General features: G+C 40.3%; 11 protein-coding genes and 2 pseudogenes across 15 annotated transcripts; 7 read left to right on the top strand and 6 right to left on the bottom strand.

The window, feature by feature from the left end:
* Positions 1 to 7,921, top strand: part of LOC137298711 (transient receptor potential cation channel subfamily V member 3-like) — an 11,323-nt pseudogene extending 3,402 nt beyond the window's left edge.
* A 3,148-nt stretch (positions 7,922 to 11,069) lies between these two features.
* Positions 11,070 to 28,201, top strand: LOC137297711 (uncharacterized). The gene is made up of 4 exons (XM_067829637.1): positions 11,070 to 11,167; positions 17,741 to 20,251; positions 21,113 to 21,236; positions 25,674 to 28,201. The coding sequence occupies exons 2-4, from the start codon at positions 17,766 to 17,768 to the stop codon at positions 26,532 to 26,534; spliced, it is 3,471 nt and encodes a 1,156-aa protein (XP_067685738.1). The 5' UTR covers positions 11,070 to 11,167; positions 17,741 to 17,765; the 3' UTR covers positions 26,535 to 28,201.
* A 6,437-nt stretch (positions 28,202 to 34,638) lies between these two features.
* On the top strand, positions 34,639 to 37,736 carry LOC137298497 (perlucin-like protein). The gene is made up of 5 exons (XM_067830785.1): positions 34,639 to 34,752; positions 35,145 to 35,227; positions 36,181 to 36,268; positions 37,016 to 37,235; positions 37,621 to 37,736. The coding sequence occupies exons 1-5, from the start codon at positions 34,701 to 34,703 to the stop codon at positions 37,643 to 37,645; spliced, it is 468 nt and encodes a 155-aa protein (XP_067686886.1). The 5' UTR covers positions 34,639 to 34,700; the 3' UTR covers positions 37,646 to 37,736.
* A 2,349-nt stretch (positions 37,737 to 40,085) lies between these two features.
* On the top strand, positions 40,086 to 42,934 carry LOC137298974 (perlucin-like). The gene is made up of 5 exons (XM_067831402.1): positions 40,086 to 40,195; positions 40,301 to 40,383; positions 41,351 to 41,441; positions 42,271 to 42,490; positions 42,842 to 42,934. Exons 1-5 carry the CDS (start codon positions 40,138 to 40,140, stop codon positions 42,864 to 42,866), a joined length of 477 nt encoding a protein of 158 aa, XP_067687503.1. The 5' UTR covers positions 40,086 to 40,137; the 3' UTR covers positions 42,867 to 42,934.
* A 3,584-nt stretch (positions 42,935 to 46,518) lies between these two features.
* Positions 46,519 to 80,469, bottom strand: LOC137298712 (uncharacterized; annotated as a pseudogene).
* Positions 80,470 to 83,783: 3,314 nt separating this feature from the next.
* Positions 83,784 to 84,970, bottom strand: LOC137298713 (uncharacterized). The gene is made up of 2 exons (XM_067830993.1): positions 84,850 to 84,970; positions 83,784 to 84,724 (listed from the first exon to the last, which is right to left on the bottom strand). Exons 1-2 carry the CDS (start codon positions 84,968 to 84,970, stop codon positions 83,784 to 83,786), a joined length of 1,062 nt encoding a protein of 353 aa, XP_067687094.1.
* A 3,084-nt stretch (positions 84,971 to 88,054) lies between these two features.
* LOC137297724 (N-acetylated-alpha-linked acidic dipeptidase 2-like) lies at positions 88,055 to 119,977 on the bottom strand. Its single transcript, XM_067829661.1, has 18 exons — positions 119,640 to 119,977; positions 118,601 to 118,889; positions 117,956 to 118,078; positions 116,366 to 116,549; positions 115,535 to 115,631; positions 112,553 to 112,639; positions 111,927 to 112,012; positions 111,278 to 111,397; positions 110,701 to 110,786; positions 110,188 to 110,251; positions 109,516 to 109,583; positions 108,781 to 108,875; positions 107,943 to 108,033; positions 107,338 to 107,427; positions 106,084 to 106,249; positions 105,149 to 105,233; positions 89,093 to 89,185; positions 88,055 to 88,759 (listed from the first exon to the last, which is right to left on the bottom strand). The coding sequence occupies exons 1-18, from the start codon at positions 119,855 to 119,857 to the stop codon at positions 88,561 to 88,563; spliced, it is 2,241 nt and encodes a 746-aa protein (XP_067685762.1). The 5' UTR covers positions 119,858 to 119,977; the 3' UTR covers positions 88,055 to 88,560.
* Positions 119,978 to 126,396: 6,419 nt separating this feature from the next.
* On the top strand, positions 126,397 to 128,955 carry LOC137298959 (diamine oxidase [copper-containing]-like). Its single transcript, XM_067831357.1, has one exon. It carries the CDS (start codon positions 126,397 to 126,399, stop codon positions 128,947 to 128,949), a length of 2,553 nt encoding a protein of 850 aa, XP_067687458.1. The 3' UTR covers positions 128,950 to 128,955.
* Positions 128,956 to 133,993: 5,038 nt separating this feature from the next.
* On the top strand, positions 133,994 to 140,656 carry LOC137299028 (kielin/chordin-like protein). Its single transcript, XM_067831500.1, has 2 exons — positions 133,994 to 134,549; positions 139,451 to 140,656. Exons 1-2 carry the CDS (start codon positions 134,081 to 134,083, stop codon positions 139,603 to 139,605), a joined length of 624 nt encoding a protein of 207 aa, XP_067687601.1. The 5' UTR covers positions 133,994 to 134,080; the 3' UTR covers positions 139,606 to 140,656.
* Positions 140,657 to 142,696: 2,040 nt separating this feature from the next.
* On the bottom strand, positions 142,697 to 168,912 carry LOC137298885 (contactin-like). Its single transcript, XM_067831239.1, has 25 exons — positions 168,840 to 168,912; positions 167,735 to 167,825; positions 167,128 to 167,222; positions 165,305 to 165,390; positions 164,419 to 164,705; positions 163,600 to 163,707; positions 161,268 to 161,597; positions 160,458 to 160,553; positions 159,416 to 159,649; positions 158,543 to 158,651; positions 157,615 to 157,805; positions 156,695 to 156,967; positions 154,705 to 154,986; positions 153,873 to 154,036; positions 153,260 to 153,386; positions 152,097 to 152,261; positions 151,353 to 151,502; positions 150,705 to 150,799; positions 150,166 to 150,255; positions 149,549 to 149,696; positions 148,692 to 148,813; positions 146,841 to 147,033; positions 145,997 to 146,112; positions 145,180 to 145,357; positions 142,697 to 143,909 (listed from the first exon to the last, which is right to left on the bottom strand). The coding sequence occupies exons 2-25, from the start codon at positions 167,823 to 167,825 to the stop codon at positions 143,767 to 143,769; spliced, it is 3,873 nt and encodes a 1,290-aa protein (XP_067687340.1). The 5' UTR covers positions 168,840 to 168,912; the 3' UTR covers positions 142,697 to 143,766.
* Positions 168,913 to 172,278: 3,366 nt separating this feature from the next.
* Positions 172,279 to 203,962, top strand: LOC137297653 (polyunsaturated fatty acid 5-lipoxygenase-like). Of its 3 annotated transcripts, none has more exons than XM_067829557.1 (16): positions 172,279 to 172,331; positions 173,413 to 174,040; positions 175,494 to 175,538; positions 176,200 to 176,316; positions 179,684 to 179,781; positions 183,021 to 183,156; positions 186,232 to 186,327; positions 187,627 to 187,723; positions 188,901 to 189,018; positions 191,487 to 191,579; positions 195,500 to 195,560; positions 196,605 to 196,710; positions 197,913 to 198,004; positions 198,783 to 198,956; positions 200,440 to 200,606; positions 202,505 to 203,962. In XM_067829557.1, exons 2-16 carry the CDS (start codon positions 173,555 to 173,557, stop codon positions 202,599 to 202,601), a joined length of 1,983 nt encoding a protein of 660 aa, XP_067685658.1. In that variant the 5' UTR covers positions 172,279 to 172,331; positions 173,413 to 173,554; the 3' UTR covers positions 202,602 to 203,962. The 3 variants fall into 3 exon arrangements, with proteins under 3 accessions (XP_067685658.1, XP_067685657.1, XP_067685656.1); XM_067829556.1 differs by having other exon boundaries at positions 172,281 to 172,392; XM_067829555.1 differs by having other exon boundaries at positions 172,281 to 172,331; positions 173,332 to 174,040.
* Positions 203,963 to 204,789: 827 nt separating this feature from the next.
* On the bottom strand, positions 204,790 to 214,242 carry LOC137298139 (uncharacterized). Of its 2 annotated transcripts, none has more exons than XR_010957721.1 (9): positions 213,481 to 214,242; positions 212,434 to 212,535; positions 211,530 to 211,589; positions 209,879 to 209,941; positions 209,360 to 209,386; positions 208,962 to 209,051; positions 207,346 to 207,532; positions 206,494 to 206,594; positions 204,790 to 205,614 (listed from the first exon to the last, which is right to left on the bottom strand). XR_010957721.1 is itself a non-coding variant. In XM_067830246.1 (9 exons), exons 1-9 carry the CDS (start codon positions 214,040 to 214,042, stop codon positions 205,471 to 205,473), a joined length of 1,227 nt encoding a protein of 408 aa, XP_067686347.1. In that variant the 5' UTR covers positions 214,043 to 214,237; the 3' UTR covers positions 204,790 to 205,470. The 2 variants fall into 2 exon arrangements, 1 of the variants encoding a protein (XP_067686347.1); XM_067830246.1 differs by having other exon boundaries at positions 207,455 to 207,532; positions 213,481 to 214,237.
* Positions 214,243 to 228,836: 14,594 nt separating this feature from the next.
* On the bottom strand, positions 228,837 to 242,955 carry LOC137298130 (uncharacterized). 2 transcript variants are annotated; one of them, XM_067830235.1, is made up of 17 exons: positions 242,039 to 242,955; positions 240,832 to 240,927; positions 239,502 to 239,573; positions 238,800 to 238,895; positions 237,848 to 237,967; positions 237,536 to 237,670; positions 237,303 to 237,416; positions 236,183 to 236,290; positions 235,670 to 235,774; positions 235,209 to 235,319; positions 234,572 to 234,694; positions 233,567 to 233,692; positions 233,371 to 233,448; positions 232,742 to 232,837; positions 232,244 to 232,360; positions 231,957 to 232,064; positions 228,842 to 229,758 (listed from the first exon to the last, which is right to left on the bottom strand). In XM_067830235.1, the coding sequence occupies exons 1-17, from the start codon at positions 242,586 to 242,588 to the stop codon at positions 229,724 to 229,726; spliced, it is 2,190 nt and encodes a 729-aa protein (XP_067686336.1). In that variant the 5' UTR covers positions 242,589 to 242,955; the 3' UTR covers positions 228,842 to 229,723. The 2 variants fall into 2 exon arrangements, with proteins under 2 accessions (XP_067686337.1, XP_067686336.1); XM_067830236.1 differs by lacking the exon at positions 233,371 to 233,448 and having other exon boundaries at positions 228,837 to 229,758.
* Between the last annotated feature and the right edge of the window lie 1,430 nt (positions 242,956 to 244,385).

The raw sequence follows: 244,385 nt of genomic DNA on the forward strand, positions 1-244,385 counted from the left end.
AAAAGCTTGTTCGCCAGTGTGACTGGCGCACAAAAGGAAGTATATGAGTACGCGATGCGAGTCTTTTGTGATGGTAATACGTGGCGTGGCGTGGCGTGGCGTGGCGTGGCGTGGCGTGGCGTGGCGTGGCGTGGCGTGGCGTGGCGTGGCGTGGCGTGGCGTGGCGTGGCGTGGCGTGGCGTGGCGTGGCGTGGCGTGGCGTGATATATTATGCTGGAATTTGAGGGCGACTAGGACCATTAAAGATCTACTTGCGACCACACGCGTTAAGAGCCAATCTAGAAGTAGTCCTCAGTAACCCATGCTTGTCGTAAAAGACAACAAACGGGATCGGGTGGTCAGGCTGGCTGACTTGCTTTGACACATGGTACCATATCCCAGTTGGGGAGATCGGTGGTTCAGACATCATTATTTGAACACCGACGTCACATACCTGGAATAGTGTTGACTATGGATTTCAAAAACCACTCATTATTAACAACAAACACTTCACGTAATTCAAATAAGAGAAAATGATCAGTGAAAATGTGATGACTAATTAAACTCATTTATGGTCAAATTTATCTTCAAAACATCAGATAAACACTGCGTATTTCTTAAATGAAAGTACCAACTTGGTAACAAAAGCCACAGATAAGATCAAAGAAAAGAAACCGTCCAAATACACTGCAGTCTTCAAAGAGTTGTCTCCCATTATTGCTTTTTAGCAAATGGCTGCAAACATTAATATCTGTCTCTTCCCGGGTGGTCAGGCTCGCTGACTTACTTGACACATGTCATTGTATCCCAGTTGCATAGACCGCCGCTAATGCTATTGATCACTGGATTTCCTGGTCCAGACTCGATTATTGACAGGCCGTCGCCATATACATGTTGATGGTACCCACTTGCAAAAGTCATTTTTGCACTCTGCTCATGTTGTGTTTTTGCAACAGCCATTTTTACACGGATTTCAACAGAATACACTATTTACACATTCCAAATCCGACATATATACATACATACATACATACATACATACATACATACATACATACATACATACATACATACATACATACATACATACATACATACATACGTACGTACGTACATACATACATACATACATACATACATGACATGAGATATTATCAAACCCTTCCTACAATCAACCCATTTTTATGTCTATGGATTATAAGTGGGTTCTTTCGTGAAGCCGACCTAGTCTTGTCAATGATATCACGCAATCATTACACACGGATGATCATGTTCGCGGCGTACTCCACCCCATCCCCATACCTAAGTAATGATGGTAGATTTAACATTGCTATCATACCGTGATCTGCCGTTCACGATACATATTGGACATGAATAGGTTCAATGCTTCGTAACAACATTCAAAATCATTCTACTGTAGTAAGATAATAATACACCCTTGCATCCTAACTACGAACGAAGGGCTAAATACAGTAAGTCGTAGTTCTTCCATAAGCAACCACTATATAGGACACATACTACTGATGTCACAGACTATAGTCATACACTGGTGTATGTAATGTATTGAATGTGTTCACCCGTGTACCTTTCCGGATTCCGAAAGGAAAAATACAAGTAGTTCTTCTATGTCAGATCAGGAATGTATACAACAGGGATATGTCACTCGCTTGCTTCCTGTACCATTTGTACTAATTAGCCACTGCCTCATCATGCCCCAACGCATGACTTGGTTCGTTCCCAAAGCAATTTCTGATGTGTTTAACAGTTCTTCAGCCATATATTGTATCAGTCGGAATTATACAGTGAATGGATAAATGAATGAATGATAGCAAGAATTACATGTGAATGAATGAAAGAAAGAAAGGATAAGAACATAGAAAGGAATATGAATGTGAATGATGGAAAGAATAAATGATACACCACGGCCATTTTTTTAAATTGTGAAACTATCAGTATTACTTGCAAACGCCTTTTATCTGCTGGCATATTCCCCTCATAAAAAGCATAGGTGTATTTGAAAGAAGTTTTTAGAATAATAACTAGAAACACTCAAACATCGCCCTGTAATATTTCAGTGGCGGGTCAGAACAGATCTTCGATATGTCTTTTCACACACCTCAAATACACCCTAACAATTTCTTTTTTAAGCTATAAAACTATAACTTTTACTTGCCAACACGTTTCACCTAAAACTTTATTTCCCTTTTAAAAACGAATATGGGAAAGAAGTTTTTAGCGATAGAATCGTCGTTGGGTACCTGGAATCAGGGAGCTTATATAGAGGTTGTAGAGTATCCGTGCTGGAATTAAAGCCAGGGAGCTACAACATATCGACTTGAAACTTTACTGCAAATCTGCTGTACTAATACTAACACTAATAACAATTATTTGACTTAAAATGAAAAGTGACAGAATAGGTAGCTTATCTTCTACATGTAGGTTTTCAGTCAACAATTGTAATCTGTGGTTGAAAATAAGCCGGGCTCAATCTTCAAAACAAAGCTGCCGCCATATTGACTACACTGGTCACGTGACATGCCATGGGCTTTAGACGAGTGGCCACTCCCTTTTATAGAGTCTCCCTGGTTAGACCATAAGTTTGAACACGCAAACAAGCTCGGAAATATCACATATTGTAGTCATTCACTCGTTTTATGTTATCACTTGAATGTAAGACATAGGTATTTCATAGTCTGTACGTATATACTTATTTACATCGAAGATTGTAAATATACAGGTATCTGTATAATTTAGTGTTTGTATATACATTTATATTCAATACAGGGAAGATATAATTGAGTTTTTATCATTGACTGTTCTATTTCATAAAATGTTAAGTTTATATGTCCACATAGCATAAATTGTAGGTAAACGTGGTTTTTCTGTGACCGAATATTTACAAGTGTTTATACATCATAAAATGTAAGTAAATACATGTATATATCATTGACAGTATTCAATATAAGCATATATCAAGTGTACGTATCAAGGACAGAAGGTGTATACGTGTATTAATCAGAACGTCTTATAAAATATCTTGTAGATATATACGTGTATATATCGTATATGTTAGATAACTTCAAACTTCTTTATTCTCCTTCAACCACCCAGCGGTGGTACAAGAGTACAGAAAATCGGACTGCATAGAAAAATTGCAAGATGGGGCATAGTTAATGTTTAAAGTGTGACAGTATATAATTAATAAATATCGACAGCTTTTTCAATTCTGCAGTTTTTTTTGTACACATTAATTGGCGGAAGGTAGCCCAGTTTTTCCATTTGAGGTATCGTGGAGGGATATATTTTAGTCTAATATCATTAAAGTAATTACATCGCAGTAAATAATGAAGTTCATCGGCTATTGCTGGGGAGTCGCATAGCTTACATGTTCTATGTTCTCTCGTTATACCCTCCCAGCGGCCGGTCTCAATGGGTAGATGGTGAATTTCAGAATTGGCATATAAACATTGATTGGAAGAAAAGAAATAACGTTCAAATGTTAGGGAGTCTTTTATAGTCCTATAATAAAGAGCCTTGTAGCTTTTATTCATCGAAGACAACCAGCTCTGAGTAAACTGATCTTTTAAAACTAGTTCTACCTTTAAGGCCAGCCATTGTGTTAACACATTCTAGGTTTCTGAAAATGTTACTAAGACCTAGCTTGTTTAATGTGACATTCAACAAAATTTAGCCACCTATCTTGATAGCCATGGTGCTTTTTGTGTAGAGTAACAAAGTTGTGTAAAGTGTGGGATAATTTAACGCTTAATATTTTAGGTACTGCAAGGGTGTGCCAATATTTAATCAATCGCTTTACCATCTTAATTCTTAATTCTCCGTAAACCATGTAAGTTGGGGTAGACACTTTAAGGTTACAGATGATTTTCAGAAACTTCAGATGAACATTTTCGATAATGTCCAATGATTCATATCCCCAGATTTCACACCCATAGCAGAGAATGGCGACAACCATTACATCAAAAGCCCGTATTAAACAGTCTATCGGAAGATTAATATTTCTGGCCTTTTTCAAGAGACAAAACATAGCCTTAGTTCCTGAGTCCATTAAGGTTTTGATGGCGTGTATCAACCTACCGGATCTATGTAATTTTAAACCCAAATAAGTATAAAAGTTAACTATCTCGAGTGCTTGTGTTCCAAAATAAAACATGTGTTTACTTTTAGAAGGTTCTCCACCAGCAAATATGACGAATTTAGTTTTGGATATATTGACATCAAGTTTCCACTGCTTACAATACATATGGAACGATTTTAATAATCTCTGGAGTCCAGTTGGACTTTGACTAACAAGTACTGCGTCATCTGCGTATAAGAGAATAAAAAGGTGTAAAACAGCATTCACATCTGACTCTCGATATAGACACTATCACAATTATCATTAGAGACGTATGCCTCAAGATCATTTAAGGACAGTGAAAACAAGAGTGGTGATACGTTTTCACCTTGTCTTACACCACACTCACTCGGGAGGTAGTCTGAATAATTGTTATTTGCATATACGCATGATTTAATGTTTTTGTACATATTTTGTATTAGGTTGAAAAAACGCCCACGTATACCTTGCTTCGGTATTTTATGCCACAAACCGACTCTCCAAACATTATCAAACGCCTTAGAGAAGTCAATGTATGCACAATATAATTTTTGTTTACGTCTTTTAAGAAAGTGCATCAGCATGTTTATGACAAAGATATTATCGATTGTGGAAAACTCTTTGCGGAAACCAGCTTGAACATTACTTAGAATAGCATTACTGTCTAAACAGTTAGTCAACCTGTTGTTTAGTACAGAAGTAAATAGTTTTTCTAAGCAGCTCAAGATCGTAATAGGCCTATACGATGAGGGGGTCATCCCTTTTCCCTTTATTCTTGTATACAGGCTTGATTATTCCTGCTAGCCAAGCTTCTGGCATTGTTTTAGTTTTTAACACAAGGTTGAGTAAAGTCACACACAAAGGACCAATCATATCCAAAGAGTGAATTAAGTAGTCATTTTCTACAAAGTCTATACCTGATGCCTTATTTCTTTTAAGATTTTTCACAGCATGTGTTAATTCTAGCAATGTCATATCATCGTTGAGTATAGAAGTGTCATATGTTTCAAAAACGGTATTATCATCAGTCACAACATCATCTTGTGTACACTGGTTAATATCTCTGAAGTGTTTCATGAAATCCTCTAGGTTTGGACCAGGGGCGTCATGACTACTATCAGCAAGAAGGTAAAGACAGTCTGTTTATACAATACCTTCTCACTGCGAACACTTGATCAGTAAACAAGCAAGTACAGACCGAGACGGAGTGCATTATTATCGAAATATTATCCTACAGGAGGGTAAGGGTCAAATACACTTCAAGCTGGCGCCCAACGACGCACGACAGCAGGTTGGTGAGACGAGTGGATATTACACACTGATCACATATTCGTAATGTCACCATCAGGAATTTTAGTCCACACTGAGAATATAATTTGATAGTTGTATAGGAAAACATGGATGTTGGGTAAAAGGATTTCAGAAAGACAAGCGCGTAAACTTGTCTGTACACATTTTGGAATCGCCAGTCTATCAACAGACACCAACGTATTGAGAATAACCGTTAAACAGAGAATGTCGCCCAAGTGTCTTCTGATAGAAATTTTGTCAACACGAGTTCATTATGTTACAAATATCGAGGACTGTAGAGAGTATTTTCACTTTTGTCAATGAGTGTTGATATATTTGATATCAGAATACAGGAGGGTGGGGTTCTTTTTATCATCAAAACTCATTCTTCATTATTTTTTAATGAAAAATGTACATCTCTGAACACGGCACTGCCATTTGACTTGCAATGCAGGGACGTCATAGCATCGCGACGTCATCAAATTTATGACGACATAACATTTAATGTCATTAGGTTTTTGACGTCAGAACGTTGTGAGTCATGTAAATGATGATGTCAGACCTTTGTGATCTCATGTAATTGGTGACGTCAGGGCATTGTACAAAATCTGCTGTCAAAACGATATCCCCACAGGGTGGAACAGATTTTGCAAGACAGATCCTTACCACCTATATTGGACATTTGACGTAAATCACATGCTAATGTAGTGTAGCACAACTATTTTTCATGAATTTCATTTCCGTAACACCGGTACCCAAGTCAAAATTTGCACATTTGTGAAAAATCATCATACCTACAATCACATAATTTCTGTATAATTTTTCTTTGCTTATTTATATAACACGTTTAACACGGATTGTGCATTGTGGAAGTTGATAAATGTGACGTCACATGACATGGTCGGAAAATTGAATGAAATTATGTGCACAGAGCAGAGATGATTTAATTTACATTTGCCTGTCAAAGTTTACAAAGATCCAACCTACACTCATTTCATGAAAATTATTTATGCTACGCTGAAATAACATGTAAGCGAATGGAATATACTTCGAGTGTCCGAATACAACTGTCACAAGTCCGTGGTTCATTGCAGATAGATAATATATATTAATCCTACAGGTGTATGCCCTTATTTGATAAATTCGAGTTTCCAAAAATAGTAATTTGCTAAGCCTAAAACTATTCAAAGTTCTGTTTCCCAAACTACAGACCATTACATATCAAGAAATGAATTCAGAGTTTTAAATAGATTCGATAGTTTTAAATACGATGCTACGATACACCGCTGTGACTGTAACTCATTAATCGTCAAGAACCAAATACGTCCTGTGTAGTGACGCTGTGGCAGGTCATGTGTTGATGGGTGACGTGAAATTTAATGTCTCTTCACCCGTGGAAACGAGCTTAGAATTGATCTTAAGTAACACATACTTGGCCTGAGAGTCGACTTCCGGAAGGGGGTTGTCAGGCTCGATGACTTCGTTGACACATGTCATCGAAGCAGATCGATGCTTATGTGGTTGGTCACTGGATTGTCTAGTCCAGACCCGTCTTAAGTAACACATACTTGGCCTGAGAGTCGACTTCCGGAAGGGGGTTGTCAGGCTCGCTGACTTCGTTGACACATGTCATCGAAGCAGATCGATGCTTATGTGGTTGGTCACTGGATTGTCTAGTCCAGACCCGATTTCTTTACAGACCTCCGTCATATACCTGGAATAATGCTGAGAGTGGCGTGATACTATAATCACTCACTAACTCACTCACCAGTTGCATGTTGCACTGACAATTTTCCAGCCATGGTGACGCACCAGTGTAAGTTTTTTGTGTGCTGAGATAGATATTCATTACAGACAAGAGTGTATTTGTTTTCAGAACCAGACATGCAGGCATTGGATTTGTGTGCTGTGCTGCATCTTATCGAGAAGATGATTTCTTTTCTGAAGCTACTGGATCTTAAGGAAAAAGATGTAACCGAGTCCCAACTGATATCTTACGTGGTTAAACTACCTTCAATACAGGGTCCACCCTCGAAAGACTGATGATGATGGATGAGGTCATCTGGAGGGTTGAGGCCATCCAGATGGGAATAAACATTGAGAGATCACTTCCATGGTTGTCTAGGATCTTGGGAACATATAACATTTAAGACGGTGATATCTTTGACAAAACGAGAGAAGACAGTTCATCGTGGTACATTGAGATTAAATGTACTGATGGGGTTGATGGTAGCAGTGGCGGTGAACTTCCTGAGAAGGAAATGACATTTCGACAAATTGGTGAAAAGATGACCTCTATAGAGAAATTGATTGCTGCTTCGAAGAAAGTAGACGTGATACAAAGTGACCAGTCTACACGCACCCTCAAAAGATGAAGAGGCATATTATCTAAGTTCACGTTTTCGGGTCTCGAATGCTTGGGTTACAAAATCCGGACCGAAGAGAACAAATAATTTCGAACTTGTCAATGATGAGATTTCTGGAAGAATCTTTCAGCGACCATCCACAGCTGCATCAGCTAGAGAAGGAGTTGAATGACAAATTCGGTCTCTTGTGTGTTTTCTTTGTGTTATACAAACTAGATTATATTTTATAAACAAGCTCGTCATACAGTTTGCTTTTGCTGTTTGTTATTATGCTTTTTCTTTAATTATCTGAATATGGACAAGATTAGATTATCTTGCCGAGACATCTACAAGACTGTTGATCGGTTGTTCGTAAAGATGGATTGTTTAGCCTTTGATCACGATCAAACCGGACACACTCATTCAAAGAGAGGAGTAATGTGGGGAAAGCTTTATCGGCAATTAGACCTGTTTGTCTTGGGGTGACCTTTTTGGGGATCAGACAAAAGAAGGAAAACTTAGATGTGTATTGTAGATGTTTTGTGCGACCTGTTGCTGACATAGAACTAGTAAGGTGAACTCTGCCTTCAGAAAGACTTCTTGTTTTAATGTTGACATGTATTATCACTTTCATTTGTTTGTGCAGTTGTTAAATTTATTGGCATGTGCACTTGTAAATATACACACATTTTAATAGTGTTCAGGATATTGTCCTCGCGTGACATTAATACTATAGACCTTTCAAAAAGAAATGTTTCACCTGCACTGTTTTACGTGAAGGAAATATGCTTGGGCATGACAAGTGAGTGAGTGATATGGTTACTAGTATACGCCGCTTTAGCAATATTTCAGTAATATCACTGGGCTTCACACATTGTACCCATGTGGTGAATCGAACCCCGACCTTCAGCGAGACGAACGAACACTTTCAGCATTAGGCGGCCCCATCGAGTTCATTCCCATTATGACTACCCATCTGATAGAAAACCTGTTCCTGTTGAGGTTTTTGCTTACTAGCTCTCAACTCCATGAGATGTTCCAGCAAAACGTATATACACGTGTATAAAAAATATATAGCTGTACCAGGTTCACACAATATTTATTTAGCTTATTACATGGCTCACTGTTGTGGAATTCGAAGAGTTCAAGCATACATATATTCTGAATTATACGATATATCATAGTAAATGAATGATACGATATATCATAGTAATTGAATGATACGATATATCATAGTAAATGAATGATACGATATATCATAGTAAATGAATGATACGATATATCATAGTAAATGAATTATACGATAGATCATAGTAAATGAATTATGCGATATATCATAGTAAATGAATGAAGAAGTTATTGTGCTGTATAATGTTTGAACTACGAACACCACAAGCAACAAGGACTTTGTAAACAGCTCTACTTTGCTGATAGCCATGGTACATGTGCTTTAATATCGGGAGTCTCACAAACCGTGGTCGAGAAAAGTTCAACATTCCTTCTTCTATTCTACTTCTTCTCCTTCTTTTTCTTCTTCGGTACATTTACAAATGCTATTTTTCTAACCAGCAAGCAGCGTGGTGACGTCTGTCATCTCCGGAGGTGATTCTGCATATGGTTGAACATCCTTTTCCTGGGTGGTGCAGGTGCTCAATCCATTGTCCAGCTGGACAATTCGACACCCGTTCACTGCCTCGATACCCTTGATTACCTCCATTAATTCAAATATGTTAGTGTGCATAATTGGAAACACTGGACAAAAGTTGGGCAGTAGAAGCAGCAGCATATCACTGACATTGTCTAACTTCATCGTCACCCGCTAGACATAAATTATAAACGGTCTCTAGCGGGATCGAGTGATCAGACTCGCTGACTTGGTACAGACATGTCTTCGTATCTCATTTGCGGAGATAGATACCCATAGTGTCAGTCACTGTTATTGTCTGGTCCAGACAGCAGTATTTGAAAAGACCGGCGTCACATTGTACAAATATTGACGAGTGTGGCGTTGACAAACAAACAGGGGGGAAATGACCGATGAGATGACTAATTAATCTGCATCATGATCAAATTTATAGTTTAAAACATCGGAAATCTTTGTATGTCTTAAACGCCATCACAAACTCCGTAATGATGGCCCACAGAAATGAAATCGTCAAAGGACACTGTGTTCTTTAAAGAGTTGTCTCCCATTAGTGTACATAGTTTCAAACATCAACATCTGTCTGGGTGGTCAGGCTCGCTGACTTAATTGACACGTGTCATCGTTGCATAGATCGATACTAGTGTTGTTGATCGCTGAACTGTATGAACCTGGGGTGATTACTGACGGACCATAGAGCTGGAGGATGGCTGAGTGCGAGTTTATAACAAGAACAAACAAAAGGAAACAAGAGGTCATCTGCGACAAAGATTGTGGAGGGAGAGGTTATAAAGAAACTATGTACTCTTATGAAGAAGACTTTTTCAGTAATGAAAATTGGTAACTGTCTCAAACTAAGCATTGGTCTGGCAAATGATTGATAGTATGGGCACATACTGGGGTGGGATACTTACACACAAACATAGTGGTTCCTTGATCCTGTTGTTTGGCAGTCGAATGAATCCTGGACACTAGCGGAACTGGTGTTACCTGATATACAAATGATTCACGGAGAGCTGCATTCTCATACTTCAGAAACGTACGATGGCCGCGTGAAGAGACGGCTTGTATAAAAACAAAAGATCAGTCCAAGTTATTATAGACACTAATTCGCTAATGCAATGTAATTTAAATCATCCACTTTCAGTATTAACTGGTATACCTTGAGGTGACACATATACGTGAATGTTCTACACATTGAAACCGTTTCACGGTGTCCTTCAGAGTGTGTGTGTGAGTGAGAGAGTGAGTGAGTGAGTGAGTGAGTGAACGAGTGAGCATAGTTATACACCGCTATTATATTCCAGCAATATCGAGGCTGGGGACACCAGAAATGGGCTTTACACTGTGTAGAATCGAACCCTTGTCCTCGATGTGGCGTGCGCACGTTTTAACAGCAAGGTTACCCCACTGCCCTGAAGACAGTCTGCATTCTACGAATAAGACATACTGTAAGGAGTGTTTCAATAACTTGACATGTGGTTCCTATTGAACATTCAAATGTCACTGAACATTCTTTGTGTATAAAATAGTATGCCATATAAATGTTTTTTGACAAACATCATGAATGTATGTAACTCAAACCTGACTAAATTGTGAGCAGACCTTACAAATGTTATAAGTATATATGAACATTGTTCTCGGATTACCGAGTCCCATATTGGCGTCGCGGAAACACACCTAAGGGAAATAACTCGCTACATCCTGCACGTTCAACAGGAAGTTGATAGCACGGTCTAATTTGCAGAGACTCGAATACAGTACAGTTTTAGCGTGAGCAGACGAATGCTGCATTCGGTATGAACGATATAACTATGTATTCTTTCTTTATTGGCAACTGTATCAAAATATGATGTTGTTTTGGCTGTGATAAGGGTACTTTTGATGGCATGGCCTTCCGAAGGGCCAGCGTGCCGCGCCGCGTCTGTGGCCTCTTTCCGAAGGCGCAGACAAGAGCCATGCGACATTATACACGAAAACGAGTGAAATGATTCGGTCGATATTAGTACATTAATCATATGCAGTTACTTGGTACACAATGTAGAACCTACTTCACTCACGCACATATTTTTTAAACATATTCGTCACTCCTGATGTGTACAAGACGTTTCAAATGAACATAAGTCACATGGCTTTGCGTTAGTTTCGTACCCAAACTACGCCAAAGCCATTTGTACTCTGATTCAGTGATTGTTTTTGATATTCCGTTCACGTAGCGAAAGAGGTGTTTGCATTTCCACCGAGTTATGACGTTTACCTTTGTTATTTCCATCGACAATAGCACAGTAATTGGAGAATGACGAACCACATTTTCTGTCCCATTTTCCAAATTATGACCTTTCTAATCTTATCCTTATCTCTGTGATCTAACATCAGCTGCTGTTTTGTTGCATATGCTTTGTAAATCATTTGCATACACGGAATGTCTCCGCGATTTTCGTCTCAGCACCATTACCTTAGTAGTTTTTGTTCATATTTTTTCAAATACAGATGTATTTTAGTATTGTATTCAATGGCACAATGTCAAAATTAGTGTGAAATACCCTATTCTGAATTGGTATTCTTATTTCACCATGATTAAAACTGAAATTCAAATATTCATTGCAAAAGTAGTATAAACTAAGTTCAAATTTTACAACTTTAATTCCATCTTATTATTTAAACATTTGTATTAATTTTTGTGTGGTCTCTGAAACAAGAATGCATAGATATGTTTCAGGCATGTCCAGTTGCTGATGATTCTTTGACTGCCTTTAAGCTTACTCAATTCCAATTTCGTAGCTGATTTGACTTTACAATAATAACCTTCATTTTCCTGCTTTTTAGTATCCCCATGTTATGGGTTTTGGGTGCGTAAGATAAGAAAACTTTGTGAATTTAGTGGTAACGTGAACAACTAACTGAGGTCATGGGAGTTAACAGTTAAGCCTTACTGTTCAATTCAGCTCAGCTCAACCTGATAAGGGGGCTAGGATAATATAAAATAATATAAAATACACTCAAGAAGTTGCTATCCATAAAATTTGCCCTGTATTCCATCATACAGCTGGGATATTGCTGTTCAGGGTTCCCCTTGATGCAGGAAACCTACTTATATGACACATAAGCTACAAACACTGCATCGATTCTGATGCAATAAAATTACTAATCAAAACCAAACAATTCAATGCTATAGGTAATACATGTAACTAAACTGATTTCCGATTTCAAACTGATTTGAAAGTACACATGAAAATTCTTTAGAATTTAGACTTAGAGTCATACACCTAAAAAAAAAAGAAATGATTAGTTGAAAATCTATTGTCTTTGTAAATTGTTTGACCCCCATATTTGGATTTTGACCCCAGGGTTCCAGGCTGAGTGTGACGTTATACACCAAACAAACAAACAGTCTGTGTACTGTGGCCATCTAGGGTTGTACTATTCAAGAAATTAAAAGTCAGATCCTAAAACAGTTTTACTTGTGTTGTCAATGTGGAAGACAAGTTCTTGACACATTTTCTGTATAATTTTGTTTGGTCTGTGTCAGTGTTAATCTTCTTTGAATGTGGTTTTGACAGCTTCATTAGTTAAGATGAGTGTAATGTTGGCATGCATTTTGATTACAGTGAGCCCAGTTTCCTGGGTTGAAATAGTTAAAATATCAGCTTACCCTCAATCTCTGTCAATCAAACAATGATATTTCTTTCCATCCTAGAAGCTCTCGAGTCCTATGGTGTTGACTCATGACCCCTATTAACTTGTTATATCAAATATGTAAATTCACTAGTCCTTTCTATTTGTAAAGTAAAACATTTACTGCTAGGGAAGCATATGAACATTGTTCAACATGAGCAGAAAGTGTGAGGTTACCAGAGACATTTTCAGCAGTGGCAGTTGTGTTTGATGGTATATAACACTGGGGCATGCAGTGTGCCATGTGACTATTACTAATACTGTAAGTGTTTGTTTCGAACACTAGATAGAGAAATATGTTGAAAATTTGAAGGAATGGATCAAGTGCTTGATGTGAACAATAACATAAATATGTGACTGTAAAAATGTCATCTGTTAGTATGTCGAGCATTACACCCTTTTTACCATTGTTTCAACAATACCCTGATCATGTCGATAGGGCAACAGAACAGGGTTTCACATATGTTACCTGTGTTGGGGATTGAACTTTTGCCTTTGTCATGATGAGCTAATGCTTAACCAAGACAACAATCGCCCCTAAAAGTTTTGAAGTATAGAAATAGGTCTGCTACCTTCAGAGTTTTATAGACAAAGTGATGAATGTGATAGAATTAGAAACTAGACCAAGTAAATATTTGAACACAATCAGTCCAGTGATAATCTTACAGATTTTGCGCAAGCCACATGTGCAACAATGTCAAGATGCTAAACAGTTATTCTAAGCAGGATTCAGTAACTGCGGTATGGTATCACTACAGGAGCGCCACAAGGTTGTGTTATGTCACCAGTACCGTTCACTCTATACACCAATGACTGCACTAACATAGAAAATAACTAATGTATGATTACATATGTGCGACAATACACAGATAATGTAGCAGGGTTTTACATAGCTCCTCAAAACTGTGAGTCCTTGGGACTCAGTGCATATTTTTTATAGTTAATTTTCAAATTTGGGAGTTCATCAAATTCAGATATGCATGAAATCAATGATCATGGATGCTTCCCATTTGATATTGAGTTTGTTATATTATAGTTAGTTTCAGTGTTATTAGAATAATGATTGGAAACAGAATATATGATTCAGTATGATATAGCAATATCACCTGTATGTTATTTTGATTAAATATGAATGACCTTGAACTACAACATAATAAGACGAGAAAAAATGACAACACCCATTATTCAACATTGTAGGCCGGAAAAATGGGGAAATACATTATGAGTCCCATGACACTGTAGGCAGGTAAACGGGCAAGACAGTAGTTGCCTCAAAATGATTTATAAGTTTGAGGACCTAACTAACATATGATTCTTTTATCAAATGTATCACTTTTCACAGTGTCTGAAAACACTTATTAAATTCAAATGATTATATTATCAACAGGATTAGAGCTATGAACTATTTTTTGCAATGTTATTAAAAAAATCTTGGACACATGCTTAGACAATGGGTCCACATCAAAGTTGTCAAGGAGCAAATTAACGATGTTTCAAGAAAATAATTAAGCAAAGTGAATAAACTGAAGAATAAAATCAACAATAGTAGTCATAAAAATTGTCATAAAAACTTACTATTTCCATCTTTTTTTTAGCAATCGTGTGATGTAATTTGACATCTCAGCTTTCATTATGCTCCGACATGAATTTTAATGCTATAATGCATGCATGAAACATTTGTCACAGGTCATAACAAAGCATGATATGTCCACTAAGTTCCATAATATATGTGTAATAGATTGCTTTGCCTAACATGTTCAGAATAATGGGATTTTACCTCGAATATTTGTCCGAATATGAAAGTTTTAATTTACGAGCACAATATCCATTGCTATAATATGATTGCTTGCCATAGGTCACATGCACATTTTGACCAATCATGATCCTTATAGAAGACTGCGGAAAATAAGCGTCGTTAGGAACCAATCCTTATCCAATAAAACCACTTCTTACAACAGTGAAAATAAAAGGGTACTGTGATATTGTTGATGTTCAGTGTTCTCAAACAATACCCCCATCAAATGAATCGCCTCGTGATATTCATGCAAAGCCTTGAAAGCTGAGGTATTTCCCGCTCTTGCATCAACTTAGCGAATGGAAAGCCACTGAATTTGGGAAAGAGACAAATATTTTGTAAAATAATTTTCAAATATTGCATCCATAAGTACTCTCAGGATTTTAGTTTGGGGTCCTTCATCAAATTTGTACGTCCAATACGCAGGAATTCTGCGTCCCGTAAAACCCTGATGAAAATTATTTCGCATCATGGTCTTCAGAGAATCATTTGATTTTAAATGTGAAAAAGACAAATGAGCTGTGTATTAACTTCAGAAGTAACTTCCCAAGAGTATCACCTTTGTTTGTTAATGGTGAAGCATTTGAGAGAGTCACTCAATGCAAGTACCTGGGAACATTTATTAATAGCAGGTTAACATGGAATACCAATACTAATGCCCTGTGTAGTAAATGCCAACAACGCCTCCATCTAATGCGCAAACTGCCATCTTTTAAAGTTTCCCAATCTGTTATAATGTTGTTTTATACCATGTTTATTCAGAGTATACTCACTTTTTCTTCTCAGTGATGGTCGAATATCTTTAAGTCTTCCAGAAACAAATGAAGAGCTTAACAGAATAGTAGCATACAGCTAGTAAAATACCTGAGGTCACTTTCGATAATATTTCACTTCTTTTTGAGTGGCAAGTACTTTCAACGTCTGAAAAAAACGTTAATGACCCAGCACATTTTTTTATCAAGAGTGTAAGCTTCTACCATCTGGTCACCACTACACAGTACCAATCACCAAGACTAAAAGACCTCGAACATCTTTTGTACCTCAAAGTATTGCAATTTTAAACAAATGTTGCTTGGCCAGTTATCATCTTACTCATTTAATTTCTTTTTAAGCAAATATGTTTTTAGTAGTTTCATATGTTATGCTGTTATTCATCTGGGTTATTTCTCAAGCTCTGTGCTACAAAATGAATTCCTTTCAGGGTAATGAAGTATTATCTATGTCTCTGTTCTGAAGTAAGATGTTAAACCCCATTTCACCTCACCTGTAAGAGGATGTAAATGTTGCAGCAGTAGTCACCTCGATCAAGCTATGGTTCATTATCTGATCCTCACTTATAACTATTTCAGCATCAGATATTATTTAAAAAGATACTTTTTTCAGAAAACTATTTTTTTGACTTATATGTCTTTGTCTGTATTGTCTGAGGGTAAACTGTATGCAAATTTGATAGTTTGCATACTTCCACAATACTTTTGAAAGACAAAATTACAATCAGCTTGTGCCAAATACTTATTGTCATGTATGTGCAAATTCATATTGATAATCAGCCTTCTCAAATTACTTCAAGCAAAATAAATGTGTAATGGTAAAACCACTTTGCATAGCTTTCAAGCTGTTTACTTTGCTCAAAATTAACCAGTGTTTTTAGTGTCATTCAATAAAGGTATCAAGGACAACAAAGATCAATAATTGAGGACAAAGCAAAATGTAGTTCCTAACACCTGTTGCATTAATTGCACATGTTGGGCTCAAGGCAGTCACTTGCTGGCCAATGCATTGTTGATTGGTATTTGCCTCTTGTAATTTGCATATTAATTACAACATGGAATTCCCACTGTCTAGTAATCAGAGATGTATACATCCTAAACTCCTCATATTAACAGTTGTGTAAAATTTCAGGTTTGAATTTTGATATACCTGTTTATTGATTTTAGCCAGATTTTATTATATTATTAGCACAGGGAACTTCCCTGTTAAATAATTGACTATTACTTCAGTGTTTGAGTCTCTTTGTATTTGTGCAGATTTTATTTTGTACATCCAAGTCTTAAAAATGAAATGCCAAATTTAGACACAGACCGTTCTCCAAAGATCACTCATATCACTGGAATATTGCTTTGTGAGTTGTTAATCAACAGGCAGCTCTCATAATTTATGGTTTGCATTTTTAATCCAAGACTATCCCAAGTACCAGGTGTGTCATTACTGTACTTGTGTTAGTGAGATTTGACCAAATCATTCCTCCCACATCAACAAGGCGACAGGGCATGGTATAACCTATTCAGATAGATGTAAACCAAGCTGGATTTAGAATTGTTTCATTGTTAACTTTAAAATCAATCTGTTTCATGTTTATGTGGTACAGTCATGTAGTATACGAAATACTTTATACTGTGAAGGATTGAAATGGATGGCAAGGCCAGTAAAACATCAAATAGAGCTTATAAGAGACGCTGAGACAGGTAGAAGTAGGTTTATGTTGTAACAGGAATACCATTATTATTATTTCTTATTTCACATGATGTTCTAGGATAGAGTATACATTTCAATAGTCCAGAGATTGTTTTGACTTTCTAGATCTTTCAGCTGACAGGTTATTTTATCGGTCTCTCCTGCACTACTACATGAAACGTGCGGGTGTAGAATAGGTCTTCAGCAACCCATTCTTGCCTTAAAAGGTGACTAGGCTTGTTGTAAGACAGGATCGGATGGTCAGGCTGACTGGCTTGATTGACACACGTCATTGGTCTCCAATTGCGCAGATTGATGCTCATGTTGTTGATCACTGGACTGACTGGTCCAGACTTGATTAACGAAACTTGTCTTGTTAGTTTAGGTGTTGAAGAAAAGCTACATACCTTGTTTAGTAACTAATCAGTGATCTCTGTTTGTTTCAGGTGGTAATCAAGCACAACAAGAATCATGGACTCTAATACTCAGTATCAGTATGGGAGTATGGACACGGGGGAGACGGACAGTAAGAAACAGAAAATGGATGCTAATACGTGGAGTACAGCTGGATCTTATCCAGTACCACCACCCTACCCTTATTCTACTCAAAACACCAACACCAACACAGGTTACACAGCCCCCACCACCACAAGCTGGAGCACAGGCTACGGAGGGGCACAGCAGCAATCAGGGGCTGATTCCTATGGCTGGGGCAGTTATGCTGGCTATGGACAAGGATGGGGGACTGGACAAACAGGAACTAACAGTTGGACAGGGACGACTACTGGGCAGGACCAGAACACAGGTTATGGGGTAGACCCGAACCAGTACAGTCAATCCAGCTACAGTGGAGGATGGGGACAAGGATACAATTATAGCACTTCTACTGGTGTTGACTCTAATTATGGCTATGGTGACAACTCTGGCTATTATCGAGGGAATTGGAGAGGAGGTCAGCAGAATAAGCCGACTGGATTCAGTCAGAGAGGCGGCTATAGTCAAAATCAGGGTTATAGAACTAACTATGGTCAAACAGCAAGTGGGGGTACAACCTTTGGAAACAATGAGACTGCTCCACCACAAACAGGAAATGGAAATATTCAGAAGCCTTTCGGAAATGGAAATTCTGTTCAGGAACCCACTCCTGCTGCACCAGTTCCTGCTGTAAGCCAAGATACTGAAAGTGCACCAAGTCAGCAAGCAGCTGAAGACACAGCCCCAGTTTCAAATGAAGGGAAAACCCTCCTGGGTACTCCAGCAACTAGACCAAACCATGGCTACAGTGGTCCGGCCCCAGACATGATGGGGATGCCATTTGGCAATCAGAAACACTTCCCAGGCATGAGAGGGGGATATTTTGGTCAAGGTCCTTTCGGAGGATTCCGATTTGGAGATGGGCCAAGACCACGTGGAGGTTTTGGTGGTGGTGGTGGTTTTGATTGGTACAGGGGCAGAGGTGGAGGTCCTGGTCCTCATAGGGGAATGGGGATGGGGATGGGGATGCAGAGGCGGAGATGGGATCGTCCTCATCCATCAGAAAAGGATAAAACTCCAATACCTGAAAAACTTGAAAAACTGATCAAATATATCAAGTTGCAGAATTGCACTACTGTTGATGTTATTAATGTCATTGATCATTCTGTTGACACTTGCAAACATGGGCTGAGGATAGACTACAGAAATGATGTGAAGGTGAGAGCAGATGGTGGCGACAAGATGTCAGGACGATTGTACTTCAGTTCAGTCTTCCTTGCAAGAAGCATTGGTTACAAGAGAAGGGAAGTGAAGGAGGACTGCTACAAGCAAGCTGTTGAAATCCTCACAACCAAGACAGTGGAGGAGATCATGGCTTTAAAAGATGTTGGTCCAGAGGCAACACAAATGCAAATACTGGAGGAGTATGAAAAGAAGAAAATTGAGGTGCTGGCAGAAAATGTGAAACTCAATGAAGGTATTACACTGAAGTCCCGTGAAGAGAAACTAGTAGAGCTGATCGAGTATCTGAAGAGTGGCAAAAAATCTCCTCATGATATCATTGTTGAGTTGGATGATGCAATCATAAACTCAGGGTGTGGACTCGCTCGTGAATACAGTGATGAAGAATTTACATTGCCAGGTGGTGAAGTGTGGTATCGAGGAAGGTTTACCATCAATGACACCTTGATTGGTGGGGCTTCCGGAAAGACAAAAGAAATTGCAAAGCAGATTACGTATGAAAGAAGTATGAACATCTTGAGAAGAGTCCCAGTTTTTGTCATCGTGGAAGGTAGCACAATGGATGAACTCGATCCCAAGCTTCCATCTGCTCCAGCTTTTAATGCACTTGGAAACCATCATATTCCGTTACCAGATGATAGAACTGAAGAGAAGCTGGCCTACTTGATCAGCGATGCAATGGACATTTCACGAGCAACACCCCTAAGTGTAGAGATTGACAATACTGCACGAGAGTATGGCTTGACTGTCACAAATGTCTACAAACGGGGCCCCTCAGACCATACCAGATCAAGCATGTCATGTGAAGTTTACCTGGATAACATCTTCATTGCTGATGGTGAAGGCTTTAGAAGATTAGAGGCTGAGGAAACTGCATATAAGAACACCTTGAAGATCCTGTCCACCAGCTCGTCCGATGTTCTTTTTGCAGATGCCAAGCGATTGGTTCACTCTGAATTGATGAATATGCCATTGGTTTCAGAGGTGTGGATCAAAGGGTTCTACAAGATGATGCACTGGTCAAATTGGTCCAAAGTAAGAAACCTGAAGAAGGCTATCCTCGTCAAGGGGGATCCCGACTATACAGAGATTAAGAGGCCCAACAAAGACATCATTCTCTTTGAAAATCAGAAATCAGGATTTGACCGATTTGGAAGGGCGTATGACATTTTGCAGCTTAGTGCTACCAATAACTTCATGCTTCTCCAAGGAAAAACCACAAACTATGGTGACTTGTACAGGTATGTATTGATTTCTTTAAGGCTGATGGATAGTGTGGTAGCCTAATGGTTAATGTGTATCGTGCTAATGGCTCAGGTCATGCTTGCCATAAAAGGCGACTGTGCTTGTTGTACGAGGCGACTAACTGGATTGGTTGACTCGCTGTCTTGGTTGACACATGTCATTGGTTCACAACTGCGCAGATTGATGTTAATCACTGGATTGTCTGGTCCAGACTTGTTTACAGACCGTCGCCATATGGCTGGAATATTGGTGACTGTGACATAAAACGAAACTCACTCACTCACTCACTCACTAAAGGCTCAGGTTCAATTTCCCATGAGTGTTCTCATCAATATATAGCTGAAGCACTGCTAAAAGCAGCATAAAAGTAAAGTCACTCATTCCCCTTTAGGATACAATGTCTGAAGCCCAGTTATGGTGTACCCCATTGTGATATTGCTGGAAAATTGCTAAAAGTTGTGTAAAACTAAACTCAACTCTTTCTCTCAACTTGAAACGATATACTTTCTTGAATACCTCATTTTTAAAAGATTGAATCTGAGCTGAATTTGGATAGTAGTTAGAAAAGATGAAGACACTGTTGTCCACAGTTCATTTGGGACTACCAGTTTTGTAAATAATCTACTTGAACCAGTTTGCCCCACACGATTTTAACTTTTCTCAGACCTCAGGCTGCTTGTTGTTGGTGCCCAAACTTTTTTCTGGTAGTTGTCTATTTATGTTGTCTAAATGTTAAAAAATGGAACAAATCTGATTATTGCGTAAAGAAGATGATGTATATATATAATACTGTGTTGAGCTAAGTTCTTGTGTTTTGCTACTGTACAAACTTCCACTTTGAACTCTTTCAATTTCAGATGTCAGTTGTTCCTACAAGGTGAACTGATGTCCGAAGCTGTCTCCATGCATAATCTTGATGCTACCAACCGTGCTTCTGTTAAGCTGCTTTTCAAGTTATACTTGACTCAGACGACTATCAAGGTAAAGTTTGAAGTCTTCCCAACCAGACTGTTACAGTGGTTACTTACTTCATGACCCTCTGGTAAAACAGTATAACTAATTCATTGGTGTCCAGGTACGTCTTTGTCCATCTGGCATGTCGAGTTGAGCAGCATCACCTTGATATTCTTGTGTGCCAGTGATGGTGAAAATTTGTTTCCAGTGCCTCAAACTGCGAAGTGCACATACTTAAACTCTAATTTGAGACAGTGTTATTCAAGCAGATATAGATACACATTTGCACATTGGAAGTGGAAAAGCACCCGATAAATGCAAATGTGATTGATGAATATTCAATGCACACGGCACACTAGGTGATTGATTAGTTGAGTCATCTACCACTTCATCTACCGCCATGAAAAGGATGGGGTATTCTTTCTGATGTACAACAATCACTCTGAGTCATCGTGACATGTCATCCAGAGAATTTATAAACTCTTCAAGTGTGCTGTTCTTTGTGCAGTCATATACAAACGTCTTGTGTCATGTTTTAAAGTCTTTGAAGATTATTCCTGATCTTCTAGTGAGTTGGGTTACCCAGTTGGCCCATGTGCCTAGGGTTTATCTTTGCAGTGGAAGTCTGTGCCTTGTTTGGTAACAATTGTTGCAAATGTCGCAACCATGATCATGTTGTTACTATGTAATCTGTCTACTCCTGACTTGTGTGGGACCAGGATTTAAGCCTGGTTTAATCAGCAGTCCAAATGAGACAATACCCAACACGATCATGCATGATTTGTTGTTAACCCGCCTGTTGGTTGAAGGCCAGTATTCTTTGAGTGGGGGATCCATGTTGAACTGTTGGCATGGCATCTCAAATTGACTTTCTCTGTAAACCTGATAATACTGGTATTAATTTCATCTCATCTCATTCATTTGAGGCATGGTCATCTATGATGCCGCTATTCACTTCATTGAGTAGAAAGACCCTCCAGAAACCTATGATTGTGGGTTTGATCACTGGTTCACCCAAATTATGTTTCTTGATTTGTCAACACTCTTGCTTGTAGGTGTCATCAAAGGGGAAAACCCTGTTACCTGCCTCACTTTGGGCTTTACCCACATTAAGCTGAAACGCACTGATATAACTGGAATACTGTTAAAAGTGGCGTTTAAACCAACTCGCTCGCTCACTCACTCATTCACCAGACAAGACAGTAATTCTAATTCTAGCTAGAGTTACCCCCCTTGGTTTCTCACGGGAAGTGAACAGTCAAGATCGAAGACGTACATGTACAATAATTCCTACATGATAAACCTCGGAGAAAGGCCGACCCCTACCCAATGAACAACAAAGACAACATACAGGTATACCTGATAACTTACATGGCTGGCAATATTTTGAATCCCAAGCTACACCAGCAATGCCTGATTTTCCTAACACTGGAAGACAACTTTCCATTCCAAGCAGTTTGGATAGCCTAGAGGTTAAAGCGTTTGCTTTATACGCTGAAGACCCAGGTTTTATCCCCCAAATTGGTGCTTTGAATGAAGCACATTTCTGGTGTGCCCGCCGTGAATTTGCTTGAATATTGCTAAAAGCGGCTTTGAAAGATACTCCCTCAATCCACACTCCAAGCCATGTTATTGCACTAACAGCAGACATGGCTTGTGATACTCGTGATTTTGAGCTGAGGGTTCGCTTGGCATCAGTTTCTGTTCAAAGAACATTTGACAAGAATCAACTGACCAGACATGAGAGAATAATGTGTGAGAAATCAGTCCGGATTCTGGACTTCTGGTCATGGTCCATGATGTTTGCAATCAAGAGTGACGGATGTGGATCTGTCAGATTTTCTGGATTAATCAGATTTAACTTTGTGTGAAATGAATACAATTAATTGAGGACTGTAGATTTGATCCAATACTGAAAGATTTGAATTATTTTAAGTAAGGAAGTTATGCAAAATCAATAGGAGAAAGTTATTTACTGACAAAATATTTCCTTGTGATGGAATGCTATACTGTATTACAGTAATTTAAACTCGAAAGAAAATGTAGGGGATATTCATTTTTTTTAATTTACAATTAAAAATTGTTAGGAGATTTATCAAAGTCAATGTTGATATGGTATTATTGAATGTTTTGAGAGAGCATCACCATTTGCACTTCCTCATAACCATAGTTATTTCGAATGTAGTCCCTTTTGAAAGATGATTGGTGTGTGGCATGTAATTTGTATGTATATGATTTTTATTTTAAAACAAACGACTAGAAACAAGCACTAACAAATGTGTAATGCAAGATGAGTGTCAAAATTAATGTTAATTAAAGTGATTTCTCGACCTTCTACAAAAAGCGTCAAAATCCAGAATGGGACCCATGCATGTGTATGGAGCTGCTGCATTGTGCACGTGCATATCATGTGTTGTGTTTAGGGGTGGAAGTAGAGGGAAAGGGTGGTGTGTTCATAAGATGTCTGTCCTTGAAACGTTTGTCAAGGTTTACACTTCCTATCCAAATTGAAAGTTCATTATCCCCTACTTTTTTTTTGAAGAGTATATATCAGATATATCATGCAACAGCAAGAATGGTTCTCGCTGGGGACAAAAATTGTAGTTTAATGAATATAGTTTTTGTGGAAAGTTAAACAGTTACAACAAACTTAAAAAAATTGTGGTACAGATATATTTTTTGTGCATTGGCATCCCGAAAGGACTTTGAATAGCAAACAACCTTCATAACAGGTCACTAATTTTAGAATTTTAAAATAACCATGGTTTGTTACATGCATTTAGATTCAAGTATATATGTTACTTCAATCAGTTTGTTATAACAGAATAGGGATATCTACAAATTTAAAAAAAAAAATGTTGTGTTTGTCATCACACGCTGCCTTATTTTTGCCAGAATGTGGGGCAGTGGGGTAGCCAAGTGATAAAAAGTGTTCGCTTGTCATGCTGAAGACCTGGGTTTGAGTCCCCACCTGGGAACAATGTGTGAAACCCATTTCTCATGTGTCCCACCATGATAATTCGATATGAAACTATGCTCACTCTGTCACTCTCCCAAAACATTTTAAGGCTCTAGCATTAACAGAGACAGAGGAGGGCTTTTGGACAAAAAGATAGTCCACACAATGTTTTCATGCACTGTTTTAAGTGAGTAGGAAAATTGCCCGACCAAAGCATCCATAAATGAAGCAGTTGTGAAAATGGCTGACTGCGGTACATGATTTAACCATATTCTTTACCTTCATCGGAAACTGTTAAAAATGAATAAATCATGAAAGAGAATCGTTGAAGTACAATATATTCACTATAATTCATCTCAAAAGTATGTGATGATTTAAACATCAAATAAAGTCGATTTTTATAAGAACAACATTTTTCTTGTCACAGGTGTGCACTTCTTCCGGGCTTGTGTTTCCCGTTAAATTTACTTCTCAAATTTTAATTAGTTAAAATTTAGATGAGCCAGTAAACCATAATGAACTGCAGACCAGTACCCTGTTACTAGAGCTGGGACGATGCACCAATGCATTGTGATACACTTAAGTTGGATACTACTATACAAAATGATACACAACAATTGAACTTTTAAAACTTAAAATTAAAGTACTTATTTAGAGAAAGATATGATAGGTTTATGTGTTTATTTATAAGAATAGTGTTTGTTATACACAAAAACCTTGAAATAAATCAATAAATATTTTAATTCTGTGTCATTCTTTCAATGTGTGTGTATCGTGATACGTATTGTATTGCAGGTAAAATCTTGTGATAATTGTTGCATCATGACAATAGTGTATTGTCCCAGCAGTACCTGATGCACTGGTCTTAAGTTTAATGTTTGGATATTGCCCTATCCACACTAACAACCATCCATGACTTCAGAGATACAGTCTAGTAGGTTGGACTGTGTTTGGAATTTTCATTTGAAAAGTAATTTTAAAGTATTTATTAATTTAAGAAGAAATTTATGTATAGAAATTAAAATTGTTTTGTTAATTTGATTATTTGAATATGATTATTAAAACCTAAGTGTTTCCAAGTTTGCCACATCTTTTTTAATTACTTGTGATGATGAACAATGCAATTCAGCATTATTTAAATGCATTGTTTTTTTAAGCTTACTTAATTGCTGTATTCAAACATTTCAGGGTTCTTTTCATAGGTACAACAATCTGCCAAATATGTTTGAGACTGCTGGGAAAACTAAGCTTTCTTGACCAAACTAATTGTCACTAGACTCGATTTTCAGACTGTTGGGCAAGGTCACAGCCTGATACAAGTTCTATAGGACCATGTACATGATGTACTGACTGACAACATAGTTAAGTTGTGCAAATGTTCTCTTGTTTGGATTCATGTTATAAATGAGCTGTATCTCATAGATTGCTTTCATTGTATACCTGTATGAATGATTATCAATGATTTGATAAATTATTATTATTGTCAGTGTATTGTCTCTTCACAGATCGTCCCCCTAGATCAGCCATCGATTTGGCACACATTTGAGTCCATCAAGGCTTTAGCTGACAAGATGAAAGCAGAGAGTGGGGACACTGACACAGATGACATTGTGTATGTGGATGACTATGTCCCCAAGCAGCCCGAAAAGGAGGATCTGGTACCACTCAAAGAGGATGCAAAGGGCAGTGCTGTAGGCAGTCCTGATGCTCTTTCATCAGCAAACAATGATGCAGGCCTGGGTGGTAGTGACAACACTTCAGCTGTTGCAGATGAGGCACAGAGTGATGCAAACGAGGGAGAAAGCGTGCCTGGAGATGCTGCTGCTTCCCCAGACACCCCGGACAATGACACTGCTAAAGATGCTGATGGTAACCCCGCTCCTCCACCGAAAATTCCAGTTAACAAGTGGGTTAAAGTCATCTTGGACAAGATGATAGAGGAATATGCCAACACAGAAACTATGGATGAACTTATCTTTGGCCCAGGGCTTCCTGAAAACGAAACCAAACATGTCAAGGTTAGGGTGGCCAGCTTGAAGCAGTACTTCTATTGCAAGAAAACGAAGGAGGGGGATGATATAACTGTTCTCTATCAAAAACATTCACCTGAGAAGGTTGTAGAAATCTTGAACAAAAGTAATGGAGAAAATGGTGGTTATTCGTTTGTCGAAAAGGATGCACTACCAAAGTATGATGAGTTCATAGATTTCGTACGATCTGGAAGAAACAAGCCCATAAGATTGAAACCAGGTGAAACACCAGAGAATCTGGCAGGGCCTGATGGTCCAAGAAGGTTTTTGAAAAGGAGAAGATTTCGTAAGCAAGACATTCTGCGTGCCCAGCATTACCAGCAGCAGAGGAAATGAGAGACGTTAAGAGCATCAGATTTTTTGACAATAGGCAGCAATCATGTGTGGAATGAAACTAAAGATGGAAAATGCATGGCCTGGAACATCCGATTGTCCATAGAAATTTGGGGTTTAAAGTCACTGACAATGCTGACTGCACGTCATGGTGCACAACATTGAAGATGCATCAATCAGAAATACTTTCAAGCCTGATTCGTCATGTGACCCAGATGTTTTAATGTGTGTTACTTTATATTATACAATTAGTATGTTATGGTGTACAGTTTGTACTGTTGGTTTTCTGTCATTCATTGCATCCTGAGCAGGAGATGGCTTTATAAAAAAAAATAACCAGAAAAGAGAATATTAGAGCTCTTCATGTATGAAACTAACACCGTAATAGAATGCAGTGTATATTTTGTATTTGAGCCTCTAAAAGACATTGCCTTTTATCAAAAATGATGCTGACTAAGATTATGTGGGAGAACCTCAAGACTTGATGTCCATGAAATGCTTGGGCACAGTAGTTTCTGTTCGGTAAATGTAGATTTGTAGTTCACAGGTTAACACATAATTGATAAAAAGTGTTCATGTTTTTTCCTATAGTTATTAATTCGCTTATGATGATTGTTTTATATGATTGATATAGCAAGAATTATATTTTGGATTTAAGGAAATTTCATTTTGATGACTGACTCACTCCAGCATGTGACCCTTCCTTCACATGCTGCGATGGAGGTATGTTGAAAGATGTTTTGGGTGTTATTTTCCTAGTGTACTGTGCATTTGGCATTTTTTATGTTTATATTACCTGTGCTGGGAGCATACTTTTCATTCATTCACTCTTTTCCCTCATTTTTGTGTTGGTAGTTCTTGAAATGTCTTTAATCCAGGTTTTAAGTTTCATTGTCATCACCAGTGTCTTAAGTAGTGGTCCAGTCATTCAAAATGAAAGATCTTTAACTAATCAGATGACTGGAGTTCTAAAATGCCACTAATCAGATTGATCTGTAATCAGGTTAGCTTCAGCTAAAGAATTTTGCTTGATTAGGATTTCTATTCTGTCATAGACCTTAGAGACTAAAGTCTATGTATGTAAGGTTGATATTACAGTGGAAAATATTTTGAGTTAGTCACTCTTTGACCCTGTGACACATGTAATGATGTTGACATTTGGAGTAGCTTTTGTGCTATTATTGACTGTGAAAGTATTTCAAAATGAAATATGTTCATCTTCACTGGTTTTTGTTGTTGTTTTTTGGTAGTGTTGATGTATCAGTAGCTTATCTAATCAATTTTTGCTTGGGATATTATTCAAGAACCAAGGAATTTACTGGGAGGTACTGAATGAACTCATTACACTTACTTTAGAAAATTTGTATTAATTATTGCCACCTTGGTGACATCTTGAAGTGCTTCTTTCTTTGTAGACGTAAGGTGAATGGTTGATGAAAAAAATCCAATTATTTATTGCCAATGGTCCAAACATTTATGATAAAGTAACCTCCACAATTTTAGGACATTTCTGGAGGGAGGAAATATGTCTTTGTGTTTCACCTGTACCCTAGTAAAAGTTTGAGTAAGTATCATTTGAAGGTACTTGTGCACTCTATTGGATTCTTTTGTTACAAAATGTTAAATTCTGTCAGCACAAGACCTACAATGCAATAAAATATTTCATTAAAGCATGTTGTTTATGTTGCATCAGAGCCTGTGGGACATTCTTGGGATAGGTAGCATCTCAATATGCCAGCTGTTTCAGCTATTGTTGCTGCTGTGGCATTGGAGTAGCCTTGTGGTTCATTGGGCCCAGAGCCATGGTCGATTTTCTAACACATACACACTGTGTCAAGGTCATTTCAGATGCCCCTTGCAGTGTTATGTCGGGAACAATGCTGTAACAGTCTTCAGAACATACACTCATGGTCAAAAGTATTTGCATATACCTGAGATGTATTATTATTGAAGGGTGTTTTGGAAATGTAAATAGGTGAATATTGGAATGTTGCCTGCATCACACACATGACATGTTGACTCTTAATATTTGTTGCCAAGTCCTGACCCATAAAGCAGCTACATTGTCATTTCATTCTTTTAGAATGTTAGTGCAGAGAATTTCTCATTTATCAAATATGTTATCACTCAAAAGCTATTACATTTTCCACTTATATGTTTAGGTAATTGATGTTCAAGTAATTGATATTGAAGATGTTACTATTTAAAGTCATTCTACAAATGTTTCAGCCTTTGAGTACACAGCTTCAGACTGCCATATGTTCCATGCCCAGTTGCTTTGTCACTGCTTCCATGGTCTCCAGAGAGCAGTGGATGGTAGGATAACCACATGGTTACAGCATTCACTCATCACACTGAGGCTCCACCTAGGTACACTGTATGGATCTCATTGCTGGTGTTTCCCTTTGTGTTATGGCTGGAATATTGCTAATAGTGGCAAAAAACCCAACATGTTATTTGCCCAGATCTGAGATCCAACGGTCAACCTCTATGAACCATTCTCCAGATCAATCTCAAATCCTCAGGCCAGAGATCATTCATATTCCGTGCTCCTCTCTATAACTTCTTCCTTTAGGTTTCAGAACCTCTCCATCTTTAGCTATCTTCAAGTCCAAACTTAAAACTCATCTCTTCTCCAAGTACTGCCCTTGAAACGTTTGCTTTGAGCAACTGCAGCGGACAGAAAATAGCGCAAAACAAATACTCTGATTATTATTATGACATAAATGCTAATGGGGGAAGTGGGGTAGCCTAATGGTTAAAGAGTTCGCTTGTCACACTGAAGACCCAGGTTCGACTCCCCTGATGGATACAACGTGTGAAGTCCGTTTCTGGTGCCCCTCTGCCTTGTTACAGCTTGAAAATTGCTATGCGCGGCGTAAAACTTTACTCACTCACTAGTGATCACAACATGTTTCAACAGGTAGAGCTAGTGTGCTGCTGTGGTTGACAGTCACGGGTTTTGCAGTTTCAAACACGGAAAGGACAAACGCTAACACGAAGCGGATCTGGGCGTTTGCCGTCGTTCATAGACAGCTTGCAAAGTCCAATGGATGTTGTTGAATTACGATTACCTTCAAATGAATATGTGTAGTCTATAATGTTTTCAATATTTAACCCAGGGACCGCAATGGACTCATGGATTGGAGCTTATGACACCTTCCCCTGGACCTGTATTCCATATTTCAGATTTAACTCAGGTGTCAATGAGGACGTATGGATTGGTGGCAATGACACCTTCAGATAAAAATGTGTTCCCTATTGAACGTTTAACCCATGTGTCATTGGGAACGTAAGCTTTGGTGCCAATGGCACCTTTACATAAAAATGTGTTCCCTATTTAATGTTTAACCCATGTGTCATTGAGAACGTATGGTTTGGTGCCAATGACATCTTCAGATGAACATGTGTCCCCTAAACCTGAACAAGTATGGTTTGCCGCCAATGTCTTGTGGGAAGAGGGAATATTCCGTTGGGCACAACTAACTGAAGAATCCAACAGCATCTATAACAATGAAAACTGTGTGGAGACTAAATATTTTCTTCATGATCAATGGAATGATCTGTGAACGATCATCATGCGTGAAAAAAAGTAAACACTAAGCAACTGGATCATTAAGTCATGTTTTACACACAAACAATGTTAATGCTGGATGGAAATATTCTCCAAAGAAGATTCTTTCAAAATGTGTCCTAACATTTGTATTTAAAATATAACCTAAGAATTGTATGATATGCTGATGATATCTTTTTCAGTCTTACCTATCTTAATTAATATTTCTTGTCATTGTCAGACCTTCGAGTCGTCTAGTGGGCTAAACCTCAATCACAGTTGGAACAAAACGTTTTCGCTTGTTTTGTGTATTATACACCTATATAACATTTGTACCTCTGACTTAGGTTTGCTTTACGTACATATTACCACAGTGAACTTTTTCTCCAGAAATGGACTTCATGCATTATATCCATATGAGGAATCGAACCCGGGTCTTCGGTGTGACGAGCGAACGCTTTACCCACCAGATTACCTTACCACCCCGACAATGAAAGTAGGTATTCATTGTGCAACATGTGTCAAAGACACCTATGCTAAACTAAGTTTAGGGGTGTGAGAGATATCACCATCACGATAAAGTGGCCATGGAAAGGGGTCTAGATTAGAGTACAATACAAAGTGAAAAGGTCACATTATCAACCATTTCCGGTGTTCATCTCCGTGATAGTGCTGGAATATTGATAAAGGTGCCGTAAGACTAAACTCACTCACTCTACCAGTCACAGTCAGTGATTCCCTTAACCCTGAAAAGCTGCGACCCCGAGAACCCAGGACCAAAACCTGTGAGTCCTGATCAGAATGTATAGGTCGTATATCTAATATGGAAATAATACTGTTAGTTACTGGAGATGAAAAGCCTTCCACCATAACGACCTACAGAATGCAAAAGCTGAGTCGGAGTGGTTTCCAGTCGGCCTTGATCCTAAGGTCCAACATTAATTTCGTCACAGTGACCACACCCCACATCATTACTGAGCCCAGAAGATTGTTCTGTCCACCTAAGCTAAACTTTGTTGCTCCTGTCCAGAAGTCAAGAACAAACCCTGATTCAGCTTGAAAACATAACGTTTAGCCATAACTAATGCAAGGGTACTCATAATATCTACAGTAACTCGGTGACTAACGGAATCGGGCATTCAAGCTCTCTTGCTTGGTTGCAACGTCATCGTATATCAGTTGCGCCCTAGATCGATGACCATAAGCATTTGCAATGGATCTGCTTTACAGGGAACATGTCTCTCTGCTTACTCTATCTTATTCTGATAGTGTAAAATTTAGTTATACTTTTTGACATATAGCGTCTGTCACATCAGAAGTGGCTCCGTGCAATAGGCATGTTAGAAACTGGAACAAGACACAAAATGTGGATGGGTCACATCCATCTGTGGACCAAAGGCGACAATTAATTAGTCCCAAAGTATCGTCTTCACTGAGCTAAAAAGTGTTAAACCTCTCCTGCAGCATGTCCATACCCCGTTGACGCTATCGCGGCACCTCTAGTCCATGTACAAACAATACATGGAATCAGGTAAATCATAAATGAATGTCAATCTGAATCAATAAGACTGACAAAATCAGGAATGTCAGCCTTCACAGGGTGCAACTTCGCGCAGCACGTGTCAAGTTTCGGATGTGTTTTATGTCGTGTTTTTATTGCATAGACTATTTGTCGTCAAGATCAGCACTTGTAATAAACACTTATGTTTCAAAATTTTCTACTTTGTAAGTAAACATGATACTCTAGGAATCAAATAGTCGTATGTGTACATATATATTGGAACTATTTCTTCACACTTGAAAATTCGAATTCCTCATCTCGTACGCCAGATGAAGACTCGGACAAAACAAAAAGTTTTTCAAACCAGTCTGATCTGCAGCTGGTGAGAAATTCACCTACCATTTCAGCAACCGTATTTTTTCATTCGACCTTTGCAAGCAAATAAAACTCTCGCACAGCATTCATATTGCAGAACCCTTCTATGAGAAGATTAAATTAGCAGCCATGTCGTTAAGGCGTATGTTAGCCAGCTGTTAAATTACCAAGACAGATGAAGGGGAGTGACGTGATTATGCAAGCAGTTGCAACGGATCTGGTTTTCAGGAAACATGTCTATCTTCAAACACTTAGCCCGTGACGATCTTTGTTAGAATTGATTTTCTGCAACCAAGGCTTGTCTGAAGAGGCGATTACGGTGATTGAGGGGTCTGACTTGCTGACTTGTTTTTGGCATTTTTCATCGTACCCTAGATGTGTAGACCTCATGATGATGATGACCGGATTGTTTGGTCCAGACTCGAAATTTACAGACAGCCGTCATATAGCTTGAATACTGCTGAGTGCGGCGTTAAGCAACCAACCAACCAATATTTCATGTATGTCAAAGTTATGGAAATAGACCCCTTTGTGCAATACATGGCGGTAATGGTAAAAGTACACATTGTAAATTGTAATAATATACATTTTAAAACTGACAAAGTGCATTGCAATCACAGATAAAACGTTTCGGATCTTCAGTTAAGGAGTTTGCCCACCCGTGGTGGACGCTGTTCGGCGATTCCTGTTATGAAGCGGTCATGGAGAAGGAGGTATGGGCACAAGTCAGTGTGGGTATAGACGTCGGTGTGAGTGGAGTGTGACTGTGGACCTGAGTGAGTGAGTTAAAATTAAAAACAACTGGTTAATATTTCAGGGATGTTGTAACTGGGAAAAGTTTAAGGTTAAGATCTTTCAATGATGGGCAATACAAAAACTGGCAATATGTCACATTCCAAACACCATTAATGTCAACGTAACTGTCAATAGCACCATCACACATGTTCAGGGTGCTGATTGCCACAAAATACCCCAAACACCTGTGATGTGAAATATGGATTAGGGACGTATGGATTGCTGCCGATGACACATTCAAATGTACGTGTGTTCCCCATCTAATGTTTAACCCAGGTGTCAGTGCCGACGTGTGGATTGGTGTCGATGACACCTTCAGATGAACGTGTCTTCCCCATCTACTGTTTAACCCAGGTGTCAGTGCCGACGTGTGGATTGCAATTGGTGTCGATGACACATTCAGATGAACGTGTGTTCCCCATCTAATGTTTAACCCAGGTGTGGATTGGTGAAAGTGAATCTGTGGAAAGAGGGGTATTCCGCTGGGCAGCGACAAACCAGAAACTGAACTTTACTGACAGGAGGGCTGGATATCCCAACAACAGCAGCGACGCAGAAAACTGTATAGAGTTTGAGTATTAGGCGTCGGAGGATCACTGGAGTGACCAGTACACGTAAGAGCAATCTTTCATATGTGAAACAGCTTGAAGGTAAACACTAGACAACAGCACAAATGTTTACACTCAAACAACGTTAATAGTCTATAATATGACATAATATTCTCCAAAGAAGATTCTCTCAAAATGTATCCCATCCATTACATAGTAAGCCTATGATATCTTTTTAAATACAGTCTGTGTTGATTAATATTTTTGTTATTGTTAGCCCTTCGAGCTATATTGTTGGCTGATTCTCCTCCAAAGTCGGAAATCAATAGTCATTCAATAATGTCAATGCTACTACTACATCAATATAATCTTTGTTGATTGCTTTACATGCAAATTATCACAGTGACCTTTAACTCCCTGGTTGTGCAGAGGACGTTATCCATATGTATATTCATACCTGAAAAGGAAATCATAAAATGTAATGCAGAGGACTGAGTTTGCTTGGGCTAGACAGACCCGCTCAAACGATCAGGGATTTTATCTAACGTGATTCCATGCACTGAACAGTATTCCAGTTATATCCTGGAAAGTCTGTTGTGCAAGAGAAGCCCCAAATGACCCGGAATGATGCGGGTCTCATTTCTGTGTATTTTGGTGAATGTTTCACACCCGTTGAAATATAGTCGGGACCAGATGGCCTCAAATCAGTGCCAGTCCTTCAGAAAGTTTGATAGAAGGATCTACAAAATAACATCTGACTGAATACATAATACACTTTAACCCATTTAATCTTGGAAAAGCGTCTCACACATGGTTGTCAGACACTGAAAGGACTGAGTGACTGAATATGGTTATACACCGCTTTTACAATAGGCTTCACACATTGTACCTTTGTGGGCAATTAAATCTGGATCTTCGGCGTTACAAGCGAAACTTTAACCACACGGCTCTGAAAGTCAAGTGAGTTTAGTTTTATACCAAACTCTTCCAGATATATTCCAGCAGTCTGTAAGTGATCGAATGTAGACCATACAGTCCAATGATTCTGTTAATCACTGGATTGTCTGGTCCAGACTCGATTATTTTTTATTTTACAGACCGTTGGAGAATAGCTGGAATATTGCTGAGTGCGGTTTAAAACTAAACGCAGGTACTCACTAATCTGCACCTGTGACGAAATTCACCTACCATTTCAGCAACCCTATTTCTTTAGTTGACCCTTTGCCAGCAACCAACACTCTCGCACAGCATTAATACTGAAGAATCGTCTATGAGAAATGTAAATCAGCAGTGATGTGGTTAAAGTGCATGTCGGCCATCTGCTAAGTTACCGAGATAGTTGAAAGGGAGTGACGTGATTGTGCAACCAGTTTCAACGGATCAGCTTTACAGGGGACATGTCTCTCTTCATACTCTGTGTTCTTTCCGCCATGTGTATGGCAGTAGATGGTAATGTTACATTTCATGTGCCCATGATGATCTGGATTAGAATTGCTCTTCATCTACACGTGTTAGTCGTAAAAACCAATTAACGGCATGGAGATGAAGGGTGAGGAGTTGTCAGGTTCACAAATTTTCTTGACGTATTGATCATATCCGTTGCATAGATCGGTACTCATTTTGTTGACCATTGGATTATATAGCTTCATTATTGCTGATTGCGGTGTTCGTAACTAACCAACCAAAATTTCATGTATGTCAAAGTAATGGAAATATGCCCTTTACTGAAATAAACGGCGTAATGGTACAAGCACACGCGCAAGTTGTAATAACATACACTTTCAAACTGACAAGGTGTACTGCAATCAAGGAATTAAACAATTCTGAAATCTTCTGTTTAGGAGTTTGCCCGCCTGGTTGGACGCCATTCGAGGATTCCTGTTACGACGTGATCATGGAGAAGGAGGAATGGGCAGAAGCCAGTGTGGGTATAGACGTGTGTGTGTGTGTGCGTGCGTGCGTACGTGCGTACGTGCGTACGTGCGTGTAAGCATGAGTGTAGGTGTGAGTTGAAATTTAGTCATTTCAGCTATGGCGTGACTGTAAAAGATATTACACAGGTGAATATCTTTCAGAGATGGGCAATGTAATTAAAGTTGAAAAAATGGCAGCATATCACGTTTCAAACATTTAAAAGAATGACCACTTGCATAGCAGTAGATGAGCGTGTAATCGCCCAGTTCCTAGGTTGACTCACTCAACCTGCATGGTACCCCAGCAGGATGCGTATACTCCCTCCTCCCCTCCCCTGTCTTTGGACTTCCTGAAGAACCGGGAAACACTATTCTAAGATTGCCCACCCTCTATCTAGCCAAAGGCCTGTCATTTCTGTGCATTTGTCATGCACTGTCGAGGTGGGAAAAGATAGTGGGGCACGCTTTCTGTCAGTTTTATAGCCAAGAATCCGCGTGTATCATTTAAAGGTAACATGGTGCTGACTATGGTGTCAGCTGTAAGTGATTTCCGATCGGAGTTCCGATTTCGGATCGTGCTGAATGCCGTCATCACGCAATTTTTATGGAGCATTGTTTCTACTATAAATTCCACATGGGGGTTCATTATTTCTTGTGCCGAGTATATTAAAGTGTGGTAGCTATGTTGGTAATCTAATCCAATGCACATGCATTAATAATATATTTCTATGATTTATAAAGAATACTCCAAGAACTATGACGGACTGATGCAAAGACGAAGGATGACAATATATGGATGAACAACTTCTTTATTGCTAACACCGTTATCAAACAAGTGATGAACAGCATAAGGATAGATGAACATATATACACGTTAGAGGAAATGTTTGTACAGTGCGATGCAAAGACCACGCCTCAGTGCTACCATGGGAGGTATTCATGTTTTGCTTATATACGCTTGCAGTTAATTTGTGGAACATACCACGGATACTTGGCTGTGATTGAATCTTCATCCGAGAATGACTTTGTAAAGGGATTAATGAGGTCGTCAGGTAAGACTTTTTTGAGGATAGCTATTTAAACTGACGAACAAAAGAAAGTACACAGCTTTAATTGTTGCTGCAATCCCAAATTTGCGTTCTAACTAGTGCAATTATTGAATAACACTGATTGTATAGAACGCAGCCACTATGTCCATTTTGCCAGAATACAAGCAAAATCTTGGGTATTTGTTTTGCACGGGTTTTCGCAAAACTGTGATTATTGTCCCTTGCACGAGCACTTTTCGTACAGACGGTATGAAACCTGTTAGCGTGAAGACCAATCAAACATCTCACAAACATCTCACGTATATTTCACGAGAAAAGAAAATGGTACCATTTGCTTGACAACAACACTAGTATCGAAGTCGAAACGTCGCACTCACTGAGTAAAAGAAGTTGTATGTCCATAAAACATAGTCCTCACGTTTCATCCACTCAACCTCTGGAATGCCTATCGTGATTGTTTTCCAAAGGATGTTGTGGCGCAATATGTTTGGGTTGGGCCGGAGGTGGCAGGTTTCTAATCTGATAGGAATTCCGGTGTTGTTTGTTTGTAAGTTCAGATAATTCCACAAAGCGATCTTCGCGCTACGACTATCTTAGGGTCTATGTTCAGGGATGACAGTAGCGATAGCCTTCAGTTGAACATGTGCTTAATGTTTTCAGTATTTGACACATCTGCTAATGAACTAGGATGGCTTGCTGCCTATGACACCTTTAGATGAACGTGTTTTCCCTATTTAATGTTTAACCCAGGTGTCAATGAAGCCGTATGGATTGGTGCCAGTGACCTGTTCCAAGAGGGCGTATTCCGCTGGGCAGCAACTAATCAGAAGCTGAGCTTTACTGACTGGAGAGCTGGAGAACCCAACAACATGAACACCGCAGAAAACTGTGTGGAGATTGAATATTATCTTCAGGATCAGTGGAATGATAACCTGTGTTCAAAAAAGCAACCTTTCATATGTGAAACAAGGTAAACACTGAAAAACTGGATAACTCAGGCATGTTTTATTCGAGGGGCTATTTTCCATAGCGTAGTCATGCTACTACCGCTGGAGAAGTTATGTTTAACATGTGCATGAATACGGATCAGGTGTTTGAGGCCACAAGTCCTGTCTCTGGGTGGTTTTTATTTGGTGGTTCATTTAATGTTACATTATGGGTAATAAATAGAATAACCAGCTCTGTACGAGTGATTACAGGAAATATGCTCTCTTCAAAATAATGTGTAAAATAACATTATTTCAACTCGGGCATATTTTCCGTAATCACTCGCACCTTTCTAGTTATTCCCTAAGCATGCCAGTGAGATGTTTTTCAATCTTATGTATGTTAATTAATATTTCTTTCATTGTCAGCCCTTCGAGCGATCTTGTGGGCTGAGTTTCCACCATGGCTGGACTACAGTGGTCATTCAATAAATGTTCTCATGTGCCTTCGGTTGTTTTATGTATAAATGCTACTACTACATCAATATAATCTTTGTCATGCTTGCTTTACATGCACAATAACACATTGAACCTACACACAGACACACACAGACACACAGACACACAGACAGACACACAGACACACACACACACACACACACACACACACAGTGTGTAGAAGATATAAAACAGAGAGGACTGAGTTTGTGGGATCGACCCATTCATCATAGGTTTTATTTCATGTGAGTGAGTGATTGTGTGGTTTTGTCTCCGCAGTGAACAGTATTGCAGCTGTTCTGGCGTGTGAGCTGTGCAAGAGAAGCATAGCATGTTCGGAATGATGCTGGTCTCACTTCTTTTGTCCAATGTTGTGACTGTTTCGTTTTTCATACCTGTAGAAATATGGGCGGGACCAAATGGACTCAGATCAATGGTTCAGAATATTACAGAAATATCGTGCGGGCGACACCAAACCCGGGTTTGGGGCGTTATGAGCGAACGCTTTAAGATTAACCACACGGCTACCGCTCAACTCCGACACTGAGAGTAAAGTGAGTGAGTTAAGGTTTACGCCGCACTCAGGAATATTCCAGCCATATGGCGGAGATCTGTCAATAATGAAGTCTGGACCAGACAATCAAGTGGCTAACTGAATGGGCATCAATCTACGCAGTTGGGAACCAATGACGTGTCAACAAAGCTACAGAGCCGGACTACGCGATTCCGTTAGTCGCATCTTACGACAAGCATAGTCGCCTTTTATGGCAAGCATTGGTTGCTGAAGGCCTATCCTACCCAGGATCTTCAGATAATTAGAAGTGAATGAAACATGTGAACAAACAATACAGAACGGTGAAACACGTCAACTAACGAAACAAGCATAGTTCACTCTGTCAATGAGATTCTATTAAAGGGAAGTCATACCGGTCTCTCAGCACACCCACAGCTCCACGTTTCATTTTACGATGAATAATAGAATTATGTGATGGTAAATGTCAGTACGATATATTCATCAAAATACATAATATATATCTATTCCGTGTTTCTTACACTTTCAGTGTTGTTTGGTTCCTAGAAAATGATTTCTATAACTTTTATTTCGTATTTTGTACTCACTATAATCCAGTATAAGAGCTTTTGTGGATTATTACCATCAATTATATTTGGCCATGATTCTTGTTATATTAAATCGGGGCACTAAACCGTATACACTTAACTTTGATTCATATTCTCTTTTCTAAGTATTATTATGTGTCATGTTATTCATACATCTACGATGTAATTAAACTTCCCCATAGGACATGTTTACGTGTCATCACTGTAGACGTTGCAGCACACATCCTTCCATGTGTGATAGTCCTGTTGGTTGATATCATTGTTAGTGCTATAACTCACAAACGGGAAACAAGGTAGGTACTGTGGTCAGTCAATAAACCCCCTTGTGTTTTTTCGGGAGTAATCTTTACCAAATTTTCATTTACTGTTTGAAACGTTACCAAATAGGCTGAATGAAGCATACTAAATAGAGATGGCGTTCGTTTGGATTTCTGTTGAACCTTAACCTAACCCATAACTGGTCATCTAAAACATAACTGGTCATCTAACACAAAACTGCCCCACCACCCAACAACATATACTATTAGTTATACCTGCCACTGTACCGTGCATGTACACAATGTCTTGTCCTGAAAATAACTATCTAACCTTCTTGTAATTGTTTCGTACATAAACACTAGTAATATTGTAAGGTAAATCTGTCTTTACGAGAACTGTTGTGCATGTTCAAGGACCACTATATATGCTGTTTGTGGATTTGATCCATCCAAACCTCCAAGCTTTAGAGCTTGTGACCCTCTCGTTGTTGCTATGATTCAAGTCTTTTGTTAACCTCACGTGTTTTCAAAACGAACACGGTACGACTTCTGAACTGTGTGACTGTTTTTTTCAACTTCATAATCACCTGATGTTTTGTTCCCAGGAACTGTGACATAATTTTATGAAAATCCTTATCGCCCACTTAGGACGACGGAATGCATAAAATACTTGTGCACAGGGTAAATATTATTCAATCCGACTGCAGCACCATTCGAATTCGAACACCAAAGAGAGGACCGTGCAGTCTGACGTTTTAAAGTTTGAACCTATCAAATTCTAAAAAATGCTGTAATAGTTAAGTGTCTCTGAAGATGCAAAATATTTTTTCAAGTTCTGATTTACACGTACAAAATAACTAGGGTCACTGCACGAAGGAATCTGAGAACGTGTGATAATCGCTTTGCTAAGGTTACTTCCAGGACAAGTAATTTGAACCATGTATGTCGACAACATACTCGAATCGGCAACTAAGCTCGTGATCTACATTACGAGATATGAAGTATTAGTGACATAAAAGGACAAACACGTCCTCGTGGGAAGTCTCGTTCTGTTGATCGTCCGCAACATTACATGGGCATGGCGTGGCTGTATATCTTGTCGCTCTTGGTAGTAAGCGCCACCGTTAAAGGTATGTTGTCATTACCACAGCGCCATTGATTTTCAGTTTTGTTCTTCTAAAGATGTACGATTCCATGATGTTTGTCCAAATGTTTTATAAAGCTGTTCTTTGCAGGTGACTGTCCCAATTTATGGGTTTCCTTTGAAGGCGGCTGCTATTTTCTGTTTGAGGATAGTGAGGCCTGGCCACAAGCCAATGTAAGTAGACTTGTGTGGTTAAATGGGCAAGTATTAGAAAGGTAATGGGTCCAATCCGATTCCACAATTCAGAATTAACTATTACCTCTTACATTATGAAGACTTAAGATACACTGACCACACATGTTTTACGTTACTAAATGTCATTAATCTAGGCATACAATGGCAGCAGCAGCTTTCAGTGCACCCACGACTATTCAGAATATTGTTATTTCTGAATGTCTCCACAAAACGCCTGTTATTTTCCTTGACGCGATGATAGTGCTGGAAGCTGCCAAACCGTCGATATTTCCAAATAGATTTCCAAGCAGCACCAACTCGGATTTACATAGGAAGCCCCAGCCGCTCGAAACTGACCCATCCAGAGATATATTATATTAATGATCAAGCCTCCTCTGCACATTAACACTACTAAGGGAGATAACTCTGATTCTAGAAAACAACGTCATTCCGGAAAGTTGCCTGATCTGCTGCGGACTGGCCAGAACACGAAATAATTTATCCAGTAGTTCAAACATTTACAGCCACTGGCCATTACTACATGCTGCTGAAATTCCTGTCCGTGTCCATCGCCACGAATATCACATACTAACAGCCAAGCATATGAACATGCATATACTCTTTAGCGGTTGATGTAGCGAGGTTTAATCGCAAAACGTATAGACAACAAGAAGACAGGGATGGGACAGGAAGATTATCAAAACTACATGTATGGCACTGACTGAATTATAAATAATATAAAATGGCAAAGCCAGGGATAGTGAGTTTATGTTCAGAGTCACATTGACGGTATTTCATCAATTTATGTATAAGAAATAAATGTCAGCAGAGTAGAATGAATGTCGACTATCATATACCATTCTGATGCATCTAAGCCTTAAAGGACCAGCTCCGTGTTGGCTGCGCTATAGCAGGATGACGCGATACAGGTTCAACACAAACCCAAATGAATGTCTTCCATTTTTAGACTGTTTGTGGCCTTCATTCAGCGTATTTGGTGACGCTTGAAACAGCAAATGAAAATGAGTTTGTTAAGAATTACGCCCGAACAAAACAAGGTAAGTGCTTCCTGACCGTTCCTACAGTGTTCACCTTTTGTGAATTATAACACTAAAATGATTTTAACCTACATGACTACAGCAAATAGAAGGCTGTGGGCCTCAAGCCCCGAGTCATGACAGGTAAAATATAACCGCGTGAGAAATTTTGATTTCATCGTGAATATTGACATAACAAAATACATGAAAATACATAAGCACACACGACATGTATGAACTGAAATTAGGTATGTATGGATTTCAACAGCAATACGATGTGACAAGTATCATTGCCACAAATAAGTAACAGTAATAATTAGCAAAGGCTCTAATATTGGATTATGTGAGTACATAACGTCAGTTAAGGCACTCACATGCATCACAAAAATGTCTAAGAAATAAATATCAGTAATGGTGTAAGATACAGCTGTTTAACAAATAAAAATAAATCAGTTTCTCTGAGGAAAATATGTAATACTAATATTTAAATATGACATGATTTCTTAATTGATCGTGGCAATTTTAACTGTGGTCATTGTATCATTCAATAATGATGTTGGTCTGGAGACGATTGTATAAAATATTCTGGAAAAAAATTGAAAAACAATTTTTAAGGAACGAAACTTGGACATATGGGTGTACTAAAATACCCTTTTATGAGAATCTGTTTGGCACAGTGAACTATTCTTATTTTGTCGATTTGTTTCATCGTTTGTTAAGTCACCTGCTTCTCAACTCTGAACTCTCCCTGATGTGTCAACTGGTTTGTCCCATCCTTCTGAACTATTGTTCTCTTGTGTCATCATTCTGAACCATCTCCGTTGTTTCATTCTCTATTTTATGGCTTTAGTTCATTCGTCCAACGTGTGGATCGGTGCCAACGACATGATGGTTTCAAATCAGTTTCGGTGGACGGAGGGCGACAAAAAGGTGACATTCACAGACTGGGCCCCTGGGGAACCGAATAATAGCAATGGTGGCGAGAACTGCGTGCAACTCGATAGATCACACAGTTTCCATTGGAATGACGCACTCTGTCGCAACAGGAACCACTTCATGTGTGAATTTAGGTACGTTAATAACCGCTCTGCCTGTGACTGATGAACCAAACGTGTAACTTGTGTAGAGCTCCAGTCATAAACGCTAGCAACTTTCCGCAACCTGGAGGAATACTTGTCCCCAGAGATATTACAGTCGTTAGTAAACGGCTTAGATCATTACCTTTTCAACATTTCCTCTCATATTAAGCTGGCATGTTTTAAAGTATTGGAATACTTTCAAAACGGACTCACTGCTACATCCGAAGGCCAGTTCACAGATGTGAGAGCCAAGACGGGTTCCGATGATTTTCCATAATCAATTAGTAAAATGAGTTTTACAGCATGAACCTTTAACCATGTACACCTTCTTGTATGTTTCAGAAAAGGGCCGGTTATTGGTAAATGAGATCCTAATCCAAATATGAAAAATACTAGCTGAAAGTGATGAACGATGAAATAAACGCATAAAATATTGTTTTTGTCCTTGTCGTTTTACTCCAGGCGCAACTCTCCATTCCAATTACGAATTGATCGAGTATTTGCATTTATCTGATCCTTAGTTATATACATACTATAGAAATAGAAGGGAAAAGAAAAGATACAAATTTTGATTGTGTAATTGTTCCATCTTAAATTTGACAAGAAAACTGAAAATAACTCAATAACAAATATACAGGCTCACAAACTTTCACGAAACATATCAAGTAAACATTCAAATGAATTAACCGGTGTGATAACCATGATGTGTGTGTTGTGCAGATCCAGTTCCTCTATGATGTACCCACATCGAGTTGTATTTGTTGTCCCGTGAAGGCCGGGGTTAGAATGGTGTTCCATAACACATGTTTATCGTAAGAACCGACCAACGGGATCGGGTGGCGTGCTTGACACATGCCATCCCATTTGTTTAGATCGATGATAATGCTGTAGAATAACTGAATTGTTTGGTCCTGACTCGATTAATTATAGACAGCCACCAAATAGCTGGAATATTGCTGAGTTCGGCGTAAAACTAAACTCGCTCACTCACTTTTCACAAACAACGCTGTTGAATCTCTCATTAAACTAATATTGCTTGCGAAGTTATTAATGGTGAAAGTGATTGCTTGACAAAGACCATCGACCCTCACAAATGCACTTTTGCAGGTGGACATTTAATGTGTATGTAAAACTCTCGTCATATGGCATACATCACAGTTGATGCCCAACAGCTGGCACCTCTTTGATTTATCAATATTGTTAAATGGACAAATGTGTTTTTAAACCCTTTTAGCAATAGTACAGAATATCACTATAAGGTTTACTTGTATGCATATCAATGTATCCATCTGGAGGTTCGAACCATAGACTCCTGTTTAACGATCGACCACCTTTACCATGAGGCCAACCCAAACGCCCTTCGCCTCAAGGCATAAACGACGTAAGCGATTTTGTAAATCAACTGTATGTTAACTAAACTAATATAATATGCTGCATCGATATATTTATGAAATATGAATATTTCAGAGTTGTAACTGAAATAGCCACGATAACGTACAGCCTCTCCAGTGTGAATTTAATCTTATCTAAAAGTATTTATAACTGGCTATGTACCTTATCTGGCTGAAAATGTATATGCACGTGTAGGTTAAAGGGATTGACTTTTAACTAAATTTAAGGGGCCTAGAAAGTGAAGTTCAACTATATTTTCACAAGCTTGCAACATGCTACTTTTCAAGTATCTGTCGGTTTTTCTCCTTTGTATTGCAGCTAATGGTAATAATTTTTAATAGTCAAGCGCAACTTGGACGAATGCTTAACTCTGATTGATTAAAACCCTTTTCCAAATGCAATCGCTTTTAAATTATGCCTTTCACAAAAACTTCATGCGTATTAATACATGAAATATCTTGAATGTCAACCTGCAAAATAGCCGCCAATAAACCTTCAAAATTTGTATACCGTATTTTCTCTTTAAATACACACCTTACGAAGTTGATGTAGAGTATCTTTGTGTTCAAAAGCGGAATTACGACACGTTTGATATCAGTTGGTGGGTGACGATTTGACCTCCTGCGTTTTGGCTTTCCTATTTAGATGATGAAATCGCATGATTTTCAATATGAGTAAATAAGTGTGTTTAGTTTTACACCGCATTTAGCATTACTCCGGCAATATCAGGCCTTGGACACCACAAACTTAACTCATTGTGTCCATGTAGAGGTTAGAACCCGGGTCTTCAGCGTGTCGAGTGAACGCCTTAACCACAAGCCTGCCAGATCACCCCTAAGATTTAGACGATAGGCGCTGCAAATAAAACCTTGACATTAGGGTTGAAGAAATACATGCATTCCAAAACGTTGCTTACAACTTTGTCAACCGTCATCGTCAGTGGGGAATTTGAAGGTCCAACAGTAAATGCAGCATTTTTGAAAACCCACGAAAACTCAAAATCATGTCTTGACACACACACGCACACATACCTTCCCCCCAATTTTCGAAAACATGTAAGACAAAGATACATGAACCAATGTGTCGGGTCTACTGTTGTCGACCTGTCAACCAGATTAAAATTGGTCTTCAGCATCCCTTGCTTGTCGCAAGTAACGCTATCGGGTGGTCAGACTTGCTGATTGTTGCTACTGCAGAGCAGAACCTGACGATGGCATTTCATCGGCTGCCGAGTTCATGACAAGATAGCAACACGTGAAACAGTCTTATTGATGTATATTCCTACTTATGACAACCCGTGAAGATCCGGGTTATAATTGGTCTTCAGCAACTCATGCTTGATGTACGTGACATGACGGTATGGTGTGGTCAAGCTCATCGACTGGGTTGACACATGTTAAATTAATATATCCCAGTTACGGGAACGATGATCATGTTGTTGATCACTGGTTTGTCTGGTCCACATTCGCTTATTCCCAGACTGCCAACATATAGCTGGAATATTGCTGAGTGTGGCGTTACACAACTAAAACATCTTCCCATTTCATACCAGTATTGTCCGTGTCAAGCTACTAGTTTTATTGACTATAAAACAAATCCTCTATTTTGTGCCCAGACAGGTGGGCTCAGCTTGTGCTATTTTTTATAATATGATAACCAATCATGGACATTAGCTGATCGAGGTAAGTCTCACAAATGATTCAATATGTGCTGTGTAGTGCAGTTTGTTTGTGTGACAACACAGGGTCTCGATCAACGAAGTGTTCGTAACGTTACGTGAGTTTAGTTTTACACCTCACTCAGCATACTCCAACTATATGGTGGCTGTCTGTAACTAATCAAGTCTGGACCAGGTAATCCAGTGATCAACACCATGAACATAGATCTGCGCAGTTGGGAACCGATGACCAACCAAGTCAGCGAGCCCAACCACTCGATCCGGAAAGTCGCCTCTTCCGACAAGCACAGTCGCCTTTTGTGGCAAACGTGGGTTGTTGAAGACCTAGTCTACCCCGGATATTCACGGGTCCGTAACGTAACGACCTGCTGTAACTCAGTAGTTCATCACGGTCTTGCGCAGCAAACGTTTAGTGGATCGAGATCCAACTCAAAAGACAACAGATACAGTGTCATTCCAAAGGTGCATGCCAGTTTAAGAAATATGGTACCGCTACCACTGGTATCTGCTCTGTTTCTCTGCAAGACACATGAGTAACATAGGGAGCGCATTTGGCATAGATTGAATCTTCCCAAGAGAATCAGTGCGTGCTGTCCTCCATGAAAACAAGGGGCGGTATATAATTATCACAATAAAAATCACAATCACAATCACTTAAATACCATAGCATAGTTTGGTTGTTATTTTAATAACCCGCTCCGAAATCTCTCACTTGTCTGTAAATAATCTAGTCTGGACCAGCTAATCCAGTGAATAACATCATAAGGAATGTCGGCCCTGATGAATGTGTCCCGAGAACTGTCCCTTCAGATACTAGGTTCCGATCCACGAAGCACTCGAAGCAACTTTGACACTCGTAAGCCAACGATAAACTAAGGAATTACGACAGGTCGTAATGTTACGAACACTTAATGGATCGGATCGGCTTCCAAATCAAAGGCAAACTGAACTATTTCTTTGTCTCGACAACAAAGAGTACTGTCGTTGTCCGGGACAAAGTTTCCTGGTGCTTGATTTCCGATATGCATGGAGATATGCCAGGTTAGTAAGGATCAAGTCGAATCTCGCATGCCAACTCGTACGCTATAATCAGTGATGACCTTAGAGTGGCATGTTCTGCTATTGTCATCTTGCAATTCAAATCTTCTGCAGTGTATTGTACCATATGGTAAAATTATAAAAATATGTCAACATATCAATGGTTAGTCACATGTCAGTTTACATTGCGAAACAAGTCGCCTGTCATATATGATGCTGACTCAAAACTAGTACTCATCATGGTCAAGCATTGCATACAGCTCTAAGATACCTGGGTCAAACCTTGAGTTTAAACATGGTATAACACCGAGTGTGCCCAGTCTATCCCCGATGGTGCTTAGACAACCGTAGTCTTCGCCGCCTGTTGTCATCTGTAACGGTTATACTCTCGCGTCATGGGTTTCCATGGTAATAAGAAATTTACAACTATGAATACGATCGCTGACATTGTCAAGTCATATAAACACAACCTAGAGTTAGATGACATACCTATGTACCATTTAATGTTAAATCAGTTTTGTCATTCTGAAATTCATCGTTGTCCGTATCGGACGACAGGCGGCCATTGATCACAAACTCCGGTGACGTCATAATATGTTTCCGTGGTATTCCCTACAGATCAATTTGCGGGTGCACTGCACATGTCACAATCTCACACGTTATGAACAGAAAATACGGAAGTATTAAAGTAAGGTAATAGCGAAGTTGATATTAAATTGTAATACAGTCAATGATTTTAGTATAAACAAAATTGTCCCATTTCTTCAGCATAAATTTCCAGTTCACACAATAAGTCTAGTAACTGTTGATCAACGTAAGACGCGAAATGGAACGTGAAACAACTTAAAAGATGACCCTATAGGGCTTCCATACTGTACAAAAAGAGAGTAGGGATACCTCCCAAGGTCACGTGTATATTTTTATTGATGACATCAGGTAGCATACGAGCGATGTTTGGAAAACGTTGAAGCTGAATACGTTTATAGCAAATGTTTCTAAAGATCACACAAGTGGCATTACATGCTAGACATAAAGTTGCGTTAGTATTTATTAGCAGTTGACTGTGCGTCCGCAAAATGATGAAAACCTGAACATTTTTCGCTCACAGCCGCGATGATCTACTGATGAAGGTAAACAATCGACAGGTGGCGCAATCTGGTGAGTGGCTGGTGAGAAATTATGTCATTAGAAAATACCACTGAAAGATAAGTACCACAGAATCATATGGCGGCATGGTACTTTTGATGGGACGTTCCCTGTTGCCTAATATACCGGTCTTTGCCATGAGATGATACAGTGTCTCTGAAGGGCATTTAGTAGTGATATACACAAGACACGTTATTTTAGGGATGACAGCTTCGTTATTGTGAAGGGTCACGACGTCTCGAAGTATATAATTATATCCCGCCCCGCTGGTTTCTATTTTGTTTTCTTACCAATCATGCCTGGATTAACAGTCCCTGGCTTCCACTCTCGTCCATCCACCAATTTCTGGTTTCCTTTGTCACACTGTTGTTGTCTTAACATATCCATATATAGCTGTCTGTTCATAATTGTTTCATTCACCTCATGAAGAAGTAAGATCATACATCGAAACGTCGTGACCTTTCACAAGCTGTCATCCATAAAATATCTTGTGTTTATTAGATGATACAGTTCGAACGAATCTGTTGCGATGTGAAGTTACTGCAATAAAGCGATCTAGTGTAGTTTACCCGTACCCATATGTCAATGCTGCCCCAACTGAGTGTACATTGTCCCACAATCGAGAAATTAAGCAATTTATGGTATATTCAACAACGTGGTATATTCACAGTCACTAACTGCTTAATAGTCAGCTCAGTGTGAATACAGTGGCAGTGAGGAGCCTAGTAGTTACAGCGTTGGCTCGTCAGGGTTCGTCAAGGTCCGGGTTCGATTCCCGACATGATTACCATGTCTGAGGCTCACTAATTGACTCCCCTACCGTGAAATCAATAGAATGTTTCTAAAGGCAGCATAAAACCACATGCATTACATATTTTAATGCACGTACATTATGTATTATTCATGCATGAAGTGTTATTGTCCCGACGCTGCTTTCGCACGCAAAGTCACAAACTTTGATGGGACAGTTCCTAAGAAAAAAAATTGAAAATTTGTTAAACAAAAAAAGTGTTTCATTTTCTTAACATTTACGTTTGTATGCGTTTGTGTGTTGACATCTTTATATATTTAAAGCCCCGGGGATGACATCATCGGTTGAGTTGCTCACTGTCAACATTGAAACCAAAGTTGTAAAGGTATCTCTCATATGTATCCATCTTATACACTCTCAACACAAGCACAACAACGAGAACAAATTAACTGTTGTATATTTTGTACATCTGGACGCGTGTTACAATTCTATTCATGTTCTGTAGGCTGTTCTCAAAATTTGTCTACACATACAAAGCTTATGAGGCCCTATACACCGAACATAAATGAGGATGAAGCTTCCGTTGACTCCATGTGCTTTGCTTTGCGTGAACAATTTACGGACACGTAACCAGGAGAAACCTAAAATAATTATTGATAATGAAAACAAATTGAAGCACCCATAAAAGAACCTTACCAGTCTCGCTTACCTTCCGGTAACATAAGCTGAAGTACAATGTATGTTGTACAATCCGACGTATGCTGTAAGTTGAGGTGCTTGTATACAGAGATAACAAGCTTTCTTTTGTAGCACAATGCAATGAATGTTGTATACAGAAGACGCGCTGGCTACGCCGAATGCATATTGTTGCTCTATGCAGAGGGGGCTGAGATTCATGTACCGCTATTGCGATACCTATTGCGATATGTTGGGAATTTAAGTGTTTGAGAGTAAGTGACACTAATTGTACATGTCGATCCTGCTGTCTGCATTAGAAGTCCCTACACATATTTGTTATACATGTAGTTCTGAAACAGCGATCTCACAATTAGGCTGCATAGTCAAAATCTGTTCAACTTTTATGCAGTTTATTCCATCACAATGTCCCGTTTTGTAATTGAATAACGAAGGAAACAAATTGTTGTGAACAAAAGTGTGTAGATTATAATTTAAACCGTAAAGATAATCACAAAACTGCATATATGCTTTTTACCCAATAAACTGTTTTAGAGGCATTTTAGAAGTTGCTGAGCTGAAGGTGACGGAACAAATTTTATGGATGATCAACTTCTTTATTTTCACAATAGCGACGTTTCGGTATGGATTCTTATACCGTTTTCATGCATGCTGAAAACCTGTGTAATTGCTTCAAAGCGAAGCTGTCAGTTACAGTAAGTGATGTTGAAATTGTGATCCACTTTTGTAGATTAAGTTATTAGGTGAAATTTCATGAAATGACTGATGCATATTGATTCTTATTATATAATATAAAATGACGCGAAATGACTGACCCTCTTGGTCATTGCAGCAAAGGTTGGCAACACTTTTAAGTACGTTGTATACAGGGGCCCTCTGATAAGACCATGAAATAGCACGCCATGTTGTTGTATACTTGGATGACGTTGGCAACACTTTGCAGTATATCGCACTGTGTTGTGCATTCAGAGGCCCTGGTCAAAGCTTTGGACTTATCGTATTGTATTAAGCAGCTTATGTTGCCTTTCACATTACTGCTAACTGAAACGGTTTAAGCACTGTAATACAGATGCGTAAAACTGGGTTGTAACATGTACTTTTTGTTCATTAATTCAACTCGTGCGTTGAGTAGATATTTCTCGAAAAACTCAATGCGAGGTGGAATGAGGACATCAGTGGAGCATCCTTACAAATGACAGGCTCGCTGACTTGTTTGACACGTGACATCAGTTCCCAATTGCGCAGAACGATGCTCAAGCTGTTGATCACTGGATTGTCTGATCCAGACTCGATTATTTACAGACCACCGCCATATATCTGTAATACCCACGCACCCACACACTCCTTACAAATAACATCAGTTTATGGTGAATGATTATGGTGGCTGGTTTCGGTCATAACTTTCTCGTCTTAATATTCGGAGGCGAGAATGCGACATCATGAGACGACGGAGCGATATTACAACAGGAGAAGGCGATAACACGAGACGAGAAAGCTACAACGCGAGTCGAGCAGCCCCTAATCAGATACCATAGAATGAAGGTTGATCAAGGGGTTACTGGTGGTATGGGAAGAATGTTATAGGAGACAAAGTTGAAACTCCATCATAAAGACCGAAAATATTTATTGGTAACATTGAATAGATATACTAGAATCTATATAAACATAGGTAAAGTTGTATAAGTAAAATAGATACACCATACAAGTACAAAAATATAGAAAGTAAAATATACAGAGATAATGAGCATTTTTGTATGTGATACAAGATGCGACATCATGTTAATGATTTGGGTCACAAAAATATTATAACTGAGCAGAGTTCGAATCGAAGCTGCTGAGATAAAAATTAATCGCATTTCATGAATAACAGACCTAGACTACAAAGACAGTAGGGGAACTTCATTTGTACCTTACGACTGAAAACACTGAGAGTTATGCACGTGCATTACATGCTTGTTATTTTGGGATGGTTATAAACAGAAACGGTGCTGTTAACACTTGCACTTCCTATCCATGGAAGTTCCCCTACCTTTTTAAAGGGTCTATGTTATCTCTAACACACTTAAGTGATATTGTCGCTGAGCAATCCTATATCTGGATAACTTCACACTATGAATGAAACGTCATTCGAAGTTAGTAATCAATGTCCGCAACTCTCAGAATTGTCTCACGTCTCACATTTGCTGACAGAACATGTGGATAACAAACAATTCATAGCAGGCCTCAGTCTGGTAATCAAAGCATTGACAACTAGTTTATATTTTGTACATGTTTCCTACACACGGATAGTTCAAATGTTTTTCAGCAATAACAATAACATATCACATTGGTTTACTGGATTAAAAAATTTAAAACACACATCAAAACCACATATATTTGCTGTAACCAAAGTTTTCGGTCACTTAAAAAAATCAAAGTCCGAACTCCCATGAAGTTCAGGTCATTAATATGTCTACATATACATTAATATGTCAATACAGAGGGGTTACACTCAGTGTAGCATACTGCCATTCATGTTGCCTGTATAGGGATACTGATCACAAGGTTACCACCTGTTGTCTGTGTAGGGGACATTGATCACAAGGTAACCTCCTGTTGTCTGTGTAGGGGACACTGATCACAAGGTAACCTCCTGTTGTCTGTGTAGGGGACACTGATCACAAGGTAACCGCCTGTTGTCTGTGTAGGGGACACGGATCACAAGGTACCGCTATCAACGCTGAATTGTATACAGAAGTGCTCTGACTATACTGCGTAGCATGAATTCAATAAAGCGTCACTTAAATCATATATTTACATCTAAGTCGAAGGTAACTAGTACTGTTTACCGGTCTGTGTGGCTGAATACAAATATGTTCTCTTGTTACTTTGGTAATAAAGGTCCAGGACCCAGCACCTCCCTCTCGCACTAAGAATTTACTGGATGCTCTGCCACATGGCTCTTTATATGTCATCGTTCCCGATGGCGTTTGTCTTGTTGGGGTATTTAGCAACAATGTTGTTATCTACACCTTTGGAGCTGGAACATTGCTTACTGCTGCATTTGATAACTTCCGACATGTGATATCATTCCTGCTTAACAATGACACAAGAATCTGTTTCGCAACTTCGCATCACTCCTGATGAAGTAACCTATTAAAGTAACGTATTCCGATCAAAGACGTTTCATTTACAAAAGTCCCAAATGTTTGCCCTTATCTATCTCTCTAATTTCCAGAAAGGTCACACGAGGATGAAACGTCCAACATTCACCTCCTTTACTATAGATAGGATCGTACTACCTGAACACGATCGACAGTTACTACCTTTGCAGGTGTTTGTGATGATTGTGGTGGGACGTGTTTCTCCAACATTAAGTATGACGATTGGCCGATTGTTGACCATGTACGATAGTTCACGAAACATTGTCCAATCAAGATTCCAAGTGTTGGAACGATAGTGTTCGACATGAAAGGATTCTTGGGGTTTATGCACGATTACCCATATAGCTGTCCCTTTGTCGTATAGATCAGACGGGTAGAACAGAGGAAACGAATATTTTATCAGATACTTAGTGAACAAACTAACCACCTATGTACCTAAAGCTTGAGTTAATCTTCTTGGCAGAATTATGCTTGATTCACATAACACACGCGAACGAACAGACGCTCAACAGCTTGGACATAGGATTTCTTCATCGACTTCTTCATCGCTCTCTAGCAAACACTGCACTGGTGTGTCGGCTGGGTAACGATTGACCTCTAGGAAAATTTATATTCTGTTGAAAAGCTTAGTACACAACTCCAGGCTATGATGACAGATAATCAATGAAGTCAGTCAATCTGGAAACATGATTCTCCGCGGTGGGATCACACAACACGCATTAAGCACTGGAGGCTAGTTTATGCTTCCTTGTTAGAAATAGCTACAGGAATGTTTTCCATTAATTTCACCATCAACCACATTCAAACACGGCAATCTTGTTGTTCTTCGATGCGACAGCAAGTGGACCACGAAAACTATCCGTAGCCGACGATATATGATCTTGCTCAGCACCATCATTGCCAATGTTTGTCACTTTGTACAGCGGATAGTTCGCAAAGTCGATGTCTCCAGTTGAATACACCGTCACAACTCTTTGACACTGAGCCTCTCTGCGTTGAAATATAGACTCGCCAGCCATAGGGAACTTTGGGGTTACTGGTGTTACTGACATCCCCGACAGCGACGTTACCATCTTGCGAGAAGGAAATATACTTTGGAACTTTGAATAACGTATTTGACGGACATGGACGTTGTAACGCAACTCGAAATCTAGACTGCCAGTTGTGAATTGAATCGTGATTGATCCGACATTGGTTATTCCAAAATATTTCATTTCAGTGGAAAACTCTTCACATTTCTGAGGTTCTGGTTCTAGCATCAACGCAGACACCAGGAGAATAATAAGGACCTCATGACAATCTATTTTGGACAGTCATGCATGGGTTTCCAGATAGAGTGATACTCTTTGTCACAGAGTCTCACGATCCACGAAAATCTGATACCTTTTTTGCCGCATCTGTTGCATTCACGCGAAGTTTGCCACAATTACTCTATTGCGTTTTGCATATTTACCTGCAAGTAAAGTGAAAAAAAAGGTTTTCCTGTAAATTTTCATGAGTCTTATTTGACAGCTGGTACGCGAACCAGGCGTAATATCGACTTCTCACTTTAAGCGTTTGCAGCTGATCCACAGGTTCATAACTAACAATCATTATATACATGGCTAGTTTTATCAGGAACATATGGTGTAAATGAGGTATGGTCTTTTAAAAAGAAATCCTGATTCTCATTAACACAATACGGACGGGAGACAAATAAAAAAGCAAAATACCTTTGAGACCTTGTCGTAGTGTTTTCAATACATACTGCTGGTCAGTGTTCACATCATCTGTCGTACCCGTTTCACTGAAACCAATTAGGCAATGATGTACATCATTACGGTATTTCATTAGGAGCACATGAAAATCATATATCATCTGTGCTAGAATAGTTTTGTCATATATTTAAAGTATTTTATATGAAATGAAGAATATCGAGGTCCATATAATACAACCTTTTCTCTACAATCTCGTTGAATTACTAACATTGCATTCAATACCAAAATGCAAAACTTTGTTTTACCTTTCCAACCTGTCTACCCGAAGTTTTCCTGTTTTGGAGATTCGTTCATTCAACAGTGAATTCAACGTCTCATCGCTGTGTGATTCATTTACGCCGCTCAAAATGGAATTTACGCGAAGCATCAGCTGACGGTACATGTCCAGGGGCACAACATAGTGGACTGCCATGTCAGTATCCCCATCAACAGCTACCACTGACCGATGGTCAGATAGAGCAGACATCATGATGAAGGCTTTGTGGATTTTCAAACATCTTTCTTCAGACATCAACAGATTACCACCAATACTATATTTTGATGTCTCTTCTTTCAGTTTTGACAGTCTCCTGTAAAATGCTTCTGTTGTCTTAATATCTTCAGACCCGATAACTCCGTAGATCACATCAAATGGTTCATCCGTGAAGTAACGTGCATACGTCATTGCCTTGGCTACGGATTTGTTATACTGTCTTTCTTCCTTAAAGCCATCTATCCGCTTGACGTAAGAAGCTGAGATACTTCCAAAACTGCCTTTTTTGTTATCTATGAAGGTGAGCAGTGTTGGGGGAATGGAATTCGATATTAAAAGAGCGTCACAAATAACGGTACGGGGACGGCCGTCACAGTTCTTCAAGTTGCATATTGCAGCCATAGATCTGCCTACAATTGCTGTTCCAGCTTTCAAGATGAAATCTCTCAGACATGAGGTGAGGTTCCTATACTTGCCCATTTCTAACATCATTGATGGGAATATTCCTTAAAGTAGGAACAATATTCAAATCAGTTATTTCAAATCTTATAGCAAAGAAATGTATTGGAGAACTTGCATCAAATATTACATCTTCACATTTATTCTTTACGTTATTTCTGTAGTGACGTCCTATCATGCTATCATACTTTTCGTACAAGATTGTACAAGCATTAGATGTGTAAGGTGAAATAAGAGGAACACTTCAAAATAATGATCTGCATGTCCAAGCACTTTCTGTAAGGAAGGTTGGACTCTCCTTTCAGAGAAAGGTTGCAAGTGTGATGTAAGAGGCTGTAAGGACACGGCATGAGCAGTGACAGTGTTTTCAAACCTTTTGAGGGAACTGATTCTATAATCTCCGCCAGTGCGTTTCCGCGTTCCATCACAGTCGGAGGAAATGCTGATGCCGACATGTACCTGACGCAGTGGAGGTCACTTGACGCTGTAGGGTCTGCATAAAGATACGAAATCTTATAGTTTTAGCACGCTCAGAGTAGATTACACAATAGCGGTTCTGCCTCGCATTAGGCTTAGAAACTTTCAAATGGTCACCGCAGCTCCTACAGACTTTAAGAAAGGTTTTCTGCAAACGTACTTCCGGGGAAAGAAGAGTCTTCCTATTGAAGTACAGACCCCGAGTCGCAAAGAAAGACAAATTCCCTGCTAGAGAAAGGTTTCCTCACCCCGCTTTCCGACGGAGAGAAACAAATCGGACCACATCATCTACGAGCGCTATAATATCCCTCGTCAATTTCTCGAACTCTATTTACTGTGCTTTCGCGAGTTTGTAGAAGAGGGTAAAATAGTCAATTTCGTCTACCTACCCAACCAATTGCGACCCGCAGTGGGCGATCGTTCTCACCGCCAACTGCTGTCTGGAAGCCAATGACAGATACAACCGCTGTATAAACTGTTTCCCTCCCGCCTCCCGCCTCCCGCCTCCCGCCTCCCGCCTCCCACCTCCCGCCTCCCGCTCGAGGTTCCGCAAGAACCCATGATCGACAGCTGCTTCTCGAACATAGAGAGCAAGTACAACAATGAATGTCTCCTGTGGTGCCTTTGATACGAACTCCTCCTCAACAAATTGGTGATCATTTTTCATGTGAGAAGAAAGATTCCACCTGCTAACAGGGAAAGCAGATCCACCACAGGGATGGTGGAACAGTATTTGGCACACACCGTTGCCCAACTACGGTCAAGACAAGACGTCTGCCAACATACGTCTCTAGCAGGTTCTCGAAGACTTCGGCCATGTTGGAAGTTGACGTTTGTTGCTTGGGGTCTATACTACAGTAGGGGCACACTTTGTTCTCCGGAAGTCAATTTGCGCAAAACTCTACATATTTTAGTGGCAGGGGTAGCAGAGTTGGCCATTTGGAGGTTCCTAAGGCTGATGCACCTATGCGAGTCAGGATCACTCTTGTGTATACTACTCTCGAACATATAATGCACATTTAACAGAGATAGCACAGGCTATCCGGTCTGTGTCCCGCACCTGAAAAAGTATTGACAAGTAATGTATCGGAATGAGAAGTATGATTCATGTTTTGTGTAAAATGTTATCGCTATTTTGTTTACAATCATATTGTGTGACAGCTTGTGGATGTCCATATTTCTATTATTTGTAATCCATAAATCGGTATTGTTATAGAAAACAACAAGCAGAAATAACCATGTGGAAGTGGTGTGTGTTAAACACACGTACATCGACTTCTACAGCTGGAATGGTTCGACACTGGCAACATCTGATATCAATACTATTTCAGCTGTATTATGCTGTTTCTGTTAACAGTCAGTCGAGGAAAGATATGGTGCAGGACTGGTGATCAAAAAAGGTCTGCTTTCCATTGCAGCCAGACCATTTTCATGTTGTCCCACTCAGCATGTTACAAAATGACCCGTGAAGATCCGGGTTAGAATTGGTCTTCAGTAACCCATGCTTGTCATAAGAGGCGAGCAACAGGATCGGATGGTCAGGCTCGCTGACTCTGTTGACACATGGCATCTTATGCCAACTGCATCGATCGATGTGCATGATGGTGATAACTGGGTCACGGCCGGATCCACACGCGATCATTTACAAACGCCTCATACCGCTTGAATAATGTTGAACAAACAAGTGTCAAACAAACAAGCAAACAAGTATTACATAATGCTCCACAAGCGAAACGTCTATCTGATGGGTCTTCTCTCAGTTTCTGTCATCTCATATTAATAGCAATACCAGATTGTTTCGATCATCATTTTGGGCGTGGGTGCCCAACGTGGGCAAATGTTGGAAGCCTGACAACTGTTATTGTATACAAGAACGTCTTTATTGTTATAACAGGGGAAGGGGGAGCATGGGGTGGGGGCTTTCTACTTTATATTGCCATTTTTCATATTTTGTACCTGTCTGCCATTGTCATTCTTTTGCAGTACCGCGTATTGATATGTAAACATATACACTTCGTCAAAAGTCATGCACACACAAATAGTAATTGCAAAAAAGTCATTGATTTCGGACGTGATCTCGTTCACTGTTCCTCTCAGTGTAATGAGAGGAATACATAAGAATGTTCTTATTAATATTAGACTTAGTAATATTAGCATGAAACATTTTGCATGGGGCATCCTCATTAGAGATAAAAAGGTGTTCACTGTGAAGCAATATTGACGGTGATATTCAAATTCGGATTGATATGAGGCAGAATGAGGTCGAAATTGTCCAACGGAATAAGATGGCAAATCACTGGCATTCATAACACCATGCTGTGGACATGGTGCCACTGGATTTGGGATGACAAAGAAAATTGGATGCTAGGGAAGACAGGGCTCTTGTCGGGATGGCCAGACGCAAGAGAGACTCCACAGTCCCCATGCTGCTCATGCTTCCTCAGCAGTGTTCAGTTATAGACCCAGAGGCAGCCACACAAGAGAGTCTCCATAGTCCCCATGCTGCTCATGCTTCCTCAGCAGTGTTCAGTTACAGACCCAGAGGCAGCCACACAAGAGAGTCTCCATAGTCCCCATGCTGCTCATGCTTCCTCAGCAGTGTTCAGTTACAGACCCAGAGGCAGCCACACAAGAGAGTCTCCATAGTCCCCATGCTGCTCATGCTTCCTCAGCAGTGTTCAGTTACAGACCCAGAGGCAGCCACACAAGAGAGTCTCCATAGTCCCCATGCTGCTCATGCTTCCTCAGCAGTGTTCAGTTACAGACCCAGAGGCAGCCACACAAGAGAGTCTCCATAGTCCCCATGCTGCTCATGCTTCCTCAGCAGTGTTCAGTTACAGACCCAGAGGCAGCCACACAAGAGAGTCTCCATAGTCCCCATGCTGCTCATGCTTCCTCAGCAGTGTTCAGTTACAGACCCAGAGGCAGCCACACAAGAGAGTCTCCATAGTCCCCATGCTGCTCATGCTTCCTCAGCAGTGTTCAGTTACAGACCCAGAGGCAGCCACACAAGAGAGTCTCCATAGTCCCCATGCTGCTGGTCTGAGGACAAAACGTCCTGCTCGAAGCCCTTATTGACCCCCAGAGGCACACAAGACAGTCTAAATTGGTGTATGGCAAGGCAGAACTGGACCATCAGGTTATGGCACCGTATTCACTGGTCTTACGAAAATAGGTCCTTGCTATATGTCTGTTGTTGTTGGGTTTTGGATATCTTTTGCTATTGATTTGTCTGCTAATCATTCATTGGAATTTTAATGATTATGGCGCTGTATTCACTGGTCTTACGAAAATAGGTCCTTGCTATGTGTCTGTTGTTGTTGTTGGGTTTTGGATATCTTTTGCTATTGATTTGTCTGCTAATCATTCATTGGAATCTTAATGGACAGCCAAAATGAAATCCTGAACCAATATGTGATGTCGCATTTTACAACCATGCTCTTCCCGCAGTAGTCCAGTATTCACAAACGAGAATTATACTAGTGCACATTTGTAATGCGCTCATATCCACGCTTGCAGCATGCCCAAGGCGCAGCAATCACGGAAGTACAATGGAATGGGAGATGGCAAAGTTAGCAAGATTCGTAGATCTAGCGGAAAAGGTTTTGAGACCAACTTTGAATGAATCAAACGTTGGAGAAAGGTTCAGATCTTGGGAGAGAAAGTTCCACATGTAGGGAGCATAATGTTCAAAAGATCTCTGACCAAAGGACTTGAACCTAGACTTGTGACACTGTCAGTAGGTTGTGGTGTTGAGATCTCAGTTGACGTGCTGGGACAAAGGCCGATAACAGCTCCGATATGTATGAAGGAGTTTGGTTGTGAAGAGATTTATATGTCAGACGGAGAATCTTGGACTGGATCCTTGCTCCTACTGGAAACCAGTGGAGATTCCTAAGAACTGGAGTGATGTGTGATTTCTTTGGGGTGAGGGTCACGATGTCAAACTCTAGCTCGAATCCCAGACTTGAATTCCCGGGAACATGTGTGGGGCGTTTTGGGACACAAGATCAAACTGAGAGATCCTCCCATTCACAATCTGTAAGAACTATCTCGGGCATTAGTGGTGGACTGGCGCAGGATACCAATAAGGATAATCAGAAGGTTCATGGAGAGCGTGTGACGACGTGTCAGAGTGACATTGTTGCCAGAGATTGAAGAGACTTTACTTTGCAAAACAGCAATATGTCTGCTGTTTGTGTGTTGCAGAGGAATTCTGCTGCCACCATGTTGAGTCTCTAGAGGACAATACTCTTGCATCATTTGCATCAATGTGTTTTGTGGTCATTAAGCTATGCTGCTCAAAATACCTTTGTATCAGATTTTTAGTAGCAAATGTCCCATAAACGTCTGAAGAAAGATATGGCCTAGGTAAACAACGCTGCTTAAATAACGCTGTACGAACGCTGTTTATGATTATATTGTTTATAGTGAACTGTATATAACGCAACCTTCCCATATACCTGGCGGTGCATGACATGTGCCGAGGTATAGTTACTTTGATGATTCATTTGTCAATTTCTTGATAGTCTCCCGGCTGTCTGGATTCTAAGCAGCAATGCCCAATCTTAACAATATATGCAAGAATGGGTTAAGCCATACATTTCCACAACTTAGTGTGGCTGCCTTCCATGTGGAAGGATGTACCTGGACATTCAGAAACAAAATGTTTTTAAGTGTTTCTTTCGTCAGTTTCCACACACTGAGGGATATATAATTCTATACCTTCGTTTCACAAGGGAACACATGACAGCAGCCAGTTGGATGCCTTTATTGTGAATATAAAGGTAGCTGTTTACACATTCACTTGACAATAGCTAATTCGAAGTTTATTTATACACCCAATATATTATGTATGAGTAGACACGTTTATGCGTAACGTCACCTATAAATAAGCAACACGTTGAATAACAAACCCTTTATTTCATATTCCCGGATCATCCTACTGCACCTTTTCTCCTTTCAAATTGCTCTTTCGACTGTGTTATTCTTCGCTGTCCTCTTGGCAATCAACAGGCTTTTGGTTCATAAATATCTCAGGCGTGTATGCAGGAGAGTTCGAAGATGTAATGCTATACTGGTACACGTTTTTAACCGACGTGAGATTTCTTTACCAATTGTTATTTAGGCTACCGTCGAAAATATAGTTATCACTTTTAAAGTAATTATACATATAATAAAACCAAACAACAAAACAAAATTGTTGGTACAGGTTTGAACCCCAAAAGATGACATTCGCCCCAACTTAACATTGTTCCGATAACAACGCTGCTGTTTGAAAACCTCGTACAAAATGTGCATTTTACAAAACGTGAAAAACTTAATTGTGGGGCATTGGTCCAAAAGCATGTGCATGGTTGTGGCAAGATACTAAATTTATCCAACGGGATACTCATTGTCTAATATTATTGAAGAATGTAATATATACCCATTATAATTGAATAATGGGCATCACAAAGTTCAGTAATGAGTTGTCCACACACACCACACAGAAGACACTAGGGTAAATAAACATCTGGCAATTGATTTCAGAGTCTCAAAATATTTACATTGTTCTAGTGGGATGCTCCAAAACCTTTTGACACCATTCCTGTGGTTTAACACGTAAGATAGTATTGTTTTCATTAAGATGGTATGACTCTGGACCGTGTCTGTCAAAAAAAACAACTCCATTGAATGAAGACACATATACTTCAAGGACATAGGTGTCGCCATGACCTGCCACTTTGTGGAACGTTAACTTCAAAGATTTTGTGATCAGATCTCGGTCAGCAATGGTCCTCTTCGGGGTCAGAAACAAAACCTTCGAAGCTACTTCGTCAAGTATTTCTGACTTGAGAGTCTCATGAAGTTCCTTCTTCAATTCAAATCCGTCAATGGATACTTTTCTTGAGTTGTAGGTGGCTGTTGTTCGATCTTGTTCAGCAACACCGAGGAAATAATACCCGCCTCCTTTCTGGTTTGCAAAGGATGAAATATATTCCCTCAGACGAAGTTCGTTCATGATGTGGCATGCCAAGTCAGTCCTGGCCACCTTGCGGACACCTTTGAAGGATTTTAGTTGCACGTTGCTGGCCTCTTGTAGTCCGTGAAGTGACTTCTCATACTTTCCTCCAGATCTGTCTTTACTCAAGATGTAACGCATGTTCAACACTGTGGGTCTAGCAAAGCCTTTATTAAGGTTGATGTGGGTGTTGTAGTTTATTGTAGATATTGTGGATGAAGAATTGCATGTGATCGAGAGGCAGTTGGGTTCTCCTTTCATCCAATCTCTGGAGTAACTGTCATGGAATAAGGCTCCGTCCTCAATTAGTTCATTGAGCCTATCATCAACCAGTTCATCAATGAGTCCAAGAGACTCGTCACTGTCATCCATGTGTGTAAAATATATGATCAAGATGCCGCCAATTGTGTTTCTCAGTGCACAAATACGTTCAAAAATACGCTCTTTTTCCTTGTTTTTTCTGTCAGCCTTTTCCTGTTTTTCTTTCTTTTGGAGTTCGCTCTGTTCATGTTCCTGCCCTTTGTCCATTTTCTTCTTCTTGGACGAGCTTGCCTTTATTCCCTCGGAATCTTTTTCCTTTGGTGGACAGATGTTTCTGATGTCAACATGCATCGTCAGGACACGCTGTGAGGTATCCATACCACTTACAATGCTCTTGCATTTTGAACAGTCTGAAAAATCCACATCCAAGGTTTAGCTGGACTCGGTCATTTGAACTTTTCTCAAATGGTCATCTTAAATATCACCTTATCCTTCATACATGTGCTTCTCGATGAACAGATAGTATGTTTTCAATAGTAGTCAGCAAAAATAATACGCATATGTGTACAATTCACAAACTATCCACTCTTACTGGAAGGTTAACTTTTTGGAACTAAGACTTGTGTCCGTATCATCCCCCTCCACTCCCTTAGAAATGTGCAATATTAAACTTAAGGGGCTGTGGGCGCAGTGGGCGAGCTGGCTAAAGCGCCAGGCCAGTGATCCAGCGAGGTTGAGATGTCGGGATCTGTGACCGGCTGTAAAAACCTTGGAGTCAACATTGACTCAGTGTTGTCACAGCCCCTAGTGTACAGTATACAAACCTGTGCACTTAAAAGAACCCACGAATCCGCTGGTAGATGACCAGATGGTGGCCACATGAATACGTGCAAACACCTAGTTGCGGGTACAGCAAGGTGCAGTAAACTTGGACAATGTACGGTAACTATATGTCCCAGTCCACCCTGTTGCGAATGGGTACCTCGTTAGGATGAGAGAGCCTCAATAAACTCGGTGTGGCAAGTGGCAGCAAGAGTTGAATACTCCCCAGGGAGTTGAGATTGAAATACGATGTGCTGTTGAGATTGAGATCCAGTGATCAAGGAGAAAATACCAGCGTCTTGTGCGTGGATATGTGCGCTATATAAATATCCTATATCATTATCATATCAATTGAGTGAAACTTGTAAATGGATATAATCGATGAGATAAGGAAAGGTAATATTTCAGCTCCTTTCAGCTCAGCGACTATTCATTGTAGAACATTTGGAGGGGTGATGTGGAAGGAAGTCTTTAACTTTTAGAGATTCCATTCTTATATTTACCTTTATCATTTGCGCCGTGAACACTGTCCTTGGAGGTAAGAGACACTTGACTTTCATCACGATGTTTCTCACCACCACCCTCACGTTTCCTCTTCGTACCACGTTCAGAGGAACGGCTCATAGTATGACGGGATGCACTTAAGCTCTGACGGGGCACGTCCACAACGCAGCCTAGTCCTGGTTTCTCATACGCGGGAGGTGTTGTTATATGGTGGATTTGATCAGTGTGTATTAGGATTGGTTCCTGGCTGTGTGTTCAGTGATAGGCTGTTGCGCAGTTCTAGCGATAGGGTATGTTACCTTGGTGGGCTGTTCACAAGCAACAGTGTTTAGTTGCATAACGTGGGTCCCAATTCATGTATCTATTTAACTTGGAGTAAATTTAGTAGCCGAACGCTTTAAGCTCCAACGAAATATTCATGACGTTTCCCATTACCTCTTCTGAAATAGATCTACACTGTTAAACCATTTGCAGAATGACAAGAGCAGTGTATCACATGTCTGTATTTACGCATTTCGTTCCACACTGTAAGTCAAGTGATTATGTCATTAACTATGTCACCAGGGTTATATTCAACTACACACCAGTTTACTGGATCCCATACAGGTATACATAGGTTGGAGTGGCCTAGTTTCCTGAGGTGTCGCAGTTCACTATATACATTTGTGGCGTTAGACGTGGAAGAAAGTAATGGGGTCGAATCCCACTTTCCACCAGATTGATTGTGTTGTTGCGAAGGCACCACGTATGTGGTGGGGCTTACCAATGAAGCTACGAATCACAATGGATTTCCTACCAAGCTTATACACTGCGATGTAGTCTTTGTCGGTGCTGAGTGTTGAGTTAAAACCAACTCTCACTCATTCGGGTTCAGATTTTAACATGTTAGGGAAAGAGTGTGTGTTTGGCTGCACATCTGGGCATAACAACGCTTGAGGCTACTGTACAGGGAATGAACACTCAACCTGATCCGGGTTCAGTTTCCCATTTGGATACAATGAAGCCCATTTCTTGCGTCCCCTGCCTATATGTTCTTAGAATATGACTAAACGCACTCACTCACTCACTCATTACACTGGAATACATTGCCCGATTTAGTTCCATCGTAAGTTGGTTTTTGTGGAAAGTGGATAAATGCTCAGATATTGGAATGTTATCCAAACCACTGACCCAAGGAGCTGCTTGGATTCGACATACAATTTACACCTTTACAATTTTCATAGATCACACCGCGTTTAGCAATATTCCAGCAATAACACGACGGGGGACATGAGAAATGGGTTTCACAAATTATGAATGTAGACTTGATCACGCTACTATACGGCTGAAACAATGCTGTACATTGTAAATATCTACTGAACTCAGCTACATGAGGAATCGAACCCTGATTGTCGGCTTGACGAACAAACGCTGTACGACTAGGTTACCCTACTGTTCCTCCAGTTTTAACATAATTACTTTAATGGTACACGTGTTGTAGTAACTTGAGTACAAACGTACCAGAAGGTGAAACATGATCTCGGGAGTACACAATGGAGAGATGGGATTGTTCCTAGTACCCAATTGAATTCATCCAGTAATTTATTACTCATGTCGTTCCGCTGTGTAGTCAGATGATATTGTAGCCTGATGTAAATGTTCCAAAAATACACAACGTATTGCCTGAACACATTATTAACGTACCTTAGCCAGATCGTGTCTTGACGGGAGGGTGGGGTAGTCTAGCGCTCTAAGGAGCGTTTGCATGTCACGCGGAAAACCCGTGTTTGATAAAATGGGTAAAATGTGTGGAGCCCATTTCTGGTGTCCCCCGCCAGGACATTGCTAGAATACTTTTAAACGCGACGTAAAATCCAACTCACTCGCTCATGTCTTGACAGTAATACATTGCATTTTCATGTTGTACTTGTATGTACTTTATGAAAAAGGCTTATGGCGGCGAATTACAGGCGTGATTACTGAAGAAAGCCCACAAAGCTGCCTGGCGTCTGATCGCTGGCCAACGTTCGGACTGTCACATCTTTCCGTTTGAATCGGTGCTTACTGAGACGTGTCTGGGACATAGTGGAACATCAACTTTTAAGATGGCCGCAGATTCTTGCTGCGCTTCACCGACGTTCATATCTCGGTCTGACGGAAAACATACACGGCGTCGAACAGGTACAGTCAACCCATCCACCTCAGGATCTCATCACTCTTCAAATATACGCAAAAGTATTTTTGGGACAAAATGGTGCAAAGAAATCAAAAGGAGTATTAAAGGTCACAATGATTATCAACAGTGCGTTCCATTGTATTGTGTGTGTTGACGCATCATATTATTCTCATATGACATCAGCTTATCTTTCAGTTCCCGGTACAATGCATGTGGGTGCATATATCGTGGTTTTTGTGTCATACTGTGCACGATCGTTGGTACTGGTGTGCTCAAGGCTAGTAGTTCAGGATGGCTGACGGGCGGAAGACGACGACGCCAATTTTCACTGATGTTTATCATTTATTGAACTCATGACATTATTCATTTGAACGTTAAGACTGTTTTTTACAACACACAAATTCGTGTGTAAACAGCACCACAGCACAAAATTTACAAGTAAGTGGCTTCATTTATACTAGTAACTAGTAAAGTTTTGATGGGGGTCATATGAAACGTTGTTTGTTCAAAGACAATATGATCGATACAAAAAATACCAAACTTTGAGGAGTGAATGACTAGAATCATGTTACGCAATATCTAAAAGCATGTTATGAATATTAATCCATGTCACAGGAAGTGGGCGGGGTCTCTGAGAGTCGCGGCAGCTGATTGGATTGTGAACAATATGACCGAGAACTGCTGTTTGACTCTCTCCCATTGTTCCGCAGGATCCGCTGATTTGTCAACCTCAAAGAGCAAATCGGTGAGACCAGGGAATGACGATCCTGCATAGCTGTTGATACTGCTGGGGGCGAACAGGACGTGTCTGAGAAAGAACAGCTTGATTATACCAGGGATACTCTACAACAGGGATAGGTCGCTCGCTTGATTTCTTTACCATTTGTACTAATTAACGTGCTCCAAAGCACACGGTGACTTGGCTCGTTCCCAGCGCAACTTATGAATGAATGAATTATAGTAAGAATTAAGAGCAAGAATTATGTGAATGAATGACAGAAATAAATAAAAAGAATAGAAGAAAGAAGTACATATGTGAATGAATGAAAGAACAAATACACCGCGGCCTTCCCTGCCAAAAAATGTTAAAGAACGCAAAAGTATCGCGAGAACACGTGTTAACGTCAGCTGTCCTTTTAAAAAATCTACTTTGAGACATTTTTGTTGGCATTAATAATTAATTCAGATATCTTATTGCATGTGGGGAATGGAATGAACGTTAACAAAATGTTAACTGACACTGTCACACTGCCCTAAAAATGTATGTGTAAAACTGTCACAAAGCGTTCTCAAACACCTTTCCAGTTTTGTCAAATAATAAGATCAACAAGAAAGTAGTTATGGAACTATAACCCTCAAGCATCAATGGCCAATCAGATCAGATCGGCAATATGTCATATTTTTCACACACCTCAAATACACCCTAACATTTTGTTTTAGATTATGAAACTATCACTATTACTTGCAAACACATTTCACCCGATAGTATATCCCCCTCATAAGAATTAAAGGTGTATGTGACAGATCTTTTTGAAGAAATAACTAGAAACACTCAAACAATGGCGAGTAGCATTTCAATGGCAGATCGGCGAAATGTCATATTTTTCACACACCCCAATTACACCCTAACAATTTTTTAAGTCATAAAACTGTCACTATTACTTGCAAATACCTTTCAACTAAAGGTATGTTTTCCTTCTAAAAATTAAACGAATGTGTAGAAGAGGATTTTATGGGCACAATTCGTGGTGAATCGAGAATAGAAGCCTGTGAGCTATGATATACTGACGTGAAACTTTACTACAAATCTACTGTGCTAATACGAACACTAATACCAATTATTTGTTTGAAACTGAAGTGACAAAATAGTTAACCTATCTTCTACATTTTGGATTTCGGTTGTTACAACACTCAGCGAACGTTATCAGCTGTTGAAAATAAACCGGGCTCAATCATAAATACCACGCTGCGACCGTATTGGCTACACTGGTTACGTATTGACATGTGACATACGTTTAGCGGCTGTTCGAGGAGTTTCTTCTCCCCTCTATATAGGCTCCGTGATTATACAACATGTCATCTCTTATCTTATTTCTTTTCATTGGGGACAACCCAGCCATTCTATGTAAAGACAACCACTATAATGTATATAAATATGTTAAATAGAATAATACTTTGATATAATAATATATAAATATTTTCATTTGTATTTAGACTTTCCGATATTTATCTAAATGTGAACGTCGAAAACAACACGCCCACTAAGGTCTTTTGAAAATGAAAGCGTTTAAAACAGAACGGGGTGTTATCCTTTCAGAACATTGTTACGAGTGTGTATTTTCTGTATATTTTTGTTATTAATTAAGTAATAATTATTATTGGGTCCCAACATTTAGTGTTTTGAATATTAAATATGATGGGTCACATTTCGTTTTAATAGCTGGTCAACACTTTTAGCATTCTGGTTTTCCGGAATTTATCTGCTCCTAGTTTTCTTTGTATCTACTTCCGGGAGACTTATTCGAGGGCATTATACGGTGTTGACGATGTTCGTTTGTGCCCGAACTTTCGGGAAATGGCTAAATATATATAAAAAGGCTGGTTGCCGTGTTGAGGTTGACACTCATTCATATTTGCTGGGTTACATCACCGCCAACGCTTGAAAACCCGTCAATGCCTGACCTACATTATCCACTGTCACACGGATCGCTGTGTTTACATTCTGCCATAGTTGATTCTCTCACGCACTAAGACTTTGGTGAGTTTGCTATAATATGTTTTGTGTCCCATTGACTTAGATTTTGTCTCTCTTGAATTGTATTTGTAATCCGCTTTGTGGCTATTGACTTGTGACTTTGTATACCTTGCTGTCGTTGCATTATAATATATTATTTGAACGTTTATGACTTGTCTTTGTTCTGTTTTGCTGGTTTACAAGGGGATTTCTTACATCGTTTGTCACAGTAAATTCTTAACCGTAACAACATTTCGTGAAGTTATGGTTGAGGAAAACTCAGATTATAGTTTAAACGTTGAATCAGAATATGAATCTGATTCTACCTGAAGTAGGATATCCATGGGATTCCGTTAGGATCCAAGAATGCTCTCTCTATTTGCCGCAGCTGGTCATTGATGTGGCGGACGGACAGAGGACTGAATGAAGAGGCAGATGGCCATGATTATAACAATAGTGTGATCAACCCATCTGTCAGCTATGACAGTGGCATCATGGCAAATATCTGAACTCTGTCAATACAAACCAGTGACTGATAGTATGAGCGACCATTCAACCTCAGGGACACCACGATGGATGAGGACATACACTAAATGTTCGATGATCCCTCCCTTGCAGACTCCCCATTAGTTGTTAACCAACGAGCAGGGTATATTAGAACATCTCCATATCCATATTACAGCGATTCAAACCTTTATGTATCGTGTGCATGTGGTCCTGTACATACAGCTCAGGTCACAACTCAGCTGATGTTAAGCAGCGTTGGGCGCACGGACAGTCCGTGGATGGATGACCTTGTTTTGCAGCTTCACTCCTGAGAGTTCCTAGGACTCCTGCACCACAACGAATCACATGTAGGCAAGTGACTATGTTCAGCCTTGCCTCTGTTCACTTAGCACAAAGTGGGTACCCAGTGGGACAAGTGACTAAAACGCCCAAAGAAATAAAGACAAAATGGAACAATATGTTTCAAAATGCCAAAAAAGTGTTTTCACATAGAAAATTTCAAACGAAGAAAACAGGTGGCGGTCCAGGCCTTTTCCCTCTTGTATTGAGGGAGTATATTTCAACGAATATACAAACCAATGTGGAGGCCGTTCACTCTTTTCTCACTAGAGTGAAGTCCCCTGTTACTAATTTTACATGGAACCCCCCACCCCCACCCACCTCCCAGTTACATTTTACAGACGCTTGCTATTATTTCTCTCATAATGTAACTACAGATCTATATAATAAGAAAAGACAATGTGTTAAAGGTTGTTTCAAATATATAACACGCGCAGTAATGGACAAACCATTCACACTGTCATTATTATTAGTTATGCTTTAACAGAAAGAATATTTTAGAATTTTATTTTTCATTGTAATTATGAAGTCAAAATTGCTTGAACAAGTACAGACTCAAAGTACTCGTACTATGATGTAATTTCCAAGAATTTAGTTGTCAATTTCGTGTACATCAATCACAAATAAGTTTCGTGAATATAATATTCGTTGTACATAGGACTGTTCATAATTCATGGCTAGGTGGGCTGGTGATGAATTTCACGGGGGATCACCCATTTGGCATTTTATGAATAATTCACAAGAAATAATAATAAACCCCCCATCTGTTTTCAGGAGCTCAAACCGTCGAGATCCAAGGCTCTCCAAAAACATTGGACTTGTTGAGTCGTGTGTTGCAGGAGCAACAGGATAGAGGTGTCGTCCCCTCCCTTGATGCAGAGTTACCAAGCTGTAGCTACACGGCTGATATTGCAGCTGTAGGCAGTATGTAGATAATTATATATGTTTAATAGTACCGATATTCAAGCTGTGAAATAATGCCAGTTTTACCATGTATAGCATATTTTAACAGCTACTGTGAGCAACAGCAGATGAACCTTTATTCAAGAACACAAAAGAAAAACTTACTCTATGTTTTATTGTTTAGTATGACACATATGTTTATAAGCAGGTTAAATGATACGGTGCACATGTCGTCAGTTGGTGTAAATCAGTAAATAAAAAGGACCTACTGACAACGTGTTTCAGAGACACGGCGTCCACAAAGGGAAAGGGGCCGAGGATTTCCAAGCGGAACGTGAAGCCTGATGACGTCACACAGCTCCAGTATTAGGTCCTCCCGGAGCAGAAGAAGAAACTCATCACTGAAACCACCTATTACGAGCTGATGAACAAGAAGTTGCGGATGGAGTTAGGCGAATGTTAAGATCACAATGTGACTGCACTATTTCAATCATTATTACAAGTGCGAGCCACCATACATGCTAGGAATTGTGGAAAACTGAACACTTAAGAAATAGTCAGTCATTAACGTTTCACCGCACTGAAGAAGTTTCTTCTTATATATTCCCTTATGTTCCTTCCCTCCGCTCGGCCAGCATAGTCACCGCCGAGGTCGCCTTCTTCTTCCTCCCCATCTTCCCTTTCGCTCATGGGTTCCCGGAAATCGATTGCGATGTTGTGCAAAACAGCACAAGCACCTGGACATATGAAATTAGGAAAATGGGATTTAGTTTTGATGTTCTTTTACCACAATTTTGTACACATATTTATTCTTTACAAAGAATGACATATATAAATCTCGAACACATACTAAGTTAGAATCCAGACAACTTAAGGAAAATTGTTCTACATCCTTTGTTAATAGCATTAGCCATCGATTTGGGACATGAATATACGAGTAAGTACTCGAATCTTACTGCTGACTTAGGTTTCTAAAATATAATCACCTATGATTATGCATGCTCTCTCTGGACTCACTGGATCTCACCCTGTAGAACGTGGAACCTGCGTTTCCACCCTTCCTCCCTCCATCCCCCCCCCCCCCCCCCCCCCCCAATGCGCGCTCTATAGTGACCCTAGTCCTCTTGTGCGCACAGTTGAAGTTCTCTTGGTCATCGGAAGTAGTTCGCATGTATGGGTATCAGTAGAAATGGACGACAAGCGTATATATCCACTGTCACCGAGAGAATGATTCCTGTTTGCAGAGTAGCTTTCTGATTTTGAACGTTTATAGAATGAAATCCTTTTCTGTTTACGTAAGCTGGTTCGTCTGTTGAGGGGCCCTGTATTCTTACGTGGGTTCCATCGATGCAACCAATGACATCAGGGAATTTTGCAAGACGATAGAACTCCTTTCTTATGATACTCTTTTCTTCCATGTTTGGCCATTTAACGAATTGTGGTAGGAGTCGTGCTAACGCTACACTAACTTTTCGAACAACCCTTGACACAGTGGATACGTTCACTCCAAACGTATCGCCAATCACTTGCAAGAAGCTGCCAGTCGCACAGAAGCCTAGTGCTATTAGCACCTGTAATAAATTGAAACGTAGTGTCCAAATGCGTGTAATATCTGAATGTAGATTGAAATTTTGAAAATATTATTTTCAAGTCTTCAGTATACTGAAACAGAATCCGCAGAGTAGGTATTACTTATGTTACAGTCCTTACTATAGCTATTGATTTATTTCATTACTGCAAATCACATTTCAGGTGAAGGTTTTGACTGTAAAATATATCTTTTCCCTTTTAGCCATTTCGTATTTTTTATGAAGATCAATCATTTCTGGATATATTACGAATATTACAATCCAAACCTTCATTAGCTTAATGATAGATTAATGGAAGGATGGATTGATGGAAGGATTCTTTTATTTAGGGCTTCATGCAACTGGAGATAAGCAATGATTAACTAATCATAGTTTAATTAACCATTAAAGCTTTATTAAAGTTTGATACAACCGGGTCCTGGTCCTTGCGTTGAGTTAATCTGCTTAGTTTAATTAATATAATTTATATAATGGCAGTTTTGTGCATTCAAAATATCAAAGATTATTTCCATGTTATTGAACAAGGTTTAGTTTGGCTCTTGTCAATTTTCTGCATTATGATCATCTCTCATAAACCGAACTAAAACGGACCGAACCGAAGGCCTTATTTTGCAAACGTACCGTTCCGTGCTGGGAGCATCATGCGGTGTATGTTGACTATACAGAGGTCTCTGTTAGGGTTGAGTATTGGCAAATACTTTGATTGCAGTATACTGCGATTCACGTACCCGTATTACGATAAGTATTGTGCTATATTGGTAACTTAGACGCTTGACAAGAGACAGTGATTTGGTATTTACGATGTACATTTGAAGTCCCTAAACATACATGTTATGGCTCTGGTAACATCAAGCTCAAAATTAGGTTTCATAGCCATAGATTCTATTTTATGTTTGTGCACTTCATTGCATTACAATATGCAGTTTCGTAGCTGAATAACGAAGGAAATCAATTGTAGTGAACGAAGTGGGTAGATTTTTATTTAAACCATAAAGATAATCACAAAAGGTCCATATAATAAAATTATGTTTTTCACCCACTACATCGGTTCTTGGAAAAAAATATCACAATGCGTATCGTTTGAAGAGCACATTGCGATATACCGGTATAGCGGTAATAAGATGCAGTCCTAACTCTGATTATGCCCCTTAGGACGGAATGGATGCAGTGTTCACAGGTAACGTATTTGCCCTCGTGTCATTACGAGGATTAAAGATTATCTTACAATATAAAAATGTTGAGATGACCCCCGTCTTGAAACGATTCAAGTACAATATATCTAGTTGGGCGTCATCTCAAAATTGTTAGATTTTTTTTAAAAATCTTTAATCCTCGTAATGAAACGAGGGCCTGTAAGTCTATGGGCCGACCCCTCCACCCTAATAGGCTCGAGCGCAACGAGCAAACGAAAGCAACAACATGAGACGAGAAACCCCTAATCAGACACCATAGAATGAGGGTTAGTCAAGAATGCATGCCTTTGGGAAACAAAGCTGATACTCTGTGATAAATACCGAAGACTATTTATTGTTAACATAGAATAAATACGTTAGAATACGTATAAAATAGGTAAATTTGTTAACATATTAAGTAAAATAAATTCACGATACAGATGTATAGCAAGTAAGTGGACAAAGTACAATATACAAAAATAATGTGCACTTTTTGGTATCTGATACAGGAGGCAGCGTCATGTTGATGGCTTGGATCATAACTAATCACGATAACCAAGCATAGTTCCAATCAAACTTGCCGTGATAAGAATTAATCGCATGTCATGTATAACAGACATACACTACAAAAATTAGGGGGGAACTGAATTTGTAATTCACGACAGAAAAAAACTGGAAGATATACAGGAATCGGGGAATGCAGATAGTGCACGTGAGTACAACACCACTCGCACTTCCCTGGGACTATGGTTGTTTGTACCGTAAACGAAAGATGACCTGTATATGATGTAAAAAATATGCATGTTTTAGTTTTTCATTGCAAAACAACAGCAAAGAAACAAAAGGAAAAGGGGAAGAAAAATATACTAACAACTGTGTGATGCAAGGTGATAGTCTACAGTGACCTTGAAAACAGTCAAAATCAAGAATGACACCCCATGCACGTGTATGGAGCTATTGCGTTGTTGTGCACGTGCACTATATGTTTTAGGGATGATCGTAAAGAGAAGTGGTGGCGTGTTCGTAAGATTTCTGCCTTTGAACAGTTTGTGAACACTTATACTTCCTACCCAACTTGACAGTTCGGGTTCCCTTACCTTTTTGAAGTGTATGTTATCTCTAAAGTGATATTGTCGTTGAGCAATCCTGCAAAATGTATTTCTATAGGGCCGCCCTAATGAATGAAATGTCATGTGTAATTTAGTAAGCAATGGCCGCACCTCTCAGAATTGTCTCACCTGTCACACTGCTGACAGAACTTGTGAACAACAAACAGTTCATAACCGAACTCAGTCGAGTGATCAAAACAATGACCGCTAGTTTATATATTGTTAACGATTCCTACACACAGATAGTTCAAACGTTTACGAACAAGAAACAATAACAAAGCACATTGGTTTACTGGGTTGAAGAACTTAAAGCACACACCAAAACCACATATATTTGCTCTAACCAAAGTTTTTGGTCACTTATTTCAGTCAGTGCAAAGACCGATCTCCCATGAAGTGAAGGTGATAAACGAGTCTACACGTTCTATACACGCAGAATATTGCAATTCATGTTGTCTGTGTAAGATAACGCTGTCTACGTGGAATTGTTGACAGAGATGCCCTGATTATACCGTGTAGCATGAATCGAATAACACAATGCACAGTTTCTCCAACATAAGTATGACGTGTATTTGATAGACCATGCATGATAGTACACAAAGTATTGTCCAATCAAGACTCCAAGTGTTGAATTGATAGTTCCAGTGCTCGACATGAAAGGATTCTTGGGGTTTGTGCACGATTACCCATTTAGCTGGTCCCTTTGTAGTATAGATCAAACGGGTAGAGGAGAGGAAAGGAATATTTTTTTCAGATACTTAGTGAACGAACTGACCAATGATAAACCTATTGCTTGTGTTAATCCTCTTGGCAGAATTCTGTTTGATTCATACGACACACGCGAAAGAACAAACGCTAAAAGGCTTCGACATATGATTTCTTTTTTGACTTCTTTATCGATCTGTAGTATATACTGCACTGTAGTGTCGGCTATCGATCTTTAGGAAAACTTATATTCTATTGAAAAAGTTAGTACACACCTCAAGGGTATGATAGATAATCAATGAAGTCAGTCAATCTGGAAACATGATTCTCCGCGGTAGGATCACACAACACGCATTGAGCACTGGAGGCTAGTTTATGCTTCCTTGTTAGAAATAGCTACAGGAATGTTTTCCATTAATTTCACCATCAACCACATTCAAACACGGCAATCTCGTTGTTCTTCGTGGCGACATATGAACAGTCAAACTGATCAAAGCAAACAGTAAATGGACTACGATAGCTATTCGCAGCGGACGATATATGATCTTCCTCAGCACCATCATTGCCAGTGTTTGTCACTTTGTTCAGCGAATAGTCCGCAAAGTAGTCCGTGTCTCCAGTTGAATTCACCGTCACAACTCTTTGACACTGAGCCTCTCTGCATTGAAATATAGACTCGCCAGTCATAGGGAACTTTCGGGTCACTGTTGTTACTGACATCACCGAGAGCGACGTCACCATCTTGCGAGAAGGAATATATTTTGGAAGTTTGAATAACGTGTCAACGCGGGGGCCTGTAGTCATCGGCCCGTGGTGAATTAGCTCATGATTAAGATGAAGACAAATGAACAGGTTGATGAAGACGAAGGCATAGTTTAGTTGTTCAAACGTCTTTAGTTGGTTTCACAAGACATGACAAACAAGTATACATGAATGAAGTGAGCGGACTTCCAGGTCAACCTGAGGGCATTTCCTGCATAATCCTGCTCGCGGTCGTCCCTACAAAGACAATCGGAATGCCGGTCTCCACACTCACATCTCACCTCCAGTATAGTTTTTAACAACAATAGACAGGCAAAGATTCAACAATGGACAGAAGAGAAACTAATAGTACTTCCTTCTGCAGTTGATGTGATGACACACACAGCCAAGGGGGGATGACCAATAAAGGCCATAAATGTCATTTACAGTAATTAATGGAAGTGACAAAGAGGAAGAAGGTAGCTGGCAAAACAATGTACTCTGCGGTAGTGATAAAGATCAAGATTGTACATTGAATAACAATAACTAAATATCATATAGCCTGGCTACATAGTTTTTGGTCTGTCGAAATATTTGGACAGGGCTGTCATGAAGTAGACACTATAACAAACGTTTTTGACGGATAAAACCGTTGTAACGCAACTCGAAATCTAGAATGTCAGTTGTGAATAGCGCACGTGCTATTCTATTTGATCCGACATTGGTTATTCCAAAATATTTCATTTCAGTGGAAAACTCTTCACATTTCTGAGGTTCTGGTTCTACCGTCAACACAGACACCAGGATCTTGTTGGGGAGAGTAATAATGACCTCATGACAAACTATTTCAGCCAGGGCGGTGAGGGTAGCCTAGTGGTTAAAGCGTTCGCTCGTCACGCCGAAGACCCAGGTTCGATTCTCCACATGGGTACAATGTGTGAAGCCCATTTTCTGGTGTCCCCGCCGTGATATTGCTGGAATATTGCTAAAAAGCGACGTAAAACTAAACTCACTCACTCTATTTTAGCCAGGCCCACTTGGTTTTCCAGGCAGAGTGATACTCTCTGTTATAGCTTCGCGTGATCCCAAGAAAACCTGATACCATTTTTGCCGCATCTGTTACACATTTCCTGTATTGCGTTTTGCATATTTACCTGCAAGTAAAATGAAAAGACGTGTTTCTGTTAAAATTCGTGAGTCGTAGAATTACGAACATTGCGTTTAATACCAAAAATGCAAAACTTTGTTTTACCTTTCCAACCTGTCTACCCCCAGTTTTCCTGTTTTGGAGATTCGTTCTTTCAACAGTGAATTCAACTTCTCATCACTGTGTGATTCATTTAATCATTCATTCATTTTAAAATGGAATCTATATGAAGCATTGGCTTACGGTACATGTCCAGGTGCACAACATAGTGGGTTGCCATGTCAGGATCCTCATCAAAAGCTTGCACTGACCGATGGTCAAACAGAGCAGACATTATGATGAAAGCTTTGTGGATCTTCAAACAGCTTCTGTCAGACATCAACAGATTACCATCAATACTACGATGTTGATGTCTCTTCTTTCAGTTTTGACAGTCTCCTGTAAAATGTGTCGGTTGTCTTAGTGTCTTTAGACCCGATAACTCCGTAGATCACATCAACTGTTTCATCCGTGAAGTAACTTGCATACGTCGTTGCCTTGGCTATGGATTTGTTATATTGTCTTTATTCCTTAAAGTTATCTATCCCCTTGACTTAAGAAGCTGAGATACTTCCACCACTACCTTCTTTGTTATCTATGAAAGTGAGCAGTGTTGGGGTAATGGATTTCGACGTCAACAAAGCGTCACAAATAAAAGTACGGGGTCGGGCGTAACAGTTCTTCAAGTTGCAGATTGCCGCCATAAATCTGGCCACAACTGCTGTGCCTGCCTTGTCGATGAAGTGTCTCAGACATGAGGTGAGGTCCCGATACTTGCCTTCGGTTTCAAATGTTTTGATCAACAATGATGGAAATATTCCTTAAAGTAGTAAACAGAATATTCAAACCAGTTATCATAAATCTTGCAGCATGACATAAATGTGTAAGAGTATATGCAAAAAATATAACACCTTTATATTAACTTCTGCCAGTCTCGAACTGGCGTAATCAAGTTATCGGTGATGCTTTTTGTTCAACGCCAAGAATGTAGAGACGATATGTGTGATATGTGCGTAAAATGAAAGATACGCTCCACAAAATGATGACCTGGACCTGCGCGTTCGAGTATTTTCTCTTTGAAATGGTGGATTGTCAATGCGAGGTAGGTTCATTGTTTCCAAACCTTTTCTGGAAACTGATTTGGTAATGTCCTCAAGTGAGTTTCCTCTTTCCGTCACAGTCGGTGGAAATGTTGATACGTGATATAGAGGGGGTATGTATGACGAAACGAATTTTTTTAGTTCTAGCAAGCTGGGACAGAAAAATAGCACACACACACAGACACAGACACAGACCCAAACTCACATACAGACACAAACACATACAAACACACACACACACACACACACACACACACACACACACACACACACACACACACACACACACACACACACACACACGCACACGCTCACACACACATATATTCGAAGTGCAAAAGGGTTGTCAGCCAGGATAAAGTGGGACGTGGGACGTCATCGTTAGGAAGTGGATTAGCAGTGGGGGAAACCTACTGCGATGTCCTCAAGGTGTTAAGAACTGTTGAAGTTCTGAAATCGTAGTAGATCGCGGGGTACTTAATCCCGACGCCAGGTGCCTGAAGGTTGTTCTGAAGTTCATGCCCGATTTCTCCAACATTGGACCAAGTCTGTTGAACAGTTGAACAAACATGAGAAGTGGCAACCTCAGGTAATTGAAAAATGAGGTATCTTCAAATCTCAGCTCACGCATCAGCCTATCAAAGTGTCCAAAAATTAATCATCGCTCTTGAGCCAATCACAGGCGCACCCAAAATGCTATTTTCACTTCTTCTCAAGTTCAACAGTCGCAGCAACTCTATCATGAATGTCTCTGACTGAAGGATGAGCAATAGTTGTAAAGCTTGGGGTCCTTGTTAACAAAATCGGGACTTGTATAGCCCATTTCAATAAGGGTTGTTATCTCCTTATCTCCCTTAAAAACTCCCCCCCCCCCAACACAGACACACACACACACCACCCACCTTTGTAGCTCGTTTGTTTGCTGAAATAAAAAAAAGGTAGGTCGCCCCTCTTCCGGAGAGGAAATATGGAGGACGGGATGGAGTGAAAGAATAAGCGTCAAAGTCTGCGTATCGACACCATTGTTGTGTTTGTAGTAAAATCTAATTATCAGGAATAGACAAAAGTGTCAGTTCAGCTAAAGAATGACAGATTGTGTTCATCGCATTTTAGTAATTGTAAATACATTGCTTCATTATTTATCCCGAAAGACGTATTTACTAAGCGATATAGTGAGAAAGAATGTTTTCTAATGCTATTTCCCGGTGCCCCAAACCTATATATTTGTATAGATTTATTCAGATTAAATGCAGTCAAAATATTTTATGAAATCTCTAAACATATTAAACAATGTAAAGAAGCCAAGGTACTTTCTACACTCTCCAAAAGCTAAAACAATATAGGCATATGCATTGGCTTGCTTGTGAATTTCTGATCCAAGATCTGTAATGACAAGCTTCTCTTTGTAAATCCGATTTCAATGTCAGCCTATGATCAAGTTCTATAATTACTGGTTTTATTCGGCATACATTACTTAATGTGTAATTTACAGATGTCAGTTTCATTTGCTTTTTGTCAGACTGACAAAATCAATGAAATATAGACATTTAGAAATGTGGGAATTCTAGTATGCAGACCTGGCATAGCACTGAGGACATATCACATTCTGATGATATGTGTATGTTCTACACGGGAATCTCTAACAGAAAAAACATTTGAGGCACTTTTTGATGAATTGAATGACGCAGAGGAACATACACACAGAGCTAGTAGTGGGGAGAGCAGTGGAAGACCTTAGATTTTGAGGACTAGTGTTGAATTGTTTTTATTAGTTTTCATGCGTCTGTAATTAGGTCTACTTCTTGAGAACTTTGGAGATATATTTAAAGTTTCTAAATCCACCTACAGTAACATTACTAATTATTAGATTTCATACCGATACGTTAAGCTGTCTTTCCTTATCGCATGGCCTTCAAATTATTTTGCTGAGCAGACTGTTCTAAACAAGTTCAAAATTAAATATTCTGATTGCAAAGTCATCATTGAAGATCTTTACAGAAACTCCAAACTCACAATTTAATAAAACCCTTCCGGTATTATCGCATTTGTATCTGATTTGTGGTCTGGGAGCCAAATTGATAAACACTTGACAGAATGATGTGGAATTATGTGGAATTTTGAATATATGTAAATGTGGAGATTCAGTCGTGGCAGACAAGGCCTTCTTAAGCTCAGATCTGAAAATATCAAGACTTCTCAAATTAATAATTTTACCATTGGAAAGATCCAGATTTATCAATAACCGCAGACCTAGTAGCTAGTCTTAGAACGGATGTAGAGAGGTCTGTGGAAAGGGTAAAAGCCTTCTGTATTCTACAGGGTGTACACTGTATTGGAAATGCCTATTACAACTGCAAAGCAGGTTTTGATTGGGAACATTTGTGCCGCATTATCTAATTTGCAACCACCACTTGTTAATGATGAAGATGAATGTGTTGTTTATCATGTTTGTTCGGTATCTATATAAGACGCCCCTGGAAAAGTATCAGTTATCTTATAGGACTTTGATACAATTACCTTTTGCACATCGATAATGCTTTGGACTAATGTTATTCATGGCTTATGTTGATCATAGTTGTTTACTTCTAGTCATGGTTCAACTTTAAGTCTCTTTCTCCTTGTTCCATTCTGCTGGTGTTTGTTTGTTTTCTATCGCGCGCGCGCGCGTGTGTGTGTGTAATGTAGATATGTTTATTCTCTGCAGCATGAAGACAAATACCTTTCGTAGGTCTGAGGATGTAGATGGCAAACACTTAAATTATTGTGCTAAAACATATAAGATAAGAAGATAATCGCTTGCTGCGTGATGCTAGCTAAACGTAGAGTATATACATCAAACCTATGAGTGTATTGCAATGTCACTTTGGATAGCAGCTGCCCATACTGAGATAAGTACAAACGTAACTCTATGTTGTCAATATGATCAAATAAATATGACAAGATGATAAAGTGAAGTTGGATATTTATTTATAAGTTTTCCTTTCTGTACTGTCAACAAAAATGCTGGAAGGGGTGCACATACCCTTAAACGTTCACAAAATCTGTGGACATTTACAGTCACTATACAGTTTTTCAAGTCTCCTGGACAGTTTTCTGGATGTACCTGGCCCCTGCTTTGTGCTTGAGACATCGAACATTGTCATGCTATTCAACAATATTCAACAAGCCTCAAATTTTAGCCCGAGTATATTTTTACAAAATTAAAACGGATCTATGTCTTACAATAATTTCGTACTTCAGCTAAAGAATTTACAGTCAATGTCTTAATTCAACACTACATGCAACAGCAAATTAGATTTCCACTGTTTATATTTAATAGTATACAGTCAAAAGTTTGACAAGGCAGTTACCAAAACACAATAATGTATTCATACGCCCTTGCAAGTCTACCTCGGTTGCACGTGTTTAGAATACTGACATGATCATCGTATTTGAATGATCACTTCAGTTTCAGCCCCACGTGAAGGTGATGATAATAAACCTAATAATTATTTTAGTTTTTAAATAGTTTTTGACTTATTAGCAACAACAATTGTAAGCTGTAACTCATATTCATACGTTACCCAGCACTACATGTACATCCAGCTGACAAGACTTGACCACACACCTTTGCCATACCCAAACGTAATAGTCAGGTTTCAGGGTTTTTGCTTGCAACAATCAGAATGGATGGAAACAATCTGCACTTGACATGACATTGGGAGTCGTCGGTGTCTATTTCATTGTATGCCATGGTGGTTACGTGTTTCATAAAACACTTTAGCTTTCATTTGTCGCTTTGCTTTACTTTCGTTTTGAGGGTTCTATTCCTGCTGAAAACTAAATTGCAGTACAAGTCGTAAATCGTACGATGTGAATGTTTTCAAATACTTGAATCCTACTTTAGAATATTTCGTGTGGTAGTAAACCGGGTCACCTTGCTTTCTTGATTCTCTCTGTCGTAATCTTCCTGAACCTCGGTTAGAGGCCGAAAACAAATTTTTCCAATCTCGCACGCTCGAACGAGAAACCTTGCCTTTCGCGCACAAGAAGTCTATCCAGGTCATTCGATACGCTTTGCTTACCTTTCGTCATTTTTGTTTTGCTGCCCGGAAGTGGGAAAAACACAGGGCAACAAGCCAGAAAGGGAGATAACAACCCCTATTGAATATGGCTATACCTGAATGTTCGTCAAAATTAGCCGACTTTAGCGTGGCTTCATCGAATATTAATTAGAGGTTGATCGGATAAAGCGTGAATAGAATGGCAATGCCATGGGCATGTGTTTATCGTCAGTATGTACAGTGGTGATGAGAACATAAGCATAAGCAACTGAATGTGTTGAACCGTGGAAAGGAGAGACGTGTTCGCGGTCACGATTGGCCCTTTCAGATCGTAACAGATCGTATCTCCATAGTCGCATGGAGAGTACGCTGATTTTATGTTCAGGGTAGATCAAGTGTAATCGCAAACATCTGGGGATAGTTTTCCTCGACAGAGCCCGATCGGGTGTGGAAACCGAGATCAGCATAGGTCGCTGATATGTCGTCGGCCATGGGATGACAGTCACATTTCAAAAATGTGGTATTTCCACAGAGAGGCATTCGTTTCCACATCTGGTATATTACACTAGATTTCACTTTGACACATGGTATTGGTGACAAAGAGCAGGTGTCAATCTTTTTCCAACTGTATGAGAGGTATTCGAGGATTCATGTACGGAAAATGATAGTGAATTCCAGTTGTGACATAATGGGCGAAACATAGCCGTACGTGTGTGACTTTTATAAACACTCTGTATTGTGGCTGAAAGGTTTCGTTTTCAGAATGATATATTCTCAGCTATTCTCGATTCATCAACGATGTTTCAGAATTAGCAACCGTTTTGATCCCAGTAAAATCTGACATTTAGACTAAGACATAGAGCGGCATTGAGCATTAGCTAACAGGTAACACCGTATCCCGTCTCATTACTATCGTGGTTTATAATATGATGCAATAGGTAATAGTCGTAAAGGCAGCAATATAGCTGGAATATAGTGCGGTGTAAATCTAAACTCACTCACTCAAGTAGTATATTCGTAATGAACTATCCTTTTGGAATCATGTACACAGTATCACCAATCTTTTTGCTAAGGTATATTTCTCACATTCAAGTTTCCATAATTGCTATAAACTCTTGTCGACTCGTCTGCAAACCTTTTTGAATAGCTCTTGCGTTTTTAGTAAAGTAGTTCACTAAAGTATTTTAGTAAAGAAAGAAAATGGTGTCAACTTGTGGCCGTCGGTGTTTGAGTTTCATTTCCATATGGTTGATTACACTCTTTCGCCAATAGATCAGAAACCACCTTTGGACGTCTACATCAACTCTCAGTAAACGGATGTTGCAGAAGACTCAACAGTACAATGATTGGACGTCATGGAAGTTTTTATAATCTCTCCCGAAATGGGGCTGATAGATGAGATTACAAGAACACTAGACATGTTTTAAAACTTTGCAAAAGTGGGTGTAGGCATAAATGAATCATTGATATAGTGTATGCTGTATCAAAAAGTCGATATAACTTCTTCGAGTGGCCTTTTAAGAAGCGGAGAAGTAAAAATTTGACAAACTTTGTGGGCAGCAGCTTCTTTATTACGAGAGTGCGGCGTTTCGATACAGAATCTTGTACCGCTATCAGAAGAAGGGTATGGCGAAGGCGTGGGGAACTGTTTCTATTGGGTGTATTGTTGTAAGAGACACATGTTGGGTGGACCGCGGTGTTGGGTGCAATCGGTCTGAGCCAGATATTAATGTACTGCTGCAGTCAGTAGATTGTCCTAACAAACATTCAAATAATTAGGTACCCTCCGTGCAGTCTGGGACACCTGCAGTCGTGCCAAGTCTTGGTTCCTGTGGTCCCTCGTAAATTGTAGTATGGCAGGTGTGTCAAAACAAGAATGATTTCAGGCGGGTTTGCCACTCGCTATCATTGGTAGGGTTACCATTATATTCCCGTGCCATTTCATTTCCACGAATATGAACTTTTACCACATCTGTCTTTTTAGATGCATTTGGTCGATATGCCTTTTCTTATTTAATCACGAAAAACAAAAACACCTCCCACCCCACCCCCCAAAAAGAAACAAAAAGAAAAGAAAAGAAACGAAACGAAAAACAAACAAAAAAACAAACAGAAAAAGACCCCAACAACGAGCATGTTTACAAAACGGTACAACCATAATAAAAACACAACTTTGTATGAACCCAATGTTACATTTGGTTTTTAAAAGTGACTTTTTGTGGTTCAGTATATATGTTTGACGTGTAGAAATCTAAATCAACATTATTCTTAATATCCAATATCATTGAGGAATGTCATATTCCGGTCATGACGATAGAAGAGCAGCCACATATATTTGAGTCACGCCTATCGCAGAGTCCGGAAATGAGTTGTGTAAATATACATCTGGTACGTGATGATCTCAAAATATTTGCTTTGCACGATGCTCCAAAACCTTCTGACACCACTCCCGTGGGTGGACACGCTGGATACGGTTGTTCTCATCAATATTGTAGGACTCTGGACCATCTCTGTCGAAAAAAACAACGCCACTGAAGTAAGGTACATATATCTCGAGGACATAAGTGTCTCTGTGACCGTCCACTTTGTTAAACTCAATTTTCAGAAATTCTTTGATCACATCTCGGTCAGCAATGGCCCAATCCCGTGTGAGAAACAAAAGCTTCATTGCAACTTGGTCACGTATGGCCAACTTGAGAGCTTCATGATGCTGCTCCTTCAATTTAAATCCTTCAATGGATACATCTTTTGACCTGTAGGTGCCTGTTGTTCGATTTTGTTCAGCAAAGGATGAAATATATTCCCTCAGACGAAGTTCGTTCATGATGTGGCATGCCAAGTCAGTCCTGGCCACCTTGCGGGCACCTTTGAAGGATTTTAGTTGCACGTTGCTGGCCTCTTGTAGTCCGTGAAGTGACTTCTTCTCATACTCTCCACCAGGTCTGTTTTTTCTCAAGATGCCACGCATGTTCAACACTGTGGATCTAGCAAAGCCTTTATTAAGGTTGATGTGTGTGTTGTAGTTTGTTGTAGATATTGTGGATGAAGAATTGCATGTGATCGAGAGGCAGTTGGGTTCTCCTTTCATCCAATCTCTGGAGTAACTGTCATGGAATAAGGCTCCATCCTCAATTAGTTCATTGAGCCTATCATCAACCAGTTCATCAATGAGTCCAAGAGACTTGTCACTGTCATCCATGTGTGTAAAGTATATGAGCAAGATACCGCCCATTGAGTTTCTCAGTGCACAAATATATTCAAAAATACGCTCTTTTTCCATATCCTTTCTCTCCTTTTCCCTTTTCTTGGACGAGCTTGCCTTTATTCCCTCGGGATCTTGATCTTTTGGTGGACAGATGTTTCTGATGTCAAATGATTCGGCTCCCCTTCCAACTCAGCGACTATTAATTATAGAACTTTTGGAGGGGTGATGTGGAAGGAAGTCTAGATTCCATTCGTATATTTACCTTTATCATTTGTGCCGTGGACACTGTCTTTGGAGGCAAAATACGCTTGACTTTCATCACGATGTTTGTCATCACCACCCTCACGTTTTCTCTTCGTTCCACGTTCAGAGGAATGGCTCATAGTGACAGCAGAGACGGTCGAGTATGTCGGAATGCACTGAAGCTCTGACGGGGCACGTCCACTACGTAGCCTAGGCTGTACTGCTGACGATAAACTGATTTGTCATACGCGGGAGGTGTTGTTATATGGTGGCTTTGATCAGTGTGCCTTCGGATTGGTTCCTGGTTGTGTGTTCAGTGACTGTTGCAGTACCTTGGCGAGGTGTTCACAAGCAGCAATTGATTTTAGTTGCATAACGTGGGTCCCAATTCATGTATGTAAAAACTTGAGTAAATTTATGTTTTTGTAGCCGAACGCTTTAAGCTCCAACGAATTATTCGTGACGTTTTCCATTACCTTCTGAAAGAGATCTACACTGTTAAACCATTTGCAGAATGACAAACGCCGTGTATTACGTGTCTGTATATACACATTTCGTTCCGCACTGTCAGTCTAGTGATTATATCATTAACTAAGTCACCAGCGCTGCATTCAACTCCACACCAGTTTACTGGATCCCATACAGGTATACATAGGTTGGAGTGGCCTAGTTGCCTGAGGTGTCGCAGTTCACTATATGCATTTGTGGCGTTAGACGTGGAGGAGTGAGTGAGTGAGTTTTAGTTTTACGCCGCTTTTTAGCAATATTCCTGCAATATCACGGCGGGGGACACCAGAAAATGGGCTTCACATATTGTACCCATGTGGGGAATCGAACCCGGGTCTCCGGCGTGACGAGCGAACGGTTTAACCACTAGGCTACCCCACCGCCCCAGACGTGGAGGAAAGTAATAGGGCGAATACCACTTTCGACCAGATAAATAGTGTTGTTGCATATGTGGTGGGGCGTACCAAGGAAGCTAGGAATCACTATGGATTTCCTACCAAGCTTATACACTGCGATGTAGTCTTTGTCGGTGCTGCGGCGTTAAAACCAACTCTCACTCATTCGAGTTCAAATTCTAACATGGTTGGGGAAGAGCGTGTGTATGGTTGCACATCTAGGTATAACAACGCTCGAGGTTGCTGTACATGGAATGAACACGCATGTTGACAAGGGAGACGGTGACTCCATGGATCAACGCACAGACACACCGGACACGACGAGAAGGATTAGTGTGCAAGAGTCGTCCATGCTATTCAGCTATTGGGCTACTGCCCTTGGATGATTTGAATAAACTAGTTAGTCCAGGGGAAGCCTGGGGTCCCAAGTATCACGTGTCATGTACTGACATGTGCATATCAGTTTTAGTTTAAAACCAGATTTGTTCAGAAGTGTTTACATCAGTTTTGACGACAAAAACACCGGTTAAGGAATGATGTTATAAATTACATCATGACTAGGTTAAACATATCAAACACTACCAAGTCCCAAAGAAGTGAATCCTGTTAATACTAACTTACATTATTCTCCATGTAAATAGAGTATGTATTGTAATGTGCGAAGGGCGCAACCTGACAGGAAGATTGTTATCTTGGAAGGCAGTCGGGTGGTCTAGGGGTTAAAGCGTTTGCTGGTCACGCCAAACCGGGTTCGATTCCCCATTAGGGTGCAATGTTTGAAGCCCATTTGTGGTGTTCCCGCCGTGATATTGCTAGATAATGCGACATAAAACAAAACCCACTCGCCCATTCATTAGACTGGAATAGATTGCTCAATGAAAATCCCTGGTGTGAGGACATTTGTGGACTTTTTCCCAAACCACTAACTCAAGGAGCTTTTTGTACATCCCCGTAAAATTTTAATGACACACATAATGTATGTCATCATCAACACAAATATCAGATAGTTGAAACATAACCTCAGGATGACACAGTGGAAAGATGGGATTGTTCCCAGTACCCATTGAACTCAGCTCGTCATTTACTTCGTTCCGCTGTGCAGTCACATGATGCTGCATCCTGATGTGACTGTTCCAGCATTACACAATGCATTGCCTGAACAAATTAATAACATATCTCAGCCAGATCGTGTCTTAACGGGGCGGTGGGGTAACCTTGAGCTTAAAGCGTTTGCACGCCACGCGGAAAACCCGGGTTAGATTCCCCACAAGGGTACAATGTGTGAAGCCTATTTCTGGTGTTCCCCACCCTGATATTGCAGAAATATTGCTAAAAGCGGCTCACTCGTGTCTTGGCTGCAATACATTGTTATTTTCATATCATATATATTTTTGGACGACGGTTCGAGGCCGCGAATTATAGGCATGGTTAGTGCTGGAAAGCCCACAAAGCTGCCAGTCGTCTGAGAGTTTCTGGCTGCCACAGACACATTTTAGTTTGAATCAGTGATTACAGACACGCGTCTGCAACCTTTGGGACATAGAAGAACATCAGTTGGGATGGCCGCAGATTCTTATTGCGCGTCACAGACGGTTATGTTCCGGTATAGCGGAAATAACACGGCGTCCAGAGTAGGAACAGTGAACCATCCCACACAAGATCACATTACACCCACTACAATATCAGCAAAATTAATTTAGGGGAAAGTAGTGTAAAGAAGTCAAAAGTCGTACAAAAGTCCAATGTAATTATCAACAGAGGGGCTTGTGAGCGATATTCATCTGTTGACGAATGATATTATTCTCATGTGAAATTAACTTATTGAATTTTTTATTTTGTTCGGGCTTACCTGCGAACGCTTTTACCACTGGGCTACTTCGTCATTTCCGGAATAGTATGATGCTTTTGGGTGGATATGAGGTGGGTTAGTAATCCAGGCTAGTAGTCCAGGATGGTTGACTGAAGAATGACAGCGGTAGAACTGAAGACGACAGCAGTCATGTTCATTGTTGTTGAGGGAATAGAGGTTGAAATGGTTGATAAAAATGGTAATCACGTGACAGAACGCACATCGGGAGAGAAAACAGACACGTGCAGAACTAGAATGTCCACTTTTCGTCGTGGACGAAATCGTTGGTGACCTGTCGTCTTCGGTTGATGATGACTTCAGTCTCCGAGCCTCCCTCCGACAGATCATGTCAGTCAGGTTATTTCCAGGTGTTTGGGGTGTTTGGGGTGTTTGGGGTGTTTGGGCTGGTGTTAATTGATTTTCAGATGAGATTCATAATGGTTTGTTGGTTTGGACATATACTGAAATAATTAGACCGTTTGAATATTCCCACTTTATTAGACCCACTTTACACTGTGACAATATGTTTTGTTTATGTATATAGTTACAACGAAGATTGATTCATCCACTAAATATTGGGAACAAACTGCAAACCACATGCAAATGAATTGCACATGAGTAATGCATCAAACTGCTGAAAAGAATGTGCAAATATCGTGTATGTGCACAGCTGCGTTTTGGTGCAAAGTTTTGTTAAGAATGTGTCAGTTTTCACTGATCTGTATCATTTACTGAAATCATGAAACCTTTAAAAGTATGAAATATTTTGCAAAATTTAGTTTAGAACAGCTGTCTGAAGCAAGTGGCTATATGTACATCAGTGGGACTAAACCTTTGATGGGAAGTATGTTTAACCTATTGAAATAGTTTGATATAATAGCACTATGATCGATACCAAAATCTCACCAAACATTAAGTAGTGTATGACTAGAATCATATTACACAATATACTGAAGAATGTTAAGAATTTTAATGCATATCACATGAAGTGGGCTGGGTCTCTGAGAGTTGAGGCAGCCGATTGGATTGTGAACAATATGACCGAGAAGTGTTGCTTGACTCTCTCCCATTGTTTCGCGGGATCCGCTGATTTGTCAATCTCAAAGAGCAGATCGGTGAGACCAGGGAATGACGATCCTGCATAGCTGTTGACACTGCTGGGGGCGAACAGGACGTGTCTGAGAAAGAACAGCTAGATTATACAACATGTCATATCATGTCATGTCATCTTATCGCTGTTAATTGGGAACAACCCAGTCATTTTATGTAAAGACAGCCACTATCATATATATGTTGAATACAGTAACAGTTTGGTACAATAGTATATAAGTACTTGTATTTGAATTTAGACCTTTCCGTCGAAAATTAACACGTCCACTAAGGTATTTTGAAAATGAAGGCGTTCAAAACAGAACGCGGTGCTATCTTTTCAGAACATTTCATGAAATCATGGTTGAGGAAAACTCAGATTATAGTTTAAAAGTTGAATCAGAAAATGAATCTGATTCTACCTGAAGTAGGATCTCCCTGGGATTCCGTTAGGATCCAAGAATGCTCTCTCTAGTTGCAGAAGCTGGTCATTGATGCGGCGGACGGACAGAGGACTGAATGAAGAGACAGACGGTCATGAGTAAGACAGGAACAATAGTGTGATTAACTTATATGTCAGCTTTGACAGTAACATCATGGCAAATATCTGAACCCAGTCAATATAAACCAGTGACTGGTAGTATGAGCGACCATTCAACCTCGAGGACACCACGATGGATGAGAACATACACTGAACGTTCGGTGATCCCTTCCTTGCAGAATCCCATTTAGCTGTTAACCAACGAGCAGAGTATATACTCTATACCCACATTGCAGCGATCAAAACCTATATGTATCGTGTGCATGTGTTCCTGTGCATAGAGCTAAGGTGACAGCTCAGTTGATGTTAAACAACGAAGGGCGCACGGGCAATCCGTGGATGGGTGGCCTTGTTTGACAGCTTGACTCCTGAGAGTTTCAAAGACTTCGGCCCTGCACCACAAGGAATCACTTGTAGGCAAGTGACTATATTCAAAGTTGCCTCCCTTCACCTAGAAGAAAGTGGGTACCCAGTGGGACAAATAACTAACCTTCTAGAGGCTCACATGCAGTTTGGGATAATAATGTGTTAGCGCTTTGAGCATGCACGGTATAAATGACTATGATTATATCATTGATTTGAGTACTGGGACAAATCGATGCAATGTATCCTTAGAAAGAATTCATATACTGAAGAATTTTGACAGGACGTAAACCATATCCATATTCTGCATGAAACTATCGACAGGAACACTGGATTCATGGTTATTCAGCGTCATACATTTAATGATTTCTGCAAATAACAGCAATGAAGATATAGTTTTTATTATGCCTAAAAAGCGATAAAGCAGATATTGAAAACGTGCGACAATCAGTTCATATTTACCGGTGATTAATCTGTAGAAAGGAGTGATACTGTCTGCTTGATGATATTTTTTATACCGGAAGCGGAAATGATTGACATCGGTATAATGTTAATAAGTAGTATATACAATGGGGGTTCTGGCTCACTTTCAAGAAAAGTCTCTACAAAGCCTTATTTACTAAATAAGGCTTTGGTTGGGCCCTTAGCTCTTGCTACTACTACCCCTACTACTTAACGTGTGTTGGAGGTAACACTGTGCCTATGTCACGTTTATATCGATGAAACAGTTTAACGTGAACCGCCTACGATCTCTTTGGTGTTCATAATAAAGGCTTGCTGGGCTTTTTGTATCCCCTGTTCTATGTACTTTTTTTTCTCGTCCTCGCTGATAGCAGACTTACGAGATTTGGACCGAATATCTTGTTTCATTCCGTTATATTTTGTGAGTTCAGAGAGGATTGAACGAAACTCCTCTTCTGAGATCTTACTATCAGAGAGTGCCGTGGAAATACGCCCACTTACTGTGTTGAGCTTTGCTTCGGCCAGAACCCTGATCTCGTCGTGTTTCAATGCCTTACGATGCAGTCTGCGTGATACCAACTTAAGCGCCAACCCTAACACCCCCGCTATCCCAGCTGTTATTTCAAAACCTAGCACTATAGGTGCAGCCATGATGGTGGTTAACAACCCAACACCTGCAGCCCCTAGTCCCATGCTGGTTGCCATAAGGGTAGTGTCAGCCCCGTCCACGATATTGAAAGCTCTATTGTACTTCTTACATAGTGCTTTCTGCGTGTCACAGTCATGTTCTAGTTGGCGTTTCACATCACATAACTGCCTCAAGCGGAACCCATCTACGGTTTCCAGCGTCTTCGCTACTTCCTCTACGACTGGGTACAGACCCATCTATAATATATATTTTGAAAGATATTTTAATTGGGTTTCAGTTAATATTCTATAAATTAATTTGAAGTCTATAAGTTCTAGACTACTACTCAGGGTAATAGGTGATAATCTAATAGACTTTCCTGTTGTAATAAAAACCCCACTGAGGTTTATTAAGCGGTTTATAGAACCCCCGTGGGTATCCTGTTGTATAATAATACAACAATATTGGCCTTGGTGTTCGTCAAACCAGTGTATTGACACCCCGGGTAAAATTTGGTGTACTCTTGAGGTGTTTTCATTGTCTAAATCACTAAAGAAGACTTCTATGATGAGTGTGAAAGGGGAGGATATATCAAGATATATGTTAAAAGAATAATTGATAAATGCTAATTTATTTTTTACTGCAGTCTTTAACCTATTTTTTTCGGTATCAGTAGTTGCTATGAATACACTATCCGGAATGAAATCCCTGGCCCAGATACCGTTGTTCCTAATCTTAGAGATATACCCCGTATCTGTGTTTATTGTGATATAAGGTGAGGCGAGTGTTAAGTTGATCAACCATTTGGGCTCTTTTAAATCTGATAACGACACCAGTCTGTACACGTTGTCTTTGAAGTGTAGGATATATAAGGCGTCTTCCTCACCAGGCTGATCGAATCCCTCCGTATCTCCTAGGTCGTTAAGCGTAGTGTTGGGACGATGACTGGCCATTATTATACTATTACGATATAATTTCCAACTGGCTTTTTGATAATAGTTCAGGGGTGAACTTCATACCCATGAAGTGTATGTTGGCAGGCAGGAAGATATTGGTTAGTGATATCGTGTTTTCCACGATCACGTTGACCCCCTGCAGACTGGTGTTGGAGTCGGAACCCACCCGCACGTAAACGTTGCAAACTTGATACTGGTGTCGTTTCACCCACCCGAGTTTGATCCCCTTCACGATCTCGACATCATTCCCCGATGGTTCCCCTAAGTAGACTTTGATGATCAGTGTTGAGTTTGCCGGTAGACTCTCTAGTATAGTGACCACGCCTTCGAATTCAGACACCAACTGCAATTTCACGTTTTGTACGGCCGGTTTACTCGTTAGCATGTGGGCTGCCATAGTGTCGAGTGGGCTGACGACTATGCTACGTCTCTGAGTTGGGACGTAAGCCACGAGCAGGGTTCCATTGTTCACGACTTTGTTTAGGTGGTTGTCTTTGTTATCCGTGAACACGTAGGGAGAGACGAGTCTAATATTGAGAAACCAGTCGTCGTTATCGGGTAACAACACCCACTTGTCATCTTCGGTGAAGACGAGCATATATGGTTTGTTTTGGACGACGGTAGTGCTCTCAACATCATCTAAGTCGAACAGTTTACCCCCGAACGTTGGGTATATTATCCAGTTATTACCGGTGTTGACAAGGGCGTACTTAGTGTTGACTTTTGCTCTTGCGGTATCTACTATATCACTTAGGGCTCCACCGGAGGTGACTTCAACACGTTTGTAAATGTTGTTTTTCAGTTGAAATGCGTACGATGTACCATCTACTCCGGGAGCGTCGAAACCGCGCGTGTCTCTGAGGTCGGAGATCCCGATATTGACGCATTTTTTCACTCCGGGCCCTTGTGCGCTGGTCATTTTACATGAAGCGTTAAGCTGAGGTATCCTATATTTACAGGATTATGATTTATATCTAACACCGATATTGTCAGCTCAGGTATGTTGCCCTGGGTTAATCTCTTATACTGCCGTGGTGAAAACGACTCGGTTCTACCGTCGTTGTATTTCTCAGTTTTCACCGGCACTGCTCTCAGTATAGTGGAAGGGTGACCTCCTTGAATGTTGTACGTTGTGCTCACCTGGCCGAGATGAATGTACAGCTCTCGGTACGGTACTAGATCGGGTAACTTCATGCCTGTGACGGTTGTTGTTGGTTTTATCTCGTCAGGAGACATACCGAGTATCCTCGCTAGTGGTCGGCCGAGCCTCAAGGGGTTTCTTCCGTTGTTGATTAACACCACTGTACCGTTTGAGTCGTTCATCTTGAGTTCGGCTCCCAGGGGTTTGAAGACCTCGTCGTTTAGAGAGCACACGCTGTAGTAGCCGTCAGTTATCTGGCTGCGAGTTCCACTGACGAACAGCTTATTGTTGCTGACGTTGATGTTAGTCCATTGCGGTAGGTAGGTGATATCGCAGAGTGCGACTTCGAGTTGGCCTGACGTGTTATCGATCGCGTGCGTCAGCTGAACGGCGTCACCGCTCGTTATTCCTGGAAGTGTTATGTACATGTTAGAGTATATATGCTCATTATATAATAGTTTTAAAATGTTGTTTTACCCTAAACTGGACGTAGATTTCTCCCCCATGAAGATCGTGGTTGCTCCTGGGTTGTATTTCAATGCCCAGCTTTTAGATGTGTTCGTTAAGTATAAGCTTTCGGTGACTAACATCAAGGCAGTCCACGCTTGGTTCAACAACCCTATGTAGTTCTGGCAGAATCAATTAAACTTTGCCGTGTGGTGCGCTACAACGGGGTGTGGTGTGACATTGACCGACACTCGGCGTGGACCGCTGAGTCAGTCTGTGTTCAAGTTCCACGTGTACTACCAGGTCAGACGTATCCTTAAAGAGATCAGCGCCCCCCTCCCACAGGACAAAGCGTGGGACGCAACAAACAACCCGTACGATAGACGGGTTTACGAACGTATTTGCAATGAATTCGAAATAAGCCCGAAGACGGATTGGCGTTTGCCAGGGCTGAACCACGGGTTGGGTATTCCTTACAGCGATGGGCTCTCAGTAAAAGCATTTAAGAAAGATTTACTAACAAACTTTATGAAACGAAAAATGTTTAGTACTGAGAATTTTTTCCATGCATTAGATGATATTGTTCCTAAACCTACCAAATATGGACCAAAACCAGTGAAAGATGCAAGTGATGATTTAGTGAAACGAGGTATACTTAGGCAGGACTTTGCTTTGTCGAGTAATGAATGGAGGGATGATCGTATGGACTTTGAAGGTGGTGTTGCTTTCACAATCCAGAAAGTGGAGCAGTCAACCGCAGACGGGTGGAAAATGTTCATGCTGGACACGTCGAAAGGATTCACTCGTGCCGGGGTAGTCAGGTTGAACGACTCGATTCGAACGTACGTGTGGGCGCTGTTGGGTGCGCAGTCGATGACGGGTTCCAACATCCTCGGTAAGGGAACTGCTTTCGACGCTCAGACACAGTTCGTTGCCAACGTTGAGGATGCTATCAATTCTCCAGTTGATCTCCCGCGGACCATCGACCGTTACCAAAACGTGTTAGAATACGCCAGATCGAAAGTCAATTACGTGTTCGGCGTGGGGTTGTACATGGCTCCGAGTGATATGCAACTGAGAGTAAAAAAAGTGGTGGGTTATAACAACAAAATAGTCATAGACACGGCGGATCAAAAGTTGGGCATCAACCCCGATATTAACACCACCTATATCCCACACATCCCACCACGTGAAACGGGTATAGTGGCGCCACCCCCGGAGTCTAAAGTTCATGTGGGGGTACCCCCCACACACCCCCATATTCAGGCTCAGCAGCATATTGATAGTAAAACGGCCCTGGTGGTTGGTGGGGTAGCTTTGGGACTTATTTGGTTAAAGATTTCTTAGCCGCTACGTACACCAGACCCGCCACGGCGACGATGGCTGCCCACAGGTTTTGACTGAGCCACGTGGCAGTTTTAGCCAGAGCGCCCAACAACCACGAGACGATGCTACCCAGGATGCCGGGAAGGGCTTCGGCGGCTTTACCAGCCAGTTTAGCTAGGCGTTCCCCCAGTTTTTTTATCCAGTCTTTAACACCACCGCCACTTGGGGTTCCGCCGCCGGCAGGCCCCCCTGTCAGTGACACCACCAGGGTTGATATGATGAAACCCAATGCAGTCAGAATGCTGGCGATGGTGATCCCTTGCTCCCGGAACAATATCCGAATCCTGTTGGCTAAAGTTCTATCCTCGTTCAGTATTCTATCAATTGTTTCCCGAATGCGACTGATCTGGGATCGAAGCTGTTCACGATTCGAGGAAGCGGATTCCAATCGTGTACGTCTCTCGTCTTCTAAATCGTGTAGTCTTTCATTGATACGACGCTTCATATCATCGTTTTCAGTTTCGTTGAGTTTGGTTTTTTCCCTAGCGATGTGCTCGTCGATTTCGTTCAGTTTCCCCATGTTGTTCACGAGTTCTCCACGCATGCGTTTCACGGCTTCGTCTAAGCCGTGCAGTTCCCTTACCGGAAAGTCAAACCCCGGTAACGGTTTGTCCCAGTAGGTGCTCAACAGTTTTTCTATGCTGTCCGAGGCTTCTGTAGCACGCTGTGGTGTCATTTCATCTCTAGTGGTGAGGTGGGATCTGGTAGCTTGCAGATCTTCTTCAACGGCCTTAGGTATTGCACCACCGTAATTACGCATGTTTAGATTTTCACGGATAAATTCGACACCACCATGGCGGCTGGCTAGAGTTGACAAGGCCAGTGGTTTTTTAGTGCGCTTGTCAAAGAGGTAAAACTCTGGTTTAGACTTAAGGCGTAGAACACCCTTTTTATCAATAAAAAAATGATCATAGTATCGACCCTGTGGTTCAACGTAGTTTTTAGAGCTGCTTAAGCTTTTGTAATAATCATTTACCGTTGTTTCCAAAAGTTCTTGGCTCAATGGCAAACTAGTAAATGAGGTCTCCTGCTCATCGGATGCCTGGGCACTATCACCCCGCATATCATTCATAGGTATGTCTTCATCCATTATTTAGTATTAAAATATATTTTATTTATATATAACAATGTACGGCAGAAAATTAGATCCTTTTAGAAGATTGAGAGAGCCATTAGGAGCCAGAGCCGTGCGCCAGTCGGTGACCATCACCAACAATCCCAGCAAGATAGACCAGAATCAAACTCTGCTGGTTAGATTTCCAAACCTTGGTGAGAATGACCTCATTGTACCAGGCACTGTTCGACTGGCGTTCAATATCACTTTGACCTCCGACAACAACAAACGCGAGCTAGTGCGGAACGTGGGTCGAGCCATCATCAAGAAAACGACCGTCAAGATCAGCGGTAACGAGGTGCTGAGCATCGACGACAGCGACGTGTTTCACTGCTACAGGGATCTCTGGAAAAGCGAGGGAGAACGAGTCAATGATGTGTACCAGGGCATCAGCAAATCAACCCGGGCGCGCATAGGGTATGTCTTCACGCAAGACCAGCAAGACAAGCTATCGGACGGTGAAAAGGCCATCGCTCGAGCATACGGGAATCGATTCTGCGTGCCGCTCGAGTTCGAGTTGCTCACGGGACACGCGCCGTTTTACCAGGCCGCGCTGGGTGATAGGCTCGAATACGAGCTCACGTTTAACGACTATAGCAAAGTAGTGCGTACGCCGAACGGTGATGAGGCCAGTTATGCCATAGACAACATCTCTCTGGAGTTCGACATGGTCACTAGCCTGGAGCTGGCCAGGCAGGTTCGAAGCCAGTACTCTGGGAAGATGGCTATACTGTACGATCGCGTACTGAGGCATAGATCAGTCGTGCGAGATAAGAGCGACACTGTGTGGAATATCAACCTGAACGTGCCGGCGCGATCGATGAAAGGTATCCTGGTCGTCCCCGTGGAGTATTACGATCCATTCCGGAGGGACAGCGAGAAGTTTTTCAACCCCGAGATTGAAAAGGTGGAAGTGACCATCGAGGGCGTGCCCAACCAGCTGTTCAGTCATGGTATGAGACCACACCAGCAGTGGGATGAGATAAAAAAGCTACCAGGGACAGTGGGGGGGACCCCACATTATATAACAAAGGACCTGGACCTCGGCTCCGTGCAGATCGGTGAATACCTGACCACCAAGTACGCCCTATGGTTGGACATGCGATCCACGGATGATGATAAACTGCACGGTAGCGGGCGCCGTATAGATAACGGCAGCGAAGGGATAACCATCCAGATTACTAAGAAGGCTCAACCCGCTGGTAAGTTGAAATTATATCTGTACGTTATTATGGACGCGCAACTTAATATAGACAATGGGAGATTCGTGCAAGCCATCTACTAGTGGGGGTACCCGGGGGTACCCACAACTACCCACTGACCCACACTGCGCCATAGTGTGCGGGCAGACTGGCTGTGGGAAGACCGTTTTCGTGTTGGATATGTTGGAGGGTTACTACAAGGATGTGTTCGATAACATCGTTATCATGTGCCCTACTCTGAGCATGAATAAAACGTACGCGCGACCTTGGGTGATGACGGACCCGGACGTACACAAAATCGACCCTGGAACACGCCTGCAGGACTGGTTGAAAGCTCTTCACGAGAAATTTAAAGGGGAACCGACGCTGTTCATACTGGACGACTGCAGCGCTAATCGTGAGATAACAAAAAAGAGAGACATGCTATCGTACCTGGCCTTCTCCGGCCGGCATGCAAATCACAGCGTCTGGGTGCTAACGCAGAAGTTCAACTCGGTGTTGAAAGACCTCAGGGAGCAGACGCGATGGGTGGCCTTATTTCACTGCAAGGACAGGGATTCGTTCGAGGAGTGTTTGAGAGAGAACGATGTGATGAGCAAATTAGAACGGGAACGGGTGAAGAAACAGCTCGCTGAAACTAAACACGCTAAGCTCGTGCTCAAGACCGACCAACCCGTGGCTTATATAGTATGCTAAGCAAAGCTAAGCAAAGCTAAGCAAAGCTAAACAAAGCTAAGCTAAAGTTAAGTATAGCTATGATATTTGAAGTATTTGTCGTGTGCAACTTAACCTTCATTTCTCTGTGTTTTGTCTGCATCGGGTATTATATAGTTAAAACTAAATCTTACTTGTTATATTATAAGATGGAGTGTGAGGAATTGCTCGAACAGTTGGTACCTGGGGGTACCCCCACGCCGCCGGCAGGCCCCACTGATGATAAGCGAGAGAAACTGGTGGCGTTGGCTGTTGGCGGCAAAGCCAAACATTACTTTGGAGACTACACTCCGGATAAAATTCACATAATGTCAGCCGAAGAAATCGATAAGCTGTACGCTAGATACGAGTCCCGGCTCGGAGCAGAAATGACAAAGACAACAGGATCGGCTATGACCCAGATATACACCGGTATTGTGGCATACTTCCTTCCCATTCCACCAGAGCGCCGACTTTACCTGTGGGAGGACCTCGAGAAAGACCCTTTTATCGAACACGCCGTGAGCTCTATCAGCTGCGAGCTGTACCACAAATATGGCATGTTGTTGGCTCCAGTGACGGCGGCGATTATCACGGCAAAGCATTGTCAATTTGAGAGAAAGAATAATAATAATAGTATAGATGGATGCTGCACAGGAAACCCCAGTGGGGGTACTGAGGGAAACCCCAGTGGAGGTACCCCCAACAGTGAGGGAGGAGACCCCTTCACAGGAACCCCCAACAGTAACCAGACAGAAGAATCCTAAGAGAGTAGCTGCCGGTAAAAAACGGTGGTGTAACCAACATAAAGTGACCAACCCAACCCGACTGTTGTTGGCTGTAGGCGTAACTGCTGCCGTGGTTATAACATGGTTATACGTGGGGGTACCCTCCCACAGTGAGCCACCACCCAACAGTGAGCCCAAGACCCCCACAGTCGACCCGCATATCATGTTATAATTTTAATATTTTATATCATATACATAATGTCTGAGGAGAAAACGTTCGTCAACGACGCATACCACGCCACAGTGGTCGCCAGTCTAGCCGTAGGGTACGCTCGGTTGACTAAAATGGTGCTTAAACAACCAACTATCAAGCTAGATTTCAACCTGCAGGATATGGGTATGCTCATAATGAACCTTGGTATGGCGATGGCCACAAAAGACATCCTAGTAAAACAAGGAATAATACCTGAAAATATAATGAAATAAATATAGGATGGCCACGATAGCTATGATGGCCGGTGGGGCGTTAGTGAATGCCCTGGCATTTTCCGGGAGTAATTTCCTCTTCTCGAAACTACGAGATGACCACGCAATACAGGAAGAAAGGAAGTGGCACGATCTCGCTACTGAGAAATTACAAAGGGCACAGGCCGAGTACGCTAAAAAACGCCTCCAGAGGATCGATTTTATTAACGAACAACTCACGCGTGAAAACCATGCCGTTCAAACATTCAACGATGTCGATGAAGCAATGAAAGAATACTACCTACTAACTGGTAAACGATTGGAACCGCTCAATAAACCCACACTCGCTCAGTACTACACACCATCCAAGGGACAAATGAATCGTGAACTGGTCTTCATAGTGTTGGGTATAGCAGCTATTGCGTTGGTTGCGAAGCAATTAAATTAAAATACCGATATAAGTAAACATGAGACCCGCTCCATACCGATGCGAATACATACTTATTGGGAAGACCGAGGCCTGTGGTAGGAAATGCAGGAATCAGGGGTTCTGTTGTTTCCATATGGGAAGTCCTAACTACACGTGTTCTGTGTGTGGTATCGGGGTTAAAGGGCACTACTGTCTATGTAAAGCTCACGGAGCGAACGTAGTCAGACATCAACTCATCTACGAGAATAAAAAGGGCTACATAAAAGAACGTAGGCGACTGCTCAAGATAGACTCCAATTAAATGTTACTGTGAACCAATTAGACATTGGTTCTCTTAGGTGTAAACACTATGACTACTGTGCGCGAGCTGAAGCGGGTCGCAAAACAGAGAGGTGTGATCGGGTATTCTCGAATGCGGAAGTCAGCATTGTTGAGATTACTAGGTTTAGAAGCCCCTCCTACGGTAAAACAATTAAAAGCTCAAGCAAAACAGCTTGGATACACGGGTTATTCAAACCTGGGGAGAGCCGGGTTAACCGCATTGTTATCACATGCCCCCGTAGCACGTCCCACTGTAAAACAACTGAAAGCCGAGGCACACGATTTGGGTTTAGGCGGGTATTCCCGTATGAGAAAACCACAACTTTTAGAATTATTACGACAGAATAGAGCTATTGACCTACAGTTTGTGCGCACTGAGCGTGCTGTAGGCAACTATTTGAGAGGTTGGCGCATGCACGTTGATAGAAACATAGACATTACAGATATCAAGCCTCTGATAGCTGATAAGGTCAACCAGGAACTAAATAACCTAGGAAGTATCAAGTTTCAGATCACAGTGAAAATGTCGCTCGATAAGCAGGTTGGGGGGCCCACAGGGGCCACTGAGTATGTTCACCCTTACTTCCGAGGTCAACAAGAGGTCGTCACACATACAGAGACCATTGACACATCAATCGATACCAGTTTTCAGCAGATACGAGAATACCTAGAACGCTACACACACTTGGGGTCCGGGTGGGCTGTAGATAAAATCGATAATGTCTATCTAGACATAGCTAACTACGTGCCGTTCAGAGGTGGGTCATACCTAGCCTTGCCCCCCTACTATAGGAACAAACATGCCATAGTAAACGTTAAGAATAGAGGAAACGATTGACTGAGGTTAGCTATCAGGTCAGCCTTATTTCCAGCTGGCAAGAATTCAGATAGGCTTTCTAGCTATCCCCAAGACGATGGGCTCAACTGGGATGGTATAGATGAACCCACCCCCATATCCCAGATCACTAAAGTAGAAAAACAGAATAATCTGGCTATAAATGTCTTTGGGCACGAAGGTAACACAACAATAGTACACAGCCCGGTGAAGGATCGCCAAGTTATCAATATATTCATGATCCAGCGAGGTGACAAGTATCACTACACATGGATAAAAAACTTTAGCAGGCTGTTGTATGACCAATCGGCACACAGAGAAAAGACCCACTTCTGTGAACGATGCCTACATGGCTTCACACGAGCTGATTTATTAGAATCCCACCGGGATGATTGTCAAGGTGTGGGGCAGACGGCCATACGAGTCGACATGCCTAAGGAAGGTGATAATATCCTAAAATTCTGTAACCACAAGAACCAAATGTCTGTGCCTTATATTATATACACCGACTTCGAAGCCTTGGTTGTGGGTGGGGATTCCCCCAGTGGTGCCGCCGGCGAGGCTCCCTTCACCCACAAGACACAAGAGCATAAAGCCTGTTCGTTTGGATACATTGTCGTCCGTTGTGACGGGGAAACGAAAGCTCCGGTAGTGTATAGGGGCCCTGACGCGGCTGAAAGGTTTCTAAAGTGTTTGCAGGAGGAAGAAAATATTATTAGGAATGCATTGTATAGAATCGCTCCCATTTGTATGACCCGAGTCGACAGGCTAGCTCACGCTAGTAGCACTAACTGTCACGTGTGTGACTCACCACTTAACGGTGATTCGGTGAGAGATCACTGCCACATAACTGGTAAGTATAGAGGCGCCGCTCACAGCGCGTGCAACCTCAAGCTTAAAATCAACCCTAAGACAATAAACATCCCCGTTGTCTTTCACAACTTGAGAGGGTACGACTCACACTTGATCATGCAGGCCATCGCGAAAATCGATGGTAATATAACGTGCATCCCCAACAACATGGAGAGATACATCTCCTTCAGCTTAAACGGACTTAGGTTCATTGACTCGTTTCAGTTCCTCCTGTCGTCACTCGACAGTCTGGTCAAGGCCAACAATACCTTCCCTATCACCGATCGATACACAGACGCCGAGACTAGACCCCTGCTTATGAGGAAGGGTGTGTACCCCTATGAGTACATGGATAGTTGGGTCAAGTTCACCGAGACCAGACTACCCCCTATTGACTGCTTTTATAGCAAGCTGAATGAGGCGTCCGTCTCACGAGATGATTACTCGCACGCGACTAACGTATGGAATAAACTGGGTTGTAAGAACCTGGGTGATTATCACGACCTGTACTTGAGGACAGATGTACTGCTGTTAGCCGACGTGTTTGAAACGTTTAGGCGGACGTGTTTCAAGCAGTATAAACTCGACCCCGCATGGTATTACACCAGCCCAGCTCTGTCGTGGGACGCCTTGCTTAAAAAGGCCGGAGTTAATTTGGAATTGCTCACAGATTACGACATGCACCTATTCATTGAGAAAGGCTTGCGAGGTGGGATTTCCATGGCATCCAAACGATACGCGAAAGCAAATAATCAATACGTGAAAGGTTACGATCCTAACAAGCCAACCAATCACATTCTCTACCTCGACGCAAACAACCTGTACGGCTGGGCTATGAGCCAGTATCTACCTACAGGGGGATTTGAATGGGTACCCCACGTTGATGTTATGGGGGTTGCACCAGATTCGAACAAAGGGTATATCCTCGAGGTTGACTTAGAGTATACCAAGGAATTACACACATCACACAACAGCTACCCCCTGGCGCCTGAACGTATGAGGGTTAACCCAGACTGGATGTCTGAGTACCAACATAACTTCTTAGGTGGGCGTGTGACAGACGTTGAAAAACTCGTTCCTAACTTAATGAATAAGACCAAGTACATCGTTCACTATCGCAACCTACAGCTGTACCTGTCGTTGGGTATGAGGCTGACCAAAATACACAGGGTGCTCATGTTCGACCAGAGCCCATGGATGGAGCCCTACATCAGAATGAACACAGACCTACGAAAAAAAGCCACCAGTGATTTTGAGAAAAATCTCTACAAGCTCATGAACAACTCGGTGTTTGGTAAGACTATGGAGAACCTGAGGAAACGCGTGACCGTGAAGCTGGTTCGGTCGAGTGAGGAAGACAAGCTCAGGAGATTGATAGTCAGTCCGGCATTCAACCGTAGTAAAATATTCACAGACAACCTGGTTGCCCTACACATGAAGAAAAGCCACATAAAATTCAACCGGCCTGTTTACGTGGGGATGAGCATCCTCGATTTATCCAAACACCTGATGTACGACTTTTACTACAACGAGCTCAAGAAACAGTACGGCGACAGGTGTGAAGTGCTGTACACTGACACGGATTCCCTGCTGATGGAGATTCGAACCGAGGACGTGTACGAGGACATGAAAAAACACCTCGATTTATACGACACCAGCGACTACCCTAAGACCCATGCCATACACAGTACGGTAAATAAAAAGGTCCTAGGTAAGATGAAGGACGAGTGTGCTGGCACGCCCATAGCCGAGTACATAGGTTTGAGACCTAAGATGTACTCCATACTGAAAGCCGACAATAGTGAGATCCGGAAGGCTAAGGGGGTTAAGAAGTATGTGGTGAAACAACACATCAAACACGCCAGATTCAAGGAAGCCCTGTTCAAGACCCGTACCTTTAGGCATAAAATGAACACACTTAGAAGTGATGGACATAAGATATACGGACTGACTATAAACAAGACGTCCCTGTCGCCTATGGACACGAAACGTTGGATAGCTATTGATGGGATAAACACATACGCGTATGGACATGAAAAAATTTGAGGCTATTTACTACAGCCCGCGTGGGTACTGGAAAGGAGCTAGCGCAGTAGATAAGCTAGCTAAAATAGCGCGGGTACACCCGGAGGAAGCCAAAGCGTGGCTTGAAAAACAAGCCCTGTGGCAGATCTATTTGCCGGCACCACGCTACGTGCCTAGAAGGAGGTTCGGTATTAACATACCTAATAGCGTTCACCAGGCAGACCTACTGTTCCTACCCCACGACAAGAGGTACAAGTATGCCTTAACCGTAGTGGACGTAGCCAGTCGTTACAAGGAAGCCGAACCCTTGACCACGAAAGATTCGGCCCAGGTAGCCAGAGGATTCGAACGCATATACAAACGCAGCCCGCTGACGTGGCCAACAGAGCTGCAAGTTGACCCCGGACGGGAGTTCATGGGTGCCGTGTCACAACTGCTAGCCAAACACGATACAAAGGTCAGGCGTGGCACGGCCGGAGCCCATCCCAGCCAAGCCATAGTTGAGAGATTTAATAGGACTTTGGCTGAGCGCTTGTTCAGCCATCAGTATGCTAGGGAGATGGCCACCCCTGGAAAACGATCGACTGAATGGGTCACGAGGTTACCCAAGGTGGTGTCGGCAATCAACCATGAAGTCACCCGTCTCACCGGTAAGAAACCGGCAGACGCTATCAAACTAAAATCAATAGTTGCAGAGTCGGCCGCTCCATTGCGTGGGAAGGAGAAACAGATACCAGATAGGGCCCTAGTGAGGTATCTATACCAGCCGGGGGAACACGAGGGTGATAGCCGTAAGCGGGCCACCGATCCTATATGGTCAGTCAAAACTTACAACATAGATAAAGTGGATATGAAAGCCGACGAACCTAACTTATACTACTTGAGGGATGGGCCGGGTAGGGGGTTTGTAAGAGAAGAATTATTGATCGTACCGTACGGCACAGTGTTACCTCCAACACACGTTAAGTAGTAGGGGTAATAGTAGCAAGAGCTAAGGGCCCAACCAAAGCCTTAGTAAAGTTTAGTAAATAAGGCTTTGTAGAGACTTTTCTTGAAAGTGAGCCAGAACCCCCATTGTATATACTACTTAATAATTTATACCGGAACATTACTGCTTGACAACGGTACCAGAATCTGTATCGAAACGGCGTGCTCACGAAATAAAGTTGTTATCTGTCAATTTTGTTCAGTAGTGTACGTCCCAAATTCTAAAATCAAATCAAACAGATAAGTGAATATACCTGTCAAGTCTCGTACATTATGAAAGGTCTGTACAAACGATCTGAGACGCCATCTAGGATGTGAAATTACGGTAAACTTAAGTTGATATGTTGTATTACGCCGCACTCAGCAATATCCCAGCTACAACCGGTGGTCACAGTATTGCGTACATTGTCCATATTGTTTAGCAAGTTTAGAAATTAATCTTGAAACGATCACATTTGAAAACCACTATGCTAGACGTAACCAAACGTATCGACACAGTAGCACAGGCGGATTCAGAGGTGGGGTGCAGGGGTGCAGCCCCTCAACCCCCATTGTAAATGACCATTGAAACGCGGGTCAAAATGAAGTGTGTGTCAACCCAGTCAGCAATCCTGACCAACCGACCCCATTACGTTACTCACGACAAGCACTGGTTCTTGATGTTGTATATATGTGGAAATAGTCCAAAAATGACGTCATCAAACACCTGCGTGACCTCATTTCGCGGAAGTCAATGACCGCGTACCCCCGTGGGAATCGGTGTTTTGGAAAGCTCATTGACTTCCGCGAAATGAGGTCACGCAGGTGTTTGATGACGTCATTTTTGGACTATTTCCACATTTATACAACATCTGGAGACCAATAGTAACCCGAATCTTCACATAAATAGAAATATACATTACTCAGATTGGTTCGCGTGCAGTTGTCTTGTCATGAAGTCGGCAGCTGATTGGCTGAACTGATGAATTGCCGTCGTCAGGTTCTTGCCTGTGGTTACAACCATCATCAATAGCATCATATAAGCAGCTGGCGAAGGTGTTCCGCATTTGGATCATTTCCACAAATTCGTGTTATAGTAACGAGATAGTGTAGTATGCATTGGTGACAGCGTTATGTGAGATGTTTAAGGTAGGACATTTGTGGTAGTCTGCTGGTTTACTCGTTCACCCGTAACGTCTAAGACCCGGGTTCGATTCCCTACAAGGGTAAATTGTATGAAGGGACATTTCTGGTCTCCAGATATGGCTGGAATACTGCTTTCGGCTGTATACGACCACATTCACCTATTTTATACATCATGCAAATATTCGAGTATGATCAGACTATTCGGTGACTGCGTAGTCTGACTTCCCGATGACAATATTCGCGTCTTCAAACAGGCACAGTTACCTGGAGATCAGTTTTAACTCGGAGTAATCTTATACCGAAGGCCGTTAAATATAAGCATACTTTGGGATTTTCAAATTAACTCGATGGGTCAACTCTGTTATTCTGCCACCCTCGGTATACCACTTACATTCGGGGTTCGAATTTCTGATTGGGCAATAGCTTCAAAAATACAAATCTAGACTTTTGCAACAGTATAATGTTTTTAGATGCCATAATTTACATATATTTCAAATTTGAACGAAATCAGTGAATAAATGGATTTTTTAAAGGAAATTCTACCGCTACACCCATTACATAAAATACACCAACAACTCATTGTCCACACAGTGATTCCAACCCATATGCTTACAATGCTATCTGTGAAAACTGCTCCATGTGTATTGTAACCTCGTAAATATAAACCAAATTATTATGCTCGGTAGCGGAGACTGTGACACAACAAACATACTGTAGTCAGGTAGATGTTTCTGTAGAATGTTACTGTAGTCGATGTCAAGCTGCGTCTGTAGGTTCTGCAGTGTCCAGGCGTAGAAGGAGACGTTGAAAGGTAGAAGAGACGTTTCGCTTAAGGTATAGGCTGCAGCTAGCCACACTTGTCCTATAGCCCGGTGATACTGGGGACACAGACATTGACCAGTGATACAGGGGACACAGACACTGACCAGTGATGCAGAGGACACAGATATTAACCAGTGATACTGGGGCCACTCACATTGATAGGGATACAGAGGACCCAGACACTGACCTGTAATCCTTGGACACAGACAATGACTAGAGATTCTTCTGACACAGACATCGACTAGTTAAACTGGGCCACACACATTGACCTGGAATACTTGGGACACAGACAATGAGCAGAGATAGTTCGGACACAGACAATCGACTAGTAATACTGGGGACACAGACATAGCCTGAGGATACGACGGGAAAACGTGGAAATAGTTTGCTGGTACGGAGGCTTAACGTGCGTGTAAGATTCTGTTTCAAAGATAATTTTGTACTCAATGATATTCAAGGTAAATTTTACGTGAGCTTCAAGAGATATTGATAATAGACCGTCAGTTTGGTGTCACTGTCACTGCACATGCATATGTATCAGTTTCATAACTTCGAATAACTTTGTTCATAACTTTGCTGAGGACGGATTGACTCCTGATTTTTCATACAGACTTCGAAGCATGCCACATATGACCTATGACCGTCTCATCTGTCCAACAGATACAGCGTCTTCCGGGAGAGCGAAGGACTGACGGTTTGATCCCCATTCGCGTCCAACCAAAGGTCGGTAAAAGAGTACTTGTTGTTATCCTGCCTGGCTTTCGTCATAAGGTGGATAAAACAAGACCTGGTTGGCTCGAATTACGTGACTTAATGGGGTATCGTTATTAACTACAGCATCGTATCTCAGCGGGTCTTCACTACAAGAGGTCAAGCAGCAACACACACGAATTCACGCACGTTGCCAAATAAATGAAAATGATTTTAATTCAAACTCCACCTTCGCTCCAAATGTGACCCCCAAGTTCATCTTCAAGGCACGCGTAGCTCATAGCAATGTACAGTAGCGTCATACAAGAAGCTCGAGGCATGGTATATGCCTAGCAGGAGTATATGCCTGACACCAACAAATCTTATGAATCTGTGATTAAGGGAAAACGTGACGCCTTTTTGAAGCGGTATCATAGGCCAGTAATATACTTACTTTAAACTCTGGGTCTACAAAGTGCTTTACTGCGTAAAATGTTTCATATTCTGAATGGTAGAGAGGGTAGGATCCGATTTTGTATTTTTTCTGAAAATATGAAAAGTAAATAATTGTCACAGGCTATCAGATGTACAGAAATCAGTCTTTATATTGTAGAATATTTACTTTATACCGATGAGTTGAAACAGCCTCGTATACCCCACAGATACGGACAGACTGTGGAGCAGACATTATCTGGTACATGGAAAACTGTGGCAGTACTGGTCTTCAAATGATACGTGTATCTGCATTTTGATTTACTGAGCTGGCAATTTGCATTGTGGAAGGATAACAATACATGGATGACCAACATCTTTATTACAGTGAGAACGACGTTTCGGTGTAGGTTATCTGCTTGATAATGGTTTTGGAACCAACACCGAAATGTAGCTCCCACTGTGATAAAGACGTTATTCATACACATGATTCATGGCTATCCTTCATTATGCTCTAACTCAGTGCTCCTTAGAACTCCAATAATTTACTTTACCTTGAGTTTACGTTATCGTTCTCCCATAAATGAATAGGTCATTATTCCTTACAGGTGTGTGTGAAATATGCACCTTGTTATACAGGTATCGGAAGTCCATGATGGGGACGCCAGCGAGTTGTAGGAAGTTGGCGTAGTCGCTCCCAGACCCGGGGGTGGAGAAGCTGTAACGATGCAGTCAAGCAGTAGATGGTCACAAGTGCATCATTGTAATGTTTCGAAAAAACAACACCGAATCCTTTCTTTTTAAGCAATATTAGAAATAGTAAAACAAAGCAAAACTAATTTCTTTCATCATACATTCACCCAATATGATCCCTTAATCCTAAACAAAAACATCATAATTCTTAAAACGTACTTAAAGGTTCGTTGCCAGGATTTTATACAGGTAAATGCTCCGTGACATACATATATGTCACATACAAGCATTCTTTTTTAATTATTCCTTGTTCATAGGATTACCCATTGTTGCATACCAATATTGCGTTCATTGTCTTGTTGAGATGCGATATGTAATAGACAGTTACATGTCTATGTAACCTGGAAACAAATGGCATAATTTTGAACATGTACGTATTTGACATATAGGTTTCTTTTAGGGTCTTGCTTGTAAAGTATATATTTGTATGTGCGATGAACATTGACGATGTGTCTATGCTGACGTTAAAAGGGGCGGTGGGGTAGCATGGTGGTTAAAACGTTCGCTTGTCACGCCGAAGATCTGGGTTCGATTTCTCACAAGGCTACAATGTTTCAATCATATTTCTGGTGGCCCTCGCCGTGATATTGCTGGAATATTGCTAAAAGCGGCCTAAAACCATACTCACCCACACTGGGGCGATTTCTTGCCTCTGTAGCTGCGATTAGTCGCCCCTTTTTCAGTTTTCATTCACTCGCTCACTCGTTCTTACCTTGGTATCCCCAAACTATTGTTATTGAGGTCCACCATCTCCCTCCGATCCCTCCATTCGTCATACAAAGGCGTGTCTTTGTCAGGAACACGCACCTTGTGAGGACAGAAAACACCACAGTAAGAGCGACACTACAGTAATTGCGACATAACCCTTCATGTGATCTTAGGAACCTCAGGTAAGTACAGACTCCATAGTATGATAATCTATCATGAACACTTGTTCTGAAATCACGTTCAAATACTGATTGTTCAACATTCTACGGAAAAGACATAATAACAAAATCATAGAAAAATATGAAAAATAATATTCAAACAGTGCATCTATCTATCTATTTATCTATCTATCTATCTATCTATCTATCTATACACACGCTCTCTCTCTCTCACGCACACACGAGACGTGCTAAAACTTGGATTTGAGGACTGATGTGAAAACGAAACCCAGAGATATTGAAAATTAAGATTGAACGATATAAAATACGACACGGTAGTATCAACAGACTACCGGGTGTCACAAAAATGTGAGTGAAGTGAGTGAATTTAGTTTCAGCCCGGTTTTAGGATTACTATTCTAGCAATATCACATGAGGAACACCAGAGTTGGACTTCACACATTGCACCCATGTGTGGGCTTCGGCGTGACAAGCCATAGCTTTACCCACCAGGGTACACCACCACCACCGTCGTCAAATGACCATCACGCAAACTAGCAAATTTTATCTTTCAGCTTTACCCGTTTGGTAGCCTCGACTGCTGTTTGATACAAGATGGGCGTCCCCATCACGTCCAGAGTGTAATTTCCTGCAATAACCACATAAAGACACAGTGTAACCGTTAAACCGTTCAACGATTATCGATGACACTAGATCCTCTGTCTATTTCCGTGTTACATACGACATTACTTCACGTGTCTGTCAGATGCCATACGAGTGGTAAAATAAATGGTACTCGAAATGTATATGAGCAGTCTGTTTCTTAGCCGTTCCGTTTTAGCATCGAATGAACATTGCACTGTCATACATTTGTTTGACATGATCAGTGAGTGTTGAGTGTTACATGACGCAACTGTCATGTGTGGCGTCATGAAACCTACTGAGTGGTACTCACACCTTGTATGACCCTATACGTAAACGTTTGCGTTCACCCGAGAGTGAAAGCAAGATACAGGAAAGTTTGGTACTGTTGCAAAACCGTAACACAGACATAAGTCTCACTTGTCTGTCATCAGAGACTTTGCTCAGAATACTGACCAGTAGATTTGGACCAAAGGCGATTATTTGCAGGCCGTTCAATGTAGCTGAATTATGCGGAGTGTTGCCTTACACAACTTAGTCTTACATTAGCATATGTACACCAATATGACTTTGCATTGGCCCCAGCTGTGGGGTCAACAGGGCGTACTTACCCTCGACAGCAATATCCACGTTCAGATAGGCCACAGCTCGGTTCAGTAGGTTCTTCACATATTTCTGGAAAATGATATATACGGATATAAAGATAGAACTGATAAGAATATAACTGACAGACTGATAGGTTTACAGCTTCGTAACTAAAGCTAAGCGATGCTAACATTACTTAGCTGTTAATTAATGTTAGCTATACAGACATATAACGATCCAAATCTGAATGACAGCAGAAATGTATTTTAAACCACTTAAGATAAAATCACAACAGAAGGGCAGAATAGAGATTTGTGATATAAGTCTTACATAGATTATGAAATTGTTGATGATTGTATCGCTGAAAACGATTCTGTATCAGACAATCCATGGCCAGTGGTTGATATAATGATCATCTATCGTTAAATTTGGGATACCATAACATTTATCGGCGATCCTGTTGTTACGACAATAACGGATTGATGAATAACAATTATTCTTAGTTTAGTATTATTACATTTTCGCTGACTGATAGCTACCTGTACGAACTCTGTGGATCCAATCAATGCATACTCCTCCGCATCCCAGCTACAGAAGATAATAGTCCGCTTCGGGCGCCAGTTACCTTCACAAATAACAAATTGGTTTCGATGAAAGGGATGTGTGTAGTCAGAAACTATTGAATTTATGGGATGTGTAATATCATAAAACCTGAAAACAATATGGCAGCCTTGAGATCAAAGATGGCCGCCAAAAGCATAAACAGACAACTGGATTCAGTGGACTACTGAAGTAAAATGCCATCAAGTACAAATACCATACATACCATATTGGTGTGTATTGCTTGGCGTTTGCTCAGTAATATTTTGCTCCAAGTGAAACACGAATAAGTGTGAAGCGCCATTATATCTTTTGTATGTATGGCGCCATTTCAGTTCATTGAGGGAGTAAGTTGAGTTTTCCGACGTTTTCAGCAATATTCCAGCAACATCTCGGCGGGGAACTCAAGAAATGAGCCTCACACACTGAATCGAACCCGGTCTTTGGCGTCTCGAGCGAACGCTTCAACGACTACGCTAACTCTCCGCCCAGTTAAAGGAACATGTAAATACATACTTGTTTTAATTCTGTGCATCAGGGCACGTGACATCTCCATCATGATCGCAGTGCCGGATGACGGATCCATGGCACCAAACACCCACGCGTCTCTATGGTTACCGATGAGAATGTACCTGTCTATAAACATCTTTCCCAATACACTCAGTATACTTTATACATAATCAGGAAATATGTTTCCCTAAGAAAATATATTCTATAGTTTCTAGAAACACTAAAGTTGAAAAGTAGACCGCTTTAATATAGCCTTTTAAAATCCTACAATCAGGTTTTGATACGGATTAAAATGCTGTTATCGCCCTGGTTTGCATTACAAACAACATTTCATTTAGATAACACATCTGCTAGATTTATATAGAAATGAATCCAAACAAACATAAAAGTCAGTTTTTACTCAGAATTTAGATCGACGAGTTCTTTCAGTTCAATGGCCTATAAATAAAAGCGTTGTCCATAGTATTATCTGGTAAATTAGGAAACAAAAGTTTGGGCGTGGTTAATTTTCGGTTGAAAAAGGTATAAATAGTTTCTTCTTTTGATTACATGACGTGGAAGCACGTGCGAATTAGTTGTGCAACAGTACGTGACTGTAGATGCACGTGACAGCTTTAATTATATACATTTCCCTGCATCCATGACGACACATTACCTGGTTCCACCTCGCCTCGCACGACGCCAATGACGTCTGTTATTTGACGACGTTCATTACGGGTTGTCACATTCAGCCTGACAGACCTGTGTAATGCAGGAATACTGTGTCATATTACCCATCCTCGGCCACCAGGGGTCATATATCCATATGCAGCCACATCATTCAAAATCGGTGACAAGTGTTGGTGGAAAGGGTAAGCGTACCTTGCTACTCGGCTTTCCTACAAACCATAACACCTAAAGCCACACCAACAACACTCCTGTCAGACAAGGGTGGTCTGAAAGCCTACGCCTCTACCCAATGTCATTGTTAATGATCAATTCTGATCAGTTAGCAGGATCCACTGTTCGTGATGCTGATTCTGAAGGTGACATTGGTCATTGAGTGTCCTTGGATGGGTGAGTATTTCTTCAACGAAGCACATGTGACCCAGGTCATCTCGCCTCAGGCTAGTGAGTTTGTCCAAACTTGCCTCTGTTCACCCAGCCGTAAATGGGCAATTAGCCTTTTAACGTCTTACGGACGGCATGAGTTGAGAGTTGTAGTAGTGACCTTATTATTGTCAGCATTATGGAAGAGGAAGGACATAGAGCGGTTCTGTTTTATAAGACAGAATAACGTACATCTGGGTTTTGAAGCCTGGCCCCATCATGTAGGTTACATTCAGCTCTCCTTGCCAGTCACTAGGAGCCACGGTTCCGCCCATCTCTCTAGTAACAAAAGTAATGTTTCATGTCAAATCTATAATATAATAATAGTAATTAACACCAAAAACTTATTTACCATTAAATAATATCAGGTGATATCGGATGTACAGGACTGATAAAATACAAAAGATGAAGCCAAGGAGGAAACAGATGATGAATTGAGGGAAAATGTAAAATTAATTCCATTCCTTCAGAAATGGTTCATCTGTATGGATATACTTTTTCTCATATGCATTTGCACTGGATAGTGGAATATCCCTTACTTTGTGGAAATGGTATATTTAGGGCTATCAATCAGCAGGTGTCATTGAGTCACTTACCTTTCTTGGGACAAAAATAACATTTTTCATTTTCTTAAATCTAGTAATGTCAAACACAAATTTGAGATAACTGTGAATTACACTTGAAAGCCCTATGAAGACTACAAAATTGATGCCATATATTTAACTACTAGTATTTATTAACTGCAGTGACATGAGAACATTCCATTTTGTTTCTTCATATCGAAACAGAGACTTGCGCACTGGGATGTGTGATCTTGAATGTCCAAATATGACCAAATAAACATTTTCATTGGCTCCACAAGTGCAGTATTCATGATTTCGTATCTATGTAGGTATTCTGCAAACTGAAATTTAATATATGCTATGACAGACTCCACTTCAGATTTTGCCAACTGTTTCATGTGATGGTGTCACTTTGAAGAGCGAGTATAACAAACGAGCCATGAGCAATCACGGACAATATCCCCACGTGAATGAATGGTGTTAATCATCCCACTGACGAGACAATTACAGAATTCTTTCTCAGGGGTCAGAAAATCTGCTATATTTGAGTTCCAGGTTGTTTCTGTGTATCCTCCATAGTATTATGCAATATTACGGAGAGAGAAATAAGAACAGCATGTAATATGTCAAAACAAAATAAATAAAATACATATTAAAGAAAAAACTAATGATCAAGTGATAAGTTTCACGAACATGACGTCGCAGAAGCATGGAGGTAAGTGGTCTAATGCGTAGTGTACAAGTCACAAATAAGTTTGGACTTCAGCAACATTGGTAATATAATATATGTCCAAAACAAATAAATACCCCCACCCCCCAAAAAATTAAAAAATATGCAATAGCGGAAAATACGTCAACCCTTCAGATAAGGTTCACTGAATGATGAATATTGCTCTGATGACGTCATGACGTCTTTGTGACGTTACGAACAATGGATCATGTAATGTTTTCAACAATGAAAATTTCTAACACCATGATGCCTTATCAAGTTTATAGGCCAACACTGAGAACGTCACTATATCATTTCACGTGATAATTCTCACCTGATGTGCAGCATAAACTGTCTCTAGCGTGTCACAAATTTAAAAATATGTATGTTCAAAGGGTTACTGCGACATTACTTGACCGAGTTCGGTCTAGTTCTTTACGTTTTAAATTGCTACTACATTTCACCTGACGCTGTCCCTGCCAAAGTAAGGCAATCGTCAGCATTTATATACTCTTCAGCAAAAGTAGGGGAACCTGAACTTTGAAGTCTGGTAGAAAGAAAAGCCATTGAGGAACGGTACATCGACATTCATCTTGTGAATGCAGCATGCATCATTTCACGTTATCACCAAACGCAAACACAATGCATGGGAAGCACGTGCACAACGTGGGTGTCTCCTACACGTGCATGGAGTGTCATTATGAATCTTGACGTTTTTCAAGCAGGTCGATAAATCACTTTAGACCATTTTTTCTGATAATTTTCTTGCATCTGCGCATGGTCAGGGTGTCCACGATCAAATCACACACTACTGTCTGAAAAATTGTAAACCTGAAATTTTGATGTCATACTCCAGTCACCTAACAAGGGGGATAACTGAACGAACAGCTTTGCTTTGAATCAAATCCATGTGCAGATGCATTCTCAAAACATCCATTATTATTATTGTATCAACATTGATACAATCCCATATATCTCCCAATTTCGACAGTCATATATTGAAAGCACAGTTCCACTACATTTTTGATACTGATAGCTTACATATATGTTAACACTTGCATGCAATTTGACTATCAGACCCGTGAAGGTCCCGGGGTAGAATAGGCCTTCAGCAGCCCATGCTTGCCATGAAAGGCGACTATGCTTGTCGTAAGAGGCGACTAACGGGATCGGGCGGTCAGACTCGCTGACTTGGTTGACACATGTCATCGGTTCCCAATTACGCAGATCGATGCTCATGTTGTTGATCACTGGATTTTCTGGTCCAGACTCGATTATTTACAGACATGGACCTGGAATATTGCTGAGTGCGGCGTAAAACTAAACTCACTCACTCACTCACTCACTCACTCACGTTGACTATCAACCGCCCGAAGCCTAGTCTCCTCTTAAAATGCAAATCTCCGTAACTCGGAGGAACACTGCTAATCTGATATCTCGGAAATATTTTATTATTAGGCTGATGTTATCAAATGACATTATTGATGATTATTGATAGCTGTGTCACAGGTAAAAGTAGAGTAACATTATTGTCCAACGTAACTGACGTATATAACAACTAGTATCTTAATCTCCTGGATAACATTTATTTATCTTAATATTACAGTGCATTGCATTTATCCACTGGCAAACTAAGCAATGGCATTAATCATGCTGAGAGTTACGCAAGAAGCAGAAGCACCGTTATCACTGACTCACTCACTGACTCACTCACTGACTCACTGACTGACTGACTCACTCACTCGAGGCCAGTGCACAATGTGTCGATGGTGCAACATGTGTACACATAGCTGGACTTCCATGTAATGGCCCGAACTCGTTCTAGACACCTGTGCCGAATTTAATTAGGTTATCAGTGTAAGAAGATGGACAGATTGGCGAGTGTGTGTGTTTCCCAGCTACCTGAAAATCTTCTCCGCAAATCCGGACCCGACGACATGAGCTGGTATACCTGGCAATGCCGGATCAGCCTCCTCCACCGGAATACGATAGGCGAACTCTGGCAACAACCAATAGTCGTAAAACTGGATGAAACGCGTTCCCAGATGATTTAAGAGCGACAGAGAAGAATTATTGTAGCCACTGTCCCTTAGTTCAATCCGAAGGTTCGATTCTTTACATGGTACATTTTGGGGTCGCCTGTCAAGCAGATTATTCGTAATGTTGTACTACTGATCAATACTCAATCACGCATACGTTAATCAAAGTCGGGTGCAACAGCACTATATCAACGGTACTTTATGCTTTTTACTTACTTTATAAGTATACTTTACGTACTGAAAATGACAAAAATGACAAATACGAAATACTTTTACGTGTACTGTTATTAAGCTTTTATATGTTGTGTTACATCATCTGGCGTTTATCTCCCAAAAGTATCGCAAGCATGATAATATCTCATGACAAGAATATTTCCAAATTATAGGAGAACAAGTTGTTATTTTGTTGGAACACCCCAAAGTACCTAGATGAAAACGTGCTTCTAACCCTTGTGTTTCTTGTTTAATGCGGCTTTCAGCAGTATTCCAGCTAAGTGGCGGCGGTCTGTAAATAAGCGTGTCTAGACCAGATAATCCAGTGATCGACAGCATGGGCATCGATCTACGCAACTGGGTTACGATGACATGTCGACCAAATCAGCGACTCTGGCCTCCCGATACCGTTATTCGCCTCTCATGTTAAGCATGGACCATTGAAGAAAAACAAAGATTGTCCACAACACACACGACCCACCTGTCGCCGGGTAGCCAGGTGTTAGGGGGTCTTCGATTCCCTCATAGACAGTCCCTCTCTGCGCACCGGTAGGAGGGAGCCACCAGGTTTTAGGGTAGACGCCCTTATAAAAATGCGGGTGGTAGTCTTGAGGGTCGGAGTAGAGAATGACCCCTATCGCTCCGTGTTCCTCGGCAATCATCACCTGGAACAGAGTGAACGAGAGTTCAGGTTTACGCCACACTCAGCAATACTCCAGCCATATAGCGACGGTCTGTAAATAATCGAGTCTGGATCAGACAACCCAGTGACCAACAGCATGAGCATTGATCTGCGTAATTGGGAACCGATGGCATGTCAACCAAGTCAGCGAGCCTGACCACCTGATCCCGTTAGTCGCCTCTTAAGCTTGTGACAAGCACAGTCGCCTTTTATGGTAACTATGTGTTGCTGAAGGTCTATTCTACCACGGGATCTTCACGGGTCCTTATTCTCGAAACGTTCGTAGCCCTAAGAATTTTTAACTTTGATCGTAGCCAATGTGTTAAGAGTGCGCTAAAGAAGTTCTTAGGGCTACGAACGTTTCGAGACTAGATAGCCAGGAACAGACTAAGCGATCGTAGCACTAAGCGATCGTAGCGCTAAGAAGATCTTAACTTCCACACACTCACATTGGCTTATGACGACTGAGCATCAGTGCTACTTTGTTTAACGGGACTTTCATAGAAGCAGGTGGATGACAAAGGTTGTAGCTTTTCAGACCATATCCCAGGGAGCCGTTAGCACTGATGTAATCGCAGTCACAACGCTGATTTGAAAAAAAGAACTCCTATACTTCAACTCGGAACCTCGTATTTCCCATACATTAACGGATTGGTTTTCGGCAGCCGTACGGACTACTTAGTGTGACGGGACCGAGGTGGAAGTACACGGATTTGTAAAGTTGAAGTTCTGTTTCCCACGATATCCCTAGCATTCTGTGCCAGTTAGTGTGTGTACTTGCATAATTCGGATTAACACCTTCGTTTGAGATCAGTGCTACTGGGCAGCACGTGCTATAAAGTTTGTGACGAATTGTTCTAGTTCCCAATCCACAAGCCGTTCGTAACGTTTCGACCTGTCATAACTTTACAGTTAATCATAACTTTACGAAGGTCGTAGAGATACGATCGTTTGTATTGTAGGAAGCTCACAAGGAACTGCTGGTGCGCTCCATTATACCATCAGCTCTAGTGACCTTTCTGCAGACCGTGTGCAGATACATACAATGCTGAAGAACAGATCTTCATTTCACTTTCGTTTTCTCTAGGCAAAAGTCTTAACTGGCATCATAAACGAAACCTGAAGGTCCACTTACCTCCCTTGCATGCTTCGGGATGTTGTGTCAGTGTATGATGAAAGTGTACAGTTTTGTTTCAATTGCAACTACGTCATATTAATCCTAATTTGTAATCTAGATTTTTTTTCTTTACATAAAGAAACGATTTCGAATTTTGTTCATCTTAAACAGAATAGTTCCAACTGCTACATAAGAAACAATCAGTGCATTGTCTTCTCAATTACTATTGTGTGTCCTGAAATTAATTATTGATAATTTATATAACCACGCACCTTATCGCCACGGTAAATTTTGCCGTATCTTGCAATGACGATGCATCCGTTGACGCTGATGCCGAGTTGGTCGAGTTTGTCGTAGTCTTCCACTCGCCCATAATACACATACACCACATTTCCCTGAAACGTAGAACACGTAGAACACATCAGTCTGCGTAGTAGAAGTACTAGTATACTAGTACTAGTAGCAGCAGCAGCACTAGTTGTAGTAGCAGCAGCAGTAGTAACAGTAGTAGCAGTACTAACAGCAGTAACAGCAGTAGCAGTAGTAGAAGAAGTAGTAGTAGTAGTAGTAGCAGCAGCAGCGGCAGCACTAGTAGTAGTAGTACTAGTGTAGAAGTAGTAGTAACAACAGTAACAGTAGTAGTAGTAGTTATAGTAGTGGACGTTGCTGAGAAGTTGCTGCTACCACTACTACTGCTACTACTACTGCTGCTACTGCTACCACTACTGTTGCTACTACTACTACTACCTCTGCTATTACTACTACTGCTACTGCCTCTGTCACTGCTAGTACGATTACCACTACGGCTAGAAACTAGAAATACGACGACGACGACGACGACGACGATGATGATGATGATTATGATGATGGTGGTGGTGGTGGGGGGGGGGTGGTAGTGGCTGTAGACGATCACCCACCTGCACAGTGCCGTCCTTAGAGTAGGCCAGGAAGGGCGCTACCACATCTGTGCTGTTTTCTTCCGATGTCAGTACTTTCTCCACCAGGGGAGACTCAGCTAAAACATGGTCGTTCTTGTCTAGGATGAACACCTGGTTCGGGTGGGTGGCACTCGGGTAGGACAACAGCACGTCAAACTTAACCGACTTGACCTCATCAAGGCCGATGTCAGTCCAGTAGCTGTGGACATAGTCGCCCAGTTGCTGGTTCCTTTGCTCGCCAGCAAGGTGAGGGACTAGAGACAAATTTCTGGAAGTAGGTAGGTTTAATGTGTGCACACATATCGTCTTTATCATGATACCAAATACCTACAGTGAGTGAGTATGGTTTTACGCAAAATTTTAGCAATATTCCAGTAATAACACGGCGAGGGACACAAGAAATGAGCTGTACACATTGTACCCATGTGGGGAATAGAACCCGGGTCCTCGGTGTGACGAGCGAACGCTTTAACCGTCAGGCTGCCCCGCTTCCTAAGGTCAAACGAGTAGTGGTCATTATGTATTTGGACCATAGAATCCGTCGCAAACAGAGCAAACACGTCCTGTCACTCCCACACAGTTTTGCATGAAATATATTGCGTATGTTGCCTACCTTGCCTAGCAACGCATTGAAGAACAACCAACAGGATTAACCCGGAAATATTAGTGGGTGAGTTTACTTTTACCGCACTCAGCAATATTCCAGCTATATGGTGGTGGTCTGTAAATAGTCGAGTCTGGACCAGACAATCCAGTGACCATCAACATGAGCATCGATCTGCGCAAATGGGAACCGATGACACGTGTCAACCAAGTCAGCGAGCCTGACCACCTGATCTCGTTAGTCGCCTCTTAACGACAAGCATAGCATGCTTTGCTGAAGGACTATTCCACCCCGGACTCTCACGGGTCCGGAAATATTAAATAAGTACACTTGCAAAAACATATTTACCGAAGCACACTTTAAGGCAAACACAGGTAGCGTACCAACCACATTGTGCTGTATATGGTTCAATACCTGAGGATCTTTTCAATATTCTGTGGATCAATATCTTCCATCATAACATCCAGATTATCTCCTGTATCTCCTCCTTTCTGCGGATCTTGTACAGTTGGGGCACTCTCATCCTGCTTGTCGTCAGAACACAAGGCATACTTGCCCAGAACGATGCCCACCGTTAACGATACTGCTAGAATGGAGAAGCAGATGATAGCAAAACGGTACCTCTTATCCATGTTAGAACTACGATCAACGCTGTGTGTGTATTTTATTTATTCTTCGTGGACATGTCTCGCATCCGGTGAAGAGCACTGAATCTTATCACTCTAGCGATTGGTGGTTTTGTACAGGTTCTACAATTGTACATCGTCAGCGCTTCATGTCGCTACTTGTCCGTAATTCACTACAGATAATAAACAATTCAGCCATCTGAAATAGTCTGTGCAAACAAACATATATTATATTTATGTAGGACAGGACAAATATGGTCAGGGTCAAACAGATTTCTTTTCGCGACAGTGTTGTCTATTGGAGAGTATGTTGACAATGGCCTCCATTTGTTAGAATGAGAGCTCCTTCATACCACTCTTGGGCGGTGAGGTGGTCTAGTGGTTAAGGCGTTGGTAGGAACGTATGACACGGCTGCAGTGAACATTCCTTGACATTATAGGACTGGGATACGATAACATGTGTCAACCCAATGCAGATGCCGTTGGTCACCTCATTCAACAAGCATGGGTTACTGAAGGTCAATTCTAATCCTGGTGGGGTAGCCTAGTGGTTAAAGCGTTCGCTCGTCACGCCCACATGGGTACAATGTGTGAAGCCCATTTTCTGGTGTCCCCCGCCGTCATATTGCTGGAATATTGCTGAAAAGCGGCGTAAAACTAAAACTCACTCACTCAATTCTAATCCGGATCTTCACGGGTGATGTATACATGTGCGTATCGGTTTTAGGTGTGCATGGGCTCAGAAAGTGTGCTGTAATGTATTGCGATTCAGGCAGTGTGCGAAATAGCCACTGCCCAGTTTGTCCATGGCTAATAAAATCCAGTCGGTCCAGAAAATCTAGCCGCAATATAGATGGAATACTGCGGAGAGCGGCGTTAAACTATATACAAACAAATACACCAACATGTACATATCACCAATATGTAGCTGACATTCCACCAGTGCTAACTATATATAACGTATATATATAATTGTCACATGTTGTATATATCCTTGATGTTACTTATTATAATATAATTGTCACATGTTGTATATATCCTTGATGTTACTTATTATAATATAATTGTCACATGTTGTATATATCCTTGATGTTACTTATTATAATATAATTGTCACATGTTGTATATATCCTTGATGTTACTTATTATAATATAATTGTCACATGTTGTATATATCCTTGATGTTACTTATCATAACAACTTGACAATATTTCACCATTTTGGAGGAGCTGCTTGTAGTCACAGTGCTTTTACTCTATCTCGGTGATACTTCCACCCGATGTGAAGTATCGCTGATGTAACAGCGGATGTACTATAATCTTGAAGAAAACATATTTGTGATATTCCAGTAAATCTCTTACATTCTACATTCAACTATGTAAAGGTTAAAAGATAAAGAGAAAGAGAGTATGTGTGTGTGTGTGTGTGTGTGTGTGTGTGTGTGTGTGTGTGTGTGTGTGTGTGTGTGTGTGTGTGTGTGTGTGTGTGCGTGTGTGTGTAATTAACAAGAACAATGTTTCTGCGGAGTCGTCCTTAAGCCATTAACAAATCAACGGCGGTGAGGCAGCCTTATGTTTGAAGCATTAGCTCGTCGAGCTGAATATTGCCCACATGGGTACAACATGTGAATCTCATTCCTCGAGTTCCCCTGCTTTGACGTTACTGGATTAGTGCTACGAGCGTGAAAAAATCATTCTCACTCATTCTAATAAATCTTTTCGGGGAGGAACGCATTTACTTGCATGTCCATTAAATGCTGTGAGCAATTGAAACATACATAAAACTATCATAAAAAGATATTATTTTAAACAGAACTGTTTTTTCGCTGTTGTGTACTGATATTTTAGCACTAACTTCTAAATTCGTATACTTATATCCTGTCCAAATGTTCTTAACTCAGGAAAAAAGTTATTTGAACACAAATGAGGGAGCGATGTGTAGACATAAATGTCGTAACAAAGGATATAGGTAGTTGATATAAGCAAGTTTTATCTATTTATGTTTCTCCAAATTCCAATAGAATAATAGGACTTAATTGCAAACATGGGCAATTTTGCTTTTGAACAAATTCCGAGGTCAACTTAAGCTGATATCCTTCAAAGTGAACCCCGTAGTGTAAGTCAGATGACGTCTCTGTACGTCGATTACATTTAATCCTTACTTAAGGGGTGATTAATGCGATTGTCATACGCTGTAATAACATTTTAGCCAACAACTGGAGCAAAATATTCAAACCAACATTAACTTACAATTCCCACGATTCTCACACCTAGTTCGAATCCCGGATTGGACTCAACCCAAAAAGTACTAAAATTTGGCACAGTTCTTTACTGAGAAAGTGTAGTTTCAAATGTAACACATATTACATTTGATCACTTTCTACATGGCATAGTGTAATCACCCGGGGCTATGTTTTAATCTCCCGTCGAAACAGTTCAAAGCGAGAGGTATCTTTCTGATGTTCGATTTGATATCACGAAAGGTGTGAAGCAGCTTTACCCGGCCATTTGAAAGTGCCTCATTCACAATAACATGAGCTGAAAGGTGGCATATGCCAGTGGGGGCTGTAAAGTTACGTCACAGGCCATGTTCATCGGAGGTTAAAGAAACTACGACCTCGATGGCGTATTGTTCAAACCGGTATAGAAAGGATTCGAGTCTACAATTCCACAAAGGCGAAAACCTTGACGAGGGAAGCTGACCAGTCACGTGTGAATGGATCAACCATGCTTGTCCGTGCTTTTGCCATTGCGTAACTTAACAGACCAGCGTGCGTATATAAAGTATCGATGTGTCTGGACAAGTTAAATCTCCAAACTATCATCACCTGGACACATATCTTCCTTGAACCCTCGTCCAACATGGAGTGATTATAGTTCTGTCGAACTGCACTTTAACTTGGTAAGTTTTCTTTACACAGTTGTTTCGGAAACAAATTCTGTGCATGAATTTGTGCTGAATGGATATGTTTTTCCATTCAGCATTTGACATGAGACATGTTCAATAATACTTATGTTTTCGATAAGTGCATTTGGTAGTGCTATGGGAGGAACTGGTTCATAATGGCTGACATACATTAACCAGTCGCGAGTTTAGTAAGTATTTTGTAAGCGTTGTAAACTTTGTAATTAAACCATAGACAACACTCATAGACCATTTTTACAGAGCATGTTTAAGAAATATTATCTTCCTGAGCGTATTTATTATACTCGCAGACCATATTCACAGAACATGTTTAAGAAACATTATCTTCTTGAGCGTATTCATTATATTCAGAGACCATTTTCACAGAGCATGTTTAAGAAACATTATCTTCTTGAGCGTATTTATTATATTCGCAGATCATGTTCACAGAACATGTTTAAGAAACACTATCTTCTTATTTTTTATCTTGTTTATTATATTCATATCAGCAACCCAGAAAAGGCGACTATGCTTGTCGTAAGAGGCAACTAACAGGATCGGGTGGTCAGGCTTGGTTGACACACGTCATCGGTTCCCAATTGCGCAGATCGATGCTCATGTTGTTGATCACTGGATTGTCTGGTCCAGACTCGATTTCTTATAGACCGCCGCCATATAGCTGGAATATTCCTGAGTAAACTAAACTCACTCACTCACTCACTATTATAGTCATACACCATTTTCACAGAACATTTTTAAGAAACATATCTCTGGCCGAATTTGAAAAGGATACTTAGGAAATATATACTCAACTGAGAGAATGTGTGTAAATCCTGCACGTGATGCACGTTCAAATCGTCCTATGATCCATCAGTTTTCGACAGGGTGAAGTGTGTGTTTCATGCTGGTCTGACACTACCACATTTATCAAACACCTGCACTTTCAGCGCTGCTGGAAATGATACGACAAAAATATAACCCATACAAGGAAATGTTACATCTTTTTCCCACAATTTTATATATTTTATTATCATTTTTATTTTTGTTATTTTAACGAACTACGAGAGCACAAGTATCCAAAACATTTGGTTGTCATGCTGAATAAAACATAAAACTGTTACGATTAGCAACGTGATAACCTATGTATGTGTACTTCATACAGTACGTAATTTACTATGTTTCTGGGTTGGGTCCAACGTCTTCGTCAAACTAGGCGTGCAATAGGGTGCAATGTGTGAAGCCCATTTCTGGTGTTATCATGGGTTCCCAGATACGCAGATTGGATCATTGGATTGTCTTGTCCAGACTCGATTATTTACAGACTGTCGCCATATAGCTGGAATATTGTTGCGTCGTAAAACTATACTCACTCACTCACTCTCTCACTCACTCACTCACCTATTTCTGGTGTACACCGCCGTCATATTTTGGGAATATTGCTAAAATCAGCGTTAAACTCAACTCAATGATTCAATCAGTTGAAAACCCATGTCTGCCAGTCCCACCACGGAATTCGTAAATTACACGGAGATGAATCTCGCGATAGTTTGCATTAGAAAGGGACTGACAACGGAATGTGGATAGTGATGGAAGCGTCCCATAAATGGATTCCATTATGTCAGCAGCTTCACACAAGGGAGGGACATAAATAGTGAGTGACACACACAGCAATATTCCAGCTACATGGCGGCGGTCTATAAATAATCGAATCTGGACCAAGCAATCCAGTGATTAACAGCAACCGGGATATGACGACATGAGCCTCACGAAAAGCAGGGGCTACTGAAGATGACTCCTAACCCGGAATTAAACCGTTAAGGACCAAATAAGATGATCCTTAAGTTCCCCCATTCGACTTTTATGAGGTACTATGACTAATTATATCTAACTTCAGATCACCTTTTTACAAGAGTGTCATTGATGCCGGAATATACAGTGCGGTGCGGTTTGGTATTTACAGCCATGCATTTGTATCAAATGTATCAAATATAATTCCTAATTCACATGTGTGATATGATGTATCCATATAAGTAACTATGCTTTTTGTGGGGAGGGTCTAGCGGTTAATATGTTTGCTCTTTACGGTGAAAACACGCTCTCTATTCCCTATACGGAAACACCTGTGAAGTTAAGCTGTCTGAAAATAACCGCGTCTGTACCAGACAATCCAGTGATGGATATCATTAGCGTTGATCTACGCCATTGCGATAGGATGACGTGTCGGCCATATAGCTGGAATATTGCTGAGAGCAGCGTTAAACAGAAAACAAACACAGCGTTGCCAGTCACCAGAAGGGATCAATGTGACAATTTATTCAAATCCTTGGGATATGTTTCATCTGCATGGATATGTATAACGTTTCCTCATAGTGTCTAGTTGTATGGTAAAATGGAATATCCCCTACTTTTAATGCTATATTAAAAATTGATATGTAAGATATGGTGCAGATATAGAAGGTGATGCCAAATGCAATGGAAGAAAAAACTTGACAGGAGTGAAGCATTTACCTCGTGTAGTTGATGTCATAATGTACAAACACCCACCACAATCGCACTTACAGTGTGATTTTCATTGGCGGATCCAGTGGGGGTTCAACGCGGGTTCTTGGATCCACCCCTGATTGTTACATAAGGGGCTTCTAATCTAGAGCCATGTTCAATTCTTTATTTACCCTTAGCTGCACAGCTAATCGGTCGTGTACACGGAAATACATATTGTGCAATAAATATATAAGCATGTTATAAATAGCAAGGAATGAATCTTAAATAGACATTTAACTTAATCCTTTTGTTTAAGGGATTATCACGGCTCACTGAGCACCATGGTTTAACAAAAGAGATTGCGGAATGACGTGCGTGTCAGGCTTGTGTTCTCTTGTGCTGTGGATTTGTCCTGATTGTCAATCGCCTAAAACTTGCATCACCTCGGGCTTTCCCCGACATTAAGCAGCCGCCCCGTTGTTATTTCTTTTAAGTGAGTGAGTGAGTGAGTGAGTGAGTGAGTTCAGGTTTACGCTGCTATTAGCACTATTCCAGTAATATCACGGCGGGGGACACCAGAAAATGGGCTTCGCACATTGTTCCCATGTGGAGAATCGAACCCGGCTCTTCGGCGTGACGAGCGAATGCGTTAACTACTAGGCTACTCCACCGCCCCATTTCTTTTAATGAGATTTAGAGTGAGTAACTTGGGCTTTTACGTCGTTTTTACCAATATCCCAGCAACATCACGGCTGGGATCACAAGAAATGGGTTGCCGGACGCTTTAACCATTAGGCTACATTTTGCATACTTAGAAAACGTGTTTATTGAAATAGGCGTCGGTGTCTCTCTACAAAAAAGGGACCTCACTCACTCACTCGCTCACTCACTTACTCCAAATTCTTAATCTCCATCAGAATATTTTACTGACCATGGTGATATATGGATATTCTACTACTACTGTGGGTGGTGGAGTAGCCTAATGGTTAAAGCGTTCGCTCGCCACATCGAAGGTCCGTGTTCGATTCCTCAAATGGGCACAATTTGGTTACCCCAGTTCTAGAGCTCCCGCCATCCGTCAACCCCACTCACTCATTGAAGCATCCTGAACTCAACGTATACACGTTTATTTTGCAGACTAAAGACGATTAACGGTCATCATGCCCGTCAACGGCTCATTCACCCCTGATTCAGCTATTGAGATGAAGGACACGGCGTATCTATCCCAGTCTAACAACGAGCTGCACATGTCAAACAACAGTCTCCAACGGAACGGAAGACGAGGCAGCACATGTCAAACGCTCTGCACACAGGTGTTTGCAATCCTAGTCTTCATGACGGGACTTGGAATCGGCATAGTCATAGGATACTTCGCCCTCAATCCCCAACAGGCAGCGTGTAATGCACCATCGGTTCAAGGACGACATTCGGAACTAATGGTTACGCCAGCATTTACGTCAACAGCAGGGAACACTCCATCTGTGCCAGTTACAACACCACCTCCACACCTAACACCTAAGTGTCCCACTGGAAATGTGATCACCAAAACAGACAAATCTGAAGATAAGGGATTATTTGAACTACTTACAACCGAGGAGATGGAACAGGTACGAAACTTCTTGAAGCGCGAGGGTCTCATATCATCCATCGACGGAACGCCATCCTTAAGAGACAGCTACATCTATGGTATGTCTCTGTACCTACCTCAGAAATCCGCTGCCTTAAAGCATCTCGACAAAGGTGAACCATCTCCAGGGCGGTTTGCTGATGTCCATGTCCACAGAGGAAACCGGAACACTCCTGATCTTATGGAATACAGAGTAGGGCCACTGGGTAAATCAATGACAGCCCAGGCAATGTATACGGACGGCGAGCTGCCCTATAACAGTAGACCGAGGGATGGCATAGAATGGGACGGGTTAACAGAACAGGTGACCCGAGCTATGGCGATCTTGCGACCGTTGCTTCAGGAGAGCTTTGACGAAGCCTACTATCCAAACGGTGGTTTGACCTTCCACCCACAGGCACCACCAGGTCTGCAGCCACATGAGCGAGAGACAAGGTTTGTTATGGCTCTACATGTTGAAGGTACCGCTAGAGGTCGAGATCTGCATCCTCTCCCTCTCACAGGCACTGTTCACAATCCCGGCGTTGACACACGAAATTGGTACACACATAGCTTTTATTACCTCAACCAAGGACCCTTCACCTCAGCAGAAGAACTACTATCTGCTTATAATAATGGAACAGTCAGAAAATTTTCGTTCCCCAAAGGATACCGCCAGACAATTTTTGCTGCATCCTTCCCAAAACAGAACTCTGACAAGAGGAGGCAATATGCATCTACTAAATCCCCTCCAAGATCGTACACTCCTTCAGGTCATAGGTTTGTTATCAATGACCACAATATCAAATGGATGGGATGGGACTTCACAGTGGGGGCAAGCCAGTTCCGAGGTCCCAGTATCTTCAACGTCAAGTTCAAGGATGAGAGGATCGTGTATGAAAACTCATTGAATGACGTTGTATTGGTGTATGCCTCTGATGTGTCTTCAGGAGCAAACACCATCTACATGGATGCCACGTTTGGTGTTGGGGAGTTCCAGAACGTCATTCGTGGAATCGACTGCCCTGACCATGCCGTCATATTGGACGCTACCTGGTTCAACAGCTATAGCCAATCTCCAGTGTCAGCTAAAACAATTTGTGTGTTTGAAACTACAGGTGAGCAGGCTCTCTGGAGGAGGAAGGACAAGTATGCTGCAGGTCTCGCAAATAATCATCTCATTGTTCGAACCCCAATGTCTGTAGGAAACTATGATTATACCATTGACTTTATGTTTCTCCTGGACGGGACTCTCAAGACGGAGGCAGTTGCGTCGGGATATCTACAGGCTAGCTTCTGGGATCCCGAGAACCCCCACGCTGGAACAGACAAGACCACGGATCCGTTTGGCTTCAGGTTAGGGGAATACACACATGGGGCACTACATGATCACACGTTTGGTTTCAAAGTTGATCTGGACATTCTTGGCACTGACAACAGCTTTGAGATAATTCACTGGAAAGCAGGCGACGTTCTCAAAGCGTTGAAAACACAGTCCAACACTGCCACAAAGCCGTCATACTTCTTATACAACGAGACGAGATACATTGAATGGGAGACCCTTCAGAAGGAATCAGGGTTTAAAATTGACATGACCCGACCCCAGTTTTGGTCAGTTGTGAATGATAAGCAGAAGAACAGATGGGGCGCAAAGAGAGGCTATAGAATAGTTCCAGAGACATCTGAAGCCCAGGTTGTTCCCGAATCTCACCCAGTGATGAAGGCTGTGTCCTACACTAAATATCACTGCATGGTCACCAAGCAGAAGGACGACGAGAAATACATCACAGGGGCGTATGATCTCAATCGACTGGCAGACCCCATGGTATCAATGGACCAAATGATCAACGATGAACCAGTGGTAAATTCAGATTTAGTGACGTGGGTGAGTATAGGTTTCCTTCACGTTCCAACAGCAGAGGATGTGCCGATGACTGTCCGTGCTCATTCTAGTTTCACCCTGAAACCATTCAACTACTTCGACACCACAGCGTCCTTTGACATGCCCCAGTATGTCGACACTAAAGACCATTCTGTTACCGAGAGACCACCTACCTATCAGTCGTGCTTAGAACCAACTTACGAGGATTGTTATTTTTGTAAATAATGTTTACGAGAGTGAAATGTAAACTATAAATCTCATACCTTATTTGACTGTATTGTTTGAATCTTTGTGTCTCCAAAAATGTGTCATCCCAATGTCATAGAGACTGTGTTTGTACATATGTAATGTGTTGCATACAAAGCAAGTGTACTTTTCGTAATAAAACAGCCGATGAAATTGTTCCTCTTTTCAGTTGTCTTAGACTGTAGCAGTACTTGGATTGGTATAAATAGCATCGTTGATTTATGTACTGCTTTTTATCGTTCATCGTTGAACGACTCACTTATTAATGGGCTAGCGAGTTTGATTTTATGCCGCTTTTAGCAATATTCCAGCAATATCACGGCGTGGGACACCAGCGATTGGCTTCGGAAAATATATCCATGTGTGGAATCGAATACGCGTCTTCAGCGTGTTAAGCAAGCACTCGGCTACTTCACCACCTTTCACTTAACAATATTGATATTAGACGAAAGTAGTCTGTGAAAGTGACTTAGTGATTAACATCATGAGCACCGACCTGCACATGCGGGTCATGTTACCGAGCCTCCCTACCCCATTCCAGTAGTTTTCCTTCATGTGTTGCTGAAGACCTTTTTCTAATCGGGATCTTCACATGTTCAAGCAATAAAAGCAATAGCTAAAGTATCACAAAACTGAAGGTCAAAAGAAAGTATACACCCTCATTTGATGGCGGCTAAAATGAAATAATCAAATGATTATTCAATAATTTATTTAACTGATATCGGTACCAGGAGCACATCCTGACAGTCTTTTGGCGGATATTGTTTGTAATCACTTGTCTACCGCATCCATCTGGCACGCTGTTCGTGGAATACTGTTTTAAAGGGCGTTAAAACTAAACTCGCATTATCACGCACTCTCGTCGTTAGACATGGCGTTTGGACCAATACCAACCTTACTTCCACCCCTGAGTCTACAGTAAACAACGATTATAGCATACAGACTTATACTGGATATAGCGAATATGTTTTTGGTCCCGACCACTTGATGTAATATTTTGACTGCAACACGTATAACAATGTATGGTTAATTAGCGGCGTGACTGAGTTTGCCATAACCTTAGTAAACCGTAGTCTTTTTGGAGACTTGAGAAGGCCCGGGGTAGGATAGGCCTTCAGCTTGTCCTAAGAGGCGACTAACAAGATCGGGTGGTCAGGTTCGCTGACTTTTTTGACACATGTCATCTGTTGACAATTGCGCAGATCGCTGGATTGTCTGGTCCAGACTCGATTATTTATAGACCGCCGCCATATAGCTGGAATATTGCTAAGTGCGGCGTAAACCTAAACTCACTCACACTTTTAGGACGTTTGGAGGGTAAGATTCTTATAACACAACTTGTTATTGTAGTCGCCATTTGCATGCCCTATATATTAGTCTCTTAGAAAACAGGCATTTCTTTGGCAGTTTTTTAAGGCACAAACCAAATAGCAGTGGGTTTGGTTTTACGTCGCTATTAGCAATACTCCAGCAATAATACGACGGAGGACACCAGAAATGTGGTTCACACATTTTATCCATATGGGGATTTGAACCCCTGTCCTCGACACGACGAGCGCACGTTTAAACCACTAGGCTTCCACACCAGGGATCTATCAATACAGACAATGCTCATTCAAAAAGAATCACAAATACATTATTACAAGAGTTTATTTATGAGGTATACGGGTGAATGAGCAAAACTTTGTTTTACAGTATACCAGAGTATCAAAGCCAGGACCACCAGAGTTTGGCCTTGTAATGTGGGGAATCGAACCCGGACATTCGTGGTGACGAGCGAACACATTAATCCGTCCCTTTGGATATTTGAAACGTGCTACAAAGGGGATATGATCTTCTCGTCTGATATTGTGAACTCGTTTTCCACTACGAATAATCATCCAATCTTTGTCTTTAGTGCTCTGTATGAATTATGCATTTGAACTCTACTACTAAAACATATTGTGACCTTGAAAAACATTTCTTAATCAGTCAAACTATGACAACCAGTCAGTAAATATTATCATGGTATGAAACTCTGTGTTTCTTAGCAGGTTCCCATATGTGATGCAAACATGTTTTTTAAGAACATAATTCAAACACTTTCGATATCAGGTTTGGTACCTGGGGTTTTGTGGGGCCAACATTAACTAGACCAGTCTCGTGTCGTGGGGTGCAGGTCTTGTTGTTAGTATCTTCCCCGATTCACCCTAGTGCACTTCCTTTACCCTCCTGATCTTCAATCTGTGGTGAGCTTGTGCCTAGCTCCGCGTAACTATCGGAGTCCGGTATCACTGCATGCGTTTCTTACATTGCGACATGCTGTTATCGTTATACGCTAGACTTATGCGGCTGAAGTTGTTTTTGCTTTTAACGAAGCTCGTTTAATAAGCACAGTGGGTTCACTGAGTTAATTATGTTTCCTGTAATACTGACATATGTCAAAATGGTGGCAGTCATCCTTGAGCTAATGGTATATGAGATACGGCACATTACACAAACGCTGACATTCGTGATTTGTGAATTGGTCCACCATTAGATGACACGGATGATTTAATCAAACGATGTGGGCGGGCCAAGGCAGTGAGGTGAAGACTAATTAATCACAGCTGCACTGGATGGGGAACAAAAGCATGAACTATCAGGACTTTTGCTATTGGGATCTATTGTGGGGTACGACGAGTTTATCTGCAGGAAAACAAGTGTGTCTCTATTCTATGAATATTTGATGTCATTTAACAAGTGGTCAAATGTAATATGCTACATTTGGGATTACATTTTGTCAGTGTAGCAGAGATTCTAGTACATTTGTTGGGTGGCGTATCAGCCGGGATTCGAACACACGCTGTGTGCGTCAGCACACAGTGTCAGCCGACCAACCCGCTCTGTCACCGCGGCTTTCTAAACAATAGGACCCACAAGCAGGTCATGGCACTTCGTGAGACCTTACTATTTCCGGTGACAAACAACGTTCCAAACCTTTTCGAATAGTCTCATGTTTGTCAATAGACCGTAAGGACCCAGTAATTGTTGCTGGAATAGCAAATTTCAGATGTAAACATTCCCAAATTAGTCACCTATCACGGTTGTCAACAGCTGTGACAACCAGGCGCAATTTGGAACCAGAACTAGTTCTGCAATATACGCTTGTCGCCGGAAATCTGGTACCGGAAGTAAGCTGGACCCTGTCTCGCTAGTCACCTTCCCCGTCAACCCTACCCTCCTATCCAACATATACGCCTTACCTTGACCTTTGCACGACCTCCCTAAGTAAGTGCAGCACTCCTAAACGCGACGTAATTAAATCATGCGCTCACTGCTATGTGAGCCCCTTTATACATGACGATTATGGTGTAAGCTACCTGTACAGCCCCAGACCTCAAAGCGCTTAAAGCAGCCGCGCCGATATAAACGCGTTTCTCACCTGTATCTGAACCAAATAGGGTGTCCTTATAGATAAACCCTTGGCTCGCCTCGTCGCAGTTCCGGAATCGATTCCTCACGTGCGTACTAAGTGAGAGGCCCATTTTAGGTGCTCCCCGCTGTGATACTGCTGGAATAATGCTTTCTGCGGCGTAAAACAATACTCTTTCACTCGGAGAGAATGCCATCGAACATGCACATTCCTCGTGCCCTTTGTGCTATATTGGTACACTTACAAAGCGGTAAAACTTGTTCAACAACAAACAACACACAAGGCAAATGTATTTACTCATAGCAAGTACACCAGTTTATTTGTACGCATTGTTTACTGTAACGCATTGATTGTATTTTTACGTGTTATTCTGTATGTTCAGACTGAGTAACACTAGCGTATGTTAGAGTATAAACTTGACTTTGTTGTCAATTCAACATTACGTTTTCTTCAACTCAGGACGGTCATTAAAGACCACACCAACTCATAAACTTTCAAATTGTGTAAATCTTCGTATTAAATAAAGGGCGGTAGAGTAGCCTATGGGTTAAACCGTGCGCTCATAATTCCGAAATCCTGGGTTCGATTCCCCACATGGATACAATGTGAGAAACCCACTTCTGGTGTCCTCCGCCTTGAATAGTGCTTGAATATTGCTAAAAGAGGAGTAAAACTATGTTATAATCTAAATGACATTCTAAATGACACTTTATTTGTAATATCAAACAAAACAAACATGTTCTTAACTTCTTTGAGTGGCAAAAGAGTGGTGTACAAGCCTGAAAGTACAGTAAAGATACAGTTTATTATGTCATAAAGTTTGTCAACAATGAAAGACGTCTGGGTGCAGTTTAAATACAAACAAACCGTTACGTGTAAAGAGATGGGCGTTTAACAATGACATTATGCTTTGCCTTTGTACTAGCCATGCAGCAGTCAGGAGAAATACGTCACATATTTTCGACGTATTGTTTGAAATCCACCTGTGGATAAAAGAAAATATTCACATTGTATGTCTGGCGATTGTCTTAATACGGAAACTCCCCAGAACTAATGAATCGCCTATAATCAAGTTTTACTCTGAGAATGCAACGCTTATCAGTAATCCATGTCCCATGCAGCATTTACCTCCCTTGATCTAGAACGATCTAAACACTTCATAGCGTAATTTACTCAGGTTGTTGCTGCGCCGACGTTGAGGAGTGTGTGACTTTTTCCAGAGCAGTTATATCCCCTGATCAACACCGATCTGAACACTTCTATGAGTGACTTACATAGGTTAACGTTGAGCCGCTGTTGAAGAGGGTGTCTGACTTTTTCAATGTTTGGCAAAACCTGTTTTGTCGATTATGTGGTACGGGCCTGCACGGTAGGCTGCCTGTGGTAAAGGGATCAGAGACTGCGGAACTGGGACAAAGACCAGAGAGCATGATATATACACCACGTACGTGTTGTAGCGACATGTGAGATTACTAACATGCTGGTGTGAATCTATACCAAAACATTCTTTTATATCGTTTCCAAAATATACCGTTACATTCTTCAGGGTATCCTAAAGTGTGCAATTCTAAGGACGGAGTCTGCGACAGAATAACCATGGATTCGAAATCTTTTGTTTGTTAACACTGTGTAAAGTGTGTGGGATATACAGGACACACACCTCGACAGAGATAAGCAACGTTATTGTTTGTACTTCATTTTAAGTGAGACTCAATCATGTTTTCCTATCAGCATTTTGTGACTCCTCTGGTTTTGATATCCATAGCATCGACGATGATTTATACTGACGGATCAACGGAGATGGTTAAAGCGACCACCTGTCAATACCGGAATGTGACTTACTCTGCGAAGCAGACATTTAAACCAGACCCATGTACCTTCTGCAAGTGTCCCCGGGGTGGAGGAGAAGCCAGATGCGCCATTATGGATTGTAAGTGGGAACCCCATTGCCTCCAGTTCGCCACTGACTCTGGCGTTTGTTGTCCCACCTGTCTCCAATATGGATGTCTGCACAGTGATGGGAAGGTTTACGAGGTGGGGTCAGTAGTGTCCAGCAGTAACTGCTCAAAGTGCTATTGTCCGGAGTCCGGAGGGCGGACTGTCTGCGAGGTGACGCAGTGTCCGAGGCCCCGATGTGTCGACCATGTCGTCAGAGAGGGCACCTGTTGTCCAGCATGTCCAAACGGTATGTATAACAAGCCGAAATTAATATAACCAACTGCAACAGGCAGTTTCCTAATGTTTTCATTTTAAATAAGTGAGTAAGTTGGGTTTAAGGCCGTTTTTACACATATCAAAGAAATATCACGACTTGGAGTAAGATTTGCGTTACACCATTGCAGAAAACACGGGATTCAATATAAACCCATGACTGGATTTTGCTTGTTTTGTTTATTGTTTAACGCCGCACTCAGCACTATGCCACAAATATAGAGCCGGTCTGTACATAATCGAGTCCGGACCAGTAAATCCAAAGATCAACAGCATAAGCATCGATCTATCCAACTGGCATACAATGATATGTGTCAACCGCAACAAGCCTGACAACCCAAGCCCATTATTCTTCCAACAAGCACGGGATGCTGAAGATCAGTTCTAACCCCGATCTTCACGGGTCATCTGGTATGGCCCTTGGTCCTTTATCTAACCGAATGAGTGCATTCTCCTTTGAGCTTGATACTATTTTCGCTCATAGTTTCAATGTACAATGTTGTCTGTGTTAGCACCAGAAGTTCTTGTATATTGAGATTAAGAACCATAAAATATCCAATCCATTAACTATCTGTACAGCCATTCTGACTCGGATAGTTCATTATCGTTAGCTTTCTGAGGCAAACGATCAAAGAAATGTTAATTTACACCAAAGCAGAAAATGTTCAAGCTATAACGCTTCTTTTAGCATCATGTGATTATAACTTTCGAAGTTTTTTTATGGCGCGTGAAACCTACACGTGTCATACTGACAGTGTAGACTCATCTCTTCAGAGCTTAAACAAATGATTTATTAGTAAATGACATTTGAAATGCCGCTTTATAAACAATATATGGAAATATTTCCTTGATCTAAATGTCGTTCAAACTCCAGCTACCTCTAGAAAGGTCAGATAGCAGGATGTGTTTAAAATGCACCGCTTGTTTGTGAATTTTGCCGACGGTCGCCACGACATCCCAGCGCCCGATATAAAAAAACTTTAACATGACAGAAACTGGAAACCCCCAGTAATAAAACAGCGTGTGAAGTTTGTTTAAGCATCATATAGCAATGCTGTTTGCAAACACTGTTACCAGACATGCATGTCTTTTAAATCAATGTCGCTTTGACACGGACTGTCGCATTTTAAACAGATTTATTTTATTTTGTGAAAGGCTTCTTGACGACCGGGCTTCCTGTCGGCCCACAACGACAGCCTGTTTTAAGATATAGTCAACCGGTTACAGAAATGAAGATTAAATGTTCGTTTAATTTGTGTATTGACTGTTCGCTCGCTTCAATTTAAATTGAGCGTTACTAAGGATATGAACGTTTTTAAAGTTTATAGAAGGTTTATAGACCCCTGTAATAAAATACCTCATACCCTGCTTGGCTAAAAGAATTTTTGTTTTCTTTACTAAGAAATGTACTGTTTGTCGTGTCTATAAACCTTGAGGGTTATTTCGCCATTGAAGCGTTTGGCTGAACTGAACTGCATTTCAGTTAAATCAAGGCATGTATACTTAAACTGGGAGGAAATCCCGGAGTAATCTCAGACATTGATCAGAAACGTTGTGACATACATTAAAGAAAGCTGTCATAATATTTGCCTTTTACTAGCATATCAACTTCTAAATGCCTCCAAGAACTTCACCGGGAACATATTATAACTGTTACATAATATGAGCCAACCGGGATTGGAACACTAGAGTTTGCTGTGCCTAAAGGGGGCAACTCGATACCAACCGTGAGCCTTTCTTTTATTATTATTTCTTTCTTTATTCTTTATTGTTCATCATATAATCATCACTACATGACTTGCATAGTTTATCCAGACACACACTACATTACAGCTTGTTACCAGACACGTCATCTCCGATGTGACGTCATGTCTTTCAGTAATGAAAACAAAATTAAAACGGAATGCCTCATGACAGTAACGTGCGGTTTGGAAGCCACGCTCCTTTTGCTTTGTGTCCGTTTAAATAAGTTTGATTCTAGACGTAACCGTGATTGCCAGTGTTTGCCCTCAACCATAAAATTTTGTGGGTCCAGACTCCTGAGCACAATGTAAACGCCCTATATTTAAATAATACTCTTAATTATTGGGGATGAAAAAACTGTTGGCCATAAAGACCTGCAGAAGAGAAACGCTGACTTCTGACGTAAGGACCGGCGATAATTTCGAACGTTGGTGATTGCACAATTTTAAGAGCACGACATGAAATATATGTACAAGGCAAGGTCGTCCTGACATGGGCTGTTATTGGCTTCCTTCAGAATAATCTGTCTTACCGAGCACTATATCTGGTGTTATCAGATTTATGTATCCGATAACGATGTTTGGTTATATACAGCGATGAACTTGAGTAAAAGTGGATTACCTGCGCTGCCGTAATTCAAATTGACAGGATACTCAAAACATTGACTGCAAATACGCTACTCTGACACCCAGGTCCATGAGACAGACATGTTTTGTCATATAACTGTATGCTACATTATGCATCTACAAATCGGAATTGACGCTCGAAATCAAACGAAATCAAAAGGTGAAATAAAATGTAAAAAAGTTAACTTTACATCAATCCGATATTGGGTAATAATTTGTGCCGACTTTAACAGATGCGTCATCCATTCGTATTTATAATGTAAATGTAAGATAAAACAACGCTGTGCACGTTGAAATCCCTGAAACTCCTAACGGGGTTTTATGGAAGGCCTGTGGGCATATGTTGAGTCTGCCATGGCGTTGTCTCATGAGCAATACTCCTTTCAGCGTCATGCCAACAGCGAATGATCGACCATGGCAAAAGACCTAGATTGTATTTGGTGGCTAGATATTCTACAGTTGGAAACAAATATATTATTTTAATAAGACTATCTTCCTGAATGTATTCTTATAAATGATGTCTCCTAATAATTTGGATCTATTTTATATCCCCCATGCCCCTGCCTCCTTACTCCACACTCTAATACGAATAAAATATGGTCATTAAAACATTCTTCTGAACTCACAGCTTAAACCTATCAAGAAGGGATGTTTCATGCATAAATGTATTGGACAATGTCGAAAACAAAGTCTATAACTATTTATGTGCTTGTTTTCTGTTTAATCAAGGTGAGGGTTTGTTGTCTTTTATTCATATACATCGGCATATTTATATATTCAGTCAAGCGTAACTAAAAGACCCACTCAGGCTAGACTTTTGGGGAGTACTAGGTATTGCACATATAGTAATACCAGAAATTATTGAGAATTTGGGGATAAATTTCTAGTATAAACAACCTTGACCAGCTATCAAGAGCTTGGTTTCACTGAAGAGAGACAACTCCGTTAATCTTTTTTTCATTAGTGTGTGAGGTTATCTCCCTTTGTTTACTTGCTAGCAGCCGACAATTTCAGTACTATGGATGATTTAGGGAAGAGGAAGTTGATTTTAGGGTATTATAACAAGGACATCAGATCAGCTAAGTGATTTCAAATAGAACAGGCATTCCTTTGAACACTTTTGAAAAATATTGCAAATGGATATGGCACTTAGCACCTGGGATGCACAGGTAGGCCCAGAAAATTGACAGGCGGTGACAGGAGGCGGCTTGGCATTCTTGTTTCTAAAACTTAACGAAGTCTGGATATGATTGATAGAACAACTAAGCAGCAGTGTATGTCTGTAAGGAGACAATTAGAACTGAACTGCATGCACTAGGTTGGCAGGAAAGTCGAGGAATTCCACCACCGATCATGAGACCTGAAGAAAAGGAGCAAAGTTTGAACTGGTGCTTACAGTATAGAAATTTTGACTGGGACAATGTGATTTTCTCAGATGAAATGTCTGTGTACCTTCTTTTGCTTGGAACTGTCCTTCTTGTGAGACACTGTGCCCAATATTCGGACACCACAGTTTTCTTTTCAGCGCGCTTTGGTTTATCATGTATCATTTTGCATTGTAGACATGCGATAATTCCGACACCTGTTGGCCGTGCGCACTTTTACCAAGAGCTGCTTGCGAAACAGCGATCAAATGTGTGTTAACCGAATACCGCTTGTGACGTGATCCGTGGCGCATTCAGTGGTGTTCATGTGTAATACTGTACATAAATCGTCTTAATTACTGTGGGAAAACAGGCATCGATATACCACACCATAGCCGCGAAGTGCACTTATAATTTATTTTTTGTTTTCATTGATAGTGGAAGGAAAGAAACACAAACGTGAAATGAAACGTATGCGACTTGAAGTAATGTATGTTATATCTTTGAAGAATCAAAACTAAATTATGAAGCTTTACAATGTATCATTTGATTAAGTTAATTGTTTCTTCTATATCCTTAAAACTAGAACGAGACCTCTCTAACGCAGTTATATCCTCATACAAATATTGTACACCTGCTTTAAGTAAGATCAGCATATATCTCTTAACCAACAAACCAAAAACTATATTGTGCCAAGACAAATATAACAAATTAGAAACACACCTGTCTGTATTTATATGCTATTTAGTGCTATTTATATGATAGAGTCCCAAACAAAATAATATGGCATGGTGGTTCTTTCCAACAACTTTCGATCGATTGTTTTACCATATTTGAGATGGTAATCAATTGGGCAAGAAAAATACACATGCAAACTGGATTTGACTTTTGACTTACAAACCTTTATCAAAACCCAAACAAACAAGTTTAACACAACAACGCTTAGGGTCAAACCGCGATATCCCTGTTGTATACCTCATCGTCTAATAACTATTTCTTGCCTTTGTTAAAATTTTCAGACCCCATCTAACATGATTGTTTAGTTTGTTTCTCTCAGGTTTTTTCAGTCCTTTACCTTGTAATTATAACTCAACATACAGTATTTGGCCTTAGGTCTTAATATATTTTCCTTCTTCCTCTAGGTCATAACTGTCAGTACAAAGGACACATCATCCCAGCAAACAAGATACTGGACATCGACCATCGTCGTTGTCGTTGCAAGCGTCTGAGGTTGGCAAGGGGGACGTCGTTGTTTGCCAGTTGTCGAAAGAAGCACTACTGGCGAGAGAAACATTAACAGAAGTACCCACACAATTGTAAATGTAGCTCATATTAATGTGTGAACTTAATATCCTGCCACGCACAACGCATTACATCCAAGGGGCATGTCCACAAAGTGACGTTAATTATAAGACCGTATTAAGAGCGATATTTGAATGTAGACTAACGTCAGGTGTGCAGTTTGCTTTACACCCTGGTATAATCACATGTATGTCATGTGAGTGTCAGTCATATATATCCAACTAGATTAGCGACGGCGAAGTGATCTACACATTACGTAATCACATCTGACGTCAACCAGCATTTAGGGCTGACATGCAGGAATGTCTGTCTCCCTTCTGTCTGACTGGTATGCGCTTATTTCACATGATCACATGATATTTAATTGATGGACATAGTAACGTTCCTTGCTTTATGTCATAACTTAGATAATCACATTCCTGTGACCTACAACACTGTAATTCGCATAAGCCTGATCACGTGTTATAACATGCAAATGGATACTGTATACAGTTGAATGTCCCGTGTCTAAAATCTTTCGGGGCTGCTTTGTCGCTACGAGATATCCGAACATTCGAGATAACGAATCATCAGACTCAGGCTGTTCTGTAGCTGCAAAGCATTCGCGATAGCGAACACAAGAAATGAGTATGCGATGATAAACCGAAATCTGTTTAATCGACACGTACAAAGAACAGTTGTGACACATTTTGTATAGAATACATTTACCATATTACACATAACAGTGATCTCGATAAGTCGGTCCACTTGACGCAAACAACAAAATGCCAATCCACCTTCAGAAAAGGTGATTCATGTTTTAATCCGAAATGTAATTTAGTAATGAAATATAACTATTTCTAGAGTATATATACTAGTAGTAAGATAATTTTTAACATCGATATGTTATCGACTTAAATTAAAACATGCGTCATGCATTAATGTCTTCCGTATTTATTTGCGAATGTTTAGTATCCATCACCATTTTGTACGTAGAATACAATTAGTTTGTGTGGATATAGGTAAACTGCATTATGCAGACAAATAATAAACCATCGACCTTTGCATGTAGTCTGTATGAGTTTTGGGTGTTAGTTGCAAGTTTTCATTCGGTCGATGAGATAGCTCAGTGGTTAAAGTGCTCACTCCCCAGACCGAAGACATGGGTTCGATTGCCAAACTCGTGACAGTGTATGATCCCCTTTTCTTGCGTGCTTTGATGTGATATTGTTTGAATATTGCTAACGCGGCGAAAACTCGTACTCACTCACTCACTCACTCAAAGTCCATATTACAATGTGTGGTTTGTGACCAGTTTTCCCTTGTAATGCGGTTCCCCCAACGTGGTGAACGTGCATCTCAACATGCACCACGTTAACCTTCCCGCCCACACGCTCTCGTATGATTGAAAACCTGTTTCAAGCGGCGTTCTAGGATGTTAAAATTCGAGGTGACACGAACATAGAACTAAGGAGGCCACGCTGTGTAGCGATGTCAGTACGCCAGCACTTTGGGAGTGTCATATGTGCATGTCTAAAGACCAACAAGTTTAATTACGTCACGCTACAACAGTTTTTTAACGTTTATACTGATCTGAAGATGAGAAGTAACAAATTATAACAGTACAGGCATATCGGGTTTTCAGGTTTCGTGTGAAATAACTGCAGTGGCGCGGAACAACATAGACTCGTGTGTAAATGTACTGACGGTTGCAACATGCTTCTCGACACAGCTTCGGAAGATGTCACACATTTGATTTTATGTACTTACAGTGATAAAATCATGTGTATAAGCAGCTCAGCCGCGTGCGTGTCGATAACGAAAAGACCCTAAAATGAGACACTTCAATTGAGATCCATGGTCTTTGGCAGTGTTATTTACGGTTCACTTTGAATTTACGGTACTTGAATTTAATGTTTGAGCAACTGAGTTTAGTTTTACCCCACGTTCGTTTTATTCAAGCAATATCACGGCGGGGGACACCAGAAATATGCTTCGCATATTGTACCCAAGTAGGGAATCGAACCCCTGTCTTCGGCGTTACGTGCGTACGCTTTAACCACTAGGCTACCACACCGCCCTCTATCGAGAGGCGAGGAGAGTACGCAACCACTCCCACCCTTCATCCTTCTCTAAATCCACCTATTTGGCTGCAGTCCGGTCTAAAATATCAACCAATCATCTAAATCCACAAATGGTATTGTTTAAACCTTGTGCCAGACAAATCAATAATAGCGATTTAAATTTATAGTAGCTTATTAAACATATGTGATCAAAGGTTGACTAACATTTTGAGAAGGTAAGTTATCACGACCCTCATAATGTCCTGATATCTTTGGCGATATCTCTCTTCACAGTGGAAACTGTATGACAGTGATTTATGAGCTAAAAACATCTCACCCAGAATCTGCATCTCGTTTATCGAAGTAATCGGATCGCCTAGTGTATATAAAGCTGGATGCTGCTTTGTACGGACATTCACACTGGGTATTCTCGTTACCACTCAGTCTAACGTCATCACGTCGGCGAGATGCAGGTTCTCAAACACTTGGAAAGTTGCCTTATCCATCACGAGTTCTTCCAGAAAACATCATTGTTTAGATCAGCTGACGCTGGCGTAAAACCTGGCTCAGCATGGAACACAAAGATAGGACTAAATGAATCGGTTTGATGTCAGTTTGAACGTGTCCGTGATATAGCACACGGCGTATTCGTCATGTGGAGGGAATATCAAAGTTCCACAAGTCGTTGATGTATCTAGCGGTAGTACCGGTTAAAGGATAGGTACAGTGCCCCTTTAGACCAAATGACGTAATGGGACCGAAGTTTGTCCATTCAGCTAATGCTGCATCATTTAGTGAGTAGGTGATTATACTTACATACGTCGCTTGTAGCAATCAATATTCCAGTGATATAACAGCAGGAGACGCTAGAAATGAGCTTCGCCATGTGGGGAATCAAACCCGGTTCACCGGCGTGACGAGCGAATGCCTTAACCACTAGGCTACTCCACAGTTCCGCTTCCAGGTTCATGCTACTATGGGGACTATGTCACAACAAGAAGCTGCTAACGTGCATTGCGTCTTTAACCAAAACAACAAAAATACTTTTCGGAATGTTGTATTCTTTTATTACAAACATGTAACAGTATGATAGTGGAAGGCAACAGGATGACATATACACATTCCAGACAGTATGACTGCTTGATGTAAAACAAAATAATGTTTCCGAGTATTACACATCGTTTACAAGTAAAAACAACATTCTTCAATAATCCTTTGCATAGATGTTTTGGTGGTGATAATATGATCTGATGTTTATCATCCAGTATCAGGGATGTTTTGGTGTACGCGTTCCGCCTTACACTCGTGAGGCTTGATGAACGTACATCTACTATAGGTAAATGGTTTTATAACTAGGACATGCATCGCGAAGGTCTTATAATGACATCATGGCTTTAATGCTGTAAGTTGTAAAAAACGTGAATCTGTAATACCTGTAAGCATTCTTCATGATATCGACACGTTAACTTCGAAGTAAAGCTAGTTAAACTCTGTTTATGGTTACAGACGTGCAGTTCATGAGGTCCCAGTGGCAGGTCGAATGATGCAATGACAGAAGCTCCGTTTTTCTCGAACTACATTTAGCTAGGAACATGTTCCAGTTATGTAGGTTATTTAACATCTCGTAATGTGCCTATTTCTGATGAGATACGTCTTTGATTTCAAAGTAACAGGTCTAGTGATGAAATAATCGCAGCCCTGCTTGTCTCGAACATTTAACTCGACATGTGTTCGAGTTAGGTGGTTCTTTGAAAACTCCTCTTGTGACTTTTTATGATGAGAAATGTCTTTGCTTTCAACATAGATTAAGATGTCTGGTCCGTATAATTGAATTCCAGTTCTGCAGCGCGATGAATATTGCAAGTATGCACATTAAGACATGAATGCGTTAGCATTGCATCCGTCTTGTAAGAACGTTGTATTTTATCAAGTTAGTTATGTAAGTAACTAGGACGTTAATTTGTAAACGCAAACCCGAGCAACATCCTGCCCAGCATGTATCAGCGCCGGGGATGTAAACATGCACATGGATGTCGCTCTCAGTTGGCTAATACCCGCGTTATTTTGTCTTGGAATGCAGACACAAGGTAACAGAATCTTGACGGAAGGGTCGCCTACAGGTTTCCATGTCTCCAGAGTATAAGCAGTGCCAGCAATAACGGTAAGAGGAGAGCCGTTAGTGGTGCTTGGAGTCTCACTGTTCCGGCTCTGATTGTCATTGATGACGCCATTGTGGAGTCAATCCGGACGGAGCCCCCTGAAACATCCCCAGTTTAGTTTATTTCATACAGATTCAAGGTTAACATACAAAAATATAACTAAAACTCTATATAAAAGCAATATATTGACTAAGGCAAGAGAGACGCGCGAACGTGCACACGCATGAACGCACACACACATTCGCACCCCAACCATGAAATCTTTGATCCTTGGGGATAAAGTTCAAATGGCATTAGGGCCATCAATGACATTGATGACGCCATGACAATTATTGTAGCTGCTTAATGCAACATGACTGCATCTGACAGAAAGGTGATCCCAAGGTTATACGCCGAGCGACACACATCTAGGGTTTGTTTTACGTCGCTCTTGACGATATTCGAATATAATCATGACGGAGGAAACAGGAAATGGGCTCCACACACTGAAAGGAAACAGGAAATGGGCTCCACACACTGAAAGGAAACAGGAAATGGGCTCCATACACTGAAAGGAAACAGGAAATGGGCTCCATACACTGAAAGGAAACAGGAAATGGGTTCCATAATCTGAAATGAAACAGGAAATGGGCTCCACACACTGAAATGAAACAGGAAATGGGCTCCACACTCTGAAAGGGAACAGGAAATGGGCTCCATACTCTGAAATGAAACAGGAAATGGGCTCCACACACTGAAAGGAAACAGGAAATGGGCTCCACACACTGAAAGGAAACAGGAAATGGGCTCCACACACTGAAAAGAAACAGGAAATGGCCTCCACACACTGAAAGGAAACAGGAAATGGGCTCCACACACTGAAAGGAAACAGGAAATGGGTCCACACACTGAAAGGAAACAGGAAATGGGCTCCACACACTGAAAGGAAACAGGAAATGGCCTCCACACACTGAAAGGAAACAGGAAATGGGCTCCACACACTGAAAGGAAACAGGAAATGGGCTCCATACACTGAACACACTGAAAGGAAACAGGAAATGGGCTCCACACACTGAAAGAAAACAGGAAATGGGCTCCATACACTGAAAGGAAACAGGAAATGGACTTCACATACTGTAAGGAAACAGGAAATGGGCTCCATACACTGAAAGGATGGGATGGATTGAATTCCTGTGGTGAACGATCGGCTTGGTTACCTGGCACCACTTACGTAGGTGAACGGAGCTGGCTGTAACTGCGTGCTAATGATGGACGTGTGTGTGTGTGTCCGGCGATGTGTTTGATATGAAACTCCCGCACACCAAATGCATACTAACCATCCAACACAAACAAATTCCAAGCATGTCAAGGTGTTGAGCCGACACATACCTAGAGTGAAATACCTAGTGGGTGTTTTCTTGCCATCTCCGCCAGGGCTGACCCCGGCTATCCTGAGGGCGTACAGCACCCCCTTGTCCAGCCCCTCCAGGATACAAGTGTCCACTACATCATCCGTCTCAAAGATATCAGCTGATCGGTAATCCTCGCTGGCTGGCCAGTAGTACAACTGTGGACAGAAGACGTGACCTTAGGCATCCTTCTGTTGGAATGCGGTTTATTACACATAGTAGAAGACCTATCAAACCAGAGACAGACACAAGGGAATGTAACCAGAAGTCATCTTAACTTATATACGAATTACTGGAGAGTGAGTGAGACTGATTTACGCTACTTAGAGCGATATTTCGGCATTGTCATGTCGATGGATACCGGAAACATGCTTCACACACTGTACCAATCTTCTGGATCAAACTCGGTGTATTTGGCACGACAAGCGAACGCTTTAACCACTAGACTACCTCAACGCCCCCAGTGGGGAATGAGTTTGGTGAAGGGCTCCATTCAGTTATTCCACAGTATAACAGCTGTATGACTGAGGAAGCTGGGGATTTCAACCACAGTGAAATCCGCGAGCACAAAGAAGACTCAGACGAACCAGAAACCATATTCAACCTCACCATCATACGTAGCTGGTTTCAGAAAATCCACACTGGCACACAAAACGCAGACAATAACCACAACGTGCAAGGACGTGTTACCCATAATCAATATAAACTGAACGTTAAAGTTTTTTCGTCATTGCATTGTGGCCGTATTTGCTCTACCAAGTACACTTTCTAGCCTGGGATCTAGTTATGTGCGTTACCTTGAATCCAGTGACGCTGTCCTCGGCTATAGTAGTGCTGATGCCTCGCCACCACACCCGTACACTGTTACTCCCATGGGAGTATATCCTTACCTCCTCTGGGTAGAGAAGGGGTGCTGGGGGAGAGACGGGAGGGATGATAACGCTGTACTCTTGAATATGACTTATGAAAAATTACATACTGAAAAATCGTATGAACTGAAGATCTTTAGAAATTTATTTTATCATTTCTTTTTCCTTTGAAGGTAGTTTAAACTTACAAATTCTTACCCGCAAAATGAACGTCACTGGCGCTTAGTTATCACGCACGAAGTACTTATACATGAAATCTTTTTTCAATATGTTTTATTAGACCTTTTAATACTTAAACAAAAGCTAATGAGTCTTTCAAAGTTAAAGAAATGGAATTGCTTTTGACATTTCAAACATTTTGCATATTGTTAATTTCTTATTACATGATCATTAACAAGATCTGTTTGTAAAACGGTTATCGAGCGACAGATTTACGTTTTTATAAACTCCTGTGATGGTTAAGCATACAAGTAAATCATATGCAACAGTAATTTTCTTCAGCTTTTAAAAACAAACTCGGTGTACATTTCTTTACACCTCAAAGTTTATCTTTGGTGTGAGTAAAAAAGCGTGGTTTTACGCCGCTTTTAGCATTATTCTAACAATATCATGACGGGCACATCAGAAATTTGCAATCGGAGTGACTAGCGAAAGCGTTGATATAAGGTTACCTCACCGTCATATTATCCTTTTAATACACATGCCAAAAGAGGAGACTAGTTTAGCACTTCACGGAGAAAGAATACCTGGGGTCGGCAGTGACCTGACGTACCGTGATGCAATGTCTCCTGGGTGTAGGGCTCCATCCGTGGTCCGAGTCCAGCCGAGTTGTACACCTGGACGTCCATCCATGTCCAGCCGTTCTGTTCCAGCCCGATGATCATCCCTTCGCTGACCTGGCCGGGGAACCTGATGAACTGCATCCAGTCGGTCGGATCACTGTCATCGTTCGGCCAGTAGTTGATCTAAAGGTGAGATAAAAATGGGGTTTAACGTCGCACTTAAAAATATTTCGCTCATATCCATATCACGCGCATGCGTGTGTATGTGTGGCTGCTTCGTCTAGCCGGGACTTAAGCTGGTTTTGTAGTGCTAACTCTCTGAGATTCTGAGATACCACATAAGCATGAATACCCCACTCAGACACTCAGACACATTATACTGAATCCGAGCCGACCAGTCCTTGTTGTACCCATCAGTGCAGAGCGCCAGGTCGGGAGCAAGAACCATGTTGTAACGTCTCTTAGTATGACGCGACTGAAGATCGAACCCGCGACGTTTCACTCTCTCTCTCGAGAGAGGTCGATAGGTCAGTTATTGCTTCTACATGAAGGGTATAAAGGAGGGAGAACGGCGGAGTCAGCAATTGGACTGGGTATAGACGGGGACAGCAGGTTACTGTGGTTTGGTTGAATGATTTTCGGTAAGCATAAAAATAATTACAACGACTGATAGTTTGTTGTACATTAACGCGCACAGTTCAGCTTGGTTGATGAGTGTATTTTATGAATGCTTCATAGTTGTGCGTCATATACCACTGGTTTTCATTCTTATGAATTTAACTTATTGAGATAGTTCCATTGTCACATTCTTACACAGAAATGCTTGTGTCGACGGTGAAGGAACCTTTATCAGTACTTCGACGTATCCGTGTTTCGACTATACAGAAGAAGCATATTAACACAAGGGACCAAGTTTTCACTTTGCAGCAACCGCCAGTTCACACAACGATGTTTGACGGCGGAAGTAATGACAAATCTTTCTCGAAACCATGCGAAAATTGTTATGTCGTTGTTTAAGCACACGCTATGTGCGCTATTGTGATTATTTTTGGTGTATAGTCATTGACATGTATAACGACGTTAAATATGTTCTTAACAAACGGTTCTCATACGGGACTTTTCATCACTACAAAAAATATAGGCCATATTGACCACTTAAAGATATTTGTTAAATAGACAATAATAGGTATGTAGAGGCACCGAAAAATAGCTACCAATTTTTTCAAGTGGTAAATAATCGTGACACTCCATGACAACCATGCCTTTAACTTTTATGTTGGGCGTAAGACTGATGTGATACAACCACTTATACAACCATGCCTTTAACTTTTATGTTGGGCGTAAGACTGATGTGATACAACCACTTATACAACCATGCCTTTAACTTTTATGTTGGGCGTAAGACTGATGTGATACAACCACTTATACAACCATGCCTTTAACTTTTATGTTGGGCGTAAGACTGATGTGATACAACCAAACTACAGTGAGGACAGTTTCCGAATACGCTTGAAAAATCAGTTTCCTAATATTTACAAGGAAAAATGTTGAGACGAATATCAGTTTTGAAAAATGGACAAATGAGACATTAAAAGCAGAAAAATCGCTGCTTCATAATTAACTGGACCAACAAATGAGTAAATTAAATGCTTACTCAGCCATTTTTCAGCTATATCATAGCAGTCTGTTAATACGGAACAGTGTTATGGTGAATGAAACAAGTGGTCGATATGACGAACACCGAACCACGCCATTGGGATTCGACAACATGCACTAAGTCAGACACTCACCGACCACACATTCCTTCGTTTATACGGCTGATTTGAGAACGTGACTATTACCTGATACCCTAGGACTCGTCCTTTCATGAACTCCCTTGTGTCCGGAACAGGGTCCCACCACACTTCCAGACAGGTCCCGTTATAGCCGTCGGCCCCGATGTTAGTCGGCACCCCCACAGGCACTGAACGAGGACATGTGCGTCAACATAGGGAAGAAATACAGATACAATGTAAGATGACGGCAATAGCATGCGTCACCATGGGAACGTCCTCGAGAGTAACCAACCATTTGGCCGATAAAGAGACTGACCATTTGTGGTGCCGACCGCAGCCGAGATGCCCACCTCTTGAGGACCAACTAAAGAGGCTGATCTGATGACACTTGTTAGGCCGATCATTGAAGCCGAACACTTGATATTAACAATGTCGGTCCTAGATTCCGAAGTTTCAGTACTTGCAGGGGAACACTAGAGGTCGACCCTTTGATACTCATAGGACTGACCGTAAATATTTTTTAAGAAGGAAGGGTTCCGTGTTTTTGTTTAAATTACAACTTTAGAATATGCTTCCGAAAATGCTTGAAATCCATTTTTTCAGATATACATTCAAGAACAACTGATCTGGCCATTCTGAATTCTCCGGAACAGTAATGCAGTAATCGACCTGTGTCTGTCTGGCCATTTCTCTATAAGAAATAGAAAACTACGTACTGTTTTGAAACATCAAAGGTATCTGTAGGCCATTTTACTAAAACATTGAAAACACTATCTGTCTTACACAAACTTCCCTGACCACTATCAGACTCCGCCCTTTTCCCCTTTCCTTCCCCATATGAGGAAGGTTCTGCCTCTTAAGACACAAATACCATACCATACACGGTGATAACATTTCGATACGATTCATGCAGTATCACTCACAAGCTTCCGCCGAATAAACGATTTCAATGGTGGAGTTGGGGCCGCGTCCCATCACGTTGAATGCTTGAACTTTGACCTCATATTCCAGGTAATAATAATCATTTCCCACAAGAGTCACGTACTTTTCCTGGTTTCCGTTGACCTTGCCCTTGTGACGTAGAACAGAACTATATGTCACAGACATGGTGGTGAGTGTGGGAAGATTATTTGACACAATGGTCAGAATTTTAACAATATTGTTTTGGTGGTTTTATAACATAATCAAGGATATAAATTTATAACAAGTGATGCCTTTGAAAACCGGTGCTTTCGAAGCATGATGAACAGAAATGAAATTTATATTATTCTCAGAGAAATGGATCGCTTGGCAATTCTCTTCAACGTGTTTCTCGGATATTATGTTTCCGAGAATATTTCTTTTTCGTCAAACACTACAATAACCAAACCCAATAGGCACCATGGATTGGGGAAGAACTGATGTACTATATTTCAAAAGTATCGATACGTTAATCCTTCACCATGTCAGCTATGACGTACAATTTTTTCGCGCAAAACTACGGGAAACTAAACATGATGTGTAACAAGAACCGGCTGAGATAAGCCTCGGGGTTACTCACGTATTGCCATAGTCCATCCTTGCCGTCTTTGAGTCTGTAGTAGATGTTGTAGCCGATACCGGGGCCTCCATGGTCATCGGGGGGCATCGGCTGTGTAGTAGATTATATATCATTATAGGTCCAGGAGAAGCATGACGATGATGACGATGACGATAATGATGATGGTGATGATGAGATAAAATAATTGTTTATTGCTTTCTGCTCTATCTAATATCATTCGCTTATGATGGTGATGAAGATGATGATGACGAGATGACGATGGTAAAATAATTTTCAGGCTTTGTAGTATATACGTTCACGGACGCTCAAGATGATGGTGATGATGACGGTAATAACTGGATGTATTTAGTGTTCATTGGTCTATCCGATGACGTACGTGCAAGACACTAACGTTATATTAACACTGACCAGTAGACCGTTGTGCACGCGTTTTGTTTTCTCAACTTACTGTGAGCATACCAACCAAGCCGCTTATCTAGATCCATTATTGGGTATGGATTTCGTCTGAGTAGTTTCGGTGGAGATACTTGTATACTCACGTCCCACGCAATGGTCAGGTCCCCCACACTGCCTCCCCCTCCCCTCACATTGTCCGGGGCTTTGATGGGCGGGGCACTCGGCGTCTGTATAAACGCTAGAAAAAGAAATTAAAACAACCGCGCTAATCCTAGACGATGTCAAATAGGAAGTGATCAAATGCAACATATGTCATATTTGGGGATTTCACTTTCTTAGTAAAGTACAAATTCCAGTACGTTTTGGTTGAGTCCCATCTAATACCCTCAGAGCCAGGCACCTAATCGGCAGCCCACAAAGACAGTCGCCCAGCCCGCTCAGCCACCGCGACTTCCACGAAACACTAGAATTTGTACTTTACTAATAAAGTGAAATCCCAAATATGACCTATGTTGCATAACCGTACCTGTGCACACAGTAGTCACTCTGAAGTCTAACGCGTTACAATTCGTCGGTCAAAATGCACCAGGATCCGTTAATCGTGGGTTCGAATGCCACATTCGCCCTAAATACAATCTTTGATCTGGCTACACTGCCTTGGACACCGCTATGTTACCCTTGTGCTGTAGGGTTCAACACACTTCTTTCAACTTCACCCAAAACACATTGCTGCCATCTGACGTTGGTCATATGTGTGACTGACTTGGTGGACTGGTTACATATATACTAACATGATGGCAGACTCGGATCTCCAATCCCATACTGGTTAATGGCTCTGATCCGGAATCTGTAACCGTTTCCTGGTTTGAGGCCCACAACGTCCGCTCGTCGCATGTGTTGTAGTGACTCTGCGTCATTGAGAGTCATCATATCTGGCAGATCTGTAATGTAAACAGAGAAGTGTGTTTTTGAGAGTCATTAGATTTGGCAGATTTGTTATGTAAGTCCATCACTGAGTGTCATCATCTCTGGCAGATCTGTAAATACAAAAATAGTGAGTGAGTGAGTTGAGTTTTACGCCGCACTCAGCAATATTCTAGCAATATGGTGGCGGTCTCTAAATAATCGAGTCTGGACCAGACTATCCAGTGATCAACGACATGAGCATCGATCTGCGCAATTGAGAACCGATGACATGTGGCAACCAAGTCAGCAAGCCTGACCACCCGACCCCGTTAGTCGCCTTTTACAAGCGTAGTCGACTTATATAGCAAGCATGAGTTGCTGAAAGTCTAATCTACCTATAATAACAATAATAATCATGCACCCTAATTAACAGACTTATGTAAAAGGAAACCATTAAACTGGACATCGTAGAAAGTCACTACATTACTTGACACACCAGTGAATGTGCACCCTCCTCGATTCAACGAGTGTTCATCGTGGTTAAACGTGTGAGCAATCTGGTTTTAGATGCCATTGACGAACACTGCAAAAATAAATAGCTACTGACAATGTGACTGGACAGAACATACTTTTGACTATAACTCTCCATCTCGGGTCAAAGTTGGTGGATGTTTCGATGATGTAGTACAGGATATCACGTCCACGTGACGCACCCGGTGACCATCGAACTTGGACCCCGTGACTAGTCACGCTGCCTGTCTCGACAAACACACCTGCTGGCTCCCCCGGGGGTCCTGTGTACCGACATAAAGCATTTTAACTAAACAACGATTCTCTTTCAAAATTAATCATGTCTTAGTCCACGAGGGGGTATGTACCGACTATGTCTGGGTAAGGTGAAAACACGTATCAAATACTAGTATTATCAGGAAATACTACTTTTAGCCTGTTAATTTATGTATTCTATGATTATTTTCCCTACTGTAAACTACAAAGATTGCTAGGAAACATGAGAAAGATATAGGATTTGTTTTCCTCGAGGTGTTTCTACCAATTTATTTCTACTGTTCTTGAAACAGGACTTAAAAGACTGCGGCAACCGGTCTCCAGGTTGTTTCGGTTTCTCGTTAATAGCAGATCTTACTTGATTGTACCACTAAAGAAGATCTGAGGATTCGTGATAACGGATCACGCAAAAACGACCATTCATCCACTTTCCCTGTTTGAAAAGTGACGTTCTGACTGTGTTATCTGGGAATGGTTGCAACAGGGTATTTGTAAACATTCCTTCAAAACCATCATGTATTTCTTCCTTCGATATCAATGGGATAAACATCTGAAATGGAGGAGACTTGCTATTGCATGATAGATGAATTGCCATACAATTTCGGCAATTTGTTCGACATTTCAGAATGTTCTTCTGTTCAGAAATCCAAATTTGAATTGAGAACTTGAATAACATTTTTTAATAATCCTGTTTAAAATTCTGTTTCAGGTGAATTCAAATTCGCATGTGATTGTGTATCTGAAGTGTGTTCAGAATCTGGATCCGCCTTGGCTAAGCCTAACCATCCGATTTTTAAAAATCAATTTTCACGCTATACATGGTACGGGGCACTGGGTACGCTTCTTCCTAGTATCCCTCTAGGGTTACGTGAGTTAGTGAGTTTAGTTTTACGCCGCACTCTGCAATATTCCAGATATATGGCGACGCCAAGGGTTAAAACAATTTCAGGTTTTTGCTATGGTCCCTTTAACGATTGAACTGGATATGACGGACGCCATGACGTACCCATGACGGTGAGCTGGGCCACCCTGCTGTCTTCCTCAAGGGTAGTCTCTGCAGTGCATTTGTACTCCCCGGCGTTTTCAAAGCCGACATTCCGGATGTAAAGACCAGGCTTCACGGGATTAGTGTCCTTTAAAAAAAAAGGGCGAAAAAGAATATTTCATTTTCGAAAAACATCACTATGATGTAAATTTGATTATTGTCTTGGGTCATTAATAATTATTGATTCCGATTTGGTACCATTTATTAATAGTATTATTATTTTAAGACTGCAAATTGAAATTATGGTGATCGTTTTGGTTGATCAGTTAATCAAACTAGTCATATATAGCACCTGTTTTAGTCAGTGAATTTCCACAATGGCCCTTAGAGGAGCCGATGTGGTGCCCAATATCTAATTTAACTAACAGATTAAGAGATTGGGTGAGTGATGTTTTAAACCGCAATATGTCAGTATATGTGCAGTCTGCAAATAGTTTATTCTGGACCAAATACACAATCATTAAGTCTTCATGCTTAGAACACATCCCCTTCAGTTATTGCTTAATGTCCCCAGGTGGCAGATCCGCTCAAACATCCCCACATGGAACCATATGAACACATTCATCCATCTCACCTGTATAAAGTGGGTGTGGTCATGGAAGTCGATCAGCCTTCCGTTGAATGTCCACACATACACCATGTCAAGATGAGAGTCGAACGAAGCCTGGCAGTAGAAGAAGGCAGTCGTGTTGACCAGTACTTTCGTGTCAGTAGGAGGTGTCGTGATTCTTGTTTGTCCTGTCATGATCAGTTAGGGTAAAGTAAATATTCTATAATCCATATAGTAATTATCATGATATTGTTAACATTTTATGTGACATTCATTATATACACTGTATGACACAGCACCTCTCTTAATCAAAAATGCATTTCTCTCAGTAATACTATCAGCCCCCCCCCCCCCCCCCCCCTCCCCCAGCATATATAATCTATTCCCCTAAAATGTGTATTTAGATTACAATATTGAATTAAAAAAGTTCGCAAGAATTAATACAACGTTGCATCAAATCAGCTCTCGCACCCTCTACCGGCTGAACATTATTTCCAGAGAACCCCAAACAGTTATGTCCCTTGGAACGCACTTTACGAATATCCCTCCGACGCACAACTATGAACACCGAATGCAACAATTTTCAGTGTACGGATCTCAACACTGACAGAGCATTGAGCATGCACTAGTTGCGTGGATATGTGCGCTCTATGAATATCCTTTGATAGCAATACACAAAAAGACTGTCATGTTACCATTTCGCTGATACCACAAGACGCTAAATATCAATCATTCCCCGCCCTCAACATACACAACACATTCATTTGAATTGTGTAGTGTGACACTTGCTGTGGAAGTAGATGTTTTACTGTTGTCCAAATTTATATTCAATTTATTTGAGTTGTATGTCACTTACTGCTGACTGTCAGTTTTGTGGAACTTGATGCTTCCCCATTGTCATTTGTTGCAGTGCATGTGTACATTCCTTCATCTGATGTTTGAAGGTCCGTGATAACAATGTATCCATTACGTAGTTGACGGTAGTGACCTGAATTTTCCGGAAGTGCGACGCCATTTTTAAACCACGTGATCGTTGGCTGAGGAGCGCCCTCTGGCTCACACATTATAGTCACATTGCCTCGAACCGCTCCCTTGGTAAACCGAGGCAGTGGGTGCTTATTGAACGTTGGCGCGATGGCTGCAAAGTGAAACAAGAATGATGGTGTTACAGCAAAGGAGAAGCAACAATTAAAATGAGTGAGACACGCCCCTTGCTCATCGGACCCAAGATATATCTGAACTGTGGTTCTGGGATTCCGCTGACCGACATCATGGACATTGATATACCACATTCATCATCTCAGTCAAGGAGCCTGAACACCTATTAGTCGCCTCTGGCGATGGGTCGATGAACACCAAATATAACTTGGATCTTCAGGGGACAATGACATCAATGATGGCAAGATTTCACAAGCGTACAAGAGTTGTGATCATTCATCCCAATCAGCATTAATGCATTATCTAGTTGTTAAGTTAAACTTTTTTAGAGGCATTTAGAAGTTGCTGAGCTGAAAGTGACGGAACAAATTTTATGGATGATCAACTTCTTTATTTTCACAATAGCGACGTTTCGGTATGGATTCTTATACCGTTTTCAAGCATTTGGGAGGACAAGGTGTAACAGCTTAAATACAGGTACATGAGATATTGCTCAGGAGATTGACAATAACAACATAATTGAGGAGATGAGATAACAACAACATAAAAGGATATAACTTGAGTTGTTGACATAACCAGTAATTAGTGTGAAGCCAGGGATGGGGGTGGGGGATTACAGCTTTGAGGAGACCAATGAATAGAGGATTAGTGACAGGCGCCAGAGATAAATATTTCTTGATTAAAGTGTCGAATTGGTTAGGTAGAAATATATCCTGATCCCTGTTTATAGAAGGGTTGTGTCTGCGGATGTGAATGGCTTCTGCCAATTTTCTCTGCTTGTACTCATGTTTGTTGCTGGAGAGTGTTTTGATAGTGTCCCAATTGATTTTGTGGTCAGGAAATTTGGTAATGTGTTCCGAAATGGCTGATTTTTTGTCTGCTTTGTTTGTTGATGTCTTGTGTTCTTTGATGCGAGTGTTTAGTGGTCTGGATGTTTCCCCAATGTAGTTGCTGTCACAGCTGCAGCTGATGTTGTATACCACACCCTTAGGCTCTTGTTTTGTTGTGGGATTTCCTACCATTTGCCCCGATCCTCCCATATGCTTGAAAACGGTATAAGAATCCATACCGAAACGTCGCTATTGTGAAAATAAAGAAGTTGATCATCCATAAAATTTGTTGCGTCACCTTTAGTTGTTAAGTTGTTGTTGGTTGCTAGTAGGTCAGCTGTGGCTAGTCAGGTCTGGTAAACAGTCACAACATGGTGAACAGATGGACATACAGGTGGCTATTATGACGACCTCCCTATAAATACTCACTGACAACAATGACATGCATCGTTCTGAATTTTCGATCCTTCATGAAGCAGCACAGAATTCATGTCTTAGGGATAGTGTGTCATAATACCTCAACAGGCAGAGCAGATGGATCCAATATCGAACCGAATTTCTCTCGCATTCCATAAAGTGCAGAACAAAATGACACCTTCATACATCAATGAGTAAAGTTCCCTACAGTATTGTACTGTTCACACCCTAAGAACGTCGTAGAACCTTAGAATTCGTCTGACAAATATATCTTACTTTCACATATGAACGCCTGGTACATTGTGGAATGAATCACCTCTTGAAACGTTACTGGTGTTAAACTATTCAATAACTCATCAGTTCAGTTTCAGCTCACGGCAACAACCAAAAATTACGGGGGTATAAATGCAAAACAATTTATCCATTCAAAGCTTAACTTACACAGCACTCTGAGTTGCGCAGCACTCATGGTTTCCCCGTGAGTGTTTCTTGCTGAACACTGGTACATGCCATTGTGTTTCTCTGGGTCGAGCTTTAGGATGGTGAGGGTAGATCCAGTGATATGTGTGTCCCCCGGGACAGGCTGTAGTACCTCGCCGTTCTTGTACCACATGTATATTGGGTTGGGGCTCCCGCGGGCAACACAGCGCCAGGTCAGCTGGGAGTTGATGTCCACATGTTGGTTTTGGAGGGGGACGATAAAGTAGGGCTTGGCTGAAAATGATATTTGGTTAGTTGATTAATGGCTCTTCAGTATTCCTTTATATGACAGTGGTCTGTAAATAATGGCGCCTAAACCTGACACGATGATCCATTGGTTGATATTATGAGCATTGCAGTCAGGACATATGCAGTCAGGACAATATGACCTTTGTCAACCATGACGATTACATGCAACTCGTACTTGTGACATTTATCAAAGGAAGGCCTTGATGTTACTGAAAATTGTTCAAAGCGACTCTTTATTCAACAACGTTCTCTTTAATAAGAAAACTTTAACCTGCATGATCTTGTTTTAATTCCCAGTACCTCTATTTAAAAGCATGAGTAGATTTTGTTATTCGATTGTTCGTGCTCGGAATGTTTTTTTCACAATATTGTTGTGTGATTACATATATATTTCCCCAAAAACATATACCCCAAAACCCATCCCCTACCCGTGGTCAGAAGAACTATCGGTTTCTCACTAAAGACAAACAATCCCAACCCACCACTAGGATCTGTACATGTTTTCGAGCAACATCAAGACACTAGGAATCAAGTGTTTTGCCAAGTAACCCATATACCATCCCCGCTTACCCCATCTTAAAACACATATACACGCCTCTTCCTTGTCCATCCTTAGATCTGCATATTCTCACCTGCTATATCCAGGTAGTAGGACTTGCTGTCCCTGGCCGACGTGCCCCTACTGACAGTGCAGGTGTAGTTTCCGCTGTCCTCAAGCTGGGCCTCTTCTATCACCAACACACGGTTGTGGTCAAGCATCTTGGCCGACCTGGGTATGGGTCGCCCTGACCGGTGCCACTGGTAGAGAAACTGGGTGGTTGATCTGGAATAGGAGGAATTTGGCAATTTGGTTATTTGGCAACATTAGTCGTACATTATGAAGCTTGAATATGCATATCGGAAGACATGGCGAATGAACGCCGTTGTGGAAGTGGATAATGTATGGCCGATTTTTTTCTCCTCCCGAATAATCAGTTTGTTGAGATGACAGTTCAAATTCAATTTGATACCAACAAGCCATCTACAACAGAATGACGATACAAACACTCAATCCTTCGGTGGTGTAGTGGATGTAAAGGGTGGTGTTGCAGCGGTTGAATCTTAATGACAATCAGTGTAATGCATTTCCACACGCTCTTGAGCAAAAATATTGATTGCAGGGTTCAGACAGGGTGGCAATTACATTAAGCACCATCTTTTCAGTCTGGTATGACCCGACCCGGGCATGAAACACTGACCTTCTGGTGTCCTTTTACATGAAGACTGCATATCAACCCATACAGGGAGGTTCAATAAGAAGGTGAATATTGTGTGTCGCCGCAGTCAAACGTTTTGTAAGGTCTAATGTGTCGCGTACAGTACATGGGAGTCTGGTTCAGGGGACGCATTGGGTGAAAAGATGTTAACATCGATGAACATAATCAACCCAGTCCCAGGGGAATAGGTCCATCCGCCCCATACTTATTATAATTAGCGTTTACGAACCGTTCACTAGCTCATTTTACATTTTCTTTATATCATATTTCAAAGTTAATGAAATTGCAAGACGTAGATACTTACGACCCATATGCAAAACACTCGAGTCTAACATCTTGACCTCTTAAAGGCGGCTGGGGAAACACAGCGATGAAGTCATTCTGGATTTCTGGTCCCCAGTCAGCTTTGGCCGCTGTAAATGACAGACAGTAAAGCATCAATCTAATGTGCTGCCATGAAGACCTTTCCCCTATAGTGCAATTTGCAATAGTGAAATGTATTCATACACACCTATTGCACTCACACACAGACTCAGATTCACTATATCCCTGCTTCACATCATGATATATGCAGCGTAGCAGTGCTACAGACAAAGTTTGAATATGTCCCTGACAGACTGGTGTGTGTACAAATCAGTCCGTGTTATCAGCAGCATCGGTTACGATTCAATCACGTATATTATTTCATATTAGCAGTTAGTTCTTCATGACAGGATTCATTGCGCAGTATTGTGTACATATATTTGTCTGATACTTCACTCGTTGAGCGTGTTAAGGCTCATGATAAAACAAGGCTTTCCACGTTTGTTTTTCCAATAAGCCAAGGATGCAGAAAATATTCCAAATGCTGACTAGGTGATAGGTCTGTACGTCTGTACTGTACAGAAACGAGGGTCAACCAAGCGAAGTGGTATATCAAACTAGAACTGGCTTGGTTGACAAGAGAATGTTTCTCACAGCAATTTTTGTATCGAGGTTATGTGCAGTGTTGAGGAGGGGAGTAGCCCATGTTGGTTCAAAAGACCATGCTTTCATCATCAAATAGAACAGGAAGTGTTTTCTCACACTGTGGTGGGTTGTCACATCGTGACAAGGAAGTATCATACATGTCCGCAAACATCTGACACTAATGCGCTTGTATTTGTATATGTGTGGTATCACTAGGATTCCGTCTTACCTTGATCATGTACAAGAAGTGGGATGGGCAAACTGGTTCTGGTCGGTGGTTGCGACGTGCCTATGGAATGCCTGTTCCGTCCAGTCAAGATAGCAATACAACGGTATTCTCCTTCATCAATCCGGGTCACCTCTGAGAAATACAGCTTCCCATTGGCTGAGATGAAGATGTACGGCTGCATTTGTGGCCTCACGAAGGTTCTCGTGTCTCCTTTCAGCCACTGGTATTTCACAGCTGCAACACAAGCAATGTAGCGATTATTTATTAATAATAAATAAATGTTATTTTAATCATATTGAAATTATTTATTGTTTATTCACAGATTCAGGTTACCATGGCCGTATTTAGAAACATATTTGTGTATCCCTATACGTAAACTTATGAGTGTTATTAGAAATTTGACCCATTTCTATTAATGATATATTTTATGACTACTGCAATTTAACATTATAGTGGTATAATTCAGATGTTAAGGTTTAAAGAATAAACGATGTATCACTGGTTGTCATATGTTCTGTCCACTTTTAGAAAGATGTGGCGTGAAGTATAATATGGAAACAATAATGGACTTAAGAACGCCACCATGAGTATCACCATCAACTAACTCGTTTTGGCGCAAAGGGAAAATATCTTTGACAATTATATGCATAGATCTCTGAAAATGGATGATGACGCAGGGGTTCGCGAAAGGAGTAAGTTGAGGAAGGATAACGCGCCAACACCACCAGCCCCATCTCCATACACACACCCCACAAACACACAACCACACACGCATAAATATGCCTAACAATGGTAGTTTTTAAAGATATTAATTTTCAGTTAGAAGTTAAGTTTGATTCAGAACTTTTTATAATGCTCTGAAGTACAACAGAGCTACTTTATCATATAGATTTGGCCACACCCTTCTTCACAGAGATTTGTGTGTTGTGCTCAGTCATATGCTTAAGTTGCCTTTCCAGCAGTTAGCAATATTCCAGTTGTATGACACGGTCGCTAAATAACAGAAGACTACTTGGTCACCTCGCCCATTTAAACCACTCACCTGGCCTGTATGAGATCCGACTACACTGTATGGCTACTCCATCATAGGCTTTGGCGCGGACAGCAGCGTCTGGGACATTGGAGAACTCTCCAAGATCTTGAAACACAATTGAGTACAGTCACACAACTTTCATCAAACACTGACGCTGAAACAGTTGGGTTTATACCGTCTCTGAACTGTTTGCTAGTCACCACAAAATATAGGTTTGACATGTAAGAAAAAACATACATGATGCAGTTAAAATTAACAGTTGCGTCGTATGGTGCTGAAAAAGAATGATATCAGACGAATCTAACATTCTCACAGGATCCTGTAATGGACACAAGACTACACAATGGGCTGCCGATCAAAAATATTCACGTGGTACAAAGTATGATTTTTTTTCGATTTTCGTTACATCCTCGATGATATCCAAGGTACATGTTCCGATAAATCTCCAGTAGTACCATGGATGCGTCTACGACTTGACCCAATGATTGTATTACGACACGTCCACCCTAGGGATTATCGAGGTGTTTGACTATTAGTCAGAGGTATTAAATCCAAACTACCATCTCCAATATGATAAATGGGTTCTTCAATACATGATGCATGTGTTTCGAAAATAATGGTTTCTTGATCACAAGTTCAAACTTTGTTGTCCCTCTTGGAACGGCGTCATGCAAGATCGTTTGTAATGCAACAGCAACGACATTTCGGAACCTTTCTGTTGCATACGAATTAAAAAAACAAAACAATGACATATAACCGGTTTATTTTACGTAATAACCGCTTTTGGCACTAACTCGATGTGAAAGGAAGACCACTTACTTCCAAATGAGAGCTGGATGGGATTCCCCAGGATCTTGCCGAACTTGTTTTCTACCGAGCACCTGTATTGACCAGCGTCCTCGCTTTCGATTGGGTTTTCAAGGATTAGCTTCCCATTGGTTAATGTGTACCGTGAAGTAAGTTCAGGGGTCACTTCCGTATCAAAATTTGGTCCGGTGAACCACTTGTATTGAGGTAGCGGGTTTCCTGTGGCTGTGCATTCAATAACTGCATGGACTGACTGGCCGACCACTACAAGACTCTCTGGCTGAGTTACAAAGGCTGGGCCTCGGAGCAACTCGTTCGGGTCGTACGTCTTAATGCCATAATCTGGAAACGAGGCCATGATACATACAATCCGTTTGAACAGATTGAAAATTATGTTGACGATGCTAATACACCATGTATTGTATAATCATGATTTCATGCACAACAATTCTTGTAAGAGTAACAAGGGGGCATTTCAAGAACGCAAGGGTCAACTGAAAAAAATTGGTAACCTAAATATACAGCTGTGGCAAGCTAACAGCTATTTATCAGTGCAGTTTAAAAGATGCAAGTTAACTCGGAGGTGAAGTGCATTAGGTGCGGACCATTAAATATAGATATATACAGATAGAAGTCGTGGCGCATTTTCAATCAGCCAGTAACAACATCATTTGTCTCAGCAGACAAGGGGCAACGCAATGTTACGAACGAAGTTTGAGTTAAGCAATGCTTAAGTACAATGTTTCCACCATTTTCAATAACACGTGCATGTTATATGAGCGCTTAATGAGTTATTAGGCAGCTGGGCGCTCCTCTGTTGTGAAGGAGGGTGTATGAATGTGAATAGAGACGGCAATCTAAGCACCATCAGGTTTGGGAAAATGAAAATGAAATGGTTTAAAAATGAACGTGCACGAAACGCTGGCCATTTTGTGATAACGTGAGGGAAGAGGTTGAAAGCAGGCTAATTCTACAGTTTGCAATATCAAAGCTTTTACAGGATGGCCAGTAAGCCCTAAATTTAGGACTAGATGAATCATCACTGAGACGTTAAGGAACTCATTGGGTGTCCTCCCACTTGTTCCATGTCCCATCACTTAGGCAGGTAAAAGTAACAGTCTAAATGCCTGTTTATCTGACAATACCCGACCCCTTACATTATCAAGTCACGTTTAGTCGTGTTTGTGAGTGATGCAGTTTACAACAATGAAACCCTGATCACACAGAAATACGTATCACGAGGATGGAATGTTTCTAAAGATGTTGTATGTCTCGCAAATGTCTTTATAAACCTGCCTCAGATATATCAGAGTATTCTAAAAATCACCATTGCCCACGAATAATGCTATGTGCCAAACAAAAGCACAATCTCAGTTGCCTCGAATTTACACATAAAACAATCATATTTCTGAATGTACAGCCTGACGTCTTAACTGCAAGCACTTTGCTATGTACTCTGCTATGTACTCCGTTGTTTATTTGCAGATATGCTAACCATGACCATATCATCTGGAAATAACAATAACCATATACATCTAATAATTAGGAGATAAACATCATGTGTTGGCCAGTTTCCGGGTGTTATTGAGTATTTGAAGCACGGGAATGCATTTGGAACCGACGGCGTCAGTAACACCCAGAAATTGGCCAACACATGATGTTTACCGACAATTTAAACAAAGAAGTAAACCAAAGGGGTTTTACTGTCTGCACTCGTTTACATCGAGTATGGGTACAGCAGTGAAATATCATCAGCTGGCCGTTTCAGCTGGTTCCCATCGTAGCATCTGGAGTTGCTCATTTGTGACCTCATTCTAACTTTACGTCACAATATGATTTGAATGACGTCACCACTATTGATGACACAACAAAACAATTGTTTACGTGTCGATACGAAGTGAATAGTCTTGCAGTTTCCGGGAATCTAATACCATTTGATAATGTTCTTCAACCAATCAGTTTACAGAACACAGTAACTTTTGGTTTACAATTCATAATAAATATTCCCTTCAAATGGTAGACGACATGCTACTGTCATGTATAGACCAACAAAAATTAAATTAAGTACTTCAATTAAAAAGTTCTACCTATACTCATTCTGATTTCTGTCACCTATCAATGCTTTAGTCCATGCTGATATGAATATGAATCATATTAATTCGGATTCGGTTATCTAACTGATGGAGACTAAATTCAGTATGTATTCGAGTAACTGAAGTAAACCGCTCATTCGACAATCGGCCCTTGGTCCTGGGAATCTAAGTATAATAATGGGTTCTACAGGGAGTATGACGTGGCGTCAGGTCATTAGAACCAATGCAATGAAACAGTGATGATGGTTTACCATAGTCCCTTTCGACGTGCACGATGCGGTACGACTCGGCCATGCTGATCTCACAGATGTACGGCAACTTGTCACCCGGGTGTACCAGACTCCATCCATAGCCGATCACTGAAAGACAAAAAAATATAGTTGTTCTCTGAGAAAATGTCGGGCAAAAGAGATTGCATATCTGAAAATTTGATTTTACGAAAATAGACACATAGAATAGACCAAAACATTATTTGGCAGTAAACTGTCATAGAAATATTACAATAGTAAATAACTCAGTTATTTTATCAATAGTATATATACCAAGTGAATACGATACGCGTAACATCCAACATAATTTTATACTGAAGTGGAAAACTAAGGGATCACATGAATGCACAAGTGCTCCAATACTCTTTTCCAGGTTTTTTCACAAGCTTTGTAGGTTGTGGTGAAACCTGGACATAAAATAAGGGAACACATATCCTTACATGTGATTCCTTATTTTTCCCTCAGTATATATACCCATACGAACGCCTGAGCCCCTTACATTATCGTGGACAGATATACTGTAGAGAAGAGTCAAATGCCATCTCATGCCATACAATATGTGACCTTCATTTAAAAAATTCTCCCCAAAAATATTTCTTTTCACTCACTTCTACTCTTCTATTGCAAAACCATTAAACATACATAGGAATTTGTTACTTCTAATGATGCACGATATATTTAATGACATTACTTCAAATCCATCCAGTATGGTGTATCAACGCTTTTCCCAAACAACCTACAGCCTTAAAACGTCTGAAAACATGTTTATTCAAACCGAATGAACTGTATATACGTACGTACCTCCATATGAATACACAATGACTTCCCCTTTGGTGAAGTCTGTACCCGGAAGCCAGAACTGCTTGTCAAATGCAACGACCGTTCCATCACCTAGCCACTTGTAAGAACCGATCATCGATTCCGACTCAGACTGGGAGCTGGAGGCGGAACTGACGTCATTATCTTGGTCCTGTGACCCAGATGGGGACTGGAGTGACCCTTGACCAGGCACAATGGATGCTTGGCTGGACACAGTCGTTGTCCCAGTTGCCTGAGACTTCTGTACCCCGCTTGTGTACCATGACCGCCTGCATCACAGGGATAAAGAATGAAAGATGAAGGATGAAAGATGAAGGCACTGGTGTCAAAGTGGGTCCCACAATGTGCTCATATCAGAACCCGATGTCAGACAATAAGTCTCATTAAAATCGTAATACAATCAATGGTTACTGCTCTGATATTTATTTTCCTCGTTTGTGTAACAAAATCTATATCAGAGAATATGATTTAATTTTCTAAAATAAAATGACCTATGACTTTCACGGCTTTTACCGAGTATGGTGTACAATTACCCAGGTAAATAAATACCGCCGAACAGTATTGATAAAACTTTTGATAAATCTAAACAAACTGTTATGTAAAGCTACTGAAGTCTGACAATGTGCGCTTTCCAGTTTTGATTTATTTTTACTGGTCACTCTATATTACTTTCTGTTCGTTTGTTGCAATTCAGCTACATTACAGCTATCGAGCCTCCACAAGATAATCCGGTGGTCGATATCCTGAGCATCGGTCTACACATCTGGCTAAAGCTGCATGTACATGACTTGTGGATAGCTCTTATGAAAGACACGTGTTGCTGAAGACTGAGTCAACTTAGATTCTAATGGGTACCCATCCTACTTACTGGTACGGATCCAACCTCTGTATCATATCACTGATGAAGTTATGTTCCTGGCTGCTGTCCACGCTCAGCAAGGCCGCTCCATGATACTGTTGAGATTAGTCACATGGAGATTATTACCCGAATGGGTTTTCGTAGCTTCATTAAAATATTTTAGGAAATAGGCATGTGCATTTTCCTTAATAGCGTTTATATGCCATTAAAGAAATGTGTGGGATATTAAATCCATTTTGGGATCATACCACTAGCTAATGCCAATACTTATGACAAAAAGTAATATAGATCCGTACAGATGAAACATTTCCAAAGGAATGGAATAAATTGTCACTTTTCCCTTAATTTCTCTTCATCATCTGTTTCCTCCTTGGCTTCATCACATTTGCATTTTAACAATCTTGTAAATCCAACATGCCCTGTTTTTAATGGCATACATACGTTCTTTTTATCTCCTAATATAATCGATTTTTGATAAAACTTGCTGTTAACAAACACTTTATCAAATACTGTCCTTCCTATAGTATTAGTGTGAACTGACGTATTTCCACCCATGGTATCTTTCATATCCGCGTATGAGTATAATGTCTACATGAACTGTCCCATTTATCATGTATTGCGCAATGATTTCCAGCCAGATGTCTCTGCAGACTGACCCATATTCCATATTCCATGAAACCTCTTGTTAAGCACTCTCGGAACATCTATGAACAGGCAGACATAACCGTAACATCAAAAAAGTAGTAGGCTTTCGCTTCATATCGTGCAATATAAAATAAAATGTGTAGAGTTGAACTTCGGAGGTACCACCAGGCGTGCACTCTTTACCAACATTTTAAAGAGTGTCATAATACTCTTGGTCAGGAGTTGTTCCATAAAGGTTGAAACATTTTTGGCTTTGAGCTCAGAAAAAAATTCAAAATGTTTTATCGTTGACATGTGGGGGACTTTACCGCCGTCAGCGCATCAGAGACTGAAATCATGTTGGATGTAACTCGCTATTTCGATGTTTCTCATATGTTCCTAAATGTTAATAACAACCGCCACACTGGGGCAAGACACGTCTTTTTGCCAACACCTGGTATCACTGATATTTCTATAGTGATTCACAAACCAGTTTTTCTGAACTGTACAATCAATTATGCGATAAACACAGCGTTCTTGTAGATGTGGAAAGTTTTTGTCGCATTTGATGATTTGCCTATTTATCGGATCCTGATAGCATTTTATCGGAGTGGTTTATGGCTTCGATAACACGTACCATTACACGGTCGAGATAATACATACATTCCACCTTTTTGGAATAAATGTCAATTTCCTTAGAACTTCAAAGAAAGTTTTTGAGTTAACCTTTTTCATGGAGACACAGGCCGGTTAACACTAACTGAATTTATGAGGTGATTATATGAATAATTGTTTCAGTAATATAATGCATCAACGAAAGAGAATAGAAAGTCTCGACTAAAGCAAAAAAAACATTTCTTGGACGGAAAAAGTATGTAGTGATGAAAATGTATAGCCTGGATAGCAGATGTAGTGTAAAGCATCACACAAATCAGTGATGGCACCAGGTGTTCACAAAAACGGCAAGGGCAAGCGTATGTAACATTTGCCCCTCACTCATCTTTTTTTCAGATAATATTTTAAAAAGTCTTTAAAATTGCCGAACATCAGTATACAACAAACTTAATGCCAATCCACATTTAAGCAAAGACCAAGAGAGAATTTAACGTTTCTAGATGAGTATCTTTTATTCAAACATAAACATTAATTCATCTTGATGTTATTTATATTGTAGATTTTAATTTAAATTGTTAATTATTCCAACTTACTGCGCATGCAGCTCGAGCATTCTCGTGTGATTCTTCGGGAAAGCTGACAAACTTATAGCATTGTGACCAGGAACTGACCCAGTCGGACGGACAATCTGTGTCATAGGTTAAAAGTCAGTTGACAGACTGGGTTTGGTATAAAGACATTATGTATGATATAGCGTCTGACAGGATATCGCCTGCGGCATTCAACATGCTCCTGTGATGAATGCGTTGTGTAAGCGTGTTGCACAAAAACTGGGAACAACAGGCAAATGAGGAAAGATGTTAAATGGTGAGACATAAAAATAGAACAGGATATACAGTTTAAAAATCATGTGGTGTTTTTAGATAAACAGGTAATAATATCCACGTCATACAACCGTTGGTTATCGATTTACATAATTCTACAGCATTTACTGACATCAACATTACAACATGTACGTATATTTTATACATATATTTTAGACGTTCATATCTTACACACACACACACACACACACACACACACACATACATACATACACATGCATGCATGCATGCACGCACGCACGCACGCACGTACATACATACATACAGACAGACATACATCATTTTAACGTTATGCATTAACAGATGTTATACTCACCAAAAACATGGATTTGCTGAAATGATTCCTTGACTAAAATTGGTATCAAAAGCAGTTGAATGTGTAAGAAGAATCTCATTGGTCTTGACATCTGAAATGAAAGAATTTTCTACACTTCCGTGTTTGAAGGACAGCGTGCAGGGATCATCTGATGACAACTTAGGGGCCAGGCCGAAATGTGACATACTTATTACATCTACAGCTGAGTAATGGACAGTCACGCCAAATGGGAAACGGACAGAAATTGCATATTGTTTCCTAACACGAGGCTGTAAATTGTTTGATACTTTGGAATCTTTGGAATTCGGGTTACCTGGATTCATCATTTAGCAAATATTTATTCACAAGATTTTATGATTAATTAATATTCTGAGATGGAGATGGGGTGACTGAATGTGTCAAAACAATATTTGCGAGGTACGATTTAAGGACGTTTGAGTTTCAGTTACGACTTAGTGTAGGAGTTTATAAACAAAACGAAATGGAAATACAAAGTCGAATGTTCAAACAAAAACTAAGCTACGAATTGATTTGTGTAGGAAATGTACAAGATTAAGAAGGTAGATAGATTTGAATAATTGTTTATTTTCGTATTTTAAGGCGTAAGAAAAATCCAAACTCTTTGTCTTATATTCCTGTGTAATGAATTGTGTGGTGAGGATATTTACAGCGAAAATGGGAACATTCTCCGCCAGTTTGCTGCAAATTTGGTGATGTACATTTGTGTGGGTTTTTTTTCCACCATTAGCAGGAACAATGCCCTATATTGTGTTGACATAATCATCATTTTGTCATAGATTGACTCGGGCAGTGCTGTTGACCTACAATATTTCCAGTTGAAAAATAAAGTTTTGAGCGTATAAACATATGATATCAAAGTATAAGTCAGAACCATGTGAAATGCCATATACAATTAGCAACCAGTATGTAGCGCATAGTCACTAGTTTATTTCAAACAAAATTTAGTTGACAAACCTACATTTGACCTGTGACGCCCAACGCCCAAAAAACAGACTTCGCGAAAGGTAGATGGTTGTAGTTGCAGATATTATAATCAAAACGAGATGTTTAGTTTCTTTGCCACTTTCTTAAAGTTATCACTCACCTTTCGAATCCTTTTAGAAGCATGGTCCACAAACAACAATGGCGCGCATTCCTCTTCAATGTGCGACCTCTGATCTGAATATTAGAATCAGGCTGCGTTTCGGCGACGCAGTCATGCAATCTTACGGTAACGGTATCACTTACATATCACAATATCCTTCCGTCGTTCAAGTGTGATTATGTCTTTATTTAACCATACCCCAGAAATGGCAGACTAAGGTGGTCATTTTGTTCCTAGCGGTTTAATATCAACATGTTCTAGAGCATGGGAGCAGAAACTCTTCGCTTAAACGCAGCATGTGCACAGAGCGGCTAACATTTGATTGGTCGAGAATAAAGCTTACCTGTCTGCGGCGGATGATTGATAATGCGCTCCCTGACAGTCAGGAGATGCCATAATACCTGAGTTAAACGAGCCTTGTAAGCATAACACTGGAGAAACTCACACACAGTGGCTGTAGCATAACAGACTCAATGTATTACACATCAAAAGGGGAGAGTCCAGAGCAGACAACTCACAGTGACCAGTTCGAAATGTGGAACTGCAAAATAGGATGAAAACTTTAATCCTTTGGTTGAGATACAATATACCCCGGACCCTATCGCCCACCATCTGAAAGGACACCAAGCAAGATCAAATGAATGAAAGAGTGAATAGAGTTAGGAAATTTCTAGCAAAATATAAGCATGGCCAAAATCTTTCATAGTGAATTAGAAGAATATGTGACTACCTTATTGTGTCGATCATATTTTAGTTATCTAAATGTACGTCCTGAGGAAATATCGAAAGAAAACAACTATTAAGCGTATTGTATATTTTTTTTAAAGTTTGGTTGTCTCCCCTTAGTGCATATGCACTTAAGTCAGCAAGCAAGCAATTTAGTAGGAAGTATATAACAAAGACGTAACGAGTAAATCGTTTTTCGAGTGTGTTCTCAATGCTTCGATTATGTTGTGTAGTTTTGATAATGGGAGACAGTGCAATGTGTTCTCAATTTGTCGCGGCAAAATATTATTCTTGGTTCTTTACCTCATTAATTAGGTAAACTCATCGTCGCATCCTCATCGATTTTATGTACCTACAAATGACGTCAAAGAGAACGATCGTGGTATGTTTGGATTATTCAAACGTCACTTTTCTTCCTTCGGGGATTCTGTTGTTTTTTAGTTTGGATCAGACATTTCGGTGATTGACATCATGATCCTCGACATTTATGATGCGATGACATGAATCAACTAAATGAGCGAGCCTCTTGTCTCAGACCTCATCACCAGACAAGCAAAGCTGGAGCGCTAACCCCGATCCTCAACAAGGGTTGCGATGAACGTATACTTAATTTCCTGAAATCATATAATGCTGATGTCGTTATTGTTTCTAACCTATTTTGACAAAAAAAAATACAATTTGTGTAAATATTTAATTACATGACTGGCACCAACTTCTATTCAGTTTTAGGGTTGCTTAATTCACAGACGTCAATGATATTGAGTTGGATAGAAACCACCCGGATGCGTGTAGCAATTACCAGAGATACCAGTCTGCGGCTCGACTGCTCGATGTAGCTTTATGGTTAGAACGTTCGTTAAACATGAAGAAGATACGAGTTCGATGCTCGCCATTCCTGGTGCCCACGGAGGTGATGTTGCAGGTATATTGATAAAAGGGATGTAAAAGTGTAAACAGTCATTCAACACTACTGGCAGTTTGAAACATTTGTAATATAAGAAATTTTACGTTCGCCTCAAAAGTCAAAATTTGCAATGGTCGCCGATACTGAAGTAACAAATACAGCGTTGGGTTTAGTGTGTTGTATAAATATCAAGGTAAATTTCAATCCATCGCAATTTTGTTCTGGAGGATCTCTCTCTGACTAATTCTCTGACCCTTAATGCCCCAAACATGTTGTATGGGATTGAGATTTGGACTCCTCGCGGACAAAAGCAGTATCGCTTCCGTTTCCTGACGTAATGAATCACAAAGGGTACGTGTACAAAGTGGCATAGCTTGTCGTCTGTGAAGACTGGCCACGTGTTGAGAGGATGATCATGGAAATGTGGTACAACGACTGTCACTCTGTCTATAAGGCCGATAACTTAAGAATGGCCAGCGAGTCCTAACGTAACCCACAGAAGGAAGCACGCTACAAAGCATTTTTTAAGGAAAGTCTGGCAGAATTCGAGGTTAATATCAAGTCATGCTGAGTTGAGCAACTGGTTAAAACAACGGTGTAGGATAGTTCGTCTTACAGAATACGCAGACGATGTTACTCGATTTTGAACCGTCCTCATTGACAAACCGAACGAACGAATGAAATTGTGATTTCGAGATTGTGAGAAGCAAAGTATCGGAGGAAGGAATAGGAATGGGACATTTGATTTCAGTGTTTATATTTATATATTTACACACATAAATATTACATAATTCAAAGAAACGGCCACATATTATATTTTATGAAATAATCACTAAAGACGAAAGTGTAATTCATAACTTAACTTACAAGGGGGTAAGCGCAGTAGTTGGAACAGTGAAACAAATGCACGTTCGTACGTGATAAGCGTTAATTTACGTGTGTTTCATTTTATGTGCGCATCCCTTGTTATACAAACCAATAATAGCGATCTGAAACTATAATCGTTTCTTAAACAACTTTTATTTTGATTTAAATAAAACTCTGACATTTGAATGTTCATTTGAATGGAAGGAAAAATTATGAAGAGTCGCAAACTTAATTTCACTTTATTTTATTTACCTTTTTGTTTTAAGTTAAATTCATCGGTAATTTTCAGTGCAGACAGACTATAGCTGGGGGTTGTGTGGTGTACAGGGAGAAGGCGTATTGTTGGGTGTAGTCGTTGTGGTAGATGGTTTATTGGTACAAGCAGGGAGCCTATATAGAGAGTTATAGAGTATCCCTGGTACAAGCAGGTGTTGTGGTGGTGTAGAGGGAGGTGGTGTGGTTGATGAAGATGGCTCAGCGACAGGTGAAAGGCTGTCAATAATATGATGATGAAGTGGGAAGGGCTATCGATATGGTGCAGTTGTGATGTAGTTGGAGTGTCGGAGCGGGAGAAAGTGGTGAGTCAGAACGATGCCCTCGCTTCCCCACTTCCGCATCTGTAAATGTAGCAGATTGATCCATTACAAATAAAAGCACAGTGCAACGCATTCAGATATTCTTCAATTCTACTGGTGGAGGGATGGCTGACAAAGTCCATGACACTGCTAATTATGGCAACCGCTTACTTTGTTCCGACCAATCTTGTTAAATATTAAGCTTTGTTTACTTCTTTGTACGACAAAACAAAACATGGAAATTTGTTTACATATATATAATCAATTGGGAATCAGATGGGTAATTATTCAGTTCTCATCAATACTTTCCGAGAGATTAAAAATGAATAGACTTAGTCGTGCGGTAAACAGTACTGACGTGACACATACACATGCACGTGTGCACTGATCTTTCCTTCCGGATACCAGGATTATCTTCCGGTGGAAATCTATGGCAATGGTTTGAAAATACTCCGTCCAGGTCCGGAAGCGTGGGGTCCGGGTTAGCGAGCACAATTACTGAACATTTCGTTTCACACAAAAATCGTGAATGCTGATTTTGCTTGTTCATGTTTTACCATATTTTACTCATGTCTTCGTTAACAGGTGTCATATACAAACACTAACTTTTGAACGTTTGTAGCTTTATCGGGGAATGTGACAAGAGAAAATGTTTTTGAAAGATATAAATGTGGAATTTGTAAGAATCATGTGACAATGACTGAAATGATCACTCTATACACAACATGGGCTCGATTCTCAACATGGGCACATTTATAGTGTCTACCGCCGTGATATGGCTGGAGTATAGCGGCGTAAAATTATACTCACTCACGTACTCACTCCCACATCGTCACTTAACAACGAAGATGTGCAAAATATATAAATCATTGCCGTGCCTTAAGGATATCGCCACTCACGAACTCACTTTTTGACAACACAGTTTTGCATTGTAAATATGAAATGATAAATAAATACAGAAATGCTAGATTTAGGACCCGTGGACATCAGGACTAGAATTGCTTGTAAGAGGCGACTAACAGGTTCAAGTGATCAGACGTGGTGGACACGTCGCATTGCATGCCAGTTACGTAGATCGATGCTAATGCTGTTAATCACTGGATTGTGCGATCCAGATTCGGTTATTTACAGCCCGCCGCCATCTAGCTGGAATATTGCTGAGTGCGGCTTTAAACAACAAAACCCACCAATAGATTCAGAAACCTAGTAACAACACATTTTGTGGACACGCACATACATATGGAAATATATTCATCGACATACTATTATTGATTTGCAGTTATACGGTGTGTCATACTGGACTATCGCTTGACGAGATCGCCTGATATGCAAATAAAGCCTCAACCCCTACGCGTTTGTATTTATGTGTATATATTCAACCTTGTAATTCATTGACAGCGTATTATTCAATTTATTTCAGATATTCCTACATCTTGATACATAGTCATTGCTGCCTGTGTGACATTTCAAGAAATAAAATCCATACTTTCACCACGTTTAGGTAGCTACTAACAGCAGGTGTATAGAAGCACAATACCACTGGTCGACAGATGGCAGTAGTCTCCCACCACGTTCCAGCACAGCGCCAGGAGGCATTGCGAGCTGCACTGGAGTTGACGTTGGTGTGAGCGCCGTCAAGGAAGATGGGGAACAACCAAGGTAGCCACATCATTGTCACTGTGAAGACAGGGGACAGAAAATGTGCCGGCACAAATGCTAGTGTGTGGTTTGTTGCGAAGGATGAACAAGGAAACTCATCGGATGAGATCAAGTTGAATCAGCTCTTCGAATCGAATTTTGATCGCGGAAAAAAGGATGTGTTCGAACTCTCGAAAAGTAAATTCGCGGCCTTGACCTCTCCCGTTGACCGGATCGAGATTTGGCGAGACTACACCGGTTTGACGAGTACTTGGTTTCTTGAGACGGTTATTATTGAGGACCCGGATTGCAATGTCCAATACACGTTCCCTGTGTTCAGGTGGATTCGACCGAGTTATAAATACGTCATACTTCAGTATGATGCGTCACTTCCGCAAGAAGACGTCAATACTGAACAACGGGAGGTGGAACTGGAGGAGACTAGAAGAACCTACAAATTGTCCACCGCTGATACCACCTTGCCCATACAGGTAAATCAAAACGATTGGATGGTTTTGTTCTTATGTCGGGTTAAAACTGGACTTTCAAGAAGTAACCTTTACCAAGTTAACCTTCACTCCCATTCTTTAACATCGCACTAAGATTACTTTAGTAATTTACGATAAGCTTAGTGCTTTCTGAAAGGACGCCTTGGTCCTCACCAACCCATGCTTGTATTATGGGGGGATCGGGTGGTCAGGTTCGCTGACTTGGTTGACACATTTCATCGTATCCCAGTTTTGTACATCGATGTTTATACTGCTGATCACTTGGTTGCTTGGTTCAGATGACAGCCGCCATATAGTTGGAATTTTGCTGCGTGCTGCGTTAAACAACAAACCAAGCAAGTAAAACTGTTGTTAGGTAAACACTGTATGAGCTGGTTCTGGGTTACTTTAGTGAACTGTTACTTTTGACTATAATATTGACTATGAGATGGATAGAAACTAGAACAGCACCCTATGTTAGGAGTTACTGTAAGTTCAGTTTTGCGCCACACTCTACAATGTTCCAACTATATGGTAGCGATCTGTAAATAATCATGTCTGGACCAGACAATCCAATGATAAACAGCATGAGCCTCAATGTGCGCAATTGGGTTAGGGTAGCATGTGTCAACCAGTTCAGTGAGACTCTTGGTCGAGCCTGCCGTCAGGTATGGGTTACTAAAGTTCAGTCTTAACCATATGTTATGAACTATATTCATATGATGTTGCTTTCAGTCACTATCATATGTCGTTACAAATATTGAGACACTTATGAAGCGACAGTTTTATTACATATGTGAAATATACTTGAGTCCTTAGACAAACATACAATGCATGCATATTTAAATTTAGAAGATGGAGATCAGTTTATCATCCACATCTGTGTTTCACGGGAGATATCCCTTGTATGAGATCAGATAATATCTCTTAAGAGATATCCTTTTGATAGCAGATTTTGTACAATGCACTGGCATTGTTATGAGGTCACTAAGGTAATGATGTCACAATGCTATGACATCGCTGCACTGCAAATCTAATGGCAGCACTGTTTTTAGAGATGTACATATTTCATTGAAACGTAATGGAGAATGATTTTGGATGATCAACAGAGCCTCACCTTCGTGTCTACTGATAATAATTATATCAACACTCGTTGATACAGGTAAAATATACTTGGAAAGCCTCGGGTACTTGTTACTTTATCAACTCTTGTTGATATATATGGTGTCAGTAGACGCTTGGGTGAGATTCTTTATATAACTATGACGAATTTAAGGGTGACGAAATGACAAAAGTGAAAGCTGTTATGAAGTAATAATTATCATGAAGATGTTTAAAACGAACTTGAGTACTCTGATTAAAAGCCATGGTTATTGTGTGGAATTTGCAATGATGATGATGATGATGATGATGATGATGATGATGATGATGACAACGACGACGGCGTCCATTACAGGTGGCACAGGTTCCTGATGATGAAGCCTTCCCCGATGATTTTAAGGTGTGTTTATATTGTGTAACAGTGCAACTGACGCTAAACTAAATTTCAAAGTAATGCATAGGTACCATCTGTCAAGTGAGTGAGTGAGTTTAGTTTTACACCGCACTCAGCAATATTCCAGCAATATAGGGGCGGTCTGTAAATAATCGAGTCAGGACCAGACAATCCAGTAATCAACACCATGAGCATCGATCTGCACAATTGGGAACCGATGACATGTGTAAACCAAATCAGCAAGCCTGACCACCCGATCCCGTTAGTCGCCTCTTACGGCAATCATAGTTGCCTTCTATGGCATGGATGTGTTGCTGACGGCCTGTTCTACGCCGGGACCTTCACGGTCACCATCTGTCGACGAGGGCACTATAACAGTATCAATGTCTCTTCCAAACAATTAGTCGTGGAGAGAATCAAACATGGATAATTCTGTAAATAGAAAAACATTTTTATGCTGTCCAAAACAGCTTGTCAGCCAAACTTCATCTATTTCTATACAGCCATGTATTTAGTTTGCAGGTTTCGTAACATAAGACAAAAAGCCATTTTAGACGACAATTTAACTTGAGTAGATACATGAACATCAAGCGTGTGTTTCGGTGTTCGTATTACAAACACTGTCTATCGGCCAGTCCACCGATTAAATAAAATTCACCGTATTCAGCGTTGCAGCGTGGTGGAGTTGGTGGAGACAAGGGCAGAACAGTTGAAGAAGGACGAGTGGACGTGCCTGCAGGATATAGGGGGGATTTATGCCAGTGAGGAATTCTACATCCCCAAGGTGAGCCTCGGTCTGGGAGACATTTTGTCAACATAGCAAAGGGAGGTAACTGGTAATCATTGCTCGGTGTTCATATCTATCGGATGTATAACGAGTACTTGCAATAGATCAGTTTTGGTTTATGTTCCGGCATCCAAAGCTAACACAGATGTTTTCAGATATAATGTTATGTTTTGCATCATTTGGTATGTCGGCAGTAACCCATAGTTGGTCATTCGTTGGTTTCACAGAGCGTGTAAAAAATCTACTGGTCAAGTTCCGCTTTCCGCGTACGTTTACCGATAGTGTAAACACACTCTAAAGAAAACACACTCGAAATATCAAACCAAATACATAGGTGTATGTCTCTTACAACTTACTTTTATACCTGTATGTACAAAAGACCGGGAGTAGTGAAATAAATAGCTTGATTCATGTCAATAAGTTCTTGTATAAACACATCTCACCACCACCGTTCTTCCCGCACAACCCCTTCTCACTACTATCAAAACACACATTTCTGATTCAGCTGCAACCAAAATAGCAAATCAATGCCTGAAAAGGATGTAAATCGATATATTTAGTCAGCTATGAACTGTTGTCACTCGTAAATAATTATTATTTAAATCATTTTGTTTTGAATGTATTTACACTATAGGTAAGCATACGACCAAACCGGAATTTGACCAGTAAATATTTTTACTCAGTCTGGGCATGCGCACAGCAAGTCTGAAATTAATGTGAAACCAACGAATAGGGCTGCACGGTATTACCGATATACCGGTATATCGCAATACACTTTTCAAACGATACGTATAATGATTGATATATATGGATTCTGAGAACCGGTATACTGGGTAAAAATCATGCCGTTTTCATCTTTATAGTTTATATCAAGATCTACACGGGCAAATAATTCATTCACAATAAATAATTTCCTTCGTTATTCAATGACAAAACGGCATACTGTAATGCTATAAATTGTATGAAAAGGCAATTATGAATAGTATCCATGACTATGAGAATATTATTCTTTGAGAACCACGACATATATATTCAGGTACTTACAAAGTAGAAAATATGATTGACATGTACAATTAGTGCTAATCACTGTCAAACACGTAAGCTCGAAATATAACGCAGTGCGTATCGTAATAGTGGAACCTGATTTGTAATACTTTGCAATACATTTATTTGCCAATACGCAAATTTAGCTGCTCAGAGCTGGAACTGAAAGTAATAGTTACTGACTGTATTATTAGAATGCAATACGAGATCCGACTAAATTGCACAACTCAACATAGTTAAAACTTTGTGTGAAAGCTTTAAACTAAATTCCATCACTGACAATGATTAAGTCTTTTCCCATTCTCTTCCCACAGAGGCTACTTGCCATATCTTCCTACGAACCTCTGTTCCAATACGGCCATATTTCGCGGTTCTCATAAAATCCCCTAGCGGGAAAAATGGCAGCAGATTTATCTCCCTTTTTTCTGTCCAATCAGAACACGTGTTACATCGACCTAGATTCAACTTGACAAATGCAAGCAATGTGGAGAAACAAATATGACTTGACTGCGTTCTGTCTAGAAGAAAGATTTGAGTATCGCGCTCGGGAAGAGGTTCTAGTTTTCACGATGCATCCGGAAATTACCGAGATCTTGCGAACGATCACTTTTGAAACAAGGTCGCTGATTGCACTACCAAATCTGAACACTCGCACCATGAAAGGGTCGTATTAGAACAGAGGTTACGTAAGAAAAATGACAAGTAACCACTGTGGGAAGAGAATGGTCTTTTCCATGTTACGGTTAATATTTTGCCGTGAGGTATAAGAAATCCCCTCAGAACTAGCAAAATATGACACTGACAAGTCTATGATATCTTAGCAATAAGATAAGAGAAGATAAGATAACAGTTTAATATCCCAAGGGAAATTTGTCACAGAATACATGGTTGAGATAGCAGATACCAGTAATCAGAAAATATGTTAATTCTAACATTCATTAAACATATACAACACATATATACAGTTAACAAACATTTTGATAATCACTAAGAGGAAAACTATTTTGACTTTCTTTGTGAAGTGTAATGGTCGTTGGTATGAAGGGCTGTCGAGCGCGGTTCGATCTGAGCAGAAGCAGGTGGATACGTCGTCCCGAAGGCAACAATTTGTATTGGGAAGTTAGGCAGTGACTAGGGTATTTCATAATTTTGAGAACCTTTTTGAGTGTTTGCCATTCAAAAATTGAGCTGACACTTCCAAAACTAGAAGGTTTGCTGGCAGTATTTACAACTTTGATCAACTTGTAACATTATATTAATATTGTGTTTAACTGTAAGGGGCATTGTAATAGCATAACATAGTTGCTGAATGCCCTTCTTTGAGCTGTCACCGGAATTATTCACATATGCGAGCTGACAGAGGGAATATATCCCGTTTATCGTATCACATCGCCCGCTGTTGCCGGTCATACATCAACATTTCACTTCAGGCAGTACTGCCACAAAACGTTTTTTGTCACACCGCTGGCCATTTGTAACTTGATCCGCCCGTTAAATGAGTCATTTAGAGCTTGAGCACATGTTTTAAGAAATGTACACGCTCAGAAGAATACATATTACTTTCGTATTTGATAAGAGAATATTCATATTAATGCATGTTCTATGTGCCAGGAACGGTAGCACAAACACACTGGGTACTAGTAACAACATTCACCTTAATCGATCGCATGATACATATTTATATATTTGTATCATTCCTGTTTTGAAAAAACATGTATTTTCACAGCTGCGATACGACGTATTTTCATGTTGTCTTACATTCACAATTCATTAACGGAAACGCCCTTGGTTCACTCGTCTGTGGCTTTGCAGCTAATGCGCCAGAAAACTTTTATCACTGTTACCGAATTTTGGATTAATTTCGTTAATATTCTATTTTTTCCTCATTTTCATTCTTTTGTCCGTTTTATACAGCAAAGTCAAATGGAGATCCGGGCTAGAATTAAACTTTAGTAACCCATGCTTGTTGTAATAGGCGACTACCGGGATCGGGATCAACGACTTGATTGACACACCATCGGTTCCCAACTGCTTAGGTTGATCACTGGATTGTCTGTTCCAGACACAATTAATTACATACCGCTGCCATATAGTTTGAATACTGCTGAGTGCGGCGTAAAACTAAACTCACTCACTCCAAAGTCTAAGTAGTTCGCCACGGTGTTCACCAAATGTAACTAATTGCGAGATGAATAATATTATGTCAACAACAGTAAGCTGAAGTCCATTCCTTCATGCCATGATCCATCCATTGGTACATCCATCCATTTGTACATCCATCCATCAATTCATGTTTTTCTTTGTTCTATGTGGTCTTCAGTGTCACCTGTTCTGGCAAGAAGACTGGTGCTTTGGCTATCAACGACTTAACGGTGTCAACCCGCTGCTCATCAAACTCTGCTCAGAAATACCTAAGAAGTAAGTGTTATATCTGTGGCAGTGTGTAATATCTGGTTATATATTTTATCCAGTGTTAGGGTAACTGTGACAGCTCTATGCCTGTGTATATGTCTTTGAAGCTATCAATATTTTGACACGTTCTATGCACGTGACCTCGTTCTCCATACGGCGAGCCTCTTCGCCTAAAACAACTCGGTCCGATGTGAGGACTTTCAGGCGGAAAAGATTCAAAATGATATTTGGTACCAGCTGACACAATGTATCCAGAATTCTCATCACCATGCACATTTATGAATATTTGTGTTGTTATGAAATGCCGCACTCAGCAATATTTCAGCTATGCGGTGGTTATAATGCATGAGTAGGTGAGTATTGTTTCACGCCACATTCAGTACTATTCCAGCATTGTTTCGGGAACGCAGGAAAGACTAACGATGGGTGACAAACCTCTGGCAGAACAGTCAGGTGTGCATGTGCACGTGTGAATTTGAAATATCAGTACACAAGCTTGTTGGTCACTTGGCTGTTCTACAAGCAAGTTCGCCTCTCTAGTTTAAAGAGCGAAAAGTGACAAGACAGTGATCGTTTGTTCAGTAACTTTTTGAGATGTTGTATAGGCGAGGGAAAACCAAGTTATCTGGAAAGTGTCCAAAATTATGAGACAAATAATCAAAGTTTCACGATTTCACGTGGCTATGCAAAATGTGGTTTTATAGCAATTACTAAATTTTGTGTTGGTGCTGTACAAAATAGACTCAGAACCTTTCAGGCACCCCTCGATAATCGATATGTGTCCCAATTCGAAGACCTTCAGTTAAATGAGGTTTATAATTAATGCCTAATAACTAATTATATACTTCAGAATGATGATACTAAGGAAGCAGTTTGATTTAAAGATAAAACAGTTTCACGTACATATTGTTGATGTGATGACTATGTTTGTGACTGTACATAGATTATGACGTTGTGGTCATGACTATACTTGTGACTGTACATAGATTATGACGTTGTAGTCATGACTATAGTTGTGATTGTACATAGATTATGACGTTGTGGTCATGACTATAGTTGTGATTGTACACAAATTATGACGTTGTAGTCATGACTATAGTTGTGATTGTACACAAATTATGACGTTGTAGTCATGACTATAGTTGTGATTGTACACAAATTATGACGTTGTAGTCATGACTATAGTTGTGATTGTACACAAATTATGACGTTGTAGTCATGACTATAGTTGTGACTGTACATAGATTATGACGTTGTGGTCATGACTATAGTTGTGATTGTACACAAATTATGACGTTGTAGTCATGACTATAGTTGTGACTGTACACAAATTATGACGTTGTAGTCATGACTATAGTTGTGATTGTTCACAGATTATGACGTAGTCATGACTATAGTTGTGATTGTACACAACTTATGACGTGGTTATGACTATAGTTGTGATTGTACACAGATTATGACGTTGTAGTCATGACTATAGTTGTGATTGTACATAGATTATGACGTTGTGGTCATGACTATAGTTGTGATTGTACACAAATTATGACGTTGTAGTCATGACTATAGTTGTGATTGTACATAGATTATGACGTTGTGGTCATGACTATAGTTGTGATTGTACACAAATTATGACGTTGTAGTCATGACTATAGTTGTGATTGTGCACAAATTATGACGTTGTAGTCATGACTATAGTTGTGACTGTACATAGATTATGACGTTGTAGTCATGACTATAGTTGTGATTGTACACAAATTATGACGTTGTAGTCATGACTATAGTTGTGATTGTACACAAATTATGACGTTGTAGTCATGACTATAGTTGTGATTGTACACAAATTATGACGTTGTAGTCATGACTATAGTTGTGATTGTACACAAATTATGACGTTGTAGTCATGACTATAGTTGTGATTGTACACAAATTATGACGTTGTAGTCATGACTATAGTTGTGACTGTACATAGATTATGACGTTGTGGTCATGACTATAGTTGTGATTGTACACAAATTATGACGTTGTAGTCATGACTATAGTTGTGACTGTACACAAATTATGACGTTGTAGTCATGACTATAGTTGTGATTGTTCACAGATTATGACGTAGTCATGACTATAGTTGTGATTGTACACAAATTATGACGTGGTTATGACTATAGTTGTGATTGTACACAGATTATGACGTTGTAGTCATGACTATAGTTGTGATTGTACATAGATTATGACGTTGTGGTCATGACTATAGTTGTGATTGTACACAAATTATGACGTTGTAGTCATGACTATAGTTGTGATTGTACATAGATTATGACGTTGTGGTCATGACTATAGTTGTGATTGTACACAAATTATGACGTTGTAGTCATGACTATAGTTGTGATTGTGCACAAATTATGACGTTGTAGTCATGACTATAGTTGTGATTGTACACAAATTATGACGTTGTAGTCATGACTATAGTTGTGATTGTACACAAATTATGACGTTGTAGTCATGACTATAGTTGTGATTGTACACAAATTATGACGTTGTAGTCATGACTATAGTTGTGACTGTACATAGATTATGACGTTGTAGTCATGACTATAGTTGTGACTGTACACAAATTACGACGTTGTAGTCATGACTATAGTTGTGATTGTACACAAATTATGACGTTGTAGTCATGACTATAGTTGTGATTGTACACATATTATGACGTTGTAGTCATGACTATAGTTGTGATTGTACACAGATTATGACGTTGTAGTCATGACTATAGTTGTGATTGTACACAAATTATGACGTTGTAGTCATGACTATAGTTGTGACTGTACACAAATTATGACGTTGTAGTCATGACTATAGTTGTGACTGTACACAGATTATGACGTTGTAGTCATGACTATAGTTGTGATTGTACACAGATTATGACGTTGTAGTCATGACTATAGTTGTGACTGTACATAGATTATGACGTCGTGGTCATGACTATAGTTGTGACTGTACACAAATTATGACGTTGTAGTCATGACTATAGTTGTGACTGTACATAGATTATGACGTTGTAGTCATGACTATAGTTGTGATTGTACACAGATTATGACGTTGTAGTCATGACTATAGTTGTGATTGTTCACGTATCATGACGTTGTAGATCCATCCATGTCCAGGTAACTGTTATTATCTGACGTTTTTGTTCTCTTTCCAGCAAATATCAGTTATTAGTACTTAATTTTATCTATCATGATTGTTTTGTCCAGATTTGCAGTTTCTGACAGTATGATCAAGCCGTTCCTGGAGGGACAGTCGGTGAAGACGGCACTCAAGAACAATAAACTGTTCGTCTGTGACCTTGAGATCTTAAAAGACCTTGTGATTCCCAATGAGGAGTTGACCGTAAGAACATACCTTGTGCTTTCCACTATTCTTGTCATCTGATCTATTAAATCATCTCAAACATATGTTACCTCAAACAAATTCTCACATGTGTATGTTCCTGCTGAGTCTGAGGAGCAACCGGATTTAGTGTTCCGTTTTAACAATACTATAAAATTCAGCTCAGAACAACAATGGCTTACACATGGCTTACACCAGTCGAGATTTGTATAAATGTGGAAAGTTTTTGATGCTTTTATTTCTTTTTTGTGTATTTATAGCTGAATGTGCCATATAGCTACGTGCAAAGTTATTTTTTTACCTCTATCGATATAGAAATTTTCAAATCGTTTCATTTATCCGTTGTGTTTATATATTTTCTTCACGTTTTTGTTGCATGTATTTCTATCTGTGTCTTTGTATGAACACTTTAATGTTTCCGCAGCAATATTGCAGAAAATATCAACCGTTTTAAACAGCATATTCACATGACTTTTAATGTAAGGGTATAAATATGAAAAAAACAATTATGAATTTTCGTTTTCTGATCTGTGGCGGCATTTTTATCTCAAATTTGTAGATGATCTAAGTCGTTCATTACTCGTCGATGAATCAATATTTTTTACCGTTATAAACTGGGTACCCAGTCTTAGTGTTAATGTAGATATGTGTGGCTATATAGTGGTCACCATGAACTTTTACAGTTAACTGTAACGGTACAGGTGTGTGCGGGTCGGTTTGACATTGATACGTATTCACCTCACTGTCGCTCCGAACATGTGACAGGTAATTAAAACGAGTGGTATATACGTTTCCCAATGCTGTTAATATAGATCAATATCGTGAAGTGTTGTATGAAAGGTTATGGTCAATATATAGTGCGGTCTTTATATTTAGATTCATCAAAGGACTTACGTTCAAAGATCTCCATCTCTGCGGGTTTTCTGTCTACATGGAAAGGGGAATACTAGTACTGTAACAGTGGCAATGTTAAACCCAACCTACCACTTAATCAGATACGCACCTGTAGACAACTCTGCAAATATGCTTTGGCGTGGCTGTTGTTTTACGTTGCACTCAGCAATATTCCAGATATATGGCGGCGGTCTGTACATAATCGAATCTGGACCAGACAATCCAGTGCGTGCGGTTTGTCGCTGCATTTGAACCCGCGAAGATCCGGGTTAGAATTGGTGTTCAGTAACCCATAATTGTCGTAAGTGGCGCCAAACGGGATCGGGTGGTCAGGACTCGCTGACCTGGGTGATGCATTTCATTGTATCCTAGTTGCGCAGACAGATGCTCATGCTGTTGATCACTGGATTGTCTGGTCCAGACAATAACATGTAGGTGAGTGCGGCGTAAAAATAAACTCACTCACTGATAATGGCCTTGTGTACATGTGTCAACAGGTCACGCATGACATCACTACAACGTCATGACACAGACCTGATCATTGACAACGGTGAAGTGAAACGAAATACGTTTGTAACACGTTTTGACGACAGAAAAACTCACGTTTCTATATGTGTACTAAATAATCCTTCTTTTGATAGGTCCAGCATTTTAAGATCAAATTGGGTCCGATTTCGCTAAAACTAGCTATTTGTATTGTCGAGAAATAGACTTTATAGATTATAGACTTTCAACTTCTTTATTCTTTTGTACAAATGCTCATATTCTCTCAAGCAAGTGATCAACAACATAGGACATATGTTTATAGTTGAAGGTTATACGTTATAAACATAGATGGTAACAAACAAAAGCAAAAAAAAAAGAAAGAAAAGAACCCAACACACTGATGGAGATACGATAGTCTTGCATTACAACAATGAAACCTTGGATCAACATGTGTCATGACAAGATGGTGTTCGGTCTTTCATCTAAAATGCAAATATAAAACATTGACGCTTCATTGTAAGCACATTAACAGTATTGTACATGCTTGACCAACTCCATACTCTCAGTGTCATGATATTCTGTCATGAATTCACACCCGACCATTATTCACAATATCCGCGTACTTAACTCAACTTCTCAACCAGTTTTCATGATTAGTATTCTTTTGACGGACAAGTCAGAATTACCGCCTAATCCATTTATTCGACCCAGTTTCCCAATTCATGTACCCATAACGCATGTGTTATCAGATTGTACAGCCGTGTCTGTGCTTGTATTGATCCTGCTGTCCTAAGCTTAGTCATACTGTTAGTATTGTGTTTTGGTCACAACTGGCAATGGTATCCTATTGTTATCAAATATTGCGCTTTTGTCGATGTATTTATCTGCATCTGTCATCTCAAAATAATTGTTATGATAGAGTAGTTACATATGATGCTCACAAACAAACTACACTGAATCCAATTCGTTTCCTAGGATGTATGTTGGAAGGCCCTTAATTTATAGAGAATTAGTCATAGTACGAGGATAGTACGAATGGTTTTAGGTTGTCGTTTCAGGGCACCATAGAGACCTCTATTCACAGATACCTCGTTATTTATGGACCATTTGAGTTTCTCTGGCTTAATTAATCCGCGCTATAGTTAACCCCACAGGTGTCAGAACGGTCAATGATACTTTGTATATAATAGCAGGGTCAGGGGGTTGACTATGTGTGCTGGCGATTAGGTGCCTGATTCTGACACTGTAGGGTCGAATCCCGGATGGGGCTAAACCAAAAAATGTAGTAGAATTGTAATTTACTAAGAATGTGTAATTCCAGATATGACATATGTTACATCTGACCACATTCTAAATGACATTGTGTAATCATATAACAGCAGACTAAACATTACGACTAATATACACGCATTGGACAATCTGCCATTACGGAAATATTTGTGTTTGTCATCGTGTAACCAGTCTCAAGTATCCATCAAAATATATTCTAGTGGGCATCAAATGCACATATTCTTGTTGAGATTATAGAAATAGATTGCTGAAAATCATTTGTGTCATCAGTTGTCGAAAAACGTTTAGCATGTCTTGCCTCGCCTGAAGCCATCACACAATTTGTACACGAAAGTAAGTGTTTCTTTCCTGACTCAAGGTAGTTGCTAATATGCGTTAGTTCACGTGACTTTCTTTATGTTTTAGATCTGTGCCCCCATAGCATTGTTCTACTTGGACAAGAGGAACACCCTCGTGCCCATTGCCATCCAGCTGTTCCAGGAACGGAGCGACGATAACCCGGTAAACAGTTCGCACTTACTTCATTACATTCAAATATACTCAGATGTTATCTTCGTTCATGTAAAACAGGGACACAGTTGTAGACACATCTAGATATAGTAGTAGACACAGTTGTAGACACATCTAGATATAGTAGTAAGCACAGTTGTAGACACATCTAGATATAGTAGTAGACACAGTTGTAGACACATCTAGATATAGTAGTAGACACAGCTGTAGACACATCTAGATACAGTAGTAGACACAGTTGTAGACACATCTAGATATAGTAGCAGACACAGCTGTAGACACATCTAGATATAGTAGTAGACACAGTTGTAGACACATCTAGATACAGTAGTAGACACAGCTGTAGACACATCTAGATATAGTAGTAGACACAGCTGTAGACACATCTAGATATAGTAGTAGACACAGTTGTAGACACATCTAGATATAGTAGTAGACACAGCTGTAGACACATCTAGATATAGTAGTAGACACAGCTGTAGACACATCTAGATATAGTAGTAGACACAGCTGTAGACACATCTAGATATAGTAGTAGACACAGCTGTAGACACATCTAGATATAGTAGTAGACACAGTTGTAGACACATCTAGATATAGTAGTAGACACAGCTGTAGACACATCTAGATATAGTAGTAGACACAGCTGTAGACACATCTAGATATAGTAGTAGACACAGCTGTAGACACATCTAGATATAGTAGTAGACACAGTTGTAGACACATCTAGATATAGTAGTAGACACAGTTGTAGACACATCTAGATATAGTAGTAGACACAGCTGTAGACACATCTAGATATAGTAGTAGACACAGTTGTAGACACATCTAGATACAGTAGTAGACACAGCTGTAGTTGTAGCTCTAGTTTGACATGAAATGCATGTGGACCCTGTTTTTGTAAATAACTCTTCATTCAGTGATCCAATCGATCTCAAACTTTGCATGTGGATGTTTTGACAGACAACATAATCACATTGTAAATCACCGATGTTATGCATGTGTATGAAAGAATTTGGCTATGTATCTGTCAACAACAAAAAACAACAACAAAAAACACAAAAAAAAAAACAAAAAAAAAACAACAAAAAACAAAGCAGCATAACGCGGACTGCTTGCCAAGGAAGGGAGCCAGTGACCTGTAATAGCGGCAATTTTGTGACTGAAGTGAAGTCATTGATTAGAATCTGGAAAGCGATGTTTCCTAATAGTAAGCTGTTATGATTATGACATTTGCCTTGACGCTGGAGACAATCGGAGATAACACGGATGACACGCATCTTTGTCCAGGTGTTCCTGCCTTCAGATGACCACTACACCTGGATGCTGGCCAAGCTGTGGTACAACAACGCAGAGGCCAACCACCATCTTGCCGTCACTTACATCGGTATGTCACCTACAGCTTGTGCTCCATCAGTAGCGTCATCCCACATCGCCACTTCCAGCAGCATTCATCGTCACCACTATCAGTACCTACACCAATCACACCAACATAAACACAGACACAATCACTATCACTAACACCACCACCAACACAAACATTACCATCACCAAGAGAAACATCATCAACACAAACATCACCATCACCAACAGAAACATCACAACACAAACATCATCATCACCAACAGAAACATCACCAACACAAACATCACCATCACCAACACAAACATCACCAACAGAAACATCACCAACAGAAACATCATCATCACCAACACAAACATCACCACCAGAAACATCACCATTACCAACACAAACATCATCATCACGAACAGAAACATCACCGACAGAAACATCACCAATAGAAACATCACCAACAGAAACATCAACAATACAAACAGCAACATCATCGCCAACACCATCACTATCATCATCACCATTAGAAACATCAAAAACATCACTATTACCAACAACACCATCGCCTACATCATCCCCAACACCGACAGTACACCAAAACCAACAACATCACCATCACTAACACCATCATCATCAACAACACCACCAACATCATCACCAATACAGTCAGCATCACCGTCAGTAACACCAACACCATCACTATCACCTACACCATCGTCATCACCAACACCAACAAAAACACCAATCACCATCATTAACACCATCACCAGCACCACCAGCACCATCACCAGCACCATATTCAATACCAACACAAACATCAATCACCATCACCATCATTAATACCAACCCCATCACTAACACCATCGCCATCACTAACAACATCACCATTACTATCAACATCACCATCACTACCACCAACCCCAACAACATCACTAACACCAACACATACACATACACCATCTCCATCACTAACACCATCTCCATCACCAACAACATCACCATTACTATCAACATCAACATCACTACCACCAACACCAACAGCATCACTAACACCAACACATACACCATCTCCATCACTAACACCATCACCATCACTAACAACATCACCATTACTATCAACATCACCATCACTAACATATGAAACATGTACAAACAAACATAAAATGTCCTAGGTCGTGGGAGTATTAAATGTGTCCTGTATTTTACTTCAGGCACGTCGTGTCTCCTGACGGAGAGTGTTGGTCTGTCTATGCACCGCCATCTGTCCATCTCGCATCCTCTGTTCAAGATGCTGGCTCCATACTTCACCAACATCATGGCTGCAAACAGGTGATGCGACGTATTCATATCTATTAAAAAAACTGGGCATTCTATTTTAAGCTATTTTCAAAAAGGGTTTTATCTCTGTGAGTGAGTTTAGTTTTACTCCAGTTTTAGAAATATTCCAGCAATATACGGCGGTGGACACCAGAAATGGGCTTCACACAGTGTATCCATGTGGGGTATCGAATCCGGATCAAGGCATCGAAGCGAACGCTTTAACCACTAGGCTGTCCGGGTATTGTCCTATACATGTGGACCGATCCGCCAGATTCTGTTGGATGAAAATGATACCGTACTCCGAGTTGTATTACAAGGCAAATAACGGCAGAATTTGTCAAGTCATCAACAACAATCATATTAACAGCTTGACCCTAAAGAATGCTTACAAGTCATGGTAAGTGTGGCTAGGGGCATCCTAATGGATAAAGCATTCACTCCCAAAGTCCGGGTTCGATTACCGAAATAGGTAAAACGCTTTCTTCAAGCCCAACATACGTCTATTGTTGGAAAGCTGGTTATTTTGGGAAAGATATATATCTTTCCCAAAATAACCAGCTTTCCAACAATATATATATATATATGTATGTATGTATGTATGTATGTATGTATGTATGTATGTATGTATGTATGTATGTATGTATGTATGTATGCATGTATGTATGTATGTATATATATGTATGTGTGTGTATATATATATATATATATATATATATATATATATATATATATATATATATATATATATATATATATATATATATATATATATATATATATTGAGGACGCTAGAGGGAATTTGAACATTACCATTTGATTTTAAAAAATGTCCAGGGTTCAATGAGAAGTAACACGCACGCACGCACGCACGCACGTACGCATGCAAAGTAAGTTGTGATGTTTTACATCCAGCAAAAGAAAATCGTTATTTATTTCGATCGTATTGTCCACACATACTGAACATATAATTCATCTACATTGTAGAGATAACGAGTCTGATATTGCCGTTGTGTATATGCATGTCGGTACGAAACCACCTGTTGCCGTCGAATAATTAAGTGAGACATTGTCTGCCAGGAGGAGAATTATCGTAAATAATCATCAGTTATTATTATTCTTTTGTAAATGATAAAAATAACATTTTCATGGTTTTGATCTTAATCGATATATTTTAGTCAATTTCTATGCTGTGTTGATGTATGTGTATCTTGTACGAATTTATCGATACTGGGATTAATTGCGACGGAGTGAGTGAGTGAGTGAGTTTAGTTTTACGCCGCTTTTAGCAATATTCCAGCAATATCACGGCGGGGGACACCAGAAAATGGGCCTCACACATTGTACCCATGAGGGGAATCGAACCCGGGTCTTCGGCGTGACGAACGAACGCTTAAACTACTAGGCTACCCCACCGCCCCAAATGCGACACAGGCATTCTGTACGTAACTGTATCTGTCACATGAACGAAAACGATTAGTAGCCTTTTGAGAGTATTTGTCTACCAACTGATCCAAACCAATGTCGTTGCAATTTCGTCAAACACCAGCCGACCCTTGAAGGTCCCGGGTTACAAAAGATCATCAGTAACTCATGTTTCTCGTAAGAGGCGACTAACGGAATCGAGTGATCAGGCTCGTTGCATTGGCTCAGACTCGTCACCGTATTTCAGTTGCATGTATCGATGCTCATACTGTTGATCACTGGATTGCCTGGTACAGACTCGGTTATTTACAACCCGCGTCATATAGCTGTAAAACTACTGAGTGTGGCTTAAGACTAAACCCATTCACTCACTCCACACCTGTTTGGTTATCTGACAATCGCGAATGCTCAGTTGACTGCCCATCAATACCTCTAATAAATGACCCAGCTGGACATCCAGGCTACATATCGATTTACCTGAGTGAGAAAATTTTCAGCTATACATGTGTCACGCATGGACGCAAATTATTAATTGATGATGAAACCCCTTTGCAAAAAGACGGATGAACTGCTAACAACTCAAAATAAAAAGATAGTAAACATCAATACGGCACCGACTAAGGTGAACAGGTAGCTAGACTCACTGGCATGGCTGACAGGTGTCATCTTATCCCATCGATGATCATGCTGTTGATCACTGAACTGTCTGGTCCAGAATCAGTCATTTAGAGACCGCGGTGATATATCTGGAATATTAAACAACATACAATCAAACTATATTATGCCACCTTCCAACTGCATTTCATTGTACAGAGTACAGGGACCTTGTTCAGGCCAATATCCTATGATTCGGATCGTCCGGCTTATGTTCCTGGGTCGGGCTAGTTGGTTTCACCAAAGCGGTAAACAGCTGAGACCTTGAGTACTTCGGGTTTTCCTCCCACGTTAAGCAGACACGCACTTTAACTGGAAAACAACCCATAGTGGCTTCACGAGAGGGGTATTTCATAGTTTGTAACCCCCTCCTTACGATTATTTGTATCTTTCCTTCACAGTGACATCATGCAGAACCTCTTGGCAGATGAGGGCGTGGTCGACAGGGTGGCAACAATCGGTGCCCGGGGGGTCAAGAAGATCATCAGGAAGTCGTGAGTGTTCTGAGGCCATATAGTTGTCTTGAGGACCCTGACATATCCTGAAGTTTCACACATCATGTCCCTGTGATCATCTTTAATCCAGTATAAATCTAATTGGTTTATAATTTTTTTAAAATGACCAAAGTAATTTTCAGACATTTCACCCGTGCAGCTATGAAATTAATGCTTTTTAAGCACGTTACAAGGCTGACGGAAGTTTCCTGGTATCAGGTCAAGATGCTGTGAGACAAGTAAATGTTTACACGTGCACGATTCGAGATTTGATATGAATAACCAGTTGAATTACACAAATAAAGCTTGACAGTTAGACTAGATAATCCAGTGATCAACAAAATGAGCATAGATCTACGCAGTTGGGATACAATGACATGTGTCAACCATGTCTGCAAGCCTGAACAACCTATCAATCGTTAGTCACCTCATACAACAAGCATGAGTTACTGAAAACCGATTCTAACCCGGAGCTTCAAATACATTGTATGTCTGATGCATGTACAATTGTAAAACGCATTTAAGAAAAATGTTTTGTTCTAGAAATCATAAATGCTTACAATTCAACACATGTATTTTCAACTCGACTGAATAAGTTATTTGTCCATACATGAAATAAAGCAACAGCTGTTTTCATAAATTCAAAACGCGAAAATGTTATTCATTGACTAATGTTTTTTTAATGAATTCATAAACAGTAGTCTTTTTAACAGTAAATTGAAAATACACACGAGCAAACAAACAGCTGTTCAATACCTCGACATCTGCGACCGTTCGAGAAACTACGGCTTACACAAAACGAGTTGATGCATAAACAATGAGTCTGTGACACAATGAGTATAAGACATCATCATTTTGTGTTATGCCATTGTTGGTTTTAGAAGCGAATATTGCTTAACACTGCGATTTTGCAATTACAAGCGGCGACCATATTAGTTTTAGAAGTGAACATTGCCTAACTGTACGATTCCATATGGAGTCTTTTTTCAACAAAGTTGTAATATGTAATGCTTTTGACAAAACTTGCAACAGCGCCATCACATTTTGGATACAATGTTTCACTGTATTTTCTAACGAAACACTTCCTTTGCAATATGTACAACACACAGTATGATTCCATGCTATGTAATTTGTCCTCAAACTAATTACATGTATATAATGTACAAGTTTCCAAAGAGGCAGGGTTTTGTTTTATTCGACGCGTCCAACATAATTCTCTAAAACAGGTTTTTGAACATACACGTCACCTATGCCATTTTCTGACGAAGCACATATTTTTTTGTGTTCCAAACAAAGAAACAAAATCCTTTCCCCATCGAGAAGAAACCTTTATGAAAACGAGAGCCGCCTGAACGATTTGGTGAATATCATGAGCATCAGACTACATGTTAGAATGACACGATTTACCACAGAGTACTGTTTTGATTATCCCCCTGCTTTTTGTGCATCATACCAAGAGGATAGGGTTTCGTTTTCATCAAATAATGCTCATGTTAAATTATAAATGTTCATTCTCCTGAACATGGACGTTGGGTGTGTCTATGCTCTCTAACAAGGCTAAAAGGTAAGACGGCTGATAATTAGGAGATACACACACTGTGTTGGAAAATCAGAGGTATACAACGAAATTATAATAGCTCTAAATTTGATTGAAACCCGAACGCGTAGCGTGAGGTTTTAAATACAAAATTTAGAGCTGTTATAATTTTGTTATATGCCTTTGATTTTCCAACACATTACGTTTATCTACATTCTGTTTTAAACAAATACATAATGTGTTGGAAAATCAGAGGTTCATGATGTGATTATATACTTCTAAATGACTTTGATTGACCAGTCACAATCCAGTATTTATTGATGTCACGGTAGAATACTTTTTCAGTGAATATATATATTTATAACATGTATGGGTTAATTTTGGTCTAATTTGGAAATAATTAACAAACGTAGGGGTATACACTTGTGCACTAAACAGTATATATTTTGACTGAATGTTTCCTAGATGTAGACGTTAATTGTTGCTGTTTCATTTTGTGTCCTCACTTGTTGCCCCGAGAAGATCTGGGTAAGAATTGATCTTCAGTCGCCCATGCTTGTCCTAAGAGGGCTATATCGGAATCGGGTGGTCAGACTGATTTGGATGAGACTTGTTATTGTATACCAGTTGCGCAGATCGATGATCATGCTGTTGATCACCGAATTGTGGGGTCCAGACTCTAGTATTTACAGCCCGCGTTGTACAGCTGTGATATTGCTCAGTACGGCGTAAAACTAAACTCAATCACTCCACCTGTTTGGTGATCTGACAGTAGTGAATGGTCAGTTTGAACAGTCTGTGATTCAAATAGTCATTGTTATTTATTTAATTATTTATTTTATTTTCTATTATGACTGCAGTATAAGACGACGACTCACATTTCTTTGTTTTTCTTGTGTGATAAGAGTTAAATTCAGCGTTCAAAGCATCTCGACCGTTCCCGCGAAAACGACACCTAACTTGAGGATGTCTGGTAGAGATTTTGCTTTCCCCAGCTATAACCACTGCCCTTCAATACCTCCACTACATAACTCATACTACATGTCGATTTACCTGCGCCACGCATTGCCACAAATTATCAATTCATGATGCGCCTCGTTAAATTCAGAAAATGAAATTGACACCGCGAATAAAATCCGTTTGTAAAGAAACGGTTGAATTGCGTAAAAAGTTCAAAATCATGAATATTTAACATCAGTACTTTACCGAACAATATCTTTATTATGTTCATACTCGTCACTGGAAAATATTTGCACAGCATATGTCGTTTTTGACTGTCAAGATGCGCTATTCAGCTCACAGGAAACTCGTGAAGTCCGGAGGATAGAATAGGCCTTCAGCAGCCCATGCTTGCTATAAAAGGCGACTATGCTTGTCGTAAGAGGCGACTAACGGGAGCGGGTGATCAGGCTTGCCGACTTGGTTTACACATGCAATCGGTTCCCAATTGCGCAGATTGATGCTGTTGTTGATCAATGGATTGTCTTAGCGCTAAGATAGTCGTAAGTTAAAGCTAATGAATGGCACTTACGATCATCTTAGCAGTAAGAGAGCTTCGAAAATCCAGACCCAGCCTACTGGTTGATGCGGTCGCTCGTCACGTCGATGCCCGACTTGTGTTCCAACATAAGTGAAAACCATTAAGCTCATTCCTAGTGTCCAAACTCATGATACTGTGCAGCATTTGCTGCACGCGCTTGAAGATACCACACCTTCTGGGGGACACCAGAAAATGGACCTCACACATTGTACCCATGTGGGGAATCGAAGCCGGGTCTTCGGCGTGACGAACGAACGCTTTCACCACAAGGCTACCCAAACGCCCCAATTGTTAATGAATCATACAAAAAGTATATTTGTGTAATATAATTTTCACAGCTGATTTAATACATCAGACATACATAACACAGGAAACAGTTCCGCCTCTTGCCTCTGAAACGAATGCAGTGGGATGATGATGATGATGATGATGATGATGATGATGATGATGATGATGATTTGAAAATTTCTGTGCACTCTTTTCGCAATGCTTATCTGACTGGGGTGCTGACGTGGTCATCGTATTCCTACTGCGTAGATAGATGTTTGTAATGTTAATCACCGGATTGTCTGGTCCAGACATGAATTATTTACAGAACGCAGTTAAATAGCTTGAATATTGCTGAGTGCCGTGTTGAACAGGGTATTGGACATTCAGACCACTTTTGTTATAAAATCATTATTTCTAGTTAAAATAGATAGAGAATAAAGTTTTGTTTATGTATCATGATACATCCCATAAATTAATGTGATTTTGTTGAAAAACTGACATTCATGTAACTGGACTATCAGCTGTTTCCAGGTAAAGGAATCCAGCGTGGCTATGGTTTCACTTCTCTTCCAGACTTGAGTCATGGCGCTTTAATGTCAACAGCTGTCTACCAGAAGACGTCGTTAAAAGAGGGGTAGGTAGGGCGACCACATAACGATAAAAGCAGGTACCTTAAATTGCCACATCGATGTACATAAGATTACAAATCGATAACGTGCCTTGTGTTATGTTCAGATGTAATGGGTCGCTCTGTTGCCCAGTTTCAGTGTTATATTTTCGATCTTATTGAGTAAGACTGGTTTTACTGTCTGCATCTATTGCACTTCATGTGTGAAATTCGTTGCACGTTATGTGTAAGTATCTGTAAATGAAATTTAATGTGATGCACTCAGTGTCATGGTGTTCGCTAAACGCCTGTTCGTTATCGATTTGAATTGTTAGTGGTTCTATAATAAAGCCTTGAAGCAGGGCGTCATAAACGGAGACATATGTAAACTTGTTCATAAGCAGGGTTGCACTAATCTGAAGTTTGTTCTCTTAACGATGTTGACAACGACAGTACATGACTACATATAGGCTTGTATTTGTCGTAAATCTATCTTCAAGTACATGAAGTGAATCGGTGTATGGGTTGGTAATTGAATGTGTGGAGGTGTCTTTGTGAGTCATGGGCGAGTGTGTGGACTTGTGTGTGAATGTGGAGAGGTGTCGGTGAGTCATAGTGTGTGTGTGTGTGTGTGTGTGTGTGTGTGTGTGTGTGTGTGTGTGTGTGTGTGTGTGTGTGTGTGTGTGTGTGTGTGTGTGTGTGTGTGTGTGTGTGTGTGTGTGTGTGTGTGTGAAAATTGTAATATTGCTGCAAACCATACACACCCGCTCTAATTCCTCTAACAGTTCTCTAACACACGCTGATCGTTCTGACAGGACGGAACAAGATATCATACACTGCTGTAAATGAGTGCATAGGCATAAATAGAACCACCATTTGATATTGTGGCACTCGTGTGGGGGTACCTGGAGGGGAGGGAAATTTGTTTGGAGACTGTTTTTAAGAATCCATTTTTTCATTTAATGAGCAGTAATTACAAATTAAAATAGACACTAGCAACTGTGTATTGCTGAAATTATGCGGAAATACAGATGCAGGGTGTTGATCTTACTTTGTCTGTATGACCCACAGGTGTCCGACATCCGCGTCCTGCCCAATTACTTCTACCGTGACGACGGCATGCTTCTCTACTACGCCATACAGAACTACGTCATCAAGTACATCATGGTATACTACGGTACGTTAACGTCGTCTCACCGTTAGCCCTAGTAATAGATCGGGTGATCATCTAGCTGTGTGTCATCTCTCCAGGGTATGTTAACCTCTCCTCACCGTTAGCCCTAGTAATAGATCGGGAGATCATCTAGCTGTGTGTCACCTCTCCAAGATATGTTAACGTCGCCTCACCGTTAGCCCTAGTAATAGATCGAGTGATCATCTAGCTGTGTGTCATCTCTCCAAGATACGTTAACGTCGCCTCACCGTTAGCCCTAATAATACATCTAGCTGTGTGTTATCTCTCCAAACGACGTTGGTGCTCACAATAACGATCACTGAATTATCTTGCCCACGTTCCATTACATGAAACTGCTGTTGTTGAAACCATAAATGATATCATGTTGAGAATCAACATCGTTGTAATTTTCATTAACACATCGAAAATTTACGAATTACGTCATTGTGGAAATGCAGTGCTACTTATTAGTACGGTAAATTCTTTAAGAAATATGTTTTTTTCCACGCAGGGGAGCAGGGTTTGATGCATTTTGATACCATCATAAACTGTGTTATATGCGTGTTTTGGATGGCAGTATCGTGACGTTCAAAAAAGGCAAAAAAGAAATCAGAAACGAACGACCAGTGGATGTTAATACAGCTAAGGCTCCTTCAAACTTATTTCGAGCATACAGGAATCCAGGACAGTCAGACAGAAAAAGATCCAAAATTCAAACCGGATTCGTGAGTAAATGTAGTAAAAAAAACTTATCAAGCCAAAATCCTGTCTGACGTTATGCGATTCTCCTTCGAATATGTTCAAAATACTTAGAATGCAGTGCGAATGCAGTAAGAAATCTTAGCATGCAGTTTGAATGCACCTCAAATACCGTTCGATACTTTTCCACTTCGAATGGCGGCAAGTTTTGAACATGTTCAAAACATTCGGGCATGTTACAGGAATTCACCGGAATAGGTGAAATGCATTCTGAATGCAGTAACAAGTTTTAGAATGCAGTTGGAAGTTTCAAGGAACCTCCAGGAATTTTCATTCCAACAGCATTATGGCTCATTCCACCTCAAGTGTAGAGTGGGTGTCACGAAAGTAAGGCTGCAAAGGGATCGGTTGCACCGCTGATGTTGAGCTTCTCTGCGATGAGAATAAAAAGGAAATAATAACAGGAAATACGTGTATGTGATCAAACTGATATTCTTCACTTCCAGCTGATCCAGACAGCATCCAGAACGACACGGAACTACAGAACTGGCTGAAGGAAATGGCAACCTGTAGGGATGACGGCGGCATGGGGATAGAGGTGAGAGTTCAAAACCGTCAAAACATGTCAGGAACAACAGGTGAAGTGTAGAGGACGCGACTGCATCACCTTTCTTCAGCATTCAGTCCGATACAGCCCCACGTACATATGCTGAATTTCGTCAGTAAGAAGATCAGCAGTGATCTGGTTGGCTGGATTAAGTCGCCCACTGCATGTATGTGTAATACAGCATGTTGTCGTCATCCTTAGGTCAACAATAGAGGAGTTACTCAAGGTAGTGTTTTATCACTAGTGTTGTTCACGTAGCATATCAACGACCGTGTCTTGGACTTCACTGGATTTTATATAGTTATGTGTACAATCAATGGAAAAGTTGAGACTGATAATGTGATCAACGGGGAAAAATTACAGCGCCTTGAACATGTACTAGGATATGTGTGCTATATAAATATTGTGTAATGATAATAATTAAATTCGACCATGACTCTGAATTAAGTGGACTAATAAGCAGGTAAGAGGGTAGTTATCGGCTTGTGATTCAGAAGTTTACAGACTGTAGTAAAAGCAATCATCTGACTATAAACGTTCAGAAAACGAGGTGATCAACAGCATGAGCATCGATCTATAGGTTTGGGATACAATGACAGATGTCAGCCACCACCCGATCCTGTTACTCGCCAAATACGACAAACTGAAGGCCAATTCTAATCCGGATCGTCAGGGATAATTTAATTACAATATATTTTATGATTATACATTGATGCACAAATATTGACAAGGTCATTTCATCCAAACCACCATGTTTTGATGACTGCAGGGTCTGCCAGGTGACGGCAGTGTGTGTAAACCGGAACAGCTTCAAGATCTGGTCACGTCAATCATCTTCACGTGCACGGCGCAACAAGCGGCAGTGGGCGGAGCTATGTACGACACATACGGATTCCCACCCAACTACCCACTGAAGCTAAGCGGCGCACCCCCAACTGATAAGGTAACGCATCGGAGAATAATATTCTTTTCCCTGTCCGTTACTATCATTAGTATTTATGAACTTAGTCTTCATAGTAATAACAAATCCCCAAACTAAAGAGGCTGGATGAGACGGTAGGCTAAAGATAAAGGGGCAATTGTTGCAGACATGTATGTGAGGACCTAGGATTTTTGTGCTGAAGTAAGGTGCCATTTCATTTGTGCTTATTTACAGTACTTAATTTTTAAGGTGAACCGTCACATTTTAACACTCTTCATGTTTTGTTTTATCTTGTGGCTGAATATATTACTTTTCGAAACTTAGATCAAAACTACCTGTTGTAATACCAGTTATTGTATCACTTTCAGTGAAGTTATTTATTGTGTAACCATATTTTTTCCGGCTAAATGATTGGTCTAGAGGAGGTCACGTGACCGTCAACCGAAAAGCAAATTGCGGACATAACGTTATTGGTTTGCAGTGAAAATATAATTGCCTTTCTTGACTAAATGGACTTTTTTGGGTTTTTAGAAGATTTTTTCGGTAATTTCATAATAAAACAATTATAGACTGGTGAATTCGGTCAATACCTGCACCTACGAAAAGCAAAATTAACCTCGGACTTTATCCTCGGTCAAGTAAGTGAGTTAAGACTTAAGCCACAAAAGCAGTATTTTATGACTTTATGAGAGTGATTCGTACTTATTATATGAATCTTACAATGCAGTCAGCTGTTAGCAGAGATGTCCGATGTGGCTGCCTATTCAGGCTTGTAATGGGTGTCTTGTAAGAGATGTATTTTTAAGTTGGCACTTGACTTGCCTTTGCGTGCGTTTGTTACGAATGTTGCTGCCGCGACCCGATCTGTTCACTTTCTCCTTGTGTCTTGTGGTTATTTATGGAAACATGCTTGTGGTAAGGCCAAAGCTGGATATAGAATTCTGCTTCTGTCAGAGCATGAAATATGGAAAGGATTATGTCGATTATATTATGAGCTTTGTTGCTTTTATTCATCTTTTACTGGAATCCGTTGTTGCGCCACACGGGTTTGAATCTCCAGATGTGTACAACGCCAGAAGTCTATTCGTGATCGAATACAGCCAGCATGTAAGAGCATGTACATTATTTCGTATTTTGCTCAACTAAGTGTTTTTCTGAGGTTACTCTGCCAATACCGATACAAAAGAAAGGCTGTTTATAGAAGACTCTCTAATATACTCGTGGCTTGTTAGTATGATTCGCGATACTATTCCACTATCCTGAGTTTCATTCTCACAAGCACTTCTTTCACTAACTCGATTCCCCACACGTGTACAATGAGCGAAGTCCATTTCGGGTATCCCCTGTCGTGATGTTGCTGGAATATTGCTAAAATGCACTGAACTCACTCACTCTCTCAGTAACAGAAGTGTACATGGTGGGTGCTTCAAGTCACCCCCGGAATACTGGTAGACATTCGAAATATGATATAAAAATACATGATTATTATATTGGTCAATTGCAGACACCCCGTGAGGAGTCAGACGTCTTGACCGCCCTGCAGACAGACACCAACTGGGACCAAGGCGTGGCACTGGCCCAAGTCCTGTCGGACACAGTCAACAAGGGAATTCTGGGCGATGGTGACTCCGTGTACTTGTATGACCCTCGGGCAGCAGAGATACACACAAGGTAATGGAGTGGGTGTTGTAGTCATAGTGATACAACCACTTCGTTCGTGGTGACTCAAAGGCGTCAAATGAGTACCACTAGCACTAGCCTGTCTCGCAGTCCCTGAACCACATTATTTTCCCTACTGCCTAGTCCTCTCTGCAATTCCAAAGCCCTAAATGAAGGAATTCTATAATTCCTTTCAGCAGATTTCCTTATGTTCAGGTTCTGAATTAGTCTGTCGTACAGACCCTGAATCAAATATATCCAAGAAAGCCCATGCAAGTCTAGAAAGTGGTAAGTCTAGATTCCCCTAGCTTCAGTCTCATGGCTCCATTTCATTATTTTATATATTTTTTACAATATAAACTTTTTCAGTAAAATATGTTCATTTCAGAGACTCGTTGTTAGTCTAGTTCTGAATATCTGGGCTCCTTTTCAGTTTAAATGGGATTATTTGTTACAATCCAAATCAAATATTCGGAGACTAAGCGTTAGCATACAGTAGCACGTCGCATGTTGTACCAGTTCAAAAGTAGTTCAGGTAATCGTACTGGTCAGTTAGGACCTCAGACTGGTCAGCTGTGTAACATGGACTGGTCATCAGTAGGCCAAATACTCACAACGGTCACAAGGACCTGCAGGCTTTCCAAACTTGATGGAGATATGATTTATACGGTAATAATTCTCCCGTGACTTTGGCGAATGCACAATTGTGATTGGTCAATCAAAGGTATGAAAGGAATTTTACTTATGGCTGAAATTTTTGATTTGTAGTAAAGTACCTCTCTCACAGTGTAACCCCATTACTTTTACAGTAGCAGCAGTGTTAGTGTATTTTCTTTGGCGGTGTGCATTTAACCTTTTTGTTTGGAGTAACCTGCCTTGAGCACGGACTTTCGTTCAAAACCTAGCAGCGCTGAGCGTACATGTTCATTACCAAGACGAGTTTCATTTAGAAAAGTTTGAATAGGCCACTGCAAACAAACGGTAACAAAAATATTTTATCAGCGATTTGGAAAGAGTTCCGTCCGTAACCCCCACCCCAAGCAGAAGCCAAAATTATAAGCTGACATGCATACCTCACCCTAAATATACATTTAAAAAACTAGAACAGGTATACACAACAGCAAAGGAACTTATTTCAGTGTTGGAATATTGCACCGTCGAGATATTCAAAGTGAAAAGAGAGGGCTACGTTCGGAACTACCAACAAATATTTCATAAAAATAAAGAGAGAAGTAAATTTCATTCATGTTAGCTTACATTTTGTATATTTTGAACTGGCCATGTGTTAGCATGGTTTGCGATATTTTCATGTGGATGTAAAGGCAAATTTACAAATTATTCTTGTGTAATTCCAACTGCCTGGGTTGTTTCAAGATAGTGTATCATACGAAGCCATTTTCTATGTACGGTATTGCAAATGTTATTAAGAATTTTGTAATATGTTTTCAGTCAATCTGAATTTGAACCTGAAAGAAAATGAAACCAAAATGAAACTGAAACGTGCAGAGGCAAGATTAAAAATTAATGAAGCTTACGTCTCTGAGGAAGAGATAAAATCACAAGTATGAAAGAAATTTATCACAAGAATATGAGTCTGTGCATCTTGCATCGAACACTCAGTCATGGTCGGTAGCCATGTGGACAAAAACATACGCACAATTTCAGGTAACAAACTGTTTTAGAGTTGACATTTGAAACCGCATGTTGTGCCTTCAAATTCAGTTTAGCGCAAAAATGTACAAAGGCATATATTAGTACATACCAGAAATGAACTTACATGTTTGTGATATGTCATGGTGCACGCTGACTTGCAAATGTGATGAGGTGATGACATAAGGGAGGTAACTCTGTGTAGTCTCGTAAACAAATTATCTTGCAACCATTATGCTAGGGTAATTCTCTGTTTACAGATTCGTAGCCGAACTTGACGAAATCGGAAAAGTGATCAGAGATCGGAATTCGTCACGAGACCACTGCTATCACTATCTGATCCCCGGCACAATCTGATATTGACGGCTGGATTTGTGTGCACCATTCCGTTGGTCTCTCTCTGCACATGCGGGAGAATTTGATGTGTCACATGGTCAAGTGAAAACGACTGAGAAGGCTGGGCACCTGTCTCTGACTGTAGTTGTATTAATTCTGGAATAACGTTGAAAGCTAAGAAAGTGTCCTTTGTATATAAAATCAATAATATATTTAAGTAAAGGAATGGATAAACAAGTATTGGGAGATAACAGCAATTAATTCAATCTATATTACTATAATCAATGTGCATGTAACATCGGTAACTGGCTAATGATTCTTAATAATCACATCCATATGCATTCTTATTCCAAGATATGAAACTCTGCTCTCATTTTTACTCTGTATATTGTACATATTTTACAAATATCTGTGAATATACAAATCTAGATTTACTAATTTGTTTCACTAAAGTACCTTTGCACCCCTTTATTGTTTGAAATTATGTCCCATGGTTATAAAGAAAATGGTTTCATTGGGCAATACATGGTATTACCTGTGCGCACCACGTTTACAGAATTGTCAACGGCAGCTGATGGAACTTCTTTCCGGTTTACGTCTCAATGATAAAGGACACGATACAATGTTGCGAGAGGAATCTGTTCGTTCTGATATCCCTGTTATCACTCACGAATCCAACATTCTAGCGGTTATGTGATACTTAATCCCCATAAACGCATCTCGTACATTCATCCGCGTTTGCTCTCTCAATTCCGTTTTATGAATGTATGTATGTCGCTTTGACCAACACACAGATTGATCAAGTCTGAAAACTTTTACTTCCAGTCACCATCGGGCGGTATGCTGATTGATCTGGTTGATGCTTGTCAGGGGTTAACCATAGATGCCCATGATGTTAATCACCGGATTGTCTCGGCCAGACTCGATTTCTTACAGACCGCCGTCATACAGCTGGAATATTGCAAAGTGCGGCTTTAAACAACAAACAAATCTGTGGTCGTCACACTGTAATAACCTGAGAATGAGGGTTAAATGATTTGAGACTGAAATAGGAGCACAGGACCCACCTCTTATATTTTCCGACCATCTTTCCATATTCCTGGTCTCTGACTGTCATTCTATATACATCACATTAGCTCTTGGATCTCCTTAGAAGATTGTATCATGTCATTGTTGTGTTCTCTCCGTCATTACCGAGATTATGAACCTACCACTCTAAAAATCCGTACTTTATGTTTATTTCCAATCGGTTTCAAGGTTTTCTTGTTGATTGCGACCTGTATTGTATCCTTCATGAGTTGTGTTTATGTCGTGTTATAACCAACATTTTGAATGTACACTTGTTAACAAAGTAAATAAATGTTTATTCATCAACTATCAAATCTTACTTGTTCTTGTCAGTGTGTTTTACCAGGTTAGTGCATGCACGTGCACGTCTCACAACTGTTATTACGACTGTGTGTGACTGGGTTCGATGTAACACCTAGAGACCTTCATCCATTTTGCTTTGGGGTGATAGGGGGTCTTTATAATAGATATTACGTGTCACACAGAGTTACTGGGGCGGTGGTGTATATGTACAGGGGTGGGTATATGTCAGGCAGTGATGGGGATGGGGAAGGGGTTGTCATTGACTTTGTACGTAAGTTTTGGGTGGGTCATTCACATTGTAATACTTTTCCATAAAAAAACATCATCCCACCCATGCACCCATCCACCCCCAACATGGAAGCATGAAGCAGACGAACTATGAAACAGAATCCTGAATAATCAGTTTAAGACCGACGTCTTTCGAGATTATAATTAAAGTATTCTGTCACATCATGTTGCATCGCGAAAATTCCTGCCACACGCTGCTGTTTTGTAATGACCAGCTGTTTCTCCAGGGCCTCGCTTCAGAAAGCTCACGTAGGTCTAAGTTCTCGTAACTTTACTCGAAGCATTCGTACTTCCCATGTTACAGAATCGGAGGTACGAATGCTACGAGAAAAGTTACGAGATGTTCGGCTTACGAGGGCTTTGTGAAACGACGCCCTGGTCGAGATATCATTGTGAAGTTTTGTGAATGTTGTCGTTGAGTTTAGTATGGTAAAACGTGATCCAAATGAATGACGGTATACATAAAACGTCCTGTTGCTGTGTAATGGAGGATCTATCACACCGTTAGGTATCTGAGTCATGTTGATAAGTAATAACAGAAAGAAGAGCGTTTAGTAGAAGTCGACTTCTTTATTATGAGGAACAAAACGTTCCGGAGAATACATTTACTTCTTCATCACAGCTTTAATCCGTTGTGGACCAGAGAATCCTGAGCCTGACTTCATGAACAGTTACCAACCTGACTGGGATACCATGCCACAACCAAGCTCCTGATGCCAACCAATCTCGTTAGCCTCTGCATACTACAAGAACCACAACTTTCAGCTGTTTGACAATGATATGTAGACATGGAGTAATGGCAAGTCAAACAAGTGATTGATACTATAAACAACGATCAACCAAACCCGAGCACCTAATCCACACAGTCGCCTCATGCGTTGTTAGCAGTGACACAACCCTAACTCGAAACCTCGTAGTGTATAGGAGGGATCAAATCTAGGACAATTTATTATATATTACGAGAATGCTATACCTTTGCATATACATCACTGCAACGTTTGCTATGCTGCCTTGTGTGTGCCTGGGGGCGCGAGAACAGATCAGCAGAATCTCCAAAAGATTCAGCCACAGAGTGTCAATCACAAAACGTGTGCCTTTTTGTTGTCCGCTGTCAAGATATTGTGCATCTTGATCACATGACCTAACCTAAAAGTAGATAGTTCTTGGGAAGACCAGGATGTGCGACACAGTATCGTGTCCTTCCGATGTGTCTGATGACATTGGTCTGTATTCAGGCATAGAAAACGCGTGTAGTTGGCAGCTCCGAATAGACTGCAGATAAAGGTTCTGTGTAACAAGCCTTGCATACCTTCTCCGAAGTTTCTGTTGTTAAACACGCCTTACACACAATGATACCGCATCTTCGACAGTGGTGCTGCATTGAGAAAAAAAAACACCAGTAAACTTGTTAAACAGTTCAAGAAATAAATTATATATTCATAAATATATAATTAATAAATAACAATATATAAAAATAAACAAATAATAAATAGATATGCATAGTTGGATTTATTAAGACAACAATCTTTTAACGGCCGTTTATCGGAGTAGTATGGAGGTAGAAAATATTGATACAAAATAATTAATTTTATAGTAAATGTTTTCGGGTTAAATAGAACCCTGAACTTGTCAATCTAATCACAAATTAGTCAGATGAAGATGTGCCAGCTTAAAGGGATAGTGTGTGTAACCCAGTATCAGAGGTGAAAAATTCTGATTACTCAATTGCAAGTGGGTTGTACTACATATGCTGAACCAGGTTTCGTAGCGTTATTACCTATGTGAAAGTAAGAGGATGTGAATGAGGATTCGAACTCAGACAACGCTACTGCAACGCTGCATGTTTTACGGCATCACTACCATCGTACCACGTAGCAATTGATGTGTGTTCAGTCAGTTCTCTCCGGATTATTTCACGGAATGTGTTTTTACAGAGCGTGAGCATATGCCGAAAGTTGATCACAGTCCTTTTTTCTAGTTTAAATGGATGCTGAGGATGAATCAGGTTGAAAATACTTCCCAAATCGTGGAGAAAACACGAGACATCTCAAAATGACGTTTATTGCACAAAATCAAAATCAAAATCAGTTATTGTCAAACACCCATGATCGTAGTTTCGAAATGACTCGATTCATATGCCTTGATTTATCAGCATCATACGGCCTTCAACGACACTTTGCGCTGATGGTGAAGAGATTGTAATTAATTTTATCTTAATGGTCTTATACATGTGTATGTCAAGAGGAGCACTTACTTTTCGCCTGAAGAAAGTAAACTTGGCGTCACACTGCATGCACCGTGAAGCCTGGTTGTCCGGCACCCATACTGGATCCACTCTCTTTCTGGTATCGGATGCTGAAGAACGCAGTGGAACGCAGGTATGATATTAGATATTGACGCATGGGGCTTTGTGGATTACAACTTCTTGCTTATTGCACAGAGCGACGCTTGTGGCTAGAGTCTTACACCTTATTCAGCTTAAAGTGAATACAACCAAGCGATACAGCCAGTGTTTGCAATGCTTTAATTTGCCAGTTGACAACTAAGTTATCATAACATGACCGATCATGGATGATTCCCAAACGTGAACTACGGGGAAAGAACGAAGGGAAAGATTCCAGTTGTATAAATGTAAGAGTATTTGCAAATACTTCAAACTACCAGCCCGATCCAATAACAACAGGCACTGGGCCTCTGTTCGTTTAATCAATAATCTTCAGTGATGATCAGTGATAATCTGTTGTATCTAATCAGCACTGAGACTGATTATGCATCGTCGATTAACAAGAAGAAGTATGTTTGTGTGTTTTGGCAGGCATTACAGATTGCACAGCAGTGACCAATAAAACACTTTCAGGATGCCAGGATGGGAGGGAGATGGTAATGATCATAACTATCATAAGTTTTGAGTACAAAAGAGTGTTTCCTTTCAACTTCATGAAAGTCATCGATCATTTTTAAATGGATTCCACTGGACGCAATAGGCAAACTGGGGATATTTTTCTTCAAGATCAATACTGTTTATTGACGTTTATGGTTTACTTCATTTAATTAACTTTCTAAATAATTTCTGAAATCAGTTCCGGTTGAAAATATACAAAAATACTGGGTACATGTATACCAATTTTAACCCATTTATCGCCATCACTGAACTGAATGACAACTAATGTAAAAACATCGGTCCACTATATATATGTGAAATATGGCAAACGAACCTTTATCAACAATACGAAATGGTTGGTCGTCCTCGCCATGATCAGCATCAGCATTGAATGAGTGAGTGTTGGATGTGTCTGAAACAAGGAGAATCAATTCATTCAATTACGACAGTGGCAGACTAGAGGTTCGACTCTGCTCGATTCCCTACATGGGTACCAGGTGTGAAGCTGATGCCCAGTGTCCTCTGTCGTGATATTGCCGAAAGCGGCGTAAAACGATAATCATTCACGCGTTCAAGAAGTCATAACGCTGACGTGCACATCCCAACTTAAGGGAAATAAGCAGAAATACGCGCCAGTTTGTTCCGTGGTCGTCATTTGGTCCACTCATGATAAATGCTTTTCATCCATCTATTATCAGATAGGTGTCGCTTTGGACTGCACAGCGCCAGTAGCGCTAAACAGAGGACCTAATGGTCGTATTTGTAAAGCCAATTAGGTTAGTTAGTGAGTGAGTTTATTTTTACACTTCAGTAAACAGTAGTCCAGCTATATGGCTGCGGCCTGTAAATAATCGAGTCTGAACCAGCCAATCCAGTGATCAACAGCATGAGTATCGATACACGCGCGGATAAGATGACATGTTTCGATCAAGTCCCGAGCCCGACCATGCAATCCTGTTAGTCGCCTCTTACGACAAGCATGGGTTACTGAAGATCAATAATTATTCATACCCGGACCGTCATGGGTTAGGCATATTCAGATTTATCAAAGAATATATTTCATTATGTTTAGACTTGGCATGATGTTGACAGTATGGCAGCGGTATGAGAACAGTTGGTGTTTAACGATAACATTAATCAAATACTTAATTTTGAATGATGGAAGACGCAATATTGAATAAATATTGCAGTATAGCTATATGGAATGTATACAACCAGGGCGGTTTCCATTACTACATTTGACACTTCAGTTCATGTACAGACATTTCAGCTTTAGAGAATACATATTAAATATTTAAAATGAGACATTTTGTCAATGAAATGATGGCTGTCATTAACTGAAAGACCTATTTGAAAATGCAATCTGGCATCTTTGGTAATCTATCAATCCACATATTCCTGTTGTAAGTGCGCATGCAATGTATTGCCAGTTGTGTTTCTGTTGACATCAATCAATAAAATTTCAGCATACTAATTACTGTAAAGTCTAAAAACGAACGATGACTAAGTTAGCCCTTGTTTTTTTTGTTTTATTTTTCGTTGTTTTTTTTTTTGTTTTTTTTGGGTTTTTTTAACATTCAGTGCGAGTGAGTTGAGGTTTACGCTGCGCAGCTCGTAAATAAAAAAATCCAAAAATTCGAAGTCGGTATGTAAAAAATCGAGTCTGTACCAGTGAATACAGTGATCATCAGCATAAGCATCGATCTACACATCTGGGATACGATGAGGTGTGTCAACGAAATCATCGAGTCTGACCACCCGACACCTTAGTGGTCTCTTACGGCAAGCATGTGTTACTGAAGACTGCCTGGCTCGGCACGAGTGGTATTCAACATACCTACCTTTTAAGTCATCACTGTGAGGCTGATCACCCTGTTCACTGGTGCCACCCTCGCGGATCACGATGTTAGAGGACCCATCACGGAGAGATTCTGAAACATTGATAACGTACCAGACATTATTTCAGTTTACAGATTGCCCTTACACGATCTTTCTGAATGAAAACTGCACCTGAATCTCGAAGACCAAAGGTTAGTAGGAAATTGGAAATGCTCCAGAGGGAAAATAAACTACTCACTCCACCCCCTCCCCACAGAATCCGCCCTCAAATTGGCATCAGGGTGTACGTGATGTCATAGTCAGATCGAGTTATGACACTGACGAGGGGATGGATGTATAGAGAGGAAGCAGTCGGCGTCGATACTGCTTTTGCCGTTTAAGAATTTATTGATTTACTGACCTATCAGGGCGTCCAGAAGCTCCTTACCTGAAACATAATTAAGGTAATACTATTCAGATTCGGTCGTTCATGCATGCTTCAGCTATTCTTAATTTTACGATCAGCAGACGTATCACGGAAAACCTACCCATGAAAAAAACTTTAATTGAAATTCCAGGTGATTAGTAAATCAAACAACTTATGATGTGTTTGTATCCATAAACTCGTTGCGTTGGGAATGCCAACAGCTAACTGCTGAGTTCTTCTGATAGGGTAGGCGTGCTCTGCGTCAACAACTTGAATTACTGAGCTGATCAATGTTACTGAACTCATAAATTTGACAACGATCAATTCTAAACGTTTATAAGTAAATAAATGGGCTTTGTAGTTGTCGTTATTGCCAAAGTTGTAAGACTTGTTCCAATGTCAGTATTTTTTATTTCAGCAGCCTAAACCTTCAGTGATGCACATTTTGAGGAACCAAAATTTGAGTGTTTCACAAACAACCCTAACTACATTTTGAGATATTTATCTACTCACCCTCGGAGTCAGTTGTACATGTAGAGTTTCTGTTGCCCCGTTCATCAGTTTCTTCATCCGTTCCTGAAATAAAAGTTGATGTAGCATATGTGGGTTGTGACGTTGCTGTTAGTAGTAAAGCTATATTATCATCTGAACAGCTACAGTGCTGTGAAGCTAACACGGTTCTATCAAATATCAACCTGTTACAGAAATATAGCACGGTACAGTGATGTACGAGTAAGTCAGTAAGTAATGCTGCTTTCACAGGATCTGTGTAACAACTTCGTTCAACTGCATTTATGAAATAGAAAATGATCATTAAACACCTTGCAAACGTTTCTTGAATGTCAGTCCTTAAACACCCACTGTTATAGTATATGGCGAGTGTGGAAGATATCCCCTCTTTATGAACGCATTGTGTAAAACTTTGAAATATTGGTTATTCATATGCATGAATGCAGAACCCCTTTGAAAGTGTACAAAATGCAAATGTATGACGATAACTGTAGATACAAGACATATGTTTCGCGTAGCACAGAAATACTTTTCTTGCATGGATTTAATTACAGATGGATGTCTCAGGCAGTTGGTGATGCAGTTTCATTTGTAAATAGATTTAAGACTGTTGCAATCTATATGTTCTTTCTGTCATGGTATAGTACATTGAATGATAGTTCACGTATAGTAAGTACATGACTGTATAGTTGTAAACAAATGCAAGTGTGTTGTATATGGGCCCGTGGCCTACATACGGAATAAAATACTTGATTCGTCTGTGAAAAATGGGAGGGAAACATAACTTGACGCAGGTATCACACATTTATCATTTTGTTAAAAGAACTCGTATGGTGCTGAAACAAATCAGTATCCACAGCCTCGGTAAATACCGACAAGAACATCATTCAAAGTGACTTGATCAAAATCTTCGAAAAGTTTATTCTCATCCGTTTCTATCTTGCTGCATTAAAATGAAACTGTAAACGAAATGCTTCATCGTGAATTTGCGTGTGATCTGGAACCAACGTTTGTTTACGAGCAATGCAAACAAGGGACATAACTCTTGATGGCATGTTCTTGCTCGGGATAGCATGCTCCAGTTTAATATATATACATAAGGCGCGGGAACACTTTTTGACCAGTGGGTCACTGACATTGCAGTGCAAGTCGAGATAAATGTGTATATTATGAATCCGAGGAATGAGGCTGCACATATATGTATATTAGTGGTCCCGAGTGAACCGACATTTGGGCTATTCATAGTGTCATGCAAGTAAATATTTCCTGTTTGACGTAAGTCCGAGTGTTGCTGCTCTTTCACGCAGTCACTTGCGACTCACAAACTTCGAGTCAAAACCTCGACTTAAGAATAAACCTGTAGTTACATATATATGCATGATATGTGATCATAGGTCGAGTATATGTAGATAATCACCTACAAGATAAGAGGAATAAAGATTTTTCTGTCTCAAGTAAATTAAAAAAAGTAATATCCTGTCATAGTAATATCCTGTCACATGGTCAAATGATCTTATCATCTTAGACAATGAGCTCATATGCCGTCACGTTTCTACTGGCAACGTCGAACACAATTACAACGAACTTGCTAATAATCATAGTTTCATGGCAATATATTATGAGAGAACCATTAAACCATAGAATATATACTCACCAGTGGCTCCAACACAAGAGCAGAGTAGTGTTGCCATATCTTCAGACATTACTTGGTAGACTAAAGAAACAGAACATAAGATTAAACAATTCTAAAAAAGGAACATTAAATGAAGATTGGGGAGCCGTTACACAAGATAACTTAGCACTGTGGTCGTAACTTCCATACTTCACGTTGGCTTGCATTGTGGTTGTCTTCAACAACTTCTGTTGTAACTAGGCAACAAATAACAGTTATGGACAAAACCACCAGGAAACAAAAATAATAACTTCACCGGAATCTGAAAACCGTGTCTTACGCTGTTGTCAGTGCCGTTCAAACTTGTAACAACTGCCTGTATCAATTTAGACAAACATGGAAAATGAATAGTACTGAGTCAATATAATTAACGCAGAGGATTCCTTTTGACCACCTAAACATTTTTATCAGGCCATAATCTTGCATGTTATAAAAGTGTATTATAACTTAAAAAGTCAGTGAGTGAGTGAGTTTAGTTTTACGCCACACTCAGCAATATTCCAGCTATATGGCGGCGGTCTGTAAATAATCGAGTCTGGACCAGACAATCCAGTGACCAACAACATTAGCATCGATCTGCACAATTGGGAACCCATGACATGTGTCAACCAAGTCAGCGAGTCTGACCACCCGATCCCGTTAGTTGCCTCTTACGACAAGCATAGTCGCTTTTTATGGTAAGCATGGGTTGCTGAAGGCCTATTCGGGACCTTCACGGGTCTAAAAAGTCAGAGAAAGTGATATATTTACAAACTGATCCCATGAAAATTCACTAGCCGTCGGATCAGTGACTGTGGAGATTTTCTGGTCAGACTGAATTTTTACTAGAAATGGGCTAGCAAACCAGTGGCTATTTAGTTCATTGTCAACAACAACTTGAACATACCGTACATGTAGATGACGTTTGTGTTCCCCATACCGCCCCGGACATTACCGGCGGTGTTGGCAGTGTGTACGTTGCCGCCAGCCACGCCAGTCACGACGTTGTCTGTACACACAAGACTAAGCCACTCAATAACCGATATAAAATATAATTCAAACGACGACACTTCAAAAAAGGCATGAACACATGTAAGAGTGAGGGTATCAGGGGCATAACAAAATGGCCGGGCTTACACATGATTTTTGCTAAAAGGCTTGTACAAGCCCTCAGTATTATCGTCGATATGACGTTATAATAAATTAACCTTATGAATTAATGTACACGGGTGGCTCAGTAGTCTAAGGCGGGTGAATTCGCTGTGCAAATTTAAGTATAGGGCAAACCGGAAATCTGGCACCGTGAGTTCGAATCCCGACTCGCTCTGTATGTATCCGAATTCATGGATTAGAGATGCGTGGTAAGCGACTGAAATATGCGTCACGTTGAGCTTTTCGTCCATTAAATTTACACACTGTTACATAATTGGAATACATAGCGCCTTTGAGCATCTGAGTTGGATGTCAGCTATACAAATGTTAGTATAATAAAAATAATAATACTCTTCCCCTAAAACTCCACGTACCCCTTCTTAGGGTTAAGGGATGTTCTAGACCACTTTCGTCAGCCTTTTAGTAGACTGCCTGTAGGACATGTACAACGGGACGCAAATAGATGTTTACCATATCGCTGAGAAATACTAATAATGTGCTGCTACTAGAGGACCATACGAGGTCATATCCTGGTTCTAGGCCTATAAAAGACCATCCAGGCATGACAAAGGTATGTAACTGTGCACAGCGAATTTTGATCGCCACAGACGTTTTGGAAACTTGTTTCTCTGAACACATCACTTATCCTAACTAACATGCTAAGGGGTATATGTAACCTCGTAAAAACATATGTTAAATGTTGCACATTAGACATGTGGTTAGGTTACAAGTAAACAACATGATGGATTAAATTTTTAATGAATCCCTACCTAAGTGGTAGGTGTAAATGGCGAAAGCTTACCTCCTTCAAATGAATTTGTCCGGTGATTTCGTCTTATTACTACTCTGCCACAGGGTTTGAACAGCTCCGCATATGTTTTCCGTGCACATATTTGCAGGTCCTGTAAAGTGCTGATAGTATCTCGACACAAGCGTTCTCGAAGTCCGGGATGAAATCCATGAAATATTAGATCTATAGCTTCCGGAGATTCCGGATCTAGCTTATTGGACTGGTACAAAAATATCATCTTGTGATAAAGATAACTTTCCACGGATTCGTCTGGCTCCTGTTGCCTCGCTTCAAGATCTAACCGTAAACGATATGGATCTATCTCAGCTCTAAAGAAGTGGCATCGAAACGCCTGTTTCAATGTTTCAAAGGTTTCAGTCTGGGAAGTGCCAAGAGATAGATACCATAATGCAGCTCTTCCGGACAAACGTTGACGAAACTGCAGGATTGTGTCACTAACGCTCCACTTCTCTAGACTGGCGCAAGTCTCGAATGTATCCAACCATAACTCCGGGATTTCATCGCATCGACCTGAAAACACTGTCACTGTACCTGGGTCTTCTTCGGCGTTCATGACTTCGTTTCAAAACCTAATCGGGCATATTTTCCCATGAAATGGACGAAGGGACGACAGCAATACGTAGTTATCCTTTCTGAATGATTAAGGTGGGAAATATTCTCCCCACGTGGCCATTTAACAACATAAAGCTTCACCGTTAACACCGTACATTGCACAGCCTCAATGTGTATTCATGGCGGTGTTTTGTATAAGTCGTCCAGGTGAGAAATCGTCCGTCCGGACCTTTCGTCAAGCGTTGATCTCCCCTCGAGATGGTGACATGGGGGTTGGCGGGGCCTGGCAGGAGTTACCCTCAAGGCTTAATCGGCATTTAACATCAGTATGTGTATTATGTATGGTCAATTTGTTTTGTTTTGGGTAATGGTCTGTCTCGTTCAAATATTCTTGGCAGACTGGCAAAGCTCTTATGGTATTTCCCACATACATTTTAACAAACCGCACAAACAAATAACATTTAATTACAGCCTACGTAAGGTAGAAACAGATATCCAGACTGAAACTACATCCAGGACAAGTGCCTATTAGGTGTGTTATCTCACTATGATAGAGTAAAATGTCGTTCATGACATCAGTCACTTGTTTCTGTATCTGTACCGTGAAACAACAACCTTAACCTTTTTGATCACCCAGATAGTATTTATACCTGAGGCTGCGCGCAGTCTGATATTGTCCGGGGTTCCATTCTCTTCATTGGCAGAAAGAATGATTGAAGATTGTGTGCATATTTGTACATCTTATTCATTCGTTTAGTTACTAATTTGTCATCTGTTCTTCCCAGATGAGCAGTGTTATTTTTTGTTGCCATGTGTCGTTGCCTTATCATCACAAACAATTAAGTTTGAAAAAGTGGCATGTTTGTTTTGAATGTTAATTTTCATATGGAAGACAGGACGTCTTTCACCGCTACCCGTATAGGACTATTGCTAACCCCGGCTTTTTCTCACGCAACAGCGTCATGATATATATATAGGTATTGGAAAGTCCGCCTTCGATCTGTGAGCGCTTGAGCGTATTTGCTTGTTTAGCTGTAAAACTGTGACGATTGTGTATGTGACACGTGAAGGTTTCCTCCATTGAGAACGTCGATAAGTATGTATCATAATAACGATTCAGCTATTGTATGACACCCCAAATGCATCTTTACAGTTGTATTTGTTGCAGTACATTCTCTGAAATTCTAAATATCATTGCGATGTTGGAGTATGTACATAGTTATTTGCTTTTGAGCGTAACTTATTATGGAATTGGGTATGTGTGTAAGCTTAGTGTCGTTGAGCATTACATAACCGAAATAATGCGAATATGTGTATGAATAAAATAAAAAAAAAGGAAAATATGGTCGAGTGGGACCGTTAACAGACAGCCACTACAGAGAATACATAATGGCACTATGTCGTTTCAGGGTATATTCTGACATTTCAAGTCCTGTTCTCTAATTATGGTAACGCATTGTGGCTTATGACGGCATTCTCACACTGCAACTCTTCGTTTTTGTTTTGTTTGGTTTGGGTATTTGTTTTGTTTTTTGTTTTTTTAAATATTTGTTTTGTTTTGGGTTTTTTTGTATTTTTTGATATGCAAAATTTCAATAATTACTGATTTTTCCTTGTCATGATGCTGTATTTCATCCAAAAGCTATTTTAAAACATGTTCATTGTCGATGTTAATTGACTTATTTTTATATTGACAGGAAAACTACATGCTACAACGTATTACATATGCATGACCCCTTAGGTCAGTTGGCTCAAATTTCAGGTCGAGTTTATTTCATAAAGAGCGACCTTGTTTCGGCTGCTCGGAGATGCTTGAAATCAACTGACAAAGGTGCGCTCCTTCGAGAAATCACAATAAAAGACCCAACAAGTTGAGACACTGTCCCGCAATGCACTGGTATCACATCAAGCTGAACAAGGTTTGTGTGTGTATGCTACCCCGATGTCGTAATGCTATACTGGGCAGTCTTGTTCAGACAGGTGTGTGAGGTGAGGTGTCTGACGTCGTATTTGAGAATATCTCGGTCATATGACCTGCATGCGTGTGTATGTGCGACTGTTGGTACTGACCCAGTTTTAGGCAGGTTTGTAGACTTCACTGAGATACCATGCCACATTTAAGCATCAATACCACAGCCAGACCATAGGCCCTCGTGTCCTTGTGAGGATTAAAGATTTTTAAAAATATATTTCAGAAGACCCCCCCAATTCTGAGTTGGGGCCATCTAAAAATATACATTTCTACTAATCTTTAATCCTGGCAAAGACACGAAGGTCTGGGAGTCAAGCACATTATTCTGACTCCCAGCCGACCAGAGGGTTACGCCCTTACCACTTCACAACGGAAGCAGTTACGGACATGTATGCAAATACCTAGATAAGGTCACACCGACAGTGACAGCAGCATTACTGACAATGGCGCGTATGCAAATATGTTTGTGATAATTGTGTACTTGACCACAGCCGTGATTTCAAATGCCAGTTCTGTTTGAGGAGGAATGGTGGGGTAGCCTAGTGGTTAAAGCGTTCGCTCGTCACGCCGAAGACCCTGGTTCGATTTCCCACATGGGTACAATCTGCGAAGCCCATTTCTGGTGTTGCCAGTGATATTGCTGGATAAATTACTAAAAGCGGTGTAAAACCAAAGACACTCACTGACACGTCTGGCGCAGATATCCTGCAATCAATGCTCGGATCATTAATTACTGATTTTGACCTATTTTGACCGGTTTAGAATTCTGTTTGAAGCTCCTGTGCCTGTATTGTTGTACGTCACTCCAAGTATTTAGGTAGTCAGCTGTGTCAGTTCAATCCTAATGCTCCGCTACATATCTTCTTTATATGACGTGGTGTTTATGTTATGTTTGTCCAATGTTTACCCTCGCACTCACCAGTCCCCAGTTATATGGCGTCGGTCTGGACACAACAGTTCAGTGATTGACACTATAAGCATCCATCTAAGAAATAGGGATACCGTGATATGCATTAACGAGTTTGATAACCCGAACCTTTTCTTGACTCTTACGACAAACAGGAATACCAGTCCTAACACAAAACTTCGCGGGTACATGCTTAAATAGAGGTATTACCTGGTCCACGCCCTAGTTAAACGTATTATCATAAATTTAGTTAAACATAGTACAGTGTTTTAGTTAAAACTATTACCATGTCTTAGTTAAACGTATTATGTCTTAATTAAATGTTTCAACATTTCATAATGAAATTATTAAATGGTTTCGTTAAATATATTATCATGTCGTAGTTAAATATATTACCATGTCTTAGTTAAAGGTATCAACATATCTCAGTTAAACGTATCGACATGTCTTATGTAAACATACTACCCTGTCTTAGTTAAACGTATCACCCTGTCTTAGTTAAACATTTTACCCTGTCGTAGTTAAACATATTACAATGTCTTAGTTAAACATATTACAGTTAGTTAAACACATTACCATGTCTTAGTTAAACATATTACAGTTAGTTAAACACATTACCATGTCTTAGTTAAACATATTACAGTTAGTTAAACACATTACCATGTCTTAGTTAAACACATTACCATGTCTTAGTTAAACATATCACTGTTAGTTAAACACATTACCATGTCTTAGTTAAACATATTACAGTTAGTTAAACACATTACCATGTCTTAGTTAAACACATTACCATGTCTTAGTTAAACATATTACAGTTAGTTAAACACATTACCATGTCTTAGTCAAACATATTACAGTTAGTTAAACACATTACCATGTCTTAGTTAAACATATTACAGTTAGTTAAACACATTACCATGTCTTAGTTAAACACATTACCATGTCTTAGTTAAACATATTACAGTTAGTTAAACACATTACCATGTCTTAGTTAAACACATTACCATGTCTTAGTTAAACATATTACAGTTAGTTAAACACATTACCATGTCTTAGTTAAACATATTACAGTTAGTTAAACACATTACCATGTCTTAGTTAAACATATTACAGTTAGTTAAACACATTGCCATGTCTTAGTTAAACACATTACCATGTCTTAGTTAAGCATATTACAGTTAGTTAAACACATTACCATGTCTTAGTTAAACATATTACAGTTAGTTAAACACATTACCATGTCTTAGTTAAACGTATTACAGTTAGTTAAACACATTACCATGTCTGAGTTAAACACATTACCATGTCTTAGTTAAACGTATTACCATGGCTTATACTAGTTAAACGTAATAGCTTGGTCTAGTTAAAAGTATTACCATGACTTAGACTAAGTTAAACGTATTAACATGGCTTAAAAGTTGAGCATGTCATGAGAACTTAACGTGTATGCTATGTACAGTGTTACAAATGCTTCGGAGTTTTTTAACAATCTAACAGATAGTTACTAGTCTTGCGTGTTAAAGTTATTATATACGTATCATGAAAAACATGTGAAGGGAACGTAGCTGTCTATAAAAGTCAGTCAATAAAATCATTGAATATAGTAAAGCCAAAAATATAACACTTCAAACGTACCATCCTTATTTTGTTGAATCCCCCAAGCCAGATCTCTGTCAAGTCGGACCGGTTCAGGGGATTATTGATGTTACTTTCAAACGGTTTTCATAATTCTCACGTGTATTACCTAATCCTTGTTCAAGTCACATAAGTACCGTGTTATCTGTACAGTATTATATGTGTAAGGTAAACAGCATTATTTTACCTATTTTTCTGTTCGATAATATATACTTGTCATTATTGCGTGATATATGTACATGTCACAGTCATTGTGGTGTTTCCGTTTTGTGGCTCTGTGAGCCTAAAGCAAAAAGAAACAACAACTTCTTTCAGAAGTTTCAGTAAGTTTAAAGTTATAGGTTCGTTCTTTAAATGTCGATCGACACGAAGTTTAAGTAACAGTCTGTTGTGACATACTTAGTAGTTTGGGGGCTCTTTTTCGTGAAAATAAGCGACATATTCTGAATGGCAAAAGTTATTTAGAAGTTTTCCATGGGTAATCCTGTTTATGAAATGTTGGATTAGACCCAAAGAAAACGTTTGTTAAAATGAGACCTTGAATTGCACGGAATGTAATGATGATTTAAGAGGGTTCACACATTTTGTTCTGGGTAAGTAGGGAAGGGGTATCAATTTGCACACATGTACCTTGAGGTGGGTGTGGGGTGTGGGGTGTGGGGTGTGGGGTGTGGGTGGGGTTTGGTGTAGGTGTGGTTGAATTATCTGCCCTTGATTTCCTTAGCAAAAACATAAGCTTTTAAATACCAAATATACCTTATTTCTGTTGGTTTCATGTAACATATTGCATGGTTTCCATGGGAATAAGTGTGCCACATGTTCTACCAATACGGATTTAATGGTTTCATATGTGATATTTTGGAGGAATTCAGTGGCCACTAATGGACCATTGTATTTGGACTTATCCGTAGAGCCTCTGGATCTGAGTGGTCATACCAGAATTCACATTCTAGGATGCTTCGGTGAAAGACAAAAGGTACTACAGTACTTTATCAGACGATAATATTCTCTTATTTGCATTGCGTCACAATGCCTTGGCGTCACTGGACCATTCTAGTCTGTCCTCGAACACTTTTTGCATTACGTCACAATGAAACCAACGTCACGGTGCATGTCAGCTACCATCGCCTCGAACAGCCTGCTACAGTAAACTACAGTGACAAGTGACAACAGTTGCATGTTGTAAGCCATCCCCAGACCAGTGAACCTGCAACAACAACTCCACGTCGACCACACGTCTACGGCATCATTGGCAACACGCGCAGCCCGACGGCTTCATCTGATGCTAGATGTTCAACTACGTCGACATCTCCAGTAGAGTGTGGTCTACCCGTCTGGGATGAAATGGGACGACGTTTACAACGTCATCCGAATCAGCCAACAAAGCTGTAGGTATTACGCTCGAGCGACATTGACGGCAATACACAATTTTGCACGAGGGACACCCTGTCCTGAAGACTTATTTAATGACCATTTAAACTCTAGTCAAAATGACTGAAAATTAACAATGCACCCCGCCCGAGGTCAGATGATGCGATGAGAAGTTCAAGACATTCTTTAAAATAGTATCTTGCCAAACCCCGTATTGTATTTTATTGATTAAGCGCGTTTTAAATTACAGTTGATCTTCATGTTACATTGACGTTTTGTATGCAAGCAGAGTAATGGATGTAACAAAGTACCTGTGTACTACTTTGCGCATTCCAATGTATGAAAGGTATTGGATGTCCGTGAATGAGCTAACGCTATTTTTACAATGTGACCATTAGTTGCGCGGGGACTACCAAAATTCTTTTAAAATCTCGTAAAAGATGAATCATCTCGCGGGATTGCCAGGAGGAAGTAGTTCTAGATCAACATGACGTAATGGCGTGACCAATATTATCCAATCAGAGCGTTAGATGCAGGGGAACGCAGGTCTACCTTGTACATAACCCGTTTACTGATTGTGTGTAGTAAGTTACCTCTTGTACGTTGACATTGCGGATTATTGATTAAGAACTGAATTTCACATCGAAGGTACACTTTCTTAAAGACGTCAGACAATCTAAACGTTAATTGTGATAACTTTTAAACCCATATTTTGCTCACTTCCATGCGCTTACGTGTGGCCCTGGGGCCATTTTCGAGGAAACGACAGTAAGCCATTTGGATGACAGGTAGGCCTAGCAACTTGAGCAACTCCCACGTTTTCCCACTTCTTTACTAAGAGGGTGTAATCTCAAATATAACATATTCCATTTAATCACTTTTTAGATGTGTAATCATAGCCCTAGACCGTGGGATCCGTGCCAAACATTAATCAGATAGTGTACAAAGTCCTCAGTCCAGACTGCCAGTTGTCCGATGGGAGTCAACTCAACTCGACCCCACCCCTTTCCAAAATTCTTGGATCCGCCCATGAACAGTACCATCACCATCACCGTTGTTTGTTACTCGGGGTAGTAAAGGTCTAGCGTTGTCTCTTGGCCTACTTATGGGCCCTGTTACCATTGCTGACATGTACTTCACGACTACACTGTATTCTCGAGGAAACGATAGATTCACAATGGACACAGTGGCTCGCCTGACGCAGGTCGACATGCAGCTGAGGAAAGAGCCACTTATATATTAACTGGGACAGTGTGTTTTAGATGTCGATATTTCATCATTCATTACATTACATTCATTGCTTTTCAGACTGGACATTGAATAGAATACTGGATACGGAATAGAAGTTTCCATTGCTAGGTCAACTGATCCGCAAGGTAAGAACACGAAATAACACTACCTGTTATAATTGACGTTAAATATTCGGATTCTTTCATAAATATACCGTAAAAGTACTTAATATTGAAAGACTGTATTGTTACTCTGGCTCAATCACTGGTTGTCGTTTAGATTTACATGAGGGTGAGACAAACAACTGGGACGACCTATGTACTGTTTATTGTCGAAGGACAAACGCATGTGTTGTGTCAACACGAGTCAAGAGAAAGATGAAGGCCGAAAACAAACCTCGTGGTAATTTTAAGGAACACCGAGCAATTCCTTGGGACTGGTTGCTGCTTTTGTTATTTCTTGCCATACGTAACTAGACGGATGGTGACTTGTCTGGTAAAACGACATTTGGTATTACGGTGATAATCCTTTGCATTTTCGCCGAGGTAGACATATTTTGTTTATGTTAGGAACTAAACTCCCGTTCAAAAGAAAGTACACAGGCAAGAAAACTTGAAATAGCAGACAAACAACACAACGCTGAGATATAACTGAAAATGTGTATTGAAGCGCAATTTCAAACAGACATAATGACATAAGAATAAACCATTTAGAACCGAAATTGTTCCGGTGACATTAAGTCAAACAAGCATGGGGTCAAAATTACACTTTTCAAAACTGCTGACGAGAAAGTAATTGTCAACAAAACAGACGACATGAAGTCGTAACAATAGGTAGCACACTCAATATCTTGTGTGGCCCCCATTGACATCAACACACGCCAGGACACGTCTCCTCATGGAAGACGTAAGCCGCCTGATAAAGTAATCAGGAATCCTGGCCCATTCGTCATGGAGAGCCTGTTCCAGTTGTTGAACGTTGTGTGGTTGCCGTTGTCGACGTCGAAGTTGCCTCCCGAGGTGATCCCATAAATGTTCGATGGGGTTGAGGTCAGGCGAACGTGATGGCCATGGCAAAACATTGACATTTTGGCGGTTGAAAAAGTCTGTGGTAAGCCTGGCGGTGTGTAGTCGCGCGTTGTCATGTTGGAATAGCGTTCCTTGGTGCTGTTGTACGAAGGGCAATACCACAGGTCGCAACACCTCATCCTTGTATCTCTACGCTGTCAAATTTTCACGAATAGTCACTAGTCTAGTCTTCTGGTCGTTGCAAATTGCTCCCCAAACTATATGTGGAAGCATTTTTATCCACGTACTGGGAAAAGAGGGCCCCATTTATGACTGAAATGGTCTGTCTTATTATTTTTTTGGCATATATGTTTCTCGACAAAGAAAATTTCTTTTAGGGTTTTTGTAGATGAAGTTATATCAGGATGTATATTCTTAATACTACATATGTAAATGTTTCTTTTGGCTGCAATGATGATGTGGTTTAGTAATGTATTTCGGTGTAGAGTACTAAACCAAACCATATGTTTTGTGAAGTGAAATGGATGATTGAATGAATTGTTATGCCAAATTTGTACTTTTCTCCTTAAAGTTTGTGTCACTTGGCATTCCCAGTACACATGACAAACACTCTCATTTGGGTCATTGCAGAAACAGCATTACTATCAACTCTCTTCATTTTAAGCAATTCTCTTTTAGTATAAGTAACACCTTGTAGAAATCTATATTGAAAATCTATGAGTTTTGTGTCTGGCAAACCTTTTCTCTATACTGTACATATTTTTTCCCAATCAAATTCTGTTTCCGAGAATAATAGCTGCCACTTTGTACAAACATTTTGGTATATATCTTTGGAAATAAGTTTATCATAAAAAGTTCTGCATCCTTTAGATGTTTTTATGAGACAAATCTGGCAATGGTTAATATTTAAATCCCAGACTGGTATTAAATGACATTGGTTCAGGGTATTTTTCCAATGAGATTCCAATGACAATAATCCATTTTGATCACAGAGATCCCTAATATAAATAATCCCTTTATCTGCCCAATTCTTTATATAGTTTAATGATTTTTTGAAATTGTGATTAAACCATTATGGTTGTGATAGAATTTCATTGATGTTATTTGGGTCAATATATTGTTTTAGGTGAAATATTTGCCATGCTTTTAGTACATCCTGCCAAAAAGGATTTGCAGTCTTAATGTAGGCATCAGGCTCCTAAATTAGATATTTCTTTGAAAGGCATGTTGCATGGATTTTCCTTATCACCTTTTCCGAAATATCGTCGTAACGTAGATAATTTCAAAGCGTCTATAAAAGTTTTAATATCGATCATTCTCAAACCTCCTTCTTCATGGTTATTTTTTTATTATGTTCCTCTTTATTTTGTCATTCTTATCATTCCAAACAAATTTAAAAGAAGTTTTTTCGCCATAAGTAATAAAATCTGTTGGTGGGTTGGGCAGGGAATTGAAAATATGAACCAATTTGGAGATTGCTAGAGTTTTTATTACTACTATTTGACCAATACGTTTTAAATTTCTATTTCTCCAAGATGCTAGGAGTCTATTAACTTCTTCTAGTCTTTTTCTAGTGTTAATTACCCATAGATCTTAAAGATATGGTGTAATTTAATACCTAATACATCAAATTCACCAACTACCCATTCAACTTTTAGATCAATACATATCATTAGATTTAGCTTTTGATCCAATCCATATTGCTTTTGATTTATCCAAATTAAGTTTCAAACCTGACATTTTGTAAAAAGTATTAACTGTGTCTAATGCATAGTACAAACTTTCTTCAGTGCCATTCAGAAATAGTTTACTATCATCAGCATATTGATTCAGTTTATATTCATTATCATTAATAACTATGCCTTTCATGTTTTCATTATGTCTTATCATGCAACCGAGAATCCCAGCTACAAAGAGGAAAATATATGGGGATAAAGGGTCTCCTTGTCTACAGCCCCTTTCATTTGAAAAACACTCAGATAGGTTACCATGATGGAGGACACAAGATGTTATTTCATAAGTTAATGTATTTATCCATTCTATCAGTTTGGGGCCAAATTCGAATTTATGGAGGACTAGATTGATAAAATCTTTTAAAACAGAATCAAACGCTTTTTCAAACTCAATTCCTCATTGGGATAGAATTCCTAAATTTCACTGTGTGTGAATTTACATTATTTGTATGTATCTAAGTTTTCTCAGCCCAAATTGTGAGACAGTGATCTCTTCGGTTTATGGACATCGATGCTACATAAATGAAACAACGTTTATCAGTTTCTATAAGGACAACCCCGACCACAGAATTTAGAAATGTATAACTGTTTGACAATAAACGAATCACCACTTTTGCCTAACTGTTTGGTCCAACCACGAATATATAGATATACCAACAGATGTCTGCAGACCTACTTACCCGACTAGAACTGATCTTCAGCAACCCATGCTTGTCATAAGAAGCGTCTAGCATGATCGGGTGGTCAGGCTCACTCACTTGGTAGACACATGTCATTGTAGCTCTGTTGCCTAAATCGATGTTCATGTTGCTGATCAAGGGATTGTCTGGTCCAGACTCGACTGTTTATAGCCGTCATATTGCTGGAATATTTCTGAGTGCGGTGGTAAACAAAAAAAAACAAAAAATGCAAACACTTTCCTCAAACTCTGGAGGCACAATGTGCTCTCGGATTGAAGAGTTTTCTCGTTCTTGAAGCTCCATCCGTTCTGTATCATAATCACATTTCAAAGCATCGAATATTACATGACGACGCCATATCTGAAAACCCATCACATTTATCTCCAAATGTAAAATGTTTAGAGAATAAAAAATTAAATATACTTGCAGTATTTCAGAAACAAGAAGCAAGTATAGCAACATGCTGGCAAGGATGTCAGAGTCCGGTAAACTGTCAGCGGTTGCAGGCGGAGTTTCTGAAAGTTCGAACGCCGCTGCAGTCAACAATGGCAACATGAACCATGGCATAAACATAAAAGGTATGTATTAGTATAGTATGCACTAAATTATTTCCGTTGAGGCTTTTGTGGGTTAGTACACACATTGCAGATAAGCACATATATATATAATCAGATAGTCTTACTATCCGATCCCGTTAGTTATGAGAACCATTAGACTGAGATCTAGTCACAGACATAAACATATACAGACAATTCATTAAAAAATGATAACAATAAAATATAATGAAACGGAGCGCAAATACTTTCTGCGTTTTCTAGATTTGCCACATTCTTGACGTGCATTGGCTTCTTTCAATATTGGTGTCAGGGTCCGCATGACTGACTAGACAAGTATGGGCTGCTGAAGATCAAATGAAATCATCATCGTCATGGGTTGAAAACGTTGTAGGAAATCTAATAGTGCGTCTTCTCAGTAGATGCAGACAAAATGGTGTATTTGTAACATGACCTATATTTCATTTGTGTGCCTCTAACGGGTGTATTTTATGCATTCTAGGAATCTGTGTAGTACATATCGGTACCGAGGCACCACGGCACCCAGACCAAATTGAGACACCACATGATGGTATGTATACACGATGCCTCCATCTACCAAAGTGACACTGCAAGAACTGCAAGAGTGTAGACACAGTGTCTCATATCGCACATAAATTGTACCCTAAATGGATAATGTAAAGGTTCGAGTTTGAAACGTTTCATTAATTTACAACTATAACCTTTCTATGGTAAATAGATGCAACTATGATATTTTACATCGGATACTGTCGCAGAAAAATAAGTATGTTATGCATTTCAGAGGTCACAAAAACCAAAGGGAATCGTATGGAAGAAAGTGCATTAGTATCAGAATATACATAAATCTTGTCTGAATATAGGGCGTGAAGTACATGTAATTTAAAAAAGATTCAGTATAGTAAATAACTGCATTTTATGTGTATTATCATATTTGACATATATAGTTGACATGAAAGTGTAACACCAAAGTCCCCCTCCAAACAGGTCTTGACTGATTAATGTTTGGTATATTATAAATAGCTTTGAATTAGCATTGGTTTTGTTATAAGGTTAATCTGATTTCAATCGTATTACTGAACGTCATCATTTATTCACTTGACAGATAACAGAAGTATATACGGTATACCAGCTGCTAACAGATGTGCTGGTCCAAACCAAAACTCAAGAGAGGTTGACGCAACGCCTGGGGATTCAGATAGCGTTTGCAGTACTGCAACATTTGAACCCAACGTTGAGCATGTTACTGAAAAGATGGATCGCATGTCATGTGGGCCAAATGAAGATATGGGTGGAAACAGAGAAATCAGCCTGCAGAATTGCTTCGAAATAAAACTGATCGACATCGGAGTGCCTAACCGAATGGAAGCTAAACATATTATTGAACAAATTGTGTTAATTGCGGCAACAAAACCATCGAGAATGCGTGAAATATATTTGTTTGTTGTCATAAAACGTCGCAATATAACAAACTTTGGCCCTCCTTGTGACAATCCAGTAAAAGACGTCGCTTCCTTAGATGTAAACCCACGTTCAGTTCACATTGATCTATCAAAATTAGACGATGAATTAATTCGTTTATTTACAAAGCAGAGTGTGGACAATATTGTATACATAGCTATCAGTCAACCAGAAACAATGAGGGATATATCCGAGTTTCTGTTGGATTGCTTTTCAAGTTTACAGGCAGAAAAGTCAGTTAATTGACAACTGCTGTTTAGGATAATTCATTTTTAACAAATTAACGTTTACTCATTATAGTGATCTGTAATTATCGTGAAGTATTTGAAATAAAGTTTGTATAAATAACATGCGTTTTTTGTGTTATTGATAGTATCATCAACGAGTTGGGACATAAACTTAATATTAAAGGAGAAGCTCGTTTCATATCCTATAATAGTGCATTTCTGCCGAGGATCTGAAAGGAAGATAGACCTGCTTTAGTTAGTAAATAGATTGCAAAACAAGTGCCTGTCGGATACCATTTATCTTACAACTCGTTGTTTCAAAACCTATTTAACGTATTTCCCCTCTTGTTTAATGTTAAAGTGATTTCCTTTTGACCAGTTTGTGCAACCTTGAGGGTCAAGTATTATTCAATCATCAAAAGGATTTTATTACTCCATGTATAAAAATGCAGTTATTCCTGAACCTTATCTTAAACTACCCTTTCAAAGTAGAATTTCGCTAACCAAGTTTATGCCATCAAATCATTGATTATCAATAGAAGCAATGCGCTTGTTAAATATTTTGAAAGAAAACCCGCTTTGTAATGTTTGTAATCAAGCTATATGTGACGATTTCCTTTTTTACCAATATGTCCATCACTCGTTGAACAATGAACATTCTTTTTATCAAAATATTTGTGTGGAAACCCTGATTCTTTTAATTTATTCTCCGCATGAAATGTGATTATCAATCACCTATCTAAATATATAAAACACTATCAAATGATATCATGTGAACATTTACATAACTTTTTCTTGTTTTCTTTTTCTTTTGAGAACAACATTCTGTTCTGTTCTGTTCTGTCACTATGATCTGGGTCAGGTCATTAATTAGATAGGGGCGGGCATAGCTGAGGTAATTAGTGAGTGTCTTTTGGAGGTGAACGAAATTGACAGACACGGGTACAGGACTCTGTTTCTTACACACCATAAAACTGCTCCATTTTAAAATCGAATGTCAGACTTTCTCATCGTCGTTGCACAATAATACACAATACAACATTTATGAATGTGTGATGTCACTTGGTCTCCTAATCACGACTCATTCCGAGGTGACCCTCCACAAAAATGTTTCTGCCACATATTCGCGTCATCAAGGCGAACATGATAATGCAAACTAGATAAGATCACAGAAAATTAATTAAACACTTTGAAAAGATGCTGTTGCCATGTAAACGTGGATGATTTTAATTCTTGCAGGCATGCCACATTTGAACGTGTGACATTATCATTATTGTTTGGTAGTTGTCATCGGAAGACTGATATCTCTGCACATTGGGGATCTGTACTTGTGTACCATTTACGTTCAGTGTCCTTTCATCGACAGGAACCAAACTTATTGGGTATGTACTTAGGTAAAATAACAGGCAGGTGTTAAGCTGTTGGGCAGGAGTAACAGGTTTTTGTTCGATTGAAGCACGAGTATTTAATTTATCAGTGAATTTTAATCAGGAAAGTAGTCCCAGTAGTCGTAACCTGACCCGAGGTCATCATCATGGAGTAGCCACTCACAGGATAAGAAATCGAACTTATACGTTTGGTACGAGCTTTTTCACATGGCCTTCTCACCTACAGGTGTGTAAGAATGGTTCAAAATCCCTTCCAGCCTTTCATACCTTTTTCACCCTCATGTTCCATTGTATGAACAATTCTGCTGGGATGAGTATTTTCTACTGGAATGGTCTACTAGTCTTGCTGGAATGCTTCTGAGACACGTCCGTGGGGTAGTTGTAATGGTATATACACAACTAACGGTATATTCAGGGCGACCATTAGCCAGAGCTAAATCCAGTCAAAGGCGACAAAACAACTCGGACAATTCTCATGTTATTTCGCTCTTAAGTATCTTGTGTCATGTTTAAACGTTTTAAATCTTACCAGGTATGTTGTTTTTTAAACAAACCTCTCAAAAATATACTTCATCAAACACAAATCACTAATCACTGAGGTAGTAACATTTTAATCACGTGACGTTTTCAACCTGCCATACCTTTACATACAATAAGCATGTTACTTATGGGACGCTGCACGATTCTCATTCTGTCATCATCAGAGTGGGTCCGATACAATTCAAAATACATAACGATGATCGAAATATCGCTGTGGATGTCCACAGGTAACCATTTTAGCCCAGATGAAATTAGTCAGATAAGTCAAGACCATGTAATAATCGGTTGCCAGGTGCAACTCAAAGGATAAACGGGTTGGAACATTCCGTTTGTGTCTTGACACTGATAAAAGATCAGGTAAGATGGCAGCTGCTTGCTTGACGCCATTCAGCAGCTCACTGGTCGTCAGCTTGGTTTCAGGAACAGTATGATAGTTATCATGACAGACACATATTCTCAGTAAAATGGGTTTTGAAGATTTCTGGAACCCGACTAGGGAAAACAACCAACTCGACATATTTTCGCGTTGGACATCACTGTGTCAAGACATCAGTGACATTGTGTCTGCTTATGTTATCTGAATCATTGGATTCTTGTCGCCCAAACGTCATTGAGAGGGGGTGAGGTAGGATTACCACGATTTTGTCTATGTGCTTGTCCGCATCATTCTTGTGAAACCCCCTTCCATGTGGTTGTCACCAAACACACTCATTATTCCGTCCTGTCGATGCTGTCGTACGGCTATCGCGTTGCTCAGGCTGTTGATCACTGGATTATCTGGTCCTAACTTGATTATTTACAAACAGTCACCAAATAGCTGCAATACTGCTGAGTGCGGTGTAAACAGCAAATGAACAGGATGTTGTAGGTAACTTTCTCCCGGGTGAGGCACAGTCCACAAGGATTCACCAACAATATTTCTCCATGTCTGATTACCGTTAGTATATCTCTTTCCAAACATCAGACACTTTACCTGAAAGTGTAAAACAGACGATTCCTTCAGTTGATATCTTCACTAGTACATATTTTAAAATAGTACAAATGCGACATGGATAAAACCATGAAACAATTGCAATCGCTTTCTCTTAACCGATCAGTGGTGATATGGATGGTGCGTCTGCACAGAGAGGTTGTCAGTTTCATTCCTTGGAGTCGTACCAAACAAAATCCCGCCTAGACGTTCGCTTAGTATCTGAATATATATAATTTTCAAAAATCCAATCTAAACTGGGAAGCAGCGCCAGTTAGATGGGGACCTGAGAAAATCTAGACATGTATCATTTGGGGCTTAAGCATTGCGGGGAGAACTGGGCAGTATAAAAAAAAATATCGCCAAGGGACTGTTAGACCATCTAAATGTCTGTCGTACGTTCAGCATTTAGTGGATAAACCAGGTGGTCAGTCCTAAGTAGGTATCCAGTGTCAGTCTGTTTCCTGTGTATATGCAGCACTGCTTTTCTAAGTTCAACCTCACCAAATAACATTCCGTAGTTGAACAAGCACTTGTAGCGTTCAGTGCAGACAGATGATTCTGTGTAAGAAGTCTGTGTATTTTCAAATGTACATGTGTCCAGTAATTGAAACTGACCATATCTTTTAATATTAAGTGCTGTGTTTGTTTACACAATGACGTATGGTGAATGTGTGCATAAATATTCTAAGTAGATGATATATGCAGTCAATGTAAACTTAGGCTCAGTCTTTCAAACCCTAGAAGAAGGTTGAATGAGGCAACCTTTCAGCTACGTGGGACCGTCCATTCAAACGCGAGACGACAGAACGGAATTAACCAATAAGACAACCTCTGCAATTTCAGGTTCGGCGGGACTTACGGTTCCCTTTCCAAATCACCAATGACTAGTTTAATCTGCAGAAGTCTTTCAGAATTCATTTAGCGTTTCTGTAACTGTTTTGGAATGTCTTTTCCCCGATCGATGATACTGATGCCTCCAGAAAATCCGCATAAAACACAGCTATTTAACCTGTAGTATATGAGTGAGTGAGTTTAGTTTTACGCCGCACTCACAAATATTCCAGCTATATGGCGGCGGTCTGTAAGTAATCGAGTCTGGACCAGACAATCCAGTGATCAGCAACATGAACATCAATCTCTGCAATTGGGAACCGATGACATGTGTCAACCAAGTCAGCAAGCCTGACCACCCGATCCCTTTCATCGCCTGTTACGACAAGCATAGTAGCCTTTTATGGCAAACATGGGTTAACCTGTGGTATATACGCTTAGGCGTTCCAGATGACATGGTATCTAGTTGCTTATATTTCCACAAGATGTCATCATGGAATATTGGCCATTCTCCATATGCATCACTCGGAAGCGATCGTGCGAAAAATATCAATCGGAATCAGTCAAGTACATCAGTCTTCGAGGTAAAGTTTCAAACGGTGCGTGCGAATGTTAACTTTCGCGATTTGGTAAGCTGTGTTTTGATTGGTCAATTCAAAAGGTTAGCTTACGCGACCTTCCACTATGGTTTGTTAGATTTAGTATAGCAGTATAACGAACACGTAATATAACCAGAGACGACTGGGTAGTCCAGTGGTTAAAGCGATCGCTCGTCACGCCGAAAGGCCGGGGTCCATTACCCACATAGGTGCAGTGTGTGAAGCTCATTTCTGGTGTCCATGATACTGCTGTAATATTGCTAAAAGCGGCGTAAAACTAAACACACTAAACCACTGTAATGTAACCTATCCTGGAACGTTAGCTGAGTCTAGTGACTGGGTGGAACAAACAATATCAGATTGTATTGTTTGGGGCTAGCACATCTTTCAGTGGGCTAGCACATCTTTCTTTAATTCAGGAGTATCCCAGATACAATATTGTAAGTTTGTTACTAGCAATCACACTATAGGCATACTGTCGTCAACACATTCCTAGTGTCACTGTGCCGACTCGGGTTGGACTTGTTCCCTAGGAATAATAGCTCGTAAAACTACGAACGCGGAACTATGAAACTATGAAACAGATTCGGGTGGTCAGTCAAGATGACCTGGTGACCAAGGTGCTATGTTGGCATGTCATTGCACCCTAGTGGTGTGGATTCATGCTCACAATATCGATCCCCAGATCGTTTAGTCCAAACTCTGTTATTCACAAATCAGCTATGTAGGTGGAACACCGAGAAGGTTATCGAACACAAATAGACGTACAGAAAGAGCTGTGGGAGGTGTATTCCTGACGACAAACGTAGTCCCACGAATCTGTACCAGGCGGTTCTACTTGTTCTGTGCAGCTGATGTTTCCACTCGGGCTCACACCTGTTGAAAAACACTCATAATTATTCATACGCCCCAGCGTCTAGACAAAATGTCAACATAACACAATCTAAAAATTAATAATGGGCCGATACTACTAAGAAATATTTGAAAGTAGTCTTCAGTTACAGTAAGAAGGCTGTCATGGTTAGATGTAGGTATAAATATAAAGTTGAACGTACAATAGGCGAGGTCCATGTCAAACTTGATCCTATAGACGCCATCTTGACTGGCTAGGCCTTTGTTTCGGGATTCATCTGGTCGCGTGGTATGTGCCCGCATTGTTGTAATGATCATACCTACAAAAAAAAATCATTGAAACGTAGTTGAAATCTTAAAAATGCAATAAATATAATGATATTAACATTTAGGAATATTACACACCTAGCAAACCTAATCGTGATTTTAGTAAATATTTTGTCACTGAATATTGATTGTTCGTTGGTAATGGAGCAATCATGAGTAGTGAGATCTCAACCAATTCCGTATACTAGTTAAACATGCTACTTGAGGGTGGATCAAAATGAACTGACGTTATGTCTGACCTTCACTGTGTGCCGCTTTCTGACGTCATGCCTGGCCTTCACTGTGTTTACTAAACGCAATGATTGCCTGGAATGTTTCTCACTACGGCATAAATAACCATTCACTCAATCACAGAATAGTTCAGTTTCACGTACATGGTGTAGGGTCTTCTCTGCTATCGTGACACATGGAGAGATCATCAGTAGATGCTGGTCCATCAATGCTGTCAGGGATGGCAGTCACCGCTACATCTGGGAATCACATGCGTACAGTGAGACAAGTGCTGTACGGTCAGTCAAAGGTCAATGAGGTAAATGTGTGTTGTCTGGATCAAAAGTTGTACAAGTCAAGACAGTCAATACTTTGTTCTTTTCTTGTAATCCATCTCGTACCCACGTTCAACTTTCGTAGTAAATACAAAATATTTTCGAACCTTCGTTATCCACACGAACTATACTCTTAACCGTGGAAACTCATAAACGAACAGATCGGTTTGATGATTTGTGGTGTCAATCTGCTCGCTCCATTGCTTTTCAGAAATGGAGACTTGTGTACCAGTAATGTACCAAATGTAAGACTTTGATAATTCGCTTCAATGTGCCATTCAATTTTGATAACAGATACCAATAATTTCAATACAGTTTAAATCGAGTCATATCCTCCCAACTCTCCGTTTCTTAACAACAATGGGACTCGGTTCCATTTTTTTCATGAATGAAGGGTTACTCGGACATTAACCCCCACGTTGTCATGGTTGCATGCCGTGAGCACAATAACAATTTACCATGCATGATATAGTCAACATCCGTTTCAATCGGGCGGTTGTGGCATGTCACTGGGTACTCAGCGGAACCAACAGTATCTGTAGAATTAAAGAAAATAATTTACATAGGGTAACACGTGGTGGTCCCAAAAGGTGGGCGAAACCAGCGAACAAAGGTTGATTGTAGTGGGTAGTTACACTGTGTCTTAGGACCTACCTATTCCTTTGGGGTTGCATGACACTGACATCCTAAGTGAAGCGTTCTCTGCGACCCCCACTGGGTCTCTAACGTTGAAACTGTGGAAACTTGTGTCAGAGTACACGACGGGCTCGTATAGCGAATCTGTAATAGAACGAAGGAAATAGGCCTTAAAAGGATAAGCAATTTGTTCTGTAAAACATTAAAACACCATCATATATCGCTGTCTCGATGTTGAAGTGGCCTGCGTTAATAATTCGAGTCCCAGATTTGGCACAACTGCATATCACTTTCAATTCGGGAGAACCGCAAATTGGAAATACGCTGGGAACAACTTTTCTTGGAGATACCCGTATATTCAACAGATCCTAGTTCGATACAAGCGATGGTGACAATTATAACAAGCCGAGATGTAATGATACATTGAGAAGGAGTATAAATGATCTGATTTTATTCAGATTTTATCACTATTCCCCAAGAGCAGTAAGGGAGCCCCGGTCATGGGCTTTTCCACATTCACATGGTACCCGCCTTGAGCATCACACCCGAGTCATCAGCGAGACCTTAATCACTGGGCCACTGTGACCAACTGTGTCGCTAGAATTTAGTAAGTTTCATGGATAAAAGTCTTTGACCGACTATACGACCAACTAGACAGAAGACGTCCATCGTATGTTTTAGACATGGTCGAATATTAGGTTATTATTAACATTAACAACACTACAGACAGACTGTGGTCACAGACCAAGAGGTGGACATCCAACATCACAACGCGATGATAGGTAGGTAGGTAGATAGATAGGTAACTCCGTCATTGAGGAAGGTGATGAATGTTTCTTTTGGCGTGTATTGTACATGTTCTTTATAATCGTCAAATTTGTACTCGTCAAGATATGGCTGAAGTATTGCCGGTATGACGTTAAGTATTAACTCATTCACTCGTCTGTATTGTAACTGACAGTACTGACATAATTCTTAATGCGCGGGGCTCGTGAGCAATATAGAAATATTTTGATAACGTACATGAATGAACTGCCTCAACTTGACTAATGTCTAGGTCGAAGGTTTTCCTGTACGTCAAACTCCCGCCATGGTCGTCCTCCTCGTGGCTGCAGATACCGCTGCTACTTCCATCTACTATCTTACCTATTGAGGAAATGAAATCCTGATGAGACATACAGTTTGCGATACAATTAAGACAAAGAAATCAATATATTGAATATTGGAATGCTATTACAGACAAGCAATATACTCAAGATCGCTGTATTTTGCGTTTCCTTCAGTTACGAAACATGACACGTTGATAAACGTTAATTCGTGCAATTTGTTTCCGAATCATTATGCTCCTGCAACACTTGTGATGCTCTGACTTTCAGGAATGGTAATGTTTGTGTGTCGGCTACAGCAGGAGTTATGTATTCTGAATGTAGATAAAACTAAAACAGTCAACTGTGGTGTTGGTATAGAACAAGGTGGATCTTCACTTGTTTTGAGTAGCATCGATATATGGACGGACAACATGGCAGCATGCCTTGATATACTAAACTGAATAATTCACTCTATTTGATGGTGTAACAACCATTTTCAGACACTTTCAAATCGTTTTACACATTTCCACCGTTTTACTGTGGAATGTTATGTTCTTTTATTCTAAACTTACGAAAGGTTGTGTCTTCAGGTAAAACGTCATCTGTCCTATCGAAAATGGCGAGTGTGTCATCCAAAGAGTGAGGAACAAAAGACTTGTTTCCCATACTGTAACACATCACAGCTGTGGAAAGATGAAAAACCGGGACAGCATGAGAGATAACTACCCATATGATAATACTTGAAACCCTTCAGGGTTAAACATGGTCTTCAGTTACTCATGCTTGTCACTATAGGCGACAATCGCGATCGAGTGGTCAGGCTAGCTGACTACGTTGACACATGGCATCGTATCTCACGATTAATGCTCAGTGTCGATCACTGGATTGTCCAGTTCAAATTTTATTATCTACAAAGGCTGCTTTACAGTGGGAATTGTGCATTGAATATTGGGAAAATTAAAATTTCAAAGACAAGTAAACCGAATAAATAAATCGAGTAGATACTTTTGGGTCTCAAAATTGACTGACTCACATTCGGGTGGTAGCTCGCTGGTGCAGATGTTGACAGTCCCCATGAGGCTGGTGCTGTTGCCGTTGCCGTTGACGTCCGGATGGGCTAAGTCAGTCAGGCCCACGCCTGTAATTACATTCTCTTATTACCTTTGATGACATATAACATTCCAATTCACATGCAATCACGTGTCGAGTTTACTATGGAGATACGCCTTACAGTAAAATATAAAAGCTAAAAATATTCCATAATCATCATTTCAGCTCAAACCAGAGTCCGGAGTTACTGGACAGTTTCGAACTTTCATGGAATGCTTATCATAGTATCAAATACGTTGGTGTTTCTAATATGAACATTTAAATACACATTCTTACACTTAGTGCATGTAGGCGCATGATTCGACGCACATTATTTTCAATCACACCTTCCAGCACCTGGCTAGGTGAGTATTTGTATTTTTCTGTTTCTACATGTAGAGAGCAGGTCTCCTCATTATGGGGGAAGGGTGGGATGGAATCTTGACCACAAACTCACTTTTGGAAAGGTCATCTTTCAGAGACAGCGGACAGGTATACAGGCTGTTTTGATCGTCAACTGGATGAGTTCGAAGCCAGTTGCCACTGATCCTGGTGTACCTCGCATCTGTTGAAAAGATGATACTGTGTAAGCATTTCCAATATCAAACCTTGCTAGTACTTAAGATATCGCATGAACGACATTCATACACAGAATACCCCTACCCCGTCCCTACCACTCCCTTGATCATAAGCATCTTCAAATAACATATATAAGTAATCTTTCAACCTATGAATGTGTCGTTTCCACTGTAGTGAGTTGTCTCCCTTTCAACGGGAGGACGAACGAATCATAACCATAAGCGATACAAGAAGAAGACAAAGTCATCAATATCCCCGCAAAGCAAAAATATCCTTCATGGATATGTCTACAAGTTTGGATTATGCCAAATGTTTTAGTGGGTATGTAGGAAAGTGGAAGTAGAGTAATGAAAAGTTTTAAAAGTTCTGCTCCTGGAAGGAGCACAACCACCAATTTCTGTCTAAGTCACATTTGTTGCCATGGAAACGCCAAAATGTTTTCATCAGAATTAAAAAATTATCAAAAGGCACCTGTACACCAGTAAACCAAGCTACGTACCAAGTTTGGTGAAAAAACAGGAATGTTTTCAGAGTTCTGCTCAGGAAAAGAACACTGCCACAAATGTCAGCGTAAGACAAACTTGTTGCCATGGAAACGCCAAAGATATTTTTTTCAGAATTCCAAAACTATCAAAAGGAACGGGTACTCTACACCAAACTATGTGCCAAACACGGTGAAGAAATAGTGAACGCTGATCACTGGACTGTCTGATCCAGATTCGATTAGATACAGGTAGCTACTACATAACTTGTATATTGCTGAGTGCAGCCTTCGACAACAAAACAAACAATTTCTCGATATATCTTAACTGTTGACCAGATCACCTTGATTTGGCCCTGCAGTGACAGTTGGATGTGACAAGACAACAATAAGTGTCATTACCAAAGTTCTCTTGTTCAAGAAAACATGAACTGGACTTCTATGGTAGGTTAACCCAGCTACCTCGAGAATATCTGTAGATGAATGTCAGATAATTGCATAAGCATGATTTACATACTTTCGGTGGTGTTGGCCTTCTGTGGATATATTTCCAGACTGATCTCTGCACTCGTGTCCCCCTCGGGATGTGTCACGTGACACTTGCTGAGTTTCTGACTTGTGAGTTCCTCATCTGATAAGCCAAAGATATGCTGATGAGCGATTGTTGAGGGCAACGTTGACTGAACTAAAACGTTACGATTTTTAAATGAAATACGAGATCAAGTTCAGGTCAGGATATACTTAACGTACATGGATTAAGGTATATAGTTCTGTGAGATAAAGTCTCGTGAGAATACATCTCGTGAGATACAGCGAGACTAGCTCTTCTTTCGTCTTCGGGATGAGCGACGAAGCTATTGTCACTAATACGGGGCTTTACAGTACCTGGAACATATAGAAAACGACATGAAAAAGTCTTCATGCGATAACATCTGCTCCAAAAGACTCCCAGTTAAACTGACTTTAAATCGCATTTCTTTAAGTGATATGTATGTAGGTAAGCTCTATCACCATTTGGTAAGGTGTACCTTACAATAAACAATTATTTCATACAACACCAACACTGAGCTGGGTCGGTACTCATGAATGGTCTCGAACTGTCATCCGATTGTCTGGAAAGCATGTGACTCTCAGTCGTGGAAGGTTCCTCCATAATCAGTGAAGGATGACGGTGATGTCGTGCTGAAAATTGTTAAAACAATGAGATTAACACGATTATATCACCCTGACTGTGGGTTTTTATATACTTGTCTAGTATATATAAACATATAATCTGTTCTCAGATAAACGGTTTGTTACATTACTAATCTTGAGAAGGTAAACGCTGCCATTAGCATATGTATGTGCACAGATACAGCTTCGCTGAGAGAAAATGAAACATAAATCTATTGAATTAGGTTTTCCTATCTCAGTATCCAGTGCGAAAGCATATGCGTGCCTGTAACATGGTAGACTAGCTACAGAGAATCTGTATGGCGTTTTTGAACAGTCACACTTTATTGGTCGGTAACTCTACTGCGATTTTGAACATTGTAACACTTTGAGTGGAGTCGATAGGTACATTGACTGTACTATCAACTGCTGTGGCACTTGAAGTAAAGTCACTCTGTGCCGCGCTATTCAATGATAACTTCACCGCAGTGCTGAATACTGTCACACCTAACGTACAGCTGGCAGGTAGATATACTGCGGTACTGAATACTGTCACCCTTAACGTACAGTTGGTATGTAGCTATACTGCGGTTCTGAATACTGTCACACTTATAACGCACAGCTGGCAGGTAGGTATACTGCGGTACTGAATACTGTCACACTTAACGTACGTACAGCTGGCAGGTAGATATACTGCGGTACTGAATACTGTCACCCTTAACGTACAGTTGGTATGTAGCTATACTGCGGTTCTGAATACTGTCACACTTATAACGCACAGCTGGCAGGTAGGTATACTGCGGTACTGAATACTGTCACACTTAACGTACGTACAGCTGGAAGGTAGCTATACTTAACGTACCGTTAGTTGGATGAGTTCTTGCCGGCTCTGGACTAGTTCTGTTGGTATTTCTTGTGTCCCCGCATGGTTGAAACTCATTCATTAAGTGAGCTATATCTGTGGAGAAAGACATAATTCACACTGACGGAAGCACAACGGACATCAGACCATTTTCTACCAACTGTCCAAGCTGAGTGACGCCTTCAGCATCATGAAAATTATCCAGATAAAATTTTGACACTTTTTGTACGTTTCGACAAATCCATTGTAATATTTCAGCCAGTATGTTTTATAAAACGATCGTGTATACCTATCGGCTTATTATGATGATCCACTGAAATGATAGTCTATCATGTTGGAAGCAGTATACATGTTATCAGTATACAACACGCGCGCACGCACACAAATTCAACACCAATTGTGTGATAATGGCTATGTCCGATGTTGTAAAGAACTGTCCTATGGCGATATCATTTTGATTTTGTTGTTTTTATTATAGAAGAATGTACAGTTGGGGAATCTGTCCAATCAAAGAACGTTATTAAGTTAGATCACATTCTGTGATTTGTTTCTCGACAGTCGTTTGTAGACATGGTAGTAGTTTAACCTCGCAGTGGTTTAAAGACGTGTGTAGATTGTAGTGTAGGATTTGGAAAACACCTCTAACCCAACAATGAAGTAAAATCTCGTCCTAAATATGGGTAATGTGAGAAGTGTGCCTACCCTCGCCACGGTTCAGTGCCCTCAGACAGGATATAACGATCTCCCCTCGGTCCTCTGATGTTGGCTGGTACACTGAAAGTTTTTATCATAGTGATCGGAAATGCCACCAAACAAAATCTGGATATTATCACTGAACGAAGAATATATGTGAGGGGGACACAAACGCAGATATATGAACTCATACAGGTGGCAGGTAGGTATGCTGTTATTACATGCGCAATCACTTTTGTTCATATACACTCAATCACACGTGTTCATATACGGACACAGTCACACATGTGCATATATATGGACATTTATGATTGTGTACATATGAACATGTGTGACTGTGTCCGTATAAGAACACGACCGATGGTCTACATATATGGATATGTGTGATTGTGTGCATATATGAACACGTGTGATTGTGCACATATATGGACACAATCACACGTATTCATATATGTACACAATCACACATGTTCATATATGCACACAGTCGAACGTTCATATATGCACAATTACACATATATTCACACACGCGCGCACACTCAAGCACACACACACACACACACACATGGACACACCACGCCACCACTCATACCTGAAAGCAACCGTACTTTAGCCGCGCGTCTATGGCATTCAGTGAGGTAAATGTACCTTGCAGATCAGCTCAGACTTGGGTATTATCCGTGAAGCCAAAACACAAATACACAACCGAAACTACACGTGGGTTGCTTCCGGATAACTCCATGAGCAAACAGTTCACTGAACACAGTCCCACTGTAAACACTGTAGAAATGTGGGTCACGAGAGCCACCCAGACACCCAAACCGCGTACTTTGTAAGGCTCGCGTCTATTTCTGAACATCTGGACATGGATTGGTGATTTTGTAAACATTGCAGCTTACACAGAGAGAACACTTTAGACTCCACGTTCTATATATTTGATCCATATTCTCATACAACCACCTAAAATCACGTTAATGATTCAGACAAATATATGAGATGAATACAGCTATTGTTTGGCTGTACTTATTGTTTTCTTTTACTTTTTTAATGTGTATATGTGAACCTTGAAAAAGCAACAAAAATTCACTTCTTTTTTGTCATGTATTCCGACAATGCAAAGGACTCCCTGTATAATACTCTGGTGCGGCGAAACTGAAAGGATTGCTTCCATATCTATTTGTTCAAGAAAAAAGAGTGTTAAGTCACGTCATTAAATCATAATGTTTATTTGTCACTGCTGTATAAAACAAACATCAGAATGAAATCAAACTTTGGGTAATAATATCTGAGAATATTACTTTTGGACCCCTCCCCACTTCTAACAAACGGAAGTACACACGGTTGAAGTGCACGTTGGTGTTTCCCATCCCTCCATTAACAGTCGCTGCAGTGTTCGCCGTGCCCACAGTTCCATCGGCCACCCCGACGATGCTCCCTATTGGCAGAAACAGATTGCATTGGAAAGAATAGGAACGTCTTGATGTTCCGTCACAGAAAGGGGTTGGAAGCACCATCTTTCAGACCTTCCACAAACAACAGAACAAAAATGTACATTTGGATACTTTTCCACAACGCACCAGGGGTGAGTGACTATGGATTTACACCGCGTTTAACAATATTTCAGCAATATCACGGCGAAGGACACCAGAAATGGACTTCACACATTGTGCCCAATGTGCAGAATCGAACCTGGATCTTCAGCGTGACAAGCAAACGCTCTAAGCACTATGCTATGTCACCGTTCCCTCAAAGCACAATTTATTAAAGAAGTTAAATGAATACGTGCCATTGGTTAAAACTGGTAATGTTACATTATTCAAAACTTGTAATTACTTGAACCAGCTTTGGTAAATAAATAAATAAATAAATAAATAAATAAATAAATAAATAAATTATTTAATAAATAAATAAATAAATAAATAAATAAATATTTGACGAAATACAAGTATTTCTGATCAGTAAGGTTATTTAAAAAACAATATTAATGTCACGGCATTTCACAAAGACACTTGTCATCCTATAATCCTAATGCTGATAACAACAATTGATTAGGACAGATGATAATTTCTTGAAAGTCAGGAAATCCGTAATACTGTATTTCAAATAGACCATTGTGTAACCTGTCTAGTGCCATTTACAGAAAATGAAGGAATGAGATAAAATGACGAGTGAGTGTGCATGGTCTTCGCCACTTCTAGCAATATTTCAGCAATATTACGGCGATGTTAAGTAACGACACTTCTGCCAGACATAATATGATGCAACAGCAAAGAAATTTACGTCAGGTACAGAAGAAAAATTAGAAATCTCAACAATAACGCAGGTTAGCGCCATGTTCATTTACTAGACCAGTCGAACTCTATACTCGCTAAATAATCATGTCACACAATATATTAGAAGATGCTATTTAGTGAACATAGATAATGTTCTGGACATTCAAAGAATAAAAAGAAGATGAAACCCACAAAATTCTTTACGTTAATCGAGTGTGTGTACAGCAGTTCATATTCATGGGATCTCTGTATGATTGTATAAACGGAACTTACCAAATTCAACAGCGTTAATTTCCCGATGCCTCAGTATACAACCGGTGCGTCTTGAAATTCGGACATACTGCTTCCTTGCTGTCCTTTGTAATTCCTCCAAGGAAGATATATGTTGAATATTGATCAGCTCCCTTAATGCGGGAAGGAGTCCGTTATAAACAAGATCTACGGCTTCGGGTGTTTGGATTATATCAGACTGGAGTATATATATCAACTTCTGGTGAAGATAATCCTCTACGGTCTCATCTGGTGCCTGTTTTCTGGACTCCAAATCCCTTTGTAAGCCTGCTGGGTCAATGTTGACCCGATAGAAATGTTCCTTGAATACTCTCTTCAGAGAGTCAAATCTTGCTGTATCTTCCTCTTGTAGGGAATGGTACCAGCACTCGGCACTTCCTGATAAATGTTGTCGAAATTGTCGAACGGCTTCATCGTCGCTCCATTGCATCAAGTGACTGAAGTCTTCAAATTTTCTCATCCACAATTCAGGAATGAGCACCCTCTGAGTACCGTCAAACACAGGTAAGCGTGGTGAAGCTTCCCCTGACATTTTCACGCATATCAGCTAACAATGAGAATTTGGTGCGTGATTGATTACGTTTCCACTAACGCCACACATAATCTATAAACATATTTTGTCTATCATCCATAGTATAGCATGCTGTTACTCTCCAACATGGCGTCTGGAATATAGCATAGGTAAATCACTCACGTGGAACATCCCCCGGCTACATATCGTGATGTTTTGATTGTTTTAGCAAGGATATCATCCTACATATACATGCCGCAGTTAAGACATGCATGTGTTGGTTATCCCTGGTTATCCCTGTTACCGTCTTAACCGATGACAGACTGACATCTCTTTGGTGACCCGAATTCACCGCCATGTGTCCAGTATGGCCTTGCTGAGTTGTTATTAAAAATAGACAACCAATCAAATGACCTGTTTTGGCATTGAAGAGGCCGCAAAGATTATAAAGCACATTACGTTCTGGCTTGATTTCATGTGTGTGTTTTTTTTTAATAATTCAAGTTCCTAAATGCTGGACGCTGCTATTATTTCAGTTTAATAACCACTCATTTCGATGTGCTTGTGTTCTAAGTTTAGATGTCAGGGGAGGTAACACCATTCACGGTTCTAGTATAACATTGTGGACATTGTCACTAAGGTAAACACACCGTTTACATAAGCTGACTCCAGCTTGCGTGTGAATGTCCGATATATACCGGTAAACATAATATACGTGCATTATCCAAATTCTCCTGGACGGAGTTAATATATAAAAAAGATATAAACCTCACACACCCCTGTATTACTGCATTACATAGTCTGGCATATCATTTTATTTGCAATACTTACAAAGAAAAATACCCATTTTTATTGTCTGGATTTATGTTACTGTTTTCATGTAAAAGAATAATATTTACTCATTAATCAAGGAAAGTGCCACTATTAGAAAGACAGAACAATAAAACAAGAAGAAGGTATCATTACAAAATTACCCAATTTGTGTCATTCATGCTAAGATAATCAACGGTATGTGATTTACCATTTTTCATTTGTTTAAAATTATTTCAAATTTCGTCTTTCCCTAAAGGAAATTCTATATATAGTATGTGTTTATTCCAATCGCTTATTTCTGTAGTAATGAGTAATTAACTTCAATTCTGTTTTCTGTACTGCAAAGTAAGGGTTGGTCATACATTTATTTGAAACGGTTTAACCATATTTCTTCGGAAATATCAACGGAAGGTCTCTTGTGATTAGATATGTTTTTTTCAACATTTTTTTCCAGAGTAATTCTGAATAATGTTTGAGCTTTTAAGAAATACAACTTAATGTCGAAAACCTCTTGCTGAAAAACCTATTGCAAAAAGTTGTGTTCTGTTTAACAAAACGGGTGACACCCCACCCACACATCCCTAAAGTCACCACCACCCCTTCTAGGCATAAATTCTGAACGTCCCCATTGGGTGGTTTCCGAAACTTCCTCAGGACGATATGTCGTAAATTACAGGTGGACTAACCGCCTATTTTGATCTTTTACGAGCGATCCCGTCCTGATGTCGATTCATTACTGTTGGTCAAACAAAACTCAACTTCACACACACTGACCGGCCTAACAGCCTTAGCGAATATTGTTAGAGACGACCGGTCCTGTCGAGACAGTCTCTGTGGGGGCATCATCTTTCGGGTCGCCCTTTTTTGAAATCGCCAATCCATAATCTTTGAGTTCATTTATTATTTCACATTGTTTTGGTGATTTTTTTCTACCTTATGTCGACATTAGAAAAACCAACAAAAGGTTGAAGAAGTTTTACTCTTCGTTTGACAACACTTGTAGTC

The sequence above is a fragment of the Haliotis asinina genome, chromosome 10 (genome assembly GCF_037392515.1).
Source record: "Haliotis asinina isolate JCU_RB_2024 chromosome 10, JCU_Hal_asi_v2, whole genome shotgun sequence".
Lineage (NCBI taxonomy): Eukaryota > Metazoa > Mollusca > Gastropoda > Lepetellida > Haliotidae > Haliotis > Haliotis asinina.

Bases quoted from the DNA above. Each gene is read 5' to 3' on its own strand.
- LOC137297724 (XM_067829661.1), bottom strand. From the start codon at position 119,857: ATGGATAAGAGGTACCGTTTTGCTATCATCTGCTTCTCCATTCTAGCA. The intron at 109,584-110,187 runs GTAAGTACGCCC...TGGTTATTGCAG, and splicing joins CGTGGATATTGCTGTCGAGG to GAAATTACACTCTGGACGTG. The intron at 105,234-106,083 runs GTATGTTTGTTG...TTGTAACCACAG, and splicing joins GAAACATCTACCTGACTACA to GCAAGAACCTGACGACGGCA.
- LOC137298959 (XM_067831357.1), top strand. From the start codon at position 126,397: ATGCCCGTCAACGGCTCATTCACCCCTGATTCAGCTATTGAGATGAAG.
- LOC137299028 (XM_067831500.1), top strand. From the start codon at position 134,081: ATGTTTTCCTATCAGCATTTTGTGACTCCTCTGGTTTTGATATCCATA. The intron at 134,550-139,450 runs GTATGTATAACA...TTCTTCCTCTAG, and splicing joins TTGTCCAGCATGTCCAAACG to GTCATAACTGTCAGTACAAA.
- LOC137297711 (XM_067829637.1), top strand. From the start codon at position 17,766: ATGGACTCTAATACTCAGTATCAGTATGGGAGTATGGACACGGGGGAG. The intron at 20,252-21,112 runs GTATGTATTGAT...TTTCAATTTCAG, and splicing joins AACTATGGTGACTTGTACAG to ATGTCAGTTGTTCCTACAAG. The intron at 21,237-25,673 runs GTAAAGTTTGAA...GTCTCTTCACAG, and splicing joins TGACTCAGACGACTATCAAG to ATCGTCCCCCTAGATCAGCC.
- LOC137297653 (XM_067829557.1), top strand. From the start codon at position 173,555: ATGGGGAACAACCAAGGTAGCCACATCATTGTCACTGTGAAGACAGGG. The intron at 176,317-179,683 runs GTGAGCCTCGGT...TGTGGTCTTCAG, and splicing joins AGGAATTCTACATCCCCAAG to TGTCACCTGTTCTGGCAAGA. The intron at 198,005-198,782 runs GTGAGAGTTCAA...TGATGACTGCAG, and splicing joins ACGGCGGCATGGGGATAGAG to GGTCTGCCAGGTGACGGCAG.
- LOC137298974 (XM_067831402.1), top strand. From the start codon at position 40,138: ATGGGCATGGCGTGGCTGTATATCTTGTCGCTCTTGGTAGTAAGCGCC. The intron at 40,196-40,300 runs GTATGTTGTCAT...TGTTCTTTGCAG, and splicing joins AGTAAGCGCCACCGTTAAAG to GTGACTGTCCCAATTTATGG. The intron at 41,442-42,270 runs GTAAGTGCTTCC...TTATGGCTTTAG, and splicing joins TTACGCCCGAACAAAACAAG to TTCATTCGTCCAACGTGTGG.
- LOC137298130 (XM_067830235.1), bottom strand. From the start codon at position 242,588: ATGTCAGGGGAAGCTTCACCACGCTTACCTGTGTTTGACGGTACTCAG. The intron at 234,695-235,208 runs GTAAGTTTAGAA...TTTCCTCAATAG, and splicing joins ACCTGAAGACACAACCTTTC to GTAAGATAGTAGATGGAAGT. The intron at 232,361-232,741 runs GTACGTGAAACT...TTTTTTTTGTAG, and splicing joins CAGAGAAGACCCTACACCAT to GTATGATCATTACAACAATG.
- LOC137298497 (XM_067830785.1), top strand. From the start codon at position 34,701: ATGTCTCTCTTCATACTCTGTGTTCTTTCCGCCATGTGTATGGCAGTA. The intron at 35,228-36,180 runs GTGGGTATAGAC...ATACGCTTGCAG, and splicing joins AGGAATGGGCAGAAGCCAGT to TTAATTTGTGGAACATACCA. The intron at 37,236-37,620 runs GTAAACACTGAA...TTTCATTGTCAG, and splicing joins CCTTTCATATGTGAAACAAG to CCCTTCGAGCGATCTTGTGG.
- LOC137298885 (XM_067831239.1), bottom strand. From the start codon at position 167,825: ATGTCAAGACCAATGAGATTCTTCTTACACATTCAACTGCTTTTGATA. The intron at 163,708-164,418 runs GTACGTACGTAT...TTTGTCTTTCAG, and splicing joins CATTGTGTATTCATATGGAG to TGATCGGCTATGGATGGAGT. The intron at 152,262-153,259 runs GTACGTCATGGC...GTCGGTACACAG, and splicing joins GGCCCAGCTCACCGTCATGG to GACCCCCGGGGGAGCCAGCA.
- LOC137298713 (XM_067830993.1), bottom strand. From the start codon at position 84,970: ATGAGCCATTCCTCTGAACGTGGAACGAAGAGAAAACGTGAGGGTGGT. The intron at 84,725-84,849 runs GTAAATATACGA...GTCCACCAAAAG, and splicing joins CCACGGCACAAATGATAAAG to ATCAAGATCCCGAGGGAATA.
- LOC137298139 (XM_067830246.1), bottom strand. From the start codon at position 214,042: ATGAACGCCGAAGAAGACCCAGGTACAGTGACAGTGTTTTCAGGTCGA. The intron at 211,590-212,433 runs GTATGTTCAAGT...CTGTTTCTTTAG, and splicing joins AAACGTCATCTACATGTACG to TCTACCAAGTAATGTCTGAA. The intron at 207,533-208,961 runs GTAGGTATGTTG...TCCTTGTTTCAG, and splicing joins TCACAGTGATGACTTAAAAG to ACACATCCAACACTCACTCA.